Genomic DNA, 278,675 nt, shown 5'->3' with positions numbered 1-278,675 from the left:
GTTCCCTTCTCTCTACTAGATCCAATCACCTGGCATCTTCACCATCAACATATTCATCAACAATATCCTCAATCATGAGTGGAATTAGTCCTGCTTCCAATTTGATAAGACTAACTCAGTCCTCCCCTATCCGGGATTGCTTAGAAGAATCATTGAGTGCTATGCCTGCTGCTGCTGGGAGTGGATCTTCATCCCAGAATGGAACAAGGTAGACTACTGGTTGTAGTTCAAAAAAACAATTCACTGTTAAACAATCCTTTGCAAGGAGGAGCAAGTCTGACAGCAGTGACCCAGTTGCACAGCAGATCACTGAAACAATAACATCTATGCTGGTATTAGATGTGCATCTGATATCTGCCATTAGTGGAGTGAGTTTTAGACAGTTAATAGAGGTCCTGTGTCCCCACTACCAAATCCCATCTAGATTCCACATCTCTAGAATAGCAATGCCCAGACTTTACAGGGACTCAAAAAAAACATAATTAATGCTCTCCAAAATGCTGCTGTACCCACTGTCCACTTAACTAAAGATATGTGGACAATTAGAAAATGGCAACTGCAAGACTACATGACTATAACAGCCCACAGGGTGCCGTAAGCACCACAAACAGCAGGAGCAGCAGCATCAGCATCTAAGAAACAGCATCTTATTCAAAAGCAGGCTACTCTGTGTATTGCCAGTTTCACTAAGAGGCATACTGCTGACAGCCTCTTAGAAAAACTAAGGGAACTCTTTGCAAAATGGCTTACCCCACTTGGACTCTTCTCTGGATTTGTGATTTCTTACAATGCCATCAATACTGTAAGAGCATTATAGCAGGGTGAATTCCAACATGTCCCATGTTTTGCTCACACAAAAACAACTTGGTGGTGCAATTTTTTTATTAAAATGATAGGGCTGTACAGGAGATGCTCTCTGTGGCCTGCAAAATGTCTGGACATTTTCACCATTCAGCAGGTGCATGTAGAAGCTTGCAGCACTTGCAAGAAATGTTGAATTTGCCCTGTCACCAACTGTAGAAATAGGTGGTTACAAGGTGAGACCTTACCCTTTATATTCTTCAGTGGATGGATGAACAGGAAAAAGCCATCCAAAGCTACACAATGAAATATGACATATTAAGAGGAGGAGGAATGTACCTTACTCAAGCTCAGTGTAAAATACTTTCTGTTTGTGCAAAGTGCTGAAACCCTTTGGTATAGTCAACTGTGAAGTGAGTTCAGACACTACCAGATTGAATCAGGAATTCCCATAATTAGACAGTTGGAAAAGCAGCTTAATAAAGTGAAGGAGGAGCTGAAACAAAGCGATTCTGCCAAGTATGTTGGATTTTTAGATCAAATCCTTTATTCACCTTGCCAGGATCCAAGGGTTGTCAGGATCCTGCAATCGAATCAATACATTTTGGTGACCATACTGGATCCTAGATTTAAGTCATGCATTGTGTCTTTGTTCCCAGCAGACACAGATCTAAAGAGATGCAAATATTTGTTTGTAAGGAAATGGACAGCTCAAGCGGCACATGATGCAGGATGGCTCCTCCTTCAGTTTCTCCAGCAAGTGCGGCTGCCATAAAAAATGAAACTTTCCCAAAAAAATAGACAGGGGTGATGCAGATGAAACAACACAAACATGTTTTGATATCTGGTCAGGTCTAAAAGAATTGGCAACAATTAATGAGACTACCGTGACTCCATCTGATATGGTCAATATTCAAACATTGGTTGAGGACTATTTTAATTATAGAATCCATATAGCGCTTGCACAAATTGGCTTTGCTTTACTTGTGCTGCCCACCCTCCAGTGGGTACTCAGAAAGAGTTTTCAGTACACCCGGGAAACTTGTCAGTGATTGGCCTATGAGGCTACTTCCCCAAATTGTGGAAAAGATGATGTCCATCAAAATGAACTATATATTCTATGAGACAGACCTTTACTGTCAATTACATGAAAAAATTACAGAGTCACCTTTAATGATGGATTCCAGTGTGGACAAATTAATATTGTGTGAAAATTATGTATACACTGATGAGGGTGAGTAATCAGATTATGATGATGGTGACAACATCTTGCCTCTGTAAATCCAGTTTGTGCATGTAGAGATCATTGCCAGCAATGTCAGCTGCCCATTGGTAGCTTGTTTTGTGGGGGCCTAAGCAAACCAATCACTTCATAATTGAGGATATTGTTAATGAATGTGTTGGTGGTAAAGATAGCAGGTGCTTGGATCTAGCAGAGAGAAGGGAACTAGCTTACACTGGACTGCTGCTTGTCCTTTTTTTTTATAGAATAGAGAAGGGGTCGGTTGCACAGAAAATTATTGTCAGAACGTACAGAATATGCCCCTAGTAATAATTATCAATCTCAATGATTTAACCAGTATTATGTCTGTATAAGATCCTATGAAGTGAGATTCTACATACAATATATGAAACCTAATAATTCAATACCACTTTACTATCCTATCATCACAAAATTATTGGAACTGCAATCATATGTATATTGTAAAGTTATAATTGATATGCTATTAATGTAGATTATTGTATAAATCATTATTTTACACACAGAAATTTTCAAATACAGACATCTCACATTCATTATACTATTATCAAAGATTTTAATGAGTAAAGAGTGGGGTGATATAGAGGCAAATGTATCTCTTTTTGTAACTAAACTATATTTGTATCTAACACAGACAGTGAAGTTTGTTTCAATATAAGGGACACACAGTTATCTAAATTATAGGCAACATTTTCAACTAGCTGGAGTCAACCTGAGATATGCTCTGAGAATAGCAGCTATAAATGTGTATGATCTTATCAGTATATAGAAATAAATGACAATATAACCAGACATTAATACTAAGATAGAGATTTAACTCTTTATTGAAAGACATGAAAATAAGCTATTTGACTATTTAAAAATATTTTTTTCTTTTATTTTTATCATCAAAATTATTTTCATACTGTACACATTTTCTCTATCTTTTTAACCAAATATTTCACTTTGTACTGGTATCATTTGCATATTTTTAAATAACATAATAATGGTTATATTTTAGTTCTATGCACCATATACAGATTCCTTTTCCCTTTCTTCTTTAATAAATGTTCCTTTTTTTGCCAAAGTTTCTGAATTGCAAAAACATTTTTGATGGATGTGTTGCATATGATGTAACAGGGTGGAGGTTCCTAGATGGTTAAGGTCCCTTTCTCTACTAATTTTGGCTTTACAAATGGTATAGAATATAGATGCCTTCTCAACTGTTATCATGTTTTGGGTTAAAATACTTCCACACCCTAGATTAGGCTTTTCTGGACTTATACCCAGGCAACACTCCAGCATATAACCCTTATTTATATCGTTACCACAGCCTATACCATAACCCCAGATTATACCTGCACCCAAGCCTATATCTTCATCCCATCCTGTGTTTGTATAAATTACAGCTGCACTCACTGTTAGATTGGGTATTCATTGTCCAATTTAGTGGATGTGAGCTATATTTTAGTCCATATCACCACACCTACACATCTTTTGACCTGGGCTACAGGAGGAGCAGCTGCACTCTGGAATATGGTTGCATGAAGTTCCCTCTCTGACCTGCTGGGGCCATGGGTAGTAAGGACACTATATCAGAAAATGCAGTTTTATCTGCTTTATTTCATTTTTTAAACCATATCCTCTATTTTAATCTTTTGAAAATGTTTACGTGAATCTCAGCTGATGCGTTTGTATGTTATTTAGAACTTTGTTGTGGTCTTGTAGTCGGTGTGTAGACTAATAATTTATTCATGATTGATAAAAGAAGTGAAAAGTTGCATTTTGTTATTGCTAACTTTGTGTTATTAAATTGTAAAATTGTGAAGTTTTCACTTACAGTGTCACAAGATTTTTTATGAATAAGTAAAGAATAACACACTGTGCTACCACTTACGGTGTCACAATATTTTTTATGAATACACTGCCTTTCCACTAACAGTCACAATATTTTATATGAATAAACTGCATTTTCCACATACAGTGTCAAAATATTTTTTACGAATACACTGCATTTCCACTAACAGTGACAATATTTTTTATGAATACACTGCTTTTCCACTAACAGTGTCAGAATATTTTTTATGAATACACTGCATTTCCACTGTGTCTATATTTTTTTATGAATATACTGCAATTTTCACTTATTGTCACAATATTTTTTTAAGAATACACTGCGTTTCCACTAACAGTGTCAATATTTGTTATGAATACACTGCCTTTTCCACTTACAGTGTCACAATTTGTTTACAAATACACTGCATTTCCACTAACAGTGTCATAATATTTTTTATTAATCACTTCATTTTCCGCATACAGTCACAATATTTATTATACATTGTGCTACCACTTACACTGTTACAAACAATACATGTATGAATATTACATTGTGGTCTGGCAGGCAGCGACACAGTAAAAATATAATAATAATTATATAGTACACTGGGGTACAGCACAAAAACATATATATTTTTTATTATTATATTATTATTAGATATTATTATATTATACACTGGGCACCCTTGGAGATATAGAGCAGCCCTGGATGGACACAGCAGCCCATGCCTCTGGATGGACACATAAACCTCTGGATGGACACAGCAGCCCCTGCAATGGATGGACACAGCAGCCCCTGGATGGACACAGTAGACACTGGATCAACACATCAGCTCCTGCCCTAGATGGTCACCACAACCCCTGGATGGATACAGCAGCCCTTGGCTGACACAACAGCTCCTGGATGGACACAGAAGCACTGCCTCTGGATGGACACAGTAACCCCTGGATGAACACAGCAGCCCCTGCCCTGGATGGACAGGATGGACACAGAAACCCTTGGATGGACACAGCACTCCCTGCTTTTAATGGACACACCAACCCCTGGATGGACACAGCAGCCCCTGCCTTGGACAGATACAGCAGCTCTTGGATGAACACAGCACATCCATTCACTACACTATCCATTCCATAGTGAAAATGGCACCAATCATGGGAACTTTTATATAATCCAAAAACCACAATAATCCAATAGCGGAAGGATTACTTTTTGCTTGCTTTGAGGTCTGAGTCAGGTGGGAAAACCAGAGCCATACTTAGTTCCCTCCTTAGATAGGGAAATTCAGGTGGGTCCAGTTCTCTGAGAACTAGACCCGCTAATCTCTAAAACAAAGCAATTCTTCTAAATATCGTGGACTTGGAGATCAAGTTCTTTATTTGCTTTGACAGGACTAAAGGGTTGTCAAGATCTTGTAATCAGAGTACTATATTTTGGCAACCATGCTTGATCCTAAGTTGAAGGGCTACATAATGTCTTTCTTTCCAACTGATACAGATCTTAAATGATGCAAATAGCTCCTTGTGAGCCAGTTGCCAGCTGAAGTGGCACATGATATGGCACGGACTCCTACTTCAGTTACTCCTGCAAGTACTGCTGCCAGGAATAATCTAACCTGTTTTCAAATACTCACTTGTTATTGGAATGAGTCCACTGAATGCACCACAATGAATTACCATTCTGACATCTGGTCATGTCTAAAAATAATGCCCAAAATTATTGACACCTCTACCACTACTCTATCTGATAAAGTAAACATCAACAGAATGGTGGAAGATTATTTGAACCACAATGTACATGTTAGCATGGTAGATAGTCTGGGAGAAAAAGAGGCAATTTGAAGCCCCATGTACAAAGTAGCTTTTTCTGCACAAACTCCAGTGTGTACTCACAAAGAGTGGGAGACAGAGACTGCATCTTAAAAATGTGCAAAATTTGATGTTCATAAAAATTAACAACAAATTCCATGGGAAGACCTGCCAATTACAGCAATGTACTGTGATTTTAATGGTGAATTCCAATGGGGATGAGCTAATATTGTGTGAAGATGATAGTAACACTGATGAGGGTGAGTAATTGGAAAAGGTAGAAAGTCCTCTTCCAACTGCAGATACGATTTACAACACAGTTAATGTCCTTAAGTACATTGGTGTCTTCTTTTGTGGGGGCCCAAACAAACCAAGGTCTTTCGTCATAAAAGTTGAAGTAGAGTACCTGTTGCTGAAATGCTTGGTTTGTTAAACTGTGCATATCCTTTTTAATATACAACATAAAAGTGAGTGGGAGGACCCAAGGATAATTCCATTTTGGAACGCTTTTGTTTTCATAATTTTGGATTGTGGGGATAGTCTATTTTGCATAGACAAACATGATTAAAGGTTATTGTCCAAATTATTTACTACAGAATTAAAAAAAAAAAGTAAAATAAAATAAATAATAATAATAAAATTAATAGCCAAGGATACCTGACAAAGGGACGAGAACACAATATTAGTAGTGCTGACCTGTTGGCCATACTATACCCCACAATCATCATAAATTTTCTTAGTCAATCAATTAAAAGTTTTAAATGTCATTATCAAATGAATCAAACCTTTCTTCTTTTACCTGCCTTCCCCTACATACATATTCCACCTCCATTTTCCTGTACTGACCTCTGATATAGTTATTGATTAAATAAAAACATTCTTGGTTTAAATGAGGTTGTACCATTTATTAAACTGCCATCCTGTCTGCCACTGATGTGTGGCAATTTGTTATAGTTGTGCTATAGTCTTTTAAACTGCTGTGTATTTGTGCCACTGCTCTGTTGCTAAGTTTAGCCAGCCAGCCTTTAGACAATATTGGTGAACAATCGTGTGAACTGTGAGTTGGTAAAAATGTACTGGAAATGAATTTTATGGAGGTTAATAATACTGTATAATAATACTGAAGGAATAAAAACAGGCAAAATTACATTATTTTAGCTATTTTTATCATTTACATAAAAAACACAGATCCAAAACCAAAACATGAAGATGAATCCAAAACCAAAGCATGTGGTTCAGAACACATCTTTAATTGAAAGTGCTATTTTAAATAAAGTATAGTATCGATGGCAGTAAAAAATACTGTACACTTGAAAAACCTTAGCATGAGATCTTGTGCCACATCTTTTAATATGTCAGGCTGATAGTAAAGACACATCTGTAGATAAAATGTTGGACAGTGTATGGCCATCATAGCTACAAATGCACTACTCTGTATGTACTACTCATAATAGCAGTTTGTTCTCAGGCACAGTAGAGTCTAACAAGAACACAACAGATAATCTGATTGCCTGTACTGCTCTTGCAAAAAATATACATGTGCAGTACAATGAAGCAGAAGCTCCATCTCCCATCTGAATATACTGTATGTATCTCTTTTTCAAAAAATACGCTACTACTTCAAGAAAATTTGGTGTGAGATGGTTTTCTTAAAAGAGAGATAGAGTATCTGCTGTGCTAGAAGCAAAGCTAACTAAGGACACTTCTCTAAATTGGAGAATCACAGCTTGCTTTACATTCAAAGCAATTTAATATGTCTATGGAAAGGTACCAAATAATAATGAACTTTATTAAAAGCTTGCTGTCACCTGAGTTTAAAATTCTAATTTGGAAGGCATCTTGATGCTATATAATAATTGTGAATTGATCTGTATTGGTTAGAGACAGAGGGGTATATTTACTGATGTTCAATTTTGATTTTTTAATGATTTGTCATTCAAGTTGCATTCGATTATGCCTTTGAAGATTTAGTAAAGGCAAAACTGAATGTCAAACTGAACATACAGTTAAACCAATTCCCACTCAAATCCCACTCAAAATCGAACATTGGCAATACATGTGTTCTTTTACATGGACCAAAAAACAAATCTCACATTGACTAATATTCAACTTGAAAAGGAACACCAAATTGAACTTCAAATCAAATTTAAAATTCCCAAAATAATAGACCTGCTTAATGCTGGCTATTTTAGCATGAGCAAATATAAATTACACAGATGCATGCACAGATCAGTGAGATATGTGCATGCTTCTATATGTAAAAAGTTTGTAAAGTGTCAAAAAAAAAATATGTGGGGTCTCCCTTAAAAGCACAACCAGCATCAGGGTTTTCTAAGCCAGTCCTGTTTGTGAAAATATGGTGGACAAAAGAGGAAGGGGACCCCAGTATTTTGCACATCCAGCTCTGGGCTCAGTGAGCCAGTACTAGATTTGGAAATATAGGGACAAAAGATGTAAAGGTCCACTTTTTTTTCCAAAACCAGCACCAGACTCTTTCTAGCAGGTGTATTACTGTAGTACCACAGCTGGAGAATCCTTTCACCGGGTTCCGCAGCCAAAACATAAAGACATGACTGCTAGTCAGCCCAGGCCAGGGATCCTTGGGGAGTTGAGGACAACCAAACAAGGAGTTCCCCCTCTCTGGGGCAACCCATGCCTGGACTGATCCCCGGCACCTCTGGCCAGTGGGTGCCATGTTGATTTTGTTAAAGTGTAGTGTAAAAAATAGATGTAATTATATTGTCTTTGCTGGATAACTACAGGTCTCTGCAAGCCTCCTTTGCATGCTGGTACTTGGAGAATCACAAGTACCAGTATGCTGGGCATTAAGGGCCGCTGGTACCTCTAGTTCACCTGCAAAATAATATTAAAACAAACACAAGACATACACATTCTGAAAGTAAAGCTTTATTACACTCCCAATTCCACATACTCTCCTATAATCCCTGAACATGTCTTCTTCTCCATATAGGCATCCACATCTTCCTGCAATGCTAAAATAAAATGCAAATTCCTGACCCACAGACAAGTACCATCCTCTACGGACAGTACTATCTGAATGACAGCTCACTGAGCTCAGCTTCAGCATTTCATTAGCTGACAGAGGCAAGCCTCCACCTCTCAGCAAATGAATGGATTGACTTCAATGGTGAGAACCGCTAGGTTACTAAATTTATCTAGTGGTTCTCACCATTGAAGTCAATTGTGAGAGCTGTTCATTGGCTGAGAGAGGTGGAGGCTTGCCCCAATGAACTCCCAGCCCATGCATTTCTAATTGAAGTGCTGCAGCTGAGCTCAGTGAGCTGTCCCCCATATTCTCACAAACAGGACCATATCAGAAAAGCCTGGTGCTGTTTGTGTTTTTTTGGGGGGGACCCATGCCATTGTTTTTCAATTTTATCACTTTAGAAACTTTTTCCACACAGAAGCATGAATGGATTTACCTGATCTGTGCATGCATCTGTGTAATTCAAACTTGCTCATGCTAAAAAAATCCAGCATGGCGCAGGTCTATTATTTTTAGGATTTGAATTACGATTTGGAAGTTCAATTTTGTGTTTGATTATGTGTTCTACATGGGCATGCAAAATTGAACTAAAAATCACTATTCAAAATTTACCCAAATATAATTTCATTTAGAAAAATCTTCCAAAATCGAATTTTAGTAAAAGTGGGATTTAGGCAGGGATTTCTATATTTGATTTGATCTGATTTCTGGTGAGCTAAATCAAACATAAAATTAAATTAAAAATAAAACTTTGACAAATATACCCCAGAGTCTGGATTACCCACTGCCAGTATGTAGCCAATGAATTGACTGCATCATCTTGAACATATTGCAGTGCATATATCATCTAACCTCTGAAGAACATATGTCTGTTGTTTGAGTACTATTAATACTTCCAACTGACAATACTGTCCATTACGGTCATTTTATTGTGACTACTGTAAAAGCAAAAATGTTTATCCATCTTCCAGCTGTTGTAAGTTAAGTCCAGTATCTCAAAACTCACCCTTTCCTCACTAGGAAACAGGGTTGGACTGGCCCACAGGGGTACAGGGGAAATACCCAGTGGGCCCCAATGCCTAAGGGCCCATCTCCATCCTATAATGTTGGGAAACATCCTGCTAATCAAAGTGGGCAGTCATTGCACACCTATGGTCTTGGATGTGGATTTTAACATAATGAACACAATTCCTGCCAGTAATGGGAAAACTATTGAAGCTCTGCATTCATTCACTATCATAAAATGAAGTTATCTCAGTGGTAAGAGCTCAGATATTTGATTTTTTACTTTACCAATGGCACAAATCTCCCCTTTACTAGACCTAATGTCATTTCTTTGAGTTTTTAAACACTGGCTGCTCAGTATCTGGATCCCCAATCACATGTACACTGCATTATAGTGGTATATACTGTATAGACAGGATCACAATAATTTGCTTAATTATAACATATATGTTAGACTATACTGCATTCACATGGCTATAGTGTATTCAATAAGGTGAATTGCTTTTATCAATCTGGTACATTATTATGCATGTTCAATCAGTATGTACTATATATAAATGTATACAGGGGCCTGACCATGCACTCACTAAATATTAGCCAAACCTCTGTGGTGGCTGACAACAACCCCTCTGGTGGCTGGCCACACACATTAAGCATGGGCCCTATCACTGTATTCCCTCAGTTGGCTCTACATGCTCCACTCTAACACTGCTATGAAGAAATCCCTGATATATAGTAAGCAGTCAGTGGTAATTACCCATTACTTTCCAGGAGGTGCTGAAGCTGTATTACCACACATACATCAAGGAGTAAGCTGTTCCAAGTATTGGTGCTGCAACCTGGTGGCAGCAGCAACTGAATCTCTTATGATGCAGGAGGAGGAGTCAGCAACAGGCATTTATCAATTGGGAACAATAAAACCCTGTATACAATGAATGGGGTGGAGTAAAACCTTATGGTAATTATGCAAACTATAAAGTTTGGTGATAACAATAAAAAAATATTTTAACTTACTTTGAACTCATTCATTTTAAAGTTATTCCTTGTTCCATGATTGTTTAAAAATAAATACATGTCATGCAAAGCTTGAGCCATAGTAAAGACAGCATGATACACATGGTAAGGATGTGCATCTAAAGTAAAATTATAATGATCTTGAAGACTTTTTTCCCCAGAGCAGTTTTGAAGGGGTGCTTTAGTTATGTATGGAATAATGACATTTTTTACATTATTTTTAGACTTGCACAAAAATTCAGTTATCCAGATATCCTCCATTAATGGGTCAAAATAGTTATTTGGTGGATTAACATCATCTAGAAATTCCTGCATTCCTGGGATCATATATACAGGAAATGTAAACACAAGAGTGCAGTTAATTCGATTTCCCCACATATTAGGTTTTGCAAGTTCTTCTGCACTTGACCATGAAGTAGGAAAAATTAATGTCCTATTAGCAGTAACTTGTGCTAGTCTACGGATACCATTTATAGAGTAAAAATTATTTGTGCCACAAATTATTATAATCTCCACAGTAGAATTCTTAATAATATTATCATAATATGAAAATGTATCTTCATAAATATATGTTATTTTGAAATCAATGCATATTCCATGGGAAGTTAACACCCTGCTCAGTTGTTGGAGCTCCTGCTCCTGATTTTCACCACCTGGTGAAATAAGCCCAACCCAGTTCCATCCAAAATGTTTCAATAACTTTATAGTTGCCAAAAACTGCATCTGGTCATTCTGAATTGTACGAAAGAAATGTGGATATAGCATTCTATCACTCAGCACAGGGTCTCCTGCACCATAACTGATCTATAATTGACATTAAATTATGGTTAGGTCAGATAAACTTAAAATAAAACATAGTATTTTTTCCAACACATGTATGAAAAGTTGCAACATGGCTTTTTTCAACTAAAGGATTATGGTCCTCATTGAGACCCTGTCGCGATCGCTGAGTGCTCGCAACCGGGTCCATGTTTTGGTCCTGTGCATGTGCACCTGCCACACTGCATGTGCGCAAGCCCAGGAGCGAGAGAGAAACTCTCTCGCTCCGGAGATCACTACAAAAGGGCCTGCTGTCGATGTTGATCGACAGCTCGGCCCATTTTGTAGGCGGGGCGGGGGGGTGGCTACACGAACGGAGGCATTCCTGATGGAATGCTTGCCGTTTTGTGGGCGGCCGCACTGTCATCAGCAGTGATGTCAGTGGGGAGTTTCCTGCTCGATTAGAGCAGGAAGCTCCCTGGGGTTTGCGGTTGCCGAGCCCCAACCTTAGGGTCTTGTCGCAAGCCCCAATGGTCGTGATGGTCTTGACCATCACGACCATCATCCTGGTCGGTCGCTAAGCTGTGGGTGGTAACCAACAGCTTAGCTAGCGACCAGGAGGCTGCACTAGAGGCCGCACTAAAAAAAAAGAAGCGGCCGCCCTAATTCAGATAGAGCGATCGCTTCTTGCGATCGGGTCTGAATGAGGTCCAATATTCTTTCTTTTATCAAGTTTACTTGTGGCTTTCACAATCAATAGCAAGAAAAAGAGGGGATGATGATGTGGCTCCCTCTGAGACCTAATGTTATATTGGCTCTTAAAATACACTAGTCTTTATTGACATACAATAAAATATTTTAAATTGGAAGTCTCATATTATGGTAAAATATAAAGCAAAGAATGTGCAAAATAGTTTAAATAATGTGAAATAAAAAAAAACTAAATTTAAAATACAGTAAAAAAAACTTGCAGCCACTGTGTTTATTGTCTAATGTATATTATAAGAGGTTATCACCCCTTGGTTCTCAATGTTTCCATAATATACATATCATTGGATTTAATAAAAATATATATTATAATAATTTGTTAGTTTATTCATATAATATCTTGTCTATATAAAGTTAGTAGTGTGAGGTGTTACTAAAACTAGGGAAACAATACAGCTACAGAAGATTACATTTATGCTATTATTATAAATCACATGACAAATTGGTATCCAAAAAAAAATTGTTTCGTATCATCATAGAGGTAATATTAATTTCTAGCCTCTGATAAATTATGCTATCTATGTATAGGAGATTAAGATTTTAAATACACATAGAGAGGATTGCATATATCCTTGTGACAGCTTCAAGATGATAGCCTAACTATTATTTGTGGATACCTACTCCACGTGTGAAGCATCATAGAAGTCTAAATGTAATCTGGCTGTATTATTTTCCCCAATATTAACACTATTAACTATTAGAGAGGTGCTGGTTTTGTTCTCATGGAACTGAGAGCAAACACTGTGTCCCTGGCTGGTGGATTTTGGGTTAATTGTATAAAAATAGTTGAATATAATAATGTTTTCACAGAAGGACTAGAGGTCCCGGCAAGCCTCCCATGCATGGGGGTACTTGGAAAACCACAAGTACAAGCATGCGGGGTGTCAAGGGCCCGCTGGTGTCTCCAGTTCACCTGCAAAATATATATTTAAAAAATTACAAGACAAACACTGAAGGTTGTAATATATTATTACACATACATACATACATACATACATACATACATACACTAGCGCTCACAATTAAACTCAATACATACTTACCTTGTCACTAGTATCTGTAAAATAATATCCATACTCACTTACCCCTTGGTCCTGGTCCTCTTCATTCTATGTATACATCTTTTGTCTTGGCAAAATAAAAAAAGCCAATGTGGAGACCACCGGACAGAGTATCATCCTCTAATGATGGTACTTCCCATTTCAAGTTCAGCTTCCACATTCCCCCTACAAATTGCATTGGCAGAACATTTATTGGCTTAGCGAGAAGACCCTCTAGCTCTCAGCCAATGAGCGGTTTCCCCATTGACTTCAATGACTAGTGTGGGATGAATAATATTTTGGCTGGGGGACACCTTGAAATATGTCCCACAGCTGCCTCTGCCTCTCAGCCAATGAGCATTTCCCTCATAGACTGGGCTGACTAGTGTGGGATGAATAATGTTTTGGCCAGGGGACACCTTGAAATATGTCCCATGACTACATAATTACACCCATTCAGTTAGAGCAATGTGCTGGTTGCAGATACTGTAGTACAGTGGACGGGTGTAGTAGGTATTTCCACCAGCCGCATGGCTGGCGGTTAAAATTCTGATCGCTATTTAAGGTAAGTATCGCTTACCTAATACCCTACCATATCCCTAACCCTACCTTAGGGGTGCTTAACCCTAACCTCCCCCCTAGTGCCTAACCCTAACCACCCTCTAAGTGGCGAAACCTAACCCCCCCTTCCCTGCAGCCTAAATGTAAGATACTATCGAATGTTACTGATGTTAGGAGTGATGTTTCAATTTTGAGCCACACAATGCAAGCAGCTAATAATCATTTGTTGTAGCTAATAACACTGCTCTTTGACATGTAATTGATTCAGCTGCGTTTGCATTAGTGAATAATAAGAATAACTATATTTCATGGGGATGGCTTATTCTATGCATTTTTTTGTTAATTTTTGGTGTAATTTGCACACAACACAAGCGGCCACAACCATCAGAAGAAAATTAATGACTGACAACAATTGACTGAATCTCTAGCTGCTATCACTCGCTAGCTAGACGAGGTACATTGCTCATGTATGGGTGTCACTTTGGTTGCGACCAGCCGTGCGATTGCTTCCTTTTTCAGTTTTGCAGTCGTTAGGCATACGACCGAGCGGTCGCTTACGACCGACTCTGAATGAGGGCCTTAGTGCACATTAACTAGGTGGCTAATTCAATAGGACAACAAAATTAACAGTCAAATTTCACTTTTACATGTGAAAATGGGTAATTGCAGTTCATTGAATTGCTCCCTATAACTTACTGGTCATTTACATTATTTGTTTATTGATTTTTAAAATAATACAATTTGTACTTAGTTTGACCTGTACACCTGGTGATGTATATATATTTTTCCTTTTTTCTATCTGATTATGAGGAACTTGCACACCCCCTTGGCTATCTGCTGGTCTTGGTCATAAAGATACATCTTTTAAATCACCTGATTTGTTTTCCTTTCGTCAATAGGGCACTGTGAAGGGGACAGTCATACATTACTTGGAGTAGATTATAAATATAGTTTAGATACTAAGGACCTCTTTCAGAGGCGCTCGTACAAAGCAAGCATTCGCTCTGAAAGAGGACAGCTACTTTTTTAAAAAATCCGGCCTCCTGGCCGCTCGCTAAGCTGTGGGTGACCACCCACAGCTTTTGCGAGCAGCCAGGTGATGGTTGCAACCATCGTGACCGTCGGGCTTTTGACGAGACCCTTGTGGTAGGGTCTCGTATGCCGCAAGCCCCAGTGAGCTTCCTGCTCCAATATAGAAGGAAGCTCACTACTGACATCATGAGTGATGTCAGTAGGGCTGCCCACAAACGGCATGTGTTGCTTCAGGAACGCCTCTGTTTATCCAGCCACCCCCCCCCCCAGCCCGCCTACAAACCGGGGCGAGCTGTCGATCAACATCGACAGCTGGCCGGTTTGTAGTAAGCCCTGGAGTGAGTGAATTTCTCACTCGCTATGGGGATTGCTCACGCACGTGGTGCATGCACAGTGCCCCACCATCGACCCGCTTGTGAGCGGGTCTGAATGAGGTCCTAAGTGCAAACACATCAAATCAATGTACCAGATAGAAGGCAGTGACATGCAAACTTTGTATATGGTTTAGACAATAATGTGCTTGAAAAAAAGCATCCTTTGCTGGACAATCTCTCTTTTATAATTTGGACATAAAAGCCCTATTTAAAGAATACTATAAATATAAGGATCTTTCAAAATTAAACTATTTTGGACTATTAATATTTGGATACCACAGATTGCTAGTTTTTTCATGTCCAACAGTTCACCCTTCATCTTCTATATATCCAAAGAGGATTATGGTTTCTCCTTTATCTCTCAGTGGCAGCAACATCCACTAGAAAACCTCTTTCCAAAATAATGGAGTGGACATTGTCCCTCATTAATATATTGATAGTAGACTGATTTCTGTGTACCAATCACAGCAAGTTATTTGATCATAGAACCTGTAACTGTGAGCCTGACCAAGGCTTACCTTGTTGTTGTGAACTGGTGTTCAGGGTTGGAAAGGCCCACAGGGGTACAAGGGAAATCCCTGGAGGGCCCCACTGCCTGCGTGTCCATCCACTCCTAAGTGTCAGGTTCCAGACCATAAATCAAACATTGTTACTCTATTAGATGGTCGGTTACCTGGTGGAGTAGTAACACTGATCATGGGTGCCTCTTTGCTTTGTAAAGATCCTACACCAAGATTTGCCAATTAGTTAACCAAGCATCTGTGGTGGCTGACCACAACCCTTAAGCATGGGCCCCGACCACTGCATTCCCCTGGTGGGCCCTTCATGCTCCTTTCCAACACTGCTGGTGCTAGTGAACTAATCTCTGGAAACATTAGAACACTCTTTGTTTGCAAATTCAGCACAACCCTGGTTTCACTCCCATATCATATCAGGACACAGTTTGAAGACCACAGAATAAAAAATCTACTTATAGAAGCCCAAGGAGGGTGAATACCTTTTATAGCCACTGTAGTAATAATCCTACAATTATATATAGCTGATTCATAAGTCCTTAAAATAATCCTTGGGAGCACATATTATCATAATAATTTTGCCTACAGTATATGTGTATCAATAATACATGTTGGTTTACTGGTAAATTGCATTTTAATTTGAATTTTTATAAAAAAATAGATTTTTGATAAGATTTAAATGTTTGTGTATTTGAAAACCCAAAGGGCAAATACTTTATTCAAGTCTGCCAGTGCTAATATTTCAAACTCAAATATCCATCTGGCCAATTCTTTTAGGATATGGGCAGCGTCATTCCTCCTCTAAAGTCTGGGGTAAAGTTGGATCCCTAAAAAGGATAGATCTGTGAAGTCCTTGATATTTTTTTAATTAAAACATTGAATACACTATAAGTTGTTAATCACATTTTGAATGTATTTTTAAATCTATGCTTTTAGCTTCCTCTTCATTCCCCCACATATTAGAGCCCACATGGACATTCTAAAAGATAAAATTCAGAGTAATGAAGAGTTTTGTGAATTTCAAATATCTTCCCTTTGTATTGAGAACAAAAGTTTATTTGGACTTTGTTGAAGTGTATTCTGGGAATTTCTGTCTTTTATTCCATTGTAAAGGTCATTTAGTTCTTTATTGACTTGTTTTCTTTAAGATAATTTTAAAAACTGGTGTTCTCTGTGCAGAATACAAGTAGTATGTAGGAAATCATAGAGACACATTAATGGAAATTATAAGTGCAATTTATAAAAAAAAAAAAAAGGTTATGCATTCAGACACCTCTGAACCGATTTGGAGGAAACCAATGTGATGTGGTCCAATAGGAGCCTGACCAGGTTTTAGGGGTGTTAGTGTTCCACTTGGACCTCCCAACAGTGTACGCTGGGCAGAACTTTGACCTGGGGAGCCTATTCTGGGCTTTCCACTGGATGAATTTGGATGAAAATTTCACATAGGGGTGGCAATTGGTCTGCAATACCTAAAGGAGTGATTGGGTCATGGTTGGACCTCACAGCGGAGTGCGCCGGGAAGAAATTTGACACAGGGAGCCTATTCTGGGCCTTCCACTAAATGGATTTGGATGACATTACATAATAAAATGTAATAATTTGTAGATTTAAACCTGGGCAATGCTGGGTACTTCAGTTAGTATAGAATAAAACAATACTGGCCATTTATTAAAGCAATTAGTTCACATAAATTATCAAATTAATTTCATCTTAATGTTTAAACATCTATATAAACCTTAGTAATGTATTAACTTGTTATATATAAGAGAAACAATATTGTTTCACTCTCACAACCAAAGTATAGTGGATCCCCAGCCTTGTTTATGCCAGAGGAGTGACACGATAACCTATTACAAATTTTATATTGCCAAGTTACACTACCTGGTTACTAATCCAATATGTAAAAATATTACAACATTCTTCAGTGGATGTAGTTATGTGACAGGCGGTCGCAAGGCCGCCGGTCACAATCCTGAAAGCACAATGCCAGCTGGGGATTGATGATAGGCATCAAAATATTGACGCCTATCATAATTCTGACACCAGAATTCAGGACGATGCGTACCTGAATGAAGTAAGTACGGGCCATGCGTCCTGTTAGCCGTGGGGGTGATAGATTTAGTGCTGTTAGCGGGGTCAATTGTTAGATTTTTTTTTGAGGGGGAGGATAGGGTTAGGCACCCCCCAGGGAGGGTAAGGTTTAGGCAGTGGAAAGGGGGGGGTTAGGATTAGGCACCCCAGGGGGGGGTTAGGGGGGGACAGGGGAGGTTAGCATACTTACCATACTTAGCATACTCAGGATCTCCTCCTGTCGGTCAGCCACTTTCTGAATTTGAACTGGCTGCCAAATAGCTGCTGACATTTCAATCCCATTACATCCTTCAGTACTCTGTGTTTGCTTCCTATTAAATTGGAACCTGTGCATCACTTGTGATAGGTTGAAGGGTGTGGTATGTAATGTTAACATTCAAATTGTTAATACCAGAACGTCACAATTGTCTTAATGTCAACATTGTGCATGTCACCATAGTGTTTTTTTTACAATATTTAAGCACTAATATGTATTTTAAGTAGGGGTGAGCGGGTTCGGATTTCTGAAATCCGAACTCCCCCGAGCCCCCCCGATCCGAGGCCGATCCGAGTCAGGCTCGACTTTTCCTGCTTGACTCGGATCTGAAATCGAGGGAAAACATCATCATCCCGCCTTCCGGGTCTCGCGGGTTTAGGATTCTATATAAGGTACCCGCATCAGCGCCATTTTCTCACTCGGCTGTGGACAGTGAAGAGGGAGGGTTTGAGTTAGGGTTGGCTGGGCTGTGTAGTGTAGTGTAGTGTAGTGTAGTGCAGTGTAGTGTTGTGCTGTGCTGCGCTGTGCTGCTGTTGTCCATAGGGGCTGTGTAAACTCCTCCAAAGTCCATAGGGGCTGGCTGTGTTATGATGTGCTGCTGTTGTCCATAGGGGCTGTGTCCACTCCTCCAAAGTCCATAGGGGCTGGCTGTGTTGTGCTGTGCTGCTATTGTCCATAGGGGCTGTGTCCACTCCTCCAAAGTCCATAGTGGCTGGCTGGCTGGACTGTGTTGTGCAGTCAGTTGTCCATAGGGGCTGTGTCCACTCCAAAGTCCTGTGCAGTGTCCCAGTCCTAAAGGGGTGCTGTAGTGTTGTCCAGGGGGTGCTCTGTCCATCAGGGGTGCTCCCCCCAAGTGCAAAAAAAAATAATATTTTTTCTGTGTTTGTAAATTGTGTGCGGAGTAGCCGCACATGCATCAACAATGTAGCACCAAACGTGCGCCTGTGTCATAAGTAAAGGGCCAGCTGGCTTGACCGTTAAAGGGTGCCGTAACCCCCAAAGTGCACTCCAAACCAAATAAAAAATTTTTTTCTGTGTTTGTGAATTGTGTGCACTGTGGCTGCACATGCATCAACAAAGGAGCAGCGCCAAGCGTGCGCCTGTGTCCCATAAGTAAAGGGCTGGCTGGCTTGTCCATTAAAGTGTGCTGTAACCTCCAAAGTGCACTCCAAAAAAAATAAAAAATATATATTTTTGAGTTTGTGAATTGTGTGCGCAGTAGTCGCACGTGCATCAACAAAGTAGCGCCAAACATGTGCCTGTGTCATAAGTAAAGGGCCGGCTGGCTTGACTGTTAAAGGGTGCTGTAACCCTCAAAGTGCACTCCAAACCAAATAAAAAAATATTTTTTTTGTGTTTGTGAATTGTGTGCACTGTGGCTGCACGTGCATTAACAAAGGAGCAGCGCCAAGCATGCGCCTGTGTCCCATAAGTAAAGGGCCAGCTGGCTCATTTCTTAAATGTTGGTGTAACCCACAAAGTGCACTAGTCTCCAACAAAAATAAAAAAATATTTTCTGTGTTTGTGTGCGCCTTAGCCGCACGTATATATCAATATAATATAAATGGAGGACCAAACTTTCTCCGATAAAAATAAAACAGGGAAAGATCAAGAACTACTTCCTCCTAGTGCTGTTGCTGCTGCTGGGAGTTGTTCACCATTCTAGAGAGGAAGTAGGAACACTACTACTTTTACTAAACAATTGACCCTCCAATAGTCCTTAGCGAGGACGATGAAGTACGACAGCAGTCATCCTGAAGCAAAACGTATAACTGAGGCCTTGACTGCTATGTTGGTGTTAGACATGCATCCAGTATCCGCCATTAGTGCAGTGGGATTTAGACAATTGATGGAGGTAGTGTGTCCCCGGTTCCAAATCCCGTCTAGATTCCATTTCACTAGGAAGGCGATACCGAGACTGTACAGAAACATCAGAAAAAGTGTCTTCAGTGTCCTGAAAAATGTTGTTGTACATAATGTCCACTTAACCACGGACATGTGGACAAGTGGAACAGGGCAGACTAAGGACTATATGACTGTGACAGCCCACTGGGTAAATGTATCACCTTACGCAGCAACAACAGCAGCATCACCAGTAGCAGCATCTCAGAAACGCCAGCTCGTTCCAAGGCAGGCTATGCTGTGTATCACTGGTTTCAGTAAGAGGCACACCGCCGACAACCTCTTAGAGAGACTGAGGGAAATCATCGCCCAGTGGCTTACCCCACTTAGACCCTCCTGGGGATTTGTGATATCGGACAATGCCACCAATATTGTGTGGGCATTACATCTGGGCAAATTCCAGCACGTCCCATGTTTTGCACAAACAATAAACTTGGTAGTGCCAAATTTTCTGAAAAGTGACAGGGGCGTGCAGGAGACGCTTTGGGTGGCCCGAAAAATTTCTAACCACTTTTGCCATTCAGCGACTGCATGTGCATGTGTCATAAGTAAAGGGCCAGCTGGCTTGTCCGTTGAAGGGTGCTGTAACCCCCAAAGTGCACTCCAAACAAAATAAAAAATTCTTCTTTTTTTTTATGTCTTTGTGATTTGTGTGGGCTGTAGCCGCACCTGCATCCTCAAACCAGCAGTGACATCATGCATCTGTCTGTTAAAGGATAACATCGGTGATAGCATCCAAGTAGGCATGTCAGACAGTCCGTACCTGTACTGGCAGGAAAAAGAGGCAATTTGGAGGTACCTGTACAAACTGGCTCTATTTTACCTGAGTTGCCCCCCCTCCAGTGTGTACTCCGAAAGGGTGTTTAGTGCGGCCGGGAACCTTGTCAGCAAAAGGCGTAGGAGGTTGCTTCCACAAAATGTGGAGAAGATGATGTTCATAAAAATGAATTATCAACTCTTCCAGGGAGACCAGCCTCCAGAACGTACAGAGGGACCTGTGGTGGTGGATTCCAGCGGGGATGAATTAATACTCTGTGAGGATGAGGATGTACACAACACTGAAGAGGGTGAGGAATCGGTGAATGAGGAGGATGTGGACGACATCTTGCCTCCGTAGAGCCAGTTTGTGTAGGGACAGATTATTTGCCAACTTGTTTTGTGGGGGCCCAAATGTACCAATCATTTCAGCCACTGTCGTGAGGCAGACCCTGGCACTGAAATAATTGGTTTGTTAAAGTGTGCATGTCCTGTTTATACAACATTAGGGTGGGTGGGAGGGCCCAAGGACAATTCGATCTTTCACCTCTTTTTTTTCTTTGCATTATGTACTGTTTGCGGCCTAGTTTTTCAAACTGCCATCCTGTCTGCTACTGCAGTGTCACTCCTAGATAGGCCACGTGTTTGTGCCATCCTCTCGTGTCGCTTAGCATAGTCATCCATCTACCTCGGTGCAACCTTTTGGACATAAAAACACTATTGTGAGGTGTGAGGTGTTCAGAATAGACTGGAAATTAGTGAAAATTAAGGTTTTTGAGGTTAATAATAGCATAGGAGCAGAAAAATCAACACATTCTGTGATTTTAGCTGTTTTTATGCTTTTTTTAAAAAAAATACAGATCCAAAACACAAAATCCAGAACCCAAAACACCGAATGGTGGTTTTGGCAAAACCAATCCAGATCCAAAACACGAAGAAAGATCCAGATCCAAAACCAAAACACAAAACACAAAAAGTGGCCGGTGCACACCCCTAATTTTAACCCTGACCACAGTCTAACCCTTATACCAAACCTAACCTTACATATAACCCTAAATTTAATACTGAAATGTACTGTAAACATTCACAATGTCATCATAATGTCCATGTCAACACTATGTTTATGTCAACATTGTGACTCTCAACATTATAACTGTTGACATTCAGACCATGTTGATATCCTCATCATCAAAAACCTGAAGGTTGACATAATAACATACTGTCACATTTAGGCTTTGGTGATCTTCTGTAGAGGTGTTGGAAGACCGGGACCCAGGTTGGGAAAGATACTGGAGACGAGGGGCAAGGATATATGCCTTCCTCATCCACAAGTACCAAATGTTGGTTAGACCTGACCAAAGGCACGGAGTCTTACTTACTGGGAGGTGTTCTCCTGTGACCCCTCCAAGTGGGATTTTGGTTTATGCTGCACCCAGCAAGCAGGTTGCAGCCTTTTGGTCAGGTATGCGGCACAAGTGGGAAACAGAAGAACACAATTGCAGGGAAAGCCCAAAAGAATGATACTGGAAGTTTTGTACTTGGGTGACTGAGTACACACTATGTAGAACCAGATGCAGAGCAGACACAGAAGAATAGCATTAGGAGATTGTACTTGGATGATTTACTAAGTACACACACTGTACTCTTCAGATGCAGAGCTGGCACATGAGAATGACACTTAGGAGATAGTACTCAATGACATACTGAGTGCACACACTGTGATTTCCAGATGCAGAACTGGCACAGTAGAATGACCCTTCAAAGATACAGTAGAACTGGGATGACATACTGAGTGCACACACTCACACCATGAGCAAACACTAGGAATATATCACTAGGAAAAAGGAGCATGGAACCTGGAACGCTGCAAAAGCAAGAATACACTGGAAGTAATGACATTGTACAGGCAACTTCCTGTTATCCAGAGCCTGGCTAAATACCTTAAAGTAGCAGTCTTTTGGAGGAATGTACAGAAACAGTCAAATCTCAGGTGCACAACTCCAAATTATTAATGATATATATAAATGCAATAAAATTTTGCAATCAATAGAGGTATATCCAGGTAACCTCTTTCGGGTAGGTCCCTAACATACCAAGATTCAAATCCAGAGCGCAGGACCCCCAAAAAACTGCCCCAGCCAAGCCGCCCCAGGGCACCAGCATAGTAAGAAAAGTGCAGTGTAAAGAGATAGTTAAGAGCAGCTACAGCTGCATATAAGGAATGAAAATAAAAAAAGGTGAAGTACATATATATTAAACACACAGTGAAGGGTTAAAATGTGTTGTAATGGAAAATGTGTTATAATGAGGTGCCCTGAGACAAACCAGCCAATGTAATCCAGAGGGACCCACGCCCCAAAAATGAACCAAAATTGCACTACAGTATATAACTTTTAGGACTTACCTAGAATTGTGCCTAATACAGTGTGCATATACATTACCATACTACATGCTTTTAAACCAATAAGGTAGGGTGCTAGCCCAGAATGAGGGCGTCTCCTTTCCCTCAGAAGTGCAGTAAAGCACATTAAATGGAGCATATGGGAAAGATTTCTGGACTGCACAACCTGACTCTATATATAATGGGAGGTGCTACCTGATGAGACTAATTGCAGGCACAGAAACAGACAAATCTCAGGTGCACAACTCCAAATTATTAATGATATATATAAATGCAATAAAATTTTGCAGTCAATAGAGGTTTTTAGCATAATCATGGCCAAGGTTATGGGCCTACCCACCATATCCAGGTAACCTCTTTCGGGTAGGTCCCAAACATACCAAGGTTCAAATCCAGAGCGCAGGACCCCCCAAAAACTGCCCCAGCCAAGCCGCCCCAGGGCACCAGCATAGTAAGAAAAGTGCAGTGTAAAGAGATAGTTAAGAGCAGCTACAGCTCTTAACTATCTTTTTACACTGGGGCGGCTTGGCTGGGGCAGTTTTTAGGGGGTCCTGCGCTCTGGATTTGAACCTTGGTATGTTAGGGACCTACCCGAAAGAGGTTACCTGGATATGGTGGGTAGGCCCATAACCTTGGCCATGATTATGCTAAAAACCTCTATTGACTGCAAAATTTTATTGCATTTATATATATCATTAATAATTTGGAGTTGTGCACCTGAGATTTGTCTGTTTCTGTGCCTGCAATTAGTCTCATCAGGTAGCACCTCCCATTATATATAGAGTCAGGTTTTGGAGGAATGTGTCAGCTGACAGCAACCAATGCTACTTTTGGGTAAAGGGCTAATCTGGTGATGTAGACTGTCATGGCGGCATCCAATATGGTAACCACAGGAACCAAATAACAGAACAAGCACATGGATATCATAGCAGATCCCTGGCATAATCCTTAGCACATCACTCAACACTGCACCTGGCATCTAACCACTCGAGAGGTCAGGGGAAGCCAGCACTGAAGTGAGTAATTACCAATCCTAGGCTGCAATCTTACACATACCATCTTGCATAATGTAAATGGAACATAAAGTATCAAGAGCTTTATTTGATAGAGAGTGTGTTTTTGAAACAACCAATTAGCAGCGACTACTGGATTTATAATGCCAATAACAATACATTTTTAATTGTTGCACTCCCATCTCCATTTTTTTGGAGTGACTGGCTCCTACATTGAACTCCGCTTTGATTCTTGGCTATAACCCTTTTAAAGGCTATATAATAGCCTTTTTACTAGTGCCACACTCCTCTGCCAAAATGCCCAATCCCTTACAGATAGACTCCATTCTGTCCAGGCACCATTAATGTTGCAGTCCCACCACCAGGAGAAACACTGGGTGGATCCCAACATAGTGGCAGATACTTAGACTAACACAGTATCTGCAGCAGCTTAGAAAGCTGCAGTTGCCCAGGAAGGGAAAGCTTCCCTTTACCAATGTATTGTGGTTCTGATGCCCCCATTATCTATAGATATACTGATGAAGCAATTAAATTCACTATGAGTCCTCTCCTGAATCAAGTTGTCCTTATACCACAGCACAGCTACAGCAGCTCACAGATAGGATGGCACTTATACACTTCAGTTTACATTTGAAAGTCATGGAATCTTTAGATGCAAAAAAAGAATTCAGCCTTGTAACTTGGCAACATCTTTTTGACACAATACATAAATTTGAGTTCCCTCATCCATTTTTTGACATTCTTAAAACCCTATATACAAATCCTCTGTCACCATTCAGTATCCAAAGAGGGATCCGGCAGTGTTGTCCTCTTTCACTCCTTCTTTTTGCCATAGCTATTGAATCACTGCTGTGGCTTTTCATGCTTCTCCTCTCATTAGGGGAATCTCAGTTGGTGATGTGGCTCATTTTACACTATTTGCACATGATATTCTGCTTTTCCTGTGTTAATAGAACTCATTGTATCCTTTGGTACCTTCTTAGGATATAGAACCTCATTCAGAGTTGGTTGTAAGCTGCCGCTCGGTCGTGCACCTAACGATCGAGAATCAGAAAAAAAAAAACAATCACACGGCCGAGTGATCGCAACCAAAGTGACGCCCATACATGATCAAAGCACCTCCTCTAGTGATAGCAGCTAGCGATCAAGTCAATTGTTGTCAGTCGTTGTATGTCGCTGTATGTTAATTTTCTTCTGAAGGTTGCAGCCGCTTGTGTTGTTTGCAAATTACACCAAAAATTAACAAAAAAACACATAGAGTAAGCCATCCCCATGAAATATATTTATTCTTATAATTTGCGAATGCAAATTAATCAATTACAAGCCAATTAGCAGTGTTATTAGCTACAACAAATGATTATTAGCTGCTTGCATTGTGTGGCACAAAATAGAACCATCAAACATAATATCAGTCACATTTGATAGTATTGATTGTACTCTGGTGCTTGAGAGAGCACATACCCATCATCAAGCTGTACGATCAGCCAGGCCTCTAACCTGCTCGCAGAGTGTCGTTTTACTACTTCTGGCCTTCTATGTCGGTCGCAGCAGGAAATTTATGTATGCCCCTGAAATGCAGTGAAAACAGTGAGGTACTCCTGCGTTTTCAGACCACCGCCCCATCAACACCCACAAACGGCCTTTCATGTCAATCAACTCTCGGAAGCCACTTCCTGCTCATAAGCCATACGATCGACAGCATTTTGGATCGTAAGGTCTCGTACGCACATGCGCACAACTAACTGTATGCATGCGTGGTTTGGAAACATCGGATGCGTATGACCGTGCAGCCGCTTATGACCAACTCTGAATGAGGTCCATAGAGTTACTGTTAACAAATTCACAATTCTTCCTTTCAGTGGGTCAGCTGCTTTCCTTAGATCTATCCCAGACATCTATTCCAGCATGTCTCCTCTAAAGTGACATATGTAGGTGTCCACATTGAGGGCCTGATCAGAGCTGCTCGCAAGTGCTGTGCACTCGCAAGCGGCCCGATGTTTCTGTATTGTGTATGCGCCGTGTCCGGCATGCACAAGCACCACCGAGCAACTGAAGTTCAGTCGCTATGGGGTTCACAACAAAACAGGGCTGCTGTCGATGGTGAGTGACAGCTCGCCCCGTTTTGTGGGCGGGTAGAGGATGTGGCTGGACAAATGCTGGCGTTCCCTTAGGAATGCCTGGCATTTGTAGGGAGGTCTAACTGACATCACTACTGATGTCAGTAGTGGACTTCCTGCACTATTGGAGCAGGAAGTCCACTCGGCCTTGCGGAAGCCTAGACCCTACTGTAGGGTCTCATTGCAAGGCCGATGGTCACAATTATCGTGATGGTCTCCTGGCCGCTTGCACAAGCTGTGGGTGGTCTCCCGCAGCTTTGCTAGCAGCACTAGAACAAAAAAAATAAAAAATGCCCATAAACCCTGCGAGCGGCCAGTGGCAGCGACTGGGTCTGAATCAGGCCCTGAGTCTGATATTACCCAAATATAAAAAGCAAATTAAATGCCCATTATTTCAAAGATAAATAGTTTTCTTGACAGCTGGAAGTCTCTTTTCCTTTTCCTGTTGGTTCGTATGGCCATGATTAAAAGTACCATATAGTATACCAAAAATCTTTTATTTTATGCAAATGCTGCTAATTCATACAGATGTGTCCTCTTGCATCTTTTCAGATCATGCTACAATCGTGCACATACACTGTGCAATTCAATTAACCACAGCAGTATATGCTACTGTATGCTGTGGCACGGAATGCAATCAGACCATGCAATGCTATGGAGTTGCGGGTGCGAACGCAGTGCGCATATTCACTCGGTGGCGCATGCCGTGCATCAAGCATGCCCCGAATTGTCGCGTATGCAGCAAAGATGCAAGAGGACACATCTGTATCTTAAGAGATCTTACTTGTACAAATTTTTTACAAATTTTTATGGCAGAACAAAAGGCCTCAAATAGCAATACAAAAATGAAACACTACACAGGTGAAAGGGGGCATGGAAACTCCTGGTATTGACTCATATTCAGTGATGGCCTTTTTTAGGTTACTGGAGGGAAAAACCTACCCTGACCATGCCTTAGATTTGGCATTATTTGCACCATACTCAACTAATTCCTTCTTGTATACTAAGAGCTATATTTATTAAAGTGCGAAGAGGAGATGTTGCCCATAGCAACTAAATTCTACTTTATCATTTATCTAGCACCTTCTAGAAGACAATAGCTAAAATGTGATTGGTTGCTATATGCAACATCTCCACTTATAGCCACAGATAATGAACAGATTACACTAACCTGCAGAGCTCCGGTATCCGAACGCCCACACCATATGCTGTATTTTTCTAATATGTTGTATGTATTTTGTATATTGTATTGTATTGTTATGATTGATGACAGGTGGTTGCTTAGCGAAAAATATTGTTACACATACGTGCTGGCTCAGGCCTATGATGTCATACTCCCGCGGCTACAGCATGTGGTGTGGGTGTTCGGATACTGGAGCTCTGCAGGTGAGTGTAATCTGTTCATTATCTTTGGCTATATATGTTTGTTTGTATCATTTTGTTATTGTAACCTGTTGTCCCTGATAAAGGTGGAGACCCCAAAACATTGGTTAATAAAGGACATTTTTAATAAGACATTAATGAGTCTATTGAGTGTTGTCCTGTGTACATTGGATATGGAGTTACTGTATCAGTCTGGAATGGCATCTTAGCAAGTATCGTGTATCCCCATTGGAAGAGTGCCAGTTTGCAGTGTTGATATATATATATATATATATATATATATATATTTATATCATGTGTATCTGATCTATTTTATTATTACATTATTTCTACACTATCTTGCTCTTCAAAGTTACCATGATTTTATCATGCCTGAGTGCTCTCCTTACTCCTGTCCACTGCCCAGAGTGACAGCCGCCGTGCTGTACTCTGGGCCTGATTCAGGGACGGACGCTATGAAAGAGTGCTCACTCTGAATCAGGGCATTTTTTTTGTGGAGCTGCCTCCTGGCCGCTCGCATTGCTGTGGGTGACCACCCACAGCTATAGCGAGTGGCCAGGTTGATGGTTAAGACCATCGCAACCATCGGGCTTGTGATGAGACCCTTGTTGTAGGGTGTCATGACCGCAAGCCCCAGAGAGCTTTCGGCTCTAACAGAGCTGTAAGCTCTCCCACTGACATCACTGGTGATGTCAGTGGGGCCGCCCCCAAACACCAAGCATTCCATTGGGAATGCCTCCGTTTGGCCGGCCAGCCCCCTGGCCGGCCCACCAAACGGGGCGAGCTGTCACTCACCATCAACAGCTTGCCCCCTTTGGTGTGAGACCCGGAGCGATGGAACACCCATCGCTAGTCGGGTCTCGCGATTGTGCATGACGGAGCCGGCTCTGTCATGTGCATGCCCAGTGGGCAAACATCAACCCGGTTGTGAGCGCTTAGCGCTTGCGACCGGGTCTGAATCAGGTCCTCTGTGTGTACACCTGGCCGAGCAGGCTCAGGATTGTGGTCATAGGTTATGTGACTTTCGTGACCAGAGCACAGAGTCTAGGTCACAGAGGAGGACTGCCACTGATGTTGATCAGAAGGGACAGATTGGGGTATAAAAATTTTATGGTAGCAGCCCTAATGGGTGCAGCGACTGTAGAAGTGGTATGGTCTGTCGAGGGAGCAGGATCCCTCCTCATAGGGCCTGAGTTGGATGCAGTTTCGGCTTTCCTTGCATCTTGCATCTGCGACTTTTCCCAGCCTTGCAGTTGCATCTGTGACTTTAGGCCAATGCCACTATGAAGCACTTCCCAGGTGTACAGTACATTTAAATATGCATAGACTGAGATGCCTACTTCCAGTGTGTACAGAAGCTGTAATCATGCTGTGTAGTATTTAGACACAACCATGAAAACTTTCACCAGCCCTATGCTAGGTGCATTATCATCTGAGTATGGCCTCTAATGTGAGCAATTTAGCGTCTATACTGTACACAAGCAATGTTATCAAAACACCCATACTACATTACATCTGTGTTTGCTTAGCCAACCCCCTGTAGCCACCTTGGAATGCCAAAGACACATTTTTAATATACTGTTTGTGCCTGTATCTGTACTGCAATGCTGTATGAAACATACACGGTGTAATTCAGCCGCAGTTGCAGATTAAAAACTTTGTACAAGACAAAAATATACATCTTGGCCCACACAGTAAAAAAATACACATTAGCCCCCACATAATATAAAGAAACACATTGGCCTCCATAGGAAAAAAACACATACATTAGCCCCCACATAAAGCAATGAGACGCATTGGCCTCCATAGGAAAAAAACACATACATTAGCCCCCACATAAAGCAATGAGATGCATTGGCCTACATAGGAAAAAAACACATACATTAGCCCCCACATAAAGCAATGAGACGCATTGGCCTCCATAGGTAAAAAAACACATACATTAGCCCCCACAGAAAAAAATAAACACATTGGCCTCCATAGGAATAAAATACACTAGCCCCCACAAGAAAAAAAAATTACATTGGCTCCAAACAGAAAAGAAAAAACAAATCAAACACATTGACTCCAACAGGAAAAAAAAAAGCACTTTAGCCCCCACTGGAAAATATAAAATACATTGGCCCCCACAGGAAAATGTAAAAAACATTGTCCTCCACAGGAAAAAAAATAAAACTAGCAAACTGGCCAGGATAGTGTGGATAATTTATGTCCCTGGGTTGTGGGGGGTTGGGGGTACTGTGTCTAGGGGGCTGGGGGAGGCAGGGTAGGAAGTGCATGACCCTAGCTATGGGGTGGGGGTGTCATAGGGTGGATAGTGTATGTAACCAGGGCTGGGTTGTGTGGTGGTCAGTGTATATCTCTGGGGCCAAGGAGGGTGCTGGTAGTTTATGTCACAAAGCTGGAGGGTACTGTATATAAAGGGTGCTAGGGGGGGTGGTAGGATGGGTTACAGGTATGTTCTATAGGTGGGGGTAGTGGTTAGGGTGAGCCAGGGGGTAGGATTGGTTAGCCTATTACCCCCAACATGGCTAGCACTTGGAGCACAAGTTCCATTCACTCCATGGCCACTGTTGGCAGAATGGGAGTAGCTGAATCAGGAAATAGGGAGCAGGATGGGAGTAATAGATATGGGAAGCAGGGGGCAGGATGGGAGTACTAGTGGGAAGCAGGGGGTCAGGATAGTAGGAGTAGTGGGATGTAGGGGGGAGAATGGGAGTAGTAGTCAGAAGCAGGGAGAAGGATGTGAGTAATAGACATGGGAAAAAGGGGTCAGGATGGGAGTAGAAGTGGGAAGCAGGGGGTCAGGATAGGAGAAGTAATGGGAAGCAGGGGGATAATGGGAGTAATAGTGGAAAGCAGCGGGCAGGATGGGAGTAATATACATGGGAAAAAGGGGGCAGGATGGGAGTAGTAGTGGGAAGCAGGGGGTCAGGATAGGATAAGTAGTGGGAAGCAGGGAGCATGATGTGAGGAGTAGTGGGAAGCAGGGGGCAGGATAGGAAGAGTAGCGTGGATCAGGGGGCAGGATGTGAGGAGTAGTGGAAAGCAGGGGTCAGGATAGGAGTTGTAGTGGCAAACAAGGGGCAGGCTAGAAGGAGTAGTGGGAATCAGGGGGCAGGATGGGAGTAGTAGTGGGAAGCAGGGGTCAGGATAGTAGGAGTAGTGAAAAGGAACTCACCAAGAAGTCCTCTTTGCAGCTCCTGGGTCCTGAGGTTTCTACTGACTGCTGAGGGTGAGGGGTTATTGTACTGTACAGAGTCCAGGGCAGCAGCAGGGAGACTGCACTGGTCGCCATGGACTGACCACTGACACCACCTAGTGCTGCTCTGTAAGGAGCTGGCATCCTGTCTTGATTGCTGGTGCACAGGCAGCGCCAGCGGACATAATGGGAAAGAGAGGAGATGTGCCCTGTTGCTCTGCTCTTGTGGGGCACCCACTATAATATCCATCAAGGAAGGGTTTGTGGTGGACATGGACAGGCAGCAGAAGCTGTGGAAGGGGTTCCCCAGTAGATGCAAATTCTGGAAGCACAGCAGCCAGACCTTGCACTGCAGACACATGAATCTGCCTGGGCTGACAGGCAGTTTCAACTGGCCTAGCAGTTTCATGATCGGTACTCACCTCTGTTATAGCACTGCAGAAGGAGGACATGGAATGAGGGACAATGGAGGAGTGTAGGTGCCCCCTTCAGGGCTGGTGCCCAGCGGAAAATGACTCCCTTGTCTCCCACACTTCTGCCACTGACTTGAGCCAGAGTAGGACTGGACTTGGAGCACACACTGGAGCTGGAGTGTGACCAGAATGAAAAACCATGTGACTGGATTGGGATCAGACTAATAGCACAAACTGGGACCAAATGGCATCGGAATAAAGCCCAGACTAGGACCGGATTGCAACCAAACTTGGATCACAGACTGGAGCCAGAGAATAACCAGACTTCGAGCACACAATGGAGCCAGAATGGGTCCAGACTTGGAGCATAACTGGAGTTGGAGTGGGACAGGACTTGGAGCACAGACTGAAGCCAGTGTGGGAATCATCAATGAGTCTAAGACAACTAGCCAGGGATATAGAGCTTAGCACATCTATCAGTGACATAGCTCAGGCACTGAATGCTGTCAAGGAAAGGAATATATACCCTGTGTCTCACAGAAATTGGCTGATGCAGTCAGTTTGACACAAACCTGGCTGTTATAGGTGATTAACAGTTAGCTGACCAGGACCAATATGGCGGCACCCAGTTTCTGGAGCTGGCAGAAATTAAGCTGGAGCTCCAAGCCCTTTGAGACCAGGACCATGCTAAGAGCCTCTCAGCCATTCACTTGGCTGGCTGGAGCCACTATGGCAGTGCCAAGTGTACGGAGCCAGCAAGAATGTCACAAGAGCTCCAGGCCCCTGAAACCTCTATCATGCTGGAAAACCATCAACAGTGCACTCAGAGAACCCCCAGGCCAAGTACACTACCTAGACAGAGCAGCATAACCCTAAGGGTAAGGACAGTTCCTGACACTTGGTTTTCATTCTATTTTTCTATGCTCACTATGGGGTCCATTCATCATTTTAATTTTCAGGGGATTTGTGGCCCCAATAATTAAGTATTAAACTTGCTGCAAGTAGCAGCAGTGGATACATTTTCACTTGTGTAATTCAAGTTTGCTCTGGTGCAGAGACAGCTGATGCAAAAATCTGCTGTCTCCTCTATCCCTTTCACTGCTATGGTGCTGGAGAAAATGCCATTTGAAAATGTTGAATGCTCCTGCAGTCAAGCTGTAAAAATATTATATTTTTGGATTTTGATAAATTTAGGACCCAATACTAGAGTATGGGGAAAGCTCTAGATTTTGAATAACCCCATGGTTCACACTTTTGAAGCCTACATGGACTTAAGAAGACCTGAACATAGGGGTTTGTGAGTATTTTTTACAGCAATCAGGGACAAGGTAAGTAGTTAGTGTAAGTGCAGATGTCAGTGTATGTATGATAAAATAATACAATCTATGGTATCTGTGTAATGTCAATATTTTAATATTTCTTATACAGTGGGCCTAGAGGTAATATTGGGCCCTTAGTGCCCCACATGCTGGTAGTTGTGGTTCTCTAACTACCAGCATGTGGAAGGTGCTCGCTGGGACCTATGTAAAAGACAATATTAGTTGTTATCTCTTATATAAGACTGTCAATATTGCTTCCACCTGCCAGAGATAGGGGAAAATGCCAGGCATTAGCCACTGTATAGGGTATCCTTTTAGGGGGGGATTGCCTACTCACCAGGGATCACCAGCCTGGGCTGACTTGTCTGGGGTGATGAATGCATTGTGTGGGGGTCCCTGTGAAGCATGCCTCACGGCTGTGGCATCGCAACCTTGCTAGTAAGATCCCTGTGCTGTTTGATGGCAATACAGGGAACCCTATGCATTTTTTACTTTGCATTTCCTCAACAAGGATCGGATCAGGAGCTCAGTGCTTGTTCACTGAAGTAAGGGGGACTCCAACACTTTTTGTCCCCTGTATTCCCTGAACTAGATCCAGCTTAAAAAGTGCAGTGCTGGTTATGTTTGGGATTCAGAAAAACACAATTTTTGGTAAATATGAGTTTCAGCTGACACAACTCTCCCATGTCCATGTGATGCTGAGCATGATTAAACTCAGGCAGACATGATTCTTAATAAATTTATCCCTAAGACTATAAAAGTTTAAAGAGTGCTCTGTTTCTTTTCTAGACACATACATTCTGAATGTCATCTATCCCTGAAGTACTGGGGCTTTTTGACTGCACCATTATTTTTTAATAATTTACTACAGGTATGTGTAACTGGGGTGGCACTTGGTGTGCACAATCTGAGGCAGTGAGGTACAGTACTAGAGTGCTCCTGAGAGTGTTTACGTAATATTGTATATTGTTATTATTTCATTCATATTGTTACATTCAATTATCAGTCTGGTCCAAAAATTTTGTTCCTTGAAGCAGCAACAATCACACAACCATTGAAGTCTTTAGAAATTTGAATAATTTAATTAGATCTGATAGTACTTACCTGTGTATAGCCATATACATTCAGCAACCAGGCCATTGTAAGGGTAGTGAGAGAGTTGAGGTCTCCAATAAACCCGACTACTTTACCATGTTCTGCACACATATAATTGGGCACCATCTTTTGGTGTCCAGACAATATCTGTAATACATCTTCCACCACTTTATTCTCATTTGTGCAAGTATCGTACAGATGATAACCCAGAGTAATATTGGGCAGGATGTCTGGGTTCTGGTTAATCTGATTAATTGCAAAGATAAAAGTTCTGATATGTCTGTATCCTCTACGATGTACACTGTTTAAAAATAAACAACTTTATTTTGTAAATTGTAATATTTTTCAAGGTTCAGTGTTATTTCCTCCAGTTAAAATTACTTAATTAAAATGTAACACATTTCTTCCAAATGAAGTTTCACAGTTAAATGATTTAAAAACATAAATAATAACCTTCTGGACTAGAAGGCTCAACAATACCACCCGTCTCATACTCCTGTGTAATATCACATGTGGTCAGAAAGATCTCTGTTTGGATCAGCACATGCAGAAGATATTTAATAAAATACTTTTTGCCAGTCTGAATAATACCTGGATTTCATTGATATAAACCACATGATATCTCCTATCTTCATCCTAGAAACCACTTGTCAGATGTGAGCACTGACTTGTGCAATGTGCTGTTTGGTTGTGCCTGCCTCAGTGTTCTGAAATAGATTGCAATACACTATGATATACTCAGGGCTGCCATCAGAAATCGTGGGGCCCAGTACAAATAAAAAAGTCAGGACACCCCCACCTTCCATATCTCTGCCTTTGCCCTCTGCATCCACCAGGCCTCAAAGGCCTGGTGGATGCAGAGGGCAGAGGCACAGATATGGAGAGGGGGGAAAGGCACAGATATGAGGGAACAGGGGCATAGATATGGGGGAGCAGAGACACATATGCGAAGGGTGCAGAGTTACAGATTTTGGGAGGCAGGGGGCAGAGGCAGGATTCAGGAATAATACAGAGGACAGTGGGACAGTGTCACGATCCGGTGCAAGTGTTCCTCTGTGGAGGACAGTGAGCCAGGGGGTTAGGGTGACTTAGGGAACAACTAAGTGAGTGACAGCTAGGTCTCCCTATTGTGGCCAAACCCAGGTTTGGCTAGACCTGCCCAGAGGTGCAGAGTCTAACCCTCTTGGTGGTCTTCACCAGTTACCCCTCCAGTCAGGATTTGGGTTTCACTGCACCAAGTGGGCAGGTTGTGGCCCTCTGGACAGGTACCTGGGAGTGGCAGAAAGACCAGAACTATATTAAATGAATTTGTAAACAAACTAGTACTTGACCACTGGAGATGAACTGAAAACTTAAATACTGGAGATGGACTTGAGAATGTAGAAATCATAGTCCCAGGCTTGCTTGGAAATACAGAGAAATGTACTAGGAATTGCAATAGATTTAGCTGATTAGCACAGTGAGACACAGAGAGAAGTGGACAAAGGCACATGTAGATCCTAATCACAAGCTCGCTTGGAAACACAGGGAAATGTGGACAGGCATGTACTGGGGATGCCAAATGCAAGTGCAGATTTGCACTGACAAGACACAGAGCAGATTGACACAGACATGTGCTGGGAGGTCCAGCTGTCAGCTAACTAGTAATTACTAGGAAATCTGACACCTTAGTAACACCGGCTGCAAAAGAACTTGCAATACATATACAATGACACACAGGATAGAGACATGAAACACTGAAGTACTGTTTGAGAGCTAAAGTCTCAGACTAAGGGTTAGCATGGAAGCTAATACAGAAAACTTGAGAGCAGGCTGAAACAACACGCTGAAGGAATTAGCACAGAGTTTAGAGGTGAGTATCACAGGCACTGGCCCAACGAAGTTGAACAGCAGTCACTTGAAGTTCTGGGGGCGAATTTATACCCAGGGGTAGCAGATTATTGGAGCACAGCATCAGCTGACTGAGATCATGCTACCATTGGTTAGGAGGACTGTCACATGAGAGGAACTGTCATGGTGGCACCCATGATGGGAACTCCGATCCCCAAAACACACAGCCGACCATGGAAGTCCGCAAAACACCCAAGGCAGAATAGTCAGCATCTCACCCCTCACTGCACCAGACGTCTGACCACAAGAAAGTCAGGGGAAGCCAGCACAGAGGTGAGAGATAGCCGATCCTAGGCTGAACCCTGACAGGCAGATTGTATAGGGGGGTGGGGACAGAGGTAGGATTCAGGAATAATACAGGGGACAGTGGGGCAGAATGTATAGGGGGAGGGGGCAGAGGCAGGATGCAGGAATAATACAGGGGAAAGTGGGGCAGATTGTATAAGGGGGAGGGGGCAGAGGCAGGAGTAATACAAGGGACAGTGGGGCAGATTGTATAAGGGGGAGGGGGCAGAGGTAGGAGTAATACAGGGGACAGTGGGGCAGATTGTATAAGGGGGAGGGGGCAGAGGCAGGATTCAGGAAAAATACAGGGGACAGTGGGGCAGATTGTATAGGGGTGGAGGAGGGCAGAGGCAGGATTTTGGAATAATACAGGGGACTGTGGGGCAGATTGTATAAGGGTGGAGGGGGCAGAGGCAGGATTTAGGAATAGTAAAGGAGGCAGGGGGCAGAGTCATCTCTGTGTGTGCACCACAGTCACTTGCCTCTTTCACATTTTCTTCAGTCAGTGCAGTGCACACAGTTTCTGTCCAATGAGAGCAGGGGGAGGAGAGTAGCAGATCTGAGGGTATAGCAATTATGGAGGCAGCAGAGGTGAAGAAGAAATTTATTTGGTGGGATCCTGAGGGGGGAACCTGTCTTTGAGTGGGGCCCGGTGCTCCTAACTTTTTTATAATATTGTCCTCCTGCAGGTGCTTCTGATTCTCAGTATCAGAATCAGTCAGACATTGGTGCCCGGTAGGTGTGTGCTTAAGCAGTGCTGGCTGTAGAGCAGACCTGATGACTCATTCAGATCTCCTGACAGCACTAGATGCTCAGCCTGTGTGAGGGTGAATAATTAACAATTAATTAACTCTGCCTGCTGCTGATCCCCTCAGCTGTCCATGCCTAGTACAGGAGTACTAGCTGTCCCAAATATACTAATAATACTAATAATAACAATCTCTGCACAGTGTAATGTAGTTAATACTGTTAATAAATAGATGATTGGAATATTAATATCTAAAGGAACATTATTTAAGAATAAGGTTGAATGATAAACCAGAATAATTTAAATGATATAAGGGAGTGCCAATTGCCTTGGACCATAATAAAGAGGGTCAGTTACTTCATTCTCAATATCATATTCATATGTTGATGACCTGATATTTTGAGCAGTTTACTGATAATAATATAAGTGTTTACTGAATTGAGAAACAATTGTGGCAACAATTAATTGACAATCCCTTTTTTACTGTGTGAAAATGCATTCATCAATAAGAGGGAACACCCTCATCACATAATATAAGGCAATATTTAGCTACAATATTATAGCATATAAAATTGAGAGCCCAGAAATTATATGTTTATTTCACAACTTTGCAAATTGTATTACTTCATGTTATCTTTAATATGAATTATTGCTTTTAATATTTCACTGATACGGTGCACAATTTTACTAAGTTAAATAAAGGATATATTATAGATAACAACTTCTATAGTGCACCAAATTGACCATGCTTTGGGCCCAGCCCTGCTGCTGTTGTTCAAAATTTAATTAAGTTGTCAAAAAAAGCTTATAAGGGATAAGATCCAGTATAACCAAATCAGGGGCCAATGTCATTTGATTTTTACAAATACTTTTTTGAACATTTTTATCAGATTCATTACAATTGTGTTTGATGCTCAACTTTTAAAAGGAGAAGCATTACCCTGGGAAACACAGCTCTTAGAAAAGCAACATTTATTTTGGTGCTTTCTATATTTGTTACTTCAGACCTTCCGCAGAACCATTTGGCCTCCACTGCTGGTTTCTTTTTAGTAAATCCGTCTTGGATTTCCTGCTTGGTATAGATATATACAGAAAATCTAAAAAATGTAGATGGAGCGCTTGTTGGAAAAATCACACACCTGTTTATAAAAAAATAATTTAATAACACTATTGCATAATAACATTCAATGTAAATATCAATAAAATACAGTGCAATAATTCTACTATAGCTCTAAATTTCAATAAAAATATATTCCCAATCCTTGAATCAAAGAAATTTGATCAGGAATCCACAGGAATTATTGACCTGTGTGGATCTGCCAAGCAGGATAAATCTGATTTATATAATCCAAGTAATCTCCAACTTGTTTGTGCCAGATCCTATGTGGGCATATTATTACAATGTCCTATTTAACTGGCACATATCCTTTAGTGGTACATATATATATGAAATAAATGTCCCCAGTATAAAAAATCTGTATCACTGGCGTGTGCTTTTGCCCCAGTACTGAACTATGTCCACCGGCTATGTGTCGTGTGTTTAGGCATACACAAATCTTGCTGGAACATGGAGGCTGCACAAAGTACTCACTGATATGTTACCCACACAAGGTAGCTCTCAACCGCTCTTTAGCAGGAGCATAGGTTTGTAGTTTTGCTCAATGAAGTGTAACAGCCGGACTGTGAGGTAGGCAGTTTATTCCAAGACACCTACTGGCGCATCAGTTTAATTAGCAAAGAGCCAGACGCTCAGTGTTTTTCCTGGCTTGTGTCAAGGAAAAAATTGATCTGCATGGAAGGAATAAAAAAAAGAGTCTATCAGAGTAGTCTTTCTGTCCTTGACACATTTTTCCGGGTATAGGAGTCCATTTTTCTTCAGAAGGTATTCCACTTAGCTTGTCTCAGATATTTTAATAGCTGTGGTCACTTTTCAATTAGTGTAACCTCAATCAGTTGATTTCACCAGTGTCAGAGGATTACATAGCACTGTTCAACGGTGTCCATTTTAAACATTGTTACACCAAAACATGATACATTTTAATATAACATATTTATACATGATATCCAAATAAATAGTCTATGTGTTACTTAGTTTGTTCCACACAGAGGGCCTGATTCAGAGCCAAACACTCTGACCAGAGCTCTCGCTATGAATCAGGGCCCTCCTACCTAACATTGGAGCGGCCTCTTGGACGCTCGCATAGCTGTGGGTTACCACCCACAGCTTATGCGAGCGTCCATGATGATGGTCGTGATGGTCAAGACCATCACGACCATTGGGCTTGCGACGAGACCCTGCAGTAGGGTCTCAGTGACAGCAAGCCCTGAAGTGATTTTGGCATTCAAATGGGAATGCTGTCTTCGGGGCACTTTGTCCGACTGTCACTCACCATCGACAGCACGCCCCCTTTGGTGCGAGACCCATAATGACGGCTAACCCATCGTTATTTTGGTCTCGCGCATGCGTACGATGGAGCTCCCTCCATCATGCGCATGTGCACTAGGGCACCATCGACCCGCTTGCGAGTGCTCAGCGCTCGCGAGCGGGTCAGAATCAGGCCCAGAGAGAGGGGTTTAAAATAAACTTATTATAATCATAACAAATAGCTCTATCAAAAGCATATAGAGAAAAAAATAACAATAGTAATAACAACGATCCATCACTGAATAGATCTGTGCCATCATATTCATTCTAAGTACATGACCATTTTTATTGTTATTATTCATGTGGAATATATGATATTAATACTAATGCATTTCACACAGAAGTATAGATTTTTAAGACAGGTATAGATTTTAACTAATAGGTGGAGGGAGAGGTACATAGTGAGTGGGGTTGTTTATATAAATCACTTTTCTAGCAATCTAAATATAAAAGGATTCTGTGAGTGTCCATATAGATTTATTTATGTCTCCTATCTCTAACCATTTCATATTTTTAGTGTTAATTTAATGGAATGGGTTTCCCAATAATTCTTCAGATATTCAAAATACTCAAAGTGTTTGAATATTAATAAACCATTTCTCACATAATATCAATATACTGACATCAATTATAATAAGTCAATTGGCATATTTAGTTCCTAAAATTCCCAAAACAAGCTCAATCAACTCTATAGATATATATTTATATTCAGTATTTGATATTATGTAAACAATAATAAATAATATAATAATAATTGCAGTGTTAACCCTTCTTTTTCAAGACCCCTGCAATTCACCCTGGCATGCTGTCACTCAACTTCTGGGCCACATACTAACTGATGGCTGCCCATTCTTGCCTAATCAATGCTTGATGTTTGTCAGTATTTGTTGGTTTTTGTTTGTCCACCCACCTCTTGAGGATTGACCACAAGTTCTCAAAGGGAGTAAGGTCTGGCCAGTTTCTTTGCCATGGACTAAAAATGTTGATGTTTTGTTCCCCTAGCCACTTAGTTATCACTTTTGCCTTATGGCAAGGTGCTCCATCATGCTGGAAAAGGCATTGTTTGTCACCAAAGTTTTCTTAAATGGTTGGGAGAAGTTGCTCTTGGAGGATGTTTTGGTAACATTCTTTATTCATGGCTGTGTTTTTAGTAAAAATTGTGTGTGCCCATTCCCTTGGCTGAGAAGCAACCCCACATATGAATGGTCTCAGGATGCTTTACTATTGGCATGACAGAGGACTGAAGGTAGCGCTCACCTTTCCTTTTCCGGACAAGTTTTTTTCCAGATGCCCCAAACAATCTGAAAGGAGATTGATCATAGAAAATAAGTTTACCCCCAGAATTCAGCAGTCAAATCCCTGTACCTTTTGCAGAATATTAGTCTGTCCCTGATGTTTTTCTTGGAGATAAGTGGCTTCTTTGCTGCCTTTCTTGACAAAAGGCCATCCTCCTGAAGTCTTTGCCTCACTGTGCATGCAGATGCACTCACACCTGCCTGCTGCCTTTCCTGAGCAAGCTCTGCACTGGTGGTGCCCCGATCCCACAGATGAATCAACTTTAGGAGATGGTCCTGGTGTTTGCTGGATGTTCTTGGGTGCCCTGAAGCCTTCTTCACAACTATCTCTCCTTGAAGTACTTGATCCAATAAATGGTTGATTTAGGAGAAATCTTACTAGAAGCAATATCCTTGCCTGTGAAGCCCTTTTTGTGCAAAGCAATGATGACTGACCATGTTTCCTTGCAGGTAACCATAGTTAAAAGAGGAAGAACAATGATTTCAAGCTCAACCCTCCTTTTAAAGCTTCCAGTCTGTTATTCTAACTCAATCAGCAAGACAGCCTTGTCCTCATCAACACTCTGTGTTAATGAAATAATCACTGACATGATGTCAGCTGGTCCTTTGGTGGCAGGGCTGAAAGGCAGTGAAAATTTTGTTTTGGGGATTAAGGCACTCATTCAGAGCCGTACGCTCTGAGCAGAGTGCACGCTCTGAATGAGGGCCGTCCTCCATAACTATGGAGCGTCCTCATGGACGCTCGTATAGCTATGGGTCACCACCCACAGCCTACACGAGCGTGCAGTTTGATGGCCGCGATGGTCTTGACCATCGCGTCCATTGAAACTGCATACAAAAGCCTGTGGTTGAGTTTTTCAACCACAAGGCTCGGAGTGATTTTGGCTCTATCAGAGCCAAAATCACTCCCACTGACATCACTAGTGATGTCAGTGGGCCGGCTTTTGACGGGAGGCGTTCCCTTGGGAACGCCCCCTTCAGGGAGGTACGCTCTCGGCACACCCAGCAAAGGGGGCGTGCTGTCAGTCACCATCGACAGCACGCCCCCTTTGAAGAGACACTACGAGCGAAGGAGAATCCTTCGCTCGTCGTATCTGACGCATGCGCACGACGGAGCTCCCTCCGTCGTGCGCATGCTCAGTGCAGAACATCAACCCACTTGCGAGCAGACAGCCGCTCATGAGTGGGTCTGAATCAGGGCCTAAGTTCATTGTCATGGCAAAGAGCGACTTTGCAATTAATTGCAATTCATCTGATCACTCTTTATAACATTCTGGAGTATATGCAAATTGCCATCATAAAAACTAAAGCAGCAGACTTTGTAATAACCAATACTTGTGTCATTCTCAAAAAAAAATTCCATGGCTGTATGTAGTGCATGAAGCCAGTAGGCCTCTCTCATACAGAGTCTCTTATACCAATCCCCTCCTCTTTTAGTTTTTCTCACTTGCTCAATTATGATTGCTCTAAGTGACTCGGGATTGGCCCCATGTTCCTGTAGCCAGACTATGTCTGTTCATGCGATTAATGATGTTAAGCCTGTGTTCTATGAAACATAATTTAAACTTCCTAATTGTCCAGCCAACATATTATTTGTTGCATGGGCATGGCAAGACAAAGATGGCATATCCAACTTTCAGTTAATGTAGGAACTAATTGCAAAACACTGTCCAGTCATGGTTGAACAGAATTTTTTTTTGTCGATTAACTATATGTTTACATGTAGTGCACCTAACATGGATACATTTAAAACATCCAATGGGTTTAGGGGTCCATGAGATTATGTTGGAGTTATTAATCTTTTCACCCTGTTGTTTAAAGTGACTCAAAACTAATATCCTCTGTAGGTTATCTGCTCATTTGAATAACACAATTGGCTTGTTTTGCAATTCATTTCTAAGCACAGAGTCCAATTTTAAGATAGGGAAATTCTTCACCATTATATTCTTCATTTTATGTGACAAACTGGTTTGTTTGGACACATACACCAAAGACCTATCAAATTTTTCACTCATATTGAGGTGAACCTTTTCCTTAGATAAAAGTGTAGCTCTATCAATGTCCAGAGTCTCATCTAATTCTGTATTCCAATAATTCTTGAGGAGATAATTTTTCCTTAAATGAATAAAGTAAGGGGGTTGCTTGTTCATTAAATTTGCTGCCCCCTGTACAGTTACGCTTTAATCTGGGCAACTGTCCTCATAATATTATTAAGCCAACTCTTTTGGTGGTTGCTGCTATAATTTATATAATTGTTGCAGTCAACTTGTTTCTGGAAAGTTGAAGTGCATATCTGGATATCTATAATATCAAGCGTAATATCTAAAAAAAATCATAGGGTGCTGGTGACAAGTGCTCATGAACATGAGATTGAAGTGATTGTGATTGATGTGTTAAACTGTGCAATAGATGAAGAATCCCCATTCCAAATAAAAAAATAATAATCTATACAGTATATCTAGAATAGAGGACTAGGTTCAAACCAAATGGGAAATTTCATAAAGTTTGTACTCATTTTTGAATGCACCTATATAAATGTTTGCATAATTTGGTGAGAGCCTGGTCCCCATTGCTGTGCCAAGTACCTGTAGGTAAAAAATATGATCAAATAAAAATAATTATGTGTAATAATAAAGTGAATAGAGCGAAGAATAAACTCCCGTTGTTTCACTGATATCTTGGGGTCTTCCCTAAGACTCATGTCTACTTTGAAAATACTCAATTCATTGGGTATGTTGTATATTTTGATGTCACATTGCATGTCAATGAATGACATTCCTCTCTCTATTCTATCTTAGATATTTTCTAAAAAAAGTGTGTTGTGTTTTTATGATGTAATTCCAGTGAAACAACTCTGGTCTGTTGATACTGATCAACATACTGTGAGAGGTTAGCAGTGAGGGAACCTAAACCCAAAATAATAGGGTGACCAGGGGGATTGTGCTATGTTTTGTGTATCTTGAGGCGGTGATAATAGGTAGGTGTGACCGTATGTGTTGGAAAATAAAATTTAATAAATCTTTAGTGATAATGCCCTTCTCAAGGGCTCCCTGTAGCAACTCAGACAACTTCAACTGAAAAAAAATTGTTTGGGGTCTCTTTCAAGGGTGTTATATAACATTGTGTCAGAAAGTTGTCTCAATGCTTCCGACACATAGTCTATGTTGTTTTGAACCACTAGACCCTACCTTTGTCAGCTGGTTTGATTGTTATTGACAAATCTTTCTGTAATTCTTTCAAAGCACATCTTTCTTGCTGTGAAAGATTATGACAATATTTCATGTTTACATTAGCCTTCTTGCATAGCAATTCAAATTCTTTTAGAGTCTTCTGATAAAATGTCTCAATACGAGCATTTTTATATTCAATTGAAATAAAAATTGTCATTTGACTTTACAATTTGTTGTCACTTCGCTGCAGGTTGCCCTAGAGATGTCAAAAATATGAGTATACTTGTCAGAATGATTGTCACTTTCTTCCAATAATTAAATTAATTTATTTAATGGAACACTATCAATTTCTGTCAAGTAGCAATCTTAAAGAGGTGACATGTTATAAACAATTATAGGTGATCCCTCCACTTTCCTTTTTTATTATATCTTTAATAGCAAAGTAAAGTTTGCGACAAATGTTTGTAATAAATCTATTTAATTCTGCGAATATATCGAAAAAGTTAGGACTCGTGGAAGGACCTTTAAGGAGTAAATTGTCTTGTGCCTCTGTTAGTTATTTTCAGCAAATATTGAATATAAATATATATCTATGGAGTTTATATTGGCTGTATATCTTGAGATTTTTGTAAGAATTTTAGGAACAAAATATGCCAATTGACTGATTATAAGTGATGTCAGTATATTGATATTATGTGAGAAATGGCATATTAATATTCAAACATTGTTTTGTAAATTCTTAATTGGTTATATGGTTTTACCCTGTGTTTGAGTATTTTGAATATCTGAGGAATTATTGAGAATACTCTATTCCATTAAATTAACCATACAAATAAGGATGGTTTATAGAGAGGAGACATAAATAAATCTGTATGGACACTCACATAATCCTTTTATATTTAGATTGCTAGAAAAGCAATTTATATAAACAACCTCACTCACTATGTACCTCTTCCTACACCTATTAGTTAAAATCTATACCTGCCTTAAAAATCTAAACTTCTGTGTGAAATGCATTAGTATTAATATCATGTGTTCCACATGAATAACAACAATAAAAATGGTCATGTACTTAGAATGAATATGATGGCACAGGTCTATTCAGTGCAGGATCATTGTTCTTACTATTGTTATTTTTTTCTATATATACTTTCGATAGAGCTATTTGTTATGATTATAATAAGTTTATTGGAAACCTTTCTCTCTGTGTGGAACAAACTAATTAACACATAGACTATTTATTTGGATATCATGTGTAAAAATGTTCTTTTAAAATGTATCACGTTTGGGTATAACGATATTTAAATTGGACACAGTTTAACAGTGATAAGTAATCCTCTGACACAAGTGAAATCAACTGATTGAGATTTACACTAATTGAAAAGCAACCACAACTGTTTACAAATCTGAGACCAGCTCAGTGGAATTCATACCTTCTGAAGAAACCGGAGAAATGTGTCAAGGTCAGAAAGACTACTCTGCTAAACTCTGTTTAATTATTCCATCATTGCTGATCCATCATCAAATGTTTCATTTAGCCAAGACAGGAAGAAGCACTTAGCGGCTGGCTCAGTACTAAATAAACAGACTCGCCAGTGGGTTTATGAGAATAAACTGCCTACCTCAATGTTCGGCTTTTACACTTTATTGAGGGGTGGGTTTGCGACAAGCCTGTGCTCGCACTGATGAGCGGTTGAGAGCTTCTTTGTTTGGGTAACATATCAGTGAGTACTTTGTGCAGCCTCTATATTCCAGTAACACTGGTGTATGCCTAAACACACTGCACATAGCTGGTGGGCATAGTTTAGTACTGGGGAAAAGCACACGCCGGTGATAAAGCTTTCTTATACTGGGGACGTTAATGTCTAACATTTCGAAGTACAAATGTAAGCATTGAAATGTTGGTCATTAAGCTCTAGGCAGGCCACAGCACCCATCACGGACCAAAACCCACTCCAGGCGACTTCATGTTTTTGCTTTGGGTAATTTAATGGAAACTGTATTCAACTGCCTGCAGAGAAGATTTAAAAAGTAAAGATTAATATATTGTACATTTTTTTTAAAGGGCCCTCTTTGCCTCCAGCACAAATTACACCCTCAACACACATACAGCAAGGCACCAGTCCAACAATGTCCTCACTGAATCTGACTTCTGGTCCAGAATCCCCACTTCTGGAAGGTGAGTCTGTGATTACAGTAAATATACAATTACACTGCACACTACACCATTTGTATATGTCCGCCAAATGTTTTGCTACAGATATTGTATTTAATTTTTTTGGAAAATGGCTTGTCATTGCATGCTTACAGCACTCTGAATTTTTTAAATGTATTTTGTTTTTTATTTTTATGTAGGGGGTACTGTTGTGGGCAAATAAGGTACAATTTATAGGTGAGGGGACACACACCTGCATGGGCACACAACATCTTGTTTTTTTTTTAAACATTAAACATCCTTTACTTACATAATCTTAAAACTGCCTCAAACATGTAAAAACTAACCAGCATACATATACTGTAAATAAGGACATTCATTATTTATATTTATCCAGTTAACATCCTACTTAGAAGACATCTGTGTCCATTTTACCAGCTAAAAGTGGATGAAGTTTCCCTGGTCCAAGTTTAAAAGCCATTTATGAGCCAAATGTTCACTTACGAAATGACAATAGACCCAGCTGGTGACCCTAGAAAAGAAACAAAGGTAACTTAGATGTTATTAGATTATCTGTAACCAACATTAATTAAAAAAAATATAAAAACATTTGGCCAGGTTACATTACCCCCAAAATTCCAACTGTAAAGGCCATTTGTAAGTGTTCAGATGACTTAATGAGGAGGTATTAATTGTTTAATACTATATGAACATGTAAGATTGAACTATACATTTAGATGCACTTGTTTACATTTGCTTGATACATTTACCCAAACAAACAGAAAAAATGGATATGTTTATCTATGGCTTCTGACCCAAAGTGGATATTTAAATATAGTGTGGGTTTGCCAAAGTGGAGATATTGCACTTTTTAACAAAAACATGTCAAACAGATATCCTGTATAAGTATGACAAACAAGGTCAAAAATAGAACTAGTATTTTTCACAGTTCTGAAAGCACTCCTTAAAACAACATAGACTCTTACACCTACACCTCAAAGTGTGGAAACAGTTTAAAACTTGGGTAATTGACTGTGTTTGCCTAATTAATGCACGCCCTGTACATTTTGTAGGATGTAGAGATATAGCATTAAAGCAAGGTAGATCAGAACATTTGCAGCTTATTGTTGATTTAAATGACTGGAAACATGTAATTATGTTTGGATCAGATAAAATAAGTTTTAAATCATGGTGTAATTTTACAATATATGTGTGTTCAAAACAATACTTACCATGAACAACTTTTTAGGCTTGCATGACACACCTGCGGATCTGATGGGAGACATTAGCAATTTGGAGCCTGCAGAAGTAGATGATGATGATGATGCTACTCTAACAATGGTACCTGTGTCTCCATCCATGACAAAACAGCAAACAGAACATCAGACAACACCAGAAATATTAGCAACCCCTACTCCTCCTCTTCCTCCTGGTCAGCCTGATCTGTCCTATTACCAAGCTATGTTAGAGTATCAAAAGCAGCAGCTCAATCTTCTCACCACACAAATTAGTGAAATTAATATGTTAAACAAACATTCACACAGGTGTAATAGGTCCATGTTGGGACAAACAGTACAACACACACGATTGGACAACTGCATTGAGCAAATTAGAGAGGGCAATAGTAGGTTACAAAACACACTTTTATTGATGCATGGAAATCAAGAAAGACATCAGGAGGCTAATAACTGCTTTCATGCAACTTTCTTGCATCTACTTGAGAACCAAAACACTTCTCTACAGGACATATATGCCACAATGGTTCATTTTGGGACACAAATCTTAGGACGCTTACCCTACCCAAGTGAAAGCACTTCTGGAGCCAGCACTTCCCAGACAAATACACCTGCAAGCACACCACCAAGATGGACACCACGCACTAGAGGTGGAATGCAAGTGGCACTGGGTGGTAAAGTCCGACCTAGGGGTAGGTTTTAATTTTGAAATGTTAGGGCCAAACACCAAGCATTCATCTTATGTGAAAGTTGGCCATGATGCTTTCATTGTTAACAGAAAATTACAAATGTAAATGTGCAGTTGTGGTGGCCTTACAAGTTTACACCAAATTTGCCTCAAAAGCAAACATAGGTATAAGGTGTAAATTGTGTTGTGTACATTAGTTTTTAATATGCTTTATACTTACTTACTTTATACATGTTGCCTTGAAAATGAATAGACACTGTTTTATATTTGTGGAGTTTACTTTTCGCCCAAAATATTTTTTTATGAAAAATAAGAAAAAAAGGTAAGCAACCCATAACAACTGAAATTTGGCCCACATTCAGATTGCTGAGGATGAGATGAAAACAAATGAAGTGTTAATACAATATTTAAATCTAAATGACAACACTTGACTAATAATAAAAATGATTGTATTGTATGAGAACATTTTACCAATTGATAATACATAACCAAAAAACAATTATCAAATAAAGAGAAATGAGCAAAGTGATGCTTGTGTTTTCCTTTTTTATGAAAAAACTAAAATATGTATGGTGTACAATACTAAAAAAATTCTGTTGGTTAGTTTGTAATGACCACCCTAAAAATAACATTACCTCTAAAAAGGTTGTTAGCAAACCTATTGCACCTTAGCAGAAGGATATTATAATGCTGATAGATGAAATGAGATTGTTTGAAAAGGAGAAGACCTACACAAGTAAGCAAGCCACAAACAAATTATCAGGCCACATAAAATGGGGCATACATGGCCTAGACCAAACATTTGAGATGTTGGACTTTACCTTAAAAACATGTGTACACTACTGGCAAGATGATAAGTCAAATTACAAAGGTGATCTGATCTTTTAAAGCCTAAAATAGGGGTAAGTAACTACACACAAAAAAAGGGTAAAGCTTACCCTGAAAATGCTGATTGATAAGCTGGAGCCGGATCTGCCTCCCTCTCTCTGTGCTCAAATTGTCATCAGATACAACAGAGGCCCTGATTCAGAACCAGATGCTCTGACAGAGCGCTCACTCTGAATCAGGGCCATCCCTGCTCCTTTTTGGAGCGGCCTCCTGGCTGCTCGCATAGCTGTGGGTGACCACCCACAGCTATAGCGAGCGGCCAAAATGATGGTCGCAATGGTGAAGACCATCGCGACCATCGTGCTTGCGATGAGACCCTGCAGTTGGGTCTCGCTGATGCAAGCCCGGGAGTGCTTTTGGCTCTATCAGAGCCAAAAGCACTCCCACTGACATCACTAGTGATGTCAGTGGGGCCGGACCCAGACGGTAGGCGTTCCCATGGGAACGCCTCCACCTGGCAGCAATGCCCCCGGCACACCCACCAAAGGGGGCGTGTTGTCAATCATCATCGATAGCATGCCCCCTTTGGTCCAAGACCCTTAATGATGGCTTGGCTGTCGTTATTCGGGTCTCGCGCATGCGCACAATGGAGGCGCCTCCATCGTGCACATGCGCACTTGGGAACCATCAACCCACTTGCGAATGCTCAGCACTCGTGAGCAGGTCTGAATCAGGCCCAGAGTCCCCTGCTTGCTCACTGGCTAAAGCATAATCAGCTGGAAGCAGCTGCTGCAAACACAAATTATGCAGAAGACAGCAGCTGAGCACAATATCCGACACTTTTAAACAAGAATATAACAAAAGGCCACCCGATTTATCAAGACATCTGAAACGACATATTAACCGGCCAAATGTACGCTCTATCACAGATCGAGTGAACTTATGAACACCATTATAATTACATTTGGCATGCGTGCCATGTTATAAAAAGCTACCCTAACTGCATGCCACTGTGTGTCATGGCTAGGGAAACAGATGCAGGAAGCAATTAGTGGTTGAAATGCCACCAGTACCTGGTTGGGGTATCTTAAAAATGTGGACTGGGATAAACCGAGAACTCTACCAGCGACAGAATGAAAATTCCCAGTAGCCAAAAAGTGCAGCACAGCCAGAAGCTTATGCAGGCCTGAGACAGAGTGTGAACGTGCTGTATCAGGGTCTAGGTCCTGCTTGACTTGGTCATACAGGTGGAATATGTTGTTATGATTCAGCCGGAACATCTGTATGACCTCAACATTGGCCAATGCGTTCAGGTTCAAACGCCTCCTAAAAAAACGTGGCCTGCGCAGCCTTTCTGGTACCTGCATTACCTCCTGAGCATGCTCAGTTTCTTGCTCCTGGTTGTTTTCAACCTGATGAGTGAGCCTCTGAAATCCCAGCCACACCAAGTTGCAAGCAGTGGAACTAAACTCTGCCATTTCTGCTATACACAAAGAAAGGCAACAATTTGGGAGTCTTTCATATGCATCATCAATGTGTGGCCAGTGATTGTAATTTGAAACACATGTGAACAGTTTCAAACCCATCCAAACTCATGCAAACACTCACCTCAGGAGGTCGTCTATTGGAAAAGTCTATTTTAGAGTGAGTTTGAGAAATTCCTGTGTGAGTTCAAAAACTCGAATCTTGGTAAATTTGCGAGTTGTATTAATTTCTATGGGAAGTACTTGCTAGTTTTGATGATGGTGTATATTGTCGAGTTTCATAAACTCATGCAAGTTTTTATGTCTGTTTAGTGCGAGTTCACTTGTGTTTGCCCTTAGTAAATTTGTGAGGCAGGAAAATAGGCTAAACTCGTGTGAGAATGCAAAATCAAGCAAACTCAATTCTTAGTAAATTTACCCCTAAGTGTTAGAGCAGTGTGTTATTCTCATTCATAAATAATTAATCTTGTGACACTATAAGTGGTAGCACAGTATGTTATTCTTATTCATAAATAATTAATCTTATGACACTAAGTGGCAGCACAGTGTGTTATTCTTTTGTTTTTCATAAAAAATCTTGTGACACTGTAGTTCATTGATCCCACAGTGTAATTTTTAAAATTGGTACAAAATGATGTGTGTGCTGTACTCCACTTCATTTGTGTTTGTGATATGGAGCACAATCAGTTGAGACTTGAGAGGAGAGCAGGAACCACATACTAGTGCTGGAGCTGCTGCCAGTGTCACCAGTCATGACAATACTAGTCCATCTACATCATCTACTAAAGCCGATGCCCAAGGCCATACAGGGCTTAAGTAGGGGATTTAAAATCAAGAACCAATCTTTTACAGTGTTAAAGAAGAAAACATCAATGGGAAAGTTAGCTGCAGAAAGGCATAAAATTGGCAATATACCAGTTTAACCATATGAAGTGGCAAGGAAAGGCTAAGGCCTTGGCCTTTTTTTATGACTGGTGGTTCTGCTTCTTTTGATGATGTAAGCACAGGTGAACATGCTGACATAGAAATCGAGAATGCTTCTGTTGAAGTCCACCAGGATGAGGAGATTATTTGTGTATCTAAAGCTGATGAGGATGTTGATGCTGAAGATGTTGATGATGAGGATGTTGTTGATGAGGATGTTGTTTATGTAAATTAGGCACCAGTGGATGAAACAGTTGTTGCCCATGATAAGGAAAATCACATTATCATGCCTGGGCACAAGACAAAAAAACTTGGTTGTGTTGACAATTTTGATTTTCTCTCCAGATGCACTTGTTGGAGAAACTGAAGGAGAAGCCACTGCTGCATCATGTGCCACTTGAGCTGACAATTTGCTTACCTACAGTTCTTTGCATCTCTTCATATCTGTGTCTGTTGGGAAGAGAGATACAATGTCGTCATCCCTTCTGGGATGAAAATCCACTCCCAGAAGCAGCAGCAGGCATAGCACTGAAGGATTCTCAAGAAAGACATCTTGCATTTGCTCTGTTCAGCTTCTCCACATATCTGTGGTTAAGTGGACAGTGGGTACAATGGCATTTTGGAGGCCACTAATTAAGTTTTTTTTTTTAGTGTCATGTACAGGTTTGGAATTGCTTTTCTAGTGAAGTGGAATCTCTTCAAAGGAATGTTTAATAGTCAATTTGTTTTGAAAGCACTACTAATAGTCTTCCTGGTCACTTTCTGGGATGAAAATCCACTCCCGGCAGCAGCAGCAGCATGCATAGCACTCAAGGATTCTTCTGGGGCAAGGACTGATGTGAATGAGTAAAATATTTTTTTGTAAATGCTTCCCCTCACCTCCTTCCTCATAAATTTGCTTCAGAAACAACAAAAAAAATTACTACCAATCCCTCAGGCCTCTTGAATAATAAAAACATTTGTTTCCTGATGTGCCATGTTGGAAGTTGGACTGGCCACTGCTGCCACTTAGCTTAGTTATTAGCCTGCTAGCTTGGTGTAAATTTTGGGCATAAACCAGATGAAAACAATATTGTTAGCTGTGAGGTGGTCAAAATTGACTGGAATTGAGTAGAAATTAATGTTATTGAGGTTAGTAGTACTGTAGGAACAAAAAACTCACAAATTATGTGATTTTATCAGATTTTATAATTTAAAAAAAATACAAATTCAAAACCAAAACTAAAACATGCAAGGGGCGGTTTTGGCAAAACTAAGGCCCTGATTCAGAGCCGCTCGTTAGCGGCAGTACACTCATTCCGAGCGATGTTCGCACATCTGCGCATGCGTACGGTTTTTAGTACGCATGCGCGAACTAGTCAGTGTGGCCAAAAATCGTTTGTACGCTATATAGCGAGTGCCTGCTATTTTGAGTGACAGAATGAGGCGTATGTGGGTGGTAACAGGGGAAGGTGCTTCAAAACGTGGGAGTGGAATTCGAACGCAGGCGTGCTTAAAGGTCAAAACGGGCGTTTTAAGGGAGTGCATAATTAATACAGCAGCGTCATTGACCACGTCACTTGGTTTTTTTTAACTCAGAACTGCTCGCAAAATAGCGGTTGAAAAAACCAACCACAAAAATAGCGAGCAGTTCATACGCTGTTCGATGTACTCGATTAATCTAATAAATAGCGGACATGACGTATGGTGCGTGCGGCCAGGGGGCGTTTTTATCAAATAAACGAGCGTATGTTTTGCCCGCTCGTTCAGACTTAGAGGTGTGAACAGACTGCAATGTGCGAACGGATCATTTGAATAGCCACCCCTTGTTTTTGAACGAACGACTGCAAATAGCGAACAGCTCTGAATGAGGGCCTAAATCCGGATCCAAAACACAAGGAGATACAGATCCAAAACCAAACAAAAACACAGGGTCGGTGCACATTTCTACTTCCGTTGCTCACATCCATAACACTTTGCAAGTCTGCAAAACCATCTGTAAATTGTGTACCTTAGGAGCCTCATGCACATTTGCACAAGTTCAGACCTTATGCAGATTTTGCTAACCTCGTTGCACACATGAGAGCTCAAGCTGTGTATGCCAGTGGCTAATTTATGTATGCCCCTGTAACATAGTTCAAATGTACTGACACACTAGCATTTTGCTGACCACTCCCCCATCACCACCCTTAAACACTCACTTCCTGTGAATCACTTTGCGATGGGTCTACGTGGTCACTGTGATTGCAGTCCAATCACTGTAAAGCCTTCGTTCATGCTCACTGAGAAGCATACACATGCGCAGAACACTACAGTGGGCCATCTGCATGTGTAACTGCAGTTGCGATCTGTAATTAATCAGGCTTATTATTTGATAGGCTTTGATTGACAGCTTTAAGTGTGTTTTAACACCACACACAATGTTGTGTTCTGATATGCACAACTCAGTTATTAAAGGTACAATAATATTGATTACAAAATGAATGGGAGTATTGAGGTGACTGAATGGGAAGATTGTGGTCACTGAGTGGGATGTGTGAGCCACATAATCTCAGACCTCAGTTGCATAGCCTGCATGTGTGTATTCCAATGAGAACACAATTCTGTGAATTTGCAGCTCCACCTTTATGTGTGACAGCAATCTCACTATGTGAGAGTGCTGAATCTGCAGTTAACCACAGGGTGTGATGGCATACCATATCTGTGTTGTGCAAGGAACAAGTCCATTAAGGTGTGAGCCTTAATGATCATAATTTAATTGCTTTTTTTTTAGTTTGAGTGGCAGAAATATAGTAGGTTTTGTGAAATTTCAGACCATGTCTATAAAGCCTTATGGGACATGTGAAACTGTAAGGTTTTTAGTCTATGGATATTCATTGTTTTTTTATAATGTATTAACCATCAGGGTTTGGAGAAGCAAACTGGGCCCAATGCAGGGGAGAAGGGCAACAACATGTTACACTCACTTGGGTGGAGGACAATGCCTGCACCACCACTGTGTCCCAATAACCACAATGCTGCCACCTGCACCACTGCCGCTAACACCTGTACCCCCAGCAGGGCCTGCCACCGCTAACAACTGCAATCTCCACCATGTCCCAAGCCATCACTAATGCCCACTACCTCCCCCAGGTAACACCTCCACTAATGCCAACAAAGTGTGTGTTCTGTGGTTATTTTAATATTTCTTGTGCAGTGGAACTACAGGTACCAGCAGGCCCAGCATTCTGTTAATTGTGATTCTCCAAGTTTCAGCATGCAGGGAAGGCTTGCTGGGACCTGTAGTTCTACTGCAAAAGCCAATATTATTAACTCTTTCATTTACACTACATTACACTCTCAGCCCAGCACCATCATTCCAGGAATGCCAGGGATAGCACAAGGGATTCAGCTAAGGCCTGGGGTGCCCTGGAGATGGGGACCCCTTTATTAAGGGAGTCCCCAGATCCCCAAAGAACCCTGGCCTGGTCTGACTAGCAGTCAGGGGTAATGCTTTGGCTGGGAACCCGGTGAAAGTCTTCCACTGGCTTTGGCAATACCCCCACAGCTAGAAAAAGTTTGATGGTTGTTATGGAAATTACAGGGAAAACCTTTGGATTTTCCCCTGTATTTCCAGGACCAGGACCAGATCAGAGCCCAGTGCTGGTTTTTCTGAATACAGGGGACCCCTTCGTCATATGTCCCCAGTATTTTAGCAATCAGGGCTGTTTCTAAATAGCCTGGTGCTGACTGTGCTTATTATAGGGGACCCCTACATTGTTTGTCCCCTGTATTTAGGACAAACAGTACTGGGTCTCCGAAGTCCATGGTTGGTTGTTCTTGGGGGGCATGCCATTTTCCACAAGTCAAAATTTGGCCTCTGCCCTGTCTAATTAATGCTTCCCTAAATTACCCCATAGACTATAGTAGAAAAGTGATCATAACTGAAAGTGGCAGAAAAAATTGACAGTTGAAATATTAGATAACTACCAAATCCTCATTTTTATTGCCCTGAAATTTGACATGTAACACCGAATAACAGTTCTATACACCCATGCCAAATTTCAGCTCAGTATGTCCAATAGCATTTGAGGTGTAGCCCCTTAAACACCATTACACCCTCTTAGGAATTCTTTATAGGAGAATTCCATTGTTTTATTCAGCCTTAATATAAAGGTATGACAATGCCCTTTTAATATATATGTATATCTGAAATTATTCATTTGTATGTATGTTCAGGTTAAGCTTCAGAACTACCTAATTTTTATTGTGATTTCACTGAAATGTTCTTTGTGATCCTTAACATAACATAGATTATGCACACCCAACACATACAACCACATCAATCCTAGCTATTACAGATATAACTTAATGGGCTTCTTCCGGCAGCAGCTCCTCATGTAAACTGGGGGATGGAGCCTCTTTGCCACATGTTACTTTGAGTGACAGCAGCCAGGCAGCTATTGCTCTGTCTCTTGCCCTCCCCTCTCTGCTGCCAGATGGTCCCATCCATCCAACATCCTCATTGGCAGGCTGTAGCACTGAGCAGCCTTGGTGGAAGGCTTTCTCTAGTACAACAAGGAGAGGGTGACAATTGATTCATCATGCAACATCATAACACCACATTCATATAGCAGTAAGGCAATTGGCTATAACACTTTGCCTAGCATGTCCGGGACAGGGCCAGGCTATGGTTAGCTGGAGGTGTATTAAACTGCATGTTAATGTGACCTGCTGTAGAGAGACAAGGATGGCCTGAGATAAGTTTGTGTCCTGTTAGTGGAGGATCCTGCTTAGCTACTTCCAGCTGACAGTCTCTGCCAAGGCCCGGAACATCAGCCCCATCACACCGAGCACTCCATATGGTGCCGGATGCATGATGTTCTGGAAAAAATTTGCATGACCAGATTGCACAGCCTGGCTCTGGTGGTCTATGCCTGGGAAGGCAGAGGAGGGGCTGCCTGGAACTCACCTCTTTTATAGTGTATCTTCTGCCTGTTTGTTTCCTGGCACCATCAATGAAGACACTTCCATCTGGATGTTTAAGGCCCACTGCTGCATCCATCCAGCCAAAACCCCTCCCTTTGAGTATAAGTCCCTGGGGTCACAGATGTTGCTGATTCCCCACCTGTTGGTTGGAGGGATGCACCATTTTGAAAACCCTGGACACTGCCCACTCTGGGATCTACTTGACCAGCTTTTCCAGGGTGTCTTCTGTATCCAAAACTTACCTGGAAAACTCTGCTGGGTAAATCAGACAGTGCACAGAGAAGCGATCAGGAGTACCTGGGGTGCTGTTTCCTTGTCATTGAATGAAATGAAAGGATAGGCACCACTAGTATTTTTCTAAATATGTTCAGGAACATTCATTAGTGCAAGTAAAATACAGGAGCAATTGAAATTAGATAAATAATTTAACCAGTTACATTCAGGTAGACTTTGGTCTAAACAAAATAGTAATTGCTGATTAATTGTATACCTAACTTACTGTAGACAAATATCCACCACTTTCACCAATATCATACTATTGTAACAATTAATGTTTGACTATTGTGAGATATTTTTAAAGCAGGTTTGAATAAACTGCTAATCTCACTTTGGTCCTGATTCTGTAAAAACAGGAACATATGTCATTTTTGCAAATCTGGATTACAAAACATTGTGGGAGCATACTCTACACAATGGGCATGATTCAGGTGTGGAACCAATACAAATATTTATGCAGATTGAGTAATGTGTGTAAGCATCACTGGGGATGAGCAGCTATTGTATTGTGTTTACACTAACTCACTCAGAGCTGGCCCTAGGCATAGGCATTCTAAGCAAATGCCTAGGGCATCTGGAATGCCTTGGGACATTCCATGGCTCTGCATCTCCCCCCATGCGCTGCAGCCGCGACTGGAGCTTTGCGGCTCTGCAAAAGTGTTTGTGTTTTTTTTAAAGGGGGCGTGGCCACACCACCCATGATTTGGCCACGCCCTGTGTCACTTGGGCCCGGCTGTCTGCGTGCCTGCCAGCCCCTATTAGTCAGTGCTATGCTTCAGTGGCTGGCTCCTCCCCTTAGACCAGCCACCAACGAGTTACATTACAGACTGGCACCTCCTCTCCTGCCTGCCTCCCACTCCTCTCCTCCCAGTGGCCGGCATACCCATTTTTTCTGTGGTCATGACTACCCCCATAATCTCCAGAACCAGGTAAGTTGTGTGTGGGTGTAGGATGTCTGTGTACCATATGTATGTTTAACATGTGCTTGTTTTTTTTTCTTACAGTAAATATGTGGGTTTTGGATTATAATGTGTGTGATCGTGTGTGTGTAGAAATCTATGATTGTTACATGATATATATATATGCACACACACACATATGTGTGTATATATATATATATATATATATATATATATATAATTTCCTTATGGCGTGTCTTAAAAATGTAACATATCTATAGATATATATATATATATATATATATAGATATGTGTGTGTGTGTGTGTGTGTATATATATATGTATATATATATATATATTCTCTCTCTTTCATAAAATGTATAGCCTCAGTGTGCCCCGGGCCCTATCCCTGCACTGGCTGAAGAAAAAAAATTATATAAATCTATTATTATTACTACATGATATGTAAATAAATATAATCTCTATACTGGTGGCACTCAGGAATGATAACAGGCTTGCAAGGTGAGTTGCCAACATTTCAATGCTGTATTTGGACGTGCATTTTCGTCAGGGTGCAAGACGAAAATTCACGACCAAATACAGCATTGAAACGTTGGTAACTCACCTTGTGAGCCTGTTTTCATGCCTGAGTGCCGCCATTATGTATATATTATGAGTCTCTGCACCTTGTGTACAGCTGATCAGAAGGCACCGGTTTTAGGTACTTAATGCAATATTTGCACTTGTTGAGGCATGCCGCTTCCAAGACATACTGTGATAGATATATCTATTTCCTTAAGGCTGTTCTTAAAAAAAATAATATATATACATCTATAGATAGATAAATAGATATATATATGCATAGATGAAAAATATAATATAAGACCGGCCTTAAGGAAAAAAAAAATGTGTATATATATATATATAGATGGTGAAGAGAGGATGGCACGCCATAGACTGACGAAATGATAATATAAAAGCAGTCCTTTATTTATATTATCATTTCTTAAGTCTATGGAGTGCCATCCTCTCTTCACCATCTACATGGAGATAGCAGCTTGCACCTCTGGAGAGGCGCCCTAGGAAGTATTTCTATTTCATCCCTTTCATGAGAGTGCCGGGTTTTCTGGTTTCTGTATACATATATATATATATGCGCTAGGGGGCACCAGTCAAAATATTGCCTAGGGCACCAAATTGGCTAGGGCCGGCTCTGAACTCACTTTACACATAGGATTCATTCACAAAGTTAGTGGCAGGTAGTCAGCATTTGGGGGAGGAAACGGGATTGGTCAGAAAAATGCAGGCATGTTGGACCATTTAAGCACTGTTTTCTGGGAGTAGATAAATTAGCCACTGAATTTTTGCTCACAGCAGGAGAGCTCTCTGTGTGTCTAGCAACCCGCTATGTCTAAGAAAGCTTAGCCTTACCCAGAAAGCTGATGGCTGCCTGATCTGTATTCCATATTTCCAATATCTGGCGTGATGAACTCAAGTGGCACAGTCTCTAATATAGAATTGAAATACCCTCCCCTTACCTGCTTTCCCATTGGCTAACTGGTCTAAAGCAAGAGCCCACTGATTGACTCTTCGATAGCCATCAATTCTTCAAAGTTTAACCCGTGTTATGACAAATGTCCTTCTGTCAGCCATCTTGTAATGGCTAATGATTATACTCACAATCTGTGACTGATAAATAGAATGTACATTTTCAGCATATTACTTACCTTCCACAGAGAAGTTTTTGTATTCCAAATGTATATTTATGTGGTATGACAAAGCCATTAACTGTGAATATTCCACCTATAATAAAATCTCCTTCTTGGGAATATTTATATTCAAATATATATTGAAGATTTTGGGTTAAATGACATCCAGGCTCTGGTTTCTGTGTTTCCGATCTACAGAGTGCAATGCTCAGTATGCACAGCCAAATTATTTGGTGGAAAATATTAAATACATTTTCAAAAGGTTGAAAACAATTCTTGAATTTGTGCTCTTCTTTATGTCTCCTCACTGACAGAATCATAGTTCTAATAATAAATTTAAGACAGTAAAAGTACAGTGAGATAAATATTAGTAAATGCACATTATGACCTCATTTACTGTTATAGAACAATCAATTTTTCCTACATAAAATACCCTTGATGATTCACATGTGCAAATAATTAATTTGTATTTTGAGTTAAAAGTAGAAATGTGCTTACCCCTGTTTTTTTACTTTGGTTTTGGTTTTTAATTTTGGATATGGATTCATCTTCATGTTTTGGTTTTGCAATAACCCTGAAATGATTTAGTTGTGCATTTGGACCTGGATTTTTTTACATTTTTAATAACAACTAAAATCATTTCATTTCCAAAACCTGAAATTTGGATTTAAAATCCAAAGTCTGAAATGTGGGAAGATCAGTACCGCAACTCAGATATGTTGTTATTTACAAAATTTGGGTGGATTTTGATTTCTATAGAACTGAACCACACATCTCTAGTTAAAAGTATCTATTACTTCTAGGCAATTGCATTGTTATTTTTATGGTTAGACCCCTTTTTCTTCAAATGTCCTGACAAGCAATTAATAGCATTACCATTTAATAAACAGGCATATTTCCACCTACCAACCCAAACATTAAATGAAAAACATTCACATAACTACAACCAATATCATATTTAAAAATTAAAAAAATCACACAATGGGCCATCACATTAAGTTATTAGTCCCATGGAGACCCAAAATTGTCCTAATAAAATTCCCCAAACCCACATTACATTAATATACCTCACCAACACAACATAATATTAATACACCAACACATCAGTAATACCCCACAAACCCTCATTTTATTACCTACACTTGCTCTTGTTAAAACAATTCCCCCCAAATAATTAGAATAAAATGAACTGTTCTCCTGCTGGTGGGGAGAGTAAATGATGTAAATTGAGTGCAGCAGAGGAGAGGAGAAAGACATAGAAGGAGAGGAGGAGTGGAGTGAGCAAAATGTGTGTTCTTTCTTGTCTTAACAAGCCCTAGACCCATATATTAATTGTCTCTGTTTTCCACTGCATTGTCCAATTAGATTTCTTGGGCTCTATTTTACAAAACAATGTTTTTTAAGCCGCCACTTGTAGGTGGGTTGGAAATTAATATTTAAAGAAGTGCTAACATTGAGTGTAAAGCCGGCACTAGATATTAGTGCCACCTTAAGTTTTGAATACCAACCCACTAAGAAGGGGTGGCTTACAAATACTGTTTCATAAGTACAGTATAACCCCTTATTGGTAACATCTTTAGTTTCACCTCTAACAAAGACTTCCACTCTGAGGGCCTAATTCAAATTTGGGAATAGAGTAAGATAGAGCAAGTACCTATGCACCTGGATAAAACATGTTGCAGTGGAAAAGGGTGTAAATACATAAATATTTTTTTGCACATGAGGTAAATAATGTTGGTTTATGTAGGTAGCCCACAAATGCTGGATAACTTAATTTTTACACTGCAATTTAGATTTCAGTTTGGACACACTCCTCCCAAATCTAAACCTCTCAGCACATTTTAAATCTGCCCAACCTACAGTGTAGCATGGTTTTACAAAGATACACAGTTACTTGTTCTTTCTTACTCTATTTTTAAATATGAATCTGGCTCTGAGCTCCACTTTGAGTATCATTATGAGTGTCACTTCTTTTGTTATCGTTGCAAGAAAAATGAGCCTGCTTGCATTGATATAGTGTATGATTCTTAATCCTCCCTTCTGTTTTGAGCCTCAGACATACTGGACAGCATTTACACCATATTGATGTAACCAAAAGTCTAGTTTGTCTATTAGCCAATTAGCGGCCTGGCTGTTAATTGACAACCAGGCCACTCACAGCCAATCAGCAGCCACTTACTACAATAATAGCTGCTGATTGGCTGGTGGCTCGGCAAGTGCAGAATATCTCGAGGGTCCTGTCCTTACTGTGGGAGAGCTGCATGTCTAAACACTAGAGATGAGCACCATTCCCCGTGTTTTAGTTTTGGATCTGTATCTCCTCTTGTTTTAGATCAGGATTGGTTTTACCAAAACCGCCCTTGTGTGTTTTGTTTTTTGATTTTGGTTTTTCATCTGTATTCTCTTTAATAAAATCATAAAATCAGCTAAAATCACATAATTTGGGCTTGGTTTTGTTCCTACGGTATTTTTAACCTCAAAAATATTTATTTCCAGTCTTTTACAACAAATTTTGACCACATCACAATATTGATTATTTCATCTACTTTAGGGCCAAAAGGTTGCATCCAGCTAGCTGGCTGACTAAGCTAAGCAACAGCAGTGGGTGGCACTAACATGTGGTAGTTTAGCTTCCAACATGGATACAGTGTGTTATACAGTGTGGGTTGGATACACAAATAGTGCACTTACTGTGACAGCAGTGTCGGCAGTGCGAGTGCTGGCGGTGTCCTCAATGCAAGAGTGCCAGTTGTGTTGCAGTGTGGTGGTGTTGGCAGAGTGAGGGTCGTGGCAGTGTCCTGAGTGCATATTGCTGGCAGTGTCAGCTGATTGTGGGTGCCAGCAGTGTCCTCAGTGCAGGAGTGCTGACAGTGTCCACTATTTGGGGACGCCCTCAGTGTGGGAGTAGCAGCAGTGTGGGGTCACTGATGGTGTCCTCAATACATGGGGAAGTAGTGTGGGGATGCTGGAAGTGTCCTTATTACAGGGTGCTGGTGGTGTTGGCAAATCAGTCATGTGACCGGTTTCCTCAGTGTGTGAGTGTTGGCAGTGTATTGTTGCAGATGGTGTCCTCAGTACATGGGGCAGCAGTGCAGGGGTGCTGGCAGTGTCCTCAGAGCTGGGTGCCGGTGGTGTCAGCAGAGAGCAGGGGTGCCAGCAGTGTCTTCAATGTGGGGTCCTGATGGTATCGGCAGTGCATGGGTACTGGTGCTGTCCTCAATGCAGGGTGCCAGCTGGGGTGTCGGTATTGGGGGATGCTGCCAGTGGGGTTCAGCAGCAGGGAGTGCCGGCGGAGTTGGCAGTGGAGGTGACAGCAATGTCAGGCAAGGGGGATGGGCAGCGTCTTCCAGCTTCCTGTGCCCATATTCAATGGGTTTAATGCTGATTGGCTGAGAGCCATGACAGACATCTCTCTCAGCCAAAAGCTTTAAGAATGCTCGATGCAAAACAATGCAATCTGACAGCAGGATAGCAAGGTTTTGCCTCAAGGAGGGATCCAGGGCATGCAGGGACATCCAAGCTGTGTCTCGGATCTTCCTGGATTCCTGAAATTTTGGTGGGTGTGGTTCCCAGAGAACCAGACCCGCTCAACCCTAGTAAACACATTTAGCTCTTCAGCCAAAATAACTCGGGACAATACCATTTTTGGAATGACCTGGGACACTACTGGTCAAGAGAACCAACAACCTGCACCAAGGGGTAGGTGAGTTTTTTTTATCCATGCGCTGGGATACAACTAGAGAAGAGGACCAGACACTGGGGACAAGGTAAGTATAGTGTGAATGTGACTGTATGTAATAAACTTATTCTTTCTATACTGTGTGTGTCCTGTCTTTATTTTAATATTTTTTAGGCCCACTGTAAAAAACAATATAACATTATGATTATTATTACTCTTACCCCTAAACCCAAAGGTTCTAAAAATACAGGGAACAAAATGTGTAAGGGTCTACTGTATTAGATAACCAGCACAGGGCTTTGTGAGTCAGTCTTGGTTTTAAAATTGTGGGGACAAAATTTGTAGGGGTCCTCTGCTTTTTAGTTGTAACCCAAAATGGTTCAGGTTACTTGTTTTTTTTATAGTTTGGATCTCTACTGGAATAGAGGAATGACCTGCACCAAGATATAGTTTAGCATTTTTTTTAGAGATAATTAGGGATTTCTACTGGACAAAGTGACTGAACACTGGGGACAAGGTAAGTTTAGTGTGTGTGTGTGTGTTAATGTGTAATAAACTTTTACTTTCTGTGGTGTGTGAGTCCTGTGAATTTTATACTATTTTTTACAGTGGGAGTACTCATGCTGGCTGCCTGCTGGCACTTAAAATTCTACAAGTGCCAAAAGGAAGGCATGCTAGGATCTGTAGTCTCACTGTATAAAACAATAGTAGATATTTTTTTGATGACTATTACCCCTGCACTGGGTTTCAGTCCAGACCTGGGGTGCTCAGAAGATGTAAGACCCTTTTATGATGGGTCATCATCTGCCATGGTATCCCTGGCCTGGGCTGTCTATTTTGGGGTGTTTATGATGAGACTAATAATAGCCAGTGCTGCTTTTAAAAAAATGCAAAAATTTCCTCTGAGCCTACCTCCCTCCAATTTTAGTGCATGTTCTTGTGTTTTGTACTTCTCTCCTTTTGAAGAATGCTTCCCTCCTGTACCTTGTTATAACCCTTGATGTTTTTGAAAGTTTCTAGCATATCCTGCTTTACCTTCTCTGCTCCATACTATAAATATTAAGATATTTTAGTCTTTCAGGGTAGTTTCTATGCTGTTGGCCATCCACCATTTTAGTTCCTCTTCTTTGACTCTAATGAATTTATATCCTTCTGGAGATATAACCTTCAGAAGTGAACACAGTATTCTAGATTAGGCTGTACCAATGACCTATACAGTGGCATTATTACTTCTTGCAATCTTGACCAAACTTGATTCTTAGTAAATGTACCCCTCAATATAAGATTCCAGCTAGGTGCTACAGGTGTCCTATAATAAATTGTCAGATGTTCCCTTATTTACCTACTTTATGCTGGAGATGTGGCAATGTATTGGGGTTTCCTCTTAATTTTTGGGGGCACTGTCCAGTGCTGGCTGACTTCTGGAAGACAGTTTTGTGGCTACTGGGGTGGATCATTGGTATCTCCTTACCTAATATGTCTGTTTTGACTGCTCAAATTAATGGACATTTCCATTTTGACTTACTAAAAACATTCTTGCTTTGATATCTGATGATTGCTGTGAGGGCAACTGTGCTGTATTACTGGAGGTGCTCAACCTGCATTCCGATATTTAAGTAATTCAAAAGTGTAGACCATTATATATTTATGGAATATATAACCTCAGGGTTGAAATCACCCTCCTCTGATTTTATGCCTACTTGGTATGGTTGGTTGAGATTTAAGGAGACTTCATATTATAATGCTATGTGCAATTCTAGCATTTTTGACACTATACTCTTAGAAAGGTATCTTTCCACCTTTTCTTCACTCTATGAAAATGTGTGTATGAGCTTCACAAGAAAAGGTGTTGACATATAAATTTAGGCTTCTTCTGTGGAAGTGCAGCAAGTTGAGGGGGATATTTGCTTATCTGGCACTGGTGAGGATGTTGTTTGTGTAAAAGTAAGTCGGTTATCAGTGGAAGCAGTTTTTACCCCTGATAAGAAGAATGCAATTATGATGCCTGGACAAAAGACCAAAAAAGCCATCTCTTTTATGTGGAATTATTTTTACCCAAATCCTGACAACATTTGTCACGCCATCTGTACCATTAGTGAAGCCAAAGTAAGTAGAGGTAGGGGTGTTAACAGGGGTGTCCTCCCTGTTACATAATTTGCAGAGAGTTTGTGCAAAGTTTTTGGGAAAAAAATAAAAAAATCTGGTAAAATAATAACAAGAAGTCCACCATCAGCTAGCTCTCAGCTTGATCTGAGCACATGCAATCTCCACTGCCAACACCTTCATCATCAATCTCCTTATTAATGATTGGAGGTAGTCCTCATGCATCCAATTTGCAAAAGTAAACTGACTCTTCCCCTATGCAGCACTCCCCAAAAGAATCCTTGTGCACTAAGGCTGCTGCAAGGGATGAATCTTCATTCCAGATGTGGACCTAGAAGACTAACTTCAATTAACAATTGACTGTGAAACAGTACTTTTCAAGGGGAAGCAAGTCTGAAAGAAGCCATCCAGTGTCCCATGATGACTATGCTTGCATTTGATCAGCATCCAATATCCACCATTAATGCATGTGGTTTTACACAGTTAATTGAGGATCTGTGTCCAAATTCCATCTTAATTCCATTTTACAAGAGCAGCATCTCCTTGTTGCACTGAGATGTTAAATGAGATTTTAAAAATAAACTATTTAGTGGCCTAGAAATTTCCATTGTACCCACTATCCACTTAGCCACAGATATGTGGACAAGCAGTAATGAAAGATTACATGACTGTGAAAGCCCACTGGGAGGATGTATCACCTTCAGCAGCAGCATAATCTAAAACAATGCCAGCTCCCTCACAGGCAGTCTACTCTCTGTATTACCAGCTTTATTAAGAGGCATACCAATGTCAACCTGTTAGAAAAACACAGAGATTTCTTGGCAAAATGGCTTACCCCGCTAGGACTCTTGACTCATGATTTGTAATTTTTGATAATGCTTGTAACATTGTGACAGCATTACAACTGGGTGCATTTGAACACAAAATATTTTGCCCACACAATAAACTGGGTGGTTCAAAAAATGTTTTAAAAAAATGACAGATGCACGCAGGAGATTTTGTCTATGGCCAGAAAAATTTCTGGACACTTTTTAGCATTCAGAATCAACATCTAAATGATTGCAGGGGCTTCAAGAACTGTTCAATTTGCCATGCCACCAACTGAAGCAAGAGGTAGTGACAAGGTGGAATTCCACCCTGTACATGCTTCAGCGAATGGAGGTACAGCAAAAAGCCATCCAAACCTATACAACTAACCATGACATAAGGAGAGGAGGGGTAATGTACCTTAGTCCAGCATAGTGGAGAATACTCTGTGTTTTATGCAAGCTACTAATACTATTTGAAGTACAGTAGTAAGTGAGTTTAGACACTGCCAGCTTGAGTTAGCTGATTCCCTTATTAAAACTAATGCAAAAGCAGCTAGAGAAACTGAAGGAGATCTGTTAAATATGTTGGGCTTGTAGATTAAATTCTTTATGAACTTCCAGGACCAAAGGATTGTTAACATGTTGCAATTAAATAACTTTATTTTGGTGGGATGTAGTCAGCATCTCGGTGCACAGAATTCTGGAGCTTAGAATTCTAGTGCCAGACTCCTGACAGGAATCAAAATTTCTGCTCCAGAATCCCAGTGGCTGCAATCCTGATGGTAGGTATTAGGGTTAGAGTAAGGTTTAAGGTTAGTGGTTAAGGTTAGGCTATGGGAGGGGAAGGTTACATTTATACAGCTGGACAGGTGGGTTATAGAAAGGGTTAAATAACCTACCTGCATGCATCAGGATTTCTACCATTGGGATTCTGTCACCAGCATTCTAAATGCTGGCTTTGTGTGTATGTCTGGATTGTGTAGCAAACCCTATTTTGCCAACCATACTTCTTACTTCTTACATACTTCAAGTCAGATTTCTTTCTGACACAAATCTTAAGAGATGCAAAGAGTTTCTTGTCAGCAAGTTGTCGGCTCAAATGACACATGACATTACAATGTCTCCTGCTTCAGTTTCTCTTGAATAATTGCTGCAAGGAAAACACTGACCTTTTCCAAAGGACCCATTGAGGGTGTAAATGATGAGTGTGTGTGTGGATGATGAATCAACTCAGTGCACTGAAGTGAAACACCATTTTGATATCTAGTCAGGCTTAAAATAATTGCCCACAATTTAGATACCTCTACCTTGATTCAAAATAATGCACTAAGCATCAATAAGATGTTTGAGGATTATTTTAATGACAATGTACAAATTAGCATGTCACAGAGTCCTTTAGATTACAATGAGAGAAAAAAGTAATTTTAAGCCCCTTGTTCAAAATAACTTTGGTGTGCTTAAGCTGCCCACCCTACAGTGTGTACCAAGATAGAGTGGTTATCACATCCTTCCTCAAAATGTGGAAATCTCATGTTCATAAAAATGAACTACAAATTCTAAGAAAGTTATTTGCTGCCAATTAGGGATATAGCTAGAAATTGTAGAAACATTTCATCCTACCTTACTGATCACACTTAGCACCCCCCTCTCTTACTGATCACACTTAGCACCCCCCTCTCTTACTGGGCACACTTTGCACCATTCATTTACTGGGCACACCTAGCACCTCTTCTCTTCTGCCAGGCAGACTTAGCACATACTTAGCACAGATATCTGGGATGGCACTAGATGCAGGGGGAGATGGCCATGCTGGAAGGAGGCATGACATCATCACCCATCCCAGCAGGCTGAAAGAATAATGTGCAGGTGGCAATGAATGCAGGGAGAGGCTGATAGGTGTGGGGATGCTGACAGGAGGTATGATATCATCACCCCTCTCAGCACCCTGATTAATTCTGTATCATTGTGGTACCACAGAATGCAGGCAAAAATTGCTGGGAGTGAAGATGCTGGGAGGTAGCATAATGTCATCACCCCTCCCAGCAGGATGGGATATCTTTTAGTAGGGTGGAACTGAATGTGGAGGTGATGGCCAGGTGCAGGCTGCTGGGATGTGTGATGTGACTGTCCCTCCTAGCATCCAGGAAACACTGCTTTGTAATAGAAATTGAGCATGTTATATATATATATATATATATATATATATTTTTTTTTTTTTTTAAATTAATCAATTGATCATAATTTTTAACTTTACCACTACATATATACTCCACCTCCATATCCATGTACTGTCCTCGAACCTCTGAGCTATTTTTCCTCATAATCAGATGGTGTATGGTGCATCTCATAAATATACTACAAGTGTGTGCTACCCAGGGGCTATGCGATATGTTATATGATCTGGTGGAACGGAGCAACATCAGGCACACTGGCCACTGTGTACCTGCTGATGACGCATGCTCCGATGCATGCATATCCAATGGTTGACATAATTAGCAAAGGCCATGCTGCAGAGTGCAGCATGGCACCTGCTGTTTCTCTATCACTGCCGACATTGGAAAGTGTGTATGTACCTGCCTGCCAATGCCAGCATCTCGTCTGGTGCATTCGCTTACAAGGGGTGTGTATGTATGTCCTTGCATGTGATCGTGTCCGCTTCACTGACATTTAATCTTGTAGCTGTCTCTGATGGGTACCAGTTGGGATACCTGTGAAGTATAGCCCTGATTGGGTGTGTGGCCACAGTATATGGTGTTTTGTGTCACTCATAGTCTATTCTATTGGGATATTAATATGATATTTATATATTTTTTTTTTTGTGTACATATTTTGATGGTTTTCTTTGATAATATTTTTTGATGATTTCATATGGAGCTTGATAGACTGCATCACTGTGTCTTGTATTTTATGTTCATCTATTGGTATGTATTTTTCAGTTTGTATTGATTATGCATTTTCTATTTAATTTTTAGATGTAATGTGGAATATGTACATACTGTGCATAATGCATTCTTTTTGTCAGTCTTGAAAAAGGTTAATATTCGAACTGAAACAATGACAAATTATTTATATGGCAATTTTCTGGACAATATTTTTAACCTTTGATGATTAAATTATGACACTGTTGGATTCATTAAAGACTTTTGTTTGACTCCTTGGTGATTGCTCCCATCCAGGAGACTGGATAATGTTTGGATATTGATCGGATCAGTGTAAAAATCTGATCTTGGATAGCACCCCACTGATGATGAACCTTTATTTGATGTGAGTGCAGGATTTCAATGGATATATATATATATATATATATATATATGTGCACATATATATGTGTGTATATAGTAATATACTTATAGACGTATGTATATATATATATATATACATCTATCTACATATATATGTTCAGATTTGTAAAATACTACATATGTATATATATATATATATATATATATATGCACACCGTTATGACGTATTGTTCAGTGTGCCCGCTGTACGGAGGTGCACGCTGGTGTGGACGGAAGTCAGCTGCAACATTAGCCAGCTATTTAAGGTTTGTCTTTACATCTGTTTGTGTATTACCAGCTTGAAGAAAGCACCATTAAAGAGCGCTGAAACGTCGCTATATTCTACAGCTATGTGAGTTGCATTTATTTCACCAGAGTGCCGCCGATTAGTTTTTTGTGATTCGGTGCACATTTGTGGCATTGTGGATGGCACCTGGGTATTTCACTTCTCTTTACCATTGAGTGCCGGAACATTGACTTTATATATATATATATATATATATATATATATATATATATATATATATATGCACACATATGGGGAGGGCTGACACCTCACCTCAGGAGGCTCAGTTACCCTGCCAGACTAAGACCTCCTTCAAGAAACTGCCTGAAACTGCTCTCTGCTTTGCTACTTCAGGGCGAGATGATGGCAGGATGGCAGCTTTGTTACATCACACATCTTGCCGTTATGCGGCGCAGAGGATGTCACTGATGTGTGAAGCACAGAAAGGTGAAGCCTTCCAATGTGCCACCATGTTTAAACAATATATGTCGGTGCCACGGCTGGGTGTGGGTGAGGCTCGTGACCAGGGGCCAGGGCCTTAGACGTGACTCACTCCACTGGCTCAGAGGCAGGTTGATGACTCTCCTTGTATACAGGGTGTGCTGGTGGCTCCACAGTAATAGAATTGTACTGGTTTGGGGGCTGATGGCACCCTTCCCCCCAGCCCAGCCTGCCCCTGGCGCTACCCAATTAGGAAGGAGGGAGAAAGGGGTAGTTTGGCCAGCATGTCTTGCAACCATTGTTAGGAACACTTAGCTGTAAACATTGTATTATTTTATGGAATTTTCTCTTCTTAGTTGCTGCAAAACAGCTCTCACAAGTTCACCAAAATTGTTTATCTACCTTCCACTATATTTTCCACCTCCATTTCCCTGTACTGACCTTTGGTCTCCGATCTAGTTCTGATTAATAAAAACAATCTTTCTATGGTGTTGTATATTTTCTTAAACTGCCATGCATTCTGCCACTGCTGTGCACAATGTTTCATAAATGTGCTATATTCTTTTAATACTGCCATATGTTTATGCTGCTGCTCTGTTACTTAGCGTAGCCAGCCTGTGGCCAATATTGGTGTATAAAATTTTGGTCAAGACTGATTTTAAATGAAAGGAAAATAATGTTATTGAGGTTAATAGCACTGTAGAAACAAAAATAGGCTGACATTATTTGATCTTAGCCGTTTTCATAAATGACAAATCCAAAACGAAAACATGTACGGGTGATTTTGCTAAAACCAAACAATGACAATGAATTAGAACCAAAACCAAAACTCAGGGACCACACTGTTGCATGAAAACATGGATATCTAGTTGGAAAAAAACATATAATACTAATACACGTATAATAATATAGAGCATTAAAAGTTCATCTTACATTCACATAACAATAATCAACCAGAAATAATTAATTTTTGTAAAGCACTAATAGGGTTTCGTACAGGATCCGTAATTGGAATGGTTGTGGTCAGAGTACTGACAGTGGCAACCAGACAGTCAGAATCCTGACACATGCAGTTAAGTACCCTAAATCATTCCCCTAACCCACTCTACCAGCAGCGTAACCATAATCCTCCCCTCCTGCAGCCTATCCCTAACTCTCTCCCCGCACAGTGTGACCCTAAGCCTCCCCCACACAGCCTAACCCTAACCATTTCCCCAAAGCCTAACCCTTACCCTAACCCCTAGAACAGTGTTGTCAAACTTCGGCCCACCAGATGCAGTGGAACTACACATCCCAGCATGCAGTGCCAAAGTTTTGCTATTGGGGCATGCTAAAACTGTGGCAGGGCATGCTGGGATATGTAGTCCCACAAAAGCTGAAGGGCCCGTGTTTGACACCACTGCCCTAGAATAATACTTACCATTGGAATGTCAATGGTTGGGATTCTGGAGCCTGGATTCCAACTGCTCACAAGATTCTGTCAATAGGAATCTGACCACCAGCATCCTGACTGCTGGGATGCCAACTACACCCCCACTAATATAAAGCATGGATAATGTAATCAGAAATGTATAAACATTCACATTAGGTCCTAAATCAGTGAAGCTAACAATCTAATTTTCTATCATACACTATGGAAGAAGAAGTGATGCACTAATTAGATAATTATACTACATGACTTTTATAAATTCTCTGTTTAACGATCAGTCACTGTGACTTGTTTCTTTGAACCATATAAATAAAGCAAAAGAGATGGAAGAGTGCAACAAAAATTTAATTCATGAAATGATGGGATTCCCTGTTACTGTTACTGAAAGAAGCAAACTGATCCTATGATCATGTTTCAGCAGGAGATACAACAGCATCACATGCTCTTCCATTCTGCTCACTATGGGCCACATCATGCTCCATCTGGTATAGCGTCTGTTGCCAAAGTTGTGGGTCAATATTACGTGTACTAGCATGCGCCTGAATGTTCAAGCCGTGAGATGTCCACTCTCATTGTCCATGCATACAGTAACACTAGACATTGAGTGCATCATTGACACTTGCACCAGCCCATTGACAGGTGCAGTTTCTCTGTCTAAACATAGCCTGTGTGGAAGAAGCTATGTGCCTATGAATGCCGCTGCTTTCACTGAAATGCCTACGACTCTCCAATAACATGCCAACAAGAAGGACTTTTTTAGTGTTAAATGCAAGCCACCTGCCAGTCACCGTCCAGGAACACCCACCACTTTGCTGCTCCAGTACAGGTCCCATCTTAGCCATACCTAGCAGAAACTTTGCGTGTACACTTAGGGCCATACTTTTCGTCATCATCGCTGATTTCAGGTACAAAACAGTATCGCCCCTGTGTATCCCCATATTCAATTTGAAATTGGCGAAAACGTAACTCGGCGAAATGCAAACAGGTGAAAAGTCCTGTCATTTTTGGGGAAATCAGCCTAACAGCCCCCAAAGATACTCTGACATAGGGGTTCACTATAGGTACCCCCGAATAGCTCTTGTAAAGGTATTTGGGTTTTTTAAATGGTCTCAATAGGCGCTATTTAACGTATCTGAGCAAGTGGTGAAGTATAGCATTTTGCAACTTTTTTGGGGGAAAATAAGTATTCCCATCAAATTTGGGGTACATGTAATTGTGTGCAAGAATATTTTAAAATGTCTAAAGTCCACCATTAAAAAGCATCAAAAATACACCTCCCCCTTACTTACAGACCCCCCCCCAAAGGCTAGTTTGCTAGATTTTGAATTTGTACCCCCACTTCGATTTTTTTTGCCAACTTTTCCAAAGTGGTTTTTTGTGGTGTCCTTTGTGGGTTTTTTTTTTTTTTCAGTTAGCATCAGGGGGGGGGAATTCCAAAGGGTGCAGGGTGGTTCCCGCAACATTACACCCCAAAACTCTAATTTTGCACTTTTTTCCTCCGGGTATTCATAGGCAAAACTTTTTCTCCTATTACATTGCATTGTGTTATCGCACCGGCGAAAAGACGCTACAATTGAAAATGTTGAAATTGGTGAAAATTACATCATCTGCGAAAAAGTATAGCCGAAACTGACTTTTCGCTTCTAATTGAATGTGGCCCATAGTGTAACGAATGTGCTGAAGGAGTTTTTAGAGTTTTTTTGCACATGTGAAATAACAAATAATCATTCAAATGTGTGGACATCGGAATTGTGTGCAGTTTCCAAGCACCTCTGAATTAAGCACTAAGGGTGTCATTCAGACCCACTCGCGAGCGGCAGTACGCTTGCAAGTGGGTCGATGTTCCCTACTGCGCATGCGCACGACGAAGGGAACTCCATCGTGCGCATGCGTGAGACCCGACGAGCGAAGGACTTTCCTTCGCTCGGAGTGTCTCATCAAAGGGGGCGTGCTGTCGATGGTGACTGACAGCACGCCCCCTTTGGTGGGCGTGCCGGGGGCGTGCCTGCCAGATGGAGGCGTTCCCAAGGGAACGCCTACTATCTCAAGCCGGCCCCACTGACATCACTAGTGATTTCAGTGGGAGTGATTTTGGCTCTGATAGAGCAAAAATCACTCCTGGCCTTGCGGTTGAGAAACCCAACCGCAGGCTTTCACTCGCAGTTCCGATGGTCACGATGGTCAAGACCATCGCAACCATCATTTTGCACGCTCGTATATGCTGTGGGTGGTGACCCACAGCTATACGAGCGTCCAGGAGGACGCTCCATATTAATGGAGGTGGGCTCTGGTCAGAGCGTCCGGTCAGAGCGTCCGGCTCTGAATCAGGGCCTAAAATAGAATAACAGGTGATGTTAAAATGTTGTTAGTGGGATTCATTGTTATAATAGGGACTATTTCACTTTATTTCCCCTACAACCTATTATTGTGAACAATTATTAAGTTATAAGGTGGTGTTCATGACAGTTTCCTATACAGGAACATATGACACAGAATGAAATTAAAGCAGTTATTAGAAATCAGGACACATACAATCATTTAAAATCTTATTTCTTTTTCCCACTTTAATGTAATATATTGTATTACATTTAATCTGCCGTGTATTTTAGGGTATTTCCTTTATCATGTTTAGCAAGGTGACTGATGAGCACTCAGAATATCGGATATATTTGGTGCATTTACTTAAAAAAAAAAATCTAGCTACAAATCTAATTTCCTAACCAGAGGAACATGGTCACAATACTGTAATTTAGTCATGTAACCTAATACTGTGTATCTGGACACTAAAAGAAAATACACACAGAGTCGGTGGGGGGATTATACGTATTACACATAAATTGTGGCCTGATCAGTTGTCACCAGGGTTACCCAGAGCCAGTAAAACACTAATCACTGTGCAACTAATTAGTAGGGAACTTAAAAATATCAGATTACCGGTACACAATAAATGTAAGTGGAACTTTTTAGCATTTGATTATTTACTAAATAGTTTCATTTATTCAGAAAATGTTATATATCTAATGTTTGCTTCCATAAACATAGCTGTGTTATTATTCTGATCTGTATGAAAAAATAGTGAAACAGAGATTGTGTAACAACATATTTTCTGGAAAGGAAAAGATCACAGCTTTAATAAATATGAGGATAGATCACAGCTTTAATAAATATGAGGATAGATCACAGTAATAATGATTGTGAGTCACTGTAACTCAGGAATATGAATCTTTATTTGCTAATATTTATGTGAACTATCAAAATGTGCAAGTGAGAAACCACAAAAGAGAAATAATGACAGAGTAATTTTGCCAGTTATTATACTGAGAAATGCCCAAAATAGTGATAAACTATCTCTGTGTTTTTTTTTAAATGTCCCTGTAAAGTTTATGTAGCATCTACTCTACTTACATTATGCAGATGAATATATTCCCTCCATACCTCCTTAAAAATGTCCTCAAATGTAGAATAAATATTTATTTAATGATAATTTCTTCTTTAAGTATTTAAGCTTAAATGTATATTCCTTTGTTACAAGGTGACATCCAGGTCTGGAATTCTGTATAGCAGATCTGCAGAGTGTCACACACAGGACCAACAACCAAAAGAAAATAAATAAAATATTAGACCCATTGTTACAGAAAATCTCCTCTCTGTCCAAGCTCAGCACTGAGAGCTGCCATCTGCTGAGTAGTATAGAATATTCAGGGTGTGCAGTAGGTAAGTGAGGAGATAGTGGGAGCTTTATATTCATTGTAAATTCATTGTTAATTACTCATTTGTCATGATCGAAAATAATAGAACAGTGTAAATAGAACTGTAAAAAAAAATAACCAAAAAAGCAAGCAGAGGAAACACAAAGGGCCACAAAACTTAGTACATGGTTTTTATAGTACATTATAATCAACATCTAAAAGATTTGATTTTGAACTCTGGAAAGGTATATAACAGATCCAAAGTAAACTGATATTAAAACTAAGAAAATATAACATCATTTTTTGGTCTCTTTTAACTGAATACCAATGGTATTGGCCACTTACAGCCTGGACATAAACAATATGTTTTATTAGGGTCTATCAGGTAAAAGTCAATGCAAGTTCAAAAAGGTTAGATCCGATCCTCAAAAATCATAAAATAAGCTGAGTCTCACTCTTCCTTCTACTATTACTCTACATTATTGTCTATACATGATAACATAATGGGGTAAACTACTGTATCACACTGTCCAAGTAACATATTATGTGCATTAGCTGCATTTTCTATTGAAGTTGGCATCCCGATGCTCGGTCTCCTGACAGGAGTTAAGTAAGTATACTAACCCTCTCCTCTTAACTCTCTAACCCTAACCCTCCATTTCTGCATCCTAACCTTAACCCTCCCTACCCCACACCTTAACCCTAACCCTCCTGGTTAGTTACTAAACCGAGCCCTCCACCTCAGTACATAAACCTAACCCTATCCCCTTATTGCCTAAACCTAATCACCCTGCTGGTGGCTAACCCTAATGCTACCTGTCCACAGTCTAACCCTAACCCACCCCCTGGGTGCCTAAATGTAACCCTCCTCCCCGAATATACAAGCTATGGTGCCCTCTATACTTACAATCGGGATGCCGACTGTTGGGATTCTGGTGTCGGCATCTCCATTTATGTTGGGATTCTGGCACCGGTCTTCTGGCAGTGGTTCAGGATTCTGGCTTCGGGATTTCGTTATCCAGCATCCCGATGGTAGATGTAATAACGACATCACTTCTATTGTGTATAGCATATGATAATGCTAGCCATCCTATAAGAAGTGGATAAATGGTCCTAAGAAATGTATAATTAAAAATTACAATGAAGATTAATTTAAGATACTAAAACATAGTTAATGAACAGGAACCTTGGGGATGAGTGTAGAAAGAAAGGACAAAGTGAAAACTACATTAAACAGAGCTAAAAAATATTTTATTACTACCTACAGTATTTATATACCATACTTTCAGAATTTAGACTAATTGTCATTGTTTTATTATTCTTTAGATCTGGCCTATGACCCTTGGGTAGAACTGAATTGCAAAGGAAATGTAGAGGCTTGATGATGTAGGATCCATGGACTGGTGATATGCATGGATACTAGGGGTGTGCACCGGCCACTTTTCGTGTTTTGTGTTTTGTGTTTTGGATCTGGATCTTTCTTCGTGTTTTGGATCTGGATTGGTTTTGCCAAACCACCCTTCCGTGTTTTGGGTTCTGGGTTTTGTGTTTTGGATCTGTATTTTTTAGAAAAAAAAGCATAAAAACAGCTAAAATCACATAATTTGTAGGTTTTTCTGCTCCTATGCTATTATTAACCTCAATAACCTTAATTTCCACTCATTTCCAGTCTATTCTGAACACCTCACACCTCACAATAGTGTTTTTATGTCCAAAAGGTTGCACCGAGGTAGCTGGATGACTATGCTAAGCGACACGAGTGGGCGGCACAAACACATGACCCATCTAGGCGTGATACTGCAGTGGCAGACAGGATGGCAGTTTGAAAAACTATGCCCCAAACTGTACATAATGCAAAGAAAAAAAAGAGGTGCAAGATGGAATTGTCCTTGGGCCCTCCCACCCACCCTTATGTTGTATAAACAGGACATGCACACTTTAACAAACCAATTATTTCAGCGCCAGGGTCTGCCACACTACTGTGGCTGAAATGATTGGTTCGTTTGGTCCCCCACAAAACAAGCTGGCAATTAATCTGTCCCTGCTCAAACTGGCTCTACGGAGGAAAGATGTCATCCTCATCCTCCTCATCCACCGATTCCTCACCCTCTTCAATGTGTACATCCTCATCCTCACAGAGTATTAACTCGTCCCCACTGGAATCCACCACCACAGGTCCCTCTGTACGTTCTGGAGGCTGGTCTCCCTGGAAAAGCTGATAATTAATTTTGATGAACATCATCTTCTCCACATTCTGTGGAAGCAACCTCCTACGCCTTTCGCTGACAAGGTTCCCGGCTGCACTAAACACTCTTTCGGAGTACACACTGGAGGGGGGGCAACTCAGGTAAAATAGAGCCAGTTTGTACAAGGGCCTCCAAATTGCCTCTTTTTCCTGCCAGTACAGGTATGGACTGTCTGACATGCCTACTTGGATGCTGTCACCGATGTAATCCTCCACCATTCTGTCAATGGTGACAGTATCATATGCAGTGACAGTAGACATGTCAGAAATTGTTGCCAGGTCCTTCAGTCCGGACCAGATGTCCAAACTTGGTACTGCCTGCCCTGCATCACCGCCAGCGGGTTGCTTAGGATAGCTAAGTTTTTTCCTGGCAGCCCCAGTTGCGGGAGAAAATGAAGAAGGAGCTGTTGACGTGTCACGTTCCGCTTCAGCTGACAGTGTGTTCCCAGCAGGTCTTTGCACCTCTGCAGGCTTGTGTCGGCCAGAAAGAGAGACACCACATAGGCTTTAAACCTAGGATCGAGCACAGTGGCCAAAATGTAGTGGTCTGATTTCAACAGATTGACCACCCTGGAATCCTTGCAAAGCGAATGAAGTGCTTCATCCACAAGTCCCACATGCCGAGCGGAATCGCTCCGTCTTAGCTCCTCCTTCACTTTCTCCAGCTGCTTCTGCAAAAGCCTGATGAGGGGAATGACCTGACTCAAGCTGGCAGTGTCTGAACTGACTTCACGTGTGGCAAGTTCGAAGGGCTGGAGAACCTTGCACAACACGGAAATCATTCTCCACTGCGCTTGAGTCAGGTGCATACTCCCTCCTTTGCCTATGTCATAGGTGGATGTATAGGCTTGTATGGCCTTTTGCTGCTCCTCCATCCTCTGAAGCATATAGAGGGTAGAGTTCCACCGTGTCACAACCTCTTGCTTCAGGTGATGGCGGGGCAGGTTCAAGAGTGTTTGCTGGCGCTCCAGTCTTCGGCACGCAGTCGCTGAATGGCGAAAGTGGCCAGAAATTTTTCGGGCCACCCAAAGCGTCTCCTGCACGCTCCTGTCGCTTTTCAGAAAATTCTGCACCACCAAGTTTATTGTGTGAGCAAAACATGGGACGTGCTGGAATTTGCCCAGATGTAATGCCCACACAATATTGGTGGCGTTGTCAGATATCACAAATCCCCAGGAGAGTCTAAGTGGGTTAAGCCACTGGGCGATGATTTCCCTCAGTTTCTCTAAGAGGTTGTCGGCAGTGTGCCTCTTACTGAAACCGGTGATACACAGCATAGCCTGCCTTGGAACGAGCTGGCGTTTCTGAGATGCTGCTACTGGTGACGCTGCAGCTGTTGCTGCGTAAGGTGATACATCTACCCAGTGGGCTGTCACAGTCATATAGTCCTTTGTCTGCCCTGTTCCACTTGTCCACATGTCCGTGGTTAAGTGGACATTGGGTACAACGGCATTTTTCAGGACACTGAGGACACTTTTTCTGACGTTTCTGTACAGTCTCGGTATCGCCTGCCTAGTGATGTGGAATCTAGACGGGATTTGGAACCGGGGACACACTACCTCCATCAATTGTCTAAATCCCACTGCACTAATGGCGGATATCGGACGCACGTCTAACACCAACATAGCAGTCAAGGCCTCTGTTATATGTTTTGCTTCAGGATGACTGCTGTCGTACCTCATCCTCCTCGCTAAGGACTGTTGGAGGGTCAATTGTTTAGTAAAAGTAGTGGTGTTCCTACTTCCTCTCTGGGATGATGAATGACTCCCAGCAGCAGCAACAGCAGCAGCGGCAGCAGGAGGCGTAGCAATGCAGGATCCTCTGGAGGATTCCAGGATAGGAGAGTCAGTCATGCCAGTGACATGGCCTGCAGGACTACTTCCGATCCTGACTAAGGAGGAAATTGACGAGGAGGGAGTTGACGGTGTGGTTTGCAGGCGCTTGCATACAACAGGACAGTGGGATTTAGGTGTCCCTGGACTGCTTACGGTCTTAGCCAAAGATTCTGAACTTGACAGTAACTTATTATGAATACGCTGCAGGTGCCGTATAAGGGAGGATGTTCCTAGGTGGTTAACGTCCCTACCCCTACTTATTCCAGCTTTACATATGGTACATATGGCAAGACAGTTGTTGTCCGGATTTGGATAGAAATATTGCCAGACCAAAGAGGTGGAATGTTTGGTCTTCTGCCCAGGCATGACCGTGATGGGCTTTTTCATCCCACGGACAACAACTGTCTCCCCCGGAGCCTGATTTAAACAAACCACATCACCATCAGAATCCTCCTCGCCAACTTCCTCCTCAGCACCAGCTACACCAGTATCCTCATCCTGTTGTACTTCAACAGTGACATCTTCAATTTGCATATCAGCAAGTGGACTGTGGGTGCTCCTTTCAGCACTTGCAGGGGCGTGCAAATGGTGGAAAGAGCCACCTCTTCCCGTCCAGTGCTGGGAAGGTCAGGCATCGCAACCACCACCACACTTGGACTCTCCTTGGGGATTTGTGATATCTTCTTAGAAAGCACAGTTCTTCGCTGTGCTTTTGCCAGCTTAACTCTTTTGATTTTTTTAGTGGGAGGAGGGCTTCCATCGTCATGTGAAGCTGAATCACTAGTCATGAACATAGGGATCGACCTTAGCCGTTCCTTGCCACTTCATGTCGTAAATGGCATATTGGCAAGTTTACGTTTCTCTTCAGATGATTTAAATGTTTTTTTCAAGGTCATTTTCCGGAACTTTGTCATTTGGGATTGTATGTGCCCTCTACTATGAAATTGGTCGTCGGCCTTGGCTGACGACGTTGATGGCATGTTATCGACTATGTCATGACTAGTGGCAGCAGCTTCAGCACTAGGAGGAAGTGGTTCTTGATCTTTCTGTATTTTATTTTTATCGGAGAAAGTTTGGTCCTCCATTTATGTTATATCGATTTGATATATACGTGCGGCTAAACACAGAAAATATTTTTTATTTTTGCTGGAGAGTAGTGCACTTTGTGGGTTACACCACCCTTTAAGAAATGAGCCAGCTGGCTCTTTACTTATGGGACACAGGCACACGCTTGGCGCTGCTCCTTTGTAGATGCACGTGCGGCTACTGCGCACCCAATTCACAAACACAGAAAATATTTTGTTATTTGGTTTGGAGTGTACTTTGGGGGTTACAGCACCCTTTATCGGTCAAGCCAGCCGGCCCTTTACTTATGACACAGACGCATGCTTGGCACTACTTTGTTGATGCACGTGCGGCTACTGCGCACATAATTCACAAACACAGAAAATATTTTGTTATTTGGTTTGGAGTGTACTTTGGGGCTTACAGCACCCTTTAATGGTCAAGGCAGCCGGCCCTTTACTTATGACACAGGCGCACGCTTGGCACTACTTTGTTGATGCACGAGCGGCTAGTGCGCACACAATTCACAAACACAGAAAATATTTTTTTATTTGGTTTGGAGTGTACTTTGGGGGTTACAGCACCCTTTAACAGTCAAGCCAGCCGGCCCTTTACTTATGACACAGGCGCATGCTTGGCACTACTTTGTTGATGCACGTGCGGCTACTGCGCACATAATTCACAAACACAGAAAATATTTTGTTATTTAGTTTGGAGTGTTCTTTGGGGGTTACAGCACCCTTTAAAAGTCAAGCCAGCCGGCCCTTTACTTATGACACAGGCGCACGCTTGGCACTACTTTGTTGATGCACGTGCGGCTACTGCGCACACAATTCACAAACACAGAAAATATTTTGTTATTTGGTTTGGAGTGTAATTTGGGGGTTACAGCACCCTTTAACGGTCAAGCCAGCTGGCCCTTTACTTATGACACAGGCGCCCGCTTGGCACTACTTTGTTGATGTACGTGCGGCTACTGCGCACACAATTCACAAATACAGAAAAAATATTTATTTTAGCACTTGGGGGGAGCACCCCTGATGGACAGAGCACCCCCTGGACAACACTACAGCACCCCTTTAGGACTGGGACACTGCACAGGACTTTGGAGTGGACACAGCCCCTATGGACAACTGACTGCACAACACAGTCCTGCCAGCCCCTATGGACTTTGAAGTAGTGGACACAGCCCCTATTGACAACAGCAGCACAGCACAACACAGCCAGCCCCTATGGACTTTGAAGTAGTGGACACAGCCCCTATGGACAACAGCAGCACAGTGCAGCACAGCACAGCACAACACTACTCTGCACTACACTACACTACACAGCCAAGCCAGCCCTAACTCCCACCCTCCCTCTTCACTGTCCACAGCCGAGTGAGAAAATGGCGATGACGTGAGTACCTTATATAGGATCCAAAACCCGTGAGACTCGGAAACGGGATGATGACGTTTTGCCTCGATTTCAGGATCCGAGTCAGGCGGGAAAAGTCGAGCCTGACTCGGATCGGGCTCGGATCGGGGGGGCTCGGGGGGGTTCGGATTTCAGAAATCCGAACCCGCTCACCCCTAATGGATACAGAACTGGAATCCAAGTAAAACAGTCGAGATCCTCTGGGCAATCTCTAGCCTAGTGACTTGCAATGGCTAGCAAGAACAGGGAAAAACTCCAGGGAAAAGGGTGACCTTCAGAACTCAGAGCAATATATCACCACATCAGATTGGAACTAAGAAATTGTTATTAATCCCTGGGAAGATTCACACTGTCGAGGTAATTTAAATCCAAGGACACTGATTTAGTGTGGCAATAGCATGCAGCCTTGGCCACATTGCTGCCTGGGGGGCAGATATGCCCTTGATTGGTAATAGACTTAAGGATTAGAGTGTACAAGGCTAGTTGCAGCCTTGATTACTGATATGTACTTGGCTGGTGGCAGCCTTGAGGACTGATGTGTACTTGGTTGGTTGCAACCTTGTGGGCTGATGTGTACTTGACTGGTTGCAACCTTGATGGCTGATGTGTATTTGGCTGATAGCAGCCTTGAGGGCTGATGTGTACTTGGTGGGTTGCAGCCTTGAGGGCTGAGGTATACTTGGCTAGTAGCAGCCTTGAGGACTGATGTGCAGCAAAGAATAAACACAGATGGTAGTGCAGCAGAGACTGATTTGATGTTAATAATTCAAAGTCTAAACAGACACTAAAGTGCAGCAGAGACTATTGTGATGTAGCTTGCAGATAGTCCACACAGACACTGAAGTGCAGCAGAGACTGTTGTGATGTAACTAGCAGATAGTCCACAAAGACACTGAAGTGCAGCAGAGATTGCTGTGGTATTACTAGCAGATAGTCCACACAGATGGTGAAGTGCAGCAGAGACTGTGGAGATACACGCTGCACACCAGGAGCTGAAACACACAGGAGTATGAACTCACTCACAGGCACCAAAAACTACATACTGAATGCTATAGCTGGCATCAGAGCAGATAACCAGCAGGTTAAAAAAGAAAGAAGATCCAATTGGTGCAGGGCAGAGGTGACAGAGCAGTCAGGTAAGAGGACCTTATAGAATAGCAGCCTGGCATCCTCGTCTCCAAGCAACAGGCATGCGAGAGCCAGCTTTAGTACTGATGTCAAACAAGACACTACGGTGGCTTGTGACAGAACCCAGACCAGGAATTGGAATCTTATGTAATCAGGTTAGAGCTTGAGGAGGCTAAATACCTGAAACTGCTCTTACGCAGGACCTGGAACTGTAAACCATGGAGTAACTCAGGCACTGAGATTCAGGATAGGTAATACAGTTTACTAAACACCTCAGTGAACAGACTGTATACTGCACACTGAACCCTACCCCTGCAGCTTCGTCAGATCCAGCCCAAGGCAATAGCACACAGCACAGGGAAACTAATACAAAGTCAGTACAAAAGTATAGCCATTTAACATGAAGTGAACCACAGAGCACAGAGTTCACATAGTACAGGTAACTTGCATGCACTGTCCCAATGGTAGCAGCCAGCGCTACCGATGTAGAGTGGGATCCATGGAGATGGAAAAAGCAGTTATACATAGCAAAAGATGGGAGGAGCCGCAGATGCACATGCTGGCTTGGTAACCGAGCAACAGGTCTGTTTGCAGCATGGAAGCTGCAGTGCTTGAATACAATGGTGATACACAGTGACAAGTGGAATGCAGGTAATGGCTCACAGAGTGTGGCACTGGATAGCTGAGGATGGTAAATAGCAAGTAGCCCACAATGTAACAAATAAAAGTCACTGAAGATTCTATGGGGTCTATGTACTAAGCAGTGTTAGGAGATAGAGTGAAAAGTGATAAGAAAGTGATAAGGTGCCAGCCAATCATTTCCCAAGTGTCATCTCATAGGCTGTGTTTGAAAAATGACAGTTGGGAGCTGATTGGCTGGTACCTTATCACTTTCTTATCACTTTTCACTCTGTCTCCTACACTGCTTAGTAAATAGACCCCTATAAAAGGGCGTGAGACCTGGAGACTAGAACTATCCTGGGAAGGAACACATTGTTCAGGTAATGGGTTGAAACCAGGGACTGGATTAAATAGGGAGTGGTGAAGTTTCATTGGCCTAGCTGACTAGGTGAGCACAGGTGCATCAGACAATTACAGGGAAATGTTCCAGAGGTGTTTTGAACACATAAATCAATGAGTGTTTCAATCTGTATGGGATGCTATGACCCCTAATTGTGACATTAATTTTGTAGATGCATTATGCTTACCTGATTTTGCACTGGAAGTAGCCAATGCATGGAGTCTAATGAAACCAAGTGTTTGCCAGAAATCATCACAATTAGTTTTGGGCTATGCTGCTGTGGGCTTGCAGGTTGTTTCCCTCTGCTGTGGCTCTAGATGTGATGTGCTGATGATGTTTTGGTCAATAAATCAAGGCTGTTACAATAGACTGTGGAGAACCAATACTGATCATAAGAAAGAATGTGAGGATAAGCAAAGTCAAAAATGAAGAAAGTCTGATCAAAATCACTGGGAGTAAGATTTATTTCAGGAACAGTCTGTGGACAAAAATCAGAAAAAGGACACAGAAGTTGAGGTACAATGGATCATAGGTACAAGGGTAATAATCTGTCACAGATTTGTGCTCATAACCTATACATATATGCTGGGTAAGTTTTTATTAGGTGGTCTTTGTGATGTAGGTGATCTTGTGTTAAGTTGCACACACGCTATTATAGCACACAGGCAGCAATTTTAAGTCACAAAACACCAGTAGAAAGGCAAATAATTACAGTATATCATAATTATTAATAGATTATCAGATATTAGGTCCAGTTTTGAGTGGCAATAACTCCAGATGAGTCCACACACACCTAGGGGTAAATTTACTAAGATGGGAGTTCTATTAGAAGTGATGTTGCCCATAGTAATCAATCAGATTACAGGTATTATCTTCTAGAAGGTGCTAGATAAATGAGAATTAGAATCTGATTGGTTGCTATAGGCAACATGACTTCTTAATAGAATACCCATCTTAGTATAGACCCAGTGCTGCCTCTCCAGCTTTAGCAAAGTCTTCCAAACACTGCTGGGTCCCCGCTGGGTTAAAGTGTCATGCACATTTGCAGATGGAATTTCATGCAAGCGCATAACACAGAATCTCATAGCTGGCAGTATTAGGCTGCCAGCAGCCTGTCAGGACTGCGACTATTTCAGTACATAAAGATAGATTCTTTTTTCCAAAGTTCCTTTATGGTCATTGTTGGAACTATCCTGCTTGCTGGCATTCTTCACATGCAGGGAATAGAGAGTTAAAGTGATCATCTGTTTCCAAGGTGTTGTCAGGTTGTGGGATTCCTAGATTGCTCATTATTTCAAACCTGATTCCATTTGGGTCACATGTTCTGAACTTGCTATGGATCACAGACCTCTAGTATAAAGCCTGTTACTAACTGTGGGGGTCATTCAGACCCGCTCATGAGCGGCAGTATGCTCGCAAGTGGGTCGATGTTCCCCACTGCGCATGCGCACGATGGAGGGAGCTCTGTCGTGGACATGCGATGGGCTCACCGTCGCTCCGGGTCTCGCAACAAAGGGGGCATGCTGTCGATGTTGATTGACAGCACGCCCCCTTTGGTGGGTGTGCCGGGGGCATGCCTGCCAGATGGAGGCTCTCCCATGGGAACACCTACCATCTGAAGCCGGCCCCACTGACATCACTAGTGATGTCAGTGGGAGTGATTTTGGCTCTGAAAGAGCCAAATCACTCCAGGGCTTGTGTCAGGGAGACCCTACCACAGGTTCTTTGTCGCAAGTCTGATGGTCGTGATGGTCAAGACCATCGCGACCATCTTTTAGGATGCTCGTATATGCAGAGGGTGGTCACCCACAGCTATGCGAGCATCCAGGAGGACACTCCATTTTCATGGAGGAGGGCCCTGATTCAGAGCGAGCGCTCTGGTCAGAGCATTCAGCTCTGAATCATGCCCTGTGTCTCAGTGTCTGTGCAACATTGCTTTCAGGTCTTTTCTTGGACTCCTGCCAGATCCCCGCTGTGCCTGTGGATTGCTGTGGACTTTGTTGTATTCCAGATGAACTTCTGATGTCAGTCACCTGCTGCACTACAGGGCCCAGCATTCCTATTGCCTATTGCTTATTGCTCCATCACTGCAGTTTTACCATTTTGCTGCACTATTTACTTTGCCTGTTGTTTTTCCATTCCTGTCGATATATTACAGTTCTCAACTGCACTGTGGATATATTACAGTTGTCAACTGCACCATTACAGTGTCATCTCTGCATCATTGGGCTTAACGCTGCTCCTAACCCTAGCTACATTACAGCACTTAACCCTGCTACAATCTTCTCTGCATCACGGGGCTCAACTCTGCATTGAACCCTAGCTGCACCACTGGGCTCAACCCTGCTACAATCTTCTCCACATCATGGGGCTCAACCCCACTCCGAACCCTAGCTACAATACAGGGTTCAACCCTGCTACAATCTTCTCTGCATCACAGAGCTCAACCCCACTCCGTACTCTAGCCACATTGCAGGGCTCAACCCTGTTCTGGAATTTTCATTGCCTTAGAGGGTCTTCATTATACCACAAGGCTCAAGTTTGCTTCATCTCTCACAGCACCGCAGGTCTCTGCCCTGTCCCAGAACTATATTCTGCAGGGCTTGCTCTACCCCGGATTTCCATTACTACAGGGTTCTTCCCTGGCCAAGGTCCTCAATGCCATCCTGAGGTGTTACCCTCATACTGGACTCTGGGTTCTCTACCATGTTAGTTCTTATATGTTAAAGACTGCATATATATTTGGGGATTCTCTCCTATACTTATTATTGCATATATGAATCTCTGTGCTGTTTGAGACTTTATATGAGACCTTGCTGATTATAATTCTTTTGTGAATAAATTCTATTTTACTTTTATCCTGTGCTACTGAGTTTCATGGAAAGGTCAATCTAAGACCACCCCAGTTTATTGTGCCTAGTAGACCTGCCTCCCTCCAGGAGTCTCAAGTGTTGACAGCCTAGACAGTTTGCACAGACCTAAAAATGAATCCGAATCTGGAACAGCCTACTGGGGTACAGGTGCTTCAGGGTTTGACCGCTCATTTGGATATACAGGAAAATACTCAAGTTTAAGTTTTGCAATGTCTACAGGAACTTTCCACACATTTTGATAAACTTAAGATTTCTGTTGCAAGTACATCAGGGGTTTCTGCTTCTCATTTACATTTACCGACTCCTACCTCTTATGATGGTAATCCAAAAACATGTAGAGGATTTCTCAACCAATATGTGATTAATTTTGAATTATTGCCTCAAAGTTTTACCACCTCTCGTGTTAAAGTGGCTTATGTTATGTCATTATTGTCTGGTGCTGCTATTGAGTGGGCTTCCCCTTTATGGGAGAGAAATCATGACTTAATGTCTAATTACCAAGCTTTTGTTTCTACTTTCAAAAGGATATTTGATGAACCTGGAAGATCAGTGGCTGCGTCTATGGAAGTAATGCAAGGAACAGCTCCAGTTGGTCAGTAGGTGGTTCGTTTTCAAACTATAGCTGCAGAACTTAAATGGAATAATGAGGCATTAAGAGCAGCATATTGGAATGGTCTCTCTGAGAGACTCAAAGATGAGTTGGTGACTCGGGACCTTCCTGAGAATTTGGATGAGTTAATTTCATTGACTATTAAAATTGATCTGCATATGCAAGAATGAGGGGTTCAGAGGAGTCGCTCTGAGTGTTCTAAAAGTTTTCTTCCCCTGCCTCGCTCTTTTCATAGTACATCTGATGAGCCTATGCATATGAATAAAGCTAAATTTCCTGAAGTTGAGAATCAATGTAGGAGGCGTTCTAATTTGTGCTTGTATTGTGCATCCTCAGAACATTTCTTGGCTAAATGTCCAATAAGGCCAGGAGAACGATTGTCCCTAGTTGAAGGAGGGGAAATCAAACTAGGGGTATTTTCTAAAGTTTCCCCCAAAAAGGATTGTTTAATTTCTGTGAGCATTCCTGATTTTGGTTCTTCGTATCAAGAGTTTTCTGCATTGCTAGATTCTGGAGAAGCTGGCAATTTTATTTCATTGTCTTTGGTTCAGAAATGAAAAATTCCAGTTGTCAAATTAACTCCTCCTTTTTCCCTTTTCTGCAGTTAAAGGGACTAACATTTCTAATGGATATATTATGCATCAAACAAAGTCTATGAAGTTGAGGGTAGGAGCTTTGCCTGAAGAAAGTTTAGAGTTTTTGGTTTTACCCATTTCTTTGAATGATATAGTTCTTGGTTTACCATGGTTAACTCTTCATAACCCTCATATTGATTGGACTTGTTCTCAAATAATTTCTTGGAGTACTAAATATCAAATTAAATTGTTTGATTCCTGTGGTACGATTGGCTAAAGTGAAAGTAGATGTTCCACCTTCTCTCCCACAGCCTTATCATGAATTTGCTGATGTCTTTTCTGAGCAGGTGGCAGACGAACTTCCACCACATCATCCCTGGGATTCTCCTATTGAACTTATTCCTGGTAAAATGCCACTTAAAGATCAAGTATACCCCCTCTCTGTTCCTGAGACTCAAGCCATGTCGGAATATGTGCAAGATAACCTACTACAGGGGTTTATCAGGCCTTCTACATCTCCCGCTGGAGTGGGCTTCTTTTTTCTAAAGACAAAGGATGGTGGTCTTCGTCCATGTATCGACTTTAGAGGTCTAAATGAGATCACGGTAAAAAATAAATATCCTTTGCCTCTCATTACAGAATTGTTTGACAGAGTTAAGGGTTCTTGACTGTTTACCAAACTTGATCTAAAGGGAGTTTACAACTTGATCAGAGTTAAAGAGGGTGATGAGTGGAAAACTGCGTTTAATATGCGAGATGGCCATTATGAGAACATCGTCATGCCTTTTGGTTTTTGTAATGCTCCTGCGGTGTTCCAGGAGTTTGTGAATTAAATTTTCCGAGATACACTTCACCAGTTTGTTATTGTTTATCTTGATGATATTTTGTATTTTTTCCGGGAATCTTTCTGATCATCGTATGCATGTTATAGAGGTATTAAGTCAACTTCGAGCTAATCAGCTTTATGGTAAGATCTCCAAGTGTGTTTTTGAAGTCCCAGTGATACCCTTTTTGGGGTATATCATTTCCAGTTCTGAACTTTAAATGGACTCTGAGAAGTTAAAGGCTATTCATGTTTGGGTTTTGCTCACTTCATTAAAGTCTATTCAGAGGATTTTTAGGCTTTGCCAATTATTACAGAAAGTTTATCAGAGCATTTTCAACGATTGTAGCTCCAATTACTGCTGTAACAAAAAAAGGGGCTAATCCCAAAGTGTGGTCACCAGAGGCATTGGATGCCTTTCAGACTCTCAAAGATGCATTTTCTGCGGCTCCCATTCTAGTTCAACTTGATGTTGAGAAGCTATTTATGCTAGAAGTGAATGTCTCCACTTATGGAGTTGGGGCTAAAGGCAAACTTACAAGGTTACAAGGCAAACTTCTTTTCTGGGATCAAAATTCTCATTTCTCTGGACATCCAGGGGTTTGTAAAATGTTATCATTTTTGCAACGTTCCTATTGGTGGTCTTCCATGAAAAAAGATGTTGAAGAGTTTATACGTTCTTGTTCTAAGTGTGTACAACATAAGTCCTGCCAGCAGTCTCCAGTTGGTCCTCTCCATCCACTACCCATTCCCATGCAACCATGGACCCATCTTTCCATGGATTTTATTACAGATCTTCCTGAGTCTAGGGGGTGTACAGTTATTTGGGTAGTGGTGGGTTGTTTTACCAAGATGGGTAATTTTTTTCCTTCAGCTCGAATTCCATCAGCCCCAAAATTAGCACAGATATTTATCAAAGAGATATTTCATCTTCATGGACTTCCTTCTGAGATAGTGTCTAATCAGGGTGTCCAAATTGTTGCTCAGTTTTGGAGGGCTTTATGTTCATCATTGCAAATGAAATTACAGTTTTCTTCTGCATATCAACCTAAGTCAAATAGACAAACCAAAAGAGTGAACCAGGAGTTGGAAACCTTCTTGAGAATGTATATTTCTTCTTCTCAAGATGATTGGATGGATTTCTTGCCTTGGGCTCAGGAGAGATCTTTGATAAAAGACTCTGATGTCCATGCTCCTAAGTTGATACTGTACGAAATTCTCATGCTAAAATCCCTTTAAAACCTGGTGGGTGTTTGGAAACCACCCAAAAAGGGGGGGTACTGTCAAGACAGTGACTATTTCAGAACATAAAGATAGATTACTTTTTCCAAAGTTCCTTTGTGATCGTTGGAGGAGCTATCCTGCTTGCTGGTGTTCTTCACATGCAGGGAATAGAGTTAAAGTGATCATCTATTTCCAAGGTGTTGTCAGGTTGTGGGATTCCTAGATTGCTCATTTTTTCAAACCTGATTCCATTTGGGTCACATGTTCGGAAACTTCCTATGGATCACAGACCTCTAGTATTTAGCCTGTTACTAACTGTGTCTCAGTGTCTGTGCAACATTGCTTTCAGGTCTTTTCTTGGACTCCTGCCAGATCCCTGCTGTGCCTGTGGATTGCTGTGTACTTTGTTGTATTCCAGATGAACTTCTGATGTCAGTCACCCGCTGCACTACAGGGCCCAGCATTCCTATTGCCTAAGTATTGCTTATTGCTCCATCACTGCAGTTTCACCATTTTGCTGCACTATTTACTTTGCCTGTTGTTTTTCCGTTCCTGTGGATATTGAACTCATCCTTGTTACAGTTGTCAACTGCACCATTACAGTGTCATCTCTGCATCACGGGGCTTAACACCACTCTGAACCCAAGCTACATTACAGGGCTTAACCCTGCTACAATCTTCTCCGCATCACGGGGCTCAACCCTGCTCCGAACCCTAGCTTCACCACGGAGCTCAACCCTGCCACAATCTTCTCCGCATCACGGGGCTCATCCCCACTCCAAACCCTAGCTAATTTACAGGGCTCAACCCTGCTACAATATTCTCTTCATCACAGGGCTTAACCCTGCTCTGAACCCTAGCCCCACCACAGGGTTCAACCCTGCTATAATCTTCTCCGCATCACGGGGCTCAACACAGCTCTGTACTCTAGCCACATTGCAGGGCTCAACCCTGTTCAGGAATTTTCATTGCCTTACAGGGTTTAACCCCGCTCCGTCTTCATTATACCACAATGCTCAAGTTTGCTTCATCTCTCACTGCACTGCAGGTCTCAGCCCTGTCCCAGAACTATATTACTCTCCAGGGCTCGCTCTGCCCAGGATTTCCATTACTACAGGGTTCTACCCTGGCCGAGGACCTCAATGCCATCCTGAAGTGTTACCATCATACTGGACCCTGGGTTCTCTACCACATTAGTTCTTATATGTTAAAGACTGCATATATATTTGGGGATTATCTCCTATACTTTCTATTGCATATTTGAATCAATGTGCTGTTTGAGACTTTATATGAGACCTTGCTGATTATAAATCTCTTGTGAATAAATTCTATTTTACTTTTATCCTGTGCTACTGAGTTTCATGGAAAGGTCTTTCCTAAGACCACCCAAGTTTATTGTGCCTAGTAGACCTGCCTCCCTCCAGGAGTCTCATGTGTCGGCAGCCGTGACACAGCAAAGTGGAGGACCTTGTCGGAAGGGTAAGTATAGATGAATACCAGTGGCATATTGGTTTGTATCACTGTGATACTAAACAAAGACTGCAGCTGGTATTTAGGTTCATTCATAAATGGGGCCCTCAGTGTCAATAAGGGTAATTGGATTGGACCTCTACTCACTGCTGGACATCTTAAGGCATGTAAAATGCCATATGTTTGCTGCTGGCCATTGCTCAGTTGGTCTGCATCTATCCCTCTCTCCTGCAGCTTGTTGTTCTTACTGTGGGGTCATATTGCAGGCTGTTCCTCTCTGGCACCAACCAAAGACTGAGGCAAACTCTGAGACCAGTCACTACTAGTACCAGCTGGGCATCTTCTGAGAGTTGAGTTTGATATCAAACTCTGCTCAGCTACTTCATAACGCAAAGATGCAGCAGAGTGGCAGAACTTATATATAATTCATTGACTGACACCTGTTGAAAGCAGCTTCCCAGCTGGCCAGGTTGCAGATGGAACCTGCAGGCTTGACTCCACCCACCGCTGGCAGTGGGTAGAACTGTATGTCCAGGTGGGTCCAGCCTGCAGAGCAGAGTGGCAGTGACACTTTAAAATCATTCACCAGCTGGCTGCAGCTTGCATCATTATATTAACATAAGTGCAGATGTTTCTAAGCAGGCTGGGTTGAGGATGAAGTACATCAGGGTTGGCCTCGCCCACTCAGGGTAGTGGGCGGGGTTACAAATCCAGGAGCCCAAGCTTGCAGAGCAATTGGTGATACTGTAAAACCAGTCACCAGCCAGGGGCAGCATGCACCATAATAATAATGTAAATGCAGCTGCTTCCTGATTGAAGTGCAGCAGGATTGAGCCAGCCCACCCACTGGAGTAGGCAGAGATATGAGAGACCTTTATCACAGAGCAGAATTGACACTGAAGAATCACTCACCAGCTGGTGGCAGCTTGCACCATTATAGTAATGTAAATACAGCTGCTTCTGGCCGACTCAGTGTGAATGTAGTGTTATGAGTTTGGCCACACCCACTAGCGGGAGTAAGCAGAGCTACATGTTCCGGGGACCTACTAGGGATTTCCCTGAATCCCTGTGGCCCAGTCCAAGCCTGTATGTGAAAACATCTGTACCTCTGGTTAAGAATAGAGTCTGGACACTCCTTGAAGTACATATATGAAATTTTTTATGGAACCTCTTCAGAAGACAATTATTCAATTTGCAAGGAATAAAGACCACCATTGTAGATATAGGAACCAAAGTATTGAATCACTTTATATTCTTATTGCTGGTTCACAGATATGGAAGAAAACTAAATTATCACCAATGGGTTCAATATACCTGTACAATTTTGAAAACTGTATGTTTGGTACTCAGAGACATACATTCTAAATGGATAACTACAGTATATCATATTTCCTAGTCTTATTTAGGAACTATCCTTCTTCTATACTGTGACAAAGACTTGTAGCAAAATGAAGAGTGGATTAGATTTTCCTGTAACTTGAGTAAAAATGTTATACAACTTACCCACAGGACTGGGAATAGAAGGGAGTACAAGGAGGGAATGGAGAGCTTTTAGACATGGAGATGATACCTATGGCAACCAATCAGATTCTACTTATAAAATTTAACTAGTAACTTCTTGAAAATTAGTATCTAGAATCTGATTGGTTGCTATGGGCAACATCTCCAGTTCTAAAAACTCTCACTTTAGTAAATATACCATTTAGAGGTTAATTCATGTGTATGTTTATTATGTGAAAGGCAGCTGAAGGTAGTACATCCATCATATTATCTTAATAACTGGAAAATTATGATAGGTCTCCCAATTTTGTTTCATCCTCTTAATATGTACATTGAAATGGGAATGAAATTATAGTGAAATATTTCATTTAGTAAACAAAAATTTATCCAGTGATCAAAATTCTTAAACAAACTGTAACCTTTGATCCAAAATAATTTCCTTTAGATATAATGTAGCCTGAATGTCTCTTCTAAGTTAAAGTGCAAGCAATCCCTTTCTTATATGAATTTTGTCAGTCAATATGAAAGATATTTTCTTTCCAAACATAGAATAGAGCACTTTGGATTGCAAAAATACAGAAGAAAGAGAAGACCAATGGGCATTTAACCATTGAAATAAAAGTCAAACAAAGCATAGATGAGCCATAGCCCAAACATTGAAAATTAAAAACAGGAAACATGCTTTGGAGAGAAATGATAAAGAATAGTATTTATTGATCGATAGGTTGGTCAGCCTCCAAATTATTACTCTAATACCGAAAGGTATTTCTGAAATGATTCCAAACCTGCCTAAGAAGCCTCACTCTAATCCAGTGGTTCTCAAACTTGATCCTCAGGGCCCCACACAGGTCACATTTTCCAGGTAACCCAGCAGGTGCACAGATATATTCTCCACATGTGGAGATATTTGTTTCACTTGTTATTCTGTGAGGAGACCTGGAATCATGTACTGTTTAGTGTCCTAAGGACCAAGTTTAAGAAGCTGTGATATAATCCATAAGAAATAGAGTATGTAATATATTTTTTTCAAAACAGTGGCTTTGGAGTAGGGGTACTCTGGATCTAGGTATTAAGTAAACTTTTCTTGGAAGCATCAAAGAATGCCAACATGAGCTTTCTAGCCCCTATAGAAAATCCTGAGCCATTTGGTGAAATATGAAACAGTGCATTTAGGTGTGAGGGATGAGTTATTCAACATGAATTCATTAGAAATTTCCATACTTGAAGTAGATGCACTTAATTACCTAGATATGGTACTTAATGCCAAAAGCAGCAGCTGTCCAGATGGGGCATTTGTGAGTGTTTTATTCTTAGCACAGACCTGATGTGCTTGAACATATTCTTTGACATCATGAATGAACAGGAACAAGACTATAGAATCAAGGTCGAGGAAATTCCAGGATGACCAGACATTTTAATATAATGAAAATCAGACAGAAGGAAGCCCCTAAAATGTTCAGGAATTAACAAAATCCCATGGAGGGGGGGTTTCTGGAGGAGCCTGTGCCTTTAATGATTGGAGTTGCAATGAGAAATCTTGCACCAACCCAGAATGAGTGGAGGCTATCAGTATGATGGGTAGCTTGACTGTAGATGTATCATTAAAAAATACATTGGTTCCAAATAGCTACCCTTATTGTTGTTTACAAACACCAAAAACATTGAAAAAAAATATTTTATCAGTTATCATGCAGTTAGTTAGCTGTTAACAGCATTGCCATCATTATAGAGGCTCAAGCGGGAATTGTTAATAAAACTCAGCATTGTTATTTTATATTATTAGTCTCCCACATGCAATATTCAGCAGCACACCTGCAGTATTTAAGAATATATTTACTCCCTTATAGTATGTCCATATAATTCTGGACATAATTCATAAATATATCTGGCAATAAAATATAAATATTGCGGTACTTATCTATTGTTGTCCTGTGTGTCACTGGCTATAGTTTCAGTACTGCTCGGTGTGCTCAATATCCTCTGTCCTCCAGCGAGCTAAGAACAAAGGTATATATAGAATCAACCTTGATGCATTTCCCAGCCTTTAAATGCTATCTGCAGCTTCTTCATAAGGTCATTTACACTGTCCACTACTTCTGAGTTTAAGGGCCTGCAGTGTTTGTTAATATATAGGGTTGTGTATTCCCTCTTCAGAGCTGCTACAAAATAAAATATTATTTTGATTTCAGTTAGTGCCTAGATCCTCCTTTTGGTTTGCACAGCAAAATAACTGTCTTCTAAGAAAGATATTTCAAATCCACAGTCTCCAATGGTTCAAATAAAGAAAACTGAAAAAAGAAAAGAATAAGTTGAGAACCCAAGGGTCCATCGGGGGAACAAAGGGTAGTTGAATGTGAAGGAACCCGTGTAAAAAGGTCTGAACTTTGGGAAACAATGCCAATTTATTGTTGGAAGAAAATGGACAGAGCCAGAGCCTGGACCTTCAATGATCCCAAGCGAAGGTATGCATAAAGACCTGACTGAAGGAACCTCAGTAGATGGCCCAGGCAAAACGATGAGGTAAGAAACCCCTTTCTTTCACACCATGCCAGATAGGTCTTCCAAATGTGATAATGATGGGCCAAGGTCACTGGCTTCCTAGCATGGAGCATGGTAGGAATAACCACTTGTGGATTACACTTCCATTTCAAGAGTGTGGATTCAACAGCCCTGTTGAATGAGGTTTGGCTGATGAGGCAGCGGCCAAGGTTCTAATGCAAAAATCATCTTCATCTTCTGGTATGAAAACCAGGCATTGCGTGGCCAGTTTGGAGACTCTAGAATGACCTTGACATTCTCCTGATTGATGCATTTGAGTGCTTGAGGCAGAAGGGGAAAAGGTGGAAACAGTTAAACAAATATGAACAGCTTTGGAGCTGTCAGTGCATCCACTGCCACGAGGGAGCTGATGATTGCTTCTGGATCCCATGAGATCTATTTTGGGGCCTGTCCCAACACTGAATGAACTGTTGGAAAACTTGAGGATGAAGAGCCCATTCCCCTGGATGAAGATCCTTGTGACTTAAATAATCCACATCCCAGTTGTCAACACCTGGAATGAATATGGCTGACAGAGTTACAGCATGACTGTTTGTCCAAAAGAGAATGTGGGAAACTGCCTTCTTAGCTCACTGACTCCAAGTTCCCCCATGTCGATTTCTGTAGGCCACAGTGGTTGTGTTGTCTGACTGTACTGAATGACCAGCCCTTGCAGAAGAGTAAAGAACCATTGCTCCCGAGCCTCTGAGATTGGCATCCATCATCAAAAGAACCCAATCTCAAAAGCCAAATCACCTCCCAGTCATGAGATGGTAGGACTATATCCACCAAATAAGATAAATCTGCATCTCTGGAGACAGCCGCACTAAGCAGTACATGTGGAGATGAGACTCTGACCACTTGGACAAGTGATCCAGTTGGAAGGTCCAAGAGTGAAAATGACAGAACTCAAATGCCTCGAAAGCAGCTACCATATGACCGAGTAGTCTGACACAAAGATGCATGAAGACACTCTTAAGCTGAAGGACGAGTTTGACTTGTTCCTAGATTGCCCTGGTTTTGTCCTCTTGTAGAAACAACTTCTGAAGAGTGGACCAGAATCATTCCAAGAAATAAGAAGCACTGCCAAGGAACCAACTGCGACTTTGGAAAAATGATAATTTAGCCATGTTTAACCACTTGCCAGGCATGGTCATATAAGATACGACCATACCAGACTGGGCTTTCCCTGACATGGTTGTATCTGATACGACCAGTCAGAAAATCACTGTGGGCGGATGCTGGAAAATCATTTTCTAGCTGCCGCCAATCACAGAGGGACCTCTTGGTCCCTCTGCACACTTTGATCCTCCCAGTGGGCCAATCACTGCAGTGATCGGCCAGCCCAGCACCGGCGCACCCACCCCGTCCCCCAGAGGCTGACAAGAGGACAGGGCAGAGCAGGCAGCACTGATAGCGCTGTCCTTCTCTCCCTATTCTGCCTAGCAGCAGTGGCTGCTGACAGGGCAGAGAAGGCAGGACTGATAGCGCTGTCCTTCTCTCCCTATTCCGGAGAACAGCAACCCAGCGGCTGCTGACAGGGCTGTCCTTCTCTCCATACTCTGGAGAACAGCAGCCCAGTGGCTGCTGACAGGGCAGAGAAGGCAGCGCTGACAGTGCTGTCCTTCTCTCCCTACTCCACAGAACAGCAGTCCAGCAGCTGCTGACAGGGAAGAGAAGGTGTAGCACTAACAGCACTGTCCTTCTTTCCCTCCAACTCCGGCTAACAGCAGACACCAGGCAGGGAAGGTAGCGCTATCAGCGCTGTCCTTCCCTCACTCCACCCCTGCTATCAGCAGCCTCTCCCCCATTGTGGAAAGCCCCACCCCAAGAGTAAATCAGAGCCATGGCCATTATATATATATATATGTGTATATCTATATATGTATATGTGTATATAAATATATATATATATATATACACATACACACATGTATGTATATATATATATATATATATACACGTATATAGATGGCAGCCCCCAACTGATGTTAAGGAAACATTAGCAGCTGCGGTCACAATCGATGTTTCTATCGATGGCCATCAGTACTAGTATATACCATAAAAATTGCCATTTTTATGGTATACAGCATTTTTTTTGCAAAATTGTGTTGGATAAGTTTTAATAAGCTGTTCCTGACCTAATTCAATCATAAAATAAACCGACAATTTTGGAGCGGTTTTTGGAGAAAGAATTCATCAGTTAAGTGGTTAAGCAGAAGGTGAAAGTGCCTTTAGAAGTAGATCATCCAGATATGGAATTATAGTTACTCTCCGATGATAAAGAAGAGCCACCATGGTGGCCATGACCTTCATGAATACCCTGGGGGCCAAGAAAAGTCTGAATAAGAGATCCTGAAAATGATAATGTTTGTCCTGGATGGCAAATCTGAGACAAGCTTGATATGGCTCCCAGATGGGAATGTGTAAGTAACCATCCTTGATATCCGAAGACTCTAGGTATTCCTCTGCTTTCAGGCTTGCTATCACAGAGTGCAGGGATTCCTACTTAAATCTGAAGAACTTCAAGTGAGGATTTAATGACTTCACATCAAAAACAAGACGTGTGACTTTGGAATCATGAAAATATTTGAATAGTAGCCCTGATTCCACTGGTGATTTGGACCTGGAACCATCACCTCTGAATCAAAGAGATTTGTGATAGCCTGCTTTAACACCCTTCTCTTCATTTAAGAGGCCGGAAGCCCAGTAGTGAACAAATGAAGAGTAGGATGAAATGCAAAATCTATTTGGTAACCTTGTGATACTTGATTTTGGACCCAGACATATGAACAAGTTTGAAGCCAAAATTCCTTGAAATGAGAAAGATGAGCTCCCACCGTTGGAGCCCCCAGGTGGGCTGGTAGCTCATCATGCCACTGGCTTGTCAGCAGGTTCAGTGTTCTGATGGCAAGGGGGTGCAGTTGCACTTCCTCTGCCTCTTATTCCTCATGAAGCCTCAGAGGAGCCTTTCTACTACCTCAGAAGTTTGTGGAAACCTGAAAAGAGCAAAAGTAAGTTCCTGAAGAAAACTTTCATGACAATGGAGCTGACAAGGAAGCAAATGGTAGAAAAGTGGACTTGCCTCCTATGGCATAAGAGATTTACTTATCCAAATCAGGGCCATAAGAATATCTATGGTGTAAGGCAATGCCTCCACTGCCTTCTTGGATTCAGCAACAGCTTGCCAGGAGTGAAGCAAGAGATCTATGCGAGCAGCAATTGCTGAAGCTGAAATATGGGAACCAAGTAAGCCTACATCCCTGGAAGCCTCACTCAGGTAAATGGCTGATTCTCTAATGTGTTCCGCTAAAGTAAGGAGCTTTGATTGTGTTGTGCCAGAGTGCAAACCTCTTGCTAACTCCTCAGCCCATTGTTCAATAGCTTTATTAACCTAGGATCCTACCAGGGCCAGATGAAGAATAACCCCAATTACAGTATACAGTAGATAAATTAGGCTCCTTTAGGGAAATAACTCCTGGAACTGGGAGGGTAGTTTTCTTGGAGAGCCGGGATACAGATGAGTCCACCTGTGGAGGGAATTCCCATCTAGTCTCATTATCTGTAGAAAAACTATAGGATGAGAGAAAGTATTTGGAAACTTGGAACTTTTTGTCTGGATGTTTCCAAGCCACCACCAACTGATCAAAACGTTCCTGAGAAATAGGAAAGGTAATACTAGATCTTTGTTGTTTAGCAAAAATGAATGTTGGAGACTAATCATCTACCTTAAGTTCTTTGCATACTGCTAGAATAAACACCACCAGGCCTTGAGGACCTGCATCCAATTCCTGCGGATCCTCCTCAGAAAGCAGCTCCTCTTCCAAGTCCTTAAGGAGATCTCCATCATCCAACAGAGATGCTCGGTCATCCTCCAAATTATCTGACTGCAAGATCACCAGTAAGGCTCTCTTTCTGGCTGGAGCATGTGGTGTCAGCACCTGGACTTGTAAGCCAGAACCCACCACCTGAACCAAACTCTCCATAGAGTGTGCTTAGTCCTGAGCCCAGACCAGCTCAGCTATTTCTCTAGAAGCCTTCCTTTCCTTTGCTGGACTCTGCTAGTTCTGCAAAGAGATCCAACATGACCCCAGCAAGCATAGTGATCAAAGAAGGGGAGGGTTCCTGGACTTGGGTAGCCCCCAAGGTTCTCAGAGTCACATGACAAGCATAATGTAGCCCCTTCTAAGTGTACCTGATTGAATTCAGAGTTACACTTTTTACAGACATACAGTTTTTGTGAAGCCCTAAAGGCAGAACCTTTACCTGTCATATTAACATAGTGACATATAACAATATTCCATCTACACTCAGACACACAGTGTAGGAGAGAGGGAAAATATATAGAGAAAGGCATAACAATAGAGAGGGAGGAGTGTCACACAAGCCTCAATAAGTCTCCATTAAAACACAATACTCCACAATAACTCACTGTCCACTATGTGAAGACTTAGATGTGTAGACAAGAGAGGATGATGTAGCCAGTGGTGGAGCTGTCTGTGGGAGCTACAGATGCAGTGCTGTTTGGTCAGGTCATCTGCATGCAGAGCTGAGACCTGTAATGGTGGGCAGTGTTTGTCAGAATGCTGGAAACAGCATGCTGTTTCCTCTCCTGTCAGCCGGGGAAGAAGCCCTGCCCTCTGAGAAATGGCCAACTACACTGAGCTGTCCAGCTACAGAGGCAACTCCTAATGTCATGGATTCTGGTACTAGTGAAGGCTGGGATTACTTACCCCACAATGCCACTAGCATGTGGTGGACCAAGGGGGACCCAGACACAGACGTGTGCAGCTGTGAAGGGTCCTCTTTTCACACTAATGTGGCCAATACTATGTAAATCTGGCCCCTCTTGCTGGGGAGAGTAATGGTCAGAGACCCAGCACTTGTCTCAAGAAGTGGCAATGGTTCCCTCAGGCAGCTCCAGCATTGCAGGCAGAGAGGGGCAAACTGTCTGCTTGAGAATAAATTAAATAAATTGAAAAAAAAATCTTTAAAAGTAATTTTTTCTAAGAGAGTGCCCAGGACCTGGCTTCCTAAGGGCACTTTTCAAAAAACTGAGTAGGTGAGGGGCATAGAGGGGGAGGAGCTAGTCACACTTTCAAAATTCTTAAAGTGCACCCATCTATAACCCACAGTATTGAATCCAGTGCTCCCTGTGTATGAAGGAGAAAAAAAACAATTCTCACATTTTGGAGAAATTCATTTTAAATTCAGCAATTTCTCCAAAGTACACAAATTTGGCCAACAAAAGAAGCATCACTAATATTGGGTTTACTGCATATACTGTAGCAGTAATTCATTAGCGTCAGCTGAAAATTTTAGCTCAACATGTCCTAAATAGATCCCCTTCCAGCCTGACTACCTGAAAAAATGTCTCAAGAGAGGGTCTAAGGTTAAACTGAAGAGAAGCAGTGACAACTGACAGCCTTGTCTTGTAATGGTAATGCCTGATTTTGATGAAATTGGAACTATTAATCCTTGGTGTTCTGCTCCTGCACAGAACAAAGGTAATCTTTGGAGCTCTCCATAGCCTAGTCTCTCAAACGCCGAACATCAGTTTCATAAAGATAATGAAATCTGCCTATGTGGAGGTTCTGGTAATTTTATCCAAGATTGTTCCATTTATAAACCTAGTAATGGCATCAAGGAGCATCCTTAAATTGTTGGACACCTGTTAGTGGGATTAAGTGCATTAAGTGCATGAATCATTACCTATTAACTGTGATTATGCATGCAGATGGCTGATTGATCATACTACACAGTCCCATGGAGAATGATTGACACAAAGTGACCATTTAGGGGAGTTAACAGGGGGCTGCTTGGCAAAAGGCATGGGTTCCAGTTAGGGATGTGCACCAACCCCCATGTTTTGGTTTTGGTTTTTTATCTGTATCTCTTTGTGTTTTGGGTCTGGTTTTGGTTTTACCAAAGCTGACCATTTCATGTTTTGGTTTTGGATATGTATTTTATTTTACAAATTGATAAAAACTGCTAAAATTACATTATTTTTGGATTTTTTTTGTTCCTACAGTATTAACCTCTGTAACATTAATTTCCACTCATTTCCACTCGGTCAATTTTGACTACTTCACAGCTCACCATATTGTTTTCATCTGGTTTACAACCAAAATTTGGCTAATAGGCAGCAGTGGGCAGCACAAACATGTGGCAGTTCAATTTCCAACATGGCACAAAAGAAAACATATGTTTTCATTAATCAAAAGGCCTGAGGGAGTTGGAGTATGTATGTAGAAGAAGGCAGGGACAGGAAGGATTGATTAGTATTAAATGTAAATACATTTATTGTTTCCAAAGAAAATTTATGAGGGAGGAGAGTAGAGCATGGATGAACAATATGTTCCATGTTTTGCCCACAAAATCAACCATTTTAAAAATAAAGGTGGCATGCAGGTGATGCTGTATTTGGCCGTAAACATTACTGAACATTTTTGACTGTAAACATTTCTGAACATTTTTGGCATTAAGCAACCACATGTCAAAGATTGCAGCAGCATTGGCAGTTCAACTTCCAACATGGCACATCAGGAAACAAATGTTTTTATTTTGCAACAGGCCTGAGGGAGTTGGAGGTTGGAGTATGTATGTACAGTAGTTGAAGGCAGGGAAAGGAAGATTTGATTAGTAGTACATCTAATTTTTTTTTTCCAAAGCAAATTTATTAGGGAGGAGGGGAGGCATTTACAAAATATATTTAAATCATTCACATCAGTCCTTGTCCCAGAAAAATCCTTGAGTGCTATGCCTGCTGCTGCTGGGAGTGGATGTTCATCCCAGAAGGGGACCAGGAAGACTACTAGTAGTACTTTAAAAAACAAATGACTGTTAAATAATCCTTTACAAGGGGGAGCAAGTATGACAGTAGTCACCCAGTTGCATAGCAGATCACTGTCACCATAACATCTATGCTGGTATTAGATGTACGTCCAATATCCACCAATAATGCAGTAGGTTTTACATAGTTAATTGAGGTCCTTTGCCCTTGCTTCCAAATCCCATCTAGATTCCACTTCACTAGAAAAGCAATTCCCAACCTGTACAGCGACATTAAAAAAATATAATTAGTGGCCTCCAAAATGCCAATGTACCCACTGTCCACTTAACCACAGATATGTGGACAAGCTGAACAGAATAAATGCAAAATATAATGTTAAAATCAAACATAGTGTCTTTCTTCCCAACATGCACAGATCTAAAAAGATGCACAAAGCTGTTGGTAAGCACATTGTCAGCTCAAGTGGCACAGGATGCAGCGATGAGTTCTCCTTCAGCTCTCCAGCAAGTGCATCTGCCAAGAAAAAACTAAACTTTCACAAAAGACCCAATGGTGATACAGATTAGTCAACACAAAACACAAAAACTTTTTGGATATATGCACTACAGATGATGTAACAGGGAGGAGATTCCTGGATGGTTAAGTTTCCTACCTCTACTTGCTCTGGCTTTACAAAGGGTACATATGAATTGACAAATGTTTACCAGATTTGGGTAGAAATAATTCCACACATAAGAAGTGGATTTTTATGTCTTCTTCCCATGCATGAACAATGGGCTTTTCCTTATCATGGGCAATAACTATTTCTTCCACTGGCACATGATTTACACAAGCAACATCCTCATCAACAACATCCTTATTAGCATCAGCTATACAACTATCCTGCTCCTACTGGTGCACTTCCATAGAAGCATACTCAATTTCTATATCAGCATGTTCACTTGTGCTTACATCATCAAAAGAGGAAGAACCACCAGTCATAAGTAAAGGCCAAAGGCCTTATCCTTTCCTTGCCACTTCATGTGGTGAAAGGTATTTTGCCAATTTTACATCTTTCTGCAGCTAATTTTTACTTTGATGTTTTTTTATCACTGTAAAAGATTAGTTCTTGATTTTAGATGTCCTGACTTAAGCCCTGTATGCCCTTGGGCATCGGCTTTAGTAGATGATGTAGATGGACTAGTATTGTCATGACTGGTGGGACTGGCAGCAGCTCCAGCACTTAGTATGTTGTTCCTGCTATCCTCTCAACTGATCGTTCTCCTTATCAAAAAACATGAATGAAGAGGGGTACAGCACACACGTCAATTTGTACCAAATTTAAATATTACACTGAGGTATCAATGACCTACAGTGTCACAAGAAAAGAATAACACACTGTGCTACCACTTACAATGTCATAAAAATATTTAAGAATAAGAATAACACACTGCGCTGCCACTTACAGTGTCACAAGATTATTTAAGAATTAGAATAACACAATGCACTACCACTTACAGTGTCACAATATTTTTTTATGAATATGAAAAAAATAACACACTGCGCTACCACTGACAGTGTCACAAGATTATTTATGAATAAAAATAATGCACTGCACTGCCACTTATAGTGTCACAAGATTATTTATGAATAAGAATAACACAGTATGTTACCACTTACAGTGTCATAAGACTTTTTATGAATAAGGAAAACACACTGCGCTACCACTTACAGTGTCACAAGATTGTTTTATGTATAAGAAAAGAATAACACACTTCACTACCACTTAGTGTCGACAGATTATTTATGAATAAGAATTACACACTGCGCTACCACTTACAGTGTCAAAAGATTTTTCTATGAATAAGAAAAGAATAACACACAGCACTCACTGTGATGTAATTAATTTTTATATATAACAAATGTTATTTAGCACTATGTTGTGGTCTTGTAGTCGACGTGTAGACTAATAATTTATTCACTATTAAGGAAAGAAGTGAAAAGTTACATTTTTATTGCTAATTTTGTGTTATTAAATTGTAAAATTGTGAATTTTACACTGCGGTTCCACTTACAGTGTCACAAGATTTTGTCATGAATAAAAAAGAATAACACAATGTGCTACCACTTAGTGTCACAATATGTTTTATTAATAAGAAAAGAATAATACACTGTGCTACCACTTAGTATCAAAATAATTTTTATGAATAAGAAAATAATAACACACTATGCTGCCACTTACAATGGAATAAGATTTTTTATGAATAAGAAAAGATTAACACACTGCACTACAACTTAGTGTCACAATATTTTTAGGAATACACTGCATTACAATTACAGTGTTGCAATATATTCACAAATACACTGCCTTTCCATTAACCGTGTCACAATTTTTTTTTCCGAAAACAAAGCATTTTCCACTTACAGTGTCACAATATTTTTTTACAAATACACTGCGGTTCCACTTAGTGTCACAATTTTTTTTTACAAATACACAAAATTTTCCACTTTCAGTATCACAAAATGTTTAACACATACACTGCATTTTCACTAACAGTTTCACAATATATTTTACAAATATACTGTGTTTTCCACTTAGTGTCACAATATTTTTAATGAATATACTGTGTTTCCCTCACAATATTTATTATACACTACACTACCACTTACTGTGTAACAAACAATATGTGTATGAATATTACACTGCAGTCTGACCATCATCAGTAAAAACAATAATAATAATAATAATAATAATAATAATAATAATAATAATAATAATATAGTACACTGGGGTATAGAACAAAAAAATATATATTATTTATGTATTTATTATTAGCTTTTATTTTTTTATACAGTGGGCAACCATGGGCAGACAGAGCACCCCTGGTTGGACACAGCAGCCACTACCCCTAGATGGACACAGCAGCCACTACCATGGATGGACACAGCAGCTCTTGGATTGACAAAGAAACCCTTGCCCTTGATGGACTTAGCAGCCCCTGGATGCACACAGCAGCTCATGGATGGACACGGCAGATACTTTCCCTGGATGGACACAGCAACCCCTGGATGGAAACAGCAGCCCCTGCTCTGGATGGACAGGATGAACACAGCAGCAGCTGGAAGGAAACAGCAGCCACTGCCCCTGGATGGACACAGCAAACCCTGGATGGATACAGCAGCCCATGCCCTGGATAGATACAGCAGCTCTTGGATGGACACAGCACTTCCATTTACTTCACTCTCCACAGCCAGAGTGACATGGCGCCAATGACTGGGTACCTTTATAGTATCCAAAACTCATGAGAATCCAACATGGGAGGATGTTTTGCATCATTTTGGGATCTGAATAAGGCAGGAACTTCCGAGCTGTGCTCTAATCTCGGCTTGTAATGTTAAGTTTCTGTGGGTCCGGTTCTCTGAGAATCAGACCTGCACATCTCTAGTTTCAGTAAGTTTAAATATCTCTCACTGCATACCAGAAGGTTAGCAATTTCTAAATAAGGTCTGACATTGTGAAAATGTAAGTGATTGTACCAATGTTTTTGCAGACTTGCATATTATTACGGATGCGAGTAAAGCAAAGTTGGTGCTGTTTGGCAGTGATGGCAATTGCAATTGCAGGTATTATCATATTTGTGCAGCAGGACTATGTGAGTAATCGCTTCTAAGATCACAATTGTGATCTCTACTGAATCAGACCTTAAGTTCTAAATATTGGGGCACCATCTTCAGTTCCTGTGTATTCTGCTCCTGGAGGGGCTTCAATGTATTTTGCCCAAGGAAGGGTTTCAAGTCTTTCAGCCTCACAGTGGTGTGTTAAATCTGTCTGTCCCAAAGAGGAACTTATATCTTGTAGGACAAAAGTTGGACTTCCCTCTGTTGTTCCCAAGTAGGGACTTATGCGAACTGGTCCCAAAATGAACTTCTAAATCTGGGTCCCAAGAATGGACTTCTTATGCCAGTCCAGTGACTACCATCTCTGGTTGAGTCTCTATTGCCCCATGATCGGCACATGGAATTCCTCCATAGACGACTAAAAACCAGGGGGTTGGGGTAGCTTGGAAACAACTGAGTGAGTGATAGTTATTAAGTCTTCCTATTATGGCCAAACCCAGGTCTTTTCCAGACCTGCCCGAAGGGTAGAATCTAATTCACTTGGTGGTCTTCACTAGTATCCCCTCCTTCTTTGATTTGGGTTTTACTGCACCAAGTGAGCAGGTGATGGATCTCTGGACAGGTACCGGGGAGAAGAGATCTCGGTTATAATAAACCAGATTAGACTGGCTGAGCTGAATCCCCGTGATCAAGCCCACGAGGTGAAATGCATGTCAGTATGGATCCCAGGTGACTGCACAGTATGGGACACCCCAACACCAAGTCTAGTTGCATTCTTGTGTTTGCTGACAACAGATGGTGTTGAAATCATCATTTATACAGGCATCATTTTTTGTTTGAAGCTTGATTCAATCTTTATTGTCTTTTATGTCTAATACCATGTGGCGGGGAATTTTGACATCCTGATATGACATATTTCATCTGAACAATACAATTTAGTCCTTTTTGCCTAACAATGGTTGCATGATGGACATTTTTGCTTACAGATTTAACTCTGCTAGGTATGAATACCATATTTTACTTTCAGTAGATGGTGTTTAAAATAATTTTTGTGCACTTTGACCATGTTACAGTGTTATATTTTCAGACACATACGTTCTTTTAAATAAGGTGTAGTACATTACTCACTGCATGATGATTACCCCTTCTGAACAGCCCTATTTTTGTATGTAACAGTAGAAAAAATGTATCTTAATTTTTCTAGTGGTTCTCATACCAACCTGAGGATTTTCTCATTGGTTGTATGAGGCACTATAGTATGGCAACCAACAGCAGAAATTGGGGTTGATGATGAGAACCTCTCTGTAACTTTATCCTCACGGGACTATTACACTAGCAGATCTCTCACTCCTCCTCCTCTACAATTGTGTATGAGACTGAGCGGCAGAGCATAGTTGTGGAATCTTTAGTCCCTACTGTTTTATTCATTTCTGTAACCTCTATCCTCATTATAAAAGGTTGATAAAGCATTATTTTTCTTTACCCGGGAATGCAGATCCAATTTTTGTAATGATTTCTTTAAAATGATAATTTTCATCTGAGGCAACTTACCTGCTACCTGGTTATTAGTAACATTACTAAGCACCTATTCTATATTTTTTTACCAGTGTTTCTCATACCAACCTAATGATTCACTCATTTGTTGTTCTATACCAATTGGTAAGATAACTAATAGCAGTAATTGGGGTTGATAACTAGGGCCACTGTTAACTATTATTCCTACAGGTTACCAGACTAGCAGATCTCCCACTCTGCTTCCTCCACTTCTTCAGTGTGAAAGGAGCAGCAGAGCCTAGTACTGGATCTGATACCCCTTACTTTTCTATTAATTCACTCTGTTACGACCCCATTTGGGCATTATTATGCAAAGCTGTTACTGGATATTTTCAATGTATGCAATGTTGAACATCTTTTGACCTGGTGTTTTTTACATGTTGTATTGTCCACTACATGTTTTTTCTATATGTCGCCTACCTTATCTGGGTTATTATAACAGAGATCTCTTTATTCACTCTCATCACTCTTTTTGTCATATATCTTGGTATCTGTGTAAATCCTTTTATACTTAGTTTACTGCAGGAATTAATAAAAGTTATGTTTTATTTATGATATTCTAGCTGTCAGAGTGCACTTCTATAGAGTTTCTGGGTTGAAGATCTTTATGGACTGATATCCCCTTTATTCTGATTCCCAAATATTCACTCTGGGTTGCACCACCACCCTGCATTATTAGTGGTATTACAGCACCACAATACACATAAGAGGTGACCAAAGCATACCTATTACATCCTACTTATTAATATCTACTCAGGATCAGTGCGGTGAATTCATTCCTCTCTTTTTTTCCCTTCCCTTCTCTTTTTAAAGATTGTGGATACTCATTGTCAACAAAGTCCACTTTAATTGATTGACTGGAAGGGCTATGGACCATTAGTTATTGCTTGCATAAATATAATTGATGTTAATGCTCCTGCTCTCATCTGGAATTTCCATGACCTTTCCTTCTAAACCACAGAATTGCACAGGTGCCACCAATAAGTGGGGGATAACTCTTATTGCACCTGGCACTGCCAAGTAAACAGCTGGAAAGTTCCTGCAGATCATCCTTTTCACACTGCACATGCTATAACAAACATTGACTTAGATGTAATGGCTTTTCCCCTGAGGCCAGCGTAGCAAGTGCACCTTCATCTTGCTTTTGGTAAGATTATTTCTCAGGATCCAATTGCTGAGTTATTTCTTCTCACATGATCTATAAGACCAATGACTGTGCAGAGTGCACTATTGGAACCTCTCACTTGCACAGTGCAAGTGCAACTTGTCTACGCTGGTTTCAGTGTCAGCAACTTTGCTCTCTGTCTCCTGAAAATGCCAACTCCATTGTGCATTATGCATCCTGCACTTTCTGGTTCCCAGCTAATCATCTGCTCTGTCATACACAACCTGCTCTGCATTTCCATTACCAGTGTGTGCCCCTAATTACAGTCTTCATATCTCATTCTGCAGTTCCAGCTACAGACTTCATACCAGTGTGCAGTACCTATCACAGCCTGTAGTCTCCAGTATTCAATACTATTACTATCTGCAGTGTGCACATATCCCTACTATGTATTTTACTGACTGAACTCATTTCTCTGTGTTCATGACACCCCACCATTATTGTGCAAAACATGCATATCTGCTTCTATCCTGTTCCAGAATGTAGAACTAATTGTGGAAGAGCCTAGTGTGACTACCAATGTTAGAGTAGTGGAGATGTAGCATGCAATAGGCTTTGAGTACCAGGCTGGCCAGAAGTCATGTGAAACTGAAAAGGATCATGGTTCTGACACTTGGTGGTCAGCATGGCTCATGATGGTCTGCTAGCCTTCAGGTGACTCTGACCAGGTGAGTTTTGATTTTCTACCTTGTTTTCTTGTTATTTCTGCACCATGTTAGAGTCTGGTGGGTCCTTGAGAAAGGGGATCATACCACAGAAATTACAATTGGCCATGTTTCAGATGACATTTGGCACTTTTGATTAGCTTACTGCCTGATTATACTGCTATAAATTTTGTGACTTTGGCTCCAAGGGTCGTAGCACCCTGTGTTGGCTCTCTACAGTGTGCCCTAATATCGCGCGTGGCTGAGCCATGCATGTCCAAAAATGGGGCATGGCCTAAATACCCTAGGCCACACCGCCTATGTGGCATTATTTGGAGGCCTGCCTGCATGGCATGCCTCCAAATAACATATGGTTGGGGGGAGCCTAACCATCTGGGCTTCCCTGGGCTGTGCTCCTCTCCTGTCACTGAATGAATGTCACATGCATGCGTGCAGCATCCATTCAGACTCCGAGGTCTAGCACTGCCTCACAGCTGCAGTGGTGGGGGACCACAACCTTTCGAGTGACAACCCCCAGGCAACTTCGGCCCATGGGTGGAACTGGAAATTTAAATTGGGATGTTGGTGAGGGGTGCGCCCTCTATGGATTGGCACCCCTGTTTGACCACACTGGTTAAAAACCCCTGATGACTATGATGCTGTGAATACACATGTTTTGGCAATTTAAATGTAATGTGCTGGTCTCTTTCCGATTTAGCTTTGGTTGCTAAATTGGAACTTCATCATTATTTATTATGAGACTGCAGTACCCTGGCTTTGAACTATCTATTTTGAATGTGTGGGTTTCTGATTAAAAAAAATGTATGTATATATATATATATATATATATATATATATATAAAATGTACATGTAGAATGACACTCCTGGTACAGGGGATTTCAACTGCCATGTTGCCTTCCCAAAGTTAACAACATGTAAGTGGTGTGTATGTAAAGGCAATAGGCAAGGCGACAATCATCCAGACTTGTAAAAGTGTAAACGTGGTTTATTTAGGCCGATGCTTCAAGGCTCATAAGCCTTTTCATCAGGGTACCCTGGGTATGTGCTCTTTCATAGTTTTGATGTCTTCAGTATCAATCTACTATGTTGAAAATTATTTAAATAAACAAAACCATTGAATGAGAGGGCATGTCCAAACTTTTGACTGGTACTATATGTATATATATATATATATATATATATATATAAATATATATATATATATATATATACATATTAGTGCATTTCTAATGTATTTCATATTTTCAGATCCAATGATGTTATTGTCATTTTTTTTACGATATCTTCGACTATATTAATGCCTAAACCAGCCATACTTCTTTTAAATATCATGACATGAGAACTAACTCTAATCTTGAATCAGTTTTTGTTCATTGCAGCACTGAGTGTGGAGATCGGTGCAAAGAGTATCAAATCTTGATCAGAACTGTCAAAGATAGGTGGCAGTTGGAGAGCATAGCTATGATGAGAATTATATGGACTGTAGCAGTTCTGTATTACAGGATTTGATCGGATGTTACATTATCATCTCCTTTTGGACCTTTCTCACTAAGACTGTGGGATCAATTTACTAAACATCAGGCTTGCCATTAAAATTTAAACCAATGGGCATCAATGGCAAATTGCAATCTAAATATTTTTTATTTACCAATCATCGCTTTTTAATTCAATTTCTTACTTCTGTTGATACCTGTTATATTTTATACCCCTATTCTGCTGCAAACATGATGACAATAAGCCGTCAATCTGGGCTGCATTCAAAGCTTTGCACAGGTCAGTATGATCTGGGTAGGTTTTGTTTTAAAAAAAAATAAATTTAAAGATATTAAAGGCTTGGTTTTGTACCCTAAGAATGCATGGGGTCGCAATGATTGGTCAAAGCATGGGATCTACTTCAAACTGACAAATCAGCTTGGTTCCATTTATTTCTATGTAGAGTGTCTCTAGAGACCACTCATTTTGCAAATTGACTTTTGGAGGAGCAATAGCAGCAAGTTTTGTATTTATTTCCCCAAGAATTGGATGCTACAGGGATGAAAAGGACGAGAGACCCTTTTTTAGTAATTAATAAATGTTTAGACCTTGATGTTTTTATTTAATAAATATTTCAACAGATGGTGTTTGAGTTCAGTCTTTTATTTAAGATTTTTCTGCAGGTGTAGTACAGGTGCCATTGGGCCTTTGGTAATCTGACATCTTGACACTTGTGGTTTGACAAGTGCCATTATATTCAAAAGACAAATTAAAAAACATCTGCACACATCTTATGTACTCTATACTTTTCTATATGAATCTATTAGTTAAGTCGGGGGTTGCAGCTATTATGACAAATAGTATAAGTTCAACAAACAAAGAGGAAAGATGTTGTCTACAAGAAGCACACAAATATATGAGTATATAGAAAACTTCATCATTGTTTGTTTATATATAAAACATCCACTAACTTGGTCAAAAAGAACCAGAAAAATATTAAAACCAAGATCTACATACAAGAATATGAAATGTGAAATAAAAATAAAAAAAAATTCCCACTATGTATTTTTTTTATGAATAACTATGTCAAACAGTGTTAACTAAATTTGATGTGTATGCATATTTTTTAGTTTATTATATCAGAGAACCTTATATACAGTACTAAGAGTGTCTTCCATACAGGTAAGTATTTGATATGTTTCAATGTATAAATAAATATATTCTTAACAGCAACTGTTAACCCATAAAAAATGTAATGAGCAATTGTGTGATTCTCTCAATCTACTGGGTTGTATATTCTGTAAAAAATAACAAACCTTTTCCTTTTTGGAAAATTCATCCATGCTACTATTTTTAATATTAGATCACATATCTTATCTCTATGTGCTGTATGAATAGGAGAAAATAATAGCCTTTCTAATTATGTCTGTAATTTGTTTTATATATAAAGCAATTTGGCATTTTATTTTTTAGGCAGGTTTTTATCTAAATCAGCTCCACATAGATCCTTTAATATTTTTATATTATTCAGATAATTGAAAGCATTGTATTGACAACAATATTTGAAATATAATATCCTGGATTAAATATAACATACAAATAGTCTAGTATAGAGTGATGATCTGTATTGGTATCTAAAAATATTGTATAAATACAGATATATTATTTTTTAATGACATATGTTGAAATCACTTTTGCCATCTTTTTTTCATTTGAGGTGTTCTCATTGTATTGCTTTGCTTAGAGTGGCCCACATGACCAGCAGTGCTATACATACTGGTGGGTACAGCGCCTTTACCCACCAATGTTACTGTGCGCCCTGTGCACAGACTGCTATGTAACCTATCCTATTCACCTACCACTCACACCAATGTCACTGTGTGCCCTGTGCACAGACTGCTATGTAACCTATCCTATTCACCCACTACTCACACCAATGTCACTGTGTGCCCTGTGCACAGACTGCTATGTAACCTATCCTATTCACCCAACACACACCAATGTCACTGTGTGCCCTATGCACAGACTGCTATGTAACATATCCAATTCACCCACCACTCACACCAATGTCACTGTGTGCCCTGTGCACAGACTGCTATGTAACCTATCCTATTCACTAACCACTCACACCAATGTCACCGTGTGCCCTGTGCACAGACTGCTATGTAGCCTCTCCTATTCACTCACCACTCACACCAATGTCACTGTGTGCCCTGTGCACAGACTGCTATGTAGCCTATCCTATTCATGTGTTTGTGGGCCCAAAACACTTCTCTCCTAACCACTTATTAGCTGCGTGCATAGTGCACACCTATCTCTTGTATTAATGATATCAATAAATGATTTTTTTTTTTTTGCTCAGCCTTAACTTGATGGATTGAGATGAAACAAAGTGCAGGTTATTTCTAGGAGTTTCCATGACAAAATGATGCAGTTTTCATATAAATTGAGTGAGTAGATTTTGCATCAATTTGAGGCAAACAGAAAGAAGCAACGTTTGGAATATTAGTATATAGACTGACTACGTCAATCGTGCATGCCAGTGATCAATGGGAAGCTCCTTAAAATTATCAAAAATCTTAAGGAATTCAGTGGTATCTTTTAGATATACTTTCTGTGCCTGAACGGCAGGTTGGAGATAAAAGTCGATACATACTTCTGTCTATAGAAAACCCAATGACAGAAACAATTTACTTCTGGCCTCAAGTCACCATCCCAAAAATCTTACTAAGGGTTTACCGTACTCTCAGTTTTTGAGAGTACATAGAATATGCAGTGATGTTACTGACGAGTAACATCAGCTTGATAGAATGATGGATGATTTTATGGCCAGGTGTTATGCTGCGAAATTGCTCAGAGAGTCTAGGGATAGAACCCTACTAGCCCCCAAACATAATGATTCAAGATCTCAGACAGGTACCAAGAATGTTGATAAAGTGGTATGGGTTAATGGTTTCAGTGCCAGCAGCAAAACAGTAATTAAAAGAGCATGTCACTTTTGGCCTATGATTAATAATGACCCAGCCTTGCCTTTATTAAAGAACTCCACAATTCTTCCCTGCTTTAAACGTGGCCATAATGTCCGGGACTGGCTGGTCCATACAGACATTACAGGCTTTGATAATGTTGTCACCTCCAATTTTTTGACTATGAAACCAGGGAACTATAGATGTTTGGGTTGCACAACCTGTAGTTTTCTAGAAATAGGTGACCGCTTTGTGCATCCAAATAATGGCCATAAATTTAGGATTAAACACATTTTGTTCTGTACTAGCCAGTTTGTGGTTTATTACATTAGGTGCCCTTGCGGACACTTATATGTAGGTAATACTAATAGACAATTCCTGGAGCGCATGGCACTACACAGATCAGCAATTCGGATTGCCCTTGCAGGGAAGGATAATGATCAGCCGGTGGCCCGTCACTTTAGGGAGTGTAGGCATAATTTGTCCACTCTTTGTTACAAAACGATTGATCATATCCCCGATAACAAACGGGGGGTGACAGATCCACCTTATTGTTACAACTAGAGGCCCGTTGGATCTTTCGTCTAAATACAGTACAGCTGAACGTTCTGAATGAACACTATCTCTCAAATGCTTTTTGTAGTCGATCCTGTATTTTCTAATTTTGGGATGCATTTATATTACTTTATTATGTGTGCTTTATCTTACGATTGCCCATATATTTTGCTACTTATGCTATACTTTGTTTGGCACTGATTTCCAACTGTTAGTTATGATGTTTGTTTTAAAGTTTCTGACTCTTATTTCAGTCACTTATTTTTTCTGGCTTCACTGTTCTTGTTTACAGCGTTGCCATGGTGAGCTGGTTGCTGTACGCTGCGTGTGGTGTGTAGTGCACAGTGATGACGTCATGGCTCAGCTCCGGGAGGTTGGCGGGGTGCACACTTGTGGTGTTTTCTCACGTACTTAGGTAAGCTGATTTTATGTATATATTTTGTTCCTGACGAAGGTCCGCAAGGACTGAAACATTGAAATAAACTATTTTCATGGTCTGTTGACCCGGTTCTAACGATAATTTACTGGGAGTGCCACCACTGTTTGTTTGCTATTTTTCCCATTCTTGCGAGAGGCACCCAATCTATACTTCCTGGAGGAAGAGTGCCAAGCCCATTGCTATATATATATATATATATATATATATACTTATATGTGTGTAAAATACAAATATAGGATGGCCACCAAGCACTAGACTCTGTTTTTAAACTCAAAATATGGAAAAGAGTTTGTTGATAAATTATATGATGTTATTCAAATATAAAGGCATTTTCCCCAATCTGAAATTTTTCCTAACATAAGTGAGTGCTGTTCCTTGAAAGGTATCTTTAATATTCTCTTTGTCTTCAACTAAAGATTATTAAACTCTTCATTGACAAATATATTTGGTGTTCCAAGATATCAATTTCCAAATATACAAACATATAGTAGAAGCCTCTCATAGTGGTTAAAAGTAAAATAAATTTTTTACTACAAAATATATTGGACAACCGCAGGGTTACTTATACCGTTTGGAGCCTTCCAAGAAAGCCACACATATGAGCAAGATGTGGTGGCAAATGTACCCTGGTACAACACTTTCCATTCAAAACATGGACTTTCACAGGACCTCCTACAGTCACCAACAGGGCACATACCTCCTGCACCGACGCATTTTGGACGTAAGTCCTTTGTCAAGGTGTGAAGCATGCATGCCCTGAGAGACATATTAATACCCCTAGTAGGTTCACTTAATTCACATTATACCTACAGCATCTTCTTTTTAAAAAAAAAAATATTAACAAGATCATTATTTGTCCACTAGAAGTAATAACAATATCCTATCCAAATAATATATCTTTCAAATTATATATAAAACAATCTTCTTCTATTTCAATGCAAAACACCTGTGTTATCCCATCAAACCCAAAGTGGATGACCTAATTCCATTTTTATTCCATATGTAGGAGGAGGAGGTGGTATGTTCCCTGTTGGTGACCATAGGAGATCTTTTCCTTTTTGTTTGTATATTCGGAGGTTGATATCTATGTTTGGTGAAAAAAGTGCTGGAAATAGGATTTTTATCACCCGGGGCAAGACAGTCATTTGGTGCCCTCCCTGGTAATTCCACCATAGTAATGCCCCCTGCAGCAGTGAACCTACAGTAATGTCCCCTTCAGCAGTGTACCTATAGTAATGCCCCTGAGGTAATGCCCATGTAGTAGTGCCCATATAGTAATGTCCCTGTACTAGTTCCCATATGGTAATTCCCCATAGTAGTGCCCATATGGTTTTTCCCATATGGTAATGCCCCTGTAGTGACCATATGGTAATGACCCCATAGTAGTGCCCATATGGTAATGCCCATATAGTAATGCCCCTGTAGTGCCCCCATAGTAATGCCCCCTTGTTGTGCCTATATGGTATTGCCCCTGTAGTACCTATATGGTAATGCCCCTGTAGTGCCACTTACATAATAAAAAATACTTACCTAATACCCTGCTCCTGCATCCGCTGCCATCCAGTCTGCCTGGTTGCTCCTCAGAACTATGCCTCCCTGCAGCGCCATGCTGGAGGACACTGGTGGTGGGTGCAGCAGCGCCCCTGGTGCATGTGCACCTCCAACCCCCCTTAGTTGTGGCCTGGTGAAGGTATGTTCCCTGCTCAGGAGAACACCAAAGATATTCCTCAATTAAGAGTTTAAGAATCTTTGGTTAAAGAGGTAGAGAAGATTAAAGATACCATTCAAGGAACAGCATTCACTTATTTTATATTGAGATTTCAGATTGGGGAAAATACCTTTATATTTAAATAACATAAATTTATCAACAAACTTTTTTTCCATATTTTGAGTTTAAAAATCGATTCCAGCATTTGTTATCCATGCCATATTTGTATTGTATAACATGGTGTAGTGAGCCTGGTTTGGACTCTTGCGATGGAAGTGAGTGCAGGTTATACTGTCTATATTTATATTGTGTGTGTGTGTGTGTGTGTGTGTGTGTGTGTTAAAGTCAAATAATTGCCATTCTATTTACTGTCTAAATGTGTGAAGGGATTCTATGCTTTAATAGATACATATTATTTCTTAAAAAAATATCCAAAGCTAATCTCCATTTGTATATTATTATGAATATTCAAAAAGAGCAATACAAAAATGGTGTTGATTTATAAGAAATGGTGTTTACATTTTTTTCCTTAGAATAATTTGAAATTTATTATAAATTTAAATTATAGAAATGGAAATAAATATTTCCCTCTTTGAGTCCCCCAAGATTGAAACCTGAAAAAGGAATATATTTTTTTATTCCAGTCCTCTTGATCCACATCTCTTCCTCATATTCCAATTGATTTTTTCTCATCCAAATTACATTCAGGCCTTTGGAATTTCCAATACAATATTTATAGAAATACATGGTTATAGATGTGACAATTTCATACTTTGTCTAATCTTGTCATACTGCAAATGTTCAAGTATCCTGATATTTAAAGGTCTAGAGGTTTTGCTTAAATATCTTTTATATAATGGACATTCAAGATTATATTCAACCCCCATAATTGTACAATTAATATAACTTGAAATGGTTAATTTTTATTGATTTTGTAATATTACCATTGTTGTGGAGACATATTCTTAAATGCCCTACAATGTCTACAGCTGTATGATACTTTTTATTGTAATTAGAATTTCTGTTTGACAGGTGATTGTGTACTTATCTGTCCTTGATATATTGCCCACATGTTCAAATATCCTAATGTTTAAAAGTCTAGAGGTTTTGCCTAATTATCATTCACTACATGGGCATTCAAGATGATATACAAACCCCATAATTGTACAATCAATATAACTTACTATGATTGATAGATGGTAAACATAATGCAAGATCTGCGTCCGTTTGGAGAATTGACCAATGTTTTAGGAGGACACTGCTAATATCCCTCCAATGTGTGTTAAAAGTTCCAATGGGTTTCATAATGGTTTCTTGTTCATGCTGTTTCACTTTTTGTTTAAACAGTCTTAATGATATTGTTTGATATTTAACTGCATCTTTAATGAATCTATTACTATATTGTTTATTTTTCTTGCCTTTCACATAGTTGTTGTTCGCCTCTTTTGTACTGTAGTTCTCTGAATATAATCAATTTTTCTTTGTACAGAGTTTTCCCTTTGGGATCACTCTTTTAGTAGCAGGTGAGTGTGAACTAATAGAATGAAGAATGCTGCTTATTGCAGTTGTTTTTCTGTATATGTCCATTGTGATCAAGCCATTTTCTTCATTCCATGTTTTCAAGTGCAGATACTATATTTCCTATTTACTAATCTCTCAGGAGGGTTTCAAATTGAAGTCATTGGTAACTAAAATTGACATTAATTCCTTCTGTTTATTTTGTTCTCCTGTCCACAGTATCAAAATATCAACAATGTAATGGAGGTATAATAAGATATATTCAGTGTATATCTCATTGGGCTTACCAAAGACCACTTCCTTCTCCTACCAGCACAGCTGGAGGTTTGCATAAGTGGGTGCAAAGGCTGTACCCATTGCCATCCCCCTAACCATGAAAGCCTATGCCCCCACTTATGCCAACCTCTACCTGAGGAGGAGGGAGATGGAAGTGGTCTTTGATAAACCCAATGAGATATACTTGGAAATTTTACTTTTTATTATTTTAACACCAGCACTTCTAAATTAAAATTTCACTAGCATTTAATATTTTCTTAGATATTTTTCATTTGTAACATATTATTTATTACCTTTTGACATTTTAAACATGTTATATAGATTTAATTATACATTTTGAAATATTACTATTCACGTTCCCACTTTGTTCACTCCACATATTTTTGTCAACTGTTTATATATGTTATTGTTTTTACAAAAAAACACTTTAACATGGTTTGCACATATTTATATTTTATCGTATTTTGTTGGATGACACTTGAAGACTGCATTTCACATTAATGATTTTATATTCAGACCATACATCCATTAAAAAGTTATGGTGTGACCAAATAACTATAAAGTAAATAAGGACTTAAGAATAAGATTATACAGAATAACTATTCATCTCAGATACCAATGAAGATAATAATGAACATACTGGGATCATTGTCCCACAACATTAAAATATCTACTATAAAAATTAATAAGACTAAACTATAGATGTGGGATTTCTTACATAACCATAATGAAAAGCATACATAATAATCCCATCTAAATGATTACATTAGCTGTCAGTTATTAATATGATTCTTCACTGATATTTTAGGGTTAACACTGTGTCATAAGATGAGCAATTATCCATTATAAGTAGAGATGTGTAGGCTTAGTTCCCAGAGAACCGACAACAACCAAATTTAGGGGTTCCAAGTCAAACCTAGTCTAAGTTTGGAATCAGTTTGGGGAACCGAGTCGAACTGAGTCCAGGTTTGTATCTTCCTGTGGTCCGGAACATGGATTTGAAAACCAAACTCTGGTTTTGGATTGCATGTAAACCAGTGGTTCCCAAACTGTGTGCCCTGGCACACTGAGGTGCCTTGGGACAATTGCAGGGGTGCCAAAGCTTGGTTGTCTAGCACCAAATCAAATTACTTATGTTCAATATGATATAAATTTGTGGACAAACAGAATCTCAAAACTGTGTGCCACCATATTACTGAACCTAAGGATGACAGGTAAGCACAATTTCTCATTAACAAATACTCTAGGGTGCTGTTATTAAAAAAACATTTGGGAACTACTGATGTAAACAATTCCAAACTACATGATTTTAACTGTTTTTGTTTCTTAAAATACAGATCCAATTACAAAACATGTGAGAGTGGTTTTGCAAAACCAAAACATAAAGATGGATCTGGATTCAAAATCAAGACATCGGAATTGATGCACATCTATAATTATAAGTCATGATACCGATGACATGTTTATCTTGTTTACATCTATTAATCTGAGAAGCAATTATTGGCCAGGATGGTACATATCCCTCTGCAACCATTTGTTGATCTAAAACAGATGCATACTAGTAACATTTGTAAGTCACTATCATTCCACATGATGACTCATCCACTATTAGAATTTTCAAAAAAGTTAAAAAGTTTACATATCCCTCGTGCGTGAGTCACTATTGATTGATATTGACACCAACTGGGATCAACAGCCATGTGAGATATGGATAGCCCTGATTTGTAGAACTTACACCATGACTGGAACAAAGATTGGATTGGTCCCAAAAATGTAAATAATAACAGATGCCATGAACAATCAGGTTAGCCTTGAAAATCTCCAATGACAAAGAAATGCATGTTGGCGCAATGCCCGCTGTGTTACTATGCTTTTAATTGTTGTGTATATGTTGCTCTAGCCAGTCTAGTTAGATAGTGGGGAACCATCTGTGCTATAGATTAGTTGGAGTGTGGACACCATTGTGTTTAATCTGTTGAATGTGAAACTAACATTGTATTTCAATCTGGAGACTTTTCTATGGCTAATTCATAGCCTTTATACTGTAGAAGCAGTATTATATTTGCACCAGATAAACTACCAGTCTGGCAGTGTATATCATTTAGCTACTGTATAAATGGCAACCATATGCTAAAATAAGGAAAAAGATTCACACACAAAATAACTAAAGAACTTTATTATTATCCATTTAATTCATTTCAAATTTATGGAAAGCGTAGTTAACTGCCCAATACATAACAACAAACTAACACAATAATTATTAGATGAATTAGAATAACAAATATCTATATAATCATATTAAATTCACTTTATGCAGCTCCCAACAAGCAACTCCGGATTACTTCAAAATACAAGACTAGAATGATAAATCAATTATCAAATAGAAAGTGCATATATGAAAATATGAGCAATTTAATAGTTTATACATAGAATATGTTAAAAAACATTATAAACAAGAATTCATTACAAATACCCTCATAATTTATGTATGTACTGGCTTCATCATGTAAGCTTAAAAATCAAGATTAAAAAATCATATATATTATTCAATTAACTTGAAACAAAAGTGTCCACAGGAAAAAGTTCTTGTCCAGAAAAATGTAACACCAGTTTCCATTGGTAACTAAGAAGCTTCCATGTACATGGGACTCCACAAGGAGGTGGCTGTGTGAAACCCAGTGATAATTAACCTTCAGTAGATATAAAAGTTTATGGCAGTTGTAAGTTTAAATCCTGGAGTCAATACTATATTATATGACCAGTGCTGACGTAAACCTCCCACAAACTCCCAGTCTCTCACTGTACATGGATTCAAGTCTTGGGCTGATTGGCAGAGATGTAGTTACCCCATCCAGGGGCTGGCAATAACAAAGCACTGCTGGTGATCAGAAGGAGGGAGAGTACAGCCATCTGTATGCATGATGATCAGTTCAGCGTGATAATAGCCATCAACCAGTAACCTAAATCAGGAGTCACAAGAGTGTCCAACACTACTCGTGGATGCATTTCCCCACCTAAAGCACTGGGTGGTTTCCATAGAGGGGTATATGTTTTTGATAATTGATTTAGCATTTCAAGTCTTGTGTCATATTTATGTAACTAAATAAGCAAATCTGACCAGGTTTTAATATGTAAGGGCCTTATCATTTTAAAGATAATGCAGGATATATCACTGATATTGCCTACTTAACTTTCAGCCAAACCTATCTCACTGTCCCCATTCACTGGTATAGGGACCAAATACATAATTCTCTGAAGATACAATATTTTCAAAGCTTGACTGTGGGAACATTCACCATCTTCAGATGGCATTTGTTCCTGCATTCTGCTGCTTCCCTATGTTAAGCAGCCCTGGGTAGCAAAAAGGTATCCCTCCACCCCTGTTCAGCTCATTCCATTGGATGGTGGGGATTTGTGTGGCTGCATGAACCCCAGCAGGAGCACTGCCAACTCAGAGTTGGCAATGCTAAGTTTCACTGCTATGGAAGACTGCTCATTTTCGGATCAGCTGTCTTGGCAATGTTTAATTGCTCTGGTGATTTTGTATCCACCACCGCTTCTCGCATAGAGATGGATAGTTAATTATTGGTGTCACCCTGCCCCTGATAATGAACCTAATGAATAGTCCCCATATTAAAGTAAATGTGGCAGTGCAAAAATATAGAACATGAATGCACTTTAAAAGGCATTAATATAAGTTATTAAGTAATTGTGAGTAGTGTGTATTCTCTAATAAATATTATTGATACTATGGGCACATATCAGTCCTGGGTTGTCTTGGATGTAAACACACCTAATGTAAATAAGCCAGCTCTGCATCTGAACATAAATTCTAACTCATCTGATGCTGACATGGAAAATACAGTATACATTTCAAAATGTACATAGATCTGTATATAAGAAAAATATCTTACTTTGGCATGTGCTTCTTTAAGCATAAATTTCTTTATTATTGTGAATAGCTAAACATCAGGCCCATTGTTTTCATGTATTTTCTATTATGTTACAGGATATCATATCATATTAAGATGGATTATTTTTTTCATGGAAAACAAGTGATTGTTTGTTAAGTTCAGGTGTCACAAGTATATAGTAGCATTTAGGGAAGAATATACAGCCTAATATTCCAATACATGAAGCTAATATAGCAAAAATCTCTACAATCACCATATTTTTCCCCTTAGTGCTGAGATAGGCTGGGATGGCACAGACCCAAACACTGCAGAACACCAGCATGCTGAATGTGATGTATTTAGCCTCATTATAGATGTCAGGTAATGTCCTCACCATGAAAGCCAGAACAAAGCTTAGAGCTGCCAGGAATCCCATGTAACCCAACATGAAATAAAAGGCCAGCACAGAACCCTCATTACATTTTATGATGATAGTCCCAGGATTAGAGTCCATGTTAAACTCTTGAAATGGAGGAGAAACTGACAACCAGATAACACCATTCAGGACCTGGACAGATGAGCACATAAGCACTAAAGAATGTGGTAGTTTGACTCCCATCCATTTTCTCCAGTAGCTTCCAGGTCTTGTGGCCTTAAAAGCAATGCAAACAGTGATAGTCTTGGCCAGGATAGAAGACACAGCGAAAGTAAATATGATTCCAAAGCAGATCTGCCTCAGCATGCAGGTTATCTGTAATGGACGTCCCAAGAAGAGAAATACACAAAGTAAACTCAACTTAAGAGATATGAGGAGAATATAGCTGAGGTTCTGATTATTAGCTCTGACAATTTGGCTGTTTTGGAAGTAAATAAATATTGCAATTATTAAAACAATTATAGCAGAAAATAATATTGTTGTGGCAGAAAATAATGAGGTTATGGTGTCCACTTCATATGAGAGAAAGTCTTCAGCTTTGGCAATACATTGGTTTCTTGCATCATTAGGCCATTCAGTGTTGCTGCATTTTACACAATGTTCATTGTCTATGGAATAAAAATGCAACAAATAACTTATTTTATCAGCAATGGTGCCTTCTATCTCTGTACCTTTATTGTCTTTTTACTCTCTCATGTTATTTCTCTATCCTTTCTTCATTCCCTTTCTTTCTTACATTGTGCTGTTCTTTTAGTCTCTCATGTTATTACTCTCTGCTTTCTTCAATCCCTTTCTCTCTTACATTATGTTATTTTACTATCTTTCATTACCTTTATCTACATTTTAGTTTAAAAAAAGCTATTTAAACCCTAAATGTATTCATTTCTGAATACTGCTGGTTCATTTGCTTATCTGTAGATTTTGGTATTACTAATGGTATTATGTCTATGGAGATGTGGCATATTAAATGTAGACAGTCATTTGGTTGAAATGAGAATAATAATGTTGATATGTCATAATGTTGACAGCAAACAAGTCAACATTTCATATGTCAACATGGATTAAATTTTGACTTTGTTGAAATGTTGACAATATGTATTTGTGTAATTCTTACCATGACCATAATGCTAACTTTATACATAAACCTAATAGTAAACCTAGCCACTAACCCTAAGCCTATTTCTAAAATTAACATTATATTAATGAAATGCAAAAATTATAAAAATATTCACAATTCTTATGTTAACATTCTATAAATGACATTTTGAAGGTGTTGAAATTAATGATGTTGACACTTTACCGTTGTTGACATTATCAATAAGTACATTGTGGTGTCAACATGTCAAATTGTGACATTATGATCAAGGACATAGTAACTACATACCACCCATGGAAGTAGAAAAATGTCTTTATACAGGTATGTTTTTGAGCATCTGTGAGCCTAGACATAAGTTGTTAGCAACCAATTATTATTTCTTACAGTCTATTTAAGATGTAGTAAAATTATAAAACTGAGTGTGAGGAACTAACACTTGTGGTAATTACTAAGTTTAAAAATGATAGTAAACATTTGCTCTGTTTGCCTCACCTATCATAAAAAGCAAAATAATATTTACTATTATTGAATATTTCTATAATTTTGAAAGTTCATTTTTAAATGCCATATCATGTGGAATCACTATACTGTAATTGAAGTACTATTACAATGATCAACACTAATTTTATTGGCAATAAGATTAGAGAGATTTTGGGGTATGTATGTAGTGTTGATTCCAAATATGAGATTGTTTTTTTCGATTGGCTCTAATTTTTTGGGTGGCCGATCACTTATATACAGAAGGGGAATTTTCTAGCATAATATCAGAGTGAATACCTACAATTTTCACCTCTCACCTTCTAGAATGTTTCAAAACATTCTAATATTCATGCATTATGGCTAAGTTCTCTATCACTTTAGAATATCCATTATCTCAAAATCTAGAGCCAATAAAAAAAAATACTTTCATTTTTTAATTCTGCAACCCCAAATAACCCTAGCTTCCTTCTAATATCCTTGGCAACTAAACATTTTTTGTTGGGCTTTGTAATATTAGAAGATGAGAAAATATGGCAAAGATTTTTTACTCAGAGTTTTTAAAGTGCGCAAATGAATGTGCACAAAATTTATTTACTGGTCTATTTAATAATCCATTAAAAATTTATAACAGGCATTTACAAAGTATATTTCATAGACATTGGCACATATTGCCGGATGATTAGATTCTTAATGACTTAATAACTAACTCACAAGGATACCTAAAACCATCTTTAGGATTACACCTGACCTGAAAAAGGAATTACAACACAGCTATATCAAGCAAGCAAGTCTGACACAGTCCACACTGTCCACATTAACAGGGACTAAACCCAACAAATGATTTTTCTATTGTGGCACATGTCCTTATTGCAAACTCCAACCTCACACAACTAAGAAATTCTGCACTTTTGTATCCAACCAGACACAAAATACATTCAGAATATATGAACAAATAACCTGAAGCAGGATACAGTAGTTGGCGGTTATCTGTTGATATGCCCCTGTGGACTACAATATTTTAGGAAGGACTGCGAGAAAATGTAAAATACGCATTGCAGAGCATACAGTATAAGAAACATACAAAGAGGCCTTAAGACACATTGGACCAAATATAAAAGGAGGAGAGTTTAGAAAATGAGACATTAACCTGTCACATTGTTTCACTCTGTCACTATATAAAGTCTGAGAACATGCAAACTCACATGTTTTTCAGACTCAAAAAACTCTCAAAATGTAAACTCTCATCCAGATATTTTCCTGTTTGAAAATACAACTCAAACAATGTAATAGTGTGAGTGTTTACTGCTAAACTCTTACATTTTGTAAACTCTCACCCTATCATGACAAATATCTTAAGGGTCTTCACTTTGCAGGAGTATATTTAGTTAGTAGTTACAGTATTGTAGAGGGGGAGACTTTAACAGAAAATTTAACAAGGAGGAGATTAAATGAATTTACACCCTTAATACGTTTTTCTCCAAAAGGTAAATCTAGATAATGAGGGGAAATAGTCATTATAGGTTAAATTATTATACCAGTATTTTCTCTGATGCATTGTATCTAGCCACCCTGCTTCACTTCTTTCTTTTATTATCACTCTCTGATATCTGGTTTATTCTGTTTTTTTACTTTTATCATAATCCTGTTATCTGGTCCGGAATAGGTATGTAATCCAGCAGTCCGAATGGCTGTTGTTAATATACCAACAGCGGCTTCCCAATACTCAGGATCCCAACAAGGGTCAAGTAAGTATACTTACCTTCCTCCTTGTCCCCCTTACCCTCTATTTCTACATCCTAACACTAATCCTGCCCCACCCTATCCTAACCCTCCCCATTAGTGGCTAAACCTCACCATCCCCCCTTACTGCCTAAACCTACCCCCCCTCCTTAGTGGTGCTAACCCTAACCTACCCTGGGGGTACCTAACACTAACCTCCACCTCCCCTAGCCTAACCCCCCGTGAAGCCTAAACCTAACCCCCCATATGGTTAAGTCCTAGCCAGCCCCGCTATACTCAAGTTTGGCATCCTGGCTGTCGGGGTTCCAGCATTTGGATGTCACCTCCTGTTGGTATTCTGGCACCAGTCTTCTAGTCGGGTAGGAGTATTCCTGCACTGGGATTTCTGCAGCTGGGATGCCGCATGTCGTCATTATAACTACATCCCATTTTGTCCAATCTGGTTAACTCATACCTTTTTACACTGTATAGCCAGTTGCCATTGCAACCATTATTTTACTCTTTCAGCTGCTTAAGTTTTTTTGCTGTAAAAGCAAAAATGTGCAGAGCAGTGAATTTTAAGAGCCAAGTCCAAGACACAAGCTGAAGTTTTTTTGCCACCTTCATGCACGTTAGCCAGTTACCATTGTGACCAGAAACAATCAGTGACATCATCACAACATCAGTAATACATATCAATTCCACTACCAACATGGCCAACAGAGCACTCCCTGAGCAAAGCCTGCACAACATCACACTTTACAGATCTGCTACATTTATATTACACCTAAGCCACCTCGCCCCACTGGCCAAATTGAGTGCACAGGGTCCCTGGGTCCTACAGTCTCCAGACCATGTGAGATCATGGCACCAGAGATTTCTGTTAACCTGGAAGACTCTGTGCAGACCACACCGGTATGTTTGCAGCCTGAACATACCAGAATACAGTCCTTTTCCCCACAGGCTATTTGGAGAAGAGGACACACAGGATGGCAATGTGGAAAATAAGGTGAGGCCTCACAGGGACTTTTAATTTGGATGCTTAATTTAAGCCCTGCATTATAGTAGCCGAGGTTCACCCTCCTACCAACACTGACTTGTTATTATTTTATATTTATTATATATTTGCTAGTCTTTGCTCATTATACTGTATAATGTTTGGTATAAGTGCACAACATCATGTAAATTTATATGGAACTTTAATTTGAGAAAGTTGATTACATGCCACAATGGTAATAACAGTCTAATTATTTTAACAGCAGCCCACAGCAAACATTCCTTGCCTGTACTTTCCATATTGCAACTGGTTTCTGTGGAGTTCTCCATGCTATGACCACCAGACTCCTGGGCTGTTCTATTGCTGTTGTTTTGCCATTACCCGTCAATGACCTGCTAGCCACTCAGACCATCCTACATCAATTATATGGTGGGTGCTGTTAGATTCTCTGCTCCACCTACTGTGCAGAACTTCCTATCACCCACCTCAATCCTGGACAGAGTTCCTGCCCTTGCCCATACTATTGATACTGTGGCCACCTCTTTTATTGCTGCCCTGCAGGATATTTGTGGAATTTACTAGTCAGTCACCATTTAGGATGCCAATTCCCTGCAACATCTATCCTTACCCTCCCTATACTCAAAAATACAAGATCACAGGGTCTTGCAGTGCATTCCTAGCCTGAACTTCCCTCCTGCTAGTCTGATGTGGTTACTATGGTTTTTTTTTAATTAGCCTCTCTAATTATTCTTGCTATTGGCAATAGAAGACCTGGCAGCTGTGCCTCCTGTTATCTTTATTCTACTTGCTGTGATCCCAGCAGCACTTAGAAAATATATAAAACTATCCATAATCCTATCTATACTGTTACCTTTAAATGTTCACTTTTTTATTATCATATGACCCATCTTCATATCTAAGAGTGCCCACTCCACCATATTTTCTATTGTAACTTACTGTCAATCATGTCTCCCATGTAATCCAAGCTCTCAGAACCTCCTCCACTCTGCCTACATACTCATAGGAAAGAAGCAAGCATACTATTATAGAGAGTGTTGTGTGGACAAATGTTACCCCAAGTAGGGGTGGCTAGAATTGAACTAAAAAATTATCCTTTCAGTAATGGGAGTGTCACGGAAATATCAATGCAAGAGGTGGCAATCACAGATACACAGTTGTTGGCATAGGAGACCATAGTCAGTTGGAGAAACTGCACCTGCCAGCTGAGATAAGATGGCTGACATGTCCTGATTTAATGGCCTTGCAGGACACCTGCTTCTACTTCCTGGGCCCTCCAATATTTATGGTCTATAAATACACTTGTCTTGTGTTTTGTGCTCCATTCTGAAATTGAAGATACAAATGTTTGCTGCCTAATAATGGCTGGTCTATTAGAACAGAAGTGGGTTACTATAGTAGCACAGTGCCCCATTAGACTCTGGAGAGCAGCACCACACATAGGTAATTAATCTTAGAATCCAGCTTCACCTTGTGTTTTATTATCTAAAAAAACCTCTCTATATATATTTCTTCCTAACTGCTTTTAGAAGTTTGTAGGATAAACTGGAACTAAACTAGTCTTGTTTTGAAACTTTGCAAATCACATTAATTACGGAACATGTTTTTAGTAAGATTTTGGTATTATTTTCAAATTCTATTAATTTTATCCACCAAAACTTTTAGAGAAAGTTGCAAAATTAAGTTGAATTCTCACTATAGTCTATTGGCTAAAACATTTCATAACCCTTTAAAATAAACAGTAAAATGTTGTTGTATGTTGATACATAAATTAAGTTTGCTGTGAAAATAGTTAGTTTGTGACTCACTAGCAAATCAAATATTCAACTTATACATATACCAGTTTTATTAGATATTTCCCCTTCTGAACATGGCACACAGTCATAGCAACACGCATGGTATCCTTCCCTTGTAGCTTTTCTGTATCCACTGAGACACTTTTCTGAACATTGACCTTTTGGCATCTATTAAAAAATACAAAAGCAATTAAGGCTATGGAGGTTTCCTGTAACTGATTATTCCATTATATCACCTTATTTTAAATTAGCAACAATTATGGAATTGTAAAATAAAAATCTTCAGGATTATTTGCAAGCAGGTATATAATCCATAGGTGATTATTTATATTTATGAAAAATGTATTTAGCCGATATTGAGAGTAAACACAAATACTTAAAACCAAAGTCAGGTAGAAAAATCATCTAAGACGTGATATCGGCGGCTATGCTGGACAGTTTGTGCTGTAATTGATGTTTCTAACTTTTATCATATTTGAAATTAGTAATTTATCAACAAGTATCATGAGGTTCATGTGGAGTTCTACGCTTTAGAAAAAGATAGGGGATTAGGTAGATACTTTGCACAAATTCTATCCTGTTATTAGAAATGAGAACACCACATATTATGTATGTCTTCATAAATAATAATTATTTATTACTACGGGGGTGCTGCCTATGACAACTGATAAGGTGAGTTGCAAACAAAAGAGTAAATAGATGTCTCAGACTGGTGCACAAAATAGTTAAAATATAACTTTTATTACAAACCATTTGCCTAACAAAACAACACAAGTCAGAGAGCTGGCCATAGCTAGGATGTGGATGACTGTCCCCTTGCTTGGCAGGCCCTCCCCTGGGGTACAGCAATAGTCTTTTATTCCCACCATAGCTGCATAAGGAGTGGTAAAAATTATACCACATCTGCAATAGCATTGAGGATTTTGAAAGCAAAACACTTTCCCTTTACCACACCTGACCTAAACCTATTAAGACATTGGACCTCATTCAGAGTCGGTCGTAAGTGGATGCTCGGTCCTACGCATCCGATGTTTCCAAACCACCCATTCGTACGGTTAGTTGTGCGCATGTGCGTACGAGACCTTGCGATCCAAAATGCTGTAGAGCATACGGCTTACGAGCAGAAAGTGGGTTCCGAGAGTTGATTGACCGTTTTCAGGGCGTTTCAGGGGCGTACATAAATTTACTGCTAAGACCGACATAGAAGGCTGGAAGTAGTAAAACGTCACTCTGCGAGCAGGTTAGAGGCCTGGCTGATCTTACAGCTTGAGGTTGGGTATGTGCTCTCTCAAGCCCTAGAGTACAATCGATACTATCGAATATGACTGATGTTATGCTTGATGTTTCTATTTGGTGCCACACAATGCAAGCAGCTAATAATCGATTGTTGTTGCAAATAACACTGCTAATTGGCTTGTAATTGATTTAGTGGCGTTAGCATTAGCAAATAATAAGAATAAATAAATTTCATGGGGATGACTTATTCTATGCCGTTTTTTGTTAATTTTTGGTGTACTTTGCACACAACACAAGCGGCCGCAACCAGCAGAAGAAAATTAACATACTGTGACTGACAACGAAGGACAACGATTGACTCGACCACTAGCTGCTGTCACTCGTTAGCTAGAGGAGGTGCTTTGTTCATGTGTGGGTGTCACTTTAGTTGCGATTGCCCGGGCATGCAATTGTTTTTTTTCCTGATTCTCGATCATTAGGCGTACGACCGAGCGGCCGCTTACGACCACCTCTGCATGAAGTCCATTGTCCTTTACATGACAGCACAGTGTTCATGAGGGTTATATTTCTAGAAATCTTTAAGCCAGACTTCAACATCCTTCACCTCCAAGGGGATAACAACACTCTCATCCTATTTCCACTGGAACTGGACATCATAATTCCCCAGAGCATAACCCTTAGACCACAGAAACATGTCATGGACAAAATACATGTATTTGGTGATATTATAATGCTTTTCAGGCAATGTCTCTACATAACAGGTGGCAAAGAGAAACATAACTCCTATAATATGATGGTAACTATGATAGGTTCCCTCTCCAATGTCACCAGGCTTTTAAGGCTGTACCAAACCTCACTTTATTTTATCCATGAACATTAAAAAATCCACAAATACAACTTTGTGAATCTTTTCATGAACATTCTCATGCAAACCACTAAACACAGCCATGTTAGCACAAAGAACCTTATTGTGGTCCACCTCTGGCTCACTAGGCCCTGTAGACATCACTATCTTTACAGGCACTACATGATTAATCTAATCATCTTGAATGGTCACTCCAGGGAATTTGAAGAATGTGAACCAGAGCTACAGCTAGAAACATAATTACCAACATCAAGCAGATTCACTGCCTTCAGATGGACTGGGATCATGTTGATGGTAACTTCACATGGAGGAGCCACCTCTAAACTCAGAGGCGCTATACTTACGTGCACTGGACATGAGCCACACCTATATCCACAGCACCAACCAATGGGGAGCAAGCATCTGAAACTATGGGAAGATGGTTAACTGCCAGAACAAAGGAAGCAGCAAAAGTAGGGTTGGAGGGGGGGGCAGGAGTTGCACTCACAATGGGTGGCAGGCCATCAAAAACTTGGGTACACTAAGGTGCAATAAATCCTGCAAGAGATGGGGGGTAGCTGCTGAGGATTCATAACTCATGGGTAGACAGACCAGGCAACAAGACCATGAACAGAGGCCCCTGGGACACCTCTGTTGGACAAGGGTACATGTAATGAAAGAGGGGTTGGAAAAATCAGGAGTCCAGTAAGGGAAAAGTTAAAACGTTGATGGAGAAGGGGTGTAGAATGGATAAATTTAAGAAGGGAGTGACGGACAATAGAAAATCATGGGGGTGCAAAGCCTTAGCTGCAAGTAGCTTTGTGCCAGGTATAAAAATCAGGTCCAGGGGGGAGCAAAAAAGGGTAGGGAGGGGTGCTAGCAGACCCCAGTGGCAAACTTTGAATCAAAGGAAATGGCATAGGCAGCATGGACAAGAAAACATTAGTAAAATCAGTAGACTGTCTTAACTGGCTGACTCCCACTGAAGTAGTGGGAGACAAAAGGTGGCCGCTACATATGAAATTGCCTCCTGCCTGCTGCACAAACACAAGGCCCCAACACACCATGTGCTGGGACCTCATGAAATACCAGTGTGGAGGTCAGTGTTGCCATAGACACAGTGGCTACAGGAACAGATGGTAAAAGTATATGCAGCTGTTGCAAAAAGTGCTGTAGGGGAAACTAACAGAAAAGCAGAACTGGCTGTGGCAATTTATGTCCACCAAGTTGCAGCATGTGACAGCAGCCAGGGAGAGAGGAGAGCACCAGTGCTGATATGTACACATAGGCATGCTTTACCGGGAATGTGAAAAAAGGGGTGAGAAAAAGTGAAAGGAGGGGAAAAATAGAGGGGAAAAGATAAGGAAAGGAAACCAAAAAAGTAAAGCAGGTGAATAAGCACAATGAAATGAGAAAATGAGATAAAAGGTGCAAAAAAACCAGACTCAGCCTCAACTCCAGACCTACAAAGAGGCCGTTCATACAAACAGCCCTCATTATTGTATATACCAATCTATAAGGCACACTCCGCTATCGGCCTAAGTAATGATTGATGCCTAAACCCTACACATAAACTGCCTAGTAACAGGGTTAAGTTTTCTAAATAATATTCATAAGTGAAGAGAAACACATAATTATTATTGTCCATAAATAGAGAGTACAAAAGAGACACCTTGTAGAGTACTGAATATAGCTAAATTCCATAGTATACAATATAACAGAGGTAGGGGTAGATTCTCTGTTATATTGTATACTATGTAATTTAGCTATATACAGTATATTAGGAAACTTGACACATAAATGGGTGTTTTGTGAACTGTTCAGTGATAAGACATACAAAAATGCTGTTATTTGTATTAGTATATCTACCATTGCTCTCTGACTAATGCTACTGTATATAGATGTTAGTTGTTTCCAAAAGGCTAAATTCATGGGAAAAATATGGTATGTAGTTAGGTGGCTGCCGGTCTCAATACCGACAGTGTTATCCCAGCAAGGAATTTTAAACTAAAAATTGGGAAATGTCCAGACCACTGCGCACAGCTGCCAAAATGTTTCTACACACTCATATGAAGAAGATCACCCACTTCAAAGAATACAAACATAAACAAACAGTAGTGAGAGGTAGATATACAATAGGGCGCTTCACAAAAATGAATAATTATAAGCCACAGTTGATGCAATAATTACATTCCTTTTGTGGTCATAGAAATCTTGTACTGTAGTTCACCGATATAACTTCTCCTCATTTACGGACGATATAGCATATGGAAAAAATAAGAGACCACTGTATAAGTCACCAATACTTTTATATATAGAATTCAGAAAATGGAGGCAAGGTGTGTGGAACAGAGTGTATAAAGCACCCCTCCACGTAAGTAGTGGGTACCCCACTCACAGAAAGAGGTGACTATTGATTCATCAAAAGGTATCTTTTAGCTTTCCAATCACCCCCTGGACGACTAAGGGCTTGGCACTACCCCCCCGGGGAAGGTTAGGGTGTGAGTATTATACATACCATAGGAAACATTTAGCAACACAATTCACACAATTAGAAATATTTATGTTGGCCTTCAATTCTCATTTGAAGGTGTAATTGGTTATGTTATGGCGTGGGTGAAATCAGTCAAATTGGGTGTATTTTGCAAAAGAAATTACAAACTGGGAATACGACAGATCTTACGTCACCAAAAATTGCATTTGAAATCTAACAAATCGGTGACATTCACAAACATATTCCAATTGGTCAGAATTTGCACATGCTACAGTGGCATCACCATGTTGCTATAAAATGCCCCCACATGCAGGAGCTGGCTGGCAGACACAAATAAATGGCCCGGCTTTTGTACCAGTGCGTGCAACAGAGAAATGGGTGTAATAAAAAATGTTGTAGGTGTGGTTTGCCTAAAGTAGGTTCGGTTTAAATAGCTATTGCAATTTGTGACAAGCTGTTATGTAAAAGAGCTACGGATACATCACCTACCTGCCCATCTGCCCAATGCTAAGACTCTCTAGTGACCAATAAACAATACAAGAACCATTCAGGAGCATATTTATAATGTGCACACAGGCCCCTGGGTCCATTGGGGGTCCCACACTGCACTCCCTGCACCCAGGTTATTTAAAACTTACCTCTCTGATGTCCTGCATCGGGTCCCTTAACGCTGTTCAAAACGCCGGAATATGGCCGCCGCAGGCATTTTTCCAGCATTTTTCGCATGCACTGTGAGGAATTAGCCAGGAAAATGGCGGCAGCGCCATTTCCCCGGCAATCTGCGCATGCACAGTAGACTCTGGGCACACTCTAGTGCCCAAAGTCTACTGATTCTGCAGTGGCCGGCTAGTCACATCAGTCGACTGCCGGCTGCCGGGGTGAGAGGAGGGGGCCCGTGACGGGGGATGCACACGGGCCCCTTCCTCTCTAAAGATGCCCCTGGAACCATTCTAATGACTGATATACAATACAGGGGCAATTCCATTCTGTATGCCAAAAAATAATATTACTGACTTGACATGAGCTTTTATTTTCCCCTGTATGCATTATGCAATGTCGTAGCCGCTGGAGTTTGTACTTAGACACCCAATAGCGGAGCCTGAAAACTGCTGGTTGTATACAAACATGCACCATCAATCAGACCATCCATCTTCAGAGCAACCCTATCTGAGAAAGCCTACAGTCGTTCAGAATGTCTGTCACAAGTAAGCACACCCCGGAGCCTTCACTGTGTCCACACTGTGATATGCCCCACAAAACAGCCTAGACAAACCTGTTTTTGCCTCTTCTTCCCAATGTTCCCTCCCACAACCAATCCATACACTACATCCAAGTCCTCACTGCGACCGTCGATGGTAATCTCACTGTGCGCATGTGCAGTATGACTCATGTGCTCTATAACAGGAATAGCTCAATCAGGCCCTATGTAGCATATTATGCCAAATACTTTAACCTGCCTTCACTGTGATGGTATCAATGCCTCAATATATACCCTAGCACAAACAGTAAAAATTAGAGGTAACATTTTCTGATAGAATATGTGGCCTACAGTAAAGGTAAGGAACATTACAAGTAATTATAAGCAAAATAACCCCCCATACACACATATACACATATAAGCAAGCACTGCCCCACTCCCCATACACATATCATACACATGAACGAGCACTACCACCCACACATGCAGACACACATATCATACCAACATAAGCAAGCACTCCCCCCCCACATACACACATATCATATACGCCTAAGCAAGCACCCCCCACATACACATATATAATACACACATAAGCAAGCACTCCCCCCACACACATACACACACATAAGCAAGCACTGCCCCCCAAGAACATATCATACAGACATTAGCAAGCACTCACCCCCACACACACACATATCATACACACATATCAAGCACTCCCCCCACATACACATATTTCATACACACCTAAGCAAGCACCCCTCACATACACACATATAATACACACATAAGCAAGCACTCCCCCCCACACACACACACATCATACACACATAAGCAAGCACTGCCCCCAACACACATATCATACACACATAAGCTAGCACTACCCCTCCACACATACACACATATCATACACACATAAGCAAGCACTACCCCACCACATGCAAGCACTACCCCCACACATACACACATATCATACACACATTAGCAAGCATTCCCCCCACACATACACACATATCATACACACAAGCAAGCACTCCCCCCACACACACAAACACATATATCAGACACACATAAGCAAGCACTGCCCCAACACACATACACATCATAAACACATAAGCAAGCACTGCCCCTCAACACACACATTATACACACATAAGCAAGCAACCCCCCCCACACACACACATATCATACACACAAAAGCAAGCACCCCCCCGCACATACATACCTAAGCAAGCACCCCCTCCCACACACATACATATAATACACAAATAAGCAAGCACTCCCCCCACACACATATATTTATACATATATCATTCACATGTAACCAAGCACTCCCATTCCTCCCCCCACACACACATACAGTATACATATATTATACACATATCAGCAGACAGCCCCACACACACACACACACACACACCAACCACTTACCTGGATTCTGATGCTAATGTAGGCAGGCTGCCATTGCTACAGAGAGGAATAGTGAATAGTTGAGACTAGGGATGAGTGGGTTCGGATTTCTGAAATGCAAACCCCCCTGAGCCCCCCCGATCCGAGCCGGATCCGAGTTTTCCCGCCTGACTCGGATATGAAATTGAGGCAAAACTTCATCATCCCGCTGTCGTAGCTCGCAGGTTTTGGAATCTATCAAAGGTCCCCACATCAATGCAATTTTTTACTCCTGCTCTGGACAGTGAAGAGGGAGGGTGGGAGTTGTGCTGCTTTTGCGCATAGGGGCTATGTCCACTCACAGTCCATAGGGGCTGGATGGGCTGTGTTGTGCTGCTGTTGTCCATAGGGGCTGTGTTGTGCTGCTGTTGTCCATAGGGGCTGTGTCCACTCCAAAGTCCATAGGGGCTGGCTGAGCTGTGTTGTGCAGACTGTTGTCCATAGGGGCTGTGTCCACCCCAAAGTCCATAGGTGCTGGCTGGGCTGGGCTGTGTTGTGCAGTGTCCCATAAAGACTGCGTGCACCTGTGTCATAAATAAAGGGCTGGCTTGCTCGTCTGTTGAAGGGTGGTGTAACCCCCAAAGTGCCGCAAAAAATAAAAAAAAATTTTTTTTCTGTGTTTGTGACTTGTGTGCAGTGTCCTATAAAGGCTGTAGTCCTAAAGGGGTGCTGTAGTGTTCTCCAGGGAGTGCTCTGTCCTTCAGGGGTGCTCCCATTGAGTTAAAAAAATATATTCTTTTTTTTCTTTTTGTGTGCGCTGTAGCCACACGTGCATCAACAAAGTAGCAGAGCCAAGTGTGCGCCTGTGTCATAAATCAAGGGCCGGCTGGCTCGTCTGTTGAAGGGTGGTGTAACCCTTATAGTGCCAGAAAAAATAAAAAAATAAAAATTTTCTGTGCGCTGTAGATGCACGTATAACACATCACATAAATGGAGGACAAAAATTTGTCAGATAAAAATAAAATTTGGAAAGATCAAGAACCACATCCTCCTAGTGCTGAAGTTGCTGCCACTATTCATGACATAGGCGATGAAATGCCATCAACATTGTCTGCCAAGGCTGATGCCCGATGTCATAGAGAGCATATACAATGCCAAATGGCAAAGTTCAGGAAAATTTATTTAAATCATCTGTGGAGAAATGTAAACTTGCCAATATGCCATTTACGACAAGGAGTAGCAAGGAATGGCTATGTTCATGACTAGTGGTTCAGCTTCACATGACGATGGAAGCCCTCCGCCTCCTGATAGAAAAATTAAAAGATTTAAGCTGGCAAAAGCACAGCATAGAACTGTGCAGAATATATCACAAATCCCCAAGGAGAGTCCAAGTGTGTCAGCGGTTGCGATGCCTGACCTTCCCAACACTGGACGGGAAGAGGTGGCTCCTTCCTCCATTTGCCCGCCCTCTGCAAGTGTTGTAAGAAGCACCCACAGTCCATTTGCTGATACTCAAATTGAAGATGTCACTGTGTAAGTACAACAGGATGAGGATATTGGTGTAGCTGGCACTGAGGAGGAAGTTGAGGAGGATTCTGATGGTGATGTGGTTTGTGCAAATCAGGCACCAAGGGAAAGAGTTGTATGTGGAATGAAAAAGCCCTTCATGGTCATGCCTGGGCAGAAGACTAAACATTCCACCTCTTTGGTCTGGAAATATTTCTCTCCAAATCCGGACAACAACTGTCTTGCCATATGTTGCATATGTGTAGCTCTAATAAGTAAGGGTAAGGATGTTAACCACCTAGGAACATCCTCCCTTTTACGTCACCTGCAGCACTTTCATAAAAAGTTACTGCCAAGTCAGAAACTGTGCCTAAACCGTAAGCAGTCCAGGTACACCTAAATCCCTTTGTCCTGTTGCATCCAAGTGCCTGCAAATCACACCAGCAACTCCCTCCTTGTAAATTTCCTCCTCAGTCAGGATCGGAAGTAGTCCTGCAGGCCATGTCAATGCATGACTGACTCTCCTATCCGGGATTCCTCCAGAGGATACTGCATTGCTACGCCTACTGCTGCCACTACTGCTGTTGGGAGTTGTTCATCATCCCAGAGAGGAAGCAGGAACACCACTACTTCTTTTATTAAGCAATTGACCCTCCAACAGTCCATAGCAAGGAGGATGAAGTACGACAGTAGACATCCTGTTGCAAAGCGGATAACTGAGGCCTTGACAGCTAAGTTGGTGTTAGACGTGCATCCGGTATCTGCCATTAGTGCAATGGGATTTTGACAATTAATAGAGGTAGTGTGTCTCTGGTACCAAATCCCATCTAGATTCCACTTCACTAGGCAGGCGATATCGAAAATGTACAGAGATGTCAGAAGAAGTGTCCTTAGTGTCCTAAAAAATTTGATTGTACCCAATGTTTACTTAACCACGGACATGTGGACAAGTGGAACAGAGCAGACTAAGGACTATATGACTGACAGCACACTGGGTAGATGTATAGTTTTGCAAAGCAACAACAGCAGCGTCACCCGTTGCAGCATCTCAGAAACGCCAGCTCGTTCCAAGGCAGGCTACACTGTGTATCACTGGTTTCAGTAAGAGGCACACCATCGACAACCTCTTAGAGAAACTGAGGGAAATCATCGCCCAATGGCTTACCCCACTTAGACTTTCCTGGGATTTCTGTTATATGACAATGCCAGGAATGTTTTGCGGGCATTACATCTGGGCAAATTCCAGCACGTCCCATATTTTGCTCACACAATAACATTGGTGGTGCAGAATTTTCTGAAAAATGACAAGGGCGTGCAGGAGACTCATTGGGTGGGCCGAAAAATGTCTGCCCACTTTTGCCAATCAGCCACTGCGTGCTGAAGACTCGAGCACCAGCAAAAACTCTTGAACCTGCCCTGCCATCACCTGAAGCAAGAGATTGTGATGTGGTGGAACTCAACCCTCTATATGCTTCAGAGGACAGAGGAGCAGCAAAAGGTCATTCAAGCCTATACATCCACCTATGACATAAGCAATGGAAGGAGTATGCACCTGACTCAAGCACAGTGGAGAATGATTTCCGTGTTGTGCAAGGTTCACCAGCCCTTCAAACTTGCCACACGTGAAGTCAGAACAGTCACTGCCAGCTTGAATCAGGTCATTCCCCTCAACAGGCTTTTGCAGAAGCAGCTGGAGAAAGTGAAGGAGGAGCTAAGATCAAGCGATTTTGCTCAGTATGTGGAACTTGTGGATGAAGCCCTTCATTTGCTTTGCCAGGATTCGAGGGTGGTCAATCTGTTGAAATCAGACCACAACATTTTGGCCACCGTGCTTGATCTTAGGTTTAAAACCTACATGGTGTCTCTCTTTCCAGCGGACACAAGCCTGCAGAGGTGCAAAGACCTGCTGGTAAAAACAATGTCAGCTAAAATGGACCGCGACACGTCAACATGTTCTTCTTCATTTTCTCCCACAACTGGGGCTGCCAGAAAACAACTTAGGTATTATAAGCAACCCACTGGTGGTGATGCAGGGCAGACAGGACCAAGTTTGGACATCTGGTCCAGACTGAAGGACCTGCCAACAATTTTGGACATGTCTACTGTCATTTCATATAATACTGTCACCATTGACAGAATGGTGGAGGATTACATCGGTGATAGCATCCAAGTAGGCATGTCAGACAATCCGTACCTGTAGTGGCAGGAAAAAGAGGCAATTTGGAGGCCCCTGTACAAACTGGCTCTATTTTACCAAAGTTGCCCCCCCTCCAGTAAGTTCTCCAAAAGAGTTTTTAGTGCAGCCGGGAACCTTGTCAGTGAAAGGTGTATGAGGTTGCTTCCACAAAATGTGGAGAAGATGAAAATGAATTATCAATTCTTCCAAGAAGACCAACCTCCAGAAAGTACAGAGGGACCTGTGGTGGTGGATTCAAGTGGGGACGAATTAATAGTGTGTGAGGATGAGGACAACACTGAAGAGGGTGAGGAATTGGTGGATGAGGAGGATGAGGATGACAACTTGCCTCTGTAGAGCCAGTTTATGCAGGGACAGATTAATTGCCAGCTTGTTTTGTGGGGGCCCAAACGAACCAATCATTTCAGCCACAGTTGTGTGGCAGACCCTGGCGCTGAAATGATTGGTTTGTTAAAGTGTGCATGTCCTGTTTATACAACATAAGGGTGGGTGGGAGGGCCCTAGGACAATTCCATTTTGCATCTCTTTTTTTTCTTTGCATTATGTACTCTTTGATGCCTAGTTTTTCAAACTGCCATCCTGTCTGCCACTGCAGCGCCACTCCTAGATTGGCCATGTGTTTGTGCTGCCCACTTGTGTCGCTTAACATAGTCATTCAGCTACCTCGGGGCAACCTTTTGGCCTTAAAACAATATTGTGAGGTGTGAGGTGTTCAGAATAGACTGGAAATGAGTGGAAATAAATGTTGTTGAGGTTAATAATAGTGTAGGAACAAAAAGAAAACAAATTCTGTGATTTTAGCTGGTTTTATGCTTTTTTCCCAAAAAAAACAGATCCAAAACACAAAACCCAGAACACAAAACACGGAAGGGCGGTTTTGGCAAAACCAATCCAGTTACTAAACACGAATAAAGATCCATATCCACAACCAAAACACAAAACATGAAAAGTGGCCAGTGCACACCCCTATGAGAATGAGAATCTGACCTTTACTTGTTTTCTCTAACTAGATAGATAGAGAAATAGATAGATATGAGATAGATAGATAGATAGATAGATAGATAGATAGATAGATAGATAGATAGATAGATAGGAGCTAGTAAGATAGAAATCAGCATATATTTATAACATACCCTTTCATTTTGCCAATGTATTTTCATTAGCTGAATGTACAGCTGCCCAGAACCTGGAACCGATCCATCAAATGTTCCCACATGGTCATACTGAAAAACATTAATTTCTCCTACATCCTTATATATCCAATTTAGAATGTGTAATGGAGAAGGGAATTCTCCTTTTTCATCAAAGAATATTTCTTTACCATAATTATCTTTCAAAATAAAATTTCTTATGTATTTGTGAAGCTTTACAAGAAAATAAAAGTGCAAGAGAGACAAAAATAATGAATTTTGTGAGATTATATCAAATTATCAGCATGTGTAGTATATATTTTACATTTGTAATGAAATTATCCAGTATAGTTATGTAGATTTAAACCAAAGCAAGTACACAAGTCTACAGACAAACACTAAATTCATATTAGCATAAAGATTACACTTTACTTCAGGTTCATCAGATATTTACTATTCTGGACACGACATGAATTTGAACTACTGAAATATTTAGGTAAATTTCATTAAAATAAAGCATTAGAATGCAGGGGAAAATGAAGGAAGTTTGCAGATATAACTAAATTATTGTCAAGCAGAGCCATTTACCAGTTTCAGTGCAGGTAACTAACAGTGAGACATTGACCAAACCTGGCCATACACTAGACCAACTTACATCCAAACATCCAACTAGTTGGTTGGTTGGATTGAAGATCTGGTAAGGTATGGAAGCAAATTACAATAAACCATTTGCTCCCAAACCCTGGAAAATTGGAGAAAACTGTTGTTTAAACAATTTTTTGAAATCAAACATTTAACCAACTTGTCTGCATGAACAATATTGTCTGTTTTCTAGTGTTTGGGAGCAAATTGCTGATGATAATTTGCTCCCATACATTACCAGATTTTCATTAGAACCAGCCAGCTGTTTGGATGGTTGGATGATCTTTGGTATATTGTATAGCCAGCTTTAGAGTACACATTATGCTAGATTGTATCAAATTCCAACTAATTCAGAGTTGCACAAGAAAATTGTACACATCTTCTACGTGTCAAAAATGAATATAAATGTGGCTTATTGTCATACTTACCTGACCATGTGACAAACAGACATGTTTATTTAGGCAGGCAACTGCAAGCATTGTATGTATGCAGAAAAGAATGTGTGGATATAGGCACATACTCAGAGTTAGGCTGACTAACATAAAACAGCCATGGACACAGAGGCATCAGTGTTGGGGCAGCCATATTTACATCTAATTCAGGCTGAAAAGTATTTTATTACTCAACAGATACTGTAGCACAATTCAAAACAAATTAAATAAGCTACTTCAGGTTTTTTTAACCATTTTTGGAGACTATATTACTCTATCTTCTAACACTTACATTCCAACCATCCTACTTTTGGTGGAACAGTCCCTATTATTTAACCACTTACATGGTAATGTCACTTGTCATGCAACAGCAGCCAGAGCTGCTTCAGATGGCAATGTTGCATCACATGTGACCGTGCCTTCCTTCTCTGTCATTCCGCTTTAGAAGAGGAGATACATTGTACACAAGTGCAGAATGGATCTCTTCTGACCCAGGACTCTTCGGTATTTGAATGCATTCTAGAGCACAAGCGCCGGGGATCAAAGTGTGAGTCCTTTTTCCAAGCACTAATATGCTGATCATTGCAAGTGTAGAGATAAACTGAATCAGGGGGGTGGGGTGATCATAAGACTCCCCTCACACACTCTGCTGTGCACAGAATGTGGGGAAGGGGGTTATATACTCCAGGGGGTCAAGTTTTTTACAGGGGTGGTTTGGTTTATAAAGCAGGGATTTTATTTTACTACCAAGGGGGAAAGGGACAGGGAAGTTATTTTATAATAGGGGTCTTCAGACATGGGTTGATGGGCCTGGTGCAAAACACCCCACATATATATATTTATATATATATATATATATATATATATATATATATATATATATATATATATACAGTCCAGGAATCAGCACTCCATCAATATATCCAACCGTTGGGGTGCACTTACTATAATTTGGTCCAGCACAGAGGCAAGATACTCAAAATAACACAGGCAATAGGGGCAGCACTCCACAGATAAAACACTTTCAAAAGCTTGTTTAACTTAGCGATGTTTCAGATGTTTATTACATCTTTCTTCAAGGCAACAACAAAGAATAACATCAGTACAATACCTTATATAGTGAATATACACAGAGACCCCGACCACCGGACCTCATCGCAGACCAGGCGCATGCATGTGACATGTGCATCCCACGTGAATGACATCAGGCGCAGTGCCACGTGCGCACACAGCTGACTGTGACCTTAGCAATGGGATGTGAGTCGCGCTGCATCACCATAGACACAATAGTACAAAAAAGAAACACCAGTGCATACCAGTAGAAAAAACACATAACAATACAATATAATCACTAATGCAGAACGCACAATCATGTAGGCAGTATTGTAAGTGAGCGACTGGAATGTCAGCAAGGAATGAGATAATGAGAAAATGTATGAATAGAGAACACAGTCGCACAAAATATTAAAGCAAAAAACATCTAAAGCATATAATGATCTGGAGCATACATTGATGCCCCACTATAGCACAGTGACACATAAAAAAAACATATCATGTGCAAGGAAAATCCTGAACATGGAAACCTGTAAACATGACAAAGACATTGCCACAAAACAAATAAACAAAAAAGAAATAAAAAACATGATAAACCTAAATATTCATTAAGCCCCATAGGGTCTACTTTATTGAGGCGGTGAATCCATAGCACCTCGAGTTGAAGTAATTTCCTTGCATGGTCACCACCCTTAACCATGAAAGGCACATGGACTACTAGATTGTAATGCAGAGTTGCCAGTGTATCTCTAGCTACTAGAAAGTGTCTATCAACTGCCTGTTCACTAGACCCATCCTTAAGAGCAAATCTAATAGTTGACCTGTGCTGTGCCGCCCTCTCTCTGAGTGTGCACACGGTCTTACCCACATATGCCAACCCACAAGGGCATGTAATGACATATACTACAAACTTGCTCATGCAAGTCAAAACATGCCCAATAGGTATTTTAATGCCAGAGTGTGGGTGTGTGATGTAAGTACCAATCTCCATATGACTACAAGTCATGCACCCAGTGCCCCTGTAACATCCCTTAGGTCTAGAAAAGAAATGCCTGGAGTCAATAGCACATCTGTCCGTGACATCATTACGGACAAGCCAATCTCATAAATTCCTACCACGTTAATGGAAATTCATCAATCTAGTGCTATTCAAAGTAGAAATACTGGAATCAGTACTTACCACTGGCCAAAACCTTTTAGAGGTTTTGTTAATGAAAAGACTAGCAGGGGAAAAGGTGCTCAAAAAAGGGAATATGGGCAATTTAGACTGAGCAGGTGATATCTTATTAAAGCACACCTCACGTGGGGTAGAGATCACCTTGCGCCTAGCAGCTTCCAAGTCACACCAAGCGTAGCCTCGACTCAACAATATATAGAACATAATTTCAATGTCAGATCTTGCTTGAGCTTCATCAGAAGTAATTCTCCAGACTCTCAAAAACTGAGAAAATGGGAAGCCCCTCTTCATGGCTACCAGATTGTCACTATGCGCATGTAGCAGCGTGTTCATGTCAGTGGGTTTACTGTATAGGCAAGTTCTTAAGCCATCACTGGTTTTCCAGATTTTAACATCCAAGTAGGTAAAATCTAGATAGAATGAGAAGGGGCCGCTCCATAGTGCATAAAAGGTATAGTATAGACAGATAGGGCACCACACTAATGGACTATTACATCCGTGGACTACATTGGGAGTTCACCACTATACCTCCACTCCTACACTTAGTCTATTAAGACTATAAACATTAACTATTTTTATGTTTGTTTGTCTGTTATGCATTGTATATTTTCCAAGTGCTCAATTCCCCTTTTAATGATAATAACATATTTAGTTATCTGAACATAAAAAAGTTACCTTCAGATTAAAACATCACATTCGATACAATATGAAATATTGATGTAATTACCAACATTGATTCATCTGGAAGCGGTTCTCACCAAGCTATTGTCGAAGCTGGATAATTGGCTGAGACAAGATCAGTTTAAAATTGAATTGTAGCGACGCCATCTTGCGACTGGCCGCAAGACGCCATCTTGGAAATGAGATCGCAAGATGCCATTTTGCGAATGGCCACCCAAGCGCCATTTTAGATAATCTCACAATTAAGTACATATGGCAATATTACTATTAGCATCATGCGATTGTATCTTTCACCATTTCTCATATACACATTAATATGCACACTTGCGCTGTTAACTAGTCACATATTAGCGCATGCATAAGATCTTGTATGAAAACGCTGTTTATTAGCTTCATGCGCATGCATCTGCCCCAAGTTAACTAGCGTCTTTATATAAAACCCCAAATACTCACACATTGCATATTCACATAAAAGGTTTCATAAGCTTTAAGGTATAAGATTTAAGTATATTCATTTATTATAATTACTGTGAAATAAAGATTATTTGGTAACTAAGGTTTTATATGTTATAAGTCATGTTTGGTATTGTACTGATGCCTTCTCTTTCAACAGTATTCCGGTACCATCGGTGTGGAGATCACATCATGCATTCTCAACTTATGGACCGCAGAGACTTCAAGCAACAAAATGTATATTATATGAACAACTGTTAGGATGTTGCATGAGGCGGGAAACCCGAGACCCCCAGTTGTTAGAGGCTGGGTTGTGTCTATTTGAATTAACCTGTTAAATGCTCTGTAACAGATGCATCCCCCTTGGAAACCAATGGCATCAGCAACAAACTTCTCTATTGTGTTGTCTATTTCAGGGGCTTATAAATATGTGTGCTCCAACCCTGGGTCTTAGTCTTTTTGCTGAATGCTGTTTGATGAGGGGTTTCTTGCTGATGCCTACATCTGGACCAGAAGCGCTGCGTATGTATACTGTACTTGGGTCTGTATAATTCCTTTGCGCTGAATTGTATTTGGATCAATAGCGTGTAACTGACTGTACTTTTACTTTAATAATACTTTGTGCTTTGGAACCACAAGTTCTAGATCTGGAGTCTTTACTTACTGTGTGACTGCGTACACAAAATAGCATCATCCTTAGAAGGTATAGGCAGGACATTAGAAGGTATAGGCAGGAGTGTATAGAGGTTCAAATTCAGTATCGTAACTATTTAATTACTTCTATTTAATCATGCATAATAGTGCCATTTACTGTGTACTAAAATAGAGACATTTATCTCTTAACATTTTGAGAAACTTTACAATTTACATCAAGTAGTGAAAGTTGGTGTTTCTCTAATTTAGTGTCAGATGTCTAACACTAATCTACTAGCTCATAAACTAACTAACTAACTTCCAGGATTTTTTTAAATGAAGGGGAGCTGTGATCTTACAAGCAGAACGTTGTTCGAAGATTGACACTAAGGTGTTTTTATGAGCTGCACTATATAGTGAGAGTAAAAGAACAGTTTTGCATTGCCACAAAGCAGCACTGTGCAAATGTTGTTGTGTGCTGTGAGCCCCCTCAGCATGGTGCATAGGCAGGCATAGGAGATTGCTGCAGGTGCCATGAGCAGTCACATAGTGCAGCCAAGCACACAGCAGCATTTGCTGTCATTATAGAACATTATATGCCCTAAAATGTTCCACATATGTCCCTTAATTTTCTTATGTTTATTTGACATTACTGTACATTTATTTCACTTAAGGTGTATAAAGGATTAAAGCAACAAAATACATTATCAACTTAACAAAAATGTTTTGAATTTATTTGGAATATGAATAATACTAAAATATATACAGACTTGACATAGTACATACCTTATATAGGCCCCCATTTATTAACAAGTTTTATCACCAAAATGAGTTATAAATTTCACTGTGTATGATAAATGGTGCTCCAGCCAATCAGCTCCCAAGTGTCATTTTTCTAACAGTTGACAGTTGGGAGCTGATTGGCTGGATCACCATTATGATACACAGTGAAATGTATCACTCATTTTGGTGATAAAACTCATTAATAAATAAGGCCCATAGACTGGTACAATAGAAACAGGGATAACTATTATTACAGTATGTGTGTGTTGGGAGATTGCATATCCACACTGAGAAATTATTGTATATGTGAAAAGAAAAGGACTACCCTTGGGACCTTGGACAATATTTACTAACATTAGGAGAACATTTTTAACTTTACATGTAACACAGGATAAGTGAAAACTACACAATTATTTACCAGCTGCCACATACACAGTAGGATCATGGCAGACATGATCCTGTTGAGAAGACAGGGCTGGAGCCAGGGGGTGCAGGGCTGACAGTGGGCTGGTAATAGAAGTGGTACAAGGCTGGAGGTGTGGTTGCAATCTGGGTCATAGATTGTGGGAGATTGGGGCAGAGAGAGGGTGGGGGACTGGGCAGGAAAACTGTTAGGGAAACTTGGGGGGAGACTGTGCAAAACTAAGCTACAACATCCACATCTGGTCTCATACCTTTTGATCCTCCTACTGTATACATTTGTTTCCTGTGAAACATATGAAAACTATAATATTTACAGGTTTTCATACCATAATAAAATAGCAAAACATTAGAAAAGTAAATAGATGCCCAATCAGGGGGATGGCTGGCAACTTTAAGCCTAAGGGGCAAACACAAGCATGTGGCCATCGATTTTCTACCAAATAACTGATGGACACAATAGCAGATTCGAGCTTATGATTTTTGTCTCTCTTTCTATATTACAGCTATGTGTATCTTTTATTGTACTATGCCTTGACAAATGTTCTAATGTGGATGGAAACATTGGCTACTATTTCTATGCATGCTAATAAAGCTTATGTATAATTGTGAATAAACAAGTCTGGAGAGTGCCTTAATCTCCACAACCTGTGGAGTTACCTTTGGTTTTATAATATATATATATATATATATATATATATATATATATATATATATATATATACATACATACACATAAAAATCTTGCCTCTGAATCAAACATGACATATTTTTGACACCCAAAATGATTAGAACAGAAAAATGTATATGTTGCTGTTGCAAAAATGTTCATTTCAGTCTCATGAAAAAAATGGGATACTAATTAGATAAAAGTCTTTGATAATAAGATAAATGTCATTGTTAATGAAATCTCCATTTATGAGTTATGGAGGTAATTAGCAGAATTATTCCCAGATAGAAGTATATGTGGAAAAAAAAACTAGACACAACCAGTGACCGGATAAACACTTCAATCCTTCAGACAGAGAGTAAGCTTGTAATGATCTTAGGATGATAATAATTATCACCTGTATTGTAAGTGAAACAAGCCATGTGACAGCTGGATTCAATAAGTATTTTGTTGTAAATAGACAATGTTCACATAGATAGTGCCCAGCTTATATTTGGGATGAAACAAAGATCCTTCAGTAGATAATTTTGCGGCCCCAGTCAGAAGGCAGTGCCCATGGTACTACTCACTTCTTGGCATGTGGCCATGTACTGACAAGCGGCCTCTGGCTCATGGATTAATGTCCAGCAATGTGCGCTGCAGCTGATCGGCTTTTAGATGTTTTCTGGTTCAATGGAAAAAGGCTTATGCTAGTGCTGTACAGACCCGATGGGTAGTTTTCAATTGTATCTTCCAGAATAGCAAATGCTATATATTAGTATTAGAAAGGGAAGAATCCTGGAAAGTGAAATAAACTAACGTGTTTCTTGGCTCTTATTTGGTCTGGCCATTTCTCAGAGGTGAACAATTTAAATTCCTTTGGACAAATAAATACCTTAGATAATCTAAATTGTGCCTTTTTAGTAAAGGTAGACCGATTGTTGGTTCCCCGGAACCCCGGAAACACGAGCAATTGGTGTGGAGGATGGCTCATACCCACCTGTGGGGTGGCCATTTAGGGGGTGAAAAAACTCTCTAGTGTATTCAAGAATCTTTTTGCCAGGCATACATGCAGTAATAAAAAAGTATTGTCAGGAATGTCCAGTGTGTCAGAAGACAGCACCCCACCCATTGTTTTGGGCAGTGTTGGACTGGGACATGAAGGGCCCATCGGGGGAATACAGTGGTAGGGCCCATGCTTAAAAGGGTGTGGTCATCCACCAGAGGGGGTGTGGCCAGCCACCACAGATGCTTGGATAACCAATGAGCAAATCTTGGTGTAGTTTCTAAAGAAGAGAACCAAGCCACCATGCTGATCAGTGTTCCTGGTAACTGACCATCTGATAGAGTAACAAACTATAATTTGAGGTCTGGAATCTGACACCTAGAAGAGGGGTGGGCCCACAGGCAGTGGGGCCCACTGGGGATTTCCCCTGTGGGCCAGTCCAACCCTGGTTTTGTGCACCCTTGGTTCCCCTCCCTGTCATTTCTGTGCCATTTGAGAGTTGGTATGGATCTGATAGGGCCGGTGGAAAAATCTTCTTCTTGGCATCAATACATTTTAGTGGTAGTAGATTATGACACAACATACCTGGAGTTAATACAGCCACGTAATATGAAATCTAGCACTATTGCACAGGAGTCATTGATGCTATAGACCCATCTGGGAATACCAAAAGAGGTCCTGATGTTTCAAGGTACCCTTTTTGTATCTAAATTAATGAAAGATTTGTGCTATTAATTACCACCTCAGTTTGTCACCCACAAACAGATGGCCTAGTAGTATGCTTTAACCAAACCCTTAAACAGATGATAAAGAGGGCAGTGTCACAAGAAAAGTGAGATTGGGATTTACTCCTGCCTTCTTTGATGTTTGCAGTTCGAGAGGTGCCCCAATCCTCCACAGGGTTCAGTCCATTCAAACTCCTCTATGGGAGGTAATCTAGTGGGATTTAGATGTGTTACAGGAAGGGTGGGAGCAACTGTCATGCCAAGATCCTAATATCATTCAGTTTGTGTAATATTTGTATGGCTGGTAAACGCAGATTGCGCCACTACTGAATGAACATATGGACAGAGCTCAGCAGCATCAGAAATGCAGTTACAATGTTACCACAGTCCACTAATCTTTTAAACTGGGAGATAAGGTACTAGTGCTTGTATGCTCAATGGCAAGATCCTTATGATATCATAGAGGCAGTGGGACCTGTAATCTATAGGGTATGACAAGAAGGTAGAAGAAATGAGGCACAAATTTAGCATGTAAATCTATTAAAACCTAGGAAAGAAAGTGTCAGTCAGCCCTATTTAGTGGCAAAAACCCCTCAGACTGTCATTTACCCATTGAGGTCACCCAAAAACAGGGTGGTGAGTTTAGCAGCACAAAACCAAGATGTATTCTTTGCTATTCTGGGAGAGACCCAAATCATGCAGCATGATATTGTCTCTCCTCCTGGGGTGATAATAAATCACAGACCCTATTGCATACCTGAGGCAAAATGGGCAGCAGTAAAATGAGAGGTAGAAGAGATGCTGCACTTAGGGGTCAGAAACAAGTCAAACAGTGAATGAAATTGTTTTAGTGCCTAAGCCTTTGGGGGGCTTTAAGATTCTGTAATGACTTTCACAAGTTAAATAAAGTTTCTCAGTTTGATCTTACCCTATGCCCCAAGTTGATGAGCTGCTTGGGAGTCTAGCAAAAAGTCAGTAACTCGCCACTCTTGATTTGACAAAAGGGTATTGGCAGATTCCTTTGACTGAAACTGCTAAAAAAAAAAAGTGTTCTCTACCCCAGAGGGTTTGTTCCAGTACAAAATGTTGCCTTTTGTCCTGCATGGATCCCCTGCAACTTTACAGAGGGCTATGAATAAGTTACTTTGGCCCCACAGGGAGTATGCAGCTGCATATTTAGATGACATTGTAATCTTAAACTTTGACTGGGAGTCACACCTTCCAAAGGTAGAGGCAGTGTTACAGTGTTTACGGGCACATGGGTTTACCACTAACCCTGAAAAATGTGCCACTGGAATGGTGGAACAAAATTCTTGGGATATATCATAGGGAGAGGGTAGGTTAAACATCAGCCCAGTAAATTGGAAGCAGCCCTCATCTGGCCTGTAAATCACAACTCAGAACATTCCTTGGTGGTTTATTACTACAGATTTATATGTGATTTTGCCACTAGGGTGGCTCCACTGACTGAATGCCTTAAGAAACAACCATCAGACCAGATAATGTGGTCTAGGCCAGCAGAGACTGATTGGCAGGATTTAAGATGAGCCTTGTATATAGAGCCTGTTTTGCAAGCACCTGACTTTAAGAAGTGGTTTGTGTTGTGGACTGATGACTTTGGGGGAGGCTTAGGAGCAGTCCTTTCCCATGAAGTTGATGGGGAGGAGAAACCTATACTCTATCTTAGCCATAAATTGCTGCCCAGAGAATGCAATTACTCAACTGTGGAACATGAGTGCTTGGCAATTAAGTGGGCAGTAGAGTCACTAAAATATTATCTATTGGGGAAAGTATTCTGGCTAGTCACAAATCACGCTCCATTACAGTGGATGCACACAAACTAAGAGGTGAATGCCAGGGTGATGGTTTTTGGCTTTACAGCCATTACAATTTGAGGTACAGCATCGATCGGGGAAGCAACACCTCAATGCTGATGCCCTTTCCAGAAGGTTTGTGGGTCCCGAACCTCTGAGCAACCATATTGTGAAGCTAGTAGAGGAATAGGGAGTGCAAGGCGAGCTCCTTAAACTTGTAGAAGATTGTGTACCTGGCCAGGTGATGAAAACAGAGGGGAGTGAGGCACAGAGCTTGCCTGAGAAAGTTTTGGCTTCACCAGGGTGGTTGAAGCTAAGGGTGGAGGAGTCTGACAGGGACAGCATGCTTTTACATGAGGTTAATGTGGAGCAGTAGGTTTGTGCAGAGATGGTGCAATAAACAGTATGGTAATGAGATCCAGTCCAGGTTTTCCTTTGAACAGTTGTAAACTACAATCAAGGCTAATTAGCAGCACCTGTTATCTGTTTTTAAAATTGTGTCAGTGCAAATCCACAATGTTCCTGAAGGTGAATTAGTCACCAATGTTATAGGTATGGGGGTGACTAGTGTTGGGGATCCTGGACCTAAGCGTCCTCTAAAAGAACTGTGTTGCTGTATGGAAGATTATGTGTACCAGCTCAAACATCTTGCCTGTGAAAATTGCATTGACCTGTATATCTGCCTGTGTTAAGAAAATAAACTTCTGTTGGATTTTATTATTTTACTCTGGTCTATGTGATTCTTTTCACAATTTATATATATATATATATATATATATATATATATATATATATACTGTATATATATATATATATATATATATATATTTATAATATATATATTTATAATATATATATATATATATATATATATATATATATATATATATAATTAATAATACTAATAGAAGCACTACACCCAACGTTCACTGATTGTCTGCAATTATTATAAATAATTCTTCAAATACACTCCCCAGAGTTACTGGTGTTGCTGAGAATTCTCCAAATAGACCGTTGTTGTGTGGTCTCAAGGAGTTATAAAAAACAAAAGGTGAGAATGCAGCACCTCATAGTGTAATATTATTGAAAGTCATAAAAAGGAATGTAAGGGTAATTAATATGCATAACATATAGGTTATGTAAATTAGCATATTAACATTTAGTCCTCTATCACTGCATCTTGATTTTTTCCATTGTGATGAGGATGTTCAAACCAATGTCACTTCAATAGCTGTCCACCTTAGTTAAACAGGAACTCTCATGGTGCAGTATTATCAAATATTTATTACATACATCACAAGCAAAAAATGGATCAAATCACAATTACAATAAAAAATCTTTAGAAAAGGCTTATCTGAAATTGTTTAGTTGGAAGGAGTGTCTGCGTCACCATGTCCTCTATGCGTTTTGTCACTTACGCTAAGCTAGCCTGACTTCATCAAGAGGAAATAAATCAAGAGGAAATGCTGCATTACCTGATAAAATGTATGTAAGGTGAGTAGATAAATTAAATTGATTGGAACATCTGTACCAGTGGATAAATACTCCTACTCTGGTAACATGTCCTTGAAAAATGTTTTACTTGGCAAACTCCAAAGAGACATATCGCCTTAACGTGTTTTAAAAAATCTTGTTACTGTATATAAAGCAGTATCTTCAACCTACACCTGGAGAAGCAGTACAGAGGAGAGTTGGGGTGGGTAAATCCATGGATCTCACTTTCATTACATATTTATTTGTAATATTATAAATTAACTTAACATAACTTAAATAAGACAATATTCTATAAGTCTTGTCTATATAGCTGAATCTATCTAAAATCAGGCATAATACATTAAAAACTAAATCCCTGTGATCTCTTGTACAAAGAATGCCACTCACAAATCAACAATTCTGATTTGGTCAAGCACATTAACAAAAAGGTCACTAAAAACTAGAGATGAGCGGGTTCTGTTTTCAGAGATCCGAACCCACCCGAATTTAGCAGATCCGAGTCGGATCCACGCTGGCTCGGATATTCCTGCCTTACTCGGATCTCTCAAATCGAGGCAAAACCATAGAGATTAAATCTCGCGGCTTGCGAGGTTTTGTCTCTATATATAAAGGACACGGTGGGAGCCATTTCACTCCAGCTGTGGAGACTGAACAGGGAGGGTGGGTAGTGTAGGGCTATGGAGAGGTGATGTGCTGTTCTGTTTGCTGTGTCCTGTTGTCTGCTGTGTCCTGGGCTGCTGCTGATCCATTCAGGGCTGGTGTTGTTGTGCTGTATGCTATGTCCATCTGGGCTGTTGCTGATCCATCAGGGTTGATGCTATTGCTGTCAATGTGCTATCTGCTGTGTCCATCTGGGCTGTTGCTGATCAATCTGGGCTGGTGCTGTCTGCTTTGCTGTCTGCTGCGTCCATCTGGGCTGTTGCTGATCCATCAGGGTTGATGCTATTGCTGTCAATGTGCTGTCTGCTGCGTCCATCTGGGCTGTTGCTGATCCATCAGGGTTGATGCTATTGCTGTCAATGTGCTGTCTGCTGCGTCCATCTGGGCCCAAGTTCTGGAACCCCCCAAAAAAATATGTATATTTTTTTGTGTAATATATATTTGTCTGTGTGCGTTTTAGGCTTAAGTGTACAAGATCTAGCAAGTGGCAATGGCACATAGTGCTGCCCGACTCCAGTCATCATCAATCTGTGCTCTGAACCCAAGTTCTGGAGCTGGAAAAAAAATAAAAACATATTGTCTTTTTTTTTTAATAATTGTCTGTGTGTCTGTGCATGTTAGGCTTAGCCGCACAAGATCTTGCAAGTTGGCAATGCAACCTAGTGGTGCCTGACTCCAGTCGTCATCAATATGTGCCCAAGTTCTGGAGCTGGAAAAAAAAAATAAAAACAGTGTATTTTTTTTGTAAATTTTATTTCTGTGTGCGCAAAACTGCACGTGTGTGAATTTTGTACCCGCACCTTGGCTACACTATTGTTGTTTGTGACACTGCTTCAAGACTGCAGAAAATATGGAGGGCTGTCACATGACAGGAGAGCAAGGCCAAGGACCACATGTTGTAGTTGCCGCCTGCAGTGCAAGGCCATCAACTTCTTCATCTTCTATGAAGGCCCATGCCCCAGGACTTAAGTCACACCATCAATATGGTAAAGCTACTTTCACTGAAGTTAAGAAAAAATTTTTTAAGGAAATTTGCCGTTAGATAAACAAAAAATTGGCAATATGCCATTCACTACACGAAGTGGCAAGGAAAGGATAAGACCTTGGCCTTTCTTTATGAAGGCTGCTGGTTCTAATTCTGCTAGTCCTTCGGAAAAAACAACTGTGTGCCTTGAGAAATCGAAATCACAAATCCCCAAGGCGAGTGCAAGTGTGTACGCGGTTGCCATGTGTGAGCCAGACCTAAATACTAGTGTACTGGAGGATCCTCCTAGTTCCAACATTTGTGTGCCCTCTGTAAATGCGGGGAAGGGCAGTCAACATCTTGCAGACATAGTCAGTGAGGATGCTTCTGTGGAATTTCACATGGAGGAGGAGGAGTATATTTTGGTAGTTCAAGGTGCTAAGGATGATGAGGATGTTGATGATGAAGATGTTGGGGATGAGGATGTTGATGCGAAGGATGTCCTTTGTGTAAGTAAGGCAACAGCTGTTGCCAATGAATTGAAAAAGCCAAAGCCCATTGTTGTCATGCAGGGGCAAAAGGCAAAAAAATGCACTTCTCACGTGTGGAATTATTTCCACCACAATCCGTAAAACAGTTGTCAAGCTATATGTATGCATTGCAAAGCAAGAGTGAGTAGAGGGAGAGACCTAAACCACCTAGGAACCTCCCCCTTGTTACATCAATTAGAGGGCATTAATCAAATATCAAAGTGTATGTTGCCAAGTTCCTAAACTCAAAACATAACAAGTCCAGTGTCACCTACCTGCTCCCTCTCTGTAGGATTCAAGTGCCTTCGATCTCCAACACCAACACCTGCATCATCATCATCAACATCCTCATCTGTGATCGGAAGGAATTTTAAAAAACAATTGACTATTAAACAGTCCTTTGATAGAGGAAGTAAGTATCACAGCTGTCACCCAGTTTCAAAACAGATCACTGATGCCATGATGGCTGTGCTAGTATTATATGGTGAATTAATAAAAAATGATGATGATAGTGTGGAGGAAGTGCAAAAGGAGGATGAGGGGGAATTTGTGTCCTATCTGACGCTAATGTGGATGTTGACGATAAGGATGTTGTTTGAATAAATCAGCCACCAGTGGCAGCAGTTCTAGCTAAAGATAAAAAGAAAGCCAGAAAAGCAACGTCATGGGTGTGGAATTATTTTAATCTAAATTTTGACAACAGTTGTGAAGGCATATGTTCCATTTGTAAAGCCAAAGTTAGCAGAGGAAGAGACGTTAACCATTTAGGCACCTCCTCCCTGTTACGTCATTTGCAGCGAGTTCATGCAATTTATTTAACAAAATTATAATTTGTAAATTAATAACAAGCAGTCCAGTATCAGCTACCAGCAGTTTGGACCAGCAAATGCAATCTCTACCCCCAACACCCTCATCATCAACCTCCTCCTTAATAAACTGAAGGTAGTCCTTCCAAAAACTGTTTTGTGGGGGCCCAAAAAAATCAAGGAGTTCAGCCACAAAAGTGTCAGTCCTAGTGGCTAAAGTGCTTGGTTTGTTAAACTGCATGTCCTTTTTAATATCCCACATAAGAGTGGGTGGGAGGAACAATTCCGTCTTTCACTTATTTCCTTTACATTTGGCACAATTTGGGCATTGCTGACTGACATTATTATAGTTTATTAAACTGCCATCCTATCTGCCACTGCTGTGTGGCAAAGTTTCATAGATGTCCTATATTTATTTAAACTGCCATGCATTGTGCTGCTGCTCTGTTGCTTACTTTAGCCAGCCAGCTCACTGCAGGCCTGTATTGATGAAAAATAGTGAAATCAATATTGTGAGCTGTGAGGTAGTTAAAATGCCTAGAAATGCTGAAAATTATTGATATTAAGGTTAATAATACTGTAGGAACAAAGACAGGCCCAAATTATGTGGTTTTTGCTGTTTATATAATTTTTTGGAAAAAATGCAGATCCAAAACCAAAACTTAAAAACAAATCACCAACGAAAAAATTCCAAAACCAGATTCAGATCCAAAACCAGGGGATATCCAGATCCAAAACCAAAACACGGGGGTCAGTGCACATCTCTACTAAAAACTAGACATGAGCGGGTCGGGTTCTCTGAGAAATGGACCCACCCGAACTTCATGATCTTGAGTTTTTCTTCCTGACTCAAATCCCAAAATGAGGCAAAATTTCATCATCCAGCTGTCAGATTCTGGCATGTTTTGGATTGTATCTAAGTCCAACCTAGTGGTGATCAGTGCCATTTCCTTGCTGTAAAGCTGTGCTTCATATGGATTGTAATACGCATGCGCAAAGCAGTCAGTGCGGCCAAAAATCGTTTGTTCGCTAAATAGCGAATGCCTGCTATTTTGAGTGACAGGAGGAGGCTTTTGTGGGTGGTAACAGGGGAAGGTGCTTGAAAACGGGGAGTGGAAATCAGAACGCAGGCGTGCTTAAAGGTCAAAACGGGAAATTTTATGGGTGTGCATAATTAATACAGGAGCTTCATTGACCACGTCACTTGGTTATTTTAAAGTCAGAACTGCTCGCAAGATTGCGGTAGGAAACACCACCTCAAGAATAGCGAGCAGTTCATACGCTGTTCGATGTACTCAATTAATCTATTAAATAGCGGACATGACGTATGATGCGAGCGGCCAGGGGGCGTCTTTTACAAAATTACGACACCATGTTTTGTTCGCTTGTTCAGACATAGAGGCATGAACAGACCGCAAAGAGCGAACGGTTCATTTAAATAGCCACCCCCTTTTTCTGAATGAGTGAGCGCAAATAGCGTCTGGCTCTGAATCAGGCCCTGTGTTTCCCATAAAGTGGTTTGCTGTGCTGCGCTGTGTTGTCCAATCCAGCAGGGTTTGCTGTGTTCTATCCAGGGGGCTGTCTTATTTATCATTGCTAAAGCAGGGGTGTGCTGTGCCATCCATCAATGGGTATGCTTTAGAGGTTTGTGCTGTCAATCAACTGTGCTGTCTGTCCATGGGCTGTAAAAAAAGAAAAGTATCTAAAATAAAAGAAAACTAATCAGTTAAAAAAGTAAAAAATATTTTTGTGCTGTACCCCAAACTGTGATGCTGTTTGCTATACACCAACCAGTGTATCCATAGCACTGTTACGCTGATAGCCATAACGTGATGCTGTAGGTTCATCATACTGAAGTGTATAATTCATAAAAGTAATGTGAGAGACACTGTTGGTCAGTAATACCACAGTGTAAAATATTCATACAGGTATTGTGAAACTGTAAGTTGCAGCACATTGTAATAATCATAAAATAATTGTGACACTGTAAGTGGAAATGCAGTATTATATTCCTAAAAAATATTGTGACATTGTAAGTGGTAGCTCAGTGTAATATTCAACACATATTGTGACACTGTAAATGGTAGTGCAGTGTATTATTCATAAACAATATTGTGACACTTAAAGTGGTAACAGTGTATTATTCATAAAAAAAAATAGTGTGGCACTAAGTGGTAGCACAGTGTTTTAATCATAAAAAAAAATTGTGACACTGTGGTAGCGCAGTGTATAATTCATAAAAAATATTGTGACACTGTAAGTCATTGATACAGCAATGTAATAATTATAAAAAACAATTGTGACATTGTAAGTGGAACCGCAGTGTAATATTCCTAAAAATATATTGTGACACTGAAAATGGTAGCTCAGTGTACTATTCAACACATATTGTGACACTGTAAGTGGTAGCACAGTGTCATATTCATAAAAAATATTGCAAAACTGTAGGTTTATTATTCAAATAAAATATTGTGACACTGTAGGTCATTGATACAGCATTTTAATAATTCTAAAAATAATTGTGACACTGTAAGTGGAACCGCAGTGTAATATTCCTAAAAATATTGCGACACTGTAAGTGGTAGCTCAGTGTAATAGTCAACACATAGTGACACTGAAAGGGGTAGTGCAGTGTAATATTCATAAATGTAATGTGACACTTTAAGTGGTAGAGCAGTGTATAATTCATAAAAAATATTGTAACTCTAAGTGGTAGCATAGTATATTATTCATAAAAATATTGTGACACTGTAAATGGTAGTGCAGTTTATTATTCATAAAAAAAAATTGTGACACTATGTCTCTGCGCAGTGTAATATTCATAAAAAATTGTGACACTGTGTGGAACTGCAATGTACTATTAATAAAGAAATATCGTGACACTGTAATAGGTAGCACAGTATAATATTCAACACATATTGTGACACTGTGCGGTAGTGCAGTGTAATATTCATAAAAAATATAGCAACAATGTGGGTCATTGATACCGCAGTGTAATATTCACACAAAAAATTGTGATATTGAAAGTGTAACCGCAGTGTAATATTCCTAAAACATATTGTGACACTGTAAATGGTAGCTCAGTGTAATTTTCAACACATATTGCGACACTAAGTGATAGTGCAGTGTATTATTCACAAAAATAATATGACACTGTAAGTGGCAGTGCAGTGTATTATTCAGAATATATATTGTGACACTGTGTGGTAGCACAGTGTTTTAATCATAAAAATATTCTGACATTGTAAGTGGTAGCACATTGTATTATTCACAAAAAATATTGTGACACTGTAAGTTGTAGTGCAGTGTATTATTCATAAAATATATTATGACACTAAGTGCTTGTGCAGTGTATTATTCAATTAAAATATTGTGACACTGTAGGTCATTGATACAGCAGTGTAATAATTATAAAAAAAAATTGTGACAATGTAAGTGGAACCACAGTGTAATATTCCTAAAAATATTGTGACACTAAGTGGTAGTTAAGTGTAATAGTCAACACATATTGTGACACTGTAAGGGGTAGTGCAGTGCAATATTCATAAATGTAATGTGACACTTTCAGTGGTAGAGCAGTGTATAATTCATAAAAAATATTGTGACTCTAAGTGGTAGCATAGTATATTATTCATAAAAAATATTGTGACTCTGTAAAAAGTAGTGCAGTGTATTATTCATAAAAATATTGTGACACTGTTAATGGTAGTGCAGTTTATTATTCATAAAAAAAATTGTGACACTGTGTCACAGCACAGTGTGATATTCATAAAGAAATATTGTGACACTGTAAGTGGTAGCTCGGTATAATATTCAACACATATAGTGACACTGTGTGGTAGTGAAGTGTAATATTCACAAAAAATATAACAACAATGTGGGTCATTGATACCGCAGTGTAATATTCACAAAATATTTGTGATATTGAAAGTGACACTGCAGTGTAATATTCCTAAAACATATTGTGACACTGTAAATGGTAGCTCAGTGCAATTTTCAACACATATTGTGACACTAAGTGGTAGCACAGTGTATTATTTTTAAATAAAATTGTGACACTTTAGGTCATTGATACCATGTGTGCTATACCCTATTTTGTTCATGTTTGTTGATATTGAGAATGATCAGTTGAGAGGAGAGTAGGAACCACATACTAGTGCGGGAGCTGCTGTCAGTGCCACAAGTCATGACGATACTAGTCTGTCTATGTCATCTACTAACCCAGATGCCCAAGGGCATAAATGGCTTAAGTCAGGACTTCTAAAATCAAAGAACCAATCTTTTACATTGGTAAAGTAAAAAACATAATAGGGAAAGCTAGCTGCAGAAAGACATGAAATTGGTAATATGCCTTTAACACACAAAGTGGCAAGGAAAGGCTAAGGCCTTAACCTTTACTTTTGACTGGTGTTTCTGCTTTTTATGATGATGTAAGACCTTCTCCCTGTAGATGTTTAAAAAAAATGAAAATCAATAAGGCACAGGAACCAACTGTCTACTCAGAAATGTCAAGAATCCATGAGGAGAGTCTAAATGTGTCTGTGGGTGCTATGTTTGAGCTTGACCTTTCCAAAACTGTATTTGAAGAGGAACCTCCTTCTACCACTTGTGCATTCTCTGCAAATGTGGGGGTGAGCAGCAAAAGTCAATATGCTGAAATAGAAATTGAGTATGCTTCAGTGGAAGTGCACTGGAATGAGGAGGATATTTGTATTGCTCATGCTAATGATTATGAGGATGCTGATGATGAGGATGTTGTTTGTGTAGATCAAGCCCCAGTGGAAACGTGTTGCCCATGATAAGGAAAAGCCCATTGTCATGCCTGGGAATAAAACAAAAAAAATCCGCTTCTAATTTATGGAATAATTTCTACCCAAATCCAGACAACAATATTCAAGCCATCTGCATACATTGTCATGCTATAGTAAGTAGATGTAGGGACCTTAACTATCTAGGAGCCTCCTCCATGTCACATCATCTACAGTGCATCCATCAAATATGTTTGCAAAATTCAGAACACTTTGGCTAAAAAAGTAACAACAAGCAGTCCAGCATCAGCTAACACCCTTCATTCTACTAGATCCAATAACCTGGCATCTTCACCATCAACACATTCATAAACAATATCCTAGAACATGATCGGAAGTAGTCCTGCATCCAATTTGATAAGGCTAACTCAGTCTTCCGCTATCCTGGATTACTGAGAAGAATCCTTGAGTGCTACACCTGCTGCTGCTGGGAGTGGCTCTTCATCCCAGAATGGAAAAAAAATACTAATAAACAATCCTTATCAAGGGGGAGCAAGTGTGACAGCTGTCACTCAGTTGCACAGTGGATCACTGACACCATAACATCTGTGCTGGTATTAGATGTGTTTCTGATATCCACCATTAGTGCAGTAGATTTTAGACAGTTAATAGAGGTCCTGTGTCCCCGCTACCAAATTCATCTAGATTCCTCATCTCTAGTAAAGCAATTCCCAGCCTGTACAGGGACTCAAAAAAAAGTGAATACCCTCCAAAACGGCATTGTACCCACTGTCAACCAAAGATATGCGGACAAGTGGAACAGGGCAAATGCAAGACTACATGACTAACAGCTCACTGGGTGGGTGTATTGCCCTAAGCACCACCAACAGCAGCAACAGCAGCAGAATCTTAGACTCAGCATCTCATTCAAAGGCAGGTTACTCTGTGTATCACCGGTTTCACTAAGAGGCATACCACTGAAAACCTCTTAGAAAAACTCAGGGAAATCTTTGAAAAATAGATTACCCACATGGACTGTCCTCAGGATTTGTGATTTCTTACAACACCAACAATATTTTGAGAGCATTTCAGCAGGGTGAGTTTCAATACGTCCCATGTTTTACTCACACAATCAACTTGGTGGTGCAACATTTTTTATAAAATGGCAGAGCCATGCAGGGGATGCTCTCTGTGGCCTGCAAAATTTCTGGACATTTTCACCATCAGCAGGTGCATGTAGAAGATTGCAGTACATGCAAGAAATGTTGATTTGTCATGTCACCAGCTGAATAATGGTTGTTACAAAGTGAAACTCCACCCTTTATATGATTCAGCCGATGATTGAATAGCAAAAAGCCATCCAAATCTACACAGTGAACTATGACATAGGAATAGGAGGGGGAATGTGCCTTAAGCTCTGTTTAAAATACATTCTGTGTGGTATAAGCACCTGTTTTGTGAGTTCAGACACTGCCAGATTGAGTCAGGTAATTCCCTTAATTAGACTGAACAGAAGAGTAATATAAATTAAATCAATGTTTGCTGTGACCAACCATTGCCTTCAAAACAGCAACAATTCTTCTAGGTACACTTGCACTTAGTTTTTGAAGGAACTCGGCAGGAAGGTTGTTCCAAACATCTTGGAGAACTAACTACAAATCATCAGTGGTTGTAAACTTGTTCAAATCCTTTTCTGTCTACATGTAATACCAGACAAACTTGATGATGTTGAGATCAGGGCTCTCTGGGACCATATCATCACTTCCAGGACTCCATGCTCCTCTTATGCTGAAGATAGCTCTTAATGACATTAGCGGTATGTTTGAGGTCATTGTCTTGCTACATAATAAATTAGGAGCCAATCAGAAGTGCTGTGAGTCAATAAGACTCATGATTAGAAGAGCAAGAGCAGCAACCAAGTACTAGAGCTACAGCTGCTGCCAAACATGATGACAGTACTTCAATATTTACTAAAGCCAGTACTCAAATACATAGAGGGTTTAAGACAGGGCACCTGAAATCGAAACAATATTTTACATTGTGAAATTGAAACAATATTTCACAATGTTAAAGAAAAAAAAATCAACTCTATTAATTAAAGGGAAAGTTTGCTGCAGAAAAACATAAAATTGCCAACATGCCATATGCCACATGCAGTGGCAAGAAATGGCTCAGGCCTTGACCTTTATTTGTAAATGGTGATTCTAAAACTGCTTTTAGTCATGCATCTTCTTCTGTAACCTCAAATGAGTATTCATAACCTTCTCACTCAGAGTCTAGAAGAGTTGTCAAAGGTAAAACAGTCAAATTAATGCAGAAAAAAACACTAAGGCTGAAGAACAAACTGTGTGTTCAGAAATGTCACAAATCCCTAAGGAGAAACTAAGGCTGTCCATGAGTGCTAAGTGTGAGTCTAACATTGCTGACACTGTTCTTGTAGAGAAGTCTCCTGCCATTATTTCTGCACTTTCTGCAAATGTGGGTTTAAGCAGCACAAGTAAAGATGATATATAAATTGAGGATGCTATTGTGGAAGTGCAACAGAATTCAGGAGTATTTGTGTAGCTGATGTTGATGATGTTGTTTGTGTAAGTCAGGCACCAGTAGCAGCAGTTCTTACCTAAGAAAAGAAGAAGGCCATTGTCATGCCGGGACATAACATCAATTAATTCACCTCGTTAGTGTGAACATTTTTTTACCCTAATCTTAAAAATTTTTGACAAGTCATCTGAACAATTTGTTAAGCCAAAGTAAGTAAAGGTAAGGATGTTAACCATCTAGGAACCTCATCCCTGTCTCATCATTTGCAGTGAGTTCATGCAGTTTATGCCAAATGCTGAAAAATCTAGTAAAATAATAATAAACAGTCCAGCATCAAATAGCTCTCAGTTAGATCCCAGCTCATGCACTCTCCCTTACCAACATAATCACAAAAATCTTCATTAATCAATGGAGGTCATCCTCCTGCATGCAATTTGAGAATGCAATACTGACTTCTCAGGATTCCCCAGAAGAATCATTGAGCCCTAAGGGAACAGGAAGACTAGTTTTAAACAACAATTGAATGTGAAAGTCTTTTGTATGAAAACAACCATCCAGTTGCACAGCAGATCACTGAAACTATAATGGCTATGCTAGCATTAGTTCAATTTTCAATATCCAATATCTGACATCAATGCATCTGTTTTTAGATAGATCATTGAGGTCCTGTGTCCCTGCTTCCAAATTCCATCTCAATTCAAGTATAAAAGGACATCAATTATTTGCCAGTACCAGGGCATTAAAAGAAACTAGTTATTTGTCTACAAAATACCATTATACCCACTATCCACTTAACCATAGATATGTGGACAAGTGATACTGGTCAATCGAAAGATTACATGACTGTGACAATCCAGTTGGTGGGTTTATCACCTTCAGCAGCAGCATCCAACAATCAATGCCAGCTCATTCACATGCAGACTACTCTCTGTAGCACCAGCTTAACTAAGAGGTATACTGGTGGAAAAACAAGAGATGTTATACCAACATGGCTTATCCTGCTAGGACTCTCATCAGGATTAACAAAAACACATATAACATTTTGAAAGTATTACAACTGGGTGAATTTGAACACGTCCTATGTTTTTCCCACACAATAAACTTGGTTGTTCAATTTAAAAACAAAAATGAAAGAGGTATGCAGGATCTGCTATCTGTGGCCAGAAAAAATGTCTGGACATATTCAGCATTCATCAACTGCATGTAGAAGAATGTATTGGCTGCAAGAATTGTTAAATTTGTAATGCCACCATCTAAAGAAAGAGGTAGTGAGCAGGTGGAATTACACCCTTTATAAACTTCAGCAAATGGGAGAACAACAACAATCCTTCTAAGCCTACACAACAAGCCATAGCATAGCATGAGTAGAGGGAATGTACCTTAGTCTAGCACAGTGAATCCCAACCTCGGTCCTCAAGGCACACTAACAGCCCTCGTTTTAGTGATATCCATGCTTGAGCACAGATGGTTAAATCAAAATAACTGAGGTACTAATTAAGTCACCTGTGCTCCAGTATGGCTATCCTCAAAACCTGGACTGTTAGTGTGCCTTGAGGACTGTGGTTGGTAAGCCCTGGTCTAGCACAAGGTAAAATACTTTCCATTGTATGCAAGCTACTAAAATTATTTAAAGTAGCAACAAATTAATTGACATTAGAAACTGCCAGCCTCAGTCAGGTGAATCCCTTAATTAAGCTATTGGAAAATCAGCTAAAGAGACTGAAGGAGAAGTTGAAATTAAACAATTATGCTAATTATTGTGGACTTGGCGATCAAGTTCTTTAAATTCTTTGACAGGACTAAAGGTTTGTCAAGATCTTGTAATCAGATCACTACAGTTTGGCAACCATGTTTGAACTTAAATTTAAGACAAACATAATGTCTTTCTTTCCAACTGACACAGATCTTAAGTAATGCAAAGAGCTCCTTGTGAGCAAGTTGTCAGCTGAAGCGGCACATGACATGGCAATGACTCTTGCTTCAGTTACTTCTGCAAATACTGCTGCCAGGAATAATCTAACCTTTTTTCAAATACTCCACTCAGTGCACCAGAGTGAAACACCATTATGACATCTGGTCAGGTCTAAAAATATTTCCCAAAATTATTGACACCTCTACTATAACTCTATCTGATACAATAAACATCAATAGATTGGTGGAAGATTATATTAACCACAATGTAATGCAATTTGGAGCCCATGTACAAAGTAGCTTTGCTGCACAAACTCCAGTATAAACTGAGAAAGAGTGGGAACCAGAGACTGCATCTTAAAAATGTGCAAAAGTTGATGTTCATAAATATTAACTACAAATTCCATGAGGAAAATCTACCAATTACATCAATGTACAGTGATTTTAATGGTGGCTTCCAGTGGGGATGAGCTAATATTGTGTGAAGATGATAGTAATACTGATGAATGTGAGGAATCGGATAAGGAGAAAGACCTTTTCCAACTGTAGAGATTTACAACATAGTTAGCACACTTACGTACATTGATGTCTTCTTTTGTGGGGCCCCAAACAAACCAAGCATTTCAGCCACAACATTTGAAGTGCTGTACCTGTTGCTGAAATGCTTGGTTTGTTAAACTGTGCATGTCCTTTTTAGTATACAACATAATGGTGAGTTGGAGGGCCCAAGGACAATTCAATCTTGCAACACTTTTCTTTTCATAATGTGCTATAATTTTGGATTTTGGGGATGGTATTTTTTGCATAGACAAAACATAGTAAATGGTTATTGCCCAAATACTTTACTACACAATTTTGAAAAAGAAAAAAAAAATTATAATAAAGTTAATAGTCAAGGATTCCTGATAGCCAAGGATTCCTGACAAAGGGACAAGAACACAATATTAGGAGGCTGACCTGGTGACCATACTAACCCCCTCCATCCTCATAAATTTTCTTAGTCAATCAATTAAACATTTTAAATGTAATTATCAAACAAATCAAACCTTTCTTCTTTTACCCGCCTTCCTCTTCACCTCCATTTCCCTCTACTGACCTCGGGCCTCTGATATAGTTCTTGATTAATGAAAAACATTATTGGTTTCTATGGGGTCGTATAATTTATTAATCTGCCATCCTGTCTGCCACTGATGTGTGACATTTTTCCATAGTTGTGCTATAGTCTTTTAAACTGCTGTGTATTTGTGCCACTGCTCTGTTGCTTAGTTTAGTCAGCCAGCCTTTAGACAATATTAGTGAACTATCATGTGAACTGGGAGGTGGTCAAAATTGACTAAAAATGAATGTTATTGAGGTTGATAATACTATAGTAATAAAAACAGGCAAAAGTACATGATTTTAGCTATTTTTATTAATTTAAAAAAATAGAGATCCCAAACATGAAGATGAATCCAAAACCAAAACAAGTGGGTCAGGGCACATCTCTAATTGAAAGTGCTATTTTAAATAAAGTATAGTATCGATGGCAGTACAAAAATGCTGTACACTCGAGAAACCTTAGCATGAGATCTTGTGCCACCTCTGTCAATATGTCATGCTGATAGCAAAGCTGAGAAAAGACACTTCTGTAGATAAAATGTTGGACAGTGTATGGCCAGCGTAACTACAAATGCATTACTCAGTATGTACTATTCACAATAGCAGTTTGCATGCAGGCACAGTAAAGTCTAACAAGAACACCACAGGCCATCTGATTGCCTGCAAATATATGCATGTGCTCTACAGTGAAGCAGAAGCTCCATCTCCCATTTGAATATATGTATCTCTTTTGAAAAAAATATGCTACCATTTCAAGACAATTTGGTGTGAGATGGTTTTCTTAACATAGAGATTCAGTATCGGCTGTGCTTGGAGCAAAGATAACTAAGGACACTTCTCTAAATTGGAGAATCACAGCTTGCTATTTCTATTAAAAGTTACCAAATAATAATGAAATTAATTAAAAGCTTGCTCTCAGCTGAGTTTAAATTCATTTTTGGTAGGCATCCTGATGCAATATGCTAATTGTGAATTGATATGTATTGGTTAGAGACAGAGGGGTATGTTAACTGATGTTCAATTTTGAGTGATTTGTCATTCAATTTGCATTCAATTTTGCCTTTGCAGATTTACTAAAGGCAAAACTGAATGTTAAATTGAACATACTTTTATACCGATTCCCACTCAAATCCCACTCAAAATTGATTATCAACACATCACATTGGCAATCCCACAAGAATCCCTGTCCTGGGCTGACTAGCAGTCAGGTCTTTATGTTTTGGTAGCGGGACCCAGTGAAAGGCTTCTCCGGCTGTGGTACTACACCCCGCTAGCAAGAGTCTGGTGCTGGTTTTGGAAAAGCAGGGAACCTTTACATCTTTCGTACCCCATATATCCAAAACCAGTAATGGCTCACTGAGCCCAGAGGTTGCTGTGGAAAATACGGGAGTCCCCTTCCTATTTTGTTTCCCATATTTTCACAACCAGGACTGTCTCAGAAAAGCCTGGCACTGGTTGTGATTTTGGGGGGCACCATGCCATTTTTTTTTTAATTTTTACACTTTACAAACTTTTTCCACACAGAAGCATGAACGGTTCTCTCTGATCTGTGCATGCATCTGTGTAATTCACACTTGCTCATGTTAGAAAATCCAGCATAAAGCAGGTCTATTATTTTGAGGATTTGACATATGATTTGGAAGTTACATTTTGTGTTCAATTTTGTGGTTGACACGGGCATGCAAAATCGAACAAGAAATCACTATTCAAAATCAAACTAAATCTAATTTGATTTAGAAAAGGCATCCAAAATTGAATTTGATAAATGTGGGATTTAGACAGGGATTTCTATATTTGATTTGATTTCAGATGAGCTAAATCAAACATAAAATCAAATGCAAAAATCAAACTTTGTCAAATATACCCCAGAGTCCGGATTACCCATTGCCAGTATGTAGCGCATGAATTGACTGCATCATCTTGAACATCTTGCAGTGCATATAACATCCAACCTATGAAGAACATATATCTGTTGTTTGAGTACTGTTAATACTTACAACTGACAGAACTGTCCTTTTAGATCATTTTATTGTAACTAAAATAAAAAATGTTTATCCATCCTCCAGCTGTTGTGAGTTAAGTACAGTATCTCCAAACCCTTTCCTCACTAGGAAGCAGGGTTGGACTGGCCCACAATGGTACAGGGGAAATACCCAGTATTTCCCACTGCTTGAGGGCCCATCCCCATCCTATAATGTTGGATACTCTCCTGCTAATCAAAGTGGGCAGTCATTGCACACCTGTGGTCTAGGCTGTGGCTTTTAACATAATGAACACAGTTCATGCCAGTGATGGGAAAATTATTTAAGCTCTGAATTCATTCACTATCCTAAAATTAAGTCATCTCAGTGGTAAGAGCTCAGATATTTGATTTTTTTCTTTAACAATACCACAAATCTTTCCTATACTAGACCTATTGTCATTTCATTGAGTTTGTAGACACTGGCTGATCATTGTTGGGATCCCCAAACACATGTACGCTGCTTTTTAGTGGTATATACTGTATAGACAGGATCAAAATAATTTGCTTCATTATTATATATGTTATATTATACTGCATTCCCATGGCTATAGTGTTTTCAATAAAGTGAATTGCTATTATCAATCTGGTACATTATTATGCATGTTCTATCAGTATTTACTATATATAAATGTATACAGGGGCCTGACCATGCACTCAATAATGGTTAGCCAAGCCTATGTGGTGGCTGACCACACTCCCTCTGGTGGCTAGCCACACACTTTAAGCATGGGCCCTATCACTGTTTTCCCTCAGTTGGCTCTTCATGCTCCACTCTAGCACTGCTTAGAAGAAAGCCCTGATATATAGTAAGCAGTCAGTGGTAATTACACATTACTACCCAGGAGGTCCTGAAGCAGTATTGCCAAACATACATCAAGTTGTATGCTGTTCCAAGTATTGGTGCATCAACCTGGTGGCAGTAGCAACTGAAGCTCTTAAGATGCAGTAGGAGGAGCCAGCAACAGGCATTTATCAATTGGAATAATAAAACACTGTATACAATGAATGGGTTGGAGTAAGACCATATTGTCATATTCTTCTCTTATGGTAATTATGCAAACTATAAAGTTTATTGATATCAAAAAAATATTTGAACTTACTTTGAACTCATTTATTTTAAATATATTCTTTGTTCCGTGATTGTTTAAAAATAAATACATGTCATGCAAAACGTGAGCCATAGTAAGGACAGCAAAATACACATGGTAGGGATTTGAATCTAGAGTATAATTATAATGATCTTGAAGACTTCTTTTCCCAAAACAGTTTTGAGGGGGTAATTTAGTTATCATTGGAATAATTAAATTTTTTAAACTATTTTTAGACTTGCACCCAAATTCAGTTATCCAGATATCCTCCATTAATGGGTCAAAAGAGTTATTTGGTGGATTAACATCATCTAGAAATTCCTGCATTCCTGGGATCATATATACAGGAAATGTAAACACAAGAGTGCAGTTAATTCGATTTCCCCACATATTAGGTTTTGAAAGCTCTTGTACACTTGACCATGAAGTAGGAAAAATTAATGTCCTTTTAGAAGTAACTTGTGCTAGTCTACGGATACAATTTATTGAGTAAAAAGTATTTGTGCCACAAATTATTATAATCTCCACAGTAGAATTCTTAACAATATTATCATAATATGAATTTTTATCTTCAGAAATATATTTTATTTTGAAATCAATACATATTCCATGAGAGATTAACTCCCTGCTCAGTTGTTGGAGCTCCCGCTCTCCATTTTCCCCACCTGGTGAAATGAGCCCAACCCAGTTCCATCCAAAATGTTTCAATAACTTTATAGTTGCCAAAAACTGCATCTGGTCATTCTGAATTGTGCGAAAGAAATTTGGATATAGCATTCTATCACTCAGCACTGGGTCTCCTGCACCGTAACTAATCTATAATTGACATTAATTTATGGTTAGGTCAGAAAAACTTAAATTATTTTTTTCCAAAACATGCATGAAAAGTTGCAGCATGGCTTTTTTCAAGTAAAGGATTATTTTCTTTAATTTATTCAATTTACATGTTGTGGCTTTCACAATCAATAGCAAGAAAAAAGAGGGGTTGACGATGTGGCGCTCTCTGAGTCCTTAAAATATTGGCTTTTAGAATACACTAGTCATTATTGATATATAATAAAATACTCCATGAGTGAATCATCATAGAATCCTAAATGTAATCTGGCTCTATTAATGTTCCCAATATTAACAACTCACACTACTATTAGAGATGTGCGTTTTTGGTTCTCATGTAACTGACAGCAACCAAATATAGGGGTTCTGAGTCAAACTGAGTCCGAATTCAGAATCACTTTGGGGTACTGAGTCGAACCAAGTCCCAGTTCGGTCTTCCTGCGGTTCAGAGCTTGGATTTGAAAAAAAATGGGTTTTGGATGGCATGTAAACAGGTCAAAATTACAACATTTTAGCTTTTTTATTTTATTTTTTATTTTATTTTTTTAAAAACAGATCCAAAACCAAAACATGTGAGGGTGGTTTTGCAAAACCAAAACATTAAGATGAATGTGGATCCAAAGCCAAAACCAAAACATTGGGGTTGGCACATGGGACATGAATTTATGATCCTAAACTAATAAATTCTAATATAAATTCTTATTAAATCCCATGATATGTATATGATGGAAACATTGAGAACCCATAGGTAATATTCTCTTGTAATATACAACAGACAACACACACTGTGGCTGCAGAGTTTTTTTAACTAACTTTATTTCACACATATTTTATTTTTTGCACATTATTTTTATATTTTGTCATAACATAAGATTTCCAATATAAAAGATTTTAAAGTATATTAATAAAGACAAATGTTTTTTAAGAGACAAAATACCAAAAAGTCTCAGTTTCACCACATCATCAACCCCTCTGTTTTTTGCTGTTGTTTGTGAATTTATTCTAGAGTTAGTGGTAGGACCTCATCACACATGTGTACCTAAGAAATTGTTATCTTTAAAACATGAATTAAATGGTATGAGATGAGACCTATGATATACAGTCAGGTGCATAAATATTGGGACATTGACAGAATTTTCATATTTTGGCCTCTATTCACCACCACAATGGCTTTGAAATGAAACAAACAAGATGAGCTTTAACTGCAGACTATCAGATTTAATTTGAGGGTAATTACATCCAAATCAGGTGAACAGTGTAGGAATTACAACGGTTTGTATATGTGCCTCCCACTTTTTAAGGGGCCAAAAGTAATGAGACAAACTAAACAATCCTAAATCTAACTTTCACTTTTTAATACTTTTTTGCAAATCCTTTGCAGGCAATTACAGCCTGAAGTCTGGAACGCATAGACATCAGCAGAAGCTGGGTTTCATCCCTGGTGATGCTCTGCCAGGCCTCTAATGCAAATGTCTTCAGTTCCTGCTTGTTCTTGGGGCATTTTCCCTTCAGTCTTGTCTTCATCAAGTGAAATGCAGGATCAATCGGATTCAGGTCAGGGGATTGACTTGGCCATTGCATAACATTTCACTTTTTAGCCTTAGAAAACTCTTTGGTTGCTTTTAGAGTATGCTTTGGGTCATTGTCCATCTGCACTGTGAAGCGCCGTCCCATGAGTTCTGAAGCATTTGACTGAATATGAGCATATAATATTGCCCGAAACACTTCAGAATTCATTCTGCTGCTTTAGTCAGCAGTCCCATCATCAATAAATACAAAGGAACCAGTTCCATTGGCAGCCATACATGCCCACGCCATGACACTACCACCACCATGCTTCACTGATGAGGTGGTATGTTTTGGATCATGAGCAGTTCCTTTCCTTCTCCATACTCTCCTCTTCACATCACTCTGGTACAAGTTGATTTTTGTCTCATCTGTCCATAGGATGTTGTTGCAGAACTGTAATGGCTTTTTTAGATGTTGTCTGGCAAACTCTAATCTGGTCTTCCTGTTTTTGAGGCTCACCAATGGTTTACATCTTGTGGTAAACCCTCTATATTCACTCTTGTGAAGTCTTCTCTTGATTGTTGTCTTTGACAAATATACACCTACCTCCTGTAGAGTGTTCTTGATTTGGCCAACTGTTGTGAAGGGGTTTTTCTTCACCAGGGAAATAATTCTTCATCCACCACAGTTGTTTTCTGTGGTCTACCGGGTCTTTTGGTGTTGCTGAGCTCTCAGGTGCATTCTTTCTTTTTAAGAATGTTCCAAACAGTCGATTTGGCCACACCTAATGTTTTTGCTATCTCTCTGATGGGATTGTTTTGGTTTTTCAGGCTAATGATGGCTTGCTTCACTGATAGTGACAGCTCTTTGGATCTCATATTGAGAGTCGACAGCAACTGATTCCAAATGCAAATGTCACACCTAGAATCAACTCCAGACCTTTTACCTGCTTAATTGATAATGAAATAACGAGGGAATAGCCCACACCTGTCCATGAAATAGCTTTTGAGTTGATAGTCCCATTACTTTTGGCCCCTTAAAAAGTGGGAGGCACATATAGAAACCATTGTAATTCCTACACCGTTCACCTGATTTGGATGTAATTACCCTCAAATTTCATTTCAAAGCCATTGTGGTGGTGAATAGAGGCCAAAATATGAAAATTCTGTCAATATCCCAATATTTATGCACCTGACTCTAGTATGATAATAAATACCATACTAATTAAAACACTGGTAAGGGATTACCCATGTTAATGAGTTCTCTGGCTTTGTCTGCCAATAAATATTTTAAGAGTAATCAGTAAAATTAGTATTGTTAAATTTCTATCTTAAAGAACAACAATAAAATACAAAACAATGGTATATTATAAATGTAGGAGATATGAATAGTATACTACAGTATATAGTATAAAATGAAGACTAAGAGACAAAGGGCTAAGGTTTCATGTATCAAGAAGTAAAAAGCATAGACGAGTGAACCAGTGGAGAAGTTGCCCAATGCAACTAATCAGCTTTGAAGTAACATTTATCAAGTACAGTCTATAAAAAAATTGGTAGGATGATCTAATTGGTTGCTATGGAAAAGTTTTCCACTGCTCCACGCTTTTCACTGCCTAATACGATACCTAATACTCTAAATGTAATATGGTACAAGTTCTGAAAAGGTGTGAGTTTAGCACCAAACTCACACATTTTCCAAACTCGCTTATGTAATAGTGTGTGAGGCCATGCAAACTGGCATGTTTCTCAGATTTTAAATACTCACATACTGCAAACTCGCATCCAGATATCTTCCCATGGAAAACATACAACTTGCACAATGAAGTTGGCATGGAAATAGTTAGAAAAGACTTGCAAAATAATAGACCTGATTCAAGCTAACTAGTTCAGCCAGAGCTGCAGTGTCTACAGCAAGGATCAGAGATCAGAGAGTTCAGTGTAGACTTCTGTGTGTAAAAAGCAATTAAAATGTTAAAATAAAAAAAAATGTGTGGTCCCTTCCAAAAGCACAACTAGTACCAGGCTCTGTGAGCCAACCCTGGTTGGGGAAAAATGGGTGACAAAATGAGTAGTGGTCCCCCATATTATCGGCAACAAGCACTAGACTCTTACTTGTGCAGTTGCAATGCTGCAGCTGGGGGAAATATTTCATGAGGTCCCTCAGCCAAATAATTAATCACCCCACTCTAATCAGCCCAGGCTGGTGATCCCTGGGAAGTTGGGGACTCCCCAATAAAGAGGCCCTACTCCCCAGGGTGTCCCAGGCCTGAAATGTAGCCTGGGGCTATCCACTGTGTCCCTGGCTGGTGGATATTGGGGTTGATTGTATAAAAATAGATTTATATATTATTGTTTTACAGGAGACCTAGAGGTCCAAGCAAGTCTCCCCTGCATGGGGGTTCTTGGAGAACCACAAGTACAAGCATGTGGGGCATCAAGGGCTCACTGGTATCTCCAGTTCACCTGCAAAATAAATATTTAAAAAATGACAAGACAAATACCAAAGGTTGTAATATGTTATTACTATACATACACTAACTCTCACAATTACATTCAATGCAAACTTACTTTGTCACTTGTATCTGTAAAAAAACATACTCACTTACCCCTTGGTACTGGTCCTCTTTGTTCTATGTATGCATCCTTTGTCTTTGCAAAATAAAAAAGCCAATGCAGAGCTCACAGAGTACCATCCTCTTATGATGGTACTTACCATTTCAAGTTCTGCTCACAGAGCCTAGTGCTAGTTGTTCTTTTTTAAGGGGACCACATGTCATATGTGCAAACTACTGCTATAGACACTGCTGCTAAAGCTAAACTCACTACCCTGAAGCAGGTCTATTATTTTGCAGGTTTTTTTTTTAACTAATTCTGTGCGAGTTTACAACCCTCACCCTATTACATTGGGCAAGTCGTATGTTGTCTATGGGAAAAACATCTGGATGTGACTTTGAACCATGTGAGTAGTGAAAATGTGAGAATCATGCGAGTTTGTATTGTTCTGGCAGCCTATTACATGTGCAAGCTTTAAAAAATATGAGTTTTGCACTAAGCTTGCACCTTTTTTGAACTCGCATCCTATAACATTTAACCCCAAAAATTCCATGTCATTACTGGCCAAATAAATATAGTTAAAACTTCTAAGTGTCTAATTATTTGTTTTGAAGGGTGGCCCAGTGGTTTTGAACCAATTCCTGACATTTTTACCTTAACATTCTTTAACTTTTCAACAGAAGAGTAACTAGGGTTTATGGAGCCCAGGGCACATTGAAAAATGGTGCCTCCCCCAATTAAAATAAATCTATAAAAGCACTATATAAATTATTAAAAAGACTTTCCTCTGCTTTCCCCAGTAGAAGAGCAGATAACCCATAAGGATCATACTCTTACCCCCAACTTTAAAACCATAGACATGACACTGGGGGTAGTTTAAATCACACACCTGTAGAAATAGGGAGATTCTATTTTTATTTCTCTTTTTAATATACATTTCATTTATAGCACTGACTTTATTGCAAACCACTGTTTATTAATTTATTCATGCAAACAAAACAGGAAAATAGTGAAAACATTGCATCAATAACAAACAAGATACATTCTTGGTAAAATAATTTACATATATGCAAATTATGCTACCAATAGTGCATTATATTTTTAACAACTGATACCATAGTTGCACTCTACCATGTCATTCACTGTCATCACATTTGTGTGATGATCTTTACAACGAAGACATCCCAAAAGAGTCACGTCCGATCGCCCACAATGGAGTGAACACAGCCCAAAAGGGTCATGTCTAAACTTCCATATTGGGGGTGTAATTAAATATACCAAACTTTACTGAGGGTAGTTTAATTCACACACCTGTAGAAATATGGAGAATATTTTTTTATTCCACTTTTGAATATACATTTTGTTTATAGCACTTACTCTATTTCAAACCACTGTTTAATAATTTCTTTATGCAAAACACAAAGAAAAAGAGTTAAAACATTACATCAATAACAAACAAAGTGCCTTTTTGGTAAAATCATTTACATAAATTCAAATTGGGCTAAACATAATGCATTTTGTTTTTAACAACTGATGTTTGTATAATGATCTTTACAAGGAAGACAGCCCATAAGGACTATGGGCTTCATTCAGAGCCGCTCGTAAGCAGCCGCTCGTTCGTTCTGAGCAATGTTCGCACATCTGCGCATGCGTACGGATTGTAATAAGCATGCGCGAACCAGTCAGTGCGGCCTGAAAATCGTGTGCTTGCTAAACAGCGAATGCCTGCTATTTTGAGTGACAGGAGGAGGCGTATGTGGGTGGTAACAGGGGAAGGTGCTTGAAAACGGGGAGTGGAGATCAGAATGCAGGCGTGCTTAAAGGTCAAAATGGGCGTTTTAAGGGTGTGCATAATTAATAAAGCAGCGTCATTGACCACGTAACTTGGTTGTTTTATAGTCAGAACTGCTCGCAAGATTGCGGTAGGAAAATCCAACCACAAGAATAGCGAGCAGATCATACGCCGTTCGATGTACTCGATTAATCTAATAAATAGCGGACATGACGTATGATGCAAGTGGCCAGGGGGCGTTTTTTTCAAAATTACGACCGCATGTTTTGTTCGCTCGTTCAGACAAAAGCATTAACAGACCGCAGAGAGCGAACGGTTAATTTGAATAGCCACCCCCTTTTTCTGAACGAGCGAGGGAGGGCAAATAGCATCCGGTTCTGAATCAGACCCTATGTCCAATCCCCCACATAGGAGTAATGACAGCCCATAAAAGTCAGGGCCAATCCTCATGGGGGTAGTTTAATTTACACTCCAGTTGAAATAAGGAGACACGTTTTTTTCTAAGTATTTAATTTTTTTCAGTTATAACACTACATGCAAAGCACTGTTTATTTATTTCTATATGTCAACAACACAGGAAAAGAGGGCACCAATAACAAGATGCATTGTGGGCCAGATAATTTTCATATATGCAAATCACCTTGTGAATAGTGCATTGTGATTGATGTCCTGCATGGTTGACATATGGGAATCAGTGGGTGGTGATTGGTATGTCGTGGGTATTGTAGTCTTCTGGTGTCGGGATATAAACCGGCAGCATTGAGTCCACTGGTCTATTAACTACATCCCCCTTGGATGTCCCAAAAAAAAGGAACATCAACTCCTATGCAGATGCACATTAACTGGGTGGTTATTTGAAAAGGACAAAACAATTAACACCCAAATTTCACTTTTACATGTGAACATGGGTTATTGTGGTTAAATAAAATTATATATCTTACTGGTCAATTACAATTTTTGTTATAGATTTTTAAAATAATACCCCTTGTACTTAGTTTGACCTATATACCTGGTGATGTATACATCTATTTCCTTTTTCTATCTGATTATGAGGAACTTGCACACCCTTTGGCTATCTGCTGGTCTTGGTCATATCTGAGTACATAAATATACATCTGTTAAAGCATATGATTTGTTTTCCTTTCTTTAATAGGGCACTGTGAAGGGGACAATCACACATTTCTTGGAGTAGATTATACATATAGTCATAATACTAAGTGCAAACACATCAAATCAATATACTTGATAGAAGGCAGTGACATGCAAACTTTTTATATGGTTTAGACAATAATGTGTTTGAAATAAAGCATCCTTTACTGAAGAATCTCTCTTTTATAATTTTGACATAAAAACCCTATTTAAAGAATTGTACAAATATAAGGATCTTTCACACTTAAACTATTTTGGACTATTAATATTTGGACATCACAGATTGCTAGTGAACCTGTGCCCAAAAGTTCACCATTCATCTTCTAAATATCCAAAGAGGATTCTGGTTTCTCCTTTATCTCTCAGTGGCAGCAACATCCACTAGAAGCCCTCTTCCAAAATAATGGAGTGGACATTGTACCACATTACTATACTGAGATTGGACTCATTTCTGTGTACAATACACAGCAAGTTATTTGAATTTGAACCTGCAACTGTGAGCCTGACCAAGGCTTGCCTTGTTTTTGTGAACCAGTGCTCAGGGATGTACTGGCCCACAGGGGTAAAGGGGAAATCCCCGGTGAGCCACACTGCCTGGGGCCCACCCACTCCTCTAGGTATCAGGTTCCAGACCTCAAATAATACAGTTACTCTATTAGATATTCAGTTAGCTGGAGGAGTAGTAACACTGATCATGGGTGCTTGGTTGCTTTCTATAAATACAACACTAAGATTTGCCTATTATTTAACCAAGCATATGTGGTGGCTGGCCACACCCTTAAGCATGGGCCCCTACCACTGCATTCCCCTGGTGGGCCCTTCATGCTCCAGTCCAACACTGCTGGTGCCAGGGAACTCATCTCTGGAATCATCAGAACACTCTTTGTTTTCAAATTCAGCACAACTCTGGTTTCACTCCCATAGTCATATCAGGACACAGTTAGAAGTCCACAGCCTTAAAAATCAACTTATAAAGCACAATAAGGGTGAATACATTTTATTGTCACTGTAGTAATAATCCTACAATAATATATAGCTGATTCAGATTTCCTTAAAATAATCCTTGAGTGGATAAATTAATGGGGCCAGATGGGATACATCCAAGGATACTAAAAGAGTTTACAGGAGTCCTGGTACCACCATTACCAGAAATATTCAACCAATCGCTAGTATCAGGAGTGATTCCAGAGGACTGGAAAAGAGCAAATGGAATTCTACTGTACAAAAAGTTGAAGCAAAGAAGAAGCAAGTAACTATAGACCAGCAATCCTTACATCAGTAGTGGGAAAAATAATGGAAACACTATTAAAATAAAAAGTGGTGGAATATCTCAAATCCAACATTTTACATGATCCCAAACAGCATTGATTTTCTCAGGGGAGATCATGCCAAACACATCTTATGGACTTATTTGACTGGGTGACTAAAGTAATATATCAACGGGGAGACATAGATGTAGCTTATGTAGACTTTAGTAAGGCTTTTGACACTGTCCCGCATCAGAGAATGAAAAACAAACTGGAAAGCTTGAGATTGGATTATATGACTGTTGAATGGATAAAATCTCGGTTGCAGGATAGGAAAAAGAGAGTTGTAGTAAATGTAGTGGAGGGAAATGTTATCAGTGGAGTACCCCAGGGATCGTTACTTGGGTCAGTGCCTTTTAATATCTATGTTGGTGAAAGTGCAAATAATATTGAAGGGAAAGTATGCCTTTTTGCAGATGACACAAAAGTATGCAATAGGGTAGACACACCAGAAGGGGTAAAACAAATGACTGAGGATCTGGGTAGACTAGAGAATGGGCAAGAACTTGGCAACTACAGTTTAATGTAAACAAATGCAAAATCATGCACTTGGATCTCAATAACCTAAAGGCTAAATATAGTATCAAGGACACTATAATGGAAAATACAGAGGTGTAAAGGGATTTACGAGTCACCATTTCAAATGACTTGAAGGCAGACAAGCAATGCACCAAAGCATTGAGGAAGGCAAGTCAGATGGTTAGTTGCATTGGGCCAAGTGGATCTTATCTGCCGTCACATTCTATGTTTCTATGCAACACCTATTATCATAATAATTTTGCCTACAGTATATGTATATCCAAGTATCAATAATACATGTTTGTTTACTGGTAAATTGCATTTTAATTAGAATTTTTATTTTTACAAAAAATAGATTTTTGATAAGATTTAAATGTTATTGTATTTGAAAACCCAAAGGGCAAAATCTATATTTAAACCTGGCAGCGCTAATATTTCAAACTCAGATATCCATTTGGCCACTATTTTTAGGATATGGCCAGTGTCATTTCCTCCTCTGTAGCTTGGGGACAAGGATAAAAAGGATAGATCTGTGGGATACTTGATATTTTTTAGTGAATACATAGAATGCACTATAAGTTGTTAATACATTTTATATATATTTTTAAATCTGTGCTTTCAGCGTCCCCCCACAACTTAGAGCCCACATGGACATTCTAAAAGATAAAGTATAACTTCAGAGTTGCGAATAATGTTATTGTGAATTTCAAAAATTTCCCATTGCATTGAATATAAAAGTTTTTCTCGACTTTGGTGAAGTGTAATCTGTGAATTTCTGTCTTTTATTTAATAGTAGAGGTAAATTGGTTCTTTATTGCCTTGTTTTATTTAAATAATTAAAAAAATGGTGCTCTCTGTCCAGAACACAAGTAGTATGTAGGAAATCATAGAAATACAAAAATGGAAATTATAAGTGCAATTTTGAAAAATAAAAAAAGTTATGTATTCAGACACATGAAGGGGGGTTTTGTTGATTCTGCACAGGAAACAATTTTTTAATACAGTTGTAGAATATTAAACCAACTTTTTTTTGTCTCTAAGTGTTTGAAAATTAATGTAATATTTCAATGGTTGGCGGTGCACCACTGGAAAGTACAGTATACTTCATACAGTGGGTGTTGAAGCACTCAAGAAAAAATGGTTCAACTACAAAAAATAATTCCTTTTTGGTGCATGCTTTCTGACAATACTGTCTAAAACTTAGCTTTTAATACAATCAAAAAATATAAAATGGACTAAACAACAAAAACAGTTTGCTTGTTTTCAAGCTTGGTCCTGCAAGCAATTTTTAAACAGATATATCACTGCAAGGGTCTTCTCCGATTCTAGAGAGAATATTTAATACATGAATAGTATTATTCTGGATCAAGGTAGTGTAGGAATACTTATGGTATTTACAGCAACAACATATGTTTTAATAAAGAAGCCGCATAGCTTTCAATATAAACACATTGTTGCTTTAGTCAAGTATCAGGTATTCCAAAATACAATTAGGGGTATTCAATATGGGTGCGATAACATCATTTTTTGCGTTAATATCGTACTTTTTAACGTTTTTGCGTTAATATCACTTGTTTTACTTTTACACCCTATTCAATTTCAAAGACTTATCGCAGTTTTGACAAGTCTTTGATAAAAAACGGTGATAACTTTTCACCATTGAATAGGTGTAGAAAAAAAGTGCAGAATTGGGGTTTAGGGGTGCAGGCTTAAAAAAAAAGCCTGCACCCCTGAGATTGACATTTAAAAAAGAACTGTGTCAAAAAAAGTAAAAAAAAAAATTAGGGACACCCCAAAAAATAAATTTAAAAATTGGGGTGCAAAAAAAAAAATGGGAAAAAAATTGTTAAACAATAGGGAAATAGGTTCAGGGCTATTCTGCATGTATGCGGCAGGTGTATTCTAGAATAGATTTATAGCAGCAGGTGCACAAATGCAGAATTTTAAAAAAATTACTTTAGGGACACCAAAATATGCTAGTACCCATTTTCATGTACCTCAAATTTGATGGGATCACTTAAAAAAATGAAAAAAATAACCTAAGTGCTCTTCTGCATCACTTCTTCAATGTCGGGAAAAAAGCACCTGCTGCGGCTATTTAAATCCCCGATTTTCAATTAAAGGCTAAAACGGGGGTACCCATAGTGATCCCCCATGTTTTTACAACTTTAGGGGGGGTCTTACAATTATTTTAAGGAAAATATCGTAACTTTAATCAAATCCAACTTCGGAGTTTCCCGTTTTCGTTAATTTGATATTGAATACGGGGATAAGCGGGAGCGTGCACCATACCTTTACGCAGAAAAAAACTCCGATATGAAACGTTAACTTCGCCAGGGAAGTTAACCTTTCATATTGAATACCCCTCATAGAGTGAAATAACTATTGTTACCAATTTTTTCAAATAACTGTATTTAAATAACATTAGACCATATACCAGATTTGTTTTTATTCCATGCATTCGTTCAATACCTTCATTTTTGTAATCTGTGTACATGGTAAATTGTCTGTTGCAAATGTCACACCGTTGTAATAAATCTCTATTAACTGCTAATTAATTCCCAAAAGCATTTGATCTCAAGTCCTGTCACCTATGACATATAACAAGTCTTACCACAATAGTCATAAAAATTTAATTGCCTCTACTGTGTTCCAAAATTAATATCAGCTAGTTTACAAACAAAAAAAGCAAACAATTGATATTGCATACTTGAATAAAGGCAGGATAAAGAGGTCAAAGGATTCTGACTTGTTGGTGGAAGACCCCTCACCTCTGTCCCTGTTTACCTGTTGGTATTGAACAGAGCAGAGGGAGAGCGAGACCACTAAGTTCAGAATAGAAGCAAGGAGAATAGGACCGGTTTCTTCTGTCAATGTGGTCTCTGGTTATCCCCTGTTGTGATACCACATTGCAGGGTGAACACACCGGAGATCCCTGGATGAGAGAGCTGGCAGAAATACCTGTATAGCTGGGGGAGCAGTGTGAGTACAGGTGTGTCGGAGTGTGGTCCCAAGTTGCAGCGTTCAGGTGCTGTCGAATGTCGGGTCACGTGGGCACAATACAGAGGCCCGGCAGTTCAGCCCTCACAGATAGATGATGTACTTTTCACTGGGAAGCTTGTTCACATCAGAGCCTGTGAGTTCTCTGTGACAAGACCTCTTTTAAAGCAATTGTGGGTGTGTTTAATTAATTGTAATCATACTCCTATGATTGCCATTTTAGCTAGATACATTGGAACTCTATATCCCAGGTCTAATTTCATATGATTGGTTATAAAATATTCATTAGTATGGGGCATCATACATAATCCAAATTAAAATGGTGCATTAGTGCAGTATAAAGAATGTTTGTGTGATAATAATCTAAGTAGTGGGATAATTACTATATAGGTGGATGCCAATTAGGGTGTTAGCCACCCCAATTAGTAATAGCTATCAGGTGTCAGTAAACTAAACATTGTGAGTATACTGTGTTGAGAATCTTCTAATCCTTTTATAAGGATTTTAGAGGATATAGAGATTATCATTGTTAAATAATTGTGATATATTTATAATTAAGCTGTGCAGTTCTTTTCAAGTGTTAACAATGTTAGAATATATACATAATAGATTAAAACCATTGTGCCTTAAATTAAAGCGCTGTGTGCTGCATAAAATATTGAAACTAGGGTGTGAATATATTACCTTCATTCAAAATGTATATATACATTGACAAATAAAAAATTATGTTATTTTAATATAACCTAAAAATATGAATTACCATGAATAAATAGAATATTTTAAACAAAGAAAAGTAAAAACATATACAAAGTATCCTTAACAAATATTAAATAAAAATAGGAAAATATAGTTACATTATGACATATCATTTCCATCATATGTAGATAGAAATCAGCATAATCAAAAGTATTTGCTAGGATTCAACTTTAAGGATGTTCTGTAAATGAGTAAATGTAATCTAATACCAGAGCTGTCAAGACATATGTACATATGAATTATTAAAAAGAAAATTTTTAGCAAATTTTTTTTAAAAGATTTCGAGGTGTGTATATATATATATATATATATAATTATTATATTTTAGTAAAAATATTGAGTCTCTTAATTGAGGTCTATTTGATTCAGAGAGATGCATCCCTAATAAAGAAATGTGAGTAATATAACATAGCGTGAGGGAGATTACATTCATCCTGACAATCCTGGATGATAGTCCAGTTATATCTTGTAAGGTCTGTATACGTTATCCACAAAAAAAGGTGTTTAATAGTTCCTGGATAAAATACAACGGATCCAGGAACTATTAAACACCTTTACTATGTTACTATGTTTTTGGTAAATTTCTCATGTTTCTCATGGAACACTATCTCGTTCTCCCACCAACCTAAAAATAGTTTGGTGTATGTAGGGGCACAGGCTGCCCCCATTGCCATGCCCCTTACCTGTGTATAAAACATATTGTTGATGTTTTTATTCAGGATGAATTGCAGAAGTTCCCAAAAAAATTATTTAAAATCGTCCATTCCTTCTATTTTAAGAAAATACTCCACAGCTTTGATTCCATCTTGGTGGTTGATGCTAGTGTATAAAGATTCGACATCCAAGCTCACCAGTAAGTTGTTCCTCTCCAGCTTTATGTCATGGATCTTTGTGAGAACATCTTTTGTATCTCTTATATATGATGACAGACTTGTTACATGTTTTCTAAGGTGTACATCCACTAAGGTGCTCAATCTTTCTGATAACCCCCTATCCATGACACAATTGGTCTTCCAGGGTTTTTTTTTCATATATTTGTGCACCTTTAGGAGTAAGTATAATGTGGGGGTCTTAGGGTTGTCTGTTTTCAGATATTCAAATTCATGTTTGGTGATTACACCATTTTTAAGTGCTTTATTGTTGATCCCATCAAATATACTTTTGCAATTTTCTGTAGGGTTAAATATTTATTTGTTATAATACTCCTGGTTGTTAAGTTGTTTCATTGCTTCTGTAAGGTATAGAGATTTCAGCCAGATTACTATATTGCCCCCCATATCTGAGGGCTTAATAATCACATCATCCCACTTGCTGATGTCATTCAGAGCTGCTCTTTCTTTTTTCATCAAGTTGTCTTTATATCTTGGTATCCTTCTCTTTTATGTAGTTGGTCCAGTTCTTTACTAACTAAGTTGACAAAAATTCCCACTTCGGGACATATATGATCCTGTGGAGTAAAATTAGTTCTCTTCTTAGAGATTTCCCAACCTGACACTTGGTCTTTATCTATGCCTAAAGAAAGTTCTTCTAATATATTTACCTAATATATTTATCATCTCTTGATCTAGCTTGTCTGGATATTCCGAGTGGTCACTTTTAAGTGGTGGGAAGTAATCTCCTATCCTTTTTCTTTGGGCATGGAATTTTCTAATAGAAGTTTCCTACCAAAGAGCTTTAGATTCTTCTCCCATCCAAAGCAGTCAAGATTCCTAGTTGGTGAGAATGATAAACCAAGACTGAGTACATCTGTTCATTCTGGTGTTAATAAATGTTCTGATAAATTGATTATTTTCATTTAGAATCCTTTATCAGAAGTTCTTGTTCTGTCTTGTCGTGTACCTCGATGGGGGTGAGGGTTCCCATCTTGGGGTATCAAATTCTCCTCTTCTTCCCCCTCCTTGTTTTCCTCAAGGGGGACGGCCTCTTTTTCCCAGGCTTAGTCCTAAAAATGGAATCTGTTTTTTTCTTGGAAATTCATTCCTGTCCTTATCTGAGTATATGAGGGTTGATTAGATTCCTCCCCTCCTGATGATTCTGCCTCAGATGAAATATAGTTGTCCTGGTGTCTTACCCTATAGTTTGTTTCCTTAGTATGTAATCTCCCTCATGCTATGTTATATTACTCACAATTCTTTATAAGCGATGCATCTCTCTGAATCATATAGACCTCAATTAAGAGACTCAATTTTCATACTACATAATCCTCAGTGTGTCACTCACCACTGCACCTGGCATCTAACCACTTGAGAGATCATGGCATGCCAGCACTGAGGTAAGTAACTGCCTATCCAATGCCACAAACTGACCATTCCCCCCTTTCAGTGTGGACTCTGGACATCCACAAGGCTTATCAATATATTTTTAATGAAAAGCTCAAACAAGCTTTGGAGTATGAACATCAGATGCTTTGATATAAGCTTGTTATTCAGGTCCACACCCCTTCCAATCAATGAGATACTGAAGATGATTCAACAGGTGTTGAGAGTGAAGGATCTTCACAATTTCAAATTTGACTCCCAATTGGGTATGAACTTGAATTAATGGTCATAGAAGAGAATCATGAAATGTGTTGAAAGTCTTCAACTGAGGGGTAGCTCCAGTTTACAAACCACCAGATTGATGACATTTAGAATGTGATACTGTCCAATGAAGCATGGAGCAAATTTCATGCTTGGAACCTTCAATTGAATGTCCTTAGTTGACAGCCACACACTGGACCTTATTCAGAGTTGGTCGCGAGCGCTGAGTGCTCACAACCGACTCGATGTTGGTCCACTAGGCATGTGCACGATGGAGATGGCTCCATCGTGCGCATGCTGGAGCCCCCACTAACGACGGGTGATCCGTCATTAGCAGGCTTGAAGCATACGGAGCAACCTGTTGATGTTGATTGACAGCTCGCTCCGTTTGCTGGGCAGGCAGGGGGCATGCCTGCCCAAACAGTGGCATTCCCACTGGAATGCTTGCCGTTTGGGGGCGGCCCCACTGACATCACCAGTGATGTCAGTGGGGAGCTTCCTGCTGAAATACAGCAGGAAGCTCCCTGGGGCTTAAGGCTGACGAGACCCTACCCTAGGGTCTTGTCATAAGCCCCAATGGTCGCGATGGTCTTGACCATCATGACCATCTCCCTTAGTGGTCGTTAGAGCTGTGGGTGTTAACCCACAGCCTAACAACTGACATGGAGGTGGCCATTCAGGATGCAAGCAGCCGCCCTGTTTCTGAGCGACCGCTTGCATCCTACGACCACCTCTGAATGAGGCCCACTTTTTTCAGAGGAGAGAATATTTTCCATATGTCAGAAAATTATTCCACAAGATTTGTGATGGCAGGTACTTCTGTGGAAGGTTATTCTTAGAAATAGAGAACAAGTGGATGTCTTCCATATACTGCACAAAACACAGCAACAAATCAACCCAGTCATCTACTGAAGAGGATACAAAGGCCCTCATTCAGAGCCGTACGCTCTGAGCAGAGCGCACGCTCTGAATGAGGGCCGGGCTCCATTTTCATGAAGCGTCCTCCTGGATGCTCGTATAGCTGTGTGTCACCACCCACAGGCTATACGAGTGTGCATTGTGATGGTCGCGATGGTCGAGACCATCGCGACCATCGAATTTGCGAGCCGGAGCCTGCGGTTGAGGTTTTCAACCGCAAGCTCTGGAGTGATTTTGGCTCTATCAGAGCCAAAATCACTCCCACTGACATCACTAGTGATGTCAGTGGGCCGGCTTCTGATGGGAGGCGTTCCCGTGGGAACGCCCCCATCAGGGAGGCACGCCCCCGGCACGCCCACCAAAGGGGGCGTGCTGTCAATCAACATTGACAGCACGCCCCCTTTGATCGGACACAACGAGCGAAGGACTTTCCTTCGCTCATCGCATCTGGCGCATGCGCACGACGGAGCTCCCTCCGTCGTGCGCATGCTCAGTCCATAACATCGACCCACTTGCGAGCGGACAGCCGCTCGCGAGTGGGTCTGAATCAGGCCCAAAGAGTCTAAGCAATGTTTACAATTCCTGATATACCATCTAAGTTTGTCCATTTGTCTGTGGGTGATAGGAGGAAGATAACTTCAATTTAATTCCACAAGAGGCATATAAAGCCATCCAGAATTTGGCCGCAAATTGCACACCTCGATCCCACATGACACAAGTAACATTTTGGCCAACTGAGGTGCAAAAGGAAGTCTAATCAATGGAATAAAATGGACCATTTTTGAAAAATCTGTCTACTACAACCCAGATAGTATTATCTCCCTTAGAGGGTGGCTGCTCAGAGATAAAATCCATCGACAGATGAGTCCAAGGAGCATCAGGAATAGGCAGAGGATGCAAAGGACCAATTATTTTGTTGCAAGTGAATTTATGGGCACACTTGGCACAGGAAACAATAACATATTGGATGTCCTCCCTCATAGTGGGCCAGGAATAGGAACACTGTAAAAATCTAAAAGTTTTGAGGATACCCGAGAGGCCAGCAAATAAAGAGGCACAAGCCAAGGTTAATAAGTTATTATGCAACTGATGTGCAACTAAAATTTTGCCAGGAGGAGGAGTCCGCAACTGGGTTTGAGTAAAGACAAGAAGATCCAGGATAGGACAAACTTGAGGTTGTTCTTCCTGTAGAGGCCAAAATTGGCAGGAGAGTGCATCAGCCTTTTTATTTTGTATGCCAGGATGAGATTGGACTTTAAAATTTAAACCAGGACAAAAAAATAGACCAGCAAGCTTGTCTGACATTTAAAAGATGAGCTGTCTTGAGACAAAGAAGATTCTTATGATCAGTGATGATTGTAATTGGAAACTTAGTACCTTCCAATAGGTGCTCCATTCCTCCATTACCAATCTCATAGCCAACAATTCTTGATCCCCTATTGCATAATTCTTCTTGGAAGGGGAAAATTTATGAGAAGAAAAACACAAGGATGATTCTTCCCATCTTTAGCCACTTAAGACAGTACAGCTCCCACTCCTATCAAAGAGGCATCAACTTCTAACGTGAAGGGTTACTCAAGTTGTGGTTGACAAAGAATTGGAACTGTGGAAAAGGCTGTTTTGAGTGCATGGGAGATGGTACTCGGATAATGTACTGAGTACACATGGTGTGGTTTCTAGATGCAGAACTGGCACAGGAGAATGACACTTAGGAGACAGAACTCAGATGACGTACTGAGTGCACACACTCACACTATGAGTAAACACTAGGAATATATAACTAGGAGAAAGGAGCATGAAACCTCGAATGCTGCAACAGCAAGTATACACTAGATGTATCGATGATGTAAAGGCAACTTCCAGTTGTCCAGAACCCAGCTAAATACCCCAAGGTAGCACTCTATTGGAGGATAGTGTCAGCTGACAGCAACCAGTACTACCATTTCGTAAAGGGCTAATCAGGTCATGTACACCTGTGGTTACCATCATGGCTGTGTACATGACGGTAACCACAGGAACTAAATCATGGAACGAGCACATGGATGTCTTAGCAGACCCCAGGCATAATCATCAGCACATCACTCACCACCGCACCTAGCATCTAACGGCTTGAGAGGTCAGGGGAAGCCGGCGCTGAGGTGAGCAACAGTCAATCCTAGGCCACAATCTGACACATACTATCTTGAATATTGTAAATGGAACATAAAGCATCAAAAGGTTTATTTGATAAAGAGTGTGTCTTTGAAGCAACCAATTAGCAGCAATGATAAATATGGATTTATAATGCCAATAGCAATAAATTTTAAATTGTTGCACTTCCATTTCCATTTTTTTTGGAGTGACTGGCTCCTACATTGAACTCTGCTTTGATTCTCGGCTAAAACCCTTTTAAAGGCTATATAATAGCCTTTTTACCAGGCCACATTCCTTTGCCTATCTGTCCGACCACATATGGATAGACTCCACTCTGTCCAGGCACCATTGATGCTGTAGTCCCACCACCAGGTGAAACACTGGGTGGATCTCAACATGGTGCCAGAAACTGAGACTAACACAGTAACTCCAACAGCCAAGAAAGCTTCAGCTGCCCAGAAGGAGAATGCTTCCCTTTACCGGTGTATTGTGATTTTGATGTCTCCAATTCTTTTGGAGATATTGTTGAAGCAATCAAGTACACTATGAGTCCTTTCCTGAATTAGGTTGTCTCTGATATCACAACACAGCTACAGCAGCTCATACAGAGGGTGGCAGACACTGAACTTAAACTAGAAGCTAATTTTCAGGATGCTCTCAGTTGAAATGCACTACTTATAAACCTTAGCAGGACAACTATCAACTACTGTACATATGGAATAAAGTGGATGACTTGGAAAACAGGTCTCGTCAAAATAATATCAGACTGGTTGGTCTTCCTGTATCTGTTAAAGGTCCACCCTTAGCTCATTTTGTGCATAACACATTACCAACTTTTCTCAGAACTGAATTAAAATGCCAATACTTAATAATAGAAAGAGTTCACATTGTGGGTCAATCATCCCACACATCTGATGAGAGTGACCTTATTCCATTGCCTCAATTACCTCCATAAACAGGACTTTTTGGGCTTCCTCCCAGGAGAAGGCGTCTGCTTATCCTTGCAGGAACGTGGTACTGCAGATTGTGAAATCTCTGACTCTGCTGCATCCTGTCCATGAATAAAGATTGCTATGGGACATTGTTAAGGATATATTGAAACCATTTACTTAATTTTTCTGCTGTTTATTGTATATCTCTCTGCTACCATAAAACATTTCCAATACAATATATTATTGTGGGTGGTCACCCACAGCTATGCGAGTGGCCAGGAGGCCACTCTTAATTTCAGAGGGACGGCCCTGATTCAGAGCGAGCGCTCTGTCAGAGCATCTGGCTCTGAATCAGGGCCACAGTGCACATTTCCGCTCATGGGCGCACGCTTCACACCATGCATGTTGGGAATTGCCACATATGCAGCAAAGATGCAAGAGGACACATCTGTATATACAAAAGATTTTACTTGTACAGTACTTTTTCAACATTTTTATGGCAGAACAAAAGGCCTCAAATAGCAATACAAAAATTAAACACTAAACAGGCCCAAGTGGGCATGGAAACTCCTGATATTGACTCATATTCAGTTATGCCCTTTTTTAGGCTACTGGGGGAAATACATATCCTCACCATGCCTTAGATTTGGCATTATTTGCACCATACTCATCTAGTTCCTGTTTGGATACTGAAAGGTATATTTATTAAAGTTCGAAGTGGAGATGTTGCCCATGGCAACCAATCAAATTCTACTTGTCATTTATCTAGCACCATCTAGAAGATAATAGCTAGAATCTGATTGGTTGCTATAGGCAACATCAGTACTTCTAAAAACCCACACTTTAGTAAATATACCACTAAATTGGGTGATATTCTGGTGGATTTTCTCAACTATATTTTTTTCTGTTACACTAATTTCTCCAAAGTGTCCATCAATAAATACCTTCATAGGAGCCACCTTAAAATGCCATATGTCCCATTGTGGGGCAATCTGTCCTTTCCCTTTATTATATGACTCCTCTTATATCAAATGGAGAGACAATAGTTGGTCTTGTTCTGAAAAGCAATTGACGCAGGTGGTAAATTATTGTTCTCCTCCAACCTGCCACAGATATATCACCTCTCTAGACAGCATTTCTATATGTATCTCCAAACTAGATGTTTAATTTCCTCGCTTTCCCATAAACAGATACTCTTTCTTCTCCTTATCCCCTATGCTCTTTACTGAGATTTGTTAACAAAAACCCTTGCAGGACTAGATATTTATATATATATTTAACAAATGACTATTCTAGATCCCATTTAGATAATTTATTTAAAACATGGCAGTCAAATATCCCCACCTTAAACTCATTATCTGACTTAATCAACCATTATAATACTACCCTGAGATGTATACAATCAGCTTACCTACAGGAATATCATATACATAGTTTACATAGGAGCTATATATTCCCAGCATAATGCAAACACATGGTTTTTGCAGAGATGGGTACATTTTTAAAATGCCATATATATAGATTTATACACTTTATGTGGGAATGTAGAAATATAAAGAGATTTTGGCACAAATTACTTGGTGTCAGGGAAAGGGACTCTGGATTGCCCAGGAGGATCTACATACCATCTCACTGGTGGTTAGGGAGGTATAGTAAAAATGGATGTAACTCCTCCTCATAGATGTCATAAGATATATGCTTATGCAAAAGGACAGTATTGGAAAGAAGGTGCACTAAGAGTAAACACTGGGACTGGGAGAGAGTAAACACTAGAGCTAGACAGGGACCAGATTAGAACAGACACTAGAACCAGATCAGGACCAGACTAGAACAGACACTGGGGTTGGAGTGGGACCTGACTTGGAGCAGACACTGGAGCCAGAGTGGGACTGGACTTGGAGCACACACTAGAGCTGGACCAGGCTGGAAAAAAACATGTGATTGGGATCAGACTAAGAGCACAAACTGGGACCAAATCTTATCAGAATAGAGCACAGACTGGGAACGGATTTGAACCGACTTGAATCACAGACTGGAGCCAGAGTGGGACCGGACTTGGAGCACATATTGGAGCCAGAGTGGGCCCGGACTTGGAGCACAGACTTGAGCAGGAGTGGGACTGGACATGGAGCACAGACAACAGCCAGAGTTGGACCGGATTTGGAGCACAGACTGTAGCCAGAGTGGAAATCATCAATGAGTCTAAGACAACTAGCCAGGGAACTAGAGCTTAACACATCTATAAGCAATGAAGCTCAGGCACTGAATGCTGTCAGGGAAGGGAATTTCTACCCTGGGTCTCACATGAATTGGCTGATGCAGTCAGTTTGGCACCAGCCTGACTGTTTTTGGAGATTAGCAGTCAGCTGACCAGAACAAATATGGTGGTACCCAGTGTCCATAGCTTGTACAAATAAAGCTGGAGCTCTGAGCCCCCTGAGACTACAACCATGCTGGGAGCCTCTCAGTAATGCACTTGGCTAGCCGGGACCACTATGGCAGTGCCCAGTGTATGGACCCAGCAGGAACACCGCCAGAGCTCAAGGCCCCTGAGACCCCCACCATGCTGGGAACCCAACAACAGTGCACTCTGAGAACTCCCAGGCTGGGAACCCCACCTTGACAGAGCAGCACAAACCCAAGGTTAAGGACGGTTCCTGAAACTTGGTTTTCATCATTGTTTTCTTTGCTCACTATGGAGTCCATTTGTTATATAAATCTTTAGGGGATGGGCGGCCCCCACTAAGTAAGTTTTCAACTTGCTGCAAGTAGCAGCAGTAGATACATATTCACTGGAGTAATTCAACTTTGCTCCGGTGCAGGGACAGCTGATCTTAAAATAAGCTGTTTCATCAATCTCTTTCACTTCTAGGGTGTGGGAGAAAATGCCATTTGAAGATGGTGAATGCTCCTGCAGTCAAGCTCGAAAAATATTATATTATACTGTCTCCATACTAGAGTATGGGGATAGCATAACTCTTGAATAACCTTGCGGTTCCCACCTTTGAAGCCTACATGAATTGAAGAAGACCTGAACATAGGGGTTTGTGTGTATGGATTTTTTTACAACAATCAGGGATGCTACTGGACAAAGGGGACAGACTGGTACAAAGGACAAGGTAAGTATTTATTGTAAGTGCGGGTGTGAGTGAGCGTATGTGTAATAAAATAATACAACCTATGGTATGTGTGTAATGTCATTATTTTAATATTTCTTATACAGGGGGACTAGAGGTACCATTGGGTCCTTAACGCCCCACATACTGGTACTTGTGGTTCTCCAAGAACCAACATGTGGAAGAAGCTAGCTGGGACCTATAGTCGCCATGTAAAAGACAATATTAGTTGTTACTTCTTATATAAGACTGTCAATTTCATATCATAAGCCAGAGATGGGGGAATATGCCAGGCATTAGCCCAAGTATAGTGTGCCCTACTCCCCAGGGATCCCAGTCTGTGCTGACTAGTGTGGGATGATGAATGCATTGTGCAGGTGGTCTCAGTGAATCATATCCCATGGTTGTGGCATTACAACCTTGCTAGTAAGAGCCCTGTGCTGTTTGATGGCAATACGAGGGAACCCAATGCATTTGTTTTCTTTGTATTTCCTCAACCAGGACCGGCTCAGGAGCCCAGTGCTTGTTCATTGAAGTACAGGGGACCCCAACATCTTATGTTCCCTGTATTTCCTGAACCAGGTCCAGCTTAAAAAGGAGAGTACTGGTTATGTTTGGGATTCAGCAAAACATGATTTTTGGTAAATATGAGTTTCAGCTGACAAAACTTTCCCATGTCCATGTGATGCTGAGCATGTTGAAACTCGGCCAGGCATGATTCTTATTAAATTTACCCCTAAGACTATATATACATTTAAAGAGTGTTCTGTATCTTTTGTAGACATATACGTTCTGAATATCATCTACTCTATCCCTGAAGTACTGGTGCTTTTTTGATTGCTCCATTATTTTTTTATAATTTACTACGAGTATATACAAGTATGGTGGCACTTGATTTGCACATTCTGATGCAGCAAAGTACAGTACTGGAGTGCTCCTGAGAGTGTTTAAAAATATTATATAATGTAATCATTTCATCCATGTTGGTAAATTCAATTCTCAGTCAGGTCCAAAAATGTTGTTCCTTGAAGCAGCAACAATCACATAAACATTAAAGTCTTCAGAAATATATACTGTATATAATTTAATCAGATCTGATAGCACTTACCTGTGTATACCCATATACTTTCAGCAACCATGCCATTGTAAGGGTGGTGTGAGAGTTGAGGTCTCCAATAAACCCAATTACTTTACCATGTTCCATACACATGTAATTAGGAACTGTCTCTCTGTGTCCAGACAATATCTGTAATACATCTTCCACAGCTTTATTGTCATTTGCACAAGAATCATAGAGATGATAACCCAGAGTAATATTGGGTAGAATGTCTGGGTTCTGGTTAATCTGATTAATTGCAAAAATAAAAGTTCTGATATGTCTGTATTCTCTACGATGTACACTGTTTAAAAAGAAACAACCTTGTTTTTTGTAAATTGCAAAAAAATTTTAAGGTTCAGTATTATTTCCTCCAGTTAAAATGACTTGATAAAAATATAACACATTTCTTCTAAATTAATTTTCACATTTCAATGACTGAAAACATAAATAACAGCTATCTGGACTAGAAGGCTCAGCAATACCACCCATCTCATACTCCTGTGTAATATCACATGGGGTCAGAAAGATGTCTGTCCGGATCAGCACATGCATATGACATTTATATAAATTACTTTTAGCCAGTGTGCAGGGGCGTATCTATAACACTGTACAACAAATTAATACTTTTAATTTGTTTCCTTTCTAAAAATAGTCATACATTATTAATTTGAGGTCAAGAAAAACTAAAATGATTTCAGAATGTTTTTACTAGCTCTATTTTTTGAGCTACACTACTTGCACTATACTGTATGTACATTAGTAATATAGTCATTGTGAAAAGCTATTTTAAAATAATCTGATATTTTCTTGATAGAAAATAAATAACAGTTGTTTTAATTCAATCAATCACAAATAAGAACACAAAACGAAACAAACATACAGCATACGAAACAAACATACAGCATACAAAACAAACATACAGCATACAAAACATACAGGATACGAAACAAACATACAGCATAGGAAACAAACATACAGCATACGAAACAAACATACAGCATAGGAAACAAACATACAGCATACAAAACAAACATACAGCATAGGAAACAAACATACAGCATACGAAACAAACATACAGCATAGGAAAGTACTATGTAATATAGTGGCCTATTCATGGGGGTGCTATCTCTTTGCTTGTCGCTTGTACTCCTCTTCTGGGGCATCTCTTGTCACTGTCCAACAGTAGTGATCACCTGCCCTGATATCTTTGTCCCATTGCTGAAATGTCCTGGTGGAATCACTCTCTATGCTTGTCACTCAGTGCACCACAGTTATCCTGTGTGGGGAATCCCGTGAATCGCATATATTTGAATATGGGAGGGGACAAATAACTTATTCATTTAATTGGGTCATTAGGCCCCGTCCCCTCTGCGCGGAACGCAGGATTGCGGTAAGATTCTCTCCATTCTGCCCACGTCACTAGGAATACCCCTACATCATCATAATTGGGCTATATCTCAGAACTCACAGCTGAGAGTTTTAAATGTCATATTCATTCTTTGCATGCTGAAATCAATTAGAAGTAACTATTTTCACATCGGAAACATTTTCATTGTTGTGTATTGTAATGTGTGCAGTGTGTGTGGTGCACGCAGACCCCCAGGTCCTGGGACGGCCCGCACCACACACCCTGCACCCATACTTTGTCAAACTTACCTCTGCAAAGTCCTGTGTCAGGTCTCCCAGCGCAGTTCAAATGCCATAAAAAATGCCAGCTGTGGCCATTTTTCTGGCATTTTGAGCATGCTCTGTGAGAAGATTGCTGGGAAAAAGGTTGCTGTGCCATAACCCCCGGCGATCTGCATATGCACAATAGACTCTGGGAACATTGATTCTCTGGTGTCCGTTCAGCCGCGTCAGTCGGCTGATGGACACCGGAGTTAGAGGAGGGGGCCTGTGACGGTGGATGCATACAGGCCTCCTCCTCTCTAAAGATGCCCCTGCCAGTGTGGATATACTGTATTGGCTGGAGTTCATTTATATAGACCACAAGGAATCCCCTATCTTCTTCCTAGCAACTACTTATCAGATGTGAGCACTGACTTGTGTAATATGCTGTATGGTTGTGTCTGCCTCAGTGTTCTGCAATATATTGCAATACACTATGATATACTAATAACTCCAATGCTAATACCAACAATTTAAGGCAGTTAATGAATACTACTAATAAAAAGATGATTAGAATCTTAATATCTAAATTAACATTATTGAAGAATAAGGTTGAATGATAAACCAGAATAATCTAAATGATATAAGTGAGTGCCAATTGCCTTGGTCTATAATAAATAGGGTCAGTTACTTAATTCTCACAATCATATTTATATGTGATTACCTTATAATTTGTGCAGTTTACTGATAATAATATAAGTGGCTACTGAACTGAGCTACAATTGTGGTAACAATTTATTGCCACATCCCCCTTTTACTGCGTGAAAGTACATTCACCAATAAGAGGGAACACCCTCATCACATAATATAAGGCAATATATTATAGCATATAAACTTGAGAGCGAGATGACACAAGAAATGAATATCTGTTTATTTCACAACTTTGCAAATTTTATTACTTCATGTTATTTTTAATATTTCACTGGTATTGTAATAAATTAAATAAAGGATATATTTTACATAGCACAGGACTATACAAAGAATAAAAAGGGAAAAGGGTTGTCTCTTTGGTGCACTATAAAAGTTTTAAGTCCCAGCTAATACTAGTTGTGATCAGCACTGAATATGTGATAGCTAATTCTATGACAAAATACAATGTGAAATGTGTACAATTACATATTAATTAGTGGTTTTACTAGATAGAGGTAATAGAGGTGCATTTAATAAATATGGGTTGTTGAGAGAAAACAATCATGGTTACTTTCTTTTCTAAAAGGAAACTACTGGAATAAGAATTGTCACTATAGTTACCCCCCTGACCATTGATCCATGTACTAAACCACTACTATGCCTGATCACACTTCTGGCGCAATCATTTTTGACATCTATTGACCTCTATTATTTGCTGTTTCTATGCTGTAATAGCCACAAACTTGTCTTATTTATTAGTTGTACATCCAGTGAACAAACCTATTTTTTATTTTTTCTGGATATGGTCATTGGGATCTAATCCTTGTGAAACAGTTAACACAAATATCCAGTTACCATGTCAGAAAAGCTTTTACCCCTTTCATGGATTCCACTGGGGCCATCACCCAATCTTCAGAGGTTGCGTAATTTACGCCGTGCAGACTCTTCAAGAACAACGTTTTGCAATTCTGATTTAAATAGACTAATTACTGTACAGTAGGAACCTCATAGGGATTTCTGTCTTCTGCTCCTGTTCCTTATGCTTTGGGCCCAGCCCTGCTGCTGTTCTTGAAAATGTGATTACGTTGTCCAAAAAAGCTTGTAGGGGATAAGATCCAGTACCACCAAATCAGGGGCCAATGTTATTTGAATTTTACAAATACTTTGTTGAACATTTTCATCAGATTCATTACAATTGTGTTTGATGCTCAACTTTTAAAAGGAGAAGCATTACCCTGGGCAACACGGATCTTAGAAAAACCACATTTATTTTTGTGATTTTTTTAAAATTGTTACTTCAGACCTTCCGCAAAGCCATTTGGCCTCCACTGCTGGTTTCTTTTTAGTTAATCTGTCTTGGATTTCCTGATTGGTATTGATATATACAGATGTATCCTCTGTGACTTCAGTTGCGCCAAACAGAACTTCTCGGCACTTCAGCTACAAAGCGACTTGATGGTGGTTAATGTCTTTTTTGGTCAAAATGTGCTTCTTATTTGCACAAATGAAACAATTGGAAGTGATTAAACTACTTTGCTAGATTGCACTGATTATTTTGATGTTTGTACATCTGTGTGCAAATGAATCTGAATGTGTATATAATCATACAGCAGCCACAGAATTTTCTTATGCCAAGTTCTGTTGTGCTTCACATGTGATTTTGTACATTTATAAAGCTAATTCCTGTGCAGCCCAGAATCTCTAGTATGCTTTAGGCCTGATTCAGAGTATCACGGTATTGCAATGTTTTCACAATACTGCAATGTTTTTTAGATCATAAATCACACAGAGCATGTGCAGATCTTGATCTTGCTCTCACAGTGTCCAGATTGACATGCTGCGGCAGATTGAGGGACAAAGTGGGGGCTTTGTCTAAGACAGTTTTACAAAACATCCCCAAGTTCAAGTGTGCAGTGTTGGGGTTGTTCAAGGGTGCAGTGTTTTGGTTGTTCAAGGGTGCAGTGTTGTGATTGTTAAAGGGTGCAGTGTTGTGGTTGTTCAAGGGTGTAGTGTTGTGGTTGTTCAAGGGTGTAGTGTTGTGGTTGTTCAAGGGTGCAGTGTTGTGGTTGTTCAAGGGTGCAGTGTTGTGGTTGTTCAAGGGTGCAGTGTTGTGGTTGTTCAAGTGTGCAGTGTTGTGGTTGTTCAAGGGTGCAGTGTTGTCGGACAGGGGCTGCAGTACATAAAGTGGGGGTGCTGCTGTGTCACTCTTGTCCTGTCAGTCAAGGTCAGACACAGTGAATATGGGGAGAAACATGAACACATACAGCAGTGAAAAATACAATTCAGCAAAACACAGTTCTTGGTAAATTTGAGTGTTTTCACTATCAAAATTCTCCCATGTTTCAGCGACACCACGAGTGTTTAGACTTGGGCAATCTTGAACCAGACACATTTTTTTTTTTAATCTTTTTTTATTGAACATTTTACAATATATGGACAAAGAAATACAAAGTGAATATTAATGTGAATATCGAATACAGTACTTTCCATATACAGGTTTCGCAGGTTCAAACAAATATAAACATCTATAAAAGAAATTCATTCAGTAGACATAGATATAATCAAACCCTGGAAAGAAGGAATCATGCACAGAACTAGATAAATGTACAGTCAAGAACTTATACTATATTCTTGGGGAGCAAAAGTACTGTACGAACGCTACAAACAAACATAGAAGGGAAAAACAGAAGGAGAGAAAGGAGAGGGGTAAAGGCAGGGAATAAAAATACACAGTTACAATATATGAAAATAGAGATTGCATAATGGAAAACGAATGAAAGGAATAGTATACACAGAAAACACATTTGTTAATAAAGTAAACGGGTATCAGTGTTGTACACTTAGATCCTAATATTATGAATTAAGTATAATTTGTCTGTGAAGGTACCATTCTGTATTACTAAACAATTTAAAGGTTTGAGTTTGTTCATCAGAGGGTAATAAATATATGTATACACCCCATTTTTTGTAAAATTTTTCAACACCTTTTTCCAAATCAGGTAAAGTAACTTTCCTATCAAAGTGCATAAACTACGTCATCTTTAGCTTAACTTCATTCAATGAAGGAGAAGATTTAGAGGTCCAGTGAATAAGAACTATCTGTTTTGCTACGGTGATTAACACAGTTATTAAAGGAATTAAAGACTTTTTTTCTTTACCCAGAGTCCAAGTAGAAAAATTGGCACACACACACTGGCACACACACACAGGCACACAAGCAGATTAGGGCAGAGTTGAAGAGAAAACATTTCATTAATAAAGTTAACAAGTTTATTTCAGAATCTTCTGATTTTCCAACAATCCCAAAAGCAACGACAAAAAATAGCATTAGAGATATGGCATTTACAATAAGTACTCAATTCTGTTTCAACTATATGCTTTCTTTGTTAGGGGGATATATAAGCTCTATGTATTGTTTTTATATGTACCTTATGCAGATACATAGATTGCAGGATATTTAAGGTAGAGTCATAATGGTGTATTAGAACTAGAGATGAGCGGGTTCGGATTTCAGAGATCCGAACCCACCCGAATTTAGCAGATCCGAGTCGGATCCAAGCAGGCTCGATTTTTCCCGCCTGACTCAGATCTCAAACTGAGGCAAAACTATAGAGTCTGAAATCTCGTGGTTTGCAAGCTTTCATCTTTTTTACTCCGGCTGTGGAGACTGAACAGGGAGGGTGGGTGGTGTAGGGCTGGGATAGGTGCTGGTGCTGTCTGCTGAGTCCTGGGCTGGTGACTGCAGATCCATTCTGGGCTGGTGCTGTCACTGTGCTGTCTGCTGTGTCCATCTGGGCTGTCTGCTGTGTCCTGGGCTGGTGACTGCAGATCCATTCTGGGCTGGTGCTGTCACTGTGCTGTCTGCTGTGTCCATCTGGGCTGTTGCTGATCCATCTGGGCTGTCTGTGCTGTCTGTTATGTCCTGGGCTGGTGCTGCTGATCCATTCTGGGATGGTGCTTTGCTGTCTGCTGTGTGTATCTGGGCTGGTGCAGAACTGCAGATACATCTGGGCTGGTGCTGTGTCCATCTGGGCCCAAGTTCTGGACTCAAAAAACATATATATATATATACATATATATAGTAAAAAAAAAATCAAAGTGTCTTTTATATTTTTCTGTGTGTGTGTGTGCGCATGTTAGGCTTAACCACAGTATTGTACAAGATCCAGCCAGCAATGTATGTTGCAACCTAGTGCTGCCCGACTCCAGTCGTGATCAATCGGTGCTCTGGGCTGAAGTTCTGGAGCTGAAAAAACTAAAAATCAATTGTCTTTTTTTTATCTTTTACTGTCTGTGTGTGTGTGCATGCATGTTAGGCTTAACCACACAAGCTACAGCCAGCAACGCAAGTTGCAACCTAGTAATTATTTTTTTTTTTCAATAAAAATCAATTGTCTTGTTTTTGTATAATATTTTTGTGTGTGTGAACGACTGCACGTGTGTGAATTTTGTAACCGCACCTTGACTATGCTATTGGTGCTTGTGACACTGCTTCAAGACTACAGAAAATATTGAGGGCTGTCACATGTCACATGTTGTAGCTGCTGCCAGCAGTGCAAGGCCGTCAACATCCTCATCCTCTATGAAGGCCCATGCCCCAGGGCTTAAGTTATGCCATTGATATGGTAAAGCTACTTGTATTGAAGTTAAGAAAAAAAAAATAATGGAATTTTGCCTTTAGATAAACAAAAAACTGGCAATATGCCCTTCACTACATAAAGTGGGAAGGAAAGGATAAGGCCTTGGCCTTTCTTTAGGAAGACAGTTGATTCTGATAGCCCTTCGGAATAAACAACTGTGTGCCCTGAGAAATCGAGATCACAAATCCCCGAGGAGAGTGCAAGTGTGTCTGCGGTTGCCATGTGTGAGCCAGACCTAAATACTGGTGTACTGGAGGATCCTCCAAGCTTAAACTTTTGTGTGCCCTCTGTAAATGTGGGGAAGGGCAGTCAACATCTTGCAGATGTAGTCAGTGAGGATGCTTCTATGGAATTGCTCATGGAGTAGGAGGATATTTTGGTAGTTGAAGGTGCTAAGGATGATGAGGATGTTGATGATGAAGATGTTGGTGATGAGGATGTTGATGCTGAGGATGTCCTTTGTGTAACAGCTGTTTCCCATGGATTGAAAAAGCCAAAGTCCATTGTTGTCATGCCGGGGCAAAAGACAAAAAAAATCCACTTCTCATGTGTGGAATTATTTCCACCCCAATCCAGACAACAGTTGTCAAGCCATATGTAACCTGTCACGATCCTGTCTGGCTTTTACCTTTTGCCTGTTGACTTTCCACTGTCAGCTGGCTTCATGGATCTGTGTGTGATTGCCTGGAGGATCTGCTCTGGTCATGCTGGCTGCTACACTTCTCTGTGTGCATTCCCTTCCACACTGATTGTCCACATGAGCCTCCTCTGTCTGTGAGCACTGCTAGCCCTGATTGGAGTCACAGGTGTGGTTCTGATTCTCAGAGCTGCAGTGATGAATACTCCCTCTGCTTGTTGTGCCTTCCACCACTCAGAATGCTACTGCCAGACCACCTGTCTGTATCCACCAATTGCTGCCAGACCCAGGGTATATATTTCCTCACCTGATAGCATTCTGGGCCTGAACACCTCATCTTCCCGTGGTGTATGGTTCATGCTGTTTCTGCATTCTAGTGTATCCCTGAAACCTGCTACAGCAACCCCTGGTGCAATCCAGAAAATCTGTTACAGCTATACCTAGCAATCCAGTAAACCTGCTGGCAGCAACCCCCGGTGCATCCAGAAAACCTGCTACAGCTAAACCTGGCAATCCAGTAAACCTGCTGACAGCAACCCCTGGTGCATCCCGAAAACCTGCTACAGTAATACCTGGCATCCAGACGTCCTGTTACAGTAATACCTGGCCTGTGCTCTGCTGCTAGTCCTACTCCTGGTTGGTCCCTGGCACTCTGTAAACCTGCATCATGTCACCTTGCCTTGCTTCCTGCTGTGGATCAACTCCTGCTCCTTTTACCTACCCACTCCCTCCCTGAACATAAATCCCAAACCTACCCATTCCTTCCTGAAACCTGTTATTCTCAATTATCCAATCCAGCTTGCACCTGAGTTCCACCTTGTCACAGCATTTACGGATCACCCTGTTTAACCCTCGTCTCAGCAGTACCTGATTTCCCTTCAGCCATTGTCACATTATTCCAGCCCAGAGTCAAGTTCCTGTCATATCAGTTCTATCCAGGTTGTTCCAGTCCAGAGTCAAGTTCCAAGCACATCAGTTCAGTCCACGTTGTTCCAGTCCAGAGTCAAGTTCCAAGCTCATCAGTTCAAGCCACGTAGTTCCAGTTCAGAGTGAAGTTCCTAGTTCATCAGTTCAACTCAACAAGTCCTCCTGCCGGTCCCAGTCCGGTCCCTCCAAGTTCCTGTCATTTATCATCAAAGGCAGTTTTCACTGCTAAACAAATCTTGCAAATAGAGCTATCCACCTCATCTGTGGTTCTAGTCATGCCGGTCTCCATTGAATCCCGCTCATCACCTGAGACAGGTAACTCACAGACACCATTCGTGACATAACCATTGCAAAGCAAGAATGAGTAGAGGGAGGGACCTAAATGACAGCTGTGCTAGTATTAGATGTGAGTGACCACCATACTAGTTCAGTGTAAACCCCGCCCTTTACAAGCACCTTGTGCAATGTCATTAAGCTGATGAGAGCGACCACCATACTTTTTGTTTGCTAGTATTAGATCGTGAAATAATAAAAAATGAGGATGATAGTGTGGAGGAAGTGCAAAAGGAGGATGAGGGGGAAATTTGTGTCCTATCTGACGCTAATGTGGATGTTGACGATAAGGATGTGGTTTGCCTAAATCAGCCACCAGTGGCAGCAGTTCTTGCTAATGATAAAAAGAAAATGTCTTGGGTGTGGAATTATTTTAATCTAAATTCTGACAACAGTTGTGAAGGCTGGCACACTAAGGCCCTCATTCAGAGCCACTCGCTAGCGGCAGTACGCTCGTTCCGAGCGATGTTCGCACATCTGCGCATGCGTACGGATCGTTATACGCATGCGCGAACCAGTCAGTGCAGCCGAAATTCATGTGCTCGCAATATAGCGAATGCCTGCTATTTTGAGTGACAGAATGAGACGTATGTGGGTGGTAACAGGAGAAGGTGCTTGAAAACGGGGAGTGGAGATCCGAACGCAGGCGTGCTTAAAGGTCAAAACGGGCGTTTTATGGGTGTGCATAATTAATACAGCAGCGTCATTGACCACATCACTGGGTTATTTTATAGCCAGAACTGCTCGCAAAATAGCGGTTGAAAAAACCAACCACAAGAATAGCGAGCAGTTCATACGCTGGTCGATGTACTCGATTAATCTAATAAATCGCGGACATGACGTATGGTGCGAGCGGCCAGGGGGTGTTTTTAACAAATAAACGAGCGTATGTTTTGCTCGCTCGTTCAGACTTAGAGGTGTGAACAGACTGCAATTTGCGAACGGATCATTTGAATAGCCACCCCTTGTTTTTGAACGAACGACCGCAAATAGCGAACGGCTCTGAATCGGGCCCTAAGTCATTTATTATGTTAAAAATTAACTGCTAATATAATCGGTCTGTTTGTGGACATTTTGCCTGTATTCAATTATATTTAACAATATATTAAGACACTGCATTACATTGTACTCATATGAATTTTTTTCCATGCATTGGGTGACAATAGTTGATATTTAGTTGTGGCACATATACATTTTTTCTATTTTTTGAAGCCCCATAGTGTGTCTCCCTGCACACAAACAGACGGATTATATTAGCAGCACATAGATCAATTGCTGCTATATACCGACAATAGCATTTTTTCTGATTCATTGTGTCACTTGCATATTAATTAAGCGCGGGTTGATTTGAAGTGTATATGCAATTGCACTTTATGTGGTTCATGTATATATAATCAATAATTTGCATTGTATTAATATTTATTATTGTGGTTGATTTCGGTATTAATTGTTTATTTATTGCACTTTGCATTTAACAATAATTGTGATTTTCTGTTCAAAAGGTTGTATTTTTGTCATCTGATATTTTTTATACACCAGATGGACCAATATGCACTAGCACTTTAATGTTAACACTGCTATATGTGTGTTTCTTATCAACTCAAATAAGTGTTATGTCCCATATATACCTTATATGTGCATGGTTTTCTTGATATACTCATATGGTATACACACATTATTTTAGAGTAGTTATGAGTACATTTGTCAGCGATTAGCTGTCTCAGTTTTGTTTCTTTATCAAGGAGTTTACAATTTATTTATACTATTTATAAATTTTTTCTTGGGTCCACTTATTTTAAGTGCTATAATAAAGGTTAATTTTTAACATAATATATGACTTAGTGTGCCTCTAACATAGGAATTTTTCTTTTTTCTGTTTTTGTTTTTTCAAATATTAACTCATTACTCCTAGGGAGCACCTATTTATTAATTTCATACTTTGGAATTTTTCCTTAATAGTTTATTTTTACTTATTTTGCGAATATACCATTCACCTACCTGTGCTGTGTTTCTTTTCTGCCAATCCCCTTTCCTTTAATATTTAACAGTTGTGAAGGCATCTATTCCATTTGTAAAGCCAAAGTTAGCAGAGGAAGGGCCATTAACCATCTAGGCACCTCCTCCCTGTTACGTTATTTGCAGCGAGTTCATGCAATTTGTTTAACAAAATTATAATTTGTAAATTAATAACAAGCAGTCCAGTATTAGTTACCAGCAGTTTGGACCAGCACATGCAATCTCCACCACCAACACCCTCATCATCAACCTCCTCCTTAATAATTGAAGGTAGTCCTTCCAAAAAATGTTTTGTGGGGCCCAAACAAACCAAGGAGTTCAGCCATGAAAGTGTCAGTCCTAGTGGCTAAAGTGCTTGGTTTGTTAAACTGTGCATGTCCATTTTAATATCCCACATAAGAGTGGGTGGGAGGGACAATTCCATCTTGCACCTCTTTCCTTTACATTTGGCACAATTTGGGGCATTGCCAACTGACATTATTATAGTTTGTTAAACTGCCATCCTGTCTGCCACTGCTGTGTGGCAATGTTTCATAGCTGTCTGATATTTTTTTAAACTGCCGTGTGTTTGTGCCGCTGCTCTGTCGCTTACTTTAGCCAGCCAGCTCGCTGCAGCCTTTGGCCTATATTGGTGAAAAATAGTGAAATCAATATTGTGAACAGTGAAATCATTGTTATTAAGGTTAATAATACTGTAGGAACAAAAACAGGCCCAAATTATGTGGTTTTAGCTGTTTTTATCATTTTGTGCAAAAAATCCAGATCCAAAACCAAAACACGAAAACAAAACACGGAGGAAAAAAATCCAAAACCAGATTCAGATCCAAAACCAGGGGAGATCCAGATCCAAAACCAAAGCCAAAACACGGGGGTCGGCGCACATCTCTACCCAGAACCCAAAACACGGAAGGGTGGTTTTGGCAAAACCAATCCAGATCCAAAACACAAAGAAAGATCCAGATCCAAAACCAAAACACAAAACCCGAAAAGTGGCCGATGCACACCCCTAATTGCAATGGACATATGTGAAGGTTACACTGCGATCGCTCTGCGATTACACAGAGCGCGGTAAGCCATCATAGAGTGAGTGACAGGTAGTCAGCATTTGTGGGTGGTGATGAGGGAGTGGGTGGAGAAACGCTTACATGCCTGTCCATTTGAACACCATTACATGGACGTGCATAAATTAGCCACTGTAATGGCAGAGTCAGATTGAGTACATAATGTGTGCAACAATGTTAGCAATTTCTAAGTAATGTCTGACCTGTTGTACTCGTGGGGCCAATGGTACTTGATGATCCCAATGTATACGCAGCACTGCAAGGTATTACAGATGTGAGATAGTGGTAGTGGGAGGCAGTGGGCATCTCTATGCTGGCAGTGCGATGGCACTGCAATAGCATTCATTAGCATATTTTCACAGCAGACCTGCATGTGATTTCAGATATGTGATCGCAATAGTGATCCCTAATGAATCAGCCATCTTGTTCGCTTCCTCTCCCCTTGTGTTTCCTCTCCCAGTGCTCCCTATCTGCAGCCTTTCTCCTGATTTCCTTTCTCTCTTTGCTCCATGCCTGCAACCTCTCCCTAGGTTCTTCTCTCCTTGTGATCCCTGCCCACAGCATTTCACCTGGTGTCTCCTCTTTCTGTGCTCCCTGTCCTCTCCCTGCACTTTATGCCTGTAGCCTCTGCCCCTGTGTCTCCTCCCCTTCCCTGAATCCTCTGCCATGATGTCTTCTCTCCTTGAGCTCCCTGTATGCAATCTTGGCTCCTGTGTCTCCTCTTCCTGTGCTCCCTCCCTAGATCCTCTGACTTGGTGTATCTCCTGTCTGTGATCTGCCTTCAGCCTTTATCCTGGTGGCTCCTATCCCTGGGCTCCTTGTCTGCAGCCTCTCCCCCAGTGTCTACTCTCCCTGATCTTCCTGCCCACAGACTCACCCCGGTGTCTCCTCTCCCTGTGCTCCCTTCCTCCATCCTCTCCTCATGCTGTCTACTTTTCCTGTGCTCCCTGCCCACAGCCTCTCCTCCATTGTGTCTTCTCCAAGCTCTCCCTGCTGGCAGCATTGGCCCTGGTGTCTTCTCTCATTGTTCTCCCTACCCACAGCCTCTCCTCCATTGTGTCTTCTCCAAGCTCTCCCTGCTGGCAGCATTGGCCCTGATGTCTTCTCTCAATGTGCTTCCTGCCTGCAGCCTCTCTCACAGTGCCTTCTCCTCCTGCAGTCCCTGTGCACAGTATCCCCCCAGTGTCTCCTGTACCTGTGCTTCCTGCCTGCAGCCTCTCTCACAGTGCCTTCTCCTCCTGCACTCCCTGTGCACAGTATCCCCCCCAGTCTCTCCTGTATCTCTGCATTGTCTGCAGCATCCTCTCCGATGCCTTTCATTTCTATTTTATGCCACCCAGCTACATTTTACTCCATATCGCTATAGTCATTGTACTGTGGGCCTGATTCAGACCCGGACACTATTTGCGGCCGCTCACTGGATAAAAGGGGCCGGCTATTTAAATCATGTGCTTGCATTGCGTCGCGTAAAGCCGCCCACTAAGTAATAGCGAGCGGCAGCACTATGCGCTTGCACTTGTATAAAGATGCCCCTTTGCCACTCGCAACATACATCATCTCTGGCAGTTGTAGGATTAATCGGGAACATCGAGAGCCATCGGAGCTGCTCGCAGCGCTTGTGGTAGCCTTTTCCCACCACAACATTAAATACAGCTGTAAATACACATTGGTAGTTTTTCATAAAGCAAGATCATTTCAGGTTCAATGTTCTTAAAGTACTGTGCTCAACTTTATGTATTGCTCCGCACTTTCCACCTACCTTCATCTCTACAGTATGTTATGGCACCAAGCTGCATTAGACTCTAAACCACTCTAGACATTGTATTGTACACGTTGCTTGGTGTAAAGAATGATGCATGCTTAACATGAAAAACACAACAGGTGTAACTGCTGCTATGCCTGGTGTGCGTGGATGAGTATATAAAGTGAGCACTTTACATAGTCAATGCCTCGGATTTGAGGCCAGGAAAGGGATGATGTCTTCATCCCTTATCAGTATTTTTTTTAAATCTTTAATATTGGATAAAATAAAGGATTAAATAATTTGCTGTGTGAAACCCTGTGTTTTATAAGAATACATATCTATGTTGGTGTGAAGATGCATGCACAGAATTCCATAAAGACATAACAATTCAAGTTCAATATTCTTATGGTACTCTGCCGAATTTAACACATTGCTCCAAACTTGCCAACACCTTTATTTTCTGTAATGCCACCCAGCTACATTAGACTCTAAACCACTATAGACATGGTATTGTACACATTATCGGCTGTCCTGCCATCCTGCATTCTGTGTCCTACAGTGCATACTCAGTCCCAGAGCTGTAACTAGACTTTTTGGTGCCCTGTGCCAGAAAGAGCATTGGCGCCCCCTCATTTTTCAAAGGGACATAATGCACCCAAAAAAGGGCCATGGCTTCATGGGGAAGGGCTAGGGAAGAGATAGGAGAGGCCAGGAGATGCTGGGGATGAAATAAGAGGAAGCTACAAGCAATAATGATAATAAACAGAAATTTGACAGGCCCAAACAGCGCCCCCTGACCTGTGGTGCCCTGTGCGTTGGCATCGGCTGCACTACCCTAGCTACGGCCCTGCTCAGTCCTTTCAAAATGGTGCAGAGGTCGAGACTCTATTCTATGAGGGCGCTGTTGATTCTAGTTAGCTGGAGGGACAAACCTCTGGCCAGCAATCCCAAAAAATGGTGGGTATATAGTAGGGGTGAGCGGGTTCGGTTCTACTCGGTTCTGTTCAGTTTTAAAAACCGAATCTTATTGGCTATCCAAAACTCATGACAGCTGATCCGAACTGAACCGAGTAGAACCGAATCCGCTCACCCCTAGTATATAGTAGGGGTGTGCACCGGCCACTTTTCCTGTTTTGTGTTTTGGTTTTGGATCTGGATCTTTCTTCGTGTTTTGGATCTGGATAGGTTTTGCCAAAACCACCCTTCCATGTTTTGGGTTCTGGGTTTTGTGTTTTGGATATTTATTTTTTTTTTTGAAAAAGCATAAAAACAGCTAAAATCACAGAATGTGTGGGTTTTTCTGCTCCTATGCTATTATTAACCTCAATAACCTTAATTTCCACTCATTTCCAGTCTATTCTGAAAACCTCACACCTCACAATAGTGTTTTTATGTCCAAAAGGTTGCACCGACGTAGCTGGATGACTATGCTAAGTGATACGAGTGGGCGGCACAAACACGTGGCCCATCTAGGAGTGGCACTGCAGTGGCAGACAGGATGGCAGTTTGAAAAACTAGGCCCCAAACTGTACATAATGCAAATGCAAAGAAAAAAAAGAGGTGCAAGATGGAATTGTCCTTGGGCCCTCCCACCCACCCTTATGTTGTATAAACAGGACATGCACACTTTAACAAACCAATCATTTCAGCGCCAGGGTCTGCCACACAACTGTGGCTGAAATTATTAGATCATTTGGACCCCAAGAAAACAAGCTGGCAATTAATCTGTCCCTGCACAAACTGGCTCTACGGAGGCAAGATGTCGTCCTCATCCTCCTCATCCACCGATTCCTCACCCTCTTCAGTGTTGTGTACATCCTCATCCTCACAGAGTATTAACTCGTCCCCACTGGAATCCACCACCACAGGTCTCTCTGTACGTTCTGGAGGCTGGTCTCCCTGGAAGAGTTGATAATTAATTATTATGAACATCATCTTCTCCACATATTGTGGAAGCAACCTCCTACACCTTTCACTGACAAGGTTCCCGGCTGCACTAAACACTCTTTCGGAGTACACACTGGAGGGGGGGCAACTCAGGTAAAATAGAGCCAGTTTCTACAGGGGCCTCCAAATTGCCTCTTTTTCCTGCCAGTACAGGTATGGACTGTCTGACATGCCTACTTGGATGCTGTCACCGATGTAATCCTCCACCATTCTGTCAATGGTGACAGTATCATATGCAGTGACAGTAGACATGTCAGAAATTGTTGCCAGGTCCTTCAGTCCGCACCAGATGTCCAAACTTGGTCCTGCCTGCCCTGCATCACCACAAGCGGGTTGCTTAGGATACCTAAGTTTTTTCCTGGCAGCCCCAGTTGCGGGAGAAAATGAAGAAGGAGCTGTCGACGTGTCACATTGCTTCAGCTGACAGTGTTTTCACAAGCAGGTCTTTGCACCTCTGCAGGCTGGTGTCGGCCGGAAAGAGAGACACCACATAGGCTTTAAACCTAAGATCAAGCATGGTGGCCAAAATGTAGTGGTCTGATTTCAACAGATTGACCACCCTGGAATCCTGGCAAAGCGAATGAAGGGCTTCATCCACAAGTCCCACATGCCAAGCGGAATCGCTCCATCAGCTCCTCATTCACTTTTTCCAGCTGCTTCTGCTAAAGCCTGATGAGGGGAATGACCTGACTCAAGCTGGCAGTGTCTGAACTGACTTCACATGTGGCAAGTTCGAAGGGCTGGAGAACCTTGCACAACACGGAAATCACTCTCCACTGCGCTTGAGTCAGGTGCATACCCCTCCTTTGCCTATGTCATAGGTGGATGTATAGGCTTGAATGGCCTTTTGCTGCTCCTCCATCCTCTGAAGCATATAGAGGGTTGAGTTCCACCATGTCACAACCTCTTGCTTCAGGTGATGGCATGGCAGGTTCAAGAGTGTTTGCTGGCGCTCCAGTCTTCGGCACGCAGTCGCTGAATGGCGAAAGTGGCCAGAAATTTTTCGGGCCACCCAAAGCGTCTCCTGCACGCCCCTGTCACTTTTCAGAAAATTCTGCACCACCAAGTTTATTGTGTGAGCAAAACATGGGACGTTCTGGAATTTGCCCAGATGTAATGCCCGCACAATATTGGTGGCATTGTCAGATATCACAGTGGGGTAAGCCACTGGGCGATGATTTCCCTCAGCCCTCAGTTTCTCTAAGAGGTTGTCAGTGGTGTGCCTCTTTCTGAAACCGGTGATACACAGCGTAGCCTGCCCTGGAACGAGCTGGCGTTTCTGAGATGCTGCTACTGGTGACGCTGCTGCTGTTGCTGCGTAAGGTGATTCATCTACCCAGTGGGCTGTCACAGTCATATAGTCCTTAGTCTGCCCTGTTCCACTTGTCCACATGTCCATGGTTAAGTGGACATTGGGTACAATGGCATTTTTCAGGACACTGAGGATACCTTTTCTGACGTTTTTGTACAGTCTCAGTATTGCCTGCCTAGTGAAGTGGAATCTAGATGGGATTTGGAACCGGGGACACACTACCTCCATCAATTGTCTAAATCCCACTGCACTAATGGCGGATACCGGATGCACGTCTAACACCAACATAGCAGTCAAGGCCTCAGTTATACGTTTTGCTTCAGGATGACTGCTGTCGTACTTCATCCTCCTCGCTAAGGACTGTTGGAGGGTCAATTGTTTAGTAAAAGTAGTGATGTTCCTACTTCCTCTCTAGGATGATGAACGACTCCCAGCAGCAGCAACAGCAGCAGCGGCAGCAGGAGGCATAGCAAAGCAGGATCCTCCAGAGGAATCCCAGATAGGAGAGTCAGTCATGCCAGTGACATGGCCTGCAGGACTACTTCCGATCCTGACTAAGGAGGAAATTGACAAGGAGGGAGTTGACGGTGTGGTTTGCAGGTGCTTGGATACAACAGGACAACGGGATTTAGGTGTCCCTGGATGGCTTACGGTTTTAGCCAAAGTTTCTGAACTTGATAGTAAATTTTTATGAATGCGCTGAAGGTGCCGTATAAGGGAGGATGTTCCTAGGTGGTTAATGTCCCTACCCCTACTTATTTCACCTTTACATATGGTATATATGGCAAGACAGTTGTTGTCTGGATTTAGATAGAAATATTGCCAGACCAAAGAGGTGGAATGTTTGGTCTTCTGCCCAGGCATGACCGTGATGGGCTTTTTCATCCCATGGACAACAACTGTCTCCCCCAGAGCCTGATTTAAACAAACCACATCACCATCAGAATCCTCCTCGCCAACTTCTTCCTCAGCGCCAACTACACCAGTATCCTCATCCTGTTGTACTTCAACAGTGACATCTTCAATTTGCATATCAGCCAGTGGACTGTGGGTGCTTCTTTCAGCACTTGCAGGGGGCATGCAAATGGTGGAAAGAGCCACCTCTTCCCGTCCAGTGCTGGGAAGGTCAGGCATCGCAACCACCACCACACTTGGACTCTCCTTGGGGATTTGTGATATCTTCTTAGAACGCACAGTTCTTCGCTGTGCTTTTGCCAGCTTAACTCATTTGAATTTTTTAGTGGGAGGAGGGCTTCCATCGTCATGTGAAGCTGAACCACTAGTCATGAACATAGGGAAAGACCTTAGCCGTTCCTAGCCACTCCGTGTCGTAAATGGCATATTGGCAAGTTTACGTTTCTCTTCAGATGATTTAAATGTTTTTTTCAAGGTCATTTTCCTGAACTTTGTCATTTGGGATTGTATGTGCCCTCTACTATGACATTGGGCATCGTCCTTGGCAGACGACATTGATAGCATGTTATCGTCTATGTCATGACTAGTGGCAGCAGCTTCAGCACTAGGAGGAAGTGGTTCTTCATCTTTCCCTATTTTATTTTTATCGGAGAAAGTTTGGTCCTCCATTTATGTTATATTGATATATACGTGCGGCTAAGGCGCTCACAAACACAGAAAATAATTTTTTGTTTTTGTTGGAGACTAGTGCACTTTGTGGGTTACACCACCCTTTTAGAAATGAGCCAGCCGGCCCTTTACTTATGGGACACAGGCGCACGTTTGGCGCTGCTCCTTTGTTGATGCACGTGCAGCTACAGCCCACACAATTCACAAACACAGAAAATATTTTTTTATTTTGTTTGGAGTGCCCTTTGGGGGTTACAGCACCCTTTAGTGGTCAATCCAGCTGGCCCTTTATTTATGGGACACAGGCGCACGCTTGGCACTACTTTGTTGATGCACATGCGGCTACAGCGCACACAATTCACAAACACAAAAAAATATTTTTTTTTATTTTGTTTGGAGTGCCCTTTGGGGGTTACAGCACCCTTTAGCAGTCAATCCAGCCGGCCCTTTTTTTATGGGACACAGGCTCACGCTTGGCACTACTTTGTTGATGCACGTGCAGCTACTGCGCACACAATTCACAAACACAAAAAAATATATTTTTTTATTTTGTTTGGAGTGCCCTTTGGGGGATACAGCACCATTTAGTGGTCAATCCACTCAGCCCTTTATTTATGGGACACAGGCGCACGCTTGGCACTACTTTGTTGATGCACGTGCGGCTAGTGAGCACACAATTCACAAACACAAAAAAAAATATTTTTTTATTTTGTTTGGAGTGCCCTTTGGGGTTACAGCACCCTTTAACGGACAAGCCAGCTGACCTTTTACTTATGGGACATAGGCGCACGCTTGGCGCTGCTCCTTTGTTGCTGCACGTGCAGCCACAGTGCACGCAATTCACAAACACAGAAAAAATATTTTATTTTTTTTGCACTTGGGGGGAGCACCCCTGATGGACAGAGCACCCCCTGGACAACACTGCAGCACCCCTTTAGGACTGGGACACTGCACAGGACTTTGGAGTGGACACAGCCCATATGGACAACTGACTGCACAACACAGTCCAACCAGCCCCTATGGACTTTGAAGTAGTGGACACAGCCCCTATGGACAACAGCAGCACAGCACAGCACAACACAGCCAGCCCCTATGGACTTTGGAGGAGTGGACACAGCCCCTATGGACAACAGCAGCACAGCACAGCACAACACTACACTGCACTGCACTACACTACACTACACTACACAGCCCAGCCAGCCCTAACTCCCACCCTCCCTCTTCACTGTCCACAGCCGAGTGAGAAAATGGCGCCGACGCGGGTACCTTATATAGGATCCAAAACCCGCGAGACCTAGAAGGCGGGATGATGACGTTTTGCCTCGATTTCAGATCCGAGTCAGGCGGGAAAAGTCGAGCCTGACTCGGATCGGCCACGGATCGGGGGGGCTCGGGGGGGTTCGGATTTTAGAAATCTGAACCCGCTCACCCATAGTATGTAGCAATGCCCACCATGACATTTGGGCCAAATGTGGTTGGTCTCTTTCCAAAGGAGGTGGAGCTATTTAGTCAGGAGGGACCCCCAGCAGCTACAGAGACTCAGGAACCACCTCAGTAATAGTAAGTACAGTACTGTAATTATTGCTGTAGCTACATTATATTTAGTATAGCCAATCAGTATCTGCCATACTGGCATACTGTTTGGCTTAATGTAAATAACAATGAGGTGCAGTGAAGTCAGTGGCTGTGGAGGCACTGGTTAGTATCAGAGACAGTTTTAGTCACATACAGTATAGTATGATTTGGTTGTGAGTTTTAAATATTAAAATTATTAGAACAACACAAAGATGATATGAATAATACAAATATGATAATTATATTTATAAATGATAAATACTGTATCTTATTTGTATTATTCTAATAATGTTTTACTCAAAACTCTGGACATACTGGAGTATGACCTGCAGAGCTCTTCTTCCCCTGCCTACCCAGACCTCACTTTACTAGTAAAGGAGCTTTATTTTGAGGTACAGTAACATGAATACAGAAAGCTGTGTAACATGAATAAGATGCATTACTGTGTCATGTAACATGAATAATAGGCAAAAATGTGACATAACATGAATTAAATGCACTACTGTTCACATAATGTGAATATAGGGCAGTAATGTGAATAAGTTGCATGCCTGTGACATACAATAGGATGTAACATGACATAACATGAATAAGCTGCAGCACTACTACTACTGTCTCCGTGTTTTCCATTTGTACAACGTGATGTAACATGAATAAGCTGCACTACTGTGATGTAACATGAATAAGCTGCACTACTGTGACATAACGTGACATAACGTGTATAACTGCACTACTGTGATGTAACATGAGTAATGTGCACTACTACTACTGTCTCCCTGCTTTCCAGCTGCATCATCTCACATGAAATCACATCATAAGATAGATTAGTTTTCATTCTAACACCCTGGACCTAAGGGTAAAATTGTAGACAGCATGTATCGCTACAGCTACTGTATTTTTAAGATAATAGAAATTTTATATAAAGTACAGTATGCCCACCTCAATGATTAGGTGCTGGGTACTAGAATGAACATTACAGAATAAGGGCACTACTCATGTATTTCAAAATGTGTCTAAGGGCACTACTCCTGCGTGGCATACTGTAATGTGTATAAAGGCACTGCTCATGTGTGGCATACTGTAGTGTGTATAAAGGCACTGCTCATGTGTGGCATACTGTAATGTGTATAAAGGCACTGCTCATGTGTGGCATACTGTAATGTGTATAAAGGCACTGCTCATGTGTGGCATACTGTAGTGTGTATAAAGGCACTGCTCATGTGTGGCATACTGTAATGTGTATAAAGGCACTGCTCATGTGTGGCATACTGTAATGTGTATAAAGGCACTGCTCATGTGTGGCATACTGTAATGTGTATAAAGGCACTGCTCATGTGTGGCATACTGTAATGTGTATAAAGGCACTGCTCATGTGTGGCATACTGTAATGTGTATAAAGGCACTGCAAATGTGTGGTATACTGTAATGTGTATAAAGGCACTGCAAATGTGTGGTATACTGTAATGTGTATAAAGGCACTGCAAATGTGTGGTATACTGTAATGTGTATAAAGGCACTGCAAATGTGTGGTATACTGTAATGTGTATAAAGGCACTGCAAATGTGTGGTATACTGTAATGTGTATAAAGGCACTGCAAATGTGTGGTATAGTGGCTAAAAACAAACTTACTGTACATTACAGTGTTTTTTTTTTCCATACGATGTCATTGGCAGGAAAGATGGGTGCAGGAAAGGTACCAAAACCACCTGCCAAGTCTAGTACATTGTGATTTACTAAGAATGTCTATCTCCCTTCTGTACTGTAGATACTGTAGTGTACAGTATACAGTACTGTGTTTGAAATGTTCTATTACATGCTCTCCTTTATGCTACCTTCTCTGGCCAAAGTATACTGTATGATAATAACTTTTAGTCTTTCAGGTGAATTGACAGAATAATAATAATAATAATAATAATAATAATAATAATAATAATAATAATAATAATAATAATAATAATAATATAGCCCTACTTTTGAAAAACAACACACATTCAGAATGACTTGGTAAAAAAATAGCCCCCCACCATCCCATTATTTAACTCAAACATTTCCACTGACTGCGTAAAAAAAACACCATGGCCACCCCAGATTAATAAACCCCACATATCTTCACCAATAATAGCTCCCTACCTGACTACTGGAATCACAAATGCAGGTATGCTGGGGGGGTAAGGGATAGACTGCAGGGGGGATCAAGGTTAGGCACAAGGGAGGGTTAGGGTTAGACTGTGGGGAGGGAGGGTTATAGTTAGGCTGCAAGATGAAAGGGTTATGGTTAGGGTAAGTAGAATGGTTTGTTTATTTTATGAAAAGTGTCGGGATTAAAGCAGTCAGGATGCAGAATATTCTACCGTACTTACTGGCTGGTAAAGGGCTTCTGAGGCCTTCCTTTTCAGCCTACACTTATGCAAACTGGGAGAGGGCTCATCGCTGTACTATTGTATGGAAAAAAACACTAACATAAGTTTATAATATAATAAATCCTCAATAACACCCCAAATAAATACAAACAAATATACTGAAATACTGTAAATACTAAACATAGGAAGAAAAGTACAGCAGCAAAATATGATGTACTGAAAGTATTTACTGGATAAGGGAGGGCTGCTGCCCCTGGGGCTTTCCTGTGGCTCCTCTGCCACCTCCTGTTCTGCTGCTTCTTCATGGTTTGACTGTCAGTGACGGTACCACCTCTGCTGCTGCCACTCTGGCGGCGCTGCCGACGTTCTGTGAAATCAAAACCAATTACAGTATTGTATATCCATAACTCATACTTGTAATAAGAATACAGAAGTCAAGTACTGTTTTTGCTAGTTTTTAAGTAAACAAAACCCCCACACAATAGTCCCCCCATTGAAACACACAATACAGTAGCCCCCCCATACAAAAATACATGTGAGATTAAAAAATACAACAACACAGGAGCCCCCATTAAAAAATTGACAAATTGCCACCAACAGGGTAATAAAAACACACAATACCGTACTGTAGCACTCACACTAAAACTAATAACAACAAAAAATATTAATTAAAAAAACACAAAAAACATTTACAGTAATTGACCAATATATTATATAGGTTGAGTCTCCCATATCCAAATATTCCAATATACTGAATATTCCGAAATACGGAATTATTTTGGCATGACTGAGATAATGAAACCTTTGATTTTTGATGGTTCAATGTACATAAACTTTGTCTAAGGCACAAATTATTAAAAATATTGTATAAAATTACCTTCAGGCTGTGTGTATAAGGTGTATATGAAACAAATTAATTTCATTTCTGTACACAAACTTTGCTTGAGTCACAAAATTATTGAAAATATTGTATTAAATGACCTGCAGGCTGTGTATAAATGCATTATGTGTGTATATTTGGGTCCCATTCATAAGATATTTCATTATGATATGCAAATATTCTAAAATACGGAATATTCTATTATCCAAAACACCCCTGGTTCCAAGCATTTTGGATATGGGAGACTCAACCTGTACAGTAAACTATTTTTTATGAATGAATATAACTATTTAAACTAGGGATGTGTGCCAACCCTCGTGTTTTGGTTTTAGATCTGTATCTCCTTCAATGTTTTGGATCTGGATTTGGTTTTAGAAAACCACCATTGCATGTTTTGGTTTTGGATATGTATTTTTTTTTTTTTAATTATATAAACAGCTAAAACCACATAATTTGGGCCTCTTTTTGTTCCTACAGTAATATTAACCTTAATAACAATAATTTTCAGGCATTTCCAGGCATTTTTAATCACCTCACAGCTCACAGTATTGATTTCACTATTTTTCACCAATATAGGCCAAAGGCTGCAGCGAGCTGGCTGGCTAAAGTAAGCAACAGAGCAGCAGCACAAACGCACGGCAGTTTAAAAAAATATAGGACATGTATAAAACATTGCCACACAGCAGTGGCAGACAGGATGGCAGTTTATTAAACTGTAATAATGTCAGTCGGCTATGCACCAAATTGTGCAAAATGTAAAGAGTAGAGGTGCAAGATGGAATTGTCCTTGGGCCCTTCCATACACACTTATGTGGGATATTTAAAAAGGACATGCACAGTTTAACAAACCAAGCACTTTAGCGACAAGGACTGACACATTTGTGGCTGAAGTCCTTGGTTTGTTTGGGCCCTCACAAAACATTTTTTGGACTACCTTCAATTATTAAGGAGGAGGTTGATGATGAGGGTGTTGGTGTTGGAGATTGCATGTGCTGGTCCAAACTGCTGGTAGCTGATACTGGACTGCTTGCTATTAATTGACAAATTATTTTAATTTTGTTAAACAAATTGCATGAACTTGTTGCAAATGATGTAACAGGGAGGAGGTGCCTAGATGGTTAATGTCCCTTCCTCTGCTAACTTTGGCTTTAGAAATGGAACAGATGCCTGCACAACTGTTGTCAGAATTTATATTAAAATAATTCCACACCCAAAACGTGGCTTTTCTGGCTTTCTTTTTATCACAAGCAAGAACTAATGCCACTGGTGGCTGATTTATGCAAACAACATCCTCATTAGTTTCAGATAGGACACAAATTTCCCCCTCATCCTCCTTTTGCACTTCCGCCACACTATCATTCTGATTTTCTATTATTTCACCATCTAATACTAGCACAGCCATCATGGGTCAGTGAACCACTGTGCAACTGGGTGATAGCTGTTATACTTACTTCCTCTATCAAAGGATTGTTTAATAATCAATTGTTTTTTTTTAATTACTACTAGTAATAGTTTTCTTGGTCCCTTTCTGGGATGAAGATCCACCCCCAGCAGCAGCAGCAACAGGTGTAACACTCAAGGATCCTTCTGAGGAATCACGGATAGGAGAGTAGTCAGTCATGCTCATGAAATTGGATGCAGCAGGATTACTTCTGATCACGATTGAGGATGTTGATGAGGCAGTTGTTGGTGGTGGAGATTGCAGGCGCTTGGATCTAACAGGGAGAGGGGAGCAGCAATGTGGCACTGGACTGATTGTTAAGTTTTTAGCCAAAGTTTATGAATTTTTCAAACAATTTGGAATTTGATGAATGCACTGCAAGTGACGTAACAGGGAGGGGTTCCTAGAAGGTTGAGGTCCTTACCTCTACTCACTCTTACTAGGCAAATGTTACAGATGTTGTCCAGATTTGTGTGGAAATATTTCCACACATGAGAGGTGGATTTTTTGGTCTTTTGCCCTGCCGTGACAATGGACTTTGGCCCTCATTGAGAGCCGTACGCTCTAAGCAGAGCGCACGCTCTGAATGAGGGCCGCCCTCCATAATTATGGAGCGTCCTCCTGGACGCTCATATAGCTGTGGGTCACCACCCACAGCCTATACGAGCGTGCAGTTTGATGGCCGCGATGGTCGTGACCATCGCGACCATCGAAACTGCGAGCCGCAGCCTGCGGTTGAGGTTTTCAACCGCAAGGCCTGGAGTGATTTTGGCTCTATCAGAGCCAAAATCACTCCCACTGACATCACTAGTGATGTCAGTGGGCCGGCTTCTGAAGGTAGGCGTTCCCTTGGGAATGCCCCTGTCAGGGAGGCACGCCCCCGGCATGTCCACCAAAGGGGGCATGCTGTCAATCAACATCGACAGCACGCCCCCTTTGATCAGACACAACAAGCGAAGGAAAGTCCTTCGCTCGTCGCGTCTGGCGCATGCGCACGACGGAGCTCCCTCCGTTGTGCGCATGCTCAGTGCAGACCATCGACCCACTTGCGAGTGGACAGCCGCTCGTGAGTGGGTCTGAATCAGGCCCTTTGTCATACCATGGACAACATCTGTTGTCTGATTTACACAAAAAACACCCTCAGCATCAATATCCTCATTATCATTAACATTCTTATCATCCTTGTTAGCTCCAACTACAGAAATATCCTCCTTATCTTCCTGGTGCAATTCCATAGAAGCTTCCTCAATTTCTATGTCAGCATGTTGACTTGTGCTGCTCACCCCCACATTTGCAGAGGGCACACAAATGGTGGAAGGAGGATCCTCTTCAAGTACAGTATTAGAAAGGTCAGGCTCACACATGGCAACCGTGGACACACTTGGTCTCTCCTCTAGGATCTGTAACTTTTTTGAGCACACATTTGGTTCATGTGCCTTAGCGATTTGAATTTTGTTGACACTTCTACAGGGAGAAGTGCTTACATCATCATAAGATGCAGAACCCCCTGTCATAAATAAAGGCCATGGCCTTATCCTTTCCTTGCCACTTCATGTAGTAAATGGCATATTGCCAATGTTTTGTTTCTGTATAGCTAACATAGCTTTTAATTATTTTTACTTTAACACTGTAAAACATTTCTTGTTTGATTTTAGATGCCCTGACTTAAGCCCTGTATGCCCTTGGGCATCGGCTTTAGTAGATGATGTAGATGGACTAGTATTGTTATGACTGGTGGCACTGGCAGCAGCTCCAGCACAAGTATGTGGTTCCTGTTCTCCTCTCAACTGATTGTTCTCCATATCAACAAATACAAATGATGTGGGGTACAGCACACAGGTCAATTTGTACCAATTTTAAATATTACACTGTGGTACCAATGACCTACAGTGTCACAAGATTTTTTATGAATAAGAAAAGAATAACATACTGCATTTTCCACTTACAGTATCACAATTTTTTATACAAATACACTTCATTTTCCACTTACAGTGTCACAATTTTTCTTATGAATACACTGTGTTTCCACTAACAGTGTCAATATTTTTTTTGAAAACACTGCGTTTTTCACTGTGTCACAATGATGTTTATGAATACACTGCATTTTCCACTTACAGTGTCACAATATTTATTATACACTGCGATGCAACTTACAGTGTCATAAACAATATGTGTATGAATATTACACTGCGGTCTGAGAGGCAGCATCACAGTAAAAAAATAATAGTATAGTACTTTGGACTACAGCACACACAAAATATATATCATTTTTTAATTAATTATATTATTTTTAAATTTAATTTTTTTATAAACTGGGCACCCTTTTATGGACAGTGGGCCTGATTCAGACCCGCACGCAAGCGCTATGCACTCGCGAGCAGGTTGATGTTTGGCCACTGCGCATGTGCATGCCGGAGACGGCTCCGGGTCTCGCACCAAAAGGGGGCGGCTGTCGATTTTGATCGACAGCTCGCACCGATTTGGAGGCTGGTTGGGGGGGTCGCTGACCAAATGGATTCCCGACAGAATGCCTGCCATTTGGGGGCGGCCCCACTGACATCACGAGTGATGTCAGTGGTGAGCTTCCGGCTCTATTAAGAGCCAGAAGCTCACTGGAGCTTGCAGGTACGAGACCCTACCGCAAGGGCCTCGTCTCAAGCCCCGATGGTTGCGATGGTCGAGACCATCGCGACCATCACCTGGCTGCTTGCAATAGCTGTGGGTGGTCACCCACAGCTATGCGAGTGGCCCTAGGCCGCACCAAAAAAAATAAAAAATTCCCTGATTCAGAGCGAACGCTCTTTCAGATTGTCTGGCTCTGAATCAGGCCCAGAGTACCCTTGTTGGACAAAGCAGACCCTGGATGGACACATAAACCCCTAGATGGACACAGAAACCCCTGGATGGACACAGCAGCCCCTGCCCTATATGGAAACAGCTGCCCCTGGATGGACATAGAAGCCCCTGGATGAACACAGCAGCACTTGCCCTAGATGGACACAAGAATCCCTGGATGGACACAGCAGCCCCTGGATGGACACAGCAGCCCCTGGATGGACACAGCAACCACTGGATGGACACAGCAGCCGATGGACACAGAAACCCCTGGATGGACACAGCAACCCCTGCCCTAGATGGACAAAACAACCACTGGATGGACATAGCAGCCCCCTAATGGACACATCAGCCCCTGCCCTTGATGTACACAACAACCTCTGGATGGACACAGCAACCCCTGGATGGACACAGCAGCCACTGCCCCTGGATGGGCACAGCAACCCCTGGATGGACACAGCAGCCACTGCCCCTGGATGGACACAGCAACCTCTGGATGGACAAAGCAGACCCTGGATGTACACAGAACCCCCTACCCTTGATGGACACAGCAACCCCTGGATGGACACAGCAGACACTGGATGGACACAAAGCCCCTGCCCTTGATGGAAATAGCAGCCCCTTGGATGAAGCACAGCCCTGACAGCCCAGAACTCAGCAAGCAAATGGCACCAATCACCTTGGGGAGGGACTTTATACAATCCAAAACCCACGAGAATCCGACAGCAGGATGATTATGTTTTGCCTTGCTTTGAGATCTGAGTCAGACGGGAAAACCCAAGCCAGACTCGGTTCTCACCTCAGAACTGGAAGTTCTCAGGGAACCAGACCCGCTCATCGCTAATTTAAACCCAATTTGGTATAATTTTATTAGCAAATATCCAGATTTGTTAATAAAATGATAACGTATAATGGATAAATAACTAAATTTTGGGGACATTTTTAGAAAAAAAAGTTTTTAAACAGTATACTCGATATACAATGGGACTGGTATCCTGTGGCAAGTTTTAATGTTTTGCACAAGTTCAATGATGTTCTGAAGTAGTTCAGTTATATGCTAATACAGGAGGCCCCATATTCTGAACTTGAATCATATATACTGTATACAGTATACTGTAGTATACAGTAAAGTACAGTAACTTCATGCAGCCACCAGCAGGCTCCTTTGGTACAGACGAATCAGATGTGACCATATCACAGTCGCATCAGATGCGACCATGTCAGGGAAGTCTCAGCCTGGTTTGGTTGTATCTAGTACAACCTTGCTGGGTAAATACTGTACAACATGATATTATAATACAGTATATAAATATATAAATAAATACTGTACCTTTATGAATCTTGATCCTGAGCTTCTGCAGCCTTTGTTGACCCTGTCTCATGAGGCCACTCCATATCCTCTGGAGTGATCTGATGCTTCTCTCCCTTCCCAGCTGAGAGTGGATGTTGTGTCAGGCACTAGCATAGGCCCTCTGCTTCGTGGCATTGTTGCCGAGGGGCCTGTCCCTATGCCTAACCACGATAAGAAGCTCAGCATTTCTGTACCTCTTCATCTTGTCATCTATTATGACACTAAATAAACATGTGAGATGCAGTCAGGATGCCAGCAATGCCGGGACGCCACCACAGAGTGTGCAATTCGATTGCATCTTAGTACCACCCGCCGTTATGCATCTTAACATCACCTGCAGTTATGTGTTCTAAGATGCAAACATTTTAAATATCGACAATGTCTATAGCAGTTCAGCATGCAAAGTCATACCTTAGTAGTGAGTGATGGTAGGGGGAGGTGCTGATGCATGCAGTGGGTTCCACACAGTACAGGGACAATAGTGAACATAATTTGATGTTTTGATTGACAGCTTTACGAGCATCTTAACACCTCCCACAATTTTGTGTTCTGAGATGCTAAAAATAAAATAATACAAATATACAATATACCGTATTGAAGGTACAATAATATTGATACAAAATGACATTGCTCCCTAATGGCATTCAAACCCCTGGTCATGTCTGTTGGAAACATTCACCTTATCCACCAGGACACACAGTCCAACAGGAGGCTCAACCACACCTGTTGTCAACAATAACTACTGTTGTACATTACAATGTCTATAGCGGTCTCTGCATGTGGCAGCATTGAATAGTTGTGAATAATAGTCGGGGGAGGTGGTTAGCCATAGAGTGAGGACAGTGGGATTGAATAGAAATGAGTGATGGTGCTGGAGGTGCTGAAGCATACAGTGAGTTCCACATAGTACACAAACATTAGTGAATATACTTTGATATTCTTTGGTTGACAGCTTTATGTGTATCTTAAAACCACCCACAATTTTGTGATCTGACACGAAAAAATTTAAGTAATACAAAATACCGTATTGAAGGTAGAATAATATTGATTACAAACTGACCTTGCTCCTTAATGGGATTCGAACACTAAGTGATGAAAATATTCACCGCATCCACTAGGACACGCAGTCCAGCTGTAAGGTCAGCCACACGATGTCTACAGTAACTACTGTTATAAATTACAATATCTATAGAGGGCTCCGCATGCAGCGGTATTGAATAGAAGTGAATGATGGTGGGGGGAGGTGGTGAGCCCTAAAGTGAGCACAGTGGGATTGAATAGAAATGAATGATGGTGAGGCGAGGTGGTGAGCCCTAGAGTGAGCACAGTGGGATTGAATAGAAATGAATGATGGTCGGGAGAGGCGGTGTGCCCTAGAGTGAGCACAGTGGGATTGAATAGAAGTGAATGATGGTGGGGGGAGGTGGTGAGCCCTAGAGTGAGCACAGTGGGATTGAATAGAAGTGAATGATAGTGGGGGAGGTGGTGAGCCCTAGAGTGAACACAGTGGGATTGAATAGAAGTGAATGATGGTGGGGGAGGTGGTGAGCCCTAGAGTGAGCACAGTGGGATTGAATAGAAGTGAATGATGGTGGGGGAGGTGGTGAGCCCTAGAGTGAGCACAGTGGGATTGAATAGATGTGAATGATGGTGGGGGGAGGTGGTGAGCCCTAGAGTGAGCACAGTGGGATTGAATAGAAGTGAATGATGGTGGGGGGAGGTGGTGAGCCCTAGAGTGAGCACTGTGGGATTGAATAGAAGTGAATGGTGGTGGGGGGAGGTGGTGAGCCCTAGAGTGAGCACAGTGGGATTGAATTGAAATGAATGATGGTCGGGAGAGGTGGTGAGCCCTAGAGTGAGTACTGTGGGATTGAATAGAAGTGAATGGTAGTGGGGGGAGGTGGTGAGCCCTAGAGTGAGCACAGTGGGATTGAATAGAAGTGAATGATGGTGGGGAAAGGTGGTGAGCCCTAGAGTGAGCACAGTGGGATTGAATAGAAGTGAATGATGGTGGGGGGAGGTGGTGAGCCCTAGAGTGAGCACAGTGGGATTGAATAGAAGTGAATGATGGTGGGGGGAGGTGGTGAGCCCTAGAGTGAGCACAGTGGGATTGAATAAAAGTGAATGATGGTGGGGGGAGGTGGTGAGCCCTAGAGTGAGCACAGTGGGATTGAATAGAAGTGAATGATGGTGGGGGGAGGTGGTGAGCCCTAGAGTGAGCACTGTGGGATTGAATAGAAGTGAATGGTGGTGGGGGAGGTGGTGAGCCCTAGAGTGAGCACAGTGGGATTGAATAGAAATGAATGATGGTCGGGAGAGGTGGTGAGCCCTAGAGTGAGCACAGTGGGATTGAATAGAAGTGAATGATGGTGGGGGGAGGTGGTGAGCCCTAGAGTGAGCACAGTGGGATTGAATAGAAGTGAATGATGGTGGGGGGAGGTGCTGAGCCCTAGAGTGAGCACAGTGGGATTGAATAGAAGTGAATGATGGTGGGGGGAGGTGGTGAGCCCTAGAGTGAGCACAGTGGGATTGAGTAGAAGTGATTGATGGTGGGGGGAGGTGGTGAGCCCTAGAGTGTGCACAGTGGGATTGAATAGAAGTGAATGATGGTGGGGGGAGGTGCTGAGCCCTAGAGTGAGCACAGTGGGATTGAATAGAAGTGAATGATGGTGGGGGGAGGTGGTGAGCCCTAGAGTGAGCACAGTGGGATTGAATAGAAGTGAATGATGGTGGGGGGAGGTGGTGAGCCCTAGAGTGAGCACAGTGGGATTGTATAGAAGTGAATGATGGTGGGGGGAGGTGGTGAGCCCTAGAGTGAGCACAGTGGGATTGAATAGAAGTGAATGATGGTGGGGGGAGGTGGTGAGCCCTAGAGTGAGTACTGTGGGATTGAATAGAAGTGAATGGTAGTGGGGGAAGGTGTCGAGCCATAGAGTGAGCACAGTGGGATTGAATAGAAATGAGTGATAATGCAGAAAGGTGATGAAAGCAAAGAGCGAGTTCCACACAGTACACAAACAATAGTGAACATAGGGCCTGATTCGTTACAGACTGCTATTGCGTTTGCAGTTCCGTAATCGCACGTAGGCCCGCTGTGAATATATGCTAATGTTTGCAATCTGAATGCCGTCTCAGCCTAACATAAGGATGTCTATTTCCCTTTACTCACATCCGTAATACTTTGCAAGTCTGCGAAACCATCAGTAACATTGAGTACTATCAGAGCTTCATGCACACTTGCACAAGGTCAGACCTTTCACAGATTTTGCTAACCTCATCGCAAGCAGTGAGAGCTCAAGCTGTGTATGCCATCGCAGTGGCTAATTTATGTACGCCCCTATAATGGTGTTTAAACAAACTGACACATCAGCGTTTCGCTGACCACTCCCCCATCACCACCCTCAAACGCTCACTTCCTGTCAATCACTCTGCGATGAGTCTGCGTGGTCACTGCATTTGCAGTCTGATTACAGTAAAGCCTTCGCTCACATGTACTGCGATGCATACACATGCATAGTACACTAAAATTGGCCATCTGCGTGCGTAATCGCAGTTGCGATCCGTAATGAATTGGGCTCATCATTTGATATGCTTCGACTGACAGCTTTATGTGTGTAGTAACACCACCCACAATTTTGTGTTCTGAAATGCACAACGCAGTTATTAAAGGTTCAAAAATATTGATTACAAAATGAGTGGGAGTGTTGAGGTGATCGAATGGGAAGATTGTGGGCACTGAGTGGGATGTGTGTGCCACGTAATCTCAGACCTCAGTTGCATAGACTGCATGTGTGTATTCCAAAGAGCACACAATTCTGTGAATTAGCAGCTCCACCATTTTGTGAGTGACAACAATCTCACTCTGTGGGGTCTATTTACTAAGCAGTGTTAGGAGACAGAGTTAAAAGTGATAAGAAAGTGATAAGGTGCCAGCCAATCAGCTCCCAACTTTCATCTCACAGGCTGTGTTTGAAAAATGACAGTTGGGAGCTGATTGGTTGGCACCTTATCACTTTCTTATCACTTTTCACTCTGTCTCCTAACACTGCTTAGTAAATAGACCCCTGTGAGAGTGCTGAATCTGTAGTTAACCACATGGTGTCATGGCATGCCTTATTTGTATTGTGCAAGGAACACGTTGATTAAGGCATGAGCCTTAGTGAATGTAATTTTATTGCTTTTTTAGTTTGAGTGGCTAGAAATTTAGTAGGTTTTGTGAAATTTCAGATCATGTCTAAAAAGCCTTAATGGGACATGTGAAACCGTAAGGTTACTTGTGTATGGAATTTCATTGCTTTTTTATAATGTATTAACCATCAGGGTTTGGAGAAGCAAACTGGGCCCCCTACAGGGGAGAAGGGCATCAAAGTGGTACACTTGCGAGGACAGCAGCGGCACCAACACCGAGAGCCTAGCACTCAGTGCACGGCATGCAGGCTCCATTTTTATAGCGCTGCTGTAACATCGGCCTCCCCTCTCCTACATATGGTTTAGTAGAAAACGTTCTACCTTCTCCCTGTTGGAACATTGCACAAGCTACCTGCAGTAACTCCCACTACAAAGGTACTGCTTTTTTACTACACTGCTCCAGATTTATACAGGATAATTTATCACAGAGGTGACTTTATCAACCACATGCAGCTTACACAATATAGACTGTAGCCTTCTGATATACAAATATTGGATAATAATCAGGTGCACTCCAAAGGTGCAGTATGCTAATCAGTCTTTACAATATCAATATACTGGTCCAATTGAATGAGGCAGTGCGTTTTTCAGCTGTGAATTTAGAAGAGACCTACTGTAGGTTATCAAGCAGTGAAAAGTGTGGATAAGTTGTCCATAGCAACCAATCAGCTTTGAAGTAGCATTTATCTAGTAGAGTCTATAAAATAATAGGTAGGAGCTGATTGGTTGCTAATTGGTTGCTATGGGCAACTTCTCCACTGGTCCACTTCCCACAGTTTTTACGGCTTGATAAATAGTTACTTTACATGCTGTTTGGAAACTACATAGCAGCAGCCAGAGCAGCAAAGAACTTTATTGTTGTTACTTTGTATTGTGTACCATTAATTGATGTACTTATGTGTATTTCCTTTTTATATTTTCTGTTTTTATATTTTAATATAATTCACTGGTGATAATAAAATGTCCAAATTTTAAATATAAATACCAAAAGCGTCTATATACATCTATTTATTGAAATATGCTTTTTTTCCATTCATAACTATTGAATCCAGACTGCGCAGCCCTATTAGTAATTTGCATATATTTTGAAGGGGTAATGCTTTGTCTGGGCCCCAGTGAAAGGGTTCCCCTGGCTGTGGCATTACCCCACTGCTAGAAAAAGTTTGATGCTTGTTATGGAAATTACAGGGGAACACTACAATTTTTTTCACCTGTTTTTCCAGAACCAGGACCAGATCAGAGCCCAGTGCTGGTTGTGCTAAATACAGTGGACCCCTACATCATTTGTCCCCACTATTTTAGCAACCAGGTTTTTCTCTGAATAGCCTGTTTCTGATTATGCTTAATACAGGGGACCCCTACATTGTGTGTCTCCTGTATTTAACACAACCAGTACTGTGTCTTCAAAGCCCAGGGCTGGTTGTTCTTGGGGGAGGGGCAACACCATCGTTTCTTCAATTTTTACACAGGCTTTAATTTTTTTATACACAGAAGCACAGATGGATCTTACTGATCCCTCCATGCATCTGTGTTCTTAAGTTTTTACACACAGATGCATGCATCACAGATCTCACTGATCTGATCCTGCATCGTTCTGCTATCACACAAGATCTAATAAATATGCAAATCATTATATTGTGCTTGATAGATTTTGTGTGAATTTCAAAAATGGCGCTGAAGTGCCATTTTTTAAATGGGCACTGCTGCCAAATTCTGCAGAATGGCTGGCAGGGACTGAATTCTCTTGGATCCAGGCCTACCGCCAACACAGCACCGCCTCTGGGTCCCACTGCCAACTACCACTGTGTCCCAATGCCTGCACCGCTGCTGGGTCCCGCCGCTACCACCCACACCCCCACCAGGTTCCTGCCAATGCTAATGCCTCTGTCAGGTACCAAGCCGCCGCTAACGCCGGCTACCTCACCCAGGTCCTACCTCCACTAACACCTGCAAAGGACAGCCATCTTTGTGTACTCAAGTGAAGCCACAGTACACCCCTGCAGGAGGCTGAAGCTCCCTTTCTATACAATGGGGAATTTGTGATGTAATAGTTTAAAAACTGTAACTTTCTCAATTACCTTGACAATAAAAACACCTACACTGGAACAATAGCTATACATCTAAATTCATCCCCTACCCTGACTAATGCCTTCCCAAATATCCCCCATAGACTGTAGCAGAAAAGTGATTCTAACTGAGTGGTAGAAAAAAATTACATTTGAAATATTAGATTACTCCCAAATCCTATTTTTTTTATTTTTTTGCCATAAAATTTAGCATGCAGCACTGAGTGATAGTTCTACCCGTCTGTACCAAATTTCAGCTCAGTACATCAAATAGCTTTTGAGGTGTAGCCCCTTAAATACCATGCCCCCTCTCAGGAATTATCTATGGGAGAATTCCATTTTTTTTATTCAGCCTTAATATAAGGCCATGACCATGCCCTTTTAATATATATTTATATCTAAAATCATTCATTTTTTATGTATGTTTCGTGATAAGCTTAAGAACTACCATATTTTATTGTGCTTTCACTGAAATGTTCTTTGTGTTCCTTAAAATAACATAGATTATACACACACACATCAATCCTAGCTATTACAGAGATAACTTACTGGGCTCCTTCCAGCAGCAGCTTCTCATGTATTCTAGGGGACGGAGCCTCTTGGACCCATGTTACTTTTAGTGACAGCAGCCAGTTAGCTATTGCTCTGTCTCCTGCCCTCCCCTCTCTGCTCCCAGATGGCCCCATCCATCCCACCTCCTCATTGACTGGCTGTAGCATGGAGCAGCCTGGGTAGAAGGCTTCCCCTAGAACAACAAGGAGAGGGTGAAAATGTATTCATCTTGCGACATCATGACACCACATTGGTACAGCAGTGTGGAGATTGGCTGTAACACACATTGCTTAGCATGTCCGGGGCAGGACCAGGCTATGGATAGCTGGAGATGTGTGAACCTGCATGTTAATGTGACCAGCTCTGGAGAGACAAGGATGGCCTGAGAGAAATTTGTGTCCCGTGAGTTTAGGTTCCTACTTAGCTACTTCCAGCTGGCAGTCTCTGCCAAGGCCCGGAGCACAAGCCCCATCACATCGAGCACCCTGGGCCTGATTCAGACCTGGTCGCAAGCGCTGAGCGCTCGCAACCGGGTCGATGGTGGCCCACAGCGCATGCCGGCTCCGTCGTGCGCATGCGTGAGACCCGGCTAGCGACGGGCTGGGCAATCCGTCGCTCCGGGTCTCGCACCAAAGGGGGCGAGCTGTCGATGTTGAGTGACAGCTCACCCCCTTTGGTGGGCGGGCTGGGGGGGTGGCTGCCCAAACAGAGGCATTCCCTGAGGGAACGCTTGCCATTTGGGGGCGGCCCCACTGATTCCGGCTCTGTTAGAGTCGAAAGCTCTCTGGGGCTTGCGATGAACGAGACCCTACCACCTCGTCGCAAGCCCAATGGTCATCATCCTGGCCGCTCTCTATAGCTGTGGGTGGTCACCCACAGCAATGCGAGTGGCCAGAGGCCACACCAAAAAAAAAAGCCCGGCCCTGATTCAGAGCGAGCGCTCTGTCAGAGCGAGCAGCTCTGAATCAGGCCCCCTGTACAGAGCCAGATGCATGATGTGCAGGAAAAAGTTTGCATGACCGGTTTGCACTGCCTGGCTCTGGTGCTCTGTGCCTGGGAAGGCAGAGGAGGGGCTGCCTGGAACTCACCTCTTTTATAGTGTATCTTCTGCCTGTTTGTGTCCTGGCACCAGCCATCCAGCCTCTTCCCTCTGGATGTTTATTGACCACTGCTGCATCCACCCAGCCACCCCCTGTGTGCATCATCCTTCCCTCCCTCCAAGTATGAGTCCCCGGGGTCACTGCTGCTGATTCCTCACCTGTTGATTGGAGGGATGAGCCACTCTGAGCACCGGCCACACTGCACACTCTGGTATCTACTTGCCCAGCTTTTCCAGAGTGACTTTTGCATCCAAAACGTACCCAGGAAACTTTGCTGGGAAAATCATACAGTGCACAGATAAGCAGACACATGGAGAGCAATCAGGAGTACCTGGGGTGCTGTCTCCTTATCATTCAATAAAATTAATAATCACTCAGTAATGACGGATAGGCACTGCTAGTATTTTTCTAATCATGTTTAGGAACATTCATTACTGTAAGTAAAATACAGGAGCAATTGAATGTAGATTTCAATTCTCACAGCAGATAAATAATTTGACCACTTACATACAGGCAGTGTTAGTCTGGGGCATGAAGGGCCCACCAGGGGATATCAATACTAGGGGCCCACTGGGTATACGTTAAGGAAGCAGGTGGACAGAATGCCGACCGCCGGCTTCCAGACAATTTATCCCGACGAGGGTCGATGACAGGCATGTAATTCTAGATGCCTGTCATTTTACCGATGCCGGGAGACCGGCGCCCGGCATCCCGATCGAGCAGATGCCGGGCGCCACAGCAGACAGCCGAGTGGGGGGGATGGTTAGGTTTCGGGCTCCCAGAGGGGACTTAGGGTTAGGCACCCCCCCGGGAGGTTAGGGTTAGGCTAGGGGGAGGGAGGGTTAGGGTTAGGCACCTTTGGGGGGAGTTTAGGGTTAGACACCCTCCCGGGGGACTTAGGTTTAGGCAGTGGGGAAGGGTGGGTTAGGTTTAGGCACTTAGAGGGGGGATTAGGGTTAGGCACAGGGGTGGGGAGGTTAGAGTTAGGCACCCTAAAGGAGGGTTAGGGTGAAAAATAGTTTAGTTATACTTACCTGGGGACGATTGGGATTTCCTCCTCTGTCAGCCAGCCGCTGTTGGGATTTGAACCGCCGGCCAGGGGTCCAGTGGTAAGTCATACCGATTCCGGCCCACGGAATGGCGTAACCTTCTGCCAAGTGGGTGTACCCAATTAACAGAAATATGTGTCAATAATATGTGTAAATAGATGATGGAGGAATTAACTAGCAATAGACCTCCTAAAAGCCAGATAAAGGTGTCTCCTGATAAATAAATAAAAAATGCACATAATGACATTAATAAAAAATGTTTTATAGATATGCAAATCCAGCTTTTAACATATGAGATATAAATTCAACTATTGAAAAGAATCTAACTACTAAGGACTAAATTTACTAAGATGAGAGTTTTTAGAAATGGAGATGTTGCCCATAGCAACCCATGAGATTCTACTTAACATTTAACTAGCACCTTCTAGAAGATAACAGCTAGAATCTGATTGTTTGCTATGGGCAACATCTCCATTTGTAAAAACTCTCATTTCATCTCAAATGTACCCCTAAGCATTAATCCCATTTTGAATATTTGTTATTTTTGGGTTATTATTATTTTTAGTTTAAATGTATTTAACGATGGAGTTGATGAGGGCTGTATTCCATAAGATACTTTTTTCAAGCAATTTAATTTTTAAAGTACAAGAGAAATGTAATATAGTGATGGAGCTTAATAGATTGACACACCACAAGACAGGAAAGAACAGAAACAAAAGTCAACAAAGGGCAAATACAGTACACAGGGCAGAAATAAATCCACAAGGATGTAGGTGCAGACACAGTGATAAACAGCACAAACAACAGTAGATTGAACCCCTGCAAAGACAGCATGTAGACTCCTCCACATGCCACAATTATGCCATCAGATGCTCCACATGCTACTATTATGCCTTTAGACTCATCCACATGCCACAATTATGCCATCAGATGCTCCACATGCTACTATTATGCCTTTAGACTCCTCTGCATGCCACTATTATGCCATAAGACTCCCACATGCCACTATTATGCCATCAGATGCTCCACATACTACTATTATGCCTTTATGCCCTTTGCATGCCACTATTATGCCATAAGACTTTTGCATGCCACTATTATGCTATAAGATGCTGCACATGCTACTATTATGCCCTCAGACTTCTCTGCATGCCACTATTATGCCATAAGACTTTTGCATGCCACTATTATGCTATAAGATGCTGCACATGCTACTATTATGCCCTCAGACTTCTCTGCATGCCACTATTATGCTATCAGACATCTGCATGCCACTAATATGCCATCAGATGCTCCACATGCTACTAATTTGCCCTCAGCCTCCTCTGCATGCCACCAGACTCCTCTGCATGCCATTATTATGCCATCAGTACCTCTGCATGCCACTATTATGCTATCAGACACCTCTGCATGCAACTATTATGCCATCAGACACCTCTGCCTGCCACTATTATGCCAACAGACACCCCAACATTCATTTACACAGATAAGAAAAAAACATGATGATTAATTTCACACACAAACACACATATTATCAACTGTTACAGTATGCCTGAGCAGGGAATCTTCTATTCTGTCCAGACTGCCCAAGCCAAGGGCAGCCATGTCAATGCCTGTGTCAGATATGGATGGTACATTATGCATATTATATAATATAAAGCCCTTCCATACGTCCGATTGTGCAAGGATTGAGATGTCCACACTGACATACTTGGCATGTCTTTAGATGCACCATCTTCACACCATCGAAACTTGCACCAGAACTATGTCAGATGATGATTATCCATCTGTAATTAGCCTATGTGAACAGTTCTGCATCTATGGATGCAACCTCTATCAGTGACACACCTGCGACACTCCAATAAAACACAAACTCTACAAGCTTCTATTAGCCCCCATCTTACCTCCCAGTCACCACCCAGGAATGACACATACATTTCTGCTACCATATATTATTGTAATGTGACAGAGACAGACCGAAGACTGAGAAAATGTTTAATGTACAGATTAAAACTTAAATTTAATTGTCAAATAATAAATATATGTTGCGGACAGACAAATAATTTTAATATTAGAGCCGTAATCCAACCTATGGGATGTAATTTCAGGTACCTTTGGTCAAAAGTAATGTCACTGATTTGTAGCCTATATTAACAATGTAGTATACGGAAGGTATGCTCAGTTATCACCTTATAGATATATAACCATGGTTGCATATATCAGAGATCTGCACTATATGGTTGTGAAAGAAATGTCATAACCAACAGAGTATGAGGCAAAGTAATTAGGTGCCTCAGAGCTGTAACTAAACAGTGCCCTGTGTGTGAAAGAGCCTAGGTGCCCCCCAGATGCAGCACTCACCTGCCAAATACATTTTATTTATCCTAACTGAGCCAAGTATAAGATACTAATGTAGCAGGTGACCACCAAATATCCAATAATGTCTTCTTATTTACCATCATCTTATTTAAATGAAGATACAGGATGATCCTGTATCTTCATTTATAAAAGATGATGGGAAACAAGAAGACATTATTGTTTATTGGTCATCTGCTATATTATTTCCTTATTCTTGGCACAGTATGGATAATGTTAATATTAATATAATATCAGGTCATGTTGTAAAGCAACTTTACCCCCACTCCCCCTTTTTCCTAGGGACTCTCCTATATGCAGTCAGCAGCACTCACGTGGTCAATAACAGGCACAGACTGAGTGACTGACACCTTTGTTTGGAGTTGGGCTGACACTGACAGTGTCACCTTAGTACTGCCTGGACCGGACCCTGCCTGCTATCGTGTCTGTGCACCTAAATGCAACTGCTCCTAACTTTTGCTAGTGGCACAGTAAGGGTTTGGAGAGGAGATGTCATGGCATCTCCCAGACCCTACAGAGAGTGCACAGAGGGTGGGTGCCAGCCAGAGAACGTGGAGCTGCGGGAGATTGATAGACAGGCAGGGGCTACTCTGAAGGAGGAGGCTGGCACACACTGCTGCTAATATACATAGCAGCGGGTAGCCCGGCAAATAAAAATGTAAGTTGGCATCTGGTTCCAGCCCAGGGCACTGTGCAGTGACACCGGCCGCACCACGCTAGATACGTCCGTAGGCATATGTTCACAAAAGAAACAGCTTGCCAATGTATGGAGGTAAAGTTATAAGGCAAACATGTGATCCACCTTTCTTAAACAGCCACAGTCGATCAGGTGCATAATTATATAATCAGTAATGGTGAAGTAATTTATAGCCCATATAGTTCTGGTGTACATAAAGTTAAAACATAAAAGGTCCCCATCCACCTACTGATGGATCACCAGATCCTGCAATAGGATCAGAAATGCCATCGATGTTCCGCGATCCGTCTGATGATAAGCGAAATCCACCATGTTAAATTTCACAGATTTGCAAATTGCAATCATATTTTGATCGTGATTGGCAAATGAGTGAAATCTAACATGTTGGATTTCACCGATCTTGGAATGCCGGGTTGCAGGATAGCAGGAATGTGGTGACCCGTTTGTAATGTATGGGACTCTAAGCACGGGACAATACAGAAATTGCAGACAAACCTCTTTAGTGATGTCAGAAGTATGTCATAAAGACAAAGGAGGATACAATGTCTATGGGTCCTATTCATCATCACTTAATTTTCACAAAAGAAGGTGACAATGAACATTTTCACCTGCAATTGTAAAAATTTCAGTTATTGGGCCATCCATCAAGCAGGTAAAGCAGCAGATATCATAGATATCTCCTACTTTACTTACTCTCGTGGAATGGCCCGCTGTCCCCACAGTATTTATAAAAAAATTATATTTTCGGAGCTTGATGGCGGGAGCATTCAACATCTTCAGATGGCGAATTCTCCTGTTCTGGCATGGCAACCCAAGTCGATGCCTGGGTTGTGATGAGGAATTCTTTTGGAAAATTCACACACGCACATGATATATATACAAAAGACACTATTTTTTTTCGGGTCCAGAACTTGGGCCCAGAGCACAGATTGATAGTGACTGGAGTTGGGCAGCACTAGGTTGCGTTGCCGACTTGCTAAATCTTGTGCGGCTAAGCCTAACACACACAGACACACAGACAATTATTAGAAAAAAAGACAATTGATTTTTATTTTTTTTCAGCTCCAGAACTTGGGCCCAGAGCACAGATTGATCACAACTGGTGTTGGGCAGCACTAGGTTGCAACTTGCATTGCTGGCTGGATCTTGTACAGTACTGCGGTTAAGCCTAACACGCACACACACACACACAGAAAAATATAAAAGACACTTTGATTGATTTTTTTTTTACTATATATATATTTTTTTGAGTCCAGAACTTGGGCCCAGATGGACACAGCACCAGCCCAGATGTTTCTGCAGTTTTGCCCCAGCCCAGATAGACACAGCAGACAGAAAAGAATCAGCCCAGAATGGATCAGCACCACCAGCCAAAGACACAGCAGACAGCACAGACAGCCCAGACGGATCAGCAACAGCCCAGATGGACACAGCAGACAGCACTGTGACAGCACCAGCCAAGCCAGAATGGATCAGCACCAGCCCAGGACACAGCAGACAGCACCAGCACCTCTCCCAGCCCTACACTACCCACCCTCCCTTTTCAGTCTCCACAGCCAGAGTGAAATGGCGTCAGTCGTGTGGTCCCTTATAAACTACATTGATCATAGAGACAAAAGCTTGCGAACCGCAAGATTTCAGACTCTATAGTTTTGCTTTGGTTTGAGATCCGAGTCAGGCGGGAAAAATCGAGCCTTCTTGGATTCGACTCGGATCTGCTAATTTTGGGTGGGCTCTGATCTCTGAATCTTAACCCACTCATCTCTAGTTTACACTCACTTACTGTACACATAAGAATCATTCACAAAGTGAGTGACAGGTAGTCAGCATTTGGGGGAGGTAATGGGGATGGTCATAAAAATGCTGGCATGTTGAACCACTGATTTTTTGTTCACAGCAGGCGAGCTCACTGTGTATCTAAAGACCCGCTATGTCTGGGACAGCTTAGCCATACCCAGAAGGCTGATGGTCGCCTGATCTGTTTTCCATATTTCCAGTATCTGGTTTGATGAAGTGAAGTGGCACAGTCTCTAATACGGAATCCCTATGGAAATACCCTCCCATTACCTGCTATCCCATTGGCTAACTGGTCTAAAGCAAGAGCCCACTATTTGACTCTTTGATAGCCCTCACTGCTTCAAAGTTTGACCCCTGTTATGACAAATGTCCTTCTGTCAGCCTTCTTGTAATAGGCAATGATTATACTCCCAATCTGTGACTGATAAATAGAATGTACATTTGCAGCATATTACTTACCTTCCACAAAGCAGTTTTTGTATTCCAAATGTATATTTATGTGGTATGACAAAGCCATTAACTGTGAATATTCCACCTATAATAAAATCTCCTTCTTTGGAATATTTATATTCAAATATATATTGAGGATTTTGGGTTAAATGACATCCAGGCTCCGGTTTCTGTGTTTCCAATCTACAGAGTGCAATGCTCAGTATGCACAGCCAAATTATTTGTTGGAAAATATTAAATACTTTTTGAAAAGGTTGAAAACAATTATTAAATTTCTGGTCTTCTTTATATCTCTTCACTGACAGAATCATAGTTCTAATAATATATTTAAGACACAGGAAAAGTACAGTTAGATAAATATTAGTAAATGCACATTATGACCACATTTAGGGGTAAATTTACTAAAGCTGGTCATACACTATACAATTTTCTGTCAGATATCTGTCCAAACTGGCTGGTTGGAATGAAAACCTGGTAATGTATGGGAGCAAATGACAATTGTCCATTTGCTCACAAACACTGGAAAATTGCCAGAAATGGATGTTCAGACAAATTGGTTAAAACACACAAATTGAATCAATTTGAAAAAATTTTTGTCCTTTTTTCAGTGTTTAAAACCATATGATTGACTACCATTTGCTCCTGTACATTACCAGGTTTTCATTACAACCAGCCAGATTGGTCAGATATCTGACAGAAAATTGTATAGTGGATGCCCAGCTTAAGAATCGAGAATGGTCGAGTTTAGTTTTTTTAATCTCAATTTGCATCGCCGAATCTTGGGTGATTTTCCACTTTTTCATCTCGCAGATTTACTAAGAAGTGAGTTTAGCTGAAAGTGAGTTGGCCATTGGTGAAGCAGATAGAGATATCTACCCGAGTTGCAAGTGAAGATGAGATTACTCACCCGAGATTGCAGTGTTTTCTCTCTGCAATTCTCTCCTGAGCTAGCAGCCTGCACATATCAGTGAGATATGTGCTGGCTGCTTGTGTGTTATTACCTGTATAAAACAGGATAAATGTTATTAAAAAAAATTACATAGGGTCCCCCCTAAAGCTTAAACAGCCTCAGACTTGCCAGTCAGTCCTTTTACCTAAAATTATGGGGAACAAAATGAGTAGGGTTCCACCATAATTTATTTACCAGCACCAGGCTGCAGGTCCAGTCCTGGTTTTAATTATAGGGGAAAAAATTGCAAAGGGATCCCCCTTGAAATATAATCAGCACCGGCCGCTTTCTAGTGGGGGGCTGATGCCACAGCCAGGGTAGCCCTTTCACCGGGCCTCCCCAGCCACAGCATTAGTCCTGACTGCTAGTGAGGCCAGGCCACGTATCTCTGAGTAGTTGGGGACCCCCCCAATAAAGGCGTTCCCCTCTCCAGGGCACACCTGGCCTAGGCTGATAGCTCGGGCCTATCCCTGCCATCCAAACAGAGAGTTTGCAGGCATCTCACCCGAGATTGTCATCTTGATTCTTGGTAAATTTATGAGCTATATTTTTTAGGTGAAAAGATGACACAGATGCACGCACGGACAAAGAGATCCATGCTACTTGTGGGAACCGCAGGGTAAACTTTAATAACCCTGCAGCTCCCACCATTGACTACAATGGAGGTAGCCGTTCATTGGCTGAGAGACAGGGGATGACCTCTCTTAGCCAATGAATGCTTAGCGGCATGGTTTCCATGGTGATACCCCACTGCTAAGCTCTCATTCGGGAAGTACCGTTCTAGAGAACGGTACTAAGGTCGCGGATCAGGTTTTCATTTTTTTTTTTGCCAAGTCCCGGGGATGCCTACTTTGGAATGAAGAGGACAGAACCTCACATAGGAGATGGTGAGTATGTTTTTTTTTCACAGGTCCCCTATGGATACTTTACCGGACAAGTGGACCGATGCTACAGGGTTACATAGGTGAGTATGTGTACATGTGTGTGTGTTTGTATGTTTAATAAACTTATACTGTCACAGGGTGTGTGTCCTGTGTTTTTTTTAAACATTTTTTTACAGGTGAACTACAGGTACTAGTGGGCCCTTAATGCCCTGCATGCTGGTACTTGTGGTTCTCCAAGTACCAGCATGTGGGGCAGGCTTGCTGGGACTTGCAGTTCTACTTGTAAAGACAATGTTTGATATTCTTTATTTACACCACACTGTCAACCCGCCACCCACCGCCACCAGGGGTGGCGGAGATAGCCCTGGGCTATCAGCCTGGGCCTGGGGTGCCCTGGAGAGAGTGACCCCTTTATTGGGGGGGTCTCCAGCTCTCCAAGGATCCCCGGCCTGGGCTGACTAGCGGTCAGGGCTGATGCTGTGGCTGGGGGGCCCGGTGAAAGGGCTCCACTGGCTTTGGCATCAGCCCCCTGCGAGAAACAGTCCAGTGCTGGTTCTGGAAGATACAGGGGAGGCCTGCTCATTTTTTTCCCCTGTATTTCCAGAACCAGGAACGGATCACAGCCCATAGCTGGTTGCGCAGAATACGGGGGACCCCTATGTTGTTTGTCCCCCATATTTTGGCAACCAGCGCTGGTCTTGACTAGCCCGGTGCTGGTTGTGCTTAAGTACAGGGGACCCCTATGTCATTTGTCCCCTGTATTTAAGCACACCCAGCACTGGGTCACTAATGCCCGGGGCTGGTTGCTCTTTTTTTGAGGGGGGCACAGCATTTTTTTCTTTTTTTTTAAACAGGTTTTTTTTTTTTTTTTTACCACAGCAGCACAGACGGGTCTCACAGACCCATCAGTGCTCTGTGTCAATGACACAGATGCAAGTAGCACAGATCTCCTTGTCCGTGCTTGCATCTGTGTCATTGAAATACACAGCAGCACAGACGGGTCTCACTGACCCATCGGTGCTCTGTGTCACTGTCAATCACACAGATGCATTTAGCATGGATCTCCTGGGTCCGTGCTACATGCAAATGAGCACCATAATGCTGATTGGCTGAGAGCCGTGACAGATGGCTCTGTCAGCCAATCAGTGCTTTGCCCATTAAAGGCAAAGGCATTTTTTTTAAATGGCCGCTCGAGGCAAAACCTCGAGATCCGACCGCAGATCTCAAGGTTTTGCCTCGGGAGAGGGATCCGGGGCAGACGGGGAGATCCGAGCTTGGGCTCGGATCGCCCCGGATCCCCGAAGTTCGGGTGGGTTCGGTTCTCAGGGAACCGAACTTGCTCATCCCTAAACCAATATCATGTTTATTCACACATTGGTCCATGACATTGTTATTAGTCCCATGGAGACCCAAAATTGTACTAATAAAACTCCCCAACCCCACATTACATTAATATACCTCACCAACACAACATAATATTAATACACCAACCTATCACTAATACCCCACAAACCTTCATTTTATTACCTACACTTGCACTTGTTTAAACAATCCCCTCAAATAATTATAACAAATACTGTTTCATAAGTATAACCCCTTATTGATAACATCTTGATTTTCACCACTAACAAAGACGTCTACTCTGATGGCGTAATTCAAATTTGGGAATAGAGTAAGATAGAGCAAGTACCTGTGCACTTGGGTAAACAATGTTGTAGTGGAAGTGGTGCAAATACATATCTATTTATTTGCACATGGGATAAATAATGTTGGCTTATGCAGGTAGCCCACAAAAAAGCTGGATAGCTTTTTACACTGCAGTTTAGATGTCAGTTTGGACACTCTCCTCCCAAATCTAAACCTCTTAGCACATTTTGAATCTTTCCCACCTGCAGTGCAACATGTTTTTTTTCCAAGATGCACAGTTACTTGCTATCTCTTACTCTATTTCTAAACATGAATCTGGCTCCAGTTCCACTCTGAGTATCATTATGAGTGTCAGTTCTTTTATTATCATTGCTAGAAAAATGAGCCTGCTTGCATTGATATAGTGTATGGTTCTTATTAATGATCCCTTTTGTTTTGAGCCTCAGACATACTGGACAGAATTTAAACCATGCTGATATAACCCAAAGTCTAGTTTGTCTATTAGCCAATTAGAATTTAATCTTGAGGGTCCTGTCCTTGCTGTGGAAAAGCTGTCTGTGTAAACACTATAGATGTGCGCTGACCCCCGTGTTTTGGTTTTGGATCTGTATCTCCTCTTGTTTTGGATCAGGATTGGTTTTGCCAAAACCACCCTTGCGTATTTTGTTTTTTACTATTGGTTTTGGATCTGTATTATTTGTAAATAAATCATAAAAACAGCTAAAATCACATAATTCGGGCTTGATTTTGTTCCTATAGTATTATTAACCTCAATAACATTTCTTTCCAGTCTGTAACAATGAATTTTGACCACATCACAACATTGATTTTTTCATCTAGTTTAGGGCCAAAAGGTTGCATCCAGCTAGTTGGCTGACTAAGCTAAGCAACAACAGTGGGCAGCACTAACATGTGGCAGTTCAGATTCCAACATGGATACAGTGTGTTATACTGTGTGGTTTGGATACACAAATAGTGCACTTACTGTGACAGCAGTGTCGGCAGTGCGGGTGTTGGCGGTGTCCTCAATGCTCGAGTGCCAGTGGTGTTGGCAGTGTGGGGGTCCTGGCAGTGACCTGAGTGCATAGTTCTGGCAGTGTTGGCAAAACAGGGGTGTAAGCGTTGTCCTCAGTGCAGGAGTGCTGACAGTGTCGAATGTGTGGGGATGCCCTCAGTGTGGGAGTAGCAGCAGTGTGGGGTCACTGATGGCGTCCTCAATACGTGGGGAAGTGGTGCGGTGGTGCTGGAAGTGTCCTTATTGCAGGGTGATGGTGGTGTCAGCAGTGTGGGGTTGCTGATGGTATCCTCAGTATGTGGGGCAGTAGTGCAGGGGTGCTGGCAGTGTCCTCAGTGCAAGGTGGCAGCAAAGTGGGGGTGCCAGCAGTGTCCTCAGTGCACCTGTGCTGACAGTGTTGGCAGTGCAGGGGTGCCGGTGGTGTCCTCAGAGTGGGAGTGCTGGCAGTGTCTGCAGTGTGGGGTTGCTGACGGTGTCCTCAGTATGTGGGGCAGCAGTGCATGGGTGCTGGCAGTGTCCTCAGTGCAGGGTGCCGCAGGTGTTGGCAGGGAATGTGGGTGTCAGTGGTGTCTTCAATATGGGGGTCCTAAATGGTGTCGGCAGTGCATGGGTGCCGGTGGTCTCCTCAATGCAGGGTGCCAGCGGGGGTGTCGGTAGCGGGGGATGCTGCCAGTGGGGATCGGCAGCAGGGGATGCCGGCAGAGTTGGCAGCAGGGGTGCCAATGATGTCAGGCAAGGGGGATGGGTGGCATTTTCCTGCTTCTTGTGCCCATATTCAATGGGCTTAATGCTGATTGACTGAGAGCCATTACAGACGGCTCTCTCAGCCAATAAGCGTTAAGACTGCTCGATGCAAAACCACGCGTTCTGACAGCGGGATTGCAAGGTTTTGCCTCAAGGAGGGATCCAGGGCAGGGAGATCCGAGCTGTGTCTTGGATCGCCCTGGATCCGTGAAATTTTGGTGGGTCTGGTTCCCGGAGAACTGAACCCGCTCATCCCTAGTAAACACATATAGATCTTCAGTCCAAAATAACTTGGGACAATGCAGTTTTTTTTAATGGCCTGGGACACTACTGGTGAAGAGAACCAATGACCTGCGCCAAGGGGTTGGTGAGTATTTTATTTTATCCATACCCCGGGATTGAACTGGATAAGAGGACCAGCCACTGGGGACAAGGTAAGTATAGTGTGAATGTGAGTGTATGTAATAAACTATTCCTTTCTATAGTGTGTGTGCCCTGTCTTTATTTTAATATTTTTTAGGCCCAGTGTAAAAAACAATAATACATTATGATTAATATTACCCCTGCACCCAAAAGTTCTAAAAATACAGGGAACAAAAAGTGTAAGGGTCTCCTGTATTTTATGACCAGCACTGGGCTTTGTGAGTCAGTCTTGGTTTTTAAATTGTGGGGACAAAATTTGTAGGGTTCCTCTGTATTTTGGTTGTAGACCAAAATGGCTCAGGTTACTTGTTTTTTATGGTTTGGATCTCTACTGGAATAGAGGAATGACCTGCACCAAGAGATAGTTGAGCATATTTTTTAGAGATAATCAGGGATTTATAATGAAAAAGGGGACTGAACACTGGGGACAAGATGAGTTTAGTGTGTGTTAGTGTGTAATAAACTTTTACATTCTATGGTGTGTGTGTCCTGTGAATTTTATACTATTTTTTTTACAATGGGTGTACACATGTTGGCTGCCTATTGGCACTTAAAATTCTACAAGTGCGAAAAGGAAGGCATGTTGGGATCTGTAGTCTCACTGTATAAAACAATAGTAGACATACATTTATTATGATAACTACTACCCCTGCACTGTTTCAGCCCAGGCCTGGGGTGCTCAGAGGATGGGGGACCCTCTTGTGATGGGTCCTCATCTCCCCTGGGATCCCTGGCCTGGGCTGTCTAAGTTGGGGTGTTAATGCCCAGCTAGTAAAAACCAGTGCTGATTTAAAAAAAACATACATTTCCTCTCACTCTACCTCCCTCCAGTTTTAGTGCATGTTCTTATGTTCTTGTACTTTTCTTCCTGTGAAGAATGCTTCACTCCTGTACCTTGTTAAAACACTTGATGTATTTGAAAGTTTCTATCATATCCCCCTTTACCTTATCTGCTCCATACTATATATATTAAGATCTTTTAGTCTTTCCGGGTAATTTCTATGCTGTAGGCCATGCACCATTTTAGTTCCTCTTCTTTGTCTCTAATGTATTTATACCCTTCTGGAGATATAACCTTCAGAAGTGAACACAGTATTCTAGATGAGGCTGCACCAATGACCTATACAGTGGCATTATTACTTCTTACAATCTTGACCAAACTTCATTCTTAGTAAATTTACTCCTCAATATAAGATTCTAGGTAGGTGTTACAGGTGTCCTATACTAAATTGTCAGATGTTCCCTTATTTACCTACTTTATGCTGGAGATGTGGCCATGTATTGGGTTTTCCTCTTGATTTTTGGTGTCACTGTCCAGTGCTGGCAGACTCCTGAAAGCTAGTTTGGTGGCTAATGGGGTGGATCATTGGTCTCTCCTTACCTAATATGCCTATGTTTTGGCTGCTAAAATTAATGGACATATCCATTTTGACTTTTAAAAAATGTTCTTGCTTTGAAATCTGATGAATGCTGTGAAGGCAACTGTGTTGTATTACTGGAGGTCCCCAACCTGCATTCCTATCTTTAAGTCATTCAAAAGTGTAGACCATTATATATTTATGAAAGATATAACCTCTTCTTTGAAATCACCCTCCTCTGCTTTTATGCCTACTTGGTATGGTTGGTTGAGTTTTAAGGAGACTTCAATTATAGTGCTATGTGTAATTCTAGCATTTTTGACACTATACTATTAGAAAAGTCTCCTTCCACCTTTTCCTCACCCTATGCAAATGTGGGGATGAGCATCACAAGAGAAGGTGGTGACATAGAAATTTAGGCTTCTACTGTGAAAGTGCAACAGGTTGAGAGGGATATTTGCTTATCTGGCACTGATGAATATGTTGTTTGTGTAAAAGTAAGTCAGTTATCAGTGGCAGCAGTTATTGCCTTGATAAGAAGAATGCAGTTATTATGCTTGGGCAAAAGACCAAAAAAGCCATCTCTTTTGTGTGGAATTATTTTTACCCAAATCCTGACATTTGTTAAGCCATCTGTACCAGTTGTGAAGCAAAAGTAAGTAGAGGTACGTAGGGATGTTAACACTTTAGCTACCTCCTCCCTGTTACATAATTTGCAGTGAGTTTGTGCAGAGTTTTTGGAAAAAAATAAAAAAATTGGTAAAATAATAACAAGAAGTCCAGTATCAACTAGCTCTCAGCTTGATCTGAGCACATGCAATCTCCACTGCCAACACCTTCATCATCAATCTAATCATTAATGATTGGAGGTATTCCTCATGCATCCAATTTGCAAAAGCTAACTGACTCTTCACCTATCCAGGATTCCTTCGAAGAATACTTACGCACTAAGGCTGCTGCCATGCATGAATCTTCATCACAGAAGTGGACCTAGAAGTCTAACTTCAAATAACAATTGACTGTGAAACAGTACATTGCAAGAGGAAGCAAGTATGAAAGAAGCCATCCAGTGTCACATGATGGCTACACTTGCATTTGATCGGCATCCAATATCCACCATCAATGCATGTGGTTTTACACAGTTAATTGAGGGTCTGTGTCCAAATTCCATCTCAATTCCGTTGTACAAGAACAGCAACTCCTTGTTGCACTGAGATGTTAAAATAAACTCTTTCTTGGCCTAGAAAATGCAATTGTACCCACTATCCACAGATATGTGAAAAAGCAGTACTGATCAAATGAAAGATTACATGACTATGACAGCCCACTGGGTGGATGTATCACTTTGAGCAGCAGCAATATCTAACACAATGCCAGCTCCCTCACAGGCAGTCTACTCTCTGTATTACCAGCTTTATTAAGAGGCACACCAATGTCAACCTGTTAGAAAAACACAGAGATTTCATAGCAAAATGGCTAAGGCCGCTAGGACTCTTGACTCATGATTTGTCATTTTTTATAATGCTTGTAACATTGTGAGACCATTACAACTGGGTGAATTTGAACACATCGTATTTTGCCCACACAATAAAAGGGGTGGTTCAAAATTTTTTTTAAAATAATAAAACTACCGGAAGAGCAGCTAGAGTAACTGAAGGAAATCTGTTAAATGTGTTGGGCTTGTAGATTAAATTCTTTATGCACTTTGCCAGGACCAAAGGATTGTTAACATATTGCAATTAAATCACTTTATTTTGGTGGGATGTAGTCAGCATCTCGGCGCACAGAATTCTGGAGCTTAGGATCCCAGTGCCAGGCTCCTGACAGGAGTCAAAATCTCTCCTCCAGAATCCCAGTGGCTGCAAACCTGATGGTAGGTATTAAGGTTAGGGTAAGGTTTAAGGTTAGTGGTTAAGGTTAGGCTGTGGGAGAGGAGGGTTATGTTTAAACTGCTGGACAGTTGGGTTACAGAAATGATTAAATTACCTACCTGCATGCATCAGGATTTCTACCATTGGGATTCTGTCACCAGCATTCTGACCGCCAGTTTTGTGTGTGTGTGCCTGGATTGTGTACCAAACCCTATTTTGACAATTATACTTCTTACATCTTACATACTTCAAGTCATACTTCTTTCTAACTGACAAAAATCTTAAGAGATGCAAAGAGCTTATTGCCAGAAAGTTGCCAGCTCAAATGACACATGACATAACAATGTCTCCTGCTTCAGTTTCTCCTGAATTATTGCTGCCAGGAAAACGCTGACCTTTTCCAAAGGACCAGTTGAGAGTGTAAATGATCAGTGTGAGTGTGGATGATGAATCAACTAAGTGCACCAAAGTGAAACACCATTTTGAAATCTAGTCAGGCTTAAAATATTTGCCCACAATTTAGACACCTCTACCTTGATTCAATCTGATGCACTAAGCATCAATAAGATGTTTGATGATTATTTTAATGACAATGTACAAATTAGCATGTCACACAGTCCTTTAGATTACTATGAGAAAAAAAAGCGATTTTATGCTCCTTGTTCAAAATAACTTTGGTGTACTTAAGCTGCTCACCCTACAGTGTGTACCCAGATAGAGTGGTTATCACATCCTTCCTCAAAATGTGGAAAAACTCATGTTCATAAAAATGAACTACAAATTCTAAGAAAGTTATTTGCTGCCAATTAGGAATATAACTAGAAATTGTAGCAATATGTTAAAGTTCCTCCTACCTTACTAATCACACTTAGCATCCCCCTCTCTTACTGGGCACACTTTGCACCATTCATTTACTGGGCATACCTTGCACCTCTTCTCTTCTGCCAGGCAGACTTAGCACACACACTCACCCACCTTACTGAGCACAGATATCTGGGATGGTACTAGATGCAGGGGGAGATGGCCATGCTGAACGGAGGCATGACATCATCACCCATCCCAGCAGGCTGAAAGAATAATTTGCAGGTGGCACTGAATGCACGGAGAGTCAGCTAGGTGTGGGGATGATGACAGGACGTATGACATCATCACCTCTCTCAGCACCCTGGTTCATTTTCAATCATTGCAGTGCCATAGAATGCAGGTAAAAATAGCTGGGAGCAAAGATGCTGGGAGGTGGCATAATGTTATCACCTCTCCCAGCAAGATGGGATATCTTTCAGTATGGGTAGCACTGAATGTGGGGATGATGGCCAGGTGCAGGCTGCTGGGATGTGTGATGTGACTGTCCATCCCAGCATCCAGAAAACACTGCTTTGTAATAGAAATTGAGCACTTTTATATATATATTTTTTAATTAATCAATTGATCATAATTTTTTTACATTACCACTATATATATATATATATATATATATATATATACTCCACCTCCCTGCACTGCCCTTAAACCACTGAGCTATTTTCCCTCATACTCAGACTCTCTGGTGCATCTCATAAATATACTACAAATGTGTGCTACCCAATTAGGAAGGAGGGAGAGGGGGTAGTATGGCCAGCATTTCTTGCAACCATTGTCAGGAATCATTAGCTATAAACATTGTATTCTTTTATGGAAATTTCTTTTCTTAGTTGCTGTAAAACACCTATCACAAATTCACCAACATTAAGGGTTTACCTGCCTTCCACTATATTCTCCACCTCCATTTCCCTGTACTGCCCTTTGGTCTCCGATATAGTTCTTGATTAATAAAAACAATCTTTTTATGGTGTTGTATATTTTCTTAAACTGCTATGCATTATGCCACTGCTGAATTGTATAAACATTCACATTAGTTCCTGAATCAGTGAACCTAACAATCTAATTTTCTATCATACAATATGGGAGAAAAAGTGATGCACTAATAAGATAAATATATTACATGACTTTTATTAATTCTCTGTTTAACACTCAGTCACTGTGACTTGTTTCTTTGAACCATATACAGTAAATAAAACAAAATAGATGGAAAAGTGCAAAATAAATTTAATGCATGAAATGATGGGATTCCCTGTTACTGTTACTGAAAGAAGCAAACTGACCCTATACTCATGTTTCAGCAGGAGATACAACAGCCTCACTTGCTCTTTCATTTTGCTCACTATGGGCCACATCATGCTCCATCTGGTGTATCATCTGTTGCCAAGTTGTGGATCAATATTACATGTACTAGCATGCACCTGAATGTTCAAGCCATTAGCCGTCCACTCTCAGTGTCCATGCATACAGTCAAGCTGGCCACACATCTAAAGATCATCTGTCCAACCAGCCAACTAGTTGATTGGTTGGAATCAAAATCTGGTAAGGTATGAAAACAAATGACAATCAGCAATTTGCTCCCAAACGCTGGAAATTGGTCAAAAACTGTTGTTTGAACAAATAGTTTAGATCAAACATTTAACAAACTTGTCTGACGTCATTTTCATCTGTTTTCTGGCATTTAGGAGCAAATTGCTGATCATCAGTTACTCCCATCCATTACCAGATTTTCATTCCAACCAATCAACAAGTTGGCTGGTTGGATGTAAGTTGGTCTAGTGTGTGGCCAGCTTAACACCACAAGTGGTTGTAGACAATCCACCATTAGCGCATCATCGAGTGCATCATTGACACTTGCACTAGCCCATTGACAGATTCAGTTTCTCTGTCTAAACATAGCCTGTGTGGAAGAAGATATGTCTGTGAATGCCGCTGCTTTCACTGGAATGCATATGACACTCCAATAACATGCCAACAAGAAGGACTTTTTTGCATTCAATTCAAGCCACCTGCCAGTCACCGTCCAGGAACACCCACCACTTTGCTGCTCCAGTATTGGTCCAATCTTAGCCATATCTAGCAGAAACTTTGTGCGTACACTTAGGGCCATATTCAATTTTTCACCATCATCGCTGGTTTCAGGTGCAAAAAAGTATTGCACGCATCCCCACGTATGCACGTTTTCAATTTGGAAACGGCGAAAAAGGGACCCGGCAAAACACAAACAGGCAAAAAGTGCTTTCATTTTTTAAGAAATCAGCCTGACACCCCCCAAAAGATACTCAGACATTGGGGTTCACTATGGGTACCCCCAAATTGCCCTGCTAAAGGTATTTGGGGTGTTTAAATGGTCTCAAAAGGCGCTATTTAGTGTATTTGAGCAAGTGGAGAAGAAGAGCATTTTGCAACTTTTTTGGGGGAAACTAAGTATTCCCATCAAATTTGGGGTACATGAAAATGTGTGCAAGCATATTTTAGAATGTCTAAAGTCAAGCATTAAAAAGTGCCAAAAACGCACCGTCAGCATGTACCTGCAATCAAAAGTACACCTCCCCCTTACTTACAGACCCCCCCAAAGGCTAGTTCACTAGATTTTGAATTTGTACCCCCACTTTGATTTTTTTTGCCCACTTTTTCATAGTGCTTTTTTGAGTGTCTTTTGTGGGTTTTTTGACGCAGTTAGCGTGGGGGGGGGGGGGTGTCCAAAGGGTGCAGGGCAGTTTCCGCAACATTGCAACCCAAAACTCCAATTCTGCACGTTTCCGCTGGGTATTCATAGGCAAAACTTTTTTGCCTATTACATTGCATTGCATTATCGCGCCGGTGAAAAGACTGTATAATTGAATACATTGAATTTGGCAAAAATTACGTCATCTGCGAAAAAGTATGGTAGAAACCTACTTTTCGCTTCTAATTGAATATGGCCCATAGTGAAATGAATGTGCTGAAGGAGTTTTTAGAGTTATTTTGCACATTCAAAATAAAAAATAATCATCTAACTGTGTGGACATTGGAATTGTGTGCAGTTTCCAAGCACCTCTGAATTAAGCCCTACAATAGAATAACAGGAGATGTTAAAATGTTGTTAGTGGGATTCATTGTTATAATAGGGAGTATTTCATTTTATTTCCCCTAGGACCTATTATTGTGAACAATTATTAAGTTAAAAGTTGGTGTTCATGACAGTTTTCTATACAGGAACATATGACACAGAAGGAAATTAAAGCAGTTATTAGAAATCAGGACACATACAATCATTTAAAATCTTATTTATTTTTCTCACTTTAATGTAATATATTGTATTAAATTTAATCTGCTGTGTATGATCACATGTTTAGCAAGGTGACCGATGAGCACTCAGAATATTGGATATATTTGGTGCATTAACTTAAAAAAAAATTCCCTAGCTACAAATTTAGGGCCTGATTCAGACCCACTCGCGAGCGGCTGTCTGCTCGCAAGTGGGTCGATGGTGCGCATGCGCGACGAGCGAAGGACTTTCCTTCGCACGTTGTGTCTGATCAAAGGGGGCGTGCTGTCGATGTTGATTGACAGCACGCCCCCTTTGGTGGGCGTGCCGGGGGCGTGCCTGCCAGACGGAGGCATTCCCAAGGGAACGCCTACCGTCAGAAGCCGGCCCCACTGACATCACTAGTGATGTCAGTGGGAGGGATTTTGGCTCTGATAGAGCCAAAATCACTCCTGGCCTTGTGGTTGAGAAACTCAACCGCAGGCTTCTGCTCGCACTGGCGATGGTCGAGATGGTCAAGACCATCGCGACCATCATCCTGCACGCTCGTATACGAGTGTTCAGGAGGACGCTGGATATTTATGGAGGTGGGCCCTGATTCAGAGCGAGCGCTCTGGTCAGAGCGTCCGGCTCTGAATCAGGGCCTTAGTTTCCTAACCAGAGGAACATGGTCACAATACAGTAAATTTAGTCATGTAACCTAATACTGTGTATCTGAACACTAAAAGAAAATACACACAGAGTCGGTGGGGGGATTATATTACCCATACTGTAGATTGTGGCCTGATCATTTGTCATCAGAGTTACCCAGAGCCAGTAAAACACTAATCACTGTGCAACTAATTAGTACGGAAGTTACAAATATCAGATTACTGGTACTAAATAAATGTAAGTGGAACATTTTAGCATTTGATTATTTACTAAATAGTTTCATTTATTCAGAAAATTTTATATATCTAATGTTTGCTTCCATAAAAATAGCTGTGTTATTATTCTGATCTGTATGAAAACAAATAGTGAAACAGAGATTGTGTAACAACATATTTTCTGGAAAGGAAAAGATCACAGCTTTAATAAATATGAGGATAGATCACAGCTTTAATAAATATGAGGATAGATCACAGTAGTAATGATTGTGAGTCATTGTAATTCAGGAATATGCATCTTTCATTGCTAATATTTATGTGAAATATCAAAATGTGCAAGTGAGAAACCACAAAAAAGAGAAATAATGACAGAGTAATATTGCCAGTTATTATATTGACAAATGCCCAAAATAGTGATAAACCATCTCTGTGTTTTTTTTAAATGTCCCTGTAAAGTGTATGTAGCATCTACTATACTTACATTATGCAGATGAATATATTCCCTCCATACCTCCTTACAAAATGTCCTCAAATGTAGAATAAATATTTCTTCAATAATGATATTTTCTTCCTCAAAGTATTTAGGCTTAAATGTATATTCCTTTGTTACAAGGTGACATCCAGGTCTGGAATTCTGTATAGCAGATCTGCAGAGTGTCACACACAGGACCAACAACCAAAAGAAAATAAATAAAATATTAGACCCATTGTTACAGAAAATCTCCTCTCTGTCCAAGCTCAGCACTGAGAGCTGCCATCTGCTGAGTAGTATAGTATATTCAGGGTGTGCAGTAGTTAAGTCAGGAGTTAGTGAGAGCTTTATATTCATTGTAAATTCATTTATAATTACTCATTTGTCATGATCGAAAATAATAGAACAGTGTAAATAGAACTGTAAAAAATAACCAAAAAAAGGAAGCAGAGGAAACACAAAGGGCCACAGAAGTTAGTACATGGTTTTTATAGTACATTATAATCAAAATCTAAAAGATTTGAACTCAGGAAAAGGTATATAACAGATCCAAAGTAAACTGATATTAAAACTAAGAAAATATAACATTATTTTTTGGTCTCATTTCACTGAATACCAATGGTATTGGCCACTTACAGCCTGGACATAAACAATTAGTTTTATTAGTGTCTATCAGGTAAAAGGCAATGTAAGTTCAAAAAGGATAGATCCAATCCCCAAAAATTATAAAACGAGCTGAGTCTCACTCTTCCTTCTACTATTACTCTACTCTACATTACTGTCTATACATGATAACATAATGGGGTAAACTACTGTATCACACTGTCCAAGTAACATATTTATGTGCATTTTCTATTAAAGTTGGGTATGTGATACTGGCAGCAGGGATGCCAGCTGTCAAAAGACTGACAGTGACATCCCGATGCTCGGTCTCCTGACAGGGGTTAAGTAAGAATCCTAACTCCTAACCCTCTCCCCTTAACCCTCTAACCCTAACCCTCCATTTTTGCATCCTAAACCAAACCCTCCCTACCATGCACCTTAACCCTAACCCTTTCAGTTAGTGCCTAAACCTAACCCTCCCCCTCAGTGCCTAAACCTAACCCCCCTGGTGGTGGCTAACCCTAACCCTACCTTTCTGCAGCCTAACCCTAACCTCCCCCATCCCACAGCCTAACCCATCCCATCCCCTGGGCACCCTCTATACTTACTATCAGGATGCCAGCTATTGGGATTCTGGCATCGGCATCTCCACTTATGTTGGTATTCCAGCGCCAGTCTTCTGGCAGCGGTTCAGGATTCTGGCACCGGGATTTTTTTAGCCAGCATCCCGATGGTAGGTGTACTAACTACATCACTTCCATTGTGTCTAGCATATGATAATGCCAGCCATCCAAGAAGTGGATAAATGGTCCTAAGAAATTTATAATTAAAAATTATAATGAAGATTAATTTAAGATACTAAAACATAGTTAATGAACAGAAACCTTGAGGATGAGTGTACAGAGAAAGGGCAAAGTGAAAAAAAATACACAAAGGCAAAAAATATTTTCTTACTAGCTATTTATATACCATACCTTAGGAATTTAGACTGATTGTCATGGTTTTATTATTCTTTAGATCTGGCCTGGGACCCTTGGGTATGACTGAGTTGCAAAGGAAATGTAGAGGCTTGATGATTTAGGATCCATGGCCTGGTGATATGCATGGATACAGAACTGGAATCCTAGTAAAACAGTCCAGATCCTCTGGGTGATCACTAGCCTAGTGACCTGCGAAGGCCAGAAAGACCAGGGACAAACTCCAGGGAAAAGGGTGACCTCCAGAACTCAGAATAATATATCACCGCCAGATTTGAACTAAGAAATTGGGAAGATTCACATTGTTGAGGTAATAGAAATCCCAGGACAATGATTGAGTGCTGCAGTAGCATGCAGCCTTGGAAGGCAGATATGCACCTTATTGGTAATAGACTTAAAGACTGGAGTGTACAAGGCTAGTTGCAATCTTGAGGGCTGATGTGTACTTGGATGGTTGCAACCTTGAGGGCTGATGTGTACTTGGTGGGTTGCCGCATTGAGGGATGAGGTATACTTGGATGATAGCAGCCTTGAGGGCTGATGTGTACTTGGCTGGTAGCAGCCTTGAGGACTGATGTGTAGCAAAGAATAAACAGACACTGGAGTGCGGCAGAGACTGCTGTAATGTTAATGAATGAAAGTCCACACAGACGCTGAAGTGCGGTAGAGACTGCTATAGTGTCATTGCAAAAAGTCCATATAGACACTGTGGCAGAAACTGCTGTGATGTAACTAGCGGATAGTCCACACAGACACTGAAGTGCTGCAAAGATTGCTGTGGTGTTACTAGCAGAAAGTCCACACAGATGCTGAAGTGCGGCAGAGACAGTTGAGATGCACGCTGCACATGAGGAGCTGGAACACACAGGAGTATGAACTCACTCACAGGCACCGGAAGCTACGTAATGAATGCTATAGCTGGCATCAGAGAAGAGAACCAGCAAGGGAAAAAAGAAAGAAGGTCCAATTGGTGCAGGGCGGAGGTGACGGAGCAGTCAGGTAAGAGGACCTTATGGAATAGCAGCCTGGCATCCTTGTCTCCAAGCAACAGGCACAAGAAGCCAGCTGGAATACTGATGTCAAACAAGACACTATGGTGGCTTGTGACAGATCTCAGACCAGGAATTGGAGTCTTATGTCATCAGGTTAGAGCTTGAGGAGGCTAAATACCTGATACTGCTCTGTCCCCGGACCTGGAACTGTAACCCACGGAGGAACTCAGGCACTAAGATTCCAGATAGGTAATACAGTTTACTGTATACTGCACACTGAACACTACTCCTGGAACCTGCACCTTCCTCAGAACCAGCCCAAGGCAATAGCACACGGCACAGGGAAACCAATACAAAATCAGTACAAAAGTATAGCTATTTAACATGAAGTGAAGCACAGAACACAGAGGGCCTGATTCAGAGCCGGACGCTCTGAAGCAGGGCGTTTTTTTTTTTTACTGTTGCGGCCTCTTGGCCGGTCGCATAGCTGTGGGTTACCACCCACAGCTTATGCGAGCGGCCATGATGATGGTCGCGATGGTCAAGACCATCGCAACCATCGGGCTTGCGATGAGACCCATGGGAACGCCTCCGTCTGGGCAGCCATGCCCCCGGCCCACCCACTAAAGGGGGCGTGCTGTCACTCAACATCAACAGCACACCCCCTTTGGTACGAGACCCAGAGCGACACACTGGGCCACCATCGACCCACATGCGAGAGCTTAGCGCTCGCGAGCGGGCCTGAATCAGACCCAGAGTTCACAGAGTACAGGCAACTTGTATGCACTTTCCCATTGGTAGCAGCCAGAGCTACCAATGTAGAGTGGGATCCATGGAGATGGCAAAAGCAGTGATGCATAGCAGCAGATGGGAGGAGCCGCAGATGCACATGCTGGCTTGGTAACTGAGCAGCTGATAGATAACATCACTTCTTAATAGAATACCCATCTTAGTAAATGTACCCCCAGCCTCCTTGCACATTAAACAGCCCGTCTAGTTGTACTATGCTGTGGTGAGTTTTGGTACCACCGAGCATCTTTTTGTGCATCTTTCCCTTCAAATGCATCTTATTCGCAAAACGATGCAACTTTGATGCACAAACAGGTTTTGATGATTATATACCTATATTCTGTGTGTGACTGTGGCTGAATTTGAATGTGAAGTGCTACACTACAGTGTCACAGCCACTGACACTGTAACAACCACTGACACTGTAACTTAGCATTTCATATGGAGATATAACCGCAGTCACACACAAAATATAGGCTTGCTGCATATCATTTTAATCATCAGATAATGCTCGTGCATAATATGTGCATCACTTTGTGAATAAAATGTATTCACAGAGAAAAACATGTAGCGCACGGAGAATAGTTGTATGTGAACAGTTTTGGACAGGGGCATGAAGTGCCCACCTGGAAAATGCAATCATAGAGACCCACTAAGGGTCTGGCCAGTCTCTGGAAGGGGTGGCCTTGAATGGCTGTGGCCAACAACCTGAAAGTGGCCCGCCATTACAGGAGAATTAAAGTATGAATGGCGCGTGCATACAAGGATGCACGAATCAGCTTATATGCTAAGAGTAGTTATTTTTCTTCCACATTTGGCTGTATGGATGTACAAAAGGGAAGGAGTTTGTAGTGTCATTTGCATAAACTTGCAGATGGACGACCACCAGTAGATGCTGATGTGTGTGCTTTTGTGTGCAACTCAGAATCAGGCCCAAAGTATTTTTAAGATATTTTCACATATTTGGAGGGCTACAGAAATATTAGGAAGACCATGGTGGAGGCATTTTTTCATAGCTCCTTTCCTGTCCACCGAGAGCCTGACAGTGCTGACTGGTTTAGTACTGTCTGTAATTGGGATAATTGGTAGGAATAAAAGTGGTTCCTTTTAGTCTTCCCTTAGCGCCTGTTGTATAAACTCCTTGATGGTTTTAAAGTCTCGGGGAGGAAAAAATTAGGATGTTAATGAGTGTAGGATTAACAAACAAGAAAGAGAGAACTGAAAGAGCTGTCCTTATACAGGTCACTGAGGGCCACATTGTTCAATGAATCCCCTTTAGCGCTTGCTAAAGGGGTTATGTCATCCATTATGTAATCAACAAATATCAGTAATCTAAGATTACCACTGTTTGTCACAGCATCGCTCTCACCATCTTTAGATCACAATGCCAGCAATCAGGACCCAGTGCTGCCTCTCCAGCTTTAGCAAAGCCTTCCAGACACTGCTGGGTCCCCACCGGTTAAAGTGCCATGCACATGCGCAGAAGGAATTTCATGCATGCGCTTTACACAGAAGCTCATAGCTGGCAGCATTAGGCGGCCAGCAGCCAATCGGAGGACCTCTTCAGAAGGGTAAGTATAGATGAATACCAGTGACATATTGGTTTGTATCACTGTGATACTAAACAAAGAGTGCAGCTAGTATTTAGGTTTGTTCAGAAATGGGGCCCTCAGTGTCAATCAGGGTAAATGGATTGGACCTCTACTTACTGCTGGACATCTTAATGCATGTAAAATGCCATATGTGTGCTGCTGGCCATGCCTCAGTAGGGCTGCATCCATCTCTCTTGCAGCTTGTTTTTCTTACTGTGGGGTCTTATTGCAGGCTGCTCCTCTCAGGCATCCACTAAAGTCTGAGGCAAACTCTGAGACCAGTCACTACTAGTAGCAGCTGGGCATCTTCTGATAGTTGAGTTTGATATCAAACTCTGCTGATCCACCTCATAATGCAAAAAAGCAGCAGAGTGGAAGAAAGTATATATAATTCATTGACTGACACCACTGTATGCAGGTGCAGCTGTTGAAAGCAGCTTCCCGGCTGGCCAGGTTGCAGATGGTGCCTGCGGGCTTGACTCCGCCCACCACTGTCAGTGGGTAGAGCTGTATGTTCAGGGGGGCCCAGCCCGCAGAGCAGAGTTGCAGTGGCACTTTAAAATCATTCACCAGCTGGCTGCAGCTTGCATCCTTATATTAATGAAAGTGCAGCTGTTTCTAAGCAGGCTGGGTTGAGGATGAAGTTAATCAGGGTTGTGGGCGGGGTTACAAATCAGGGGAGTGGACGGGGTTACAAATCCAGGAGCCCCAGATTGCACAACAGACTGGTGGTGACACTGTAAAACCAGTCACCAGCCAGGGGCAGTGGGCACCATAATAATAATGTAAATGCAGCTGCTTCCTTGTTGGCTGAGTTGTGATTGAAGTGCAGCAAGATTGACCCCGCCCATCCACAGGAGCGATGGTGAACAAGCCCATAACGGGCGAAACACGTGTCGAAGGACTCCCATGATTATGGTTTGGCTTGTGCACATGCCGACGAACTCTCCCCACTTGGATATCAAATGAAGGGTAAATGGTATCACACCACTCAGACCCCCTTGTCTGCCTTCCACAATTTTATACAGTCTGCTGTTTTTACTCTCATGATACCAAGTTGCTAAAAACAATATACTGATTAGAGACAGCACGACTGCAATTAGATATCTATGTACATGTACATGCATGCACAAACTCTCTACAGGGTAATGGCAAGGTGGATGCATTTGTAGGTATATTGTCTCATATACAAAAGCAAAATAAGACACTGATAGACACTGTGTGGTTTTTGATGTATAGCTCTATTCATTATTGAATTGGTATAAAATACATTGGATACATTTTTTTGTTGTCTGACATCCGTCTCATATATGGGACTATAGTAGTGTATGATTGTTGTTTGTTTGTCTGTTTGTCTGTCTCTGTATATCTTTAGGAATATATTGCTGAAATAACTTGGCTTCTGTGATACTCAGTATTTTTAGGTAATGGTTTCCTCTCTGAGAAGTGATATACAGCATTTGTGTCAGATTTTGGATTCCATTTTGAGCCACTCTCCGTTGCTTTCCTTAGGGATATTAGACAAATGTACAACCGCCATAACATTTACAGATAACAAAAGTGTGTGGGACATATACTATATCACCACATGTTGGTCCGTTATGTGTACAATTAATTACAAGTAATGTCCCATGCAATAATAAAAATGTTCTCTTGACACCTATTACTGCTGAGCCGATACTTACCCCAGGTATCCAATATAGGGTTGTATATCTGAGACCTATGAACACTAGGTAAAAGTGTTCCACGTTATTATCCATAATATTTTCGCCCTTCGCCTCTTATCGTGTTACAAATGTATTTTTATGGAATCAATCTGAAAAAATCAATAGGATGGTTCTAGATTCATTGGACCCCTGCAGTGCATATTAGATGCCATATCCCTGTTCTATATGCTCTACAATTTGATTCATTTTCCATAACATACAGGGCCTGATTCTGACCCGCTCGCGAGCGCTGTATGCTCGCAAGCGGGTCGATGGTGACTAAGTGTGCATGCGCACGACGGAGGGAGCTACATCGTGTGCATGCGTGAGACCCGGCGAGCGACGGAGAATCCGTCGCTTGGGGTCTCACACCAAAGGGGGTGTGCTGTCAATGGTGAGTGACAGCACGCCCCCTTTGGTTGGCGTGTCGGGGGCGTGGCTGCCAGATGGAGGCGTTCCCCTGGGAACGCCAACCGTCTGAGTACGGCCCCACTAACATCAGTAGTGATGTCAGTGGGAGTGATTTTGGCTCTGATAGAGCCAAAGTCACTCCAGGACTTGCGGCAGCGAGACCCTACAGCAGGGTCATCATCATGGATGCTCGCTATAGCTGTGGGTGGTAACCCACAGCTATGTGAGCGTCCATGAGGCCACTCCAAGTTGAGGTAGGAGGACCCTGATTCAGAGCAAGCGCTCTGGTCAGAGCGTCCGGCTCTGAATCAGGCCCACAGTTTGATTACATTGTAACACATAAATCTTGACTTTATTTGTGTTGTTTGTGTTGTATATACATTTTGGGAATTTATTTTAAAGGATTACATTAAAAGTTGAATTTTAATTATTATATTAATTACACGCAAGAGTGCCCCACAAAAAGAGCATTCTTTTTTCTTTTTTTCTAAATACAATTGTACTCTGGCTCTGGGGAGCACCACCAGCATAAGTTGTTCCTAGATCCAAGTTCCCTTGGATGTTATATATTTTTTTGAATGTTGGTAAACCAATATATGGATACATAATATATATTTTCTATGCAGATACAACTCCCTCCCTTTCTCTGATTCACTAGACCAAGTTTAAGAACCTGTGATATAATCCATAAGAAATAGAGTATGTAATATAATTTTTTCAAAGCAGTGGCTTTGGAGTAGGGGTACTCTGGATCTAGGTATGATGTAAGCTTTTCTTGGCAGCATCAAAGAATGCCAACATGAGCTCTCTAGCCCCTATAGAAAATCCTGAGCCATTTGGTGAAATATGAAATAGTGCATTTAGGTGCGAGGGATGAGTTGTTCAATAGGAATTCATTAGAAATTTCCATACTTGAAGTAGATGCACTTAATTTCCTAGATATGGTACTTAATGCCAAAAGCAGCAGCTGTCCAGATGGGGCATTTGTGAGTGTTTTATTCTTAGCACAGACCTCATGTGCTTGAACATATTATGTTACATCGGGAATGAACAGGAACAAGAAAATTGTTTCAAGGTCTTGGAAATTCCAAGATGACCAGACATTTTAATATAATGAAAATCTGACAGAAGGAAGCCCCTAAAATGTTCAGGAATTAACAAAATCCCATGGGGGGGTTTCTGGAGGAGCCTGTGCCTTTAAAGATTGGAGTTGCAATGAGAAATATTGCACCAACCCAGAATGAGTAGAGGCTATCAGTATGATGGGTAGCCTGGCAGTAGTTGTATCATTAAAAAATACATTGGTTCCAAATAGCTACCCTTATTGTTGTTTACAAACACCAAAAATACAGTCAGGTGCATAAATATTGGGACATTGACAGAATTTTCATATTTTGGCCTCTATTCACCACCACAATGGCTTTGAAATGAAACAAACAAGATGTGCTTTAACTGCAGACTTTCAGATTTAATTTGAGGGTAATTACATCCAAATCAGGTGAACGGTGTAGGAATTACAACGGTTTGTCCATATAATTCTGGTCATAATTCATAAATATATCTGGCAATAAAATATAAATATTGCAGTACTTATCTATTGTTGTCCTGTGTGTCACTGGCTTTAGTCTCAGTACTGCTCAGTTTTCTCAATATCCTCTGTCCTTCAGCAAGCTAAGAACAAAGGTGTATATGTAGAATCAACCTTGATGCATTTCCTAGCCTTTAAATGCTATCTGTGGCTTCTTCATAAGGTAATGTACACTGTCCACTACTTCTGAGTTTAAGAGCCTGCAGTGTTTGTTAATATATAGGGTTGAGTATTCCCTCTTGAGAGCTGCTAGAAAATAAAATATTGTTTTGATTTCAGTTAGCGCCTAGATCCCCCTTTTGGTTTCAACAGCAAAATAACTGTCTTCTAAGAAAGATATTTCAAATCCACAGTCTCCAATGGTTCAAATAAAGAAAACTGAAAAAAGAAAAAACTAAGTTGAGATCCCAAGGGGCCATCGGGGGAACAAAGGGTAGTTGAACGCGAAGGACTCTGTGTAAAAAGGTCTGAACTTTGGGAAGCAATGTCACTTTATTGTTGGAAGAAATGGACAGAGCCAGAACCTGGATCTTCAATGATCCCAAGCGAAGGCATGCATCCAGACCTGACTGAAGGAACCTCAAGAGATGGCCCAGGCAAAAAAATGTGGTAAGAAACCCCTTTCTTTCACACTCTGCCATATAGGCCTTAAAAATGTGATGATAATGGGCCAAGGTCACCAGCTTCCTAGCGTGGAGCATGGTAGGAATAACCACTTGTGGAATATGCTTCCATTTCAAGAGTGTGGTTTCAACAGCCCCGACTTCAAACATAGATGCTGTAAGGCAGGGTAGTAGAAAGAACACTGTAGAAGGAGGTCTGGATGATGAGGCAGCAGCCAAGGATCTAATGCAAAAAGCATCTCCAGGTCTGAAAACTAGGCTCTGCCCAGTCAGTTTGGAAACACTAGAATGACCTTGACATTCTCCTGCTTGATGCATTCTCCTGCTTGAGGCACAAGGGGAAATGGTGGAAATAGTTAAACAAACATGAACAGCTTTGGAGCTTTCAGTGCATCTGCAGCCACCGTCTCCAAGTCCCTGGTTTGGGAACAATAACGATGGAGCTGATGGTTGTTTCTGTATGCCATGAGATCTATTTGGGGCCTGCCCCATCACTCAATGAACTGTTGGAAAACTTGAGGATGAAGAGCCCATTTCCCTGGATGAAGATCCTTGGGACTTAGATAATCCATATCCCAGTTGTCAACACCTGGAATGAATATGGCTGACAGAGTTGCAGAATTACTTTCTGTCCAAAAGAGAATGTGAGAAACTGCCTTCATGGCTCCCTGACTCCATGTTCCCCCATGTCGATTTATGTAGGCCACAATGGTTGCATTGTCTGACTGTACTGAATGACCAGCCCTTGCAGAAGAGTAAAGAACCACTGTTCCTGACCTCCAAGACTTGCATCCATCTTCAAAAGAACCAGCCATGAGATGGTAGGACTGTAACCACCAAAGAAGAGAAACCTACATCTCTGGAGACAGCTGCACTAAGCAGTACATGCGGAGATGAGACTCTGACCACTGGGATAAGAGATCCAGTTGGAAAGTCCAAGAGTGAAAATGATGGAACTCAAATGTCTCGAAAGTTGCTACCATATGACCGAGTAGTCTGATACAAAGATGCATGAAGACACTCTTAAGCTGAAGGATGAGTTTGACTTGTTCCTACATTGCCCTAGTTTTGTCCTCTTGTAGAAACAACTTCTGAAGAGTGGTGTCCAGAATTATTCCCAGAAATAAGAAGCACTGTCAAGGAACCAACTGTGATTTTGGAAAATTGATAACTCAACCATGTTTAAGCAGAAGGTGGTATGTGGTAGACACATCCTGAAAACACCTTCCAGGTGAAAGTGCCTTTAGAAGTAGATCATCCAGATATGGAATTATAGTTACTCTCTGATGATGAAGAAGAGCCACCATGGTGGCCATGACCTTCATGAATACCCTGGGGGCCAAGGAAAGTCTGAATAAGAGAGCCTGAAAATGATAGTGTGTCCTGGATGGCAAATCTGAGATAAGCTTGATATGGCTTCCAGATGGGAATGTGTAAGTAAGCATCATTGATATCTGGGTATTCCTCTGATTTCAGGCTTGCTATCACAGAGTGCAGGGATTCCATCTTAAATCTGAAGAACTTCAAGTGTGGATTTAACTACTTCTGATTCAAAAGAGGTCGAACTAAGACATATGACTTTGGAATCATGAAAATATTTAAATAATAGCCCTGATTCCACTGGTGATTTGGAACTGGAACCATCACCTCTGAATCCAGGAGTTTTGTGATAGGCTGCTTTAACACCCTTCTCTTCATTTAAGAGGCCGGAAGCCCAGTAGTGAAAAAATGAAGAGTTGGATGAATCGCAAAATCTATTTGGTAACCTTATGATACAAAATTTTGGACCCAGACATATGAACAAGTTTGAAGCCACACTTCCTTGAAATGAGAAAGATGAGCTCCCACCGTTGGAGCCCCAAGATGGGCTGGTAACCCATCATGCCACTGGCTTGTCAGCAGGTTCAGTGTTCTGATGGCAAGGGGGGGCAATTGCACTTCCTCTGCCTCTTGTTCCTCATGAAGCCTCAGAGGAGCCTCTCCACTACCTCAGAAGTTTGTGGGAACCTGAAAAGAGCAAAAGTAAGTTCCTGAAGAAGACCTTTGTAGCAACAGAGCTGACAATGAAGCGAATGGTAGAAAAGTGGACTTGCCTCCTGTGGCCTGAGAGATTTACTTATCCAAATCAGGGCCAAAAAGATTATCTCTGGTGTAAGGCAATGCTTCCACTGCCTTCTTGGATTCAGCAAAAGCTTGCCAGGAGCAGAGCAAGAGATCTATGCGAGCAGCAATTGCTGAAACTGAAATCTGGGAACCAAGTAAGCCTACATCCCTGGAAGCCTCACCCAGGTAGATGGCTGATTCTCTAATGTGTTCCGCTAAAGTAATAAGCTTTGATTGTGGTGCGCCAGAGTGCAAACCTCTTGCTAACTCCTCAGCCCATCATTCAATAGCTTGATTAACCTAGGATCCACCAGGGCCAGGTGAAGAATAATCCCCATTACAGTATACAGTATATAGATTAGGCTCCTTTTAGGGAAATAACTCCTGGAACTGGGAGGGTAGTCTTCTTGGAGAGCCGGGATACAGATGAGTCCACCAGTGGAGTGAAATCCCATTGAGTCTCATTATCTGTAGGAAAAGTATAGGATGAGAGAAAGTGCTTGGAAAATTGGAACTTTTTGTCTGGACCTTTCCACGTCTCTACCAACTGATCAAAAAGTTCCTTAGAAATAGGAAAGTTAATAGTAGATCTTTGTTGTTTAGCGAAAAGGAATGTTGGAGTTGGAGACTAAACATCTACCTTAAGTAATTGGAATACTGCTAGAAAAAGCACCACCAGGCCTTGAGGACCTGCATCCAATTCCTGATAATCCTCCTCTGGAAGCAGCTCCTCTTCCAATTGCTGAAGGAGAAAGGATGCTGTAGCCATTGGTGGAGCTGTCTGTGGGAGCTGCAGATGCAGTGCTGTTTGGTCAGGTCATCTGCATGCAGAGCTGAAACCTGTAATGGTGGGCAGTGTTTGTCAGAATGCAGGAAATAGCATGCTGTTTCCTCTCCTGTCAGCTGGGGAAGAAGCCCTGCCCTCTGAGAAATGGCCAACTACACTAAGCTGTCCAGCTACAGAGGTAGCTCCTAATACCGTGGCTTCTGATAGTAGGGATGGCTGGGATTACTTACCCCACCATGCCGATAGTGCGTGATGGACCATGGGGGACCAAGACACAGATGCATTTAGCTGTGATGGGTCCCCTGTTCACACTAATATGGCCAATACTATGTAAAGCTGGCCTTTCTTGCTGAGACAATTGATGGTCAGAGACCCAGCACTTGCCTCAAGAAGTGGCAATGGTTCCCTCTGGCAGCTCCAACATTGCAGGCAGAGAGGGGCAAACTGTCTGCCTGAGAATAAACTAAATAAATTGAAAAAAAAATCTTTAAAAGTATTTTTTTCTAAGAGAGTGCCCAGGACCCGGCTTCCTAAGGGCACTTTTCAAAAAACTGAGGAGGTGAGGTGCATAGATGGGGAGGAGTCAGTCACACTTTCTAAATTCTTAAAGTGCACCATCTATAACCCAGAGTCTTGAATCCAGGGTCCCCTGTGTATGAAGGAGAATAAAACAATTCTCACGCTTTGGAGCAGTTCATTTTAAATTCAGCAATTTCTCCAAAGTACACAAATTTGGCCAAGAAAAGAACCATTACTAATATTGGGTTTCCTGCATATACTGTAGCAGGAAGTCATTAGCAACAGCTGCAAATTGTAGCTCAACATGACCTAAATAGATCCCCTTCCAGCCTGACTCCCTGAAAAAATGTCTCAAGAGAGGGTCTAAGGTTAAACTTAAGAGAAGCAGTGACAACTGACAGCCTGATTTTGATGAATTTGGAACTACAAATCCTTGGTGTTCTACTCCTGCTCAGAACAAAAGTAAGCTTTGGAGCTCTCCATAGCCTAGTCTCTCAAAAGCCGAACATCAGTTTCATAAAGATAATTATATCTGCCAGTGTGGAGGTTCTGGTCATTTTATCCAAGATCGTTCCATGTATAAAACTAGTAATGGCATCAAGAAGCATTCCTAAATTGTGGGGCAACTGATAGTGGGCTTATGTGCCTGAATCATTACCTATCAACTGCAATTATGCATGCAGATGGCTGATTGATCACACTACACAGTCCCATCACAGAGTGATTGACACAAAGTGACCATTTATGGAAGTTGACAGGGGGCTGATTGGCAAAATGCATGGGTTCCAGTTAGGGATGTGCGCCAACCCCCGTGTTTTGGTTTTGGGTTTGGATCTGTATCTCTTTGTGTTTTGGGTCTGGATTTGGTTTTGCCAAAGCCGACCCTTGCGTATATTGGTTTTGGATATGTATGTTTTTTACAAATTGATAAAAACTGCTAAAATCACATTATTTGGGGATTTTATTTGTTCCTACAGTATTAACCTCAATAAAATTAGTTTCCACTCAATTTTGACCACAGATCACAATATTGTTTTCATCTGGTTTACAACCAAAATTTCCACCCAGCTAGCTGGCTGATAAAGCTAAGTGGCTGTAGTGGGTGGCACAAACACGTAGCAGTTCAACTTCCAACATGGCACATAAGCAAACATATGTTTTCATTAATCAAAAGGCCTCAGGGAGTTGGAATATGTATGTAGAAGAAGGCAGGGACATGAAGGATTGATTGGTATTAAATTTAAATACATTTATTGTTTCCAAAGCAAATTAATGAGGGAGGAGGGTAGAGCATGGGTGAACAATATGTTCCATGTTTTGCCCACAAAATCAACCTGGTGGTTCAGAATATTTTTTTTAAATTAAAGGGGGCATGCAGGTGATGCTGTTTGTGGCTGTAAACATTTCTGGACATTTTTGGCATTAAGCAACCACATGTCAAAGATTGCAGCAGCAGTGGCAGTTCAACTTCCAACATGACACTTCAGGAAACAAAAGCTTTTATTATTCAACAGGTCTGATTGAGTTGGAGTACGTATGTAGTTGAAAGCAGGGAGAGGAAGATTTGATTAGTAGTACATTTAATTAAAAATTTTTATTCCAAAGCAAATTTATTAGGGAGGAGGGGAGGCATTTACAAAAAAATATTTCAATCATTCACATCAGTCCCCCAAAAAATCCTTGAGTGCTATGCCTGCTGCTGCTGGGAGTGGATTTTCATCCCAGAAGGGGACCAGGAAGACTACTAGTAGTGCTTTAAAAAACAAATGACTGTTAAACAATCCTTTGAAAGGGGGAGCAAGTATGACAGCAGTCACCCAGTTGCATAGCAGATCACTGTCACCATAACATCTATGCTGGTATTAGATGTATGTCAAATATCCACCAATAATGCAGGTGGTTTTAGATAGTTAATTGAGGTCATTTGTCCTTGCTTCCAAATCCCATCTAGATTCCACTACACTAGAAAAGTAATAACCAACCTGTACAGCGACATTAAAAAAACTTAACTAGTGGCCTCCAAAATGCCATTGTATCCACTGTCCACTTATACACAGATATGTGGACAAGCTGAACAGAGTAAATGCAAGATATAATGTTAAAGTCAAACATTGTGTCTTTCTTCCCAACATTCCCAGATCTAAAGTCAGCTCAAGTGGCACAGGATGCAGCGATGGTTTCTCCTTCAGTTTCTCCAGCAAGTGCATCTGCAAAGAAAAAAATTAAATTTTACAAAATACCCAATGGTTATACAGATTAGTCAACACAAAACACGAAAACTTTTGGTTGGATGCACTGCAGATGATGTAACAGGGAGGAGATTCCTGGATGGTTTAGGTTCCTACCTCTACTTACTCTGGCTTTACAAAGGGAACATATGACTTGACAAATGTATTCCAGATTTGGGTAGAAATAATTACACACATAAGAAGTGGATTTTTTTTGTCTTGTGCCCATGCATGACAATGGGCTTTTCTTTATCATGGGCAATAACTGTTTCTTCCACTGGTGCATGATTTACACAAGCAACATACTCATCAACAACATCCTTATTAGCATCAGCTACCCAAATATCCTGCTCATCCTGGTGCACTTCCACAGAAGCATCCTCAATTTCTATATCAGCTTGTTCACTTGTGCTTACACCATCACAAGAGGCAGAACCACCAGTCATAAATAAAGGCCAAAGGCCTTATACTTTCCTTGCCACTTCATGTGGTGAAAGGTATTTTGCCAATTTTACGTCTATCTGCAGCTATCTTTTACTTTGATGGTTTTTTTATCACTGTAAAAGATTAGTTCTTGATTTTAGATGACCTGACTTAAGCCCTGTATGCCCTTGGGCATCGGCTTTAGTAGATGCTGTAGATGGACTAGTATTGTCATGACTGGTGGGACGCAGCAGCTCCAGCACTTAGTATGTGGTTCCTGCTCTCCTCTCAACTGATCATTCTCCATATCAACAAACATGAATGAAGAGGGATACAGCACACACGTCAATTTGTACCAAATTTAAATATTACACTGAGGTATCAATGACTTACAGTGTCACAAGATTTCTCATGAATAGGAAAAGAATAACACTACCACTTACAATGTCACAAAAATATTTAAGAATAAGAATAACACACTGTGCTGCCACTTACAGTGTCACAAGATTATTTATGAATAAGAATAACACACTGCACTACCACTTAGTGTCCCAAGATTTTTTTATGAATATGAAAAGAATAACACACTGTGCTACCACTTAGTATCAAAATAATTCACAAGAATGTTTATGAATAAGAATGAACACTGTGCTACCACTTACAGTCTCACAAGATAAGTTTATGAATAAGAAAAGATTAACACACTGCTCACCACTTACAGTGTCACAAGATTATTTATCAATAAAAATAATGCACTGCACTGCCAGTTACAGTGTCACAAGATTATTTATGAATAAGAATAACACACTGCGCTACCACTTACAGTGTCACAAGATTTTTTATGAATAAGAATAACACACTACGCTACCACTTACAGTGTCACATGATTTTTTTATGTATAAGAAAAGAATAACACACTGCACTACCACTTATAGGGTCAACAGATTATGTATGAATAAGAATGACACACTGCGCTACTATTTACAGTGTCACATGATTTTTTTATGAATAAGAAAAGAATAACACACTGTGCTTCCACTTACAGTGATGTAATTATTTTTTATATATAACGCATGTTATTTAGCACTATGTTGTGGTCTTGTAGTCGACATATAGACTAATAATTAATTCACATTTAAGGAAAGAAGTGAAAAGTTGCATTTTTACTGATAATTTTGTGTTATTAAATTGTAAAATTGTGAACCTTACGCTGCGGTTCCACTTACAGTGTTTCAAGATTTTTTATGAATAAAAAAAGAATAACACAATGTGCTACCACTTAGTGTCACAATATGTTTTATGAATAAAAAAAAGAATAACACACTGCTCTACCACTTAGTATCAAAAAAAAGTTATGAATAAGAAAAGAATAACACACTGTGTTGCCACTTACAGTGTCATAACACACTACACTATAACTTATAGTGTCACAATATTTTTAGGAATACACTGCATTTTACAATTACAGTGGTGCAATATATTTACAAAGCCACTGCATTTCCATTAACCATGTCACATTTTTTTTTACGAATAGACGTTTCCACTTACAGTGTCACAATATTTTTTACGAGTACACTACGTTTCCACTTAGTATTAAAAATTTTTTTACGAATACACAGCATTTTCCACTTACAGTGTCACAACATTTTTAACAAATACACTGCATTTTCACTAACAGTGTCACAATATTTTTTACAAATATACTGCGTTTTCCACTTAGTGTCACAATATTTTTAGTGAATACACTGTTTTCCTCTTACAGTGTCACAATATTTATTATACACTGCACTACCACTTACAGTGTCACAAACAATATGTATATGAATTTTACACTGCAGTTTGACCAGCAGCATCACAGTAATAATAATAATAATAATAATAATAATAATAATAATAATAATAATAATAATAATAATAATAATATAGTACACTGGGGTATAGCACAAAATATATATATTATTTTTGTATTTATTATTAGCTTTTATTTTTATATACAGTGGGAACCCTTGGACGTGCAGAGAACCCCTGGTTGGACACAGCAGCCTATACCCCTGGATGATTACAGCAGCCACTGCCTGGGATGGCCACACAAGCCCCTGCCCTTGATGGACTTAGCAGCCCCTGGATGCACACAGCAGCTCATGTATGGACACAGCAGTCACTTTCCCTTGGATGGAAACAGCAGCCCCTGCCCTGGATGAACGGGATGGAATCATCAGCAACTGGATGAGCACAGCATCCCCTGTATGGACACAGCAGCCGCTGTATGAAAACATCAGACACTGCCCCTGGATGGATACAGCAGCCCCTGGATGGATACAGCAGCCCATGCCCTGGTCAGATACAGCATCCCTTGAATGGACACAGCACTTCAGTTTACTACACTCTCCACAGCCGGAGTGACATGGCGCCAATGACTGGATACCTATATAGTATCAAAAACTCATGAGAATCCAACAGTGGGAGGATGATGTTTTGCCTCGTTTTGGGATCTGAGTAAGGCGGGAACTTCTGAGCTGTGCTCGAATCTTGGCTTGCAACCTGAAATTTGTGTGGGTCTGGTTCTCTGAGAATCAGACCAGCTCATCTCTAGTTTCAGTAAGTTTAAATAGCTCTCACTGCATACCAGAAGGTTAGCAATTTCTAAATAAGGTCTGACCTTGTGAAAATGTATGTGATGGTACCAATGTTTTTGCAGACTTGCATATTATAATGGATTCGAGTAAAGCAAAGTTGGTGCTGTTTGGCAGTGATGGCATTAGCAATTGCAGATATTATGAAATTTGTGCAGTGGGACTGTGTGAGTAATTGCTTCTGAGATCACAATCATGATCTGTAATGAATCAGACCTTAAGTTCTAAATGTTGGGGCACCATCTTCAGTTCCTGTGTATTCTGCTCCTCGAGGAGCTTCCAAATATTTTGCCCAAGGAAGGGTTTCAAGTCTTTCAGCCTCACAGTGGTGTGTTAAATCTGTCTGTCCCAAGGAGGAACTTCTATCTTCTAGGACCAAAGTTGGACTTCCCTCTGTTGTTCCCAAGTAGGGACTTTTGTCAACTGGTCCCAAAAAGGTACTTCTAAATATGGGTCCCAAGGAGGGACTTTTGCTTACTGTTCCCAAGAATGGACTTCTTTATACCAGTCCAGTGACTACCATCTCTGGTCGAGTCTCTATTGCCCCATTGTCATGATCGGCACAGGGAATTCCTCAATAGAGGATTCAAAACCAGGGGGTTGGGGTGGCTAGGAAACAACTGAGAGAGTGATAGTTATTAGGTCTTCCTATTATGTCTAAACCCAGGATTTTTCTAGACCTGCCCAGAGGGCAGAATCTAACCCACTTGGTGATCTTCACTAGTAACCCCTCCTACTGGGATTTGGGTTTTATCGCACCAAGTGAGCAGATCGTGGACCTCTGGACAGGTACCTCGGAGTGGAAGGAAGACCAGTAATCTATAGTACAATGAGATAGCACTGGGAACACTAGAAATGAGATGGTACTAAAAGTTAATGGAGATGGTCCAGATGCTGGTTTGCTCTCGGAAACATGGGATGTCCTGAGGCTGACTTGCAATGCAAAGATATAGTAATCCAGAGAGAATATACTTTGAAACACTGGAGATCCAAACGTAGCCTTGCTCTGGGCTACACTAGGGATCTTCAGTATCACAGTCCCAGGAGTGGTCTTTAGTGCTACTGTCCCAGTTGGGGACTCCTGTCTTTCAATTTCAGTTATGAGATGGTGATATCGCTTTGATCTGTTACTGTGTCCAAATTTCCTCACAGTGCTATCCTTGCCTCAGGAGATGAGGACAGTGCTGATGTGCCATCTGCCTGTTTAAACAACACTGTGGTGTTCACCAGTTTGAGTACCACCTTATTGACTGTTGTTAACTGATGTCAAGTTATCCAGGGCTTCCAGCATGGTTTAGGTTCAAGTGGACTTACTGTAGAAAAAAACGAAGGGCACTTAATTAAAAATGTTACTACTTGCAGCTGACACTATAAGGGATCCTGCAAAACCCTTAAAAATAAATTATTATGTTGTGTATAGTGTCTGCACTTATTAATGACCCAATATTCAAATGTGTAAATACATATTCATTAAACACATAAATATCTCACTAACTGCAGAAATGAGCAATCAGGGCATACTTGCCTACTTTTGAAAAAGCATTTCAGGGAGATTGTGAAAGCAGCACCTATAAGCGCGTGTTACAGTGGGCGTGTACTGATAAATCTGAGAGGCGTGTCCTAAACCTGACTTACATCCAGATGTAAACCAGCCCAAAAGCAGTTAGTAAGATCTGTTTGTTGATGAAAACACACTAAAACTTTTCAGAAATTCATAGGGATCATTGTGCCTTATAATAACCAATGCAAGGAAATTACACTAATGATCCCATTTGAATGTATATATCTCTGTTTTTAATATAACAGCTTCATAATGGGGGTAAGGATGAAATGAGGGAGATTACTAGACTCTTCAGGGAGACAGGGAGATTGCTACTATTTCAGGGAGTCTCCCTGACAATGAGGGAGAGTTGGCAAGTATGAATCAGGGCCAGGTCATCAAGTCTACCACTGTGACTGTGTTCCAGGTTAACCATTCCCAGATTATATCTGCCTGCAACTACTTTGGATCCTGGTTCACTATAACCAAGCTTTCTTCTGCTTCCCTGTGTAAGTTATCCAGGACACTGTAATTACTTCATCTGTATTATTACTTACATTTTAACAACTTACCAGGATTTTGTTTATCTGCATATCATCTGGCATTTGTTGTTATCAGCAATTACCACGTTTGCCTCACACCATCAGTACCTATGTAAGCAGTGCATTGTTACCTTGGACTTGTGCATTTAATTCTGCTGTGTGAATCTAATCTGGTTCCACCCGGTCCAGCCAGTATACCTTTTTACACAGACTGCCTGTTTTTATCTCCATTAAGAACTCAGTAACTGTTTATCTGCATTAGCAAACAGAACTCTGTCTATTTCCTGTGATTCTTCATCTGTATTACTTCCGTACCGTTCTATTCAAAACTGACCATCCCTAAATTCATGTGTAAACTCTTGTTGCCAAAAAAAATCATCATTGTATTCCACCTTCATGTCTGAGACACACAGAAACCTTGGGGATCGTGCCAGTTTCTATCCTCAAATTCAGCATTCACATCACTTCCAGCAGGTTACAACTTAGCTTTAGATTCAGGACTCTGATTAATTGATAAAACTGGAAGAAGATTCACACTGCTCTACTTCACACCTCAGCATGTTATAAATTAGCAGCTGATGGATGTCGAGCTATTCCCATTCTAACACCTGGGGACCAGATGTGGCACTCTATTTGAAATCGTAGGTTGAGGGACCCTCTATGAAATTTGCTCCCCAATTCATTGCACCATATACTATCTACCAAGTCATTAATACAGTGGCATATAAGTTACAATGACTCACATTTAACACTTTTCAAATTTATCTACTTAAACCACTGATAATTAATGGGTTTCATGCTGGAATTTCCAGGTCACCTCAAATACAAACACAGCATGGAGTTTAATATGTAATGATAAAGATTGTGGATATCAGAAAACAGGGGGTATCAGTCCATAAAGAACTTCAACCAAGAAACTCTATAGGAGTGCACTCTGATAGCTAGAATATCATAAATAAAACATAACTTTTATTAATTCCTGCAGTAAACTAAGTATAAAAGAACTTACACAGATACCAAGATATCTGACAAAAAGAGTAATGAGAGTGAATAACGAGATCTCAGTTATAATAATCCAGGTAAGGTAGGCGACATATAGAAAAAACATGTAGTGGACAATACAACATGAAACATGTATAACAATGATAAAAAGCACCAGGTCAAAAGATGTTAGAAAACTTCATACATTGAAAATATCCAGTAACAGCTTTGCATAATAATGCCCAAATGGGGTCGTAACAGAGAGAATGAATAGAAAAGTAAGGGGTATCAGATCCAGTACTAGGATCTGCTGCTCCTTTCACACTGAAGAAGTGGAGGAAGCGTAGTGAGAGATCTGCTAGTCTGGTAACCTCTAGGAATAATAGTCAACAATGGTCCTAGTCGTCAACCCCAGTGACTGCTATTAGTTATCTTACCTATAGGTATAGGTCAACAAATGAATGAAGCATTAGGTTGGTATGAGGGCCACTGGGAAAAAATATAGAATAGGTGCTTAGTAATGTTACAAGGAACCAGGTAGCAGGTAAGTCGCCTCAGATGAAAATTATAATTTTAAAGATATCATTACCAAAATTGGGTCTGCATTCCCTGGTAAAGAAATATAATGCTAAAGCAACCTTATATAATGAGGATAGAGGTTACAGAAATGAATAGACCAGTAGGGACTAAAGATTCCACAACTAGGCTCTGCCGCTCAGTCTCATACACAATTGTAGAGGATGAGGAGGAGTGAGAGATTTGCTAGTGTAATAGTCCCTTGAGGTTAAAGTTAAAGAGAGGTTCCCATCATCAACCTCAATTTCTGCTGTTGGTTATCATACCATATGGTCTCGGACAACCAATGAGAGAATCCTCAGGTTGGTATGAGAACCAAAAATAATAGGCAGCGCTAAATAGACAGGGTTTAATAACATAAATATTACATAGAAAATTAGACAATCACTAAAAATTAATAGAAAAGACTGGCCAGTATTTTACTCAAGAAATTGACAAATACTGGACCATAATATAAATAAAAATGGTCTATAAAAATAACAGGCAATACTAAAAAGTATCAATGGAAGGATATGCTACCTGTGATACAAACAAACATAACAGACAAACATGTATAAATATTTGTATAAATTAAATTTAGCAGTCAATACTGCAGAAGCCACGCTGGTTGGTGTGCCAATATACTAGCGGGCCTGGGTGTAAGCCCACAAGAAAAGAGTCTTAAGCTTAGACTTTATACATGCAGATATAGTGTTAGTCTCTGTCCGAAGCAAGTGGTTAGTATGCAAGTCTTTTTGAAATAACTCCACATATATATTGACAAAAAATAGTTAGTAGCAAGCATGCATATGTCCAGGCTTACAGCATATCACTCACAAATACGATGTTTATATGCATCCAAGATGTTTAGAAATGCACATGTAGACCAATCATAGGGCATATAAATCACTCCTCAGTGAGGACGTGAGCCGATGGAGATATATGCTTAGACTCTATACATACAGATATAATGTTAGCCTCTGTCCAAAGTGAATGGTTAGAATGCACGTCTTTTTGACATAATTCCACATATATTGGCAGAAAGTGGTTAGTAGTAGGCATACATATGTCCAGGCTTACAGCATATTACTTGCAAACAAAATGTTTGTATGTATCCAAGATATTTGTAAATGCGCATATAGCCCAATCATAGGGCATATAGATCACTCCTCAGTGAGGGCGTGAGCCCATGGGGATATTCCCCTTCAGTAAACTGGAGTCCCGGCTTAAAAAAAGTCCTGTACTCACAATACTCTCGGGAGATAATTTGTGTAGTACAATAGCAGCTGGTCCTTGAAAATAAAGTGTGCCTTTACGCGTTTCTCCGCCTCCTCAGGATTCAGCGGCTTCCTCAGAAGTGTACACTTGCCTCATTTCAGAGTGGGGGAAGGAAAGTCCATCCGTGTGGAACAGAAAATTAACCATATAGCACAGGTAGTATATTAATAAGTGTCTAGCATGCAGTGTGTCCTGTGATAAATGGGATAAGTAAATATGTTAATGATCGAAAATGCTGGTGTGATATCAAATAGGGGGAGCATATTAGTGTAAATGGTAGGTAATGTAGATTATTATTGAATATATATAAATGTGTATAATAATAAAGTGTACATGAGATGAGGATATCCTAATCTGATCAAAATTTTTTTATATCTAGTCATGTACGAAGTTATTATGGAATAATGGGACTAAAGTGAGAAGATTGTGTAAATAATAGTGATTGGTGAAGGAAAAGGTGTTAATCAATATCGTCATATGGTATAGTCAGATGGATTATAGAAAGGGTAATAAAAGTGAGGATACCCTGTGTGATCATATGGTTTCAGACTAGAAAAGGGCTATAGCTGTTATATTCATTAAGTCCACTAGGGCTAAGTTTCCCCAAGCAGAAGATCTATTCCATCTCTTTTTTGAGGAGATAGTTTCCTAAGTCCCCACCTCTTATACCCATGCCAAAGGCTTTCAGAGTTTGAGGATTCCCTTTATGTTTCAACAGGAAATGTCTCACTACTGAGGAAATTTTCCTCACTATGGTAAGGTGAGAGCAGGCATTTCTGATATTGCCCACATGTTCAAGTATGCAGATTTTGAATGCCCTGGTTGTCATTCCAACATATCTTTGACCGCAGTCACATTGTAGGCATTATACCAACCCAATGGCTTTGCAGTTTAGAAAATTCCTGATTATATAGGGTTGTTGTGTCTGTCTTTTACCGCATTAGTTTTGAGGATATATGAACAGGCCTTACAACTCCCACATGGATAAGTACTCGTGAGTTTAAAAGTTTTTTTATAACTTTGTTCAAAATGGCTGTGATCCAGATAATCCTTGAGGATTTTATCTTTTCTCCAGTTTATTGAGACTTGTGTTCCTAGGTATTGTCCCAATATAGGATCTGATTGTAGGATCGGCCAATGAGTTTGAATAATTTCCTTCAGTTCTTTCCATTCTCTGCAGTAGTTGGCTACAAATCTTATCTCATTTGTGTCTTTGGATTTTTTTCTTGGAGGGAAAATTAAATTTTCCCTTGCAGATTTGAGAGGCAATAATTTGGATTTCTTAATCAGATGCTTACTGATGCCCCTCTTAAGTAATCTGCTGGTTAAGTCAAGGCTTCATACTGTAAATGTCTTCTGGTCATCAGAACTGTTGCACCTGAGGAGCAGAAACTCCACTTTGGGTACGTTCAAAATGGTGGGTGGGAAATGACAGCTTGATTTGTGCAGAAGACTGTTGGTCACTGTCTTTTTCCTATGCAAGTCTGTGTCAATGTCTCCATTTTCACTCTTGACGACTTTCAGGTCAAGAAATGTGATAAATTTAGAGTTGATTTCCCAGGTCAATCTAGGATTAAATGAGTTGGTAATTAGAATCCTCATAAATTCCAAGAATTTATCACTACTTCCTTTCCAGATGATCAAAATGTCATCTATGTAACACAACCACTCTTCAATGTGTTGCATATACATATCATTTTCTTCTGCAAACATCTCTTCTCTCTCCCACCAACCTAAATATAGGTTGGCATATGTGGGGGCACAGGGCGAAACCATAGCCGTGCCCCTTGTTTGCAAGTAGAATCTGTTCTGGAAGGTAAAGTAGTTCCTATGCAGAAAGAAATAAAGGAGGTTGATCAAAAATTCTGAGAATTAATTTTTGTCCCTCATTTCCAAGAAATATCTGGCTGCTTGCAACCCATCAGTGTGATAAATGGATGTGTAGAGAGATTCTACATTGACCGAGATAAGTAGATGATGGTCATGGATCTTAATTCCATGTAGTTTCTAAAGAACATTGGTCATGTCTCTAAGATATGATGGTTAGGTCAGGACAAATTCTCTAATATGAGTATCCACAAATCGACTTGCATGTTCTTTCAGGCTACCAATACCTGCCATGAATGGGTCTGCCAGTTGGGTTCACGGGGTCCTTGTGGACTTTTGGAAGTACATAAAAGGTGGGTACCTTGGAATTTTTTACTTGGAGGAATTCAAACTCATGTTTATTAATGATACCTCTTTTGAAGCCAACATTAATAAGTGTGTTGTATACCCACTGGAAATTGTTGGTTGGAATGAAAATGAGTAGTTGGTAACATGATTCATCATGTAGTTGTCTCATCACCTCCTTTGTTTATAGTTCTTTAGGCCACAGGACTATATTACCCATTTTGCCAGATGGTTTAATGATGATATGATTCCATCCTAATCTCTTCAAGGGCCTCTTTCTCTTGTTTGCAATTATTACCCAGTGCTGCAACAACCATAGATGACGTAGTTAGAATAAGCTGATAAGCTCAATTCTTTCTCCCTTCTTCATGATTACACACATGTGCATTACTTTCTGGTCACACCCTCCTGTTCCTCCTCCTCATGTGATAGGCTGAGACAAGTGCCTGTTATCCCAAAGAGATAAGCTCCATTCTCTCTCCCTTCATCATGATTACACACATGGGGATTACCTTCTTGCCACACCCTCCTGTTCCTCCTCCTCATCTGATAGGCCAAGACAAGTGCCTGTTATCCCGCTCGGTCCTCCTGATTGGATGCATGAATGTACATAGAACGTGCACGCTAAGAGACTGACTGAGCTGAATCCGCGTGATCAAGCCCACGAGGCGAACCATGCATCAGTACGGATCCCAGGTGCCCCGTGACTGCACAGTATGGGACATCCCAACACCAGGTTTAGTTGCATTTTTGAGTTTGCTGACAACAGATGGTGTAGGAATCATCGTTTAAACAGGCATAATTTTTTGTTTGAAGCATGATTCAATCTTTATTGTCTTTTATGTCTGATACCATTTAGCAGGGAATTTTGATATCCTGATATGACATATTTCATCTGAACAATACAATTTAGTCCTTTTTGCCTAACAATGGTTGCCTGATGGACATTTTTGCTTACAGATTTAACTCTGCTAGGTATGAATACCGTATTTTACTTTTCAGTAGATGGTATTTAAAATAATTTTTCTGCACTTTGACCATGTTACAGCATTATATTTTCAGACACATATGTTCTGTTAAATAAGGTGTATTACATTACTTACTGCACAATGATTACCCCTTCTGAACAGCCCTATTTTTGTATGTAACAGTAGTTTTTCTAGTGGTTCTGATACCAACCTGAGGATTCTCTCATTGGTTGTCTGAGGCCCAATGGTATGACAACCAGTAGCAGAAATGGGGTTGATGATGGGAAGCTCTCTTTAAATTTATCCCCACGGGGACTGTTGCACTAGCTGATCTCTCACTCCTCCTCCTCCACTACAATTGTGTATAAGACTGAGTGGCAGAGCCTAGTTGAGGAATTTTTAGTCCCTACTGTTCTATTCATTTCTGTAACCTCTATCCTCATTATATAAGGTTGATTAAGCATTATATTTCTTTACCAGGGAATGCAGACCCAAGTTTGGTAATGATATTTTTAAAATGATCATTGTCATCTGAAGCAACTTACCTGCTACCTGGTTCCTTGTAACATTACTAAGCACCTATTCTATATTTTTTCCCAGTGGCCCTCATACCAACCTAATGCTTCACTCATTTGTTGACCTATACCAATTGGTAAGATAACTAATAGGAGTAATTGGGGTTGACAACTAGGACCACTGTTAACTATTATTCCTACAGGTTACCAGACTAGCAGATCTCCCACTCTGCTTCCTCCACTTCTTCAGTGTGAAAGGAGCAGCAGATCCTAGTACTGGATCTGATACCCCTTACTTTTCTATTCATTCTCTCTGTTACGACCCCATTTGGGCATTATTATGCAAAGCTGTTACTGGATATTTTCTATGTATGCAATTTTCTAATATCTTTTGACCTGGTGTTTTTTATCATTGTTATACATGTTTCATGTTGTATTGTCCACTACATGTTTTTACTATATGTCGCCTACCTTATCTGGGTTATTATAACCGAGATCACTTTATTCACTCTCATCACTCTTTTTGTCATATATCTTGGTATCTGTGTAAGTCCTTTTATACTTAGTTTACTGCAGGAATTAATAAAAGTTATGTTTTATTTTTGATATTTTAGCTATCAGAGTGCTCTTCTATAGAGTTTCTCGGTTGAAGTTATTTATGGACTGATACCCCCTTTATTCTGATTCCCACATATTAACTCTGGGTAGCACTACCACCCTGCATTATTAGTGGTATTACAGCACCACAATACACATCAGAGGTGGCCATAGCATACCTATTACATACTACTTATTAATATCTACTCAGGATCAGTGTGGTGAATTAATTCCACTATTTTTTTTCCCTTCCCTTTTTAAAGATTGTGGACACTCATTGTCAACAGTCCACTTTAATTGATTGACTGGAAGGGCTATGGACCTGTAGAAAGTGCTTGCATAAATATAATTGATGTTCATACTCCTGCTCTCATCTGGAATTTCCATAAGACCTTTCATTCTAAACCACAGAAGTGCCCAGGTGCCACCAATAAGTGAGGGATAATTCTTACTGCACCTGGCACTGCCAAGTAATCAGCTGGAAAGTTCCTGCAGATCAGCCTTTTCACACTGCACATGCTATAACAAACATTGACATAGAGGTAATGGCTTTTCCCCTGAGGCCAGTGCAACAAGTGCACCTTCATCTTGCTTTTGGTAAGCTTATTTCTCAGGATCCAATTGCTGAGTTATTTCTTCTCACATGATCTATAAGACCATTGACTGTGCACATTATTTGAAACCCTCACTTGCACAGTGCAAGTGCAAATTGTCTACAATGGTTACAGTGTTGGCAGCTTTGTTCTCTGACTCCTCAGTCTCCTGAAAATGCCCAGTCCATTGTGCATTATGCATCCTGCACTTTCTGGCTCACAGCTAATCATCTGCACTGTCATGCACAACCTGCTCTGCATATCCATTACCAGTGTGTGCCCCTAATTACAGTCTGCATATCTCATTCTGCAGTTCCAGCTACAGGCTTCATACCAGTGTGCAGTACCTATCACAACCTGTAGTCTCCAGTATTCAATACTATTACTATCTGCAGCGTGCACATATCCCTAGTGTGTATCTTACTGACTGAACTCATTTCTCTGTGTTCATGACACCCCACCATTATTGTGCACTGCATGCATAGCTGCTTCTATTCTGTTCCAGAATGTAGAACTAATTGTGGAAGAGCCTAATGTGACTACCCATGATAGAGTAGTGGAGCTGTAGCACATAATAGGCTTTGAGTACCTGGCTGGCCAGAAGTCATGTGAAACTTAAAAGGATCATGGTCCTGTCACTTGGTGGTCAGCATGGATCATGACGGTCTACTAGCCTTCAGGTGACTCTGACCAGGTGAGTTTTAATTTTGTACCTTGTTTTCTTGTTATTTCTGCATCATGTTAGAGTCTGGTGGGTCCTTGAGAAAGGGGGTCATACCACAGAAATTACCATAGGCCATGTTTCAGCTGACATTTGGCACTTTTGATAAGCTTACTGCCTGATTATGCTGCTATAAATTTTGTGACTTTGGCTGCTATTAGATGATGACTATCAGGCCCAGCTCCAAGGGTCGTAGCACCCTGTGTCGGCTCTCTACAGTGTGACCGAATATCGCGCGTGGCTGAGCCGTGCATGTCAAAAAATGGGGCATGGCCTAATTGCCCTAGGCCACACCCCCTATGTGGCGTTATTTGGAGGTATGCCCGCATGGCATCCCTCCAAATAACATCAGGCTGGGGAGAGCCTAA

The 278,675-nt window shown here is 40.8% G+C and overlaps 1 protein-coding gene across 1 annotated transcript; it reads right to left on the bottom strand.

Moving 5' to 3' along the window:
- Nucleotides 1-121,440: 121,440 nt before the first annotated feature.
- On the bottom strand, nt 121,441-235,601 carry LOC148479259 (vomeronasal type-2 receptor 26-like). The gene is made up of 5 exons (XM_088454675.1): nt 235,544-235,601; nt 228,063-228,258; nt 192,327-192,618; nt 127,897-128,020; nt 121,441-122,354 (listed from the first exon to the last, which is right to left on the bottom strand). The coding sequence occupies exons 1-5, from the start codon at nt 235,599-235,601 to the stop codon at nt 121,441-121,443; spliced, it is 1,584 nt and encodes a 527-aa protein (XP_088310801.1).
- Nucleotides 235,602-278,675: the final 43,074 nt, after the last annotated feature.

The sequence above is a fragment of the Taudactylus pleione genome, unplaced genomic scaffold (assembly GCF_031769625.1).
Source record: "Taudactylus pleione unplaced genomic scaffold, aTauple2 ptg000627l, whole genome shotgun sequence".
NCBI lineage: Eukaryota > Metazoa > Chordata > Amphibia > Anura > Myobatrachidae > Taudactylus > Taudactylus pleione.
Note: the sequence above shows the minus strand (reverse complement) of the source record. Positions and strands in the feature narration are given on the sequence as shown.

Coding starts and splice junctions, on each gene's coding strand:
- LOC148479259 (XM_088454675.1), bottom strand. CDS start 235,601: ATGGCTTTGTCATACCACATAAATATACATTTGGAATACAAAAACTGC. Junction 228,259..235,543: donor CAAAAACTGCTTTGTGGAAG/GTAAGTAATATG, acceptor TTGTTGTTCTAG/GGGAAGCCTTCTACCCAGGC. Junction 128,021..192,326: donor AAGTATATGGGTATACACAG/GTAAGTGCTATC, acceptor ATTTTTTAATAG/ATGCCAAAAGGTCAATGTTC.